The sequence below is a fragment of the Mixophyes fleayi genome, chromosome 1, assembly GCF_038048845.1.
Source record: "Mixophyes fleayi isolate aMixFle1 chromosome 1, aMixFle1.hap1, whole genome shotgun sequence".
Taxonomy (NCBI): domain Eukaryota; kingdom Metazoa; phylum Chordata; class Amphibia; order Anura; family Limnodynastidae; genus Mixophyes; species Mixophyes fleayi.
In genome coordinates, this window is record NC_134402.1 from 106,971,693 (window position 1) to 107,223,185 (window position 251,493).

The window sequence follows — 251,493 nt, forward strand, 5'->3', positions numbered from 1 at the left end:
ATTTATTTATATAAATATAATGTGTTTAATTGTCTGGTTATCACAAGTGATCAACAGTAAATAAAAAAAAAATGAGCACCATTGTCTGAAAAGGTGGAATCCCCTCTTTTAATTGTGGGTGCGTCAACTTATTTTGCAAATGGGAGTTAAGGTTTGATTCCTAAAAAAAATTGCCCTTTCTATTTACATAAACATTCTCTTTTATTTGGTGATCACCATAAGAAAAATAAAAAGAGGCCCCCAAGTTTGAAAGAGAGCACATTCCTCTTTCAAGCAAGTATGCCCCTTTTACCTTGAAGAAACAGGGGAGGAAGGATGGGAATTGTGGTTTCTCTACACTCTGTCAAATGAGGGTGCTAATATTAGGATACACATTAGGTATTTGAATGAAACTCAGCAACAGTAAATATTTTCTGGAAATTATGTTTAAATATAGGCACATATTGACTTTATACTGGTCATTTTTGACTGTGTGCCAGTAAGTGCTGAGCGTTTGTTAGGTCAGGGTTAGTGCTGATAGTGATAGTTCCTGAAAATGTTGCTGGAGGGAAATTGCTGTGCAGCCACTGCTAAACTGCATACTGCTGCTCCTTACGCGCTAGGGAATACATGAATGGGGTAAAGTCAGGGTCTAAAGCTAAAGCAACAAGACCTGAGAACAGGCTGAAATAACAGATCATGTCTTTTCCATATTGAAGATTACAAATGGGATAGAGCTATATGCGGTATAAGCAGCATAAAACATATTGCCTTCGACCGAACAGGAGGTATGTGACATCAATTAAACATCAAGCTACATCTTTTCCACTGGACTTGGGATAAGGGTGGTAGCAAAAAGAATCTTTTACACTTTCACTATTATTGTGATGGTGATTAGATTATGTGTTTATACTGTATATCTGTTTCTCAGTTTCTTTGTGGTTTTGTCTCTAATATGATTCCCAGGGGTAAATGTATCAAGCTGAGAGTTTTCCGGCAGGTTTGAAAAACCAATCAGATTCTAGCTCTCATTTATTTAGTACATTCTACAAAATGACAGCTAGAATCTGATTGGTTGCTATAGGCAACATCTCCACTTTTCAAACCCGCCGGAAAACTCTCAGCTTGATACATTTACCCCCTAGTGTGAACTCGCGAAGAGGCAACACATAGAAAAACCAAGACTTTATTAAAGCAGAAAATTGTAAACAGAGTCGGTTCATGGAATTTGCAGGTTTCAATAGCAGAATAACATGTATACTCTGATACACAAAATAGGAACAGGTGCGGTAAATGACAGGATTACTTCATAGAAGCAACAGGTTCCAAGCAATAATTCAGATGACAAATCACAGTTCAAATGCAGGAACAAGGAGACAGAGTTACCAGATTATGGGAACAGATATCAGACTTCCAGATAGCCAGGAGGCACAAGGCACCAGATGAAGGAGGCAGGAATCACAGATAACAAGGCAGGGTTAAATACCCGGCAAAGGTCAAGCCAGGAAGCAATCAGGGATAGTCAGGTCACAAGCAGAGTTCAAACCAAAGAAACACACTGAAGCAGGAAATTCCATAGCTGCCTACTCTCCCAGAATGTCCGGGAGACTCCTGAATTTCTGGGAGTCCACCCGGACCCCCAGGAGAGGAGGGCAACCTCCTGGATCCCGGCTAGTTCGGTAAGTTAAATTAAGTGAGTGCAGCTTAGTGATGCGATTCACGCGTCATCGTTATTACCCCACCCTATGTTCTTATAAATGACTGACAGTTTAGGAGGCAGGGTCAATGGCGCAATTCTCTGAGCTCCGTCCCCACTTGCCCACCTGCCCCCTGGACCTCCTGATAACTGAATTGCAAGAGTTAACAAGTATGGGGTAAATCACAAGAATAACAGACAGGAACAAACGATGAACTACAAGGAACACTGACTTAGACAAATATATAAAGCAGTGGAACAGGTGCAGGCACTAATCAGGGATGAAGATTCACTCCTGCAGATAAGGTGTAATGTTCAAGGGCAAAACAGACAGTGATATTGAGGTACTGCAGCCACATACAAGCTAAAGGCAGAGTTCTAATAATCTCCACATTTGTGGAATTATCAAGTCTAGTGTATATGTAATTTTAGAACACAAATACATTTAATTATGCTTTACTCAAACTGCATTGTTAAGCACTCCATCTCATTTTTAGTATCTGTAATGTAAATTAATATACATCAAATGTAGCAAGTAAAACACTGCTGAATGCGAGCAGGAGACATTTCTATATACAGGAATTTAAACAATAAAATTATTGTAGTACAGAGGTCACATTATCCCACTAGATAGGACCTGCTCTGCAAGGAGTCAGTTACTGTTTACTAAGTAAATGATTGCTTTCTCACTGTGTTTTCTTGCTTATCGATATGTGATGGTAAGGCAGAATTTTTTTTATGTAAAAATTGACCTTTCATCACAATTTACCAATGAAATATCACTGGGGCAGCAGAACGAAACTCAGCTGCCTCTGTGATACTGACCTAAAGTACTAAGGGTTAACTTACTGCCATAAATGACAACTTTCCGTTTCTCAGGTCAGGTGGCAAGTGTGGAGGGGATCATGATTTGCAGTATTGTGGGGCAGGGGGTACAGACCTCAGTCTGTATTACAGGAGAGTGCCTACACTTCTAGGAGTACTGGAGGACTCCTCAAACTTTATGAGCCTCCCGGATAATCTGGGAGAGTAGGCATGTATGCTTACTGCTGTGCCATGTTAGTTTCAGGGGATATGCGCATGTGTGACCTGGACTTTCATTTCCACAAGTAACAAAATAAATAAATAGATTTAAAAAAGTAGAGAAATATTGTCCACTCCCAAAAATGTTTTTCAAAGAATAAAGCATTTTGAGATGGCAACTAAAGAACAAGTACTACGATAGAAACACTGTGATGCTTGTTAAATAGGCATCATGGGAAAGCTATTGCCATTGAGACCTGATGAATCTTCTTGCCGGTAGAACCACTTGTTTATAGGACTTTTTGCTCTTTGATTAATGTACCCCTGTGACAAAGACACTGCACACAGAGACACACAAACACTGGTTGCTGGATCAGTGCAAGGGGAGCTGGTGAGGGAAATTACACACATCACTAAATTCTTAGACCAGGGGTACCTAGACTTTTCGGACTTGAGATCTATGCTTTGTACAGTATGTGTATGTTGATCTATTATACCATTACAGCACCCCTGCAATGTTACACTTAAGCACATCAAATTCAGCTATGCGGAGATATTCCAAGAGCTTAATTGTCCCCATGTCCCTATATTGACTCCTTCATTCGCTGTCCCCTTTGTCCTTTTATCCCCCCTTCCATTACCCCATGGCCATGCCTTTTCCTTATTTCTTCAGCTGAGATAAAATAAAATATCTGGAACAGTGCCATATAGTAAGCAAATGATCATCCAAAATGTCAGACTTTTTATGTCTTTTCAAAGTAATACATTTTAAATGAACACTCAAATTTGATCTACAAAACTCATACCATTGGATGAAAGATCAAACTGGAATATGTATTAAACTGTGGTTTGCATGCCATCACATGTAATTTTTAAGCAAGTCTGTAAATTAAACATCCTACTGAACATCACCCCTCGTATGTGGTTTGCACTTTTTGGAGTGATGGCACCAGCCTGGCATTATAACCCAGGAGGGTGCTTACCATCAGACAAACTTTTTGTAAAATTAAATAATTAAAGATACTGGGTCATGTGGCCTCCCTCAAAATTTTCAATATTCAGAAAATACCACTAGACACAGCAAAGAAAATCTACCCAAATTATAATTACATTTATTAAAGCTGCAAGAAGTTAAACCAAAGGCAAATTTGAGATTTTTTTTTTCTAAACAGCACCAATAAATATTTTGTGGTTCTTGCCTTGACATCAATCTAACTCTCCAAAACCGCAAAAAGCAGGATTCTACACAGGTTTTTATAATAACATTTGCACGTCAAAATGATAATGCATTTTTTTTGCTAGTTTGCATTGTCTTTCAAAAATAGACAACCCACCACATCAAATGAGGTTACCCCTAAGTTTATTGTAACCATTGAAGGATAGGGGGCCATCATTGGACTTTATAATGCTTTCTGTTGTATATGGTGTCATTGTCTGAATTTCTACTAAGGGGGTCACATAATTTGAAAGAGGTGTCCCCATAGCTTCTTGAAGCATGCGCCATAGCGCTGGAAAGGACAGCCGGGGAGAAGGCATCCTATTGCTGAGCAATGTGCCCTGGCCACTGCAGACAAGCAACCGCCCCTAAGTGGTAGAGAAGACGCCAGACACTGCACTCTACTCCTATTGTCGACACCTCAATTTTGGTCTAGGCCTGGGTGCGGGGCTGCAGATATTTATGACAGGAAAGACTCCCACCCGAATATCTACTCACCTATTGAGCGCCTTGGCCTTACTGAGAGAGAAACAGAATGGGGAATACTCACTGTGTAGTCACTGTATCCTCTTGATGGTCTTCTCCCAGGAATGGTGTCTAAGGAAAGGGCAACATGCAACAACCCCCCCCCCCCAGATATCTGTCTACCATGCTAGTATATACCACCCACTCTAGTGCTAACTACTACAACAATAATAGCACCCTGGTCATAACAATGCTCTATGGTTGGAATGCAGCACAACATTACCATCTAGCATGTGTAGTCACTTACTAGCACATCCGAAGGATCGCTTACCGGAACATTCAAATCACATCCACTTCAGTAGCACCACAGGATCTAATCCAGGCCATCATCTTCTTCATCATCACGAGCAGGCATCCAGCGGGTCTCTTCAACGGCAGCAACTGGAACCTCTCATTCTTCGGGTACCACTTCTAAGACACTTGGCTCCTCTTTGGAGGGTGGCAACATCCACCACTCACCGACTGTGCTCTCCAGGGTACATTCTTCTCTGTCAAGTACCTCACTTTAGCAGCTATTTCTTCCAGGGTACCTATAGCATCCATCTGCTCAGGTACCACCAGGTAGGCATCACCACCTGCCCCCAGATACAGCATATTCCAGACTTCACAAGTCTACCTTTTTCCTCAGGGACCATCTCCTACATGAGTATCGGTCAGTCGAACGCTGTATTCGATGTCTCCCATACCCCGGTCTCTGCCTCCTGCAGATGCCAGTAGCCTTGCAGTAGATCTTGTCCAGACAGGATGATCATCTGCGGTCCAGTATCCAGCTGGTTCTTCCTTCCTGATTCCAGCTCAATGGAAGACCATTCTTTAAAGACTTTGTCACCTGGACAGTAGTAAGAAGTGTCCTGACTACTCACACTTCCCACACCACGTTTTTTCCAACATTGCCACTGGGCACATCCATCTTTCTGTTTCACTTGCTACTGCAAGGCTTTTTTTCACGCATGCTTCCAAGTCTTCCTTCATGAAGACAAGGTTGAGTCCCTAGTACTTCAAACTAATCTCCCAATGGGCCATTGTGATCTTGCCAGCTACGCCAAAATGTAGATCCTGCGAATTATGACCAGATGCACATCTGATCATGATCAGTCTACTTATCATTCACACTGAATCTCCAGCATAGCTCTCCATACACCGCTTTGGTCTACGTAGTAGACATCAACAATTAATCGGGTATATACCACCCACTCTAGTGCTATCTACAACAGTTGGGCCTTGGTCCTAACTACGAAAACATTATGCTGCACTACATTAACTTCTAGCACTAGGTATAGTGTGATAACCTATCTAAATCACCCACAAATCCCCTGAGTTATATATGCAGGACAAGTCCCACTCATCCTTAGCACTAAAGCAGTTAATCTTCATCTGAAGTAATCCAATGGGAATTTCAACTTTTATCTTCTGTCCTGGTCTGTTGTAGACTAGTGGTTTAAAAATCCAATAAAAAACAGACAATAAAAAAACTGCAAAAATTCTCAGTGGCAGAACTACCGCTGTTGCAGTGAATGCTGCAGTTACAAGCCTCACGTAACATCTGGGCTCTGTAGTCACCACACCCCCTGCAATGGCAGTAGTTGTACCACTGTATGTGACTAAAAGTAATCTGACACCAGCCAATCACATCACAGCTAGTGTAGGAAAAGGTTTGTGATTGACCTGCTGCTAAGGAGAGCCCAGGTTACTTTGGGTGACATGATGACTGAATAAGATCATGCTGGTGGGTAACTAATGCTATATATCTGGAACTGTATCAAGCCCATATATATAATATAAGCTAACTTACTGTACATATCATTATGAAGTCCATCATTATCATCAACATTTATTTATATAGCACCAGCAGATTCCGTAGCGCTTTACAATTGGGAACAAACAGTAATAAAACAATACTGGGTAATACATTCTTACTTCGAGGTAAGAAGGCCCTGCTCGCAATCTTATAATCTATGGGACAATGGTTTGATACACATGGGTAAGTGCTACATCATATTAAATATTTGTCCACCTAGAATGCAAAGGTTACAAAGTATTTAGTGGGCTGTATGCTTAGTCACACAACTATTTTGTTCAGAGGGTTGTTGTCTAGTGTTAGCTGTGTGGTGTGGTGGCACCACACAGGGGGATTAGGGAGATTAAGAGAGTGGTAGAGGAATACTATAAGCTTGTCTGAAGAGGTGGGTTTTCAGAGAATGCTTGAAGGTTTGAAGACTAGAGAAAAGTCTTGTGGTGTGAGGGAGGGAATTCCATAAAGTGGGTGCAGCCTGAAAAAAAAGTCCTGTAACCGAGAATGGGAGGAAGTGATGAGAGTAGAAGACAAATGCAGATCTTGTGTAGAACGGAAGTGTCGAGTTGGGAGATATTTTGAGACAAGTGAGGAGATCTATGTTGGTGCAATGTTGTCAATGTCCTTGTATGTTAGCAGAAGAATTTTATATTGGATTCGTTGAAAAACAGATAACCAATGTAGAGACTGACAGAGTGACTCAGCAGATGTAAAATGATTTGCAAGGAAAATCAATCTAGCTGCTGTTTGCAAAACAGATTGTAGGGACTCGAGTCTGATTTTGGGAAGACCAGTAAGAAGGGAATTACAATAGTCAATGCAGGAGATGATGAGTGCATGAAATAAAGTTTTTGCAGTGTCTTGTGTGAGATATGTACGTATTCTGGAAATGTTTTTTTAGATGTATGCAGCATGATGTAAATATAGAGTTGATGTGGGGAACAAAGGATAGTTGCGAGTCAAGGAGTACACCTAGGCAGCAAGCTTGTAGGGTGGGATTTATGGTCCTGTTGTCAACAGAAATAGAAATGTTAGGCAGGAAGCTTCTATTGTTGGGTGTGAATATTATTAATTCTATTTTTGAAAGATTGAGCTTGAGTTGGCGAGAAGATGTCCAAGATGAAATGGCAGAAAGACAGTCAGTAACGCGAGACAACACAGATGGTGAAAGATCAGGAGAGGATAGATAAGTTTGTGTATCATCCGCATAGAGATGATACTGAAATCCAAAGGAGCTTATTAGTTTTCTTAGAGAAGTGGTGTAGATAGAGAATAGCAGAGGACCTAGGACTGAGCCTTGTGGTACTCCAACTGATAAAGGAAGCGGAGCGGAGGTGGATCCAGAGAAATTAACACTGAAAGAGCGATTAGACAGGTAGGATGAGAACCAGGATAGGACAGTGCCTTCAAGACCTAGGGATTGTAGCGTTTGTATGAGGAGAGAGTGGTCAACAGTGTCAAATGCAGCAGAGCGATCCAGGAGAATTAGAAGAGAGTAATGACATTTAGTTTTATCTGTGATCAGATCATTGACAACTTTGGTCAGCGCAATCTCTGTGGAGTGCTGAGAGCAAAAGCCAGACTTAAGAGGATCCAATAGGTTGTTTGCAGAAAGAAAACGTGCGATGCAAGTGTACGCAATTCGTTCGAGAAGTTTGGAGGGGCATGGGAGCTGAGAGATGGGGCGGTAATTTGAGAGAGAGTTTGGGTCAGAATTTAGTTTTTTTTACAATAGGAGTAATCACTGCGTGCTTGAATAGTGATGGAAAGATACCAGTAAAGAGAGATTACAGATTTTACTTAGAGGTGGAATGAGCACAGGAGACAGGGACCTACCAATTTGTGAGGGTATGGGATCAAGAGGACAGGAGGTAGAGTAGGGAGATAAGAGAGTAGAAACTTCCTCTTCATTTGTGGGATCAAATGAAGAGAGGGAGTCAGAGGATACTGGGAAGGAATTGAGCTGATTGCTAGCAGGGTCGGATTAGGGGAATGGAAGCCCCTTGTCTAAGGGGGCCTCCATTCCCCCGTGAGGCCCCCCACCCCAAGCGCTTACCTCCTTCTCCTGTCACTGTAGTCCTTCTGCAGCGCGCTATGAGCTCCCTACTGAAGAGATCTCTTGAGAGTGAGACTCATAGTCTCACTCTCACTCGCAGTAAGGAGATTACTGAGCGCCAGGGAAGGACTGCAGTGACAGGCTCAGCAGCATTGATCGGGCCGGGGGTTTCCCCGTCACTCCGCCAACTAATACTGCTGCTTAGCACTTTTAAGGGCCCCCTGGATGCCCGAGGCCCCTGGGCTGTAGCCCAGTTAGACCTCGGGTTAATCCGGCCCTGATTGCTAGTTGAGGGAGATAATACCATTTCAAGATTATATCAATCTTGTCCTTGAAACAGAAAGCAAGATCCTGGGCACTGATGGTAGTTGGAGGGTTTGGGGTGGGAGGTTTGAGAAGAGATTTAAATGTGTTAAAAAGGCATTTGGGGTTAGAAGTAGAGATGGGCGGGCTCGGTTCCCCGAGAACCGAACCCGCCCGAACTTCACCTATCCGACTACCGAGTTCTGGCGCCAATTCGGAATCGAAATCAAGGCAAAATGTCATTGTGATGTCGTCGGATCTCGAACCCCGGTTCTCGCGATATTTGAAATCCATAAATACCCGCCTCCACAGCAATCCATCGCCATTTGACAGAGGGAGAGAGAAGGATTAGGTCGCAGGCAGCATTAGAGCAGGGAGAGAGCAATTATTTTAGCAATTATTCTTGCAATTGTTCTAGCAATTCTTCTAGAAATTGCAGAAAGAGAGGAGGATAGAGGAGTTATACCAACTGTTTGGGGTGTCATATTCCCTCCTCCAGAAATTATTTTCTGGCTGCAGAAATAGAAATATACCAGCAGTATAAAGTTTGGATTTTGCACTACAAGTGCTTTGGGATGTCCCATATTCCCCAGTGTGAACAAACAATTTTTCTGGTGCTGAAAGTATTATCTATCAGCACTATCTATTTAATATTTTGCACTACAAGTGCTTTGGGCTCATTAAAATGCATTTAAATCAGTCCACATATGAGCAGGATCAGCAAGCAGGTGCTAGCACCAGTCCTGATGGTAGTCTTCCCTGTACGTCATCTGGTAAAGCCTATGTAAAAGTACATAGTCTTTTTAAATCAGGGAAAAAAACACACCCCAAAACTTTTTTTACCGTGTTAAAGGGAAAAAGAACTATAACTAAGGAAAAGTTAAAAAAATGCCAACATGCGATTCTACACACGCAGTGGCAAAGAAAGAATGAGGCCTTCTCCTTTCTCTGTTAGTGCCAGATCAAAAAATGTTACTGAGTACTAAGCCTTCTTCTTGTCCAAAAGTGGTGCACAACTACTGTTACGCGTGAAAGCCGAGCTGCAAGAAAACAGTAAAGCATTAGAGGAAAATATATGCTCGGAATCAGAAATGACACCAATCCCTGTGGAGAGTCCATCCACCAGTGGTATGTGTAATCGTGAGCATTCTGTTAGTGTACTCATAAAGAAGGGCCCTTTCAGCAGTTCTGCTGATGTGTGCCTGAACAGCCCGAGTATAGCCGGTGATACACAAATTGAGGATGCCACTTTGGAATTAGAAGAGGGCGAGGGGGAGATTTGTGTAGGCGACGAGGGCGCTAATGAGGATTTTGATGAGGATGAGGTTGTTTGTGTAAGTCCTGCACCAGTGGCAGCAGTTATGGCATGTGACAAGAAAAACTCCATCCAATCTGAGTATTAACATGCAAAGGATGGTGGAGGATTATTTTCAAGAGGTAATTGATATGGAGATGTCAGACAGTCCCTTTCCTTACTGGGAAGAAAAGCAAGCCATTTGGAAACCCATGTACAAAATTGCTTTGCAATACCTAAGCTGCCTACCCTCCAGTGTGTACTCTGAAAGAGTATTTCGCACAGCTGGGAACCTTGTCAGTGATCGACATAGGAGGTTACTTCCAAAAAATGTGGAGAAGATGAGGTTCATAAAAATGAACTACATCTTCCACGAGGAAGGCCTTTACCATCAAAGACATCCAAGCACTGACAGCTCTCTAATGGCGGATTCAAGCGGAGATGAATTCATAGTCTGTGATGATGATGTACACTCTGATGAGGGTGAGGATGATGATGACAACAACATCTTTCTAAAAATTTCTATATAAGTGTAGGGTGTAATCTACCCCCAAATAGGAAAGGGACTTGGGGAATTTCTATATCACGTACTATTAAAGTAATTTTATCGTTTTCAAATAAGCATTGCATAGGCGATTGTATTGTGTTTCCAACGCACAAAGTGATTTATTTTAGCAGATGTAAATAGTTAACAATTCAATACATTATTATATTAAGATACAGTACAGTACAGCCAATACCAAAAGATACATACATACCGCTGCGCTACGCTGCTCTAACCACGGGCACCAGTGGACAGTAATTCATCCTTGAATACTGTGTTCAGAGTAGGCTGAGGCTAGTGGGGGTGCAGCTATGATTATATATACAGTCAGTGTTACAGAGTGAACAATAGAGATGACGTGGCTTGCTTCTATAGGTCCAGACATCAGATGGGTCCAGGGTAAACAGGTCATAGGCTGGTTCAATCTAAGGAATCCAAAGGTGGGGGTCATCTCTCCAGGGGATGAGCTCTGTTCTTCCCGCTTGAGTCTCCAGTTACAATTAGTCTATTAGCATTTTATGGTCAGTATCATATTAAAGGTTTATTCCCTAACATCAATAACTAGAGTATGCAATGTGCGATCTCTTTGCCGAATGCACCGGACAGCTGCTGGTGAAAAGGGGTTTAATATGATACTAGACATGACACCTTTCTTATAACCTGAACCTTAAATAACACTGAAGTGTACATATAATCATATTATATAAACTAATAATAAACTAAATACTATCTGCTCATAAATGACTGTGTAACGGAACCAATATGAATATGAATTACATAAATAACTAAATGTTGTAATGCGAGTGTGTATGTGCGTATTTTATTGTGCGATTGCAATATGCCACGTGTAGCGTGGCATACTGAGTGCAATCGACCAATAAAACAATATCAATCAATATACTTTCGTTCATCCAATTATACGACTTCGACAGTACAGTCTTGAAAGACTGCTGTTTTGTCAATTTCGCGATAAAGGTAGGGTGTCATGCACAGACAGACACCAAACTGCCTTTGTCCATTTCTATTTAACGTACAGTCTATGCAGGCCGTATTCTTTTCTATTTAACTACAAGTGGAGGGGGAGTGGGCTGATGCAGACAGAAACCAAACTGCCTTTGTCCATTTCTATTTATATTCTACAGTCTATACCGGCAGAATTTTTTTCTATTTTACTACAAGTGGAGAGGGGGTCTGATACAGACAGAAACCAAACTGCATTTGTCCATTTCTATTTTTATTGTATAGTCTATACCGGCTGTTTTTTTTTTTCTATTTAACTACAAGTGGAGGGAGGGGGCTGATGCAGACAGAAACCAAACTGCCTTTGTCCATTTCTTTTTAACATACAGTCTATGCAGGGTGATTTTTTTCTATTTAACTACAAGTGGAGGGTGTAATATACGATGGCTACATTGCCAAAAGTCAAAGATGGAGAGGAAGACAACCAGGCTTGTCTGTATAATTTGCAGGCAAGTGTTAGAATTAAGGACGGCCTACCAGGGATTAAACTGTATTTTTCTTAATTTGCAGTACTAGAGCCAAACAGAAAAGATGCTTTGGGCATTTCTATTGACTCACTTATCCAAGAAACTGGTGGAGCACTATATTAGGTTATTTTAGACCAAAAAAATTGTATTTTTTACAAATATTGCAAAACAAAACCAAACAAAACCAAAAAAAGCAAGGGCGGTTTTGCCAAAACCAAAACACGAAAGGTAATCCAGATCCAAAACCAAAACCAAATATCCCCCCTGGGCTCTTATGATTGCAGATCTATATGGTACTTTTCAATTTTTATTGTGTTTGATACCCAATAACTACAGTAACAGTAACTACAGTACCCAATAACTTTCATATAAAGTTTTTCTTGGAATATCTGATTTATAAAAAAAAAATGTCCTTGAATTGAAGGAATCAACCTGTACTGGTTTTATTGTTTGCCATCAGTGAGGGACAAAGGGTATTGCTGACGAGTGAGCCGCAAGCATTGTGTGATCTTGAGTTTGATCTTGAACGTGTTTCAGTACCTAGACACAAGGGGTCACAAACTAGCTTTTTTTTCTTTACATGTTTTTATGGCTCAAAGGGTAAAATATAAATATGGTATGGAAACAAACCTAATTACGCCAGGTTTCTATATGTTTCTGATCGATAGTGTCCTAAAAAAAACTAAGAAATAAATTAATAAGTCTGTATAACAGATGAATACAAATGTGACTATAGTGCACATTATTTCACTACCTATACTGTACATTTTCTTTCGCTGTTCTATTTGTACTCATAGTAAAGTTTTCATAAGAGCCCTCTGTTTGGAGTAATATTTGCTCTCCGACCTCTATCTTTCTCCAGCGCTGCCATCTCTGAGAAATACATCATGATGAGAGTGCTTTGTTTTGATGATGTATTACACTAATGCAACTGTTTCTCTCTTGATATATGAGTGAAATAGATTATCACTGTGTAGTGGACTGATGATATATTACTTAAAAAGTGGTGCCATTTGGGATCGAAAGGGCAGATCAGATGTAATTATAGGATAAAAGCCAAGGTGCAGCTAAAAGCTGTTTTCTCTCTGACATTGGGGTTAACCTATCTTTTAGTTGTGTTTTTTTTAAAGCCATGGCTTTGTAGTAATAGGTGCTTTGTGTTTGCAGAAGAATGCACTGCTTGTTTTCCCTCATTGTTATATCAGTATTTCAACAATATACAAATAATTATTTTATTTTTTTTTGTTTAAAAAAGGACATATTAAAAAAATATATTTTCTATTGTGTGCTTATTTTGTAAAGTACATTTGTGCAGAAACAAATCACCTTATTGTAATCACAGTTTGTCTGTGTATTGTGAAAGAAATATTGGGAAAGTTGTAGATTATTTGTATGTGTCTGTGGTTTTAAATTTCTTATCTTATGCTTTTTAAACTCGAGGGAAATTGATCAGTATATTGGAAAGACAACTTTCATAAAGGCTCAGCTCAAGTAAAAGCCAATTTAAGGGTTCCCTGGAGTGGATATACCACCATAGGCCTAATCTCAACCTTCTATTCCCCTATAAGCACAGACAGCCGGCTAAGAACCTGCATGAGCTACACTGGGAGGAAGACATGAATGAATCCTTGAGCCCAAGGAAAGTCCCAAATATGTGAGGGAGTTGCCAAGAGCTCAATTTGTACACAAATAGAAGATACTCTGTACAATTTGCTGTTCTACTGGTATATAGTGCCAACAATACTCGGTTTCCAACTCTTGTTGGCATTGCTGTAGAGCAGAAGGCACCCTGTCCCATACATGGTGGAGTTGCCCTATTTCTGGAAAGAAGTCCATCACCTAATTGTAACTAGTCCACCTCCCCACAACCTCTCTTATCACATGCTCCGACGCCCTATCCTATTTACAAAAGTTTATAGGACACATCCTCGCCACAGTTGCCAATTCCGCTTATAACAAGCGGAATTGGGCTTGTTTTCTTTCCAAGTTGCGGTTTTGTTTCGATCGTCACGGGTTGCGGGTTTTTGGGCTTTACAATACACGTGTGTCAGAACCTTCATTTTACTGCCTTCCCAGCTATTTCCTCCCCTCCACTTCATCCTCCTTTCTAAAAGGACACAGCATGTGTCAATCACGCAAACACCCGCCCACCCCCTAAAGGCTGAAAGTCATGTGAGAAGAGATGGGCTGGGCCATATACTAAGGAGGATTTCGATTGGCTGCTGTGTTGTCAGTTAGTGGCTCACCAGGAAGACGGATCTGCAAAAACCTGCTGAAATAAGTGCTGTGTCGCTGCACTTATAGAGGTAACACTGCTATATAGCACCCTCCTGTCCCATATAGTAAGCTATTCATGTCAGATGACTGCTTTCAGAGCCCTATCTTATACTGTTATATCATGGGGCTCTGTGGGATAGAGATACCAGTGTCCTTGCATACATTATACTCAGTTCACGTATGCTGTGGATCTAGCCTTTTATACTTGTCGGGGCGATGCTGTAGTGTAATTATGGTTAATAAGAAACTGTGTGTATTTGGGGATGATTATTGAACCTGCAGCCATGTCTGTTTCCCCCATTTCATAAGGGTAATTTACTGCATTTGCTTCTTCTTTTGCCATATCAGTGTAGAAATGTGTCCACTTGTATTTCTAAAAGTTTTCTAAATGGAGATACAGTGTAGAAATTAGTGTTATAGAAAAGGACGGTCCCCTGTAAGTTGGGCTTTTGGGGGGCTTTATAGGATTGGTTTGGGCTTGTTTGCCATTAAGCGGTTGCTTGTTTTTCATTTCAGAGTTGGCAACCAGGGGCAGGCTGGACCGGGGGGCAGGGGGGCAGCGGGCACCCGGGCCGCTCAGCCTAACGGCTGTTCGGGCCGGCCGCCTCCCCCAGTCGATGCAAAAAATAGGTTATTATTGCCAGCGGCCGCATCGCGTGTCTCGCAAAGGCGGCCGCATTACATGACACGCGATGAGGCCGTCTGTGTTGCCCCCCGGGCTAATACCTGTCAGCCCGCGCCTGTTGGCAACCCTGATCCTCGTAGCAGCTAGGTGTCTCCTAGCCCTAGTCTGTGTGTCTGTCTGTCTGTGTGTGTATTAGGAAATTTAGACTGTAAGCCCAAATGGGGCAGGGACTTATGTGAGTGAGTACTCTGTACAGCACTGCGGAATCAGTGGCGCTATATAAATATATGGTGATGATGATAGCACTTAACTGGAAAAAACACACACTATTTTGGGCCACACATTATGATGACAGCACACCATGTGAGGGATCAGGCTTTATATCTTAGACGCCCCATCATTTTAAATCCAGGTGCCCCCCCTCCTACTACCTATTCTAAAAAATCCTCAGTTCTCCATTCTAGCCTCTATTCCCCTGATTGAATTCCTCTACACAATCTTCATTGTCTATCAGTTTATTGTTCATATGTGCATTTTAGAGTTTATTTGCTAAATAATCTTTGTCTCGTCATACCAAAGACTCTTTTTATTTACTGAGATTGTATCCCCTTCCCCACCTTTCTTCTCTTGTTTGTACTCTCATCTTGTTATTATAGAAAAGCCAAATAAAATATATATGAAAACCCCCCCAAAAAACTAACTGTGGCTAGTTGCACATGACTCTTAGACCTTTGTGCTGTCTACTGGCTGCTGCACTGTAAAATACCACCATCTACCACAAGAGACGTCTACTTTTCCCATGACACTATATAAGATAGCAAAGATAGAACAAGCTGTAGTAATTGTATATGAACATTCACTGTAACGCACAGTTTTTCAGGAAGTGAGTGTGCTGATCTTGTTAGAAGTAATAATCTGTCCTCTAGTGTGTCACAACTTGGGCGTAGTGTACCTGCTAACGGCACGACTCGAGTAGAAGGTGTGGAATCTAACGTGCACCTGGTTTACACCAAGCAAGGAGGTATGGGCTCCGCTGCAGGAGACACGCAGTCGTATAGCGAGGCACAGAATGAGAGTAGTCAAGTGAGCCAGTCTGGTAACGTGCTGGCAATGAGGTACAAAGGGGAATCCAGAAGAGAGGTCAGGAGGTCAGACAATGCTGGGTCAGTAACAGTTAGGAGCAACAATGCACAAGGAAAATCCAAAAGAGAAGTCAAACAATCCGGGTAGTAAGGGCACAGGAAGATCAGAGGTAGTCAGACAAACCAAATCACACAGGAACACTGGAGAAGGAGGAAGACCTAATACTCTGGCACAGGTGGGAGGACAGGAAGTACCTTATATAATGCAGGCAGCCAATGAGGAGAAGAGAGGCGGCGGCGCTGTCATTGGCTGCCGCCAAAGGTTTAGGATAGCGTCCCGTTGCCTAGCAACAGGACGCTCATGCATGGAAGCACCGGTGATCCAGCCAGAAGTCTTACGTCTGATTGCCTGATAACCAGACGCACAGAGAGCAGAGAAGGCGATCGTCCAGAGGAAGCAGCGGGACGGCGCCTGACATAGTGATTGTGTAAGTGAGAATAGGGCAGCATGTGACATGTGCATTGTCATAGTGTGTGAATGAGAATGAAGGCAAAGCTGTAAGTCAAAAACTGAAAGACTAGATAGCATAAACAGCAATGTCCCCAACAGCACAGGCTAGTGCGGTTGGGGGACATCTTTATATGAAACAAAGTTCATACATCCAACTTGTTAAGTTGCACCAGTACGGTAAGCAGATTCCTTTTATTGTAGCGAACAAGAATATTTTTGGGGGACAATGTAAGAAAAAAACTTTCACTAGGGGAGCTGTGAAATGCTCAGTTCTCTGGCAATACTGGAGAGACTACAGGAGAATCTTACTGGTTGCCAAGCCAGTCCTGGGACCCTCTGCACATGCGTGAGCCAAGATCTCCCCTAAAATACCCTATGAATGGCACCTGTTAGCAGGGAACATCTTCCAACTGTCCTAGAATCAGGACAAAAGCACTGACTGGTGCAGAAGAGTCAACTAAAATTGGGATTGTTGAAGTTATGTACCCTGGATTCAGCAAAGTATCTCACTTTGTTTTCCATTCAATAATAGGCTCACAATACATCCCTGATAGGGTAATTGGCATTGCCACAAAAGGGTTCACTGGGAGGTAACACATAATGGATTAATACAAATTACCATGGAATCAGATGTTCTTCTAAAATACACTACATATCTGAACTACAACTCTTGTTGCAGCCAGCTAGATAACCTCCTGGGTTTCCCAGGGCAGTTCCATTTTCTGCCACTGCAAAGCTTTAGTTTGGATTGATTTTCCCCTTAAAATAGAGACTTTGCATGCATCTGTATTAAAAGCATTACTAAGAATGGGCACTTATGACCAATTAAAATCCAAAATGGAACAGAGGCTGATATATGTGTGCTGATAAAACATTATGTCACATGGGTGTGCTACTACCTTAAAAAAATTGAACCTGATCTACTGGATTGGTACTGTGGGGCTCTCCAAAGGGGAATTATAACTGAGGGATAAATTAAACCAGATGGAAACTAAAAGCTGTGGTGTGGGTACATAACCATTTTGGATTTCTAAGGGTTAACAAAAGGAGTAGGCGTGGTAATGTGCAAACAACTTTCATAAAGGGGCAGAGACAAGGGATCAGTTTAAAAGGAGTGAGGTGGAGTTAGCTTTGGATGGACAAGGTTGAATACAGTGTTCTCCCACCACCATAGCAGCTACGGCTTTATTTAAATAAATAAGAGTTATTTGTCAACAAGTCGGTGTGGTGTCTTTATATTACTTAAGATTTAAGGTTAAGACTAAGGTCTATTGGTTATGTTATCAACCATAAGCATTTCATATTCTATTACTTAAACTCACAGAGTAATTTCTTATGGGTGTGCAGGAATCTGCCAACAGTCTAAAGGTACTTCTTTCTACCAGTAGGTGGTAATGCAAACCACTTCCATTTGAAGCCATACTTAGGGGGTCTATTTATCAAAGGGAGATAAGTCATAAATTCTGCCAAAGCCACAAGCTGATGAAGACTATCTCCTGCTGCAGTCATCACTGGGGGCTTTCAGCAATGCATTTACCATGCAAAGCACGTAAAGCCTATTTACCAAGTGCCGCCATTGTCCGTCAAGTGCTAAGACTCAGTTTAGCCTGGGTTTCCACAGGAAAAAATGCTTTATTATTAAAATACACCATAATTGTATATTTATTTATTTATTTTAAAAATTTACATTTAACTTTATTTTAATTTTTTTAATGAATCTGTAACTGGAAGCCAATTCATGCATGCGATGATTGACAGCAGACTGACCTGGAGAGTGATAACACTAGTCAGACCACTGCCGGCCAGTAGGCATCAATCAGCTGCCGGCCAGTGACCCCTTAATGTACAATGTAATTTAAAACTGTATTAGGACAGGAAACAGTTATACTGTGGAGGTGTTGTATGTATTTAGTGTTAATATACCTGTTTTTTTAATTGAAACCTTGGGACTGTGCTTTACTCACCCTAATGCCCAAAAAAGTGTTAAAACAAAAAAGTATGCACAGAAGGACAGCATTCAGGCTCAACTTTAAAGAGATAGGGCCCCTCTATCCCTGACACGCACACATACCCCACCTCCCCCCACACCCCCCCCGAACCAAAAATAGCCCCAGTGACAGACAAGGTGAGAAAATAAATTTAAAAAATAGTGACCATGCAAGATGGCTCCAGCAATGGATGCAAATGTGACTAAAAATTGGGATTCGTGCACCATGTCATACTTTTAAGGGAGGGTCACCATTCCCCAAGTGATTTCAGTCTCTCCTGGGTCGTTACTTTGGGTGCACTATGTCCCAGACTTTCAAGCTACCGGCCTCCTGGCTAGAGGACCAAACTAGTCAATCCATTATACTACACTTGATCTTAACCAAAAGGCAAATAATCAATTAAATATGCTTGCGCTTATAGCAGATCTGTTCCGTGCATATATCCATGATATCCATCTATCAAAATGGTATTGACTCATTTGACAAAATAAGTCTAGGATGGTGCTAATCAAAATTAAATGTATATATTCTGATATATTTTATTACATTTTGAACACCCCATAAGAAATCCTGCCCCAGGGGTGATTTTCAAGCGGATCATGCCCTTCATGTTGTATACGTAATTTATAGTAACATAACATGATATATTTTATATCAGAAATTCACCCCAGACTGTTGCATTCAGAGTGAAGTATTTAGGACTTTAATCACTCCAATGCATAATATATTGTGTTCTGGATGTGTTATAAATGAAATATTCCTGGACAAATTATATTCTGCTTTAAATGCAGATAAACAATAAAACTATTTTATTGAAAACAAAAATACAAATACTGCTACAACAATATAGATCATACACTGCAAATAGAACAGATCTATACATGTTTAAAACTAGGCCCAGGGGAAATGACTTCTCTCCCTAAATGACCCGTATTTGTAATTCAATGAATAACCCACATTTAAAGAGTCACCTTCACATGAGCAAAGTTAGAGTACAGCATTGTACAAGATATGAAAAGCTACACTATGAATCATAATGTATCAATACAATAGGGATGACTAAAACTCTCACCAGAAATATTTGTGTAAAGCTGTGTATACACCTAGGAGGTGATTTTTTTTTTTGTGCCTTTTGCCCCAACTTGGTAGCTCTGTGAAAAAGTCATATAATGTAAACAAATCTCCTGTTTTGTTATTTTATTTTTTAAACTGGTTGACTGTTGGATGCAAACACTTATCCACCAAGTTTGGGGGGAGGGGGATTAGCAGCAGCTGGGACGGGGGGTCCCGCCTAAATCAGGACAGTTGGGAGATATATAAACATTAGAGATCACTAAAACTCACAAAAACAGAACTCAGCAGTCAGCAAATTGTGCATTCACACCGCCACTGTTCCCCTAAATAAAGACAAGAGGATTAGGTTCCAAAATGTAACAAATACGTTACTGTTTTTGACGGGTATGATGCAAAACCTGTGCAGTTATAGAAAAACCCATCTGCTGTTGTCAGAACTCACACCGTGAACTTGAAGTCGAGTGTATAAGATATAAGAACATTTGTTTTCCATTGCCTCTTTCTGCCTATTGAATTGCTCTCATCACGCTGTGTTAGTTTATTGTATTTATTGTTCACGTGTGTGCTAAAATATACGATTATATTTTCTGTGTATTTTAGGTTATTGATTGTATGTTAGAATGGTTTATTTTTAAATGTCGACTAGTGGAAGAGTTAATAAAAGATAAGACAGAAAAAGTGGGCTGGGCTAAACAAGGATAATAAACAAACTCCATATCATCCACTTTTGTCCTCTAGTCAAGAAGGTCATGGCATGATAGTACTCTGGCCCAGACTCCTAGGCTCCCTCTCCCCAGGGAACCAACGGTCACCAGTCAGCAGGTGGAAGGACACGCCGAAGTTAGCCAGTTATATTACTGTCACACTTCAATGCTGAAAGGTGGAAATAACAGCTATGGAGCCCGGAATATGGTGAAAGCACACAATATTTATTGAACAGATATGATCCAGATAATGCAGAATGGTACAAACAGAGTATTGCAAAAACTAAACAAGGATTGCTGGGAGAGGCTGAAAGCAATTAACAAGTAATACGGCTGGTGCAGGAAAACAGGCTGTAGAGAGAACCAGGTAAAGATAAATTGGCAGGCAGCTTGTAGAAGTCCCAGGGAACAGGAGAAACAAGAGCACAACAAAGTCAGGCACAGCAACATAAACAACAATGACCAGCAAAGGTAACTGGGGAGGCAGGTATAAAAAAGGAGACAACAGGTGCAGATTATTAGGTAGTGCAGCAGGTTAACCCCTGGTAAAGAGGTGGAACAAGACACAATAGCACAATAACAGCACCTCTGGTGGATTAGAGGTACTGCAGGATACAGTCAAAGTAACAAGTCCAGAATAGTCTAAAAAGAGGAGCTGCCAAGAGGAGCAGCATGCAGAGACAGTTGCAGTAGAAACGCAGACAGATCCTGACAATTACCACTAATCACCAGCAAGTTACATCCCTAATACACTCCCCCATTAGCTACATGACTGTATGAATATTCAGTGTTATATAAACTGTGTTTCTGAAATCTGTGACAGTATCTTGTGTGGTGACTTGAAACTGCGTATCATGAATCGGGGTCTTAGTCCTCTTTATGCCACTCGGTAGTATCATATCACCATGCATCTCCCTCCTGTCAGAATGCAGCATTCTAAATCCTGGTACAAAGCGTGACTTCTATCTGCTGTACTGGAAGCTGCCATCTTGGGTGAGACATTTGCTAAACATCCTGCTGAGTCAGAACACCTAATCTCATCCACCAATTAGCTTCTTCTGCAGACTAAGGGCTAGATTTACTAAGCTGCGGGTTTGAAAAAGTGGGGATGTTGCCTATAGCAACCAATCAGATTCTAGCTTTCATTTATTTAGTACCTTCTACAAAATGACAGCTAGAATCTGATTGGTTGCTATAGGCAACATCCCCACTATTTCAAACCCGCAGCTTAGTAAATCTAGCCTTATGAGTCTCCTAATACACTCAACAAACTGCAAGTGCAACACTTTCCTAGTTCCTGGTTACAGACTACCACAGTTGCTGTTTGTTTGCTGCTTCATTCTGTCTGCTGTATACAGTTCCAGGACTACCTCAGGTTCTGAGTTGTCCAGGGCCAGCTTCAGGTTTATTCTGTTCAGGAGGTTGCCACCCCCTATATAGTCTCTGCCTGAGTTCTGACTCTTCCCAGTCCCATTTATGGTATTATATTCCTCTGAGTTTCTGAGTTCTTGGCGGTACTGAGTCTCTGGTTGTGGGGTCAGATCCTCCCTGTTTCCACATCCAGGTTCCAGTCCATCAGGTCCAGATTCCAGTCGTTTATTCCAGTATGGAGTCCAGTCCAACATTTCTTCTCCTAACGCCTGGTATACAGTTATAGAGGTACCCCTATGAGCAAGACACACATCCAGCCTCCCAGTTTCCACTACATCCCTGCCACAGCTAGCCCCAAGGATCCCGAGACGGATCCCAGAAACCCTATTGCCGTGACAAATACATATCAGCAGCACAGATGAGTGTGAGTAATGCTATGAGGTCTCACACAGAGTGCAGCAAAAGATGTGAAGGACGTACGAGGGACAGGAGACAGATGTAGGACAATAGGTAGAGAGGACCCTGCCCGCGAGGACTTACATTCTAAAGGGAGGGTTGGTGAGAGACAGTAGGACCAACTGGGAGAAAAAATTTAGATGGCAGACGAGGAAGAAGAGGTGTTGGATATAATGGTTAGTCGTTGGTAGGATAGGAGAGCTTGAAAAGGTGAGTTTTGAGTGAGCATTTGAAGGACTGAAGGTTGGGGGAGAGTCGAGTCATGCGGGGTAGAGAGCTCCAAAGATTAGGGGCAGCACGGCAGAAGTCTTGGAAGCGAGCATGGGAGGAGGTAATGAGTGGTGAATTGAGGCGGAGGTCAGAGGCGGAGCCGAGTGGCCAGGTAGGTATGTACCTCGAGACAAGGTCAGAGACGTAAGGGGGAGAATTGTTGGTAAGGGCTTTGTAAGTGAGGGTAAGGAGCTTGAACTGAATTCTGAAATGGATATATAAGTGATTTAAGCAGAGGAGAAGCAGAAGAGGTGCGGTGGGAGAGGAAGATAAGCCTAGCTGCAGCATTTTGTATGAATTAAAGGTCAGAAGTGCGAGAGCGAGGAAGACCAGTGAGAAGGAGGTTGCAATAGTCGAGACGAGAAATTATGAGTGATTGGACAAGAAATTTGGTTGCTTCCTGAGAGAGGAAGAGACAGATTTTCGTAATGTTACGGAGGCAGAAGTGGCAGGATTTGGTGAGGGACTGGATATGAGGGGTAAAACTGAGGGCTGAATCAAGGGTGACTCCAAGGCCTTGGGTGACAGGAGAAAGAGTGATGTTGTCACCCAAGAGGGAGATATTGGGAGGGATAGCAAGATTGGCAGGAGGAAAAATGATAAGCTCGGATTTGGAGATATTGAGTTTCAGGCAGCGCTATGACATCCAGGTAGTTACAGCAGAGAGACAGTGAGATACCTGGGTTAGGACAGCGGGAGAGAGGTCAGGAGAGATAGTAAAGATATATTTGCGTATCATCAGCATAGAGGTGGTATTGGAGGCAAAATGATTGAATGAGTTTACTAAGAGAGGTGGTGTAGAGAGAGAAGAGGAGATGGCCAAGGACAGAGCCTTGTGGGACTCCAATAGAAAGGGTAAGAAGGGGTAGGAAGAGCCAGAAACAGACACACTAAAAGAACGTCCAGAGAGGTAGGAGGCAAACCAGGAGAGTGCTGTTTCACGAAGACCTATGGAGTGAAGAGTGGTGAGAAGAAGAGAATGATCAAGTAAACCACAGTTTGATTGCAACAATTTACTTAGGTGATTTTTGAACGATAACCCGGAGGGACAGTCTTCACAGCTGTGTATAACATATATTCACTGAGGCAAAGGAAAGTGAAGTGGGTGCTTGTTAGAAAGCGTGTGTCAATTCCCTTACAGTATGTTAAAGCCACCCGCCACTCCACGGCGCTTTTGCTAACAGGGTGATCCTAACTCTAAACAATGAGAGTCCCATATATTTGGGCCATACACATGTGTTTTTAAATTGAGAGCTAACTTACCAAAGAGGTACCCCAGAAGCCTCCAAATAGCAATCCAATGTCAGCACTCTCCCTCAGCTACTGACACCAACATGCCTCTCAGACAAATAGAGAAGTGGAAGTTGCTCAAATCAATTTATAGGCTATAGCAGGTGCATGAGAGGATGGGGTTATCCTAAAATGAACAAACACACAGAAAAATCCCCAAGCACACTGCTATAGCCAGCAACATATCTGCCATTTCTACTGTAGATAAAAATGCAAAAGTCTTAGTTGCACACATTAACATACGTTTGCAAATGTGTGCAACTAAGACTTTTGCATTTTTATCTACAGCAGAAATGGCAGATATGTTGCTGGCTATAGCAGTGTGCTGGGGGATTTCTCTGTGTGTTTGTTCCTTTTAGGATAACCCCACCCTCTCATGCACCTGCTATAGCCTATAAATTGATTTGAGCAACTTCCACTTCTTTAAATGACAGAAAGGTGTCAGAACACTCAGTGCATCACAGCTTGCTGCGAATGGGGCTGCGTAGCCGCAGACCGCTTGGAGTGCACAGACTGAGCCTTGTCCACTGCCAAAAGTGCCTACAATAGCATGTGAGCACCACAACTGGACCATGGAGCAATGGAAAATGGTAGCCTGGTCTGACGAGTCATGTTTTCATTTACATCATGTGGACAGCCGGGTCCATGTTTGTCATTTACTTGGGGAAGAGAAGGCACCAGGATGCACTATGGGAAGAAGGCAAATCAGAGGAGGTAGTATGATGCTCTGGGCAATATTCTGTTGGGAGACTGTGGGTTCTGGCATTCATGTGGATGTTACTTTGATACGTACCATCTACCTAAACAATGTTGCAGGCCAAGTATACTACTTCATGACAAAGGTAGTCCCTGATGGCACTGGCCTCTCTTAGCAGGATAATGCGCACTGTCACACTGCAACAATTGTTCAGGAATGGTTTGAGGAACATGACAAAGAGTTCAAGGTGTTGACTTGGCCTCCCTATTCCCCAGATCTCAATCCGTTCAAGCATCTGTTCGATGTGCTGGAAAATAAAGTCAGAGCCGTGGAGGCCCCACCCTGCAACATACAGGATTTAAAGGATCTGCTTCTAATGTCTTGGAGCCAGATAACACAGGACACCTTTAGAGGTCTTGTGGAGTCCATGCCTGGACGGGTCAGAGTTGTTTTGACGGCACAAGGGGGACATACACAATATTAGCCAGGTGGTTTTAATGTTGTGGCTGATGGATATATATTTCGGTGTATAATCTCATGTGCCCCCCCCCCCCCCCCATATATATTCTCAAGCACCCACCTTATAGCCTCATGTACCCTCCATATGACTTCATGAACCCTCCATAAAGAATATTGTGCCATAACATTACCAACCTGGGTTTCTCACCGCTGGATCCCCACAGTTAGCTACCACTGCTCTTAACAACCCTGCACCCTTGAGAGGCTCCTCACTATGAGCAAGTTATAGATTCTTGCCCATTGAGAAAAGTGACAGCTTAACTTATTTCAGTTTCGCCCCGTAGAGGTACATTTCATTTTTGCATTGTGCAATAAAACAACACACATCCGTGCACCTACTCCGAGCTGCCCTATGAAACACTCTCTCTCCTCCAAACTATTCTGCTCCTCTGGAAACACTTCCTTTGCTTCATAAACACATACACCTCTGTGGAAGTCTGGGGCAAATAGGTTAGCAGCAGGTTCAAAGCTGCTTTTGCTCTGCGACTTTCAGCTGTTTTTAAATGATCTCTTCTATTTTTTTCTCTGGGTTTCTTTTATACTGTAAGCTGCGCAGGCCGAAATCATTCTACTGACACCCTATTTGGGAATTTCTGAATTTTACCTTGTAGTACGGACTTATTCCTTTATAAATTACTCTAGCCTTACAAAAGCCCTAACATTTATTTGAGGGGAAAGACTATCTAAATAAAACAACACCAAGTACAGTTCAAAAGAAATCTTTTATTTAACAAACATATTCCATTTTCAGGGCTCTCATTAATGTAATATAAATGTCTACAATACCAATTATGCGCTTCAGTACATAACTTTCACTTGTTAAATTTCAGCGATCATTTGCCTGTGGACAGTTCATTAGCTGGCCAAAGCATACATATTATGCAGAAACATTAAACAGCCATTTACAATTCAAATTGGGTATCCTGAAGAAGAGTAAAGTTCATTTACAAACAGAAAAATATGGAGGCACATTGCAAATAGCGTTTTTTTTCTTTTGTGGTCAAGTGCTAATTTTTTTTCAGGATGAGAATTGGTTAGTGCATCAATGAGGGGGCAACTGAAGGGAAGTCAAATTTTGTTTCTTTAATGAGAGGAATTGGGCAGATCACAGAATTCCATTGTGAATGAAGGATAGCTGCAAAAATGCACCTGATTCTGCAAAATATTTAAAATAAGATTTAAGTATAGTGGGATAATATAACAACTTTTAACATCCTCTGTGGTAACTTAGAGATGTTATACACCTAAAATTAATAATTTAACATCTCGCATAAAGCCTTAACTCACTTATGTAGCCTATAGTCTATAGTCTTAAAACAGTAAGCTGCTCCCAACCATAACTGTCAGTCGCCATTTATCACAGTGCCTTTCCTCTACATCTAGAGAAAGCTTTTGCTTTCATGCTGCATGGTCACTCTTGTGGTTATTTGTCAGTTTGAAGTAATTCTGCGCAGCATGAATTTTTAGTGTCATGCTTGGTGCTGGAAATAGATCCAGTACAGTTGTTCCCCATATTCAGTGGTAGCTGCGGTCACCAAGGGGGCAGCGGAGATCACCAAAGGAGGAATAGAGATGGCAATAAATACCTGCATGCAACTTGCGCTTAAAAAACCAACATAGAAATTGAGCGTAGTTCCAACCATATTCAAATAAAAGCAGATATCAATCCATTTCAATTTGAATCTGGGTATAAGTACGCTCTGGCTAAACGTTACTGTAGACAGAAGGAATAGAGTGCAGGTTCCGCCCATGCTTATGTGCAATATAAAGTCCTATTAGAATGCATGCAGAAAAACATATTTTATCAAATTAATTAACAACTCTTTAATACTATAAAAAAAATATTTTTTTAATTTTTTTAACAGTAAATACATAAAACAGAATGTTCTTAATGTGTATCGTTCATACAATGTGGTTTTATAGTCTATCTTACATGCATACACATGTTCTGTGCTAGCTAGCTGCATACATAAGTGTAATTTTTAAAACAAAGACTATCCCATGTTAGTCATCACTATCAGTCAGTACTTACACCGGCTTTGTAGCTGGTGCAAATGATACAGCTAAAAAACACGTACTTAAGAGAAACACGGGACTTGAATCGACCGCATTTACATTGGCACGCCCTCACTGTACATTGCCTACGTTCATTCACCCCTTCATTCCTTCGTTGCGTCGTTCAAGTCATAGGCAATCGTGACTTGTAAGTGTCATTTGCGTTCAGACATGATTGCATGCAATTGCGTTCATTAGCGTAAGGTCCGTTTCTGAGCATGTGCAGAGCTATTTCATGCAAGATACGGCACACAAAGGGACTGAACTGAGATGGTATTCAGTTGATCTTTTCAACAACCTTGTCTTTGGTGTGAGGACACTCCTTGGCACCACCCCAATAATTTCCCACTGCCTTCACAAATTTGGAGATGTTTCATATTAATGGGAAGGTGAATAGATGGGAGGTTAAGCACAAAGCTGATCTAATAGAGAATTAAGCACAAATAACTTTAACATACCTTTAACACAATTAACCAAGTTGATATGTCATGAAAACCTGTTGCAATATTTGAAAACTGTATTACTACACACTGCAATGTCCTGGTTTAAATCCTACCTGTCTTACCATTCTTTCTCTGTCTCTTTTCTCGGGTACAGCTTTCTAAAATGGGTTAACTGGAGAGCCCTCTCTATAGTCAGTGGAACCATCACCATTATTGTAAATAAGCCATCAGATTCCTCGCAATCAACATTGTTGTCAACAACACAGGTAAACTGCAGGGTGTTTCAAAAAGATGGACCCGATTTGAAGACGCTATATCTCCAATGACTTTATTTTTCAGAAAGATGGAGCACCATCACATTGGCACCTGCAGGTTCCACGTTTTATAAATGACACATTAGATAGGTCACACTGGATACTTGGCGCTATACTCTTGGCCCGCAAGATTCCCAGACATTACACCCTTCCAGGGGCAGACTGAGCTGGGGGCAGGGGAGCATCTGTCCCCAGAGTCAGTTCCATAGTGGGCTACCTTGGGCTGGGTCACTGGACCACCTGCATATATATAGCCAATAACATTTACCCTTTAAGTTTCATATCTGTGGACTCCATGTTTGTTTTACTTCTGATAATATTCAAATTATAATCTCTTGTTATCTACATGTATATCCCTTTGTGTGAATGTGCTTGAGTGATGTGGGAGGAATGAAAGCGTTTCTGAGGCATGCTAATAGTGTAGTGGCGGCTGCATAGCATTTAAATATCCACTTCAGGATAAATCCCCCTCAAGGTAGAGTTACCTTGATTGCATTTTAAATCCATTCAATTCAGGTTTAAACTTTCCGGTTGGAGAGAGGTTCCTTTAAGTCTATCCCAAAACCCATCTGTCAGATCGTGGGGCAAGAGATACCGCCAGCTGTGACTGTCAAGTGTGAGTCAGTATGAGTTCCAAGATTAAAGGACTTAGCTGTGATGAAAGTTGAACTCACGTTCCAAAAGAGAGAGTATGAGATTCTTGATGAGCCTCCGGAACCCAGTGAGAGGCAAAGCTGTGAGCTATGGTGAGAGTTTGAAAGTGCATACAAGCTATGTGTTGTCAGTCTGACTTGTCAGAGAACCAAGTGTTAAGAGCGTGAATGTCTGCTGTAAAAGGCATCCTGAGAGGAGTCTGTGTGTGTAGCGACTGTCCACTCATCGTACCAAGTGAGGTAGGGTACTAGAGCTAAAGAGAGACACCCAAGAGTCAAATGAGATCAGGTCAGGTGAGGTGACCGCAAAGGTCAGTGAGAGAGAGTATAACAGTCCCAATTAGTGTCAGTTCTGGAGACAACTTATGCGATGTGTGACAACTGCAATTTATGAATTTGTGTAATACTGTGAAGAAGATAAAACATGTAAGTGCGTATTTTATCAGAGAGGTAGCGTCAATTCATTGTGTTTCTGCTCTACCTTGCTACACATTTAACTTTATTGTTAGAAAAACCTACATGAGCACCTGTCTATGTAGCTACCCACCATATCCTAGGTCTGAGCTAAGCCTACTCTCGGGCTTCATAAAAAACACACCCCATACATGTCAATCTCTCACCAAAAGTCTTGGTCAGTCACTAATGCTAACTTGGACATTGCATCATCTAATCCTCTCTCCGCATTGCTCTTTCAATATGTTTCCCGCTTAAATAAACCTTCTCCTTTGAGACCAGATTTGTATCCAATTAAGCACTCTAGTAAGAATAACTGATTCACAATATTTTTGATTCCTGGGAGGTCTAAACTGCCATTTACCTTTGACCGCTTCTTTACTAAAAAGCAACAGCTGATTAAGGGTTCAGGCCGCCTTATGCTAATTTGCTCGTAGCGCTCTCTTGTATTCCACGCCAGCTAATACAAGGCGAGTAAAAACAAACACATCCAATATTTATGTTCCTATATTTTTGGAACTCCGTTCCACTTGGCTTTTTAAAAGGGTCTCAGCTATCTTTGTCACTCATTGACTGTTACTCCTGCTCCTGTCACCATCCTTGTCTCTTCTACTGGCTTATCCAAGAATGGCCTATAGTCTTCAACCTTTTTATTTATTTATTTTATTTTTATATTTTATCCTGAGCAAACTGACATAGAACGGAACCGACCTGTGACCCAAAAGTCAAACCGGAAGTGACATCATTTTGAAAACCCTCTATACAACTAATATAGGTCAGTTTTTCAGTTTTATATCACATCTGGGAAGTGACACACTATAGTAAAGCATACCAATATAGGAACTGATTTTGCAGGAGCACAATAACCATACATACAATATCACCTCCTACAACAGGCTGAAGAAATATTAGAACAACAATTAAAGTTACAAAATAACAACACCAGTTATAAGTATGATAATGGAAGTGGCCATGATTCCCTTTCGTTATTGTAAAGGAAACCCTATTAACAAGAAACAAATAGGGGAATTTTTATATAGATACTTTGTCCGGCCAAAAGATATTACCTTTTCATCTTGTTTCCCTTTGTGCTAATTATTTTACTGAAATGCTGTTATTGGAAAACATATGTTGAATTCATCAATATAGTAGTAGTGGAAATAATGTAAAATATCTAATAAATATAATCTCTATGGTTGCTAACGATAGGCAATACATTTATGTGAGTGCTTCAGCTATACATATACCAATTTTGTTTAGAAATTAAATCTTCCCCAGAGGCATGACCCCATTGGAAAACAATATTAAAACAATTTTCTTGAAATATAGATTTTCTTTCCCAGTCAATAATGAACATAATACAGCTACAGTGAAATAACTGAGAAGGTGTGTGACACTGTATAATACAAAGTGATATTCTGTATAAAATAAGACCATATACCCACTTATGTTACACAGGAGCAGTGTGATGAAGGGGACATAGTGTGATGAAGTGGGAGCAGTGTGATCAAGGGGGCAGCAGTGTGATGAAGATGGTGCAGTGTGGTGAAATGGGGGCAGCAGTGGGATGATGAGACATATGTATCTGTTATTTGCTGCTCTTATTGTTGCGATTTTATAGCTATATAGTGTTTTACTTTACATAAAGCAAAGAACAAACCTGACTGACTTGTATACTAAAATACATTAATTTCTGATATAAAAAGGGGTATATTTACTAAATTGTGGGTTTGAAAAAGTGGAAATGCCTATAGCAACCAATCAGATTCTAGTTATCACTTACTTATTACATTCTACAAAATGACAGCTAGAATCTGATTGGTTGCATTAGGCAACATTGTCCACTTTTTCAAACCCAAAGTTTAGTAAATATACCCCACAGTGTTACAGGGCACAGGGCTTTCAGGAGTCGGGACTGGAGAGGGAGAGGAGTCTGGACCAGTGAGGGGGAGGGATCAGGATTAATCTATAAACTGTCCTCCAAAAAGAAAAGTCTAGATCAGCCCCTGAACCCCATTCCTCCAAAAGCCTTGTGCCCTAGGCTGCAGCCCAGTCAGCCTACTGGATAATCAGGCCCTGATGAAAAGCATACCCTAACTATTACCTGTCAGAGGCTTTGTATCTGCTGCTTCCCTGGCGTGTTTTGGCTGTTCCCCCCATGTGATTTTGACAATCTATGCAAACAAGGTGGATGTGATTATAAATTCAACAAGCAATTTATTAATTTACAAAGAAAAATAGACTTTGTTTATTTCAATGTGTATTATTTTTAACACCAGTCATTAAGGCTAATACCTATTTCATTGTAAATGCATCATTGTGATGTTTTATGTGGTGATGGATCAAATGTAGAAGTGGTGAAGATTGGGAGGCTGTGATTGTCAATGTAAAAAGATGAGCCAACACAGAAACTAACAGGCCCAGTGTTCATCTTGCACCTCAGACAGAGAAATGAACCAGCCACGCCTCCTTTTACTTACATTTGTGCTCAAAATATTAAAAACTTCCTATTTGAGAAAGCTATACAATATAGATAGATAGATAGATAGATTGTGCATTTACCTGAAGACAACACAGTAAATCTTTCACACCTAGACAATGCATTCCATGTACCTACCTACAACTATAAAAAGAAAATGACATGACAAAAGTCCTTCTATAATTATTACGTATTCCACAGTGCTCCAGAGTGGAGTCAGGTAAATAATGTTTGGCTTTGTATTTAGAAGGAGACAATGTTTTACTATAAAACAGAAAATAAACAGCATGGTTTAAAACAGTAGAAATGAATGGTGAAATAAGAAACATGTATATAAATGAATTTTCCACCCAGTTCATGTTTCCATTATGTATTCTGGTTTAGTACAATGATGTGATACAGAAAAAAAGTCGCAGAGTACAGCCATGCTTTAATCCACTCCCAATTCAATAGCAGTGGCAGGTTCTAGGGCTTAAATCATTAACAACCTTGGAATGAACTTTTATACAAATGACTGCAAACCGCATAAAGAAGCCATCTCAATTGTAAACTACCTTTTATGCTTTAGGGAGACCCAAATCTTTCACATTTTTCTCATCTTATGCTGGGTCTCTTGCTTTGAAGAAGCTTAGGAGATTTTAAAAGCTTTGTACATATTTGTTCATTAACATCAACAGTTGCCCAAGGTTGGTAATGAAAGTGTGAAAGGCTTTAGAAACGATCCCATGATTTTATGATTGATTTAGACCCTTTTAACTTCTTTACAGTCAGTAACTGGGGTGTCATTGTTTCCCTGGGAAAAAAAAGCTAGATAATGAATACATAAATGGGCTTTTCATCATATTGAGACGATTCTGTTTCTGGTGTTCCATTCTTACTGATATGTACAATTTACACATATTTTATAAATATATCTTACAGATAAAAAAAATATATCATTATAATAAATGTAACAAAAGGAAATTGGGGACATGTTCAAAGATTACTTTGTAAAGTGTGTTTTGTTTCCTGCTCTTGCATTACAAGGGAGACTTTAATTGGGTCTCTCCAGTCTGTCGGCACAATAACATTAATGTAATCTGGATATAATATAAAAGGATAATTCCACTCAAAATGAAAATACAGTTTTGAGTGGAATATCCTAAATACTACTCAGTCCTTAAAGGTTTCTTTCATGGGATACAGTATTCAGTCTGTCCACTTTGCTTGCTCTTGTACACTCCCCCACACTACCTGTGTGAATACAGGGTCAGCAGGAGTGAGGAGATGGCGACAACCATGTCTGGACCTTGCTCCTGCCAACCTGATCTTTCAGACCCAGTTGACATGCTGTCTGCCGACAACAGACTGCCAGACAGTGCATGTAGAGAAGTAATGAGCCTGTGGAAAACGTTGGAGGAGCCGCAAGGTAGCCTGAACATTAGACACCAGGTAAGCAACCATTTGGGACCACATTGTGTTTGTTAAAAATTCAGGTTTAGGAGGAACTGTACACTAGATCTGCTAAAGTACGATGAGATCATCATCATCATAATCAGCTATTTTTATAGCGCCACTAATTCCGCATCGCTGTACAGAGAATATTTGTCACTCACATCTGTACCTAACCCAATGGATCTTACAGTCTGAATTACCTAACACACAAACAGACAGAGTGACTAAGGTCAATTTGTTGGCAGCCAATTAACCTATCATTATGTTGTTGAAGTGTGGGAGGAAATTGAAGCACCTGGAGGAAACCCATGCAAACACGGGGAGAACATACAAACTCCACACAGATAAGGCCATGGTGAGGAATCAAACTCATGACCTCGGTGCTGTGATCTATGAAACTTATCAGACCAGGATATCCCTTAGTAGACAATATTTGTTTCTACATACATATCTATTTATATTATATTATCCAGTATATAAGCTCCACGTCGAACACTGATATTATCTATATGTATTATATTATTATAAACATTTGTAAATAATCTGAAATTATGATATGATATTAAGAATGATACAAAACAATCAAAATATTGGGAAAGTGTGTAGAGTCTTATAAGTGTATTAATACATTAAGTCCAATCCAAAGACAGCCTTACTGGTCCTGCAAAGACAACATAAGTTTTTTTTGTAAAGTGTAAAACAAAAAAAAACAGGTTAGCCGCAACAAAAGTGACACAAGTTAATAAAATAATTGTGTAATTGGCTTGGTCATGGAGGCATGGAAACAGTCCTCAGCCATGAAGTGATTAAAGCCTTATTTTCTGTTGTTAATCCAATGTTTATATGTTGTTCAATGTGATGCAGAGTACCTATGGATCTGATAACAACAAACAGTTTTTACATGCCAGACCTTCCAGTGTACTTATTTTCCAGGTGGAACCTCAGGACAGTTCCTACCCAGGTGTCACCAATACAGCCTGATGATTGAGGCCGTCATCTTGAATCTCAGGCGCGAGCATGCACATCCGCTATTTATGAACTGCCTCTCTCTTCACTGGCTGCTGCTTCTCAACTCCCTCATTTACCTTAGATTATTTAAAGCAGCTGAGGCTCCAATATTGTGCTAGATCTTCAAATCTATGCTAGCTGTGCTATCCTGACTGGCTCCTATTCTAGTTTACAGTTATGGTCAAAAGTTTTGAGAATGACACAAATATTATTTTTCACAAAGTTTTCTGCCTCAGTTTTTATGATGGCAATTTGCATATACTCCAGAATGTCATTAAGAGTGATCTGATGAATTGCAATTAATTTCAAAGTCCCTCTTTGCCATGACAATGAACTTTATCCCAAAAACAACATTTCCACTGCATTTCAGCCTTGCCACAAAAGGCCCAGCTGACATCAGGTCAGTGATTCTCTCATTAACATAGGGGAGAATGTTGACAAGTACAAGGCTGGAGATCACTCTATCATGCTGATTGAGTTAGAATAACAGACTGGAAGCTTTAAATGGAGGGTGGTGCTTGAATTCATTGTTCTTCCTCTGTTAACCATAGTTACCTGCAAGGAAACACGTGCAGCCATCATTGCTTTACACAAAAAGGGCTTTACAGGCAAGGATATTGCTGCTAGTAAGACTGCACCTTAATCAACTATTTATCGGTTCATCAAGAACTTCAAGGAAAGAGGTTTAATAGTTGTGAAGAAGGCTTCAGGGCGCCCAAGAACATCCAGCAAGAGCCAGGACCATCTTAGACGATGATTCAGCTGCGGTATCTGGGCACCAGCAGTGCAGAGCTTGCTCAGGTATGGCAGCAGGCAGGTGTGTGCATCTGCATGCACAGTAAGGGAAAGACTTTTGGAGGATGGCCTGGTGTCAAGAAGGACAGCAATGAAGCCACTTCTCTCCAGGAAAAACATCAGGGACAGACTGATATTTTGCAAAAGGTACAGGGATTGGACTGCTGAGGACTGGAGTAAAGTCATTTACTCTGATGAATCCCCTTTCAGATTGTTTAGGGCATCTGGAAAAACACTTGTCCAGAGAAGAAAAGGTGAGCGCTAACATCAGTTCTGTGTCATGTGAACAGTAAAGCATCCCGAGACCAATCATGTGTGGGGTTGCTTCTCAGCCAAGGAAGTGGGCTCATTCACAATTTTGCCTAAGAACACAGCCATGAATAAAGAATGGTACCAAAACATCCTCCAAGAACAACTTCTCCCAACCATCCAAGAACTGTTTGGTGACGAACAATGCCTTTTCCAGCATGATGGAGCACCTTGCCATAATGGAAAAATGTATAACTAAGTGGCTCGGGGATCAAAACATCAAAATTTTGTGTTCATGGCCAGGAAACTCCACAGACCTTAATCCCATTGAGAATTTGTGATCAATCCTCAAAAAGTGGGTGGACAAAAAAAAACCCACAAATTCTGACAAACTCCAAGCATTGTTTAGGCAAGAATGGGTGGCCATCAGTCAGTATGTGGCCCAGAAGTCGATTGACAGCATGCCAGGGCGAATTGCAGAGGTCTTCAAAAAGAAGAGTCAACATTTCAAATATTGACTCTTTGCATAAACTTAATTTAATTGTTAATAAAAGCCTGTGACACTTAGGAAATGCTTGTAATTTTACTTCAGTATACCACAGCAATATCTGACAAGGTCTAAAAACACTGAAGCCGCAAACTTTGTTAAAAACCATACTTGTGTAATTCTCAAAACTTTTGGCCATGACTGTACTATGAATGCCTCTCTGCAATGTAGTAAATTTAGCAAAGAAAATTCAGTAGCAGCGGGTACTGGATATATACTATAAGGAACCTATAGAAATAATGTATCTCTCCAAAAAACCAATATAACATAATTATGTTTCATATGTATGTGCGAACAATCGTACCATGTTTAGTGAAATTAATTTCATACCCATGCTATGATACAATAGAGCATTATAATATATTTGTAGAGCCCATTACTAGAACTGTTCTTGGACAGATGGTTCCGAAACTAATGTAACACAATCTCAGAAGAGGGGGTTTGGGCAAGAAAGGACTAGGGTTAAAAAGTGCTGAAATTATTTTAGAAATTGTCAGTTCTTGAGGGTCAGCCTTCTACTGATGAATTGGCCAAACCCTCGTGCTTTTCCCCCGATGGGAGATTACATGAAAAGTATGTGAGTGAAGTTTTTCTGTTTCTGTGTTTTATTTGCATTTGTTTCTGTATGTAAATTTTGATCTCATTTTTATTCAGTAAGCATAGTCACCTTTTGTTATATTAAATCATATTTAATAACATTCTGTCTTAACAAATTCGTGTGGCAGGGTTAGTTTATAATACTACAAGTATGCAGGGAATTGTCTTGCTTACAGTAACTGTGATTAAATTAGATTGTGGTTCCCTTTTGGGATGAATCAGAAAGCAACCAAAGACTTCCTAATTTTTTGACTTAGAACTAAATCCGAGTGGTTGCAGGATTTTTGTTTAATAGTGAGGATGAGATAAAATGTTGTGGGATTTTAGTCATTGTTAGACAGACTAGGGGGTCTTGTTTTGATTAATAATTTTACATCCACATGTCATACATGCTCAGGTGAGTCTTGTTGTGACAATAAGGGATATTATACTGGGTACCAGGAATGACATTAAGGCCCTGAGTCATTCAAGAGAGCAAAGCAAAAAAAAGGATTAATTTAGCACCATGGCAACACCATGTTGCATTGGAGGGGAAGATAGATTTACAATGTGGAGACAGATCTATAGAGAGGTAAGGCATTTCCTAGATTAGTTTTAAACTTCAGCGTAAAAATAAAGTTATCAAGTATTTGTGTGCTACATGAAAAGCAGCCACTATTTAACTTGTATGCAAAATAATAAACTAATCTACACCCTTTGTATTGTAACATGGTTAGTCCAGGATCAAATTTACACCTTTTTTTGCCTTGCTCACCTTTATGACTCAGACCCTCACTCTTCAATCCAGTTCAGGAAGTTTAAAGAGGCAAATAAATGAATTTTATTTAAAAAAAGTTAAAACTTCTATAGATCTACAGGTGATCAGATTCAATACTGAAAACACTTAGGAGTCTATTTATTATGCTCATTTTTGCTTAAAATCTCCTGAAAACTGACGCAGTTTAAAGGATCATATCAATTTATACTAGGACATCCCAGTCTCTTTGAACAAAGATGAAGATGACGTTAGCCACTGAATACTATGGGGAGAGCTATGCGGTACAGGGATCTTCGGATCCCTCACCACATTTTACCTGCTGTCCCCTCCGGTCACTATCGCTTAGATGGCCACTTTGCAATAGTGACCATAGAAAAGATAGGAGAGAGGAACCCTTGTGTGTTCACAGGGACTACAGTTTATCGCGACTGCTGTTCTGACAAAACACTTTTAATAAATGTTCACGATTTTTCATTCCTTATCATTGCAATAAGGAATAAAAATGATTGTGACAAAATGCGTTAGTTAATAAATATGCCCCTTAATTTAAAATGTCCTTACTTAAAAGCAAGACTAATGACACACAGATTATACATGGTAACTATAATTAATTCTGAAATAAATATGTAACTTGGCTTTGCATCAGGTAACATTGTGCATATTAGACTGGACACCAGATAAGGCTTTTAATTTTAGATTTGGCACCAGATATGGCTCAGTATATTGGCACTTGAAAAAGGCTCAGCAAATTATATTTGGGAAGAGATAAGGATCTGCACATTTTCAAAATATATATCATGTAGAAAGGGGCCAATGATGACTGATTGCCACATAACTGAAATAAAATTTGTGAAGGATTGAGACACTGCACAACCTTATGGAAACAAAACTACAGCAAGTAAAATGTGGAAAGAGATCAGAACTCTTTCTCACAAAGTGAGATGGGGATTGACAGTGTTAGTAGTAGTACATGTTAAAATCCCATCACCCTATTTGAATACGTTATAATAATGTAATGTGTCATAAACATAAGAGAGAATATTGTCTTGAGAGTTTATAATAAATGCAAAAGTGGCATTTCCCATATAAAATATAATTAAATATAAACACCTCCACATCTGTCGTTTACCCCCTTTGAAAATCAAATGGGAATCTGCTTTCCTACAGTAGTACAGATGGAAATGGAAATTAATTAAGGCAAATACATTGCCGCCACTTGATATAATATAGTCACAACGCTAATGATTTAAGTACTATCAGCTGGGGGAGCCAAGACTCAATCAGCCAATCAAAAGCGAATAGATAGTGCTGCTGACATACATCATTATTATTGAGTATCAGAAGGATTTATTAGCTAATTGTAATTGTACATGAGAATAAAGAGTATCACTGCTGTAGTATAGAGGGTTTTTAAAAAAGAAAAGCAAAGTTAATAGGGAATGTGTCTTTTGTGTTTATCTCCTCCGATCCGGTGTTACACACTTACAGCTAACTAGACTGTAGTCAACTTATCCACATTTGTTATTTTTATTAGCGGTACAGTCACAATACATTCTCAGTGCACAAATGGGTTGATTTGTGTGTATGTGATGTATGCCTGATGTACTGATGTAAACCTTGTGCAGTGCTATTGGTGCATCATGAGATATGCATTTAAATATAATATTTCTGCTTTTGATTTCAACGCTTCATTTTTTTAATATGATCAAAATTGATGGGATTATAATCCAAAATGTTGATAATTGCAGTCAGAAGATGACCACAGATGACCTATATTGGTCTGTGTGTAGCATAATATTTTATGAACATTAATAAGTTCGACATCTGTCTGCTTGACCTGAGTGCCAAAATGGCTGTAATTCATTTTTAGGTGTTTTGTTTCTATAAAATCTGGTGCAGCTGTGTATAGCTTTCTTCTTTTTGGTAGCAGTCAGAAAATGTGTTAGTGGCATTAGATGTAGAAATGATATATTCAACTGGGTCACATGATGCAGGAATTTTTGCTTTTTTGGAGTAACAAAGAACAGCCATGGGAGAAAAAAATCTTATTTTGAACATGTTTGAGTTCCTGAATAATCATAATTATTTTTCCTTTAATGGTAAACATTATAGTCAGGGAACAGCTATGGGTTCTGCACATGCCTCTTCTTATGTGTATCTGCAATTTAATAAAAATGTAAGCAATATGAGATAAGAACATCTAAGTTTTGGCCACTGTTGGCAACATTTATCTTATGGCAAAACAAGTAATTGCCACATATATGAAATATATAGACTTCAGTTTGAAGAGTTTTGCAAGAGTTTTGTGGTATTTATCAGCTAACCAAGTATAGGAGAGATGGAAAAAGATATTTGTAAGGATACACGTGAACATATTCTTTAGGTTCACTAGATGCATTTGTTAAAATAAGTTTTTTTTAATAGTGTTATTATTGTTAATTTTACATGGAGCTTGTCACGGGCACTAGGAGTCTTTGCCCAGGATATCACCAGATGATGGACTTACCAGAGTAATATAGTTGGTACTATGGTTCTCTGGTAGCAGGGTGACAACGGAACAGGAGGTACAGCAGATGGTGAGAGAATGCTTGAGGAAAGTCTATGACTAGCAGCAACTGGTAATGAGTAAATGAATGTACATGAGGAACCAGAGGGACAAGGAAACGTGAGGAAAGTCAGTGGTCTGCGTATAGCAAGTTGTACCACTGCTATAGTGAGGAGGAATGTCCAGGAGTAGCGAGGAGGTAGTGAGAGTCAGCGGTCTGCGTATAGCAAGTTGTACCGCTGTCTATAGTGAAGGAATGGAATCCAGGTGAAGTAGGTAATGGGGAAGTCAGTGGTCTGCGTATAGCAAGTTGTACCACTGCTTATGTGAGAGGATACTTGAAACTGGTGTCACAGGGAACAGGAGTCAGTGGTCTGCGTCAGCAAGTTGTACCACTGCTATATATATGTGAGGAGGGGCACGAGGAGATGAATGTAAAGCAGAGTATACACGGGGCACACAGAACTTGATCCCACGATGATATCCACAATACAACGATAACTGACAAGCACTGCTTGAAGTATACAAAGTCACAATAGCTATCCCGGCAATAGGAAACAAGTCAATGGTAACAATAGCTACAGTGGATAGGAGGCTCCGGAGGAGAACACAACTCAGTCCAGATGGATATGCAATACAAAAGCAAAGTCAATGGTAACAATAGCTTCAGTGGATAGGAGGCTCCGGAGGAGAACACAACTCAGTCCAGATGGATATGCAATACAAAAGTAAAGTCAATGGAAAGTATGCATACCGTGGTTCAGGAGAGCAGGCTGTCAGAGAGACGTGCAGGGATACCTGAACGGCTGAAGGCCAGCAGGAGGAGAGACCACTGGAGGGTGGAAGCGGTAATCAGGTTGGTGCAGCGCACGGCAGGTAATCCAGAATCAACAAAGCAATACTCAGGAAGCAGTAGTAAGTGGAACTGGAAACATGAAGAACACGGGAGAGTTGAGGCTGTCTGGTATCCAGTAGTAGAGGTGGAGGCAGCAGAGAGAAGGCACGCTGAACACGGGAGAGTAGAGGCGGTCTGGAACCCTGTAGTAGTAACGGAGGCAGCGGAGAGCTGACACGATAAACACAGGAACGTTGAGACGATCAGGAACTCTGTAGTAGTAACGGAGGCAGCGGATAGGAATCAGCTGAGTGCAGGCACGATGAACACAGGAGAGTTGAAACGAACAGGAGCTCTGTAGTAGTAACGGAGGCAGCGGATAGGAATCAGCTGAGTGCAGGCACGATGAACACAGGAGAGTTGAAACGAACAGGAGCTCTGTAGTAGTAACGGAGGCAGCGGATAGGAATCAGTTGAGTGCAGGCACGATGAACACAGGAGAGTTGAAACGAACAGGAGTCCGTTAGTAATAGCAGATAGGAATCAGCTGAGTGCAGGCACGAGGAACACAGGAGAGTTGAAGTGGTCTGGAAACCACAATAGCAGTAAACAGGAATCAGCAGGAGCTGAATACACGAGGAACACAGGAACACCTTCAGAGGCTCATGGGGAATGAGACTCCAAGATCAGGCAACCAGGTAATGATCACAGGTGGTTTAAATAGGGAGGGTTGCCTGATCATCCAATCAATTAAAAGCAACAGGTACTGAAGGTTTGATAAGGGCTGCACATGCGCAGACCCTCAGGATGGCGGACGGCCACGGTTCCTGAATACACGGGAAATGGCACTCACAGTCCGGTGAGTGACAGAGCTTAAATAATTAACTCAACCTCTGGAAGTTTATCCAAAATAGTGGTAAAGCATGGTGACTAATATAATTAGGCAAATTCAATTTTTAATATTTATGACCTTTTCTCCCAGGTGATGACAACTTTCAAGCATGATTTATGGGCCTAATAATATTTGCATGCCAATTATAGTCAGTCAGTCTTGACAAAGCTTGGGATGTGGGTAAAAAGTAAATTCTAAATAGGGGCGTAACAATGGCCATAGAAGCCCATGTGTTTACACTGTGTATTTCTGCACCTAGCATATATATATATATATATATATATATATATATATAGTATAGTGCTAATAAGCCTATAATATGTGCTAAATTCCTGACACACACACAGCATAGTCTTGCACTGTGAATGCTGCCTGCAGAATTCACAGAACAAATTAGAGCTTGTATGTCAGAAACTTGGAGATTACACTGCTTGGTATGTACAGGAAAACAGAACATTTCTGCCTATTAAGCACCTGTATTCCATTAGTCTATCCACAGGTATGCATGTCTGCTCACAGCTCACCTTACTGAACAGAGCAGTGTCATGTTGGCAGGGCCACTTGTAAGGGGGTGCAGGCGGAGCCATCTTGTTGGGGAGCCTGTGATAAGGCCCCTTGGCTATCATTGTAGCTGTAATCCCTTGGGGCCTGGGATAATTCAAACACGCTGGCAGCATTCAATCATGTTGCTACTGAAGGCCTGAAACCCCATGCATCACAACCAGGTTGTCATGGTGTCGGTCATGTCACATGCCTGTAAATTTGTTTTTATAATCAACAGTCTGCAACTGATCTCCTGACCCGCAGTAACTGGGAATCCCAAGTTCAAAGATTCCCAACCACCGCAGTACAACAGGTGTAGTGGAATACTATGAAGGTTCTCTCTCTGCCCACAGTAATTTTAAAGTGACTGAGAGGGAAAATACTCAAGGGCGCACATTTAATATACAATCAGAGAGTATTATGGATAGAGCCAACTGAACTACTGTCTAAAGTGTAGATTTATCAAACCTTCTAAAATGGAAAAGTAGACTACATAAATGATAGCTAGAATATGATTGGTTATTAAGGGCAACTCCTGTTTCCTTTTTCCTAGCTGGTTGCCAAATAATGGCAACCAGTGACTCATCTCTCTATACTGCCACTGTCTAGCTAATCTCATTCAATTTGAGCCTGCTGCACTTCTGCAGCTCATCAGACAGGACTCCTCACATTGGTCCTTTTGTGTATTTAAACCCCTTCTTGCCTATGACCTTTGTTGTTGATAGATTTTTGCTAGAGCTAGTGTGTTTGATATTCTGACCTGTATGAATTCTTGTTGTGACCCATGTTGTACTTTGGATCTCCTTCCCCTCACCATTGCCTGTTCTGGATCTGCTATTATCTTCTTCCTGTCCTGCCCTTGCCTGTTAACCAGATTGTGCATTGAACTCTGCCAGCCCTGACCTCATCGTGTGCTACTGATTTATTCCATTGAACCCAGCCAACCCTGACCTCAGCTTGTCTTTTGTTCACACCTTGCAACGTGCTCTCACCTTTAGCCTGTATTTGCACTTATTCAGCTACTCTTGCAGTTGTCACATACCTCCTTGCATGTCCTGTTCATTCCACTGACAATATTATGTTTTATAAACTGCTACTACCATAAGTTAGGACCTGGGGGCCATCCAGTACTTTGGAACAAATTGCGTTCCTTGGAAAGAGAGCTGCTATAGGCAAAGACCTCGTGAAGTGGTTCTAGTGTTTTATGATCCCTTTCAAAGATGTCCATAACATAGGCAGGAACCTCAATGCATCTGGAGGTGAGAAGGATGGTAAACGTCATGGTTAGGTTTGTCACAACTTTTTCTAACTTCTCACTGCAGTATCTTAACCTGACTCTTTCTCTCTTTTTAGACTGTAGATCCTATCAGGGTTCACCAGGAGTCTAGAAAGTAAAAAGGTAACTTATGGAAACTCACTAGTAAATACCCTCACACTTTTATTTTAATTCCTTGTAATCAAAGGGTCTGATACCTAATAAGTACTGGGCGGTGCATGACTGATGTGATGGAAAAGGTGCAGAGTAATGTAACCACAAGATGATAAAGGGACAATAACAAGTGCATACCCACAAAGAGAACACAAGTATACATGCACTATAATATAGATGTCACTAGAATGGTCTCTGCCTTATATATAGTGGTCACCAATGTACTGTCAATTGTAGACTGATCTTCAGATCATTCTCTGCATTGTATAGTGATTTTCACAATAATGTATTTTATTATATAGGAGACACTAGAATGGTCTCTGAATTTAACATTATTATTATTATTATTATTATTATTATTATTAACATTGACTTGTAAGGTGCCACAGTGGTCCACAGCGCCTGACAGACTGGAAAAAAAGGAAAACAAAGCATACATATAACAAGAACATGCAAGATAAACAAAATAAATGCAGACATAAAAACAAAGGGTAGGGTGGACCAGGCTTGTGAGAAAGCTTACAATCTACTGGGAAAAGGCAGAGCTGACACAAGAACAGAGAGTGTGGCTCGGAGTGGAGATTGGGACAGCAGTGATGGTGTACCAGTGTGATTAGTATAGGTGGGAGCAGGGTAGGTTGTTGTAAAAGAAATGGATTTAAGAGAGCATAAACAGATTAGAAATCTGGGAGGAGGATATCCACCTGAACTTTAATGCTGTAAATAGCTGTTATTACTTATCTTTCTTAAAGACATAATTGTATTTTTACAGGTTTTTTCCTGTTTCAAACTGCCCATGATCTGTCTTGCTTGCTGAAAACGATTACAGCATTCAATACTCTCCTCACTTATATCGGTCAGTGGACCAATATTTTTTACACCACGAGCCCTCAGGACTCATAAATATTCATCATAATAATTGACAGGTGGTATACTGGTTCAGACAACACATTTGCAGCTTTCACTGTAGATGACAGGTCCACTTTAAGGGCCCTATAGCAACCAGATTCTAGCTGTCATTTTGTAGAATGTACTAAATAAATAATAACTAGAATCTGATTGGTTGCTATAGGCAACATCTCCACTTTTTCAAACCCGCAGTTTAGTAAATCTAGCCCTAAATGTATCAGACAAATCACACCCACTTTGCAGATTGGTCCCAAATGTGTTCTTTGAAACAATAAATATGTGAATATTCTATTTAATTAACTTATTTTTTTAACATCCATTACAAAGTGAGATGGTGGAATATATATGTATATTATAACAGTTTGTTTAGACTTTACATTAATTTTCTTGTGTAATAGCCAACTAAACAAAGTCATATCCACAAGACATAATGTTTCGGTTAAAAATGTCCATTGAGTTCAAGTCTTCATCTTCAAACTTGTCAGTTGATCTAGTGGGAGGCAAAGAAATTTTAGTCCAAGGTGCTTTCAGGGAAAAAAATCCTTCCCAAGTCCATTCTGCTAATCACACAAATTTCTGGATCAACATACTATCATATATGTTTATTAATGCTATTAGTCCATATATTCTGTTCTGCTAGGAAGATATAAAATCCTTTCTGTAATCTACTACAGTGTTTGTTAATACCAATTTTTGTGGGAGTGCATTCCATAGTTTCATTGCTCTTGCAGTACAGATCCATTTTGCAGGAGAAGAATGTCCTCTGTGAGGATCACAAACAATAGATTGTCAGAGTATTTTCTGCATGAAACATTAATATATTTATGCGTGCATATACTCCCTTAATTGTCTCTTCTCCAGTTGAAATAAATTTATCTGACAGTCTTTGCTTATAACTGAGATCTTTCATAACCCTTTTGTAGTTGCTTTGTCCAGTTCAATGACATTATTTTTGTGGACTTGTGCCCAAAACTAAACTACATATTCAAGAAGGAGCATCACTATTGCTTGATAATGTAACAATATTACTTTTCTGTCTTAAGTATATACACTTTTTTTATACAAGTTAATTTCCTGCTGGCTCTAAATACTGCAGATTGGCTTTGCATGTTGTTTCCACATCTATGATATACAAGAATACATAGATTCTACATCACGGATTCACCCAACAAAACCATATCTAGTGTTAGCTACATGCAAATGTTTAGTCCCCTATAACCTTAAATGTTGCCATACTGAACCTCATCTACAATATTGCTGCCTACTCTCTCAGTTGATAGGTCCTTGTATGCTGAATATTATGATATATATTACGTTATGTCCCATTGAATAATCTACCTAGAATTTGCTACACTTACACAAAGCAACACTGCACAGGTTTAAAAGCAGAAATCTTAGACAGCATATGCTCTCTTCTTTTAACTGTTTTACCAATCATCCTTTTTTTGTATATTTTCTTTTTTCCTATGTAAAAGTTAAATGTATATAAATCTCTGAATACATAAAGTATATTTTGAAGTCCCATCATGGGAAGCACTAGATTTGCAAGGCTCAGTACATCTGCAACATGATATGCCTTTGTCTAATGTACCCCCATTAATACATCACACCACAACAACAGGATAACATATTCACAAACCCTCGTACTAGATTATTATATCATTGACTATTCAGAGTGACATCAGTCATAGGTAGCGTAATGCAATATTTTAGCAGCTGTCCATCAACCCTATTTAAGGCTCAATTGGGTGTGGCTTACAGGCCAGGCCTTACTAGATGTAAGTCCCTATACCTGGGAGGTGAGTGCATCTGCTTTTAACTGCATTTTAATGGTGTTTGAAGCATATAGGTCAGTGTAGGACCTGCATATAATGAGGTGCCCTTGATGCTGGCTTAAATATTTTTTTAAATCATGAACTTGTACCTCATGTTTTCATTTTGCTAGATATACACAGAAATGCAGTGTTAAGGATACTACTGTCTTTTTGATAGGTACCGTAATGTTTTGGCAGTGAATATTCAGCATGTTAGTGCTTTGACATCAGAATCAGCAGTAATTAATTATAAGGAAAATCACCTTTTGAGGTAAGCTTCTAGGGCACTGGTTACCACACACTGATTTAGGTACTATTCACATACCCAGTGATCACAGCTAGCAGGTGGAGTACTCTACATAATAGTTATATAGCAAAAGGTGAACACAGCTACATTTAATTTTCTCTGAAATTTTATAAGTAGTCATGTAATGCTAAACTAAGATAATTAGGTTGGCTGCAAATTTATTGCAAATTAATTATATTTGATCTGTGAAATAGTCCCCCACTACTAACAGTATATTGTTTGCATAAAACACTAAAATATACTGGTCTAAACATTACAAGTATTTCATATGTTTACCCTCAAACTTTCTTTCTGCTGTTGATACTCTTCTTTAACCAGAATGGAAACAGTATATATCTGAAAGTCAAAGATTAAAGTCACTACTTTTCTGCTGGCTCACATAAAGGAAATGGAACCCCCTGGCCCAGTAGGCAGTGTGGGGAAATCTAGATGCAAAAACCATATAGGGACCAGTCTGGTATAACTAGGGTGGCATGCTGACAGAAGTAAGCTGCCCATTAGCTCAGCTCAATGAATACCTCACACTTTTTTTAAGGGCATATTCAATTCCTTGAATACCCTGTGGCGTTAAAACTATTACCGTTATTACGGTAATAGTAAGCTGGATTTCAGCTCGCGGCTCAGGGAGCTGCGAGCTGAGATCCAGCGAGGAAACTACCATAATAACGGTAACAGTGCGCGCGCTGCAAGATTTTTGCCTATAACGCCAAGAATTGAATATGCCCCTTATTCTCACAAATACAAAGCTTTGAAAATTTGTGGATACTGTTGATAAGTGACACCATGGTACTGAGGACTGTGATCACACCAAAACGCTGTTTCAAGGATTACTGGACTACCCTCTCTAATCAGCTGCTGGACCCACGGGGTCTAATTCATTAAGAGAAGTAAGGCAAAAAAAAAGACTACATTTTCTAGTGGACAAACCATGTTACAATGTAAGGGGTGCAAACTAGTTTATTATTTTGCACACAAGTTAAATACTGGCTGTTTTTCCATGTATCACACAAATACTTATATATAGCTTTAATATAGCTTTATTTTTACACTGAAATGTAAAGTTGATCTATGACAGGCCCTATCTCAAGTGTAAATCTGCCATCACATTTTACCTCTCCCTCCAATGCAACATGGTTTTGCCAAGATGCAAAGTTACTCCTTTTTTTTTTCCTTTCTTTTCCTTAATGAATCGGGCTCACTAAGTTCAACTGTCAAAGTCTTGGGCCACATGTCAAAGCAAGAAACAGCTTCTCTATTAACCCCAGCCAGGGGGTGATAAAGTACCCTCCTTCTCCTCCATTGCCCTGCATAACTTAGATCAATTGCTCTTCCTCCCTCTCTGAGTGCCTACCCTAACTAATCCACATTCATTCACATCACAATGCACCTACACAATTTACCTTCTCTTTTTCACCACCTCACACCAACAAATCATCCTCACATGTCCTCTTCCTTGCCCTGCTCCTTCTTATGGCTGCTGGTTCCATATCACTCAGCCCTGAGCCCTGGGAAATGCGCATTATCTACTCCTGCTCCTCATTCCACATCAAAACTTTCAATCCACCTTATATTCTTTTTTTTTCATCAATATTTTTATTGAACATTTTCAAAGATATATGGGGTACAGAAAAAAAAAGAGGGGAAGAGAGAGCTACAAACAAAGGAAAACACATAGGGGGTCCCCGCACAGGGGGAGAGGAATCACTCAATTCAAATTACGCACACTATATAAACAATGTACATTGAACATTTACTGATGAGAGAGAAAGAGAAAAGAAATGATACAGCAAGACATATCAACCTTCATTTTGACCACTCGAAAATGTTTCTACCATGGAAGGGGTGTCAGGGGGTTGGAGCTGATCGAGAGGCTGGGGGGATTCTATGAGGGCCGCTGGAGAATGAGCTACTGGGAAGTCGGGAGTATCTCGAGGAGCCCCAGGGCCATCTGTGATGTATTCATGCCACCTAAACCATCTCATGATGGGAGCTGATGCAGATGAGGAATAGGGCGTATCTGTTGTTTCCATCTCAAAGCTATATTGTATCTTAGAGACGATTCGGGTAGTGGTGGGGGGGGGGCCCTGAGAATTCCAGTTTTGTGCTATTGCTGCTCTAGCAGCTATCAATATATGGCCCAAGAGGTAGCGATGATGCTTCGGAATGGAAGTCGGGTAGACATGGAGAAGAGCCAGGGCTGGGTCTAGGGCAACAGGAGTCTTTAAGACAGTTGAGATCAAAACAAATACCTCGCCCCACAGCGGCTGAATCACTGGGCAAGACCAGAAAACATGGAAAATATCAGCTATTTGGGTACATTTGCGCCAGAAAAAATTTTGATTGACTTGGCCAGAACCTGTGTAACCGCTCCAGGGTAAGGTACAGCTGATTGAGAAGTTTGACCTGCATCTCTGTATGGTTAATGCATTTGGACATACGATAAGAAGTTACATAAATTCTTTCCCATTGTTGCTCAGTGAGCCTTAAATTCACATCCGTTTTCCACTGGGTTTGTGCAGGAGTTTTAGTTGGGGGGATCAGAGAGTACATGTAGTGATACCAAAACATTATTCCACCTCTACTACTTCTACTCTTCGTCAGTCTATCTATAACAGATGATGGAAGCAAAGTGAGAGAGTAGGGGGTCCTAAAGACAGTTCTGACCCAGTGTCTGATTTGCAAGTATCTATATGTTTCTGAGGATGGCAAGCTAAATCGATCTTGGAGTTGAGAAAAGTAAAGAAAAAGGTCTTGGGCAAACAAATCTGATACTGAAGAAATCCCTCTGACTTTCCAAACAGCAAGGTTTAGATCTGGGATGAGTTGACCCACTGCCTGGAGATAGAGATTACGAGATGGGAGTACAAAATTGGCATGCAGCCCAATGATTCTATCCCACACCTGCATGGCATCCGAAATGGACCGTAACCTATACACAACAGATGGGCGGACCGGCCTGGGTGTCCATAGAAGGTCCAACAGCGGGTAGCTAGGGCACAAGGCTCTCTCCAAATCCACCCATGGCTTAGAGGTAGGGGGGAGTACCCAATCCCGCAGGTGACTCAATATGCAGGCCTCTTGGTAGTGAGTTAAGTTAGGAAGCATCAGACCCCCACATTGTTTAGATAGAGCCATACGTTTATGGGAGAGAAGGGGGCTTTTCTGCCGCCACACATATGACATCATTAGCGTATGAAATCGGGCCATCAATCTTTTAGGTACAATATAGGGAATAGTGCGAAAAATATACATCAGTTTAGGTAGTAACATCATTTTAAAAACAGCTATGCGACCCAACCAGGAGACCTCATAGTTAAGCCAATTCTTAGTTAGGGAAGAGAGCTGCAAAAAGATTGGAGTAAAATTAGTTTCAAATATAGTGGACAAGGTAGGGGGAATATGTATACCCAGATACGGTAAAGAATCCTTTACCCAGACAAACGGGAATTTCTTTTGCAAAAACGATAGTGAGTATATTAATAGGTAAGGCCTCAGATTTAGTAATATTTAATTTATATAGTGAGGCCGAACTATAGTCATCTAGGATGCATTTCAAGGCTGGCAATGAGGTCTCCGGACTGGTAACAAATAGAAATACATCATCCGCAAATAAACATAGTTTGTGTGTATAGGAGTGAAAAGTAATGCCTGGGAAATGGGAAGCCTGTCTAATCGTATGCGCTAGAGGTTCTATAGCCATGGCAAACATCAGGGGGGAAAGGGGACACCCCTGCCTTGTTCCATTAGTAATGGAGAAAGGAGCGGATAGAAAACCATTACTGAATATTCTTGCAGAAGGGCCCTGATATAGAGCTAATATAGCATGTAAGATGTTGCCCTGAATACCAAATTTAAGTAAAACCTCTTTCATATAGAGCCAAAGGAGCCTATCAAATGCTTTCTCCGCATCTAGGGAAAGCATAACTATCTCCTCTCCGGTCTCAGACAGAAGGTCTATCACATCTAAAAGGCGCCGTGTGTTATCTGTCGCCTGGCGACCCAATATGAAGCCCACCTGGTCTGGGTGGATCAACTGTGGTAAAAAGGGATTTAGACGATCAGCTATCAACTTAGCATAAATTTTAAGGTCGGTATTAAGTAGTGCCATAGGTCTATAGTTCTTGCATTCGGAGTGGTCCTTACCAGGTTTGGGGATCGTTATTATTTGCGCTTCTAAAATCTCAGCTGGGAAGCCACCTCCCATCAAAACGTTATTATAAAGATTGGTAAGGAGCGGGGCCAACTCCGACCGAAATGTGGCATAAAAGGCATTTATGAAGCCATCCGGACCAGGGGCCTTGTCTCTAGGGAGGCACTTAATGACCTCCTCAATCTCACGCTGAGACCAAGGGAGATTAATCTGCTTCAGACTATCTTGATCTAACGAGGGGAGGTTAAGGTGGTGGAGAAAGGTAGATATAGACAATTCCGATGGCTGCACCGTGTCTTTGTCATCCCGTAGGTTGTATAGGCTAGCATAGCATTTAGCGAATTGGTTTGCTATATCAGCGGGATTGTGGATCTTATTACCCCTACAGTCGTGCAGAGTTTTTATTCGGTTTCTAGCTTGCTTACCTCTAAGTTTATGGGCCAAAAGCCGACTGGCTCTATTGCCCGTGGAATAAAATTTCTGACGCAGTTTAGTAAGAGCTGATTTCATACAAGTTATAAAAAGTGTATTGAGCTGTTTCCTAACGTTGTTTATTTATTTTTGGAGGGTTTTAGAAGGGCGGGTCTGGTTCTGTGATTCTAGAGTGACTAGAGTGGATTCAAGCGTTCGTTGACGAAAAAGGTATTGCTTTTTCAATCGTGCACCAATCTGAATAGCAGAACCACGTAAAACTGCTTTCAAAGCACACCAGTGAGTGGATAGGGAAGTATCCTCCGGATTATTCACCTGGATATATTGTGACAGTGCTTCTGATAAGCCGAGCTTGGCCTCAAAGGAAGTAAGTAGGCCGGCATCCGCCACGGTCTCAGGGGGATTTTAGTAAGATTTAAGTTCCAGGTCCACTCTATTGGGGCGTGGTCTGACCATGTGATAGGAAGAATATTGACTGTATTAGTATGTTGTAGTGTCCATTTGTCTGTCAGAACCATGTCTATTCTAGAGTATGTGTTGTGTACGCTAGAATGGTAAGTGTAGTCCCGTACATTTGGAAATTGAACCCACCAGACATCATAAAGATCATATTCCGCTAATAATTTACGGTAGGCTGTCGAAGGACCTAGGGTTGGATCAGGACCCGCCGATTTTGGGGTCTAGGGTCAGATTGAAATCTCCCATCAGGACCAGGTGGCCTTTACGTACCTTCTGTATCTCCTCGCATAGTGACTTAAGGAAAGGAATTTGACGGGAGTTGGGAGCATATAGGGAGACTAAGGTCACCTGTTTATCCTCTAGAAGTCCAACCAGAATTATAAATCGGCCAGATTTATCCTCTACCTTTATCTGTAGATCAAAGCATATACGGGCACTGAACAACACGGCCACCCCATTCCTTTTGAATGAGCCACCTTATATTCTTAATTCTTCCAAACTTATCCATATATCTGCACTACCTGTCCATCCTATTCCTGTGTACTTTTGGATGTGAGATCTGCTTGTAACAAACTCGCATCTACCCATCGTGTATTATTATCAAAATCTGTTAACCACCTTGACATTGCAGAAGCCTGGCTCACCTCCTCTGACACTACATCCCCTGGAGCTCTTTCCTATTGGGGATTCTCCCACAGTTACACTCCCAAACCTGGAAATAAAAAAGATGGTGGAGTAGCCATTCTACTTTTTCCACACTGCACCTTCAGAGTTATACCCTCTGTCAGGAACCCACTCCCAGCGTCTGTGACTTTGGCTGTTTACTGTATGGCATTATACACGATTCCAGCGCTCAATCTTTCTCTCACACAGGTTATAGAGTTGCTGAATCACCCCCAAACAGCGCACACCCACACACACTTAAGTTCTGCCACCTATTAAATAAAGGCAATAGGACACCAATATACTGTCCCACACTGACATACAATGCTCCTTGTTACACACAGGTTAGAAATGCACACACCAGCAATCAAAGGGTTAACACTTAAACCCTTACGGGGTATATTTACTAAGCTACGGGTTTGAAAAAGTGGAGATGTTGCCTATAGCAAACAATCAGGTTCTAGCTGTCATTTTGTAGAATGTACTAAATAAATGACAACTAGAGTCTGATTGGTTGCTATAGACAACAGCTCCATATTTTCAACCACGCAGTGAAGTAAATCTAGTCCAACGCATTATCAATTCACACACCAGCATTCAAAGGGTTAACATGACCATGGTCAAGCAATACTCTTCATAAAAGCCTAATGGATTTGTTAGAGTATCAAGGACAAAACTTATTAAATGTTAGATTTAATATACAAAGGCAAAGGGCATTTGGATATAAAAACAAACAGATAACAATTGACATATAAATAATTAATAGACAACAGTTATAAAAACAAATTGGATGAAACTACAGAGAATAAATGTACGTATGATAATCTGTTTGTAGGGCAGACAGAATTGATGGACAGTCCTTTAATTAGATAGAGTCCACAAAAGCTGACCCTTTGCTCCTTTACAAACATGCTTCTTAAGCAAACTGAAAATTCAACAGCATTCAGAGGGGCAGTGTATATGCAAATATGGGGGAAGAAATGTCTCCTGGGTGTCAACTATGGTTTGCTCAAAAATATTACAAACGTTTTGACCTTTCTTAACTTTTTTGAGACATAACCAGAGACATAATTCCCCCTTCAATGCACCAGGTTTAACTTCACGCACATTTACATACCAAATATGATGGAATTGCAACAGTATTAAATATCATTCCAAACGACATGAGACTACTGTGGTTTCCCTGTACAATTGGTATCTATACTTCACAACACTTGTGTTTTTGCCTGAGTACAGAGTAGCACACGATTTCCCAAAATGAATCATGAAATTAATATTTCTATATACCTGTATAGATAGCATTTATGTTTTATATTTGCCTACAAGGTTCTCATCTAGCATTTAGCTTTACCTAATGTACACCTTACACTTAGTGGTTACTTTGCTTATTGAAAGGAAACCTACTCTAAGTAGGAAATGGCATGCAGGATCAAGGAAATGCATGGCTATGATCTGCATGTGTCAGGAGATACTGCAGTCATTAATAGAGCACTTGATAATGCTCGTTGAAGATACCAAGTACTCTGTTCATAACTGCAGTAATGCTGGTAGGAGTTACTGCAGTCAGGAGCAGAGCACTTGGTAAAGCTGGTAAGAGATACTGTAGACAGGTACACACAGGCCCGGCGCTCCCATTAGGCAAGGTTAGGCACTTGCCTAGGGCGCCGGGCTCTGGAGGGCGCCTTGAGGGCGCCACAGTATTCTAAAATACTTTAAAACTGTGCGGCGACCGCTGACCATACCTGTCACGGCCGCCGCACAGCATTCAGATGGAGGGGGGGGGGGGGGAAGAGGCTATTTTGTCACCACCGCTGCCTCTCTGCTCCGTCTCCTCCCCTCCACTTACTAGTGTCAGTGAGTGGAGGGGAAGAGACGGAGCAGAGAGGCGGCGGTGGTGAGACAAGGTAAGGAGAGGAGGGAGGAGGGCGGCGATTTTTGCGGGGGGGCGGCGATTTTTGCGGGGGGGGGAGGGCGCCCCTTTTTTAAAAATGCCTAGGGCGCCGTGGACCCTAACACCGGCCCTGGGTACAAAGAACTTGGTAATGCTGAGAGGAAATACCACAGTCAGGAGCAGAGCACTTGGCAAAGCTGATAGGAGATACTGCAGCCAGGAACAGAGCGACTTTGCAGTAAAAATTTAAACCGGTGGTGGCTTGCAAAGGCAAACTTTAAATTTTCCCTGCAAAGTCGCCGATTTCCAGTAAATGGCACAAAATCGGAGGTTCTTACATTTACCCCCTGGGCACTGACTAGTCCACTTCAGGACATTAACTTTCAGTGGTAAGGCACTACACTGTGAGTGTATCTGTATGCCTCCAGTCATTGTCATTTTGAAAGACAAACCTACTTCCAAGTCCAATCGCTCTTGTAGATTGCAGCAGGTTTTTCTCCAGGATTTCTCTGTACTTTCTCTTCCCTTTCTCCACCCGGTTTCCCTTTTATTTTTATAAACTTTCCAGTCCCTGCTGCAGAGAAGCATCCCCATAACATGATGGTGTTACCACCATCCTTCACTGTATGGATGGTGTATTCAATGTGATGTGCAGTGTTAGGTTGGTGCCAAGCATAGCACTCAACATTGAGGCTGAAAAGCTCAGTTTTGGTCTGATCAGACCATGGAATATTCCTCCAAATGACTTTGGGCAAACTGTAAACGGCTCTTTAGGTAAATTTGTTTAAACAATGGCTTTCTTCTTGTCACCCTCCCATACAGCTGAGATTTATGAAGTGTGCATGCTATTGTTGTTCCATGTACATTTCCAACAATCTCTGTCATGGAAGACTGTAGCTCCTTCAGAGTTGACATTGCTCTCTAATGGCCTAACTACAGCTCTTCTCACCCAGTTCTAGGCAGATTCACAATTGTTCCATATCTTCTCCATTTTGGCTCTTCTCAATGACCTTGCCCCAGATCTGCCTAGAATGTTATTATGTCTTCATGTTGGAAATGCGCTAACTAGATGAGGGAGGTCACAGAGACATGTGTATTTATGCTGTAATCATATTACACGCCTTAACTGCACACAGGTGGTTTGTCAAGAAAGTTGGTTATTTAGAGGAAATCTAGCATAGATATAGCAAAGGGGTAAATATGAATGCAATCACTTTTTTCAGTTTTTTGTCCATAATTAATCTGGAAAAATGGTTGGATCACATTTTTGGCACATTATCGATAACTTTGTGTTGATTAGTGGGAATAAATGTCAAATAAATCCATCCTGGTTCTGTATTGTGACACAGCAAAATCTGAAAGTCCAAGGCAGGTGAATACCTTTTATGCTGCTGTACATTTCATTGCAACATTTGCCATGAGCATTGGCCTAATGCAGAGTCCAAGGACCCCCCCTCCCTCTTATGTTACATGGAAAATGGGAGGTCATAAAAAAGACATTATTACTCTGGTTTTTCTAAAAAAAATATAAATAAAAAAATCCTATTGTGCTGCCTCCTGAAATCACTCTTGCAGGAGTAATGACCAACGTAGTATGGTGCTGTTAGAGGTGGGATTCTCAAATTGTCATATATAGGCCTCCTTTAGAGCAAAGCAAAGGAAGCAAAGTTAAAGGGTTAAGGAGTCATAAAGGAACATATCTCTGTTTTTTGTGCATATTATACGCAATTCCCTTCTGTGCTTGCCCAGAACGAGAACACTCGGCGATCAACGAAAGCAAGTCTGCTTCGTATGCCAGCGTATGGTCTACGATTTTGGGAAGTGAGCGGGGCAGGGAAGGGGTGTGTGCCCGTACTCGATGCACAATGTGGGCGTGCCAAACTGAAGCGAATGCAGCCAAATCTGAATGAACCTCTGCGTCTGTGACAGTTTCTTGTTTTTCTGCCGTATCTCTTGCACCAGCTAAGGGGCTAGTCTATGTCCTGAGTCAGTATAGTACTGTGTACATGCTGTAACATGTGTCTGCCGTATCTCTTGCACCAGCTAAGGGGCTAGTCTATGTCCTGAGTCAGTATCGTATGCATGCTATAACATGTGTCTGCAATCAGGAGCAACTGTAAAAATTTATTTTATGTATGTGGTGGTCGAGTACTGATGGGAAATCCTTCCCTTACCTTGTCTCCCAGATACGAGTCAGGTTCTTTTCTCTTTTGGATATCCGGTGGTCAGGAGATAAATACTTCTATGAAAGGGACAAAGATTGGTCAAACAACTTGGGTTTATTGAGAATGCGGTAATGATAGTTTTGGTAAGCCACCGCGCCACTGACCCCTTCAGCTCAATAGTAATGACAAAATAATGCGTCTGATCAGCATAGAGCACAATAGCATTTAACATATAACATACACCTGGTGAGTATAAGGCAGAATAACGATAACATCTTCAATGCACATTGTCTAATAAGGCACACTGGTAATCACAGTTACTACTTTCACGTTAACAATATCTGACTGGTGATGATGCATTAACCATCAATAATAACCAATCAAGACTCTTGCGGTCACTACCGCGCCCACTAGAGGGCTACTTCTTATTCAGGTGTTTGGGGTACCGTGCTATTCCCTATGGGTCAGGCGCTCCACTTTTAGCATCTACTACTGAGTTAACTTGAATTGCAGCGGTACCACTAACACTGAATGTCACACCTTCAATATTAATAAATCAATTCTTAGGTAAATCACATAACATTAACATCATCTAAAACATTTGGTGCACCAATATTATCCCCGGTAACGTTACCATGTTTTCCACTCAGTCCTGGGCTGACCTGTGCACAGGAATTTGGGTAGTATTCCAATGTCCTGCAGAGGTTTCCATCAAGGGTTAAGTATTATAGTAGAAAGCAGAGCTGTTGCTCATTTCAGCCACAAGATGGCGCTGTTCTCTCAACAGTCAATGAATCTCTATCAGCACATGTACTCTGCAGCAGGGTATAATGTCCAGATATCAGCACACACACACACACACACACACACACAGGATATAGCTGAAACGACCGTCTTAATTGTTCCCTGCAGCCTGTGTATAGGTATGATCTGGGGAAAAGCTCTCACAATCCTTCCTTGTACAAGAATGCAATGTCAGTTTTGGATAGATTCTCTCATCACTCTTCCCTCTGACACTGGGGTGTGTGCAATACACAGCAGGCTAGGGTTTTACCTGGAGACGGTTCTGCAGTTAGTGGAGATTGTCTTTGGCGCCCCGCTGCGTGTCCCCAGCTGTTCTCCGGCCGCTTTGCTGGCAATGTCAAAGTTCTGGCAGCAGCTTATCTTCTCTCTGCTCGGCTGCACATCCTCCCCCTTGTTCCTTCTACCATGCTGCTCTTTCTCCTCCTTCCTGCACAACCTCTTCCTGTTACTCCCCCAGCCAATCAGGGCCTTCATCCTCCTCCTGTCAATTACTCCTGGGCACAAGTTTTCAGGAGCACAATTAACCCCTTGTAGCACTGCATTTTAAAAGCGTTTATGCACTCCTCTGTGCTGTTCAACAGGGCTTTGGGGTACCACATGTACAGTAGACATTAAGGACAGCCTAAGGGGGGAATTCAATTCCCCCCAGAGTAACACCATGCTAAACCTATTACCGTTAATATGGTAATTTTAAACCTGCTTTCTGCTCGCAGGTCAGGCAGCTGTAAGCAAAAAGCCGGAGTTGAAATTACCGTATTAACGGTAATTCCACGCACTATTATCGTAATATTAGTAATAGTGTGCAGGCCGCGTTACTGCCAAAAGTAACGCGGCCTGCGCACAATTACCAATTGAATTCCCCCTAACCCTAATGTTCTTCAACAGAAAAAAAAAATGCTGAAAAAATATTTTTTTTACACACTTTCAATTTCTAATCATAAATGACTATATTATTGACAGGTAACATTAATTGATGACATTTTTTTTTTTCTGTGCGTTCTTTTGAGATTTCATATCCCACATATGTATTGTACGCATCCTGCAGTGTCTGGTCTAGTGCAGCAGAGTGAACCTACACCCATAGTCAACACCAGACATATCTTGAGATACGCTCCTTGTTGATTCCGGGAGTATGCAGACCCGATTTACGTGCCGTTGAGAACAACTGCATGATGCGCTCAGTATGCTGCCTTAATGACTCAGGCCCAAAATGTATACGTTTGGAGGAGTGTCCTAGCTTAACTCTAAATTTCAGTGTGAAAATGATTTGCTCCACGCAAAAGCATTTGGTATTTTCCATGTGTAACACCCCTTTTTCTGGTTAGGGTGTATATATCAATGTGTATGTGAGGTCTGCAAATGAATTCAGTTCCTTGTAGTCCAGATTGCGCAGTGCCTCCACCTTGGTCTGATTACCGAAAGGACGTCTTTGGGCACTGTCCTGGTTGCAGCAACACCAGAGGGAGACCAAGGAACCCTCCGCCCCCCTTCACTGCACCGAAGTCACACACAAATGAATAATATCACCTGAATTATCTTTAGAAGCCACACTGACACATTTATTAATGTGATATAAGCTTCTAAAGGGATTTTCCAATATTTTAAATAAAAAATCTAAATTGTAGTTTAAACAAACAATTGTATATAATCGATAAATAGTACTATATAATACCTATACTACCATACATATATATATATATTCTCTTCTCTATTATTCTACTACTAAGAGGTACCTCTATTTAAACTACAATTATCTGCCAAATATAACTAATATCAAACAATTAACATGAAATAAGTTCAGCAGCATAAATAGACATATGTTTACACTTTGGATTTCATCATCTGTCCATTATACATGAGCATATAGTCACTTCAGTATCGTAGGCTCCTCACACCACAGATTTGTGAATTTCTCTTGTATGTGACTGGTAGTATAGTGAGGTAGTCTGCACAGTTTCTCATACATGTATTTCAGTCTCTGCTCCCTAACTAACTGTTCCTGCACTAATCCCTTGTTAATATCATCTCAGTCCAGCAAAACCGTTAATTTACATTACAATCTTCAGGCCTTCCCACCTAGTTCCTATCTGATTACTGGTATAATACACAGTCCCGATAAATCAATAAACAGATAATAAGATATTAATTATCCATATAACGATCAGCCTTTTAGTCCAAGATGGCTTTTTTTCCAGTCAGGACTCCAGTTGTTTCTCTCTTTTAAAAAGATATTTTCCTTCTTCTCACTGTGTCTCTGTATGGGGCATATTTAACAAATTGTGATAGTGCACTATCGTGCACTTACCGTAAATTACATGTCCCTCTTTGTGTCCCGCATATTTAAGAACAGTGCATCGCATCAGATATCGTGGATATCTGCTGCTTTGCATTCCTTTTCGTTTATGGGAGCAGTCACCATTCGACAGTATGGTGACTGCTCCCATCCGCAATCTAACAAGTCTTGATAATGTACGCCAGCTGAAGCTGGTGTACATTATCATAAATTAAATTTTTTTTTGCTGTCAGCTCTGCTCCGAAGACAGCGCATGAGTGGAGGGATCACATGATCCCTCCGTCACTCACCGCTCGCTCTCGCAGGAGCAAGATGTTTGTGCGCATGTGCAGTTCGAAGAACTGCACATGCGCAATTGCTGTAAGAAGAAAAGTGAAGAGGAGATCCAGAGACAGCGCGTTCCGAATAGGCGGGGTAAGTGTGATTTTTTGATCACAGAAACAGCAGTTTATCGGAACTGCTGTTTCTGTGCTGGGTTGTACATAAATGTGAGAAATAGTTCAATCCTTATCATTGTGATAAGGATTGAAAACTATTTTTCACTTTATGTGAATATTGATAAATGTGCCCCTATATCTCTCTGGGGCAGTGGTTCCCAAATTGTTTCAGTTCGCGGCACCCTTAGAGTCTCCAAATTTTTTCAAGGCACCGCTCCAAAATAATTACTGAGCAGTCCTGTTTTAGAAGTAGTTGGGTCAAAAAATTGTAATAAGTATTTAGGTCACGACAGAAATACTTATTTAGTTGTATGCAAAAATGCCCCTCTGCATCCAGACACTCTGCCCACTCTAAAAACCATAATATTGACCCACGGCGCTATGAATGTATAATCCGCAATTTTGAATAAAATAAAATAAACCAAAATAAAAATAAAAAATAAAAATAGATACAAAAATACACAAAAGTGATGACAATGATATAGTAACAACAGTAGGCACTCTGGAAATACCCCAAGGACAGCACTCTGTCCACTCTGCATCCAGGCACACTGCCCCCTCTGCATCGAGGCACACTGTCCTCTCTCACGTTGCCCCCTCTGCCCTCTCTCACGCTGTCCCCCTCCTCTGCCCTCTCTCACGCTGTCCCCCTCCTCTGCCCTCTCTCACGCTGTCCCCCTCCTCTGCCCTCTCTCACGCTGTCCCCCTCCTCTCTCACGCTGTCCCCCTCCTCTGCCATCATTCTGTCCCCCTCCTCTGCCATCTGTCCCCCTCATCTGCCATCATTCTGTCCCCCTCCTCTGCCATCTGTCCCCCTCCTCTGCCATCATTCTGTCCCCCTCCTCTGCCATCTGTCCCCCTCATCTGCCATCATTCTGTCCCCCTCCTCTGCCATCTGTCCCCCTCCTCTGCCATCATTCTGTCCCCCTCCTCTGCCATCATTCTGTCCCCCTCCTCTGCCACCATCTGTCCCCCTCCTCTGCCATCATTCTGTCCCCCTCCTCTGCCATCATTCTGTCCCCCTCCTCTGCCACCATCTGTCCCCCTCCTCTGCCATAATTCTGTCCCCCTCCTCTGCTACGATCCCTCTCACACTCTTCCCCGCGCCAGGCGCCAGCCACAGAAAGAAGAAAGAAAACAGGAACTCACCAATCTGCAGGGCGCCGGGACCCAGCAGCCTCCTCTCTCCCGCAGCTGTCACTGACGTCGATATTCAGTGACAGCTGCGGGAGATAGGAGGCTGCTGGGTCCCGGTGCCCCGCGGATTGGTAAGTTCCTGTTTTCTTTCTTTTTTCTAGGTCTGGCCCGCGGCACCCCAGTGACAGCGCCGCGGTACCCCTGGGAGCCGCGGCGCACAGTTTGGGAACCGCCGCTCTGGGGTATTTTCTTTATTCCAGACTTTTACTTTAAACAACTGACAGGGGTGTACTCCTCTCACCAACAGCTCCTATTTACCAATACCGCTCCTCTGTATCCAGGGGTCTAATAGATACCGCTCCCTCCTCTTCACAGACTGGTACTCTCACAGAGTCTCTATCATGCCTCTACCTCTGTTTGGCTCCCAAGTAATAGTACAGGGGTACACTCACTGCTCAGTCAGCTGTTTTTTCTTGCTCTCTTCCATAGTCCTTCTCCTCTTTCAACTGCTGCACTCCAACTGCCAGTTTTAAAGTCATTCCTTTCACACCTTAGCCCTTACCCCCTTTCGCAAGCTCTTACTGTATCCTCCAGCAGCAGCTCAATCCAAATGGGGATTGTAGTTTCTGGTCGACTATAGTTCCCTAATGCGCATGTGCAGACGTCCGTGTCTGCCAGCGCTACACATGCATGCAAAAAATACAATAAATTAATGCATTTGCATATCTTGCAACATGATTTCTCTAGGATCAAATTTGCATTTAACTTTAAATGAGGTGTAATATTTGCTGTACTGTATTTAAATAGAATAAATATTTTAGTAAGAGATAAAGTTGAAATCTTGTACTTGTCCCTTTCACCCCATACAAAAATCAAACCCCAGTGTCGCGTACACTACAAACCTATATGTAATCATTATGAAAAGAGAGTCCCTAAAGGGGAAAGCACTTAAGCAGCATACTTGTGTGTTTTTTCAGTAGCTTGGCACTTACCATTAAGGGTTATATTATCCCTAGTCCAGGCCGACCAATAGGGGTAAAAGTGGGAGGGCTGGTCACCTCATATATATACCCAAGGAAAGAATCCAGTTCAGTCAGCTTCACAAGATTCTGGACAACGGACAGGAAGGATTGGTATAAGAAATTGTTTTTATGCATTTATCCCCTTAGTTTACAGGACTCTAGTTGTTATTGTTGGTTTTTTTTTTGGTCTGCAGAACTCGCGTTTCTCCCCATAGCCTTCTCCTTCGTGCCCATACCCGGATACCTCCACCCTCTCCTCCCTGGAAAATCTCCCCCTCTCCCTCCGGCCGCATTCACTAATTTGGGCTGTTTGTCAGAAGCCCTCCGTTGTCCCTCCCCTCTCAGCGCCCTGTTTTTTTCACTTCGACGTTACAGACGCCATGCCCCGTCCAAAAAGGAATGCCGCCTGTCCCGTCCGTCTGCGGCAACGAAGGGGAGAGTCGGTTTCCGCAGGGTTTGGACGAGGTGACACCAGGGGTCAGCAACAAGGAGCAGGCGTTACTACCTCAAGACAACCCGGGAGTCGAGATGGAGCAAGCGGGAAGCAGCGCTGTGGGCGAGATGGCTTTAAATGTTTCACACACTACACTTCATGACATGCCCCCCATTGACACCACTAGTGACGAGTCATCAGATGTAGAGCCAAGTCCGCGTAAGCTCTTAAAATTATTGCAGACACAATTAATCAGTAAGCCTACTTCGGCTTAGTACTAGGACCTCAGGTGGGAGAGTGAGCGGGAGATATGGGGCAATGTGAGTGTCAGGTTATCACTTTTGGGGTGAGAGCCAGCGTGAGGGATAAAATAAGGAGGGGTATCTTTGTGGATATGTTTACAATTACGGTGTCAGGCAGGAAGAATCTGGAGAAAACACGTAGTCGGAATGGTATAGGTGAGGAAGCATACAGGTCCTTCCCCAATTGGTTTAAGGGGTACTGTATATACGCGGCTATTTACACTGAGTGTAGACCGGAAGAAAGTATCGACGTTTGGCGTTACTTGTTCATGATCTACGACGTTCATCAAGGATGAGAGCCACTTATGGAGAGCATATGATGACATATTTAGGTGGAAAATGAACGGCCGTTCTAGTATTCCCCATAGGTCATAAAGACATTGACACCTGGATGGAGCTGATGCACCCCTGTAATTACCCTAACATAGTGGTTGGACAAAAGCGATTTCAGGCAGGGAGGAGGGCGACAGAACCTCCCGCCCAAAAGAATAGAAGCTACGCTTTTAATTCGGGGTCTTGCTCACGAGGAGCAGGGTGCAAGTATAGACATGTGTGTTCCGCGTGCCAAGGTTCCCACCCAGTCACAGAATGTCCCAGGCCCATGCACGCAGGTGGCAGAGGAAGAGATAGCCAGCCGGCAACAAAGTGCCCTTTTCCAAGTAACCAAGCGGCATTGAATAGATGGCTTAGCCTTACCCCGGATTTAGAATTGGCTTCCTTCTTGAGAAACGGCTTCCAATATGGCTTTCATATTCCAGTTCAAGGTACCTTGAGGCCCCCGATTCCTCGTAATTTAAAATCCGCAGATATCTTTCCTGAGGCATTGGCCGACAAAATTGCGAAACAAGTTAACTGGGCCGCATGATAGGCCCTTTTGTTCACCCCCCTCTGCACAATTTAGTGGTATCTCCAATTGGGGTAGTTCCCAAAAAAACACCTGGCAAGTTTCGTTTGATACAATACCTATCTTACCCAGCCGACGGGTCAGTAAACGATGGTATAGACCCCTCTCATAGCTCAGTGACTTACCAATCATTTGAATCAGCCCTCTTGCTAGTGCAAGAGTACGGGCAGGGCTCGCTATTAGCTAAACTTGACATTGAAGCAGTATTCCGATTACTTCTGCTTCATCCTAGCTCATTTAAGTTCATGGGCTTTCGTTACCAAGGGGGTTTTACATAGGTGTCTCCCCATGGGTTGTGCTATCAATCTCCTGCGCATACTTTGAGAGGTTCAGTTCATTTCTCCATTGGTGCATTCAAGCAGGGACGGGACACAAAGGAATAGCACATTACCTTGACGACTTCTTGATAACAGCAAGGCAGGATCCCCACAGTGTAAGAACATATTGTCGTCAGCGCAAGATTTGTTTACGGTTTTGGGTGTTCCGATAGCCCATGATAAAACAGAGGGTCCAACGCATAAGTTGTAATTTTTAGGGATCGAAATTGACATACAGGCAAGTTGTTGTCGTCTGCCAGATGACAAAATTAAAAAGATGATTGAGGCAGTTTCCGATTTCCAGTCAAATCAGACAACACAGCTTTGCAAGGTACAGTCCCTGTTAGGCCTGTTTAACTATGCTAGTCGGATCATCCCTATGGGGCGGGTTTTTTGCCGGAAACTCCAAAGGGCACGGCAAGTAAAGTAAATCCACACGCCACCATTCGTTTATCGCAAGAGATAAGGGAAGACTTGCTTATTTGGTTAAAATTCCTTAGGGATTTCAATGGTAAGAGAATAGGGCTGACCCCTCCTATGGCTAACAAACGATTAGACTTGTACACGGATGCTTCGGGTGGACAGGGATTCGGTGCTTACCTCAACGGGGAATGGTGTGCCTCTCACTGGCCTGAGTCACGGTGACAATCAGGTTTAGTACACAACTCATTAGTTTTAGAACTGTTTCCGATCGTTGTGTCCCTGGAGCTTTGGGCACCACGTTTGGGGCGGCTGCCATATCATTTTCCGGTGAGACAATCTGGGTGATGTTCAATCGATCAACAAGCAGAGCGCATCGTCCCAACATGCCATATCCTTGTTACGTCATCTGATTCTACGCTATCTCGAACATGATATCGCATTCAAAGCAAGACACTAGGATTGAAAACTGCATAGCGGACGCTTTGTCTCGACTCCAATGGGGTAGGTTTACGACATTAGCTCCAAGAACCAAACTTCAAGGGACTCCATGCCCTTCTTCTGTCTGGCAGATCATCAGGTTGGCATGAAAGGACTGGCCGAACGAACGTTGGCGAAACCCACAAGACGAGCCTACTTGAAGGCATGGCGAGAGTGGTCATATTTCCTGGAATCTAGGAAAACTCCAGTGTCAGGTCAAGGAGAGTCGATGTCAGCGTTCATGTGGGAGCGATACAGAGGAGGGTCATCAAAGACAGATATGGCCGCTACTCTGGCAGGTATATCGTTTGTCTCGGCTTCAGGGTAGCCACGACGTTACAAAGAGTTTTATCATTTATAAAGCTTTGGAGGGCTAGAGATAGGCCCATACACCAGGAGGCCGGTAGATGTAGCTATGCTTCATAGTTTAATTAGGGCTCTTATTTCTATTACCCACAATAATTACTGTTTCGAACAGCATTCTCATTAGCATTTTTTGGAGCATTTAGAGTTTCAGAGTTGGTAGCGCAATCCAGAACACAACTTTTATCGGGGCTGCTGGCTCAAAACCCGATAGTGCAAAGGAATCAGTTATTATGTAAAATTAGCAGGTCCAAAACCGATCAGGCGGGTAAAGGTTGCTGGATTCAATTGCAGGCTCAAAAGAACGCAGAAATTTGCCCCATTACACTAGCAGCACAATGCTCTAAGATTAGACACAGGAACGCTACATTGTTTTTAGTTCATCAAGATGGTTCCCCATTAACCAGGTATCAGCTTCAAGCCGTATTCAAGAAGTCACTGACATTATTAGGTTTGGACACCTCGCTCTATGGTACACATTCTTTCCGCATTGGCGTGGAAACCTCCGCTGCACTGGCAGGTCTTCGGCAGCTGAGATTAAGACGTTAGGCCGATGGAAGTCTGCTACATATAAAAAATATATTAGGCCAAATTTTTAACTTTTAGGTTTTGTCTCTTTTTTTTCTTTACACTCTTTTGCTGCTACTTTACACTCTTTCTTTGCTCGTTACCCATGGCTCCACCGCTTGTTGCTTTTACGCGAGGGCATGAAGCGATTTTGTTCCGTTTTTTCCTCGGATCAAGGCCTGATTACTGGTGTGCCTCCGGGGTTTTTATCTTCCCATAGGTGACCTCCCTTTACTTCTGCTATGCTCTACTCTGCTTTACTGAATCTTAACAGGTGGCACAGTTAACCAAATGTTGTTTGCAAATGCATAACCTCAACCAGACAAAATCCTGACCGTAAATAATTTGTTTCGCAGGTGTCCCGAAAAAAATAAAATCCATTTGAATAGTTGGACATTCGTACGTGTTCTGGGCGGTCAAACACAAGTCTAGATCACTCTGAATTCCCTGTGCCAGTGGAAATATATTGGTTAGGGAAAAGAGGGCTTTGTTGGCGCAATCTTCTCCCCTGGTTGACCAAACTAGTCATGCAGTGGGGTTCACCAGATGTATTAGTTATTCACCTGGGAGGAAAAGACCTGGGGCAGGGGAAATATCTAGATTTAATTATAAAATAGTGGTCTCGCTGGGTGGCTTTGGTATAGAGCACGGATGGATATCGGTAGATCAGGTCCATTTGTATCGTACGGATGGGGTTCATTTAACTCCAGAGGCCATAGAGATTTTCATACACACAATCTATAGCTCATTGGGGTCTTTTCTTAGGCCCTTAGGGTGGCGGGCTGTCGATCCCCTAGATGCCAGCGGTGGTAGGAAGGGCACTACTACGTGCAGCGGCTGATGAATACGGCGCTATCGCTGATTGGCCTCGGGTCACTGCCCCCTTCATAGTAAAGTGACTCTTGGTCCTTTTTGTGAGAGGGATCCCTTAGCCTGCTTAGAAGCAGGTTATTGTGAGTCGAGAGGGGGTGTGGTCCCCTGCCTCCAGATTTAGCGCCGGCCAAGCAGTCAGGGAGTAGCCCGTGTTTGTTATGTGGATACAAGGCCAGTTGCCATGTTCACACTTGGTTTCAGTTATCAGTCATTAGCTGTCCCACAGTGCACTTTCTCCGCCACCAATTTCATTTAAATAAACTGTGACCTAATTTTGCCATGTATTCAGTCTCTGTGTCGTTATTCTAGTTATGTTAAGTAGGTAATGTAAGCTAAGACATGGTGTAGGTAAGGTTGGAAATTATACATCCAAGTTATGATGGTTATTACTTTTACTACTTCACCCACATTGTTTGGGTTTTTCACTAATCTACAAAGTGAACTGTTAACCTCATATTCGTGTGGAATATCCAAATATGTTGTAACATTTTGTCTTCCAATTCCAGCTTTATCTTACAGAAATGAGCCATATAATTTTCAAAATATCTAATTGGATCATCCGCTATCAAATGCCTACTGAACCATGGTGTATTATGTGAAATGATTTTGCCTGTGTGAAAAAGAAGAATTTGTTCGGACCAAAATAGTTTGCTTATATCTAGAGCAGATAATGCTGTATAATAGGACTACTTCCTGAAATACAAAAAAAATTACCCCTATGTACAGAGCTGCGGAAGCCTTGTGGCACCTTACAAATAAAAGGGCATGATGTGGCTTGTAAAGATCCACTGTAATTAAAATCTTTTGTTAAGTAAATATTATAATTCAGGGCTAGAAAAAAAGTCTGGGTACCTATATTTTAGTCTTGTCTACTATGTGTGAGCCTGTGAGGTTGTTAAAATGTAAGGTTTTTTTTATACTGGCTCCCAACTTTTTCAGTCATGTCCAGTATGGCTATTGGTCATGTAGAGCCGTAAATAGGCAGGTGCGTCATCCAGGGCGCAAGCCCAAGGGGGGCACAGTGGCCGCCCGCTACCTGCCTCTGTAAGTATGACTGACAGACCTCAGAATAAAACTGCCCGGTGCGTACAAAATGGCGCCCGGCTCCTCCTACCTTCTAAACTCTGCCCTCTGCAGCGTCTGATGTCATGACGCTAACCCTGTCAGAGGAGAGGAGCCAAGAGCAACCAGTTTAGCAAAGAAGGAAGAAGCAGCAAAGAAGAGTGAAGACGAAAGAAGACAAGGCAATTATGTATGAAATAATGGGGGAAGAGGTGGCTGGAGACAACTGGGGAGAGGGGCTAAAAATAAGTGGGGAGAGGGTCCTGGGGAAACAGGGCTAAGAAGGGGGAGAGGGGGATGTATATATCACACTGTAGAGGGGCCTGGGGGAAAGTGGGCTTAAAAGGGGGCGAGGAGGCTGTATAAATCACGCTGGAGAGGTTGCTGGGGAAAGAGGACTAAGAAGGGGGAGAGGGGGGTGTATAAATCATGCTGGAAAGAGGACTGGGCAAAGGAGGCTGTATAAATCACTGTGGAGAGGGGGCTGGGGAAAGGGGGCTAAAAAGAAGGGGGCTATACAAATCATGCTGCAGAGGTGGCTAGAGAAAACAGGTAGAGGGGGCTAGAGAGAAGTAGGGTTAAAATGGAAAAAACATGGTGGAGAGGGGCCTGGAGATAAGGGGAGGATAGGTAAAACAGAGGTTACAGGGGGCTGTAGAAAACAGGGTAGAGGTGGCTGGAAAGAAGGGTGGAAGTGGGAGGGGGATGGAGAAAACAGAGGAGAGAGGTGACTGGAGAAAATAGGAGGGTAGAGTGGGCTTGAGAGAACAGGGGGGGATTCAGGGGTTGGAGAGAATGGGTATATTTTTTGTTTGCCTAAAATATATGCCACATAAATACCGCAAAACATAAGTAATTAAGTATAACTACAAAAAAATAAATCAGCAATATATTCAAAAGAAGATGATGTCTGTATTAGCAATAGCCTCTCTTAAATCAGTTGGAATATGTCTTGTTTATTAAATTGGACTGTTATTAATTTATTGTTGGTGCTGCTGGCGGTAGGGGGGGAATATGTTGGCTTATTAAATGGGAATACTATTAATTTGATGTCAGGGCTAGTGGGGGAAATAGATCTACATAATAAATAGGATAAATACTGTCAATTGCTGTCAATTTAATGTTGGGGCTGATTTGGAGGAAGGAGTCTTATTTTTTAAACATAAACACTAATAATTTAATGTTGTGCTGTTTAGTGGGAAAGAGGCCTAATTATTAAACATGGGTGTTATTAATTTAATGTCAGGACTGTATGGGGGGAAATAGGCATATTTATTAAATGGGAAAGTTATCAATTAAATTCTGGGGCTGGTTGAGTGGAAGTAGGCCTGTTTATTAAATAACAAAAAGCTATTGATTTAATGTCTGGCTGGTTGAGGGGGAGGGAGGCCTTGATTGTTCGCTCACTGCTCAACTTTCCAGGAGGTAAATAATAACGATCTCTTTTCCAAACAGGAATCCAACATTCCAGGATCCGGTCAAGCAGCAAGTGAGCGTAAGATGCCAGTAGCAGCTCCATGTGGTCAAACTACAAGAACAGGTAAGATAGAGTTGTACAGGGTTGAAGAACCATCTAGTGCTTGTAAAAGGCCAGGCATGCCCCTCCCCCCCCCTCCCTCCACAATAGGATGACTACTTCTCTTCCAGCAATGCACACCTTGGGAGGCAGCATCACTACTACCCACCAAAATTGATGGGGGGGGGGGGGGAGATCAACAACGGTCTCTCTCGCCCAGGGCACTAAAAGCTCTGTGATCATGCCAACATGTAATTTCCTTACAAACGTAAAAAATTGATTTTCAAACCTCCTCTTACTAATCTAGAGGGAGGTACAATGTGTAAAAAAGCAGAATTAATATACTAAGAATAAATGGATTGTATAAAAGAAGGTTGGAGATTTACTTAATGACATGCAGAGAATTTTCACCCCTGGGTCAGTCACTTTATATATGCACTCTCTGTGATCAATGTTGAATTGGGAAAAAAAAAAATTATTGTGAAGTATTGTAACTCATATGTTCCAAACCGATCTCCTAATATATTTTATTGTGCCAGATGTAATGACAGTTTTGTATGATGGCAGATTTGTATGATGGCAGATTTGTATGATGGTTTGCCTTGTTAAAAAATTTAAAAGAAAGCCTTTGTGTAATAGTTTATCGACAAAAAGTGTTACTGGGGGTTATGGCACTAAGGAGCCTATTTATGAAAGCTGATTTAACTTTTAATTCCCCATAAACAGTAGTTTTTGAGAATGGACGCCAATATAAGCATAATGTAAATTTATGAACAGTGCATCGCAGCAGATATTGTAAATATATGCTGCTTTGCACTTTGCTTTGAAATGCAGAGCAGTCCCCATAGATGGAGATTGCTGTGCAATGCAATATAACAAGTTTTTGAAAATGACCATGTTCACGTTAATGTACACCAGCTCAGGCTAGCGTACATTAGCTTATTATAATACTTTCTGCTCTGTTCAGCTCTGCTCTTCGTTTCACAGTGTATGTGTGGAGGAATCACATGATCCCTCCGTCACACCGCTCTCTCTGCAACTGTCAGGGGCGGGCTGGCCCGGGGGACCGCTATTAGGGCCGGGGGGGTGGGGGGGTAGGCCGGCCGGCCGTCCCATGGATGCAATATAGGCTGTTTTCACTGCGGCCGCATCTGATGACATAAGTTGCGGCCGCGTTAGCGCACAGGCGCCCGCATCACACGACAGGGGATGACGCGGCCGCATCCCTTTTCATGGGATGCGGCCGCCTGTGTGCCCCCCGGGCTTCCCTCTCCCAGCCCACGCCTGGCAACTATACAGTGCAGGGATGTTTGTGCGCATGCCGGAAGTTTTCAGCTGGCGCATGCGCATTGGAGTAAGAGGACCTCAGTGAATCGCAATCTTCTTCGGAAGTGAAGAGGAGTAGAAAAGGTGAGTTTTTTTACTTCACAGGAACAGCAGTTTTTCGGAACTGCTGTTTCTGTGCAGGTTTTTTTTTAATGAATATGAAAGATAGTTCAATCCTTATCTACGATGAGGATTGAAAACTATCTTTTATATTTTGCGGTGGGTAATAAATAGTGGCCTAAAACTTGGTTTGAAAAGTCTGTGCTTTACAATTATTTACAGGACTGACTTTTCTCACCTTGTTTTGATATTTATGTTTGAAATTTTAATGTCATCTTATGTTTTGTCAACATTAAGTTCCTCTATCTCTCTATAACTAAAATGTATGTAATTATATATTTTTATTTATTTTTATCAAAAATGTATAAAATAAAGTTGTTTTTTCTTACTTGTCAGTTTCATTTTATGATGTACATACCTCCCAAGTGTCACACTTTAGGCAGGACAGTGCCACTTTCAGGAGACTGTTCCGCCACTCTGACCGCCAGGAGGTACGTCCAGATCAGGTGGTGGCAAGCAGATGCCACGCTCACCTGCTAATGGTGCACATGGCAATGCAGTGCTTTATTTGTAAAGAGAGGTAGAGGCATGTCCTCAAACAATAGAAGTGGCCCCAAGAAGTTCCGGTATCAGAGCTCCAAATTCACCTTGGCACCCCTGAAAGAGATCCCTTTACTTCTGAGAACATATCAACAGGTGTTTTCATTGAAATAGCAGAACAGTTATAGGTGCAGGTACTGACACTTGTTTCAACCATCTATACTATTTTATAGAATGATGCTATTCCAACAACTTTCAATACTGAGATGAGATATTGTTTATATTTTTTTTCCCATTCACAGTTTGTTTTGTAATTCCATTGTTTATGTTTATATTTATCTCTCCATACACCTTGTCCTTCCTGGTACATGTTACTAGATACATGGCATTGGTGTCTTTTGAACAATGCTACCTCACAAAAAATGACAAAATAAAGCTACAGGCAAAGAATCGATTAAATTAAAACATGGTGAGAAAAAAAAATGTTAAAACTTTTGCAAAAAGCTGTGAGCTCTGCTTTATCAATGGCATTAACCTCAAGAGTGTTTTTACTGCAGTCCCTGCACATCACTACCTCCTCCCTACAGGAGCTGAAGGGGAGCAGGGTGTGCAAAGTGCAAGGGGAGGAGGAGAGAGCCTAGGGCAGCTCTGCACTGTGACCCAGCCTTGGCTGTGAGCTTGTCTGCTGTATGTCTGAGACTGGGAGGGTGCCCCTCCATATGTGAATGTGTATGTATGTGTGTGTCTGTGTGCTCTACCGCCGCCACTGTTGCCCTTTGATCCTTGCAATAGTGTTAGGGGCTTGAAGACACACAGGGTGCTGCCATAGACACAGCGGCAGCAGCACAAGCTCCACATCATGATGTAGCCCTTCCATGCACACAACACACACGTATAGATCAGATCCATTCCCCATTGAAGAATATTTATTACGACTGGGGGAGGGAGGTGAAAGGGAGGACAAGCCAGGTGCAACGACCAAGCTCCCTGACTCCAGGAACCCGCAAGAGCCGCTCTGATCATTTGGTTTTATTTGCACAGACACCCTTTTCTTTGCACTGCTCCCATCTCGCTTTACTCACCGAGGAGGAGAATGTGATCGACTTGGATAACCCCCGAGCTATCTATAGATATATTATATATAAGGGGACAAAATGCCCAGGAGGAAGCAGGAGCAACCCAAGCGCCTTCCTTCACGTAAGTCAAAGGGTTGGTGGGATTGTTTTGTGTGTGTGTGTGTCTGGGTCTCTGCAGCTCCCTGCGTGTTTTCTGCATTAGTTTAGGGTTACAGAGGTGAAACTGACAAAGACACAGCAAAGCCCAGGGTTATTACTCTTTTTAGGTCTGAGCAAGGCAGCCATGTTGGTGATGATCAGCCCTGTGCTTTCTATTTTTTTAATCATTTTTTTTCATAATAGTATATGGATGTTTTGTATAGAGCGATCCTCCCGCCCCCGTGCCTCTTCACCCCACCTTGCACCCGTTTTGCATGTTGCTCCCCTGCCTGCTGCTGCTTAGTCTGGTGTTGGGGGTCTTGCAGGCAAGGCAGCTGCTGCTGCGCCCGGAATCAATAGGGCTCTGTCCCCGGGTAAAGGTTGCGGCCAGCTCCGGCTGCTGAGCCTGTCGGCCCCGGGAGGAGAGGCAGCAGCAGATGCAAGGGGGAGGGTGAGGAGGAGGTTTGTGCAAGAAACCCAAGGGGTGGGCCAAGTAGAGGAGGGGAGAGAAGCACGAAATAGGGGTGTCTGTGTATAGGAATCCCTTCTCTAAGTGAGGACTGAGATACATAGGGGTTTGTAGCCTGGGCTCTGGGTGTAGGAAAGGGTCACATGAGTCGGACTCAATGCCCTTAGACTGTATCAGCCAGCAGTGCAATAGTTTCCATAGCAGAGCTGTGTATGACAATCCCCAGGCACAACAATCACTCTCCTTGCTGCAAGAATGTAATTTCATACAAAACATTTGCTTTAAAAAACTTTTTTATATACTTTTTTATTTTAAGAATGAGGGCTTGTAGGACCAAACCTGGGATCACAGAATAAGACTCCCCGTTGTTAACCTGTTCAATGCTGTGGGTACTATAAAGGTGGTATAGCCTATAAGCATCTCTTGATACAGTGTACATTTGCAATCTTGTCAATACAGAATTTGTATGTTGTATGACTTTTTGTATTTTTTTTTTAGTCGAACTGTATATTTTTACTTTTGTTCTGCGATTATTATGTTTAGCTCTACTTTGTGCACTTGAAAGGACAAGCTGATCAGTAAAACTGTGGCTTCTATTGCATACATTTGCGACATTGACATTTGACAGGACGTTTGCTGTCTACCAAGCCATTGGTTAAGTGATCATTGATTGGGACGCATATTGTTACAGTCAACTGTATGCAGGTTAAAATAAAAAAAAAACCTTGTTTACTCTGCAAGCCTCAGTTCAACTGAGGATTTGTGCATGTCTGTGTGTATGTAAGCCACAGTCGGTCACCTGAAGTTCACAAGGTTGGGGGAAGGGAGGGGTCAGGTTGTTGCTGCTTCCCATGTGCAGCCATTTGCTCTCTGCAGACGGATCACGATCAATATCCATAACATAAATATATGTCTCTGACACAGTAGAGGAGGATGGAGGCTCGGGAGGATGGCTCTGCCCGTGCAGGATAATAAGCCCTAAAGGTTTCAGTGGCACGTCTCCATTGCAGTTCTTACATATTCCTATGATCCCTTTATGCTCTCTGGTGGCTTATGCTTGGCTTTCAATAAAGGACGTTTATTGCCCTTTTTAAAGGATTTTCTTTTCACGATGTGCCCACTACAGGGCTTGGACCACATACACATGCAGTCTAGTGCATGAGGCTTTGCTGAAGTGGGGTAATTGAAGTGTCACAATTTGCTTTTAGACAGCGATCTAAGGATAGTCTGCAGATTAAATAAATCTTTAATTCGTGTATGTCCGGTTTTCTCTCACTTGTCCAATGATGTTAGTTTTCATCTCATCCCTTTCTGAGAAATGTATATCAAGGGGGGATGTAGTGTAATAATTGAATACAGTATAATACAAATTATTTACAGGTAGAACCTATGGCACATTTACTGCAGTTATGTCTTTAGTGTAAAACACAGAGTGGAATCTTGTGAAGCAGACAGAGGTTTAGAATTGTATGAAGTGCATTGTGTGGGAGCAGCCAGGGTTGTAGTAGAGAATAGAACCCTGACTAATGTCTGGGATTGGGACTAACATACTTGGCGCTGCTGAAGTTTTATTAACTTATGTGCACGAACAGGTTAACAATAGTGGAGATGTTTTGCTATTTTTGTTTTTGCTTTAAAACCAGAAATACGTAAGGATTGAGGAGATCTGGAAACGGCGACCTCTGCTGAACAGTAGATGTATATTTAAGTGGCAGAGCCATGTGACCTTGACCCCGACCCCAGCTACTCCCCTCCAGCTGTGAGTCATTCTCCATTTTAGCTCTGTCACTGGGGCCTATACGGCCCATTTCATCAGTCACTGCATCTGTCAAATAAACATCTTTTTCTCCTTTGCTTCTCCCAGATCAGCAGTGACTTTTCTTCCTGTCTGTCTCCGTTCTTCTATCATTTAATACTTACATAGAGATGCTGAGAGTTTTGCAACACTGATGAAGTTTAATGCACTGAACAAGACAGAGGTGTTTGCTAGGTTTTTAAAGCTCAGAGCAGGTATTATTGGCTTTTGTTGGTTGTGTTTTTTGTTTTTTAAGCGAGCAACCCAAAATTTCTCTGAAGGCATTTTTATCCTAATGAATTTCTTGTAGCAATTTGTGGCTGCGTTTGCAATAAAAAGTTAAATTGAAGTAGTAGAAAGGCAACTTTGAATTATGACTAAATACTTGTTTGCAATGTGAAGGACTTTCACAAGAAACATTGGTCTGGTGCAAGTTGTCATTTTACCCTGATGCTCACATTGATTCTCCACACATGTTTGAAAGGCCTAATTTAGAGTTAGGAGTTAAATCATCTAAAACAGCGGTTCCTAAACTCAGTCCTTAAGAGTTACCAACAGTTCGTGTTTTCAGCATTTTTTTTAGTCATGGCTATTTGGCTGGGTCAGTAATTATCCCACCTGTTGCTACAGACAGAAATCCTGAAAACATGACCTGTTAGTAGCCCCTTGGGGACTGGGTTTGAGCTACTCTAAACTAGAAAGTGCAATTTTACAGATTGAGAGCTAGATGGGGGGCACGTCCTAGCTCAACTCCAAATCCCAGTGTAACAATAGAGCTGCCCAGTGTTTGTGGGCTATATGCCAAAAGCAGGCAGTATATTTCCTTTATGCAAAATAAAAAGAGATTTTCACCATGTGAATTGCAACATGCAGCAACATGCAATAGATCTAGCACATTTAGCTCTATGTGCTGTAAACCTACAGTAAGCATGGAGGGGGAAAGGCGGATGACTGACGCTTGTAGTGAATGATGGTGCTGTGTTTATAAGGACATAGGTGCCACTCTATTGGTTTGTAAAAGTGCTTATAATGCCTGATGTTCTTTATTTTCTCATGATCCTTGATGCATCTTTGTGTACATAGTTTTCAATATAGGCACATGGTTTTTTGTCTAGCTTATCCTGCACCCCCATTTCTGAGATGTTTTAATTTGATGCTGTTGCTTGGTAAATATTGTGCCATATTTCAAGTTGACCACTTGCTGACAATGTACTGCTCTTACCCTTGTTGTATATTTTTACCTAGGTAGGTATCTTAAGAAATGCAAATTAGTACTCTGTGCAGGATATGTGTTGTAATAAATACTACTTGTAAAAAAAGTATTTTTGCCATAGCATATTTTATGAAATAGGCTGTTGCTTCCTGTGAGTTAACCCATATAGCAGAATACCTGAACAATTGCTATTTTAGTTAGAATGAAAAGTAGTTTAAGATGGATTTAAATAGTCTCATGCATGGGTATGTTAATAAAGAGACATTTTACTGACACTACCGTATTTCCTGCAAGTATGCCACTTCTTGGGGTTATGTTTCTGTTTCCTTTATTGTAAGACCTATGGGCAAAGAGTGGTTGGTTTAATTTAGCCCTAAGAGAGTGTAGCAGTCTGTGATACTGCAGGCAAGCTGTTGGTTAACAGCTGCCTTTGTATAGGGCATGCTGGGAATTGTAGTTTTAGATCTGCTGCAAAGCTACAAGCAATTGTGATTTTCATAGTGGTCTTTGCATTACTGGTAGTGGCATTTCAGTGTTGGTTTTGTTTTGTTTTGTCTTAGTGAGCAATTAGTTGTGAAATCACTTGAGGGCACATATTTTTAAATTTCTCTCACAAAATTTTAAAAATATGTTCTATAATGCAATTACACATTACACTGAGGGGTCACTCGTCTGGGTGCTTATGAACAATGACCAATGATAAACATTTGTTGGAAGTAGAGGTAGCTCTTTGAGCTTTCTGTAACTTGAATTAAATACTTATTGTATTCCCTCTTCTAGCAGAACACAGAGGGAACCACTCCTTGGTACCATACCATAATTACTATAATGTGGTGCTCTTTGGAGATGTTTGTGGTGACATCCTAGGTAGATTGGGCAGACTCCTTATGCGGAGCTAAGCATCATGGCTAAAGTTCGGTCCCCAGATGTCTTCCCTTTGTTTCCGGTTTGGAGATTTTAACAAAATAAACTAATGGTTCCCATTTTATGGAGATGGTAAATAGTTACTTACTCTTTATTTTATTGTCCCTTTTTAAGTGAAAAAGTATAAATGGTTCTGTGTGTTGTTAACGAAGTCTCCTAAAAACATGACTGTAAAATTGGAAACGTGGCGAAAAGAGAAGTGATTTATATACTTAAAGTTAAGTATATAAAAAGTAGACGTTACAGGTTCATATAAAAGGATAACCTGCTATTTTTTGTTGGTTATATACACTTTTAGAATGTATGTGGCTGCGCCCCTCCAGTCTGGCTTTACCATGTTTTTGTGTGATATCTTAGTAGTCTCTGCTTGGGCAGCACGGTGGCTTAGTGGTTAGCACTTCTGCCTCACAGCACTGGGGTCAAGAGTTCAATTCCCGACCATGGCCTTATCTGTGTGGAGTTTGTATGTTCTCTCTGTGTTTGTGTGGGTTTCCTCCGGGTGCTCCGGTTTCCTCCCACATTCCAAAAACAAACTAGTAGGTTAATTGGCTGCTATCAAAATTGACCCTAGTCTGTCTGTGTGTTTGTTAGGGAATTTAGACTATAAGCTCCAATGGGGCAGGGACTGATGTGAATGAGTTCTATGTACAGTGCTGCGGAATCAGTGGCGCTATATAAATAAATGGTGATGATGATGGTAAGCTATCAAACTGTATGTTTAAACTTCCAGTGAGGTCAAGAAAATTTCGCCGCTTTGTCAGCTCCCTTTTACTTACGTTCCTGTATTTCGACTCAAATGTGCGCAGAGTGCCTTTGCGTCCATTCCGGAGGCACTTCACGTTAGTGCAACATCGCCAATTTCCCTTTACTCTCCATAGGGCTGTGAAGAGAAATCTGCATTGCTGCAGGACCGTATTAACTGATGACATACGCAGCCGCAGTGTAACTGCGATGTCCACGGATATGCCCTAATGAGGAAAATATAGTTATTTTCATTTTAAACGTGTAACATTACCTTTTCCCATTTGTTTTGAAATAATTGTAATTGTTCTGGGTAGCACGGTTGTGTAGTTTGCACTTCTGCCTCACAACGCCGGGGTCATGAGTTCGATTCCTGTGTTTGCGTGGGTTTCCTCCCACATTCAAAAACATGTTAACAGGTTAATTGGCTGCTGACAAAATTTAACCCTAGTCTGTGTATGTCTTAGGGAATTTAGACTGTAAGCTCCATTGGGGCAGGGACTGATGTGAATGACAAATATTCTCTGTACAGCGCTGCAGAATTGGTGGCGCTATATAAATGATGATGATTGTTACAAACATAGCATAGCACCATACCTATTGCAAGCAAACCTATAATTACCAAAAATGTTATAAATCATATTGCTCAAATATCTAGCATATTATAATAGCTTCTGCCCCCATTACACTTCCCAACCTGTGCCCCTTAATTTTTCTCTGCCGTCTCTTTGTGTTTTACCCAATAGGAACCACAACGCGCTATAAAACGCTGTGCTGTTACTGTGGCCATAGCTGCAACGCTGTATTTCTAGAGACGCCACAACCAGGGTTTTCCTATAGAAATGAGTGAGGTTCTGACCCCACCATAATAACATGGAGATCTAGTTGTTGGGAACCACTTTTAATTGTTCTCTACATGCATTACAGAGGGTATTGTCACTCGCAGACCATCAACAAAACACATGGGGCAGAAGGGACATAACATAATAAGATGTATAGTTATATATATATAATGTGTTTTTAGTCACCTGCGAGTGGGGTTTATCTGGCCCCGAGTTAGGAGTATTTAAAGTTGGTATGTTCTCAAAACTTTCTTTTGTTAAACAGACCAAGTTAGTGGTCTTATGCTTCCTCTTCTAGGGATGTTTTCATGTGCCATGTTTTGGGAAAATTATTTATTGGGTCAAATAAAGTTGCAAAAAGTGTAGGGCTCCCATATGCACTTTTTCCAGGTGAATCATATTTTGCCAGTTAAAATCTGTAAGTAAGAATATTTCCTAGAATTCAGACTCCTAGTGCACCTTGATTACTAGGACTAGGGGCCTGATTCATTAAGGATCTTAACTTAAGAAACTTCTTATTTCATTCTCCTGGACAAACCATGTTACAATGCAAGGGGTGCAAATTAGTATTCTGTTTTGCACATAAGTTAAATACTGACTGTTTTTTTCATGTAGCACACAAATTCTTGATAGCTTATTTGTACACTGAAATTTAAAGTTGATATTTGTGTGCTACATGAAAAAACAGTCAGTATTTAACTTATGTGCAAAACAGAATACTAATTTGCACCCCTTGCATTGTAACATGGTTTTGTCCAGGAGACTGAAATAAGAAGTTTCTTAAGTTAAGATCCTTAATGAATCATGCCCTAGATCTTAAAGTAATAGCTGTGTACTACATTTGGTACCTAGAAGACGCAATGTGTGGCAATTATAGACTAAGCTAATTTAATGTTACATGGGCATCCCTACAGATATTGTATTAATTGGACCTGATTCATTAAAGAAAGGAAAGCAAAAAAAATAGTTTTGCCAAGGTGCAAAGTTACTATGTTCCAATGAAGGGGGAGTGTCACGAACACCCATTCTGTCCCACATACAGCAATCTGAACAGCTGACTGTGACTGGCGTCACCTTAGTTAATTAACAATGAATACACCATAGCTGCCACCAGGAAGGATGTATTATGGTGTCCTTACGTTCACCAAAACCACTTATTAAAGTTTCACACTTAAATCACATACACATGTAGTATGAGCCTCCCTGGGCTTCGTAAGTTCACTAAGAATCACGGAAAGTAAGCTAGATAAAATATGTTTAATCTAAAAAATGTTTCTATGGCTTATTTACAAAAAGGTAATAAACAGACATACAATAGGTTTGCACAGATGAGTTTCAGGGAAAAATAAATAAAAAGGAAATATAACCAGAATCCCTACTTACAAGTTCAGGAATTGCCGTGTGAGGAGTACACTTTGAGAAGAATGGCACATTTCAGTCGTGGTAGACCCTCCTCAAAGAAATGGACAATCTGATGTCTGAAACAAGAGATTTTTAAACCATTTCTCGTTGGGCTCTTCACCCCTCACCTTAGGAATTTTATTTTTCACCTAAGTTAGATGGATGCCCAAAATGACACAAAGTTCCCCCCCAACCCCTGAAATAAATTATCTATTACTAAGATATATGTTTGGGCACCTCCAGAGAATCTCTCACCTCTGCTCTTTCTGCCTGGATAAGCCTAACTCCTTTGCATACACAAACTACTCAGATCTGTCTCTGGGCCTGGCTAGTTTCAAAATACAATTGACACTTGCCTAGGTCAGACTCAGGTCAGTTAACAAAATACACTTTGAAAGGTTACATAAAATATTCAGAGTGTTATACATAAACTCAACAGAAAATAACATCAGTCATTAGATATACTACATAATCGCCACAGGGAGGTAAATTTTAAATGTGATGGCAGATTTATATTTGGGGGTAGGGCATGTCCTAGATCAACTTTACATTTCAGTGTACAAGTAAGCTATCAAGTAATACTTTTTTTTTCCCCATGTAACACACAAATACTTATGTGCAAAATAATAAACTAATTTGCACCCCTTGCATTGTAACTTGGTTTTGTCTAGGAGAAAACTTACTAATTTTTTTGCCTTACTTTCCTTAATAAATCAGGCCCATTGTCTTTTATGCAGTGACTGATTGAGTCACCCAAAGTTGTTGGTTTGATCTGCTACTACCTAGGGCAGGTAGAATTACTATTTTTCATATAGATGGTAGTTAACACTTTTTTCTGTGTTTGTGCATAACTTTTTGTTAAGGATTCTTGATCTCATCCTGCTGTTTAAAATACAGGTTCGTCCATTCATAGGAGATATGTCCTAGAAAACAAGGGATGTATCTTGATGTACCACAGTGTCATTCTGCAGCATACAAGTGGCACTTTTTAGCAGAGCTTTTTATTGTTGACAATCTTGTACTGTACCACATTGGTGATAACTTGCTGGAAACTGAAAAAATAAAAACAAAAGTGAAAATAAGCAGCGGTTTGCTCACAGATTTAATCCTAGATATCTTTATGAGTAGCTTCTGGATACATACAGCGTAAATATAGTTAATTGAGTCAGTCAACTACCACTGTTACCCTGCCATATTGATCATTGTTGTGTGATAATTTTGTACTAAACAGTCCAATAAGCATATATTACATTACTCACCCTTTAATTGAAAATGCAGAGCCATAAATAATAATTGTATCTACGGTTTCCTCCTCCACTAGTTGTTATATCTGAAGGAATAACAGAACACCACAAAAGGGAAAAAGTATTAGGAAGCTTTACATTCACCAACATAAGTAAAGTAAATGTTGTGTAGCTGGTTTTAGTTGCGGAATACCAACAAATGTGAATTGTTCAGGGAGACCACCAGTCTGAAAGACTTGAATGGTATGACCGTAATGTCGCATGGAGGGAAGTATTACTAAGATTGGCAACATATTGGAGAAGGCCACATCCTTGAAACATTTTCCCATACCATTCAGTACTGCAGGATTCATCACCTGGACAGTCCTTGCTTTCATGATTTAAGTGAGGGATTTGTTTGTAGACTGGAGTGAATATACTCAGTGGCCTCTTTATCCGGTAAACCTTTCTAGTACTGGTTAGAACCCATCTTTGTCCCCAGAACAGCCTGAATTCTTTGTGGCATGGATTCAACAAGACGCTGGAAACATTCCTTAGACATTCTGGTCCATTTTGACATGATAGTATAACACAGTTGATGCAGATTTAGAGACTGCACATTTATGCTGCAAATCTGCCATTCCATCACATCCCAAAGGTGCTCTATTGGATTGAGATCTAGTGGTACATTATGCTGCTGGAAGTAGACATTAGAAGATATGTAGACTGTGGTCATAAAGAAATGCACATGGTCAGCAACAATACCCAAGTGGGTTGTGGTATTCAAACAATGCTCATTTGATATTAAGGGGCCTAATGTGTGTCAAGAAAGCATTCCCCCCACAGCACCACTAGCCTTCACTGTTGACAAAAGCAGGATGGATCCATAGGGGCTAATTTAATTACCCCCGATGTCCCTCGGAACATCACGGCTGTGCATTTTTACCATTTATATAGTAAAAAGTAACACTCAGTTTTGTTCAAATCTCTCTCTAAAAAAAAAAATTGCTGCCGCAATTCCAAGACATTCTGCTGCGATTTTGAAGTTGTTTACGCCAATTTCTGACCCTTCCATCTGCATTTTGTAACATAAATTCATCAGAGCAGGCAACGGTTTTCCAATCTTCAACTGTCCATTCCCCCCCCCAATCAATAGTTTTATTAAAATGTTCTCAATGGTAAATAAAGGGGTATCATCATCATCATCATCATCATCATCATCATCATTTATTTACAGAAAAAAAAGAACAAAGGGGTACAAAAGGAGGGAAATGGGGTTACTCAAGGGAGGCTGCACAAGGCAAACAATTACAATAACTTGTAAATGACAAAGAAAATTCCATATAAGATTAGTACAGTACACAAATGAGAACCTAGAGCTTCTCCCTAGACCAAAAACTATCGTATAATAAAATCACATAACAGCAGAAGTAGAGGGTTGTGGCGATTCAATCGAATACAGGAGAAGAAGAGGAATTCCGGAGTCAGTGTAGATGAGTACCATCCTTTCCATTATGTGTTCATGCCATTTAATAAGGGGTCTGAGGCAGGAGAGGAGTAAGACGCACTTGTCTCCATATAGAAATCCACCCTGGCATTTAGGGAGAGTCATGCACTTATAAGCCAAAAGGTGTTTTTGTTTCCAAATGTAGGTAATCATAATTTAGTAAATCTATCCGTAAACCGTTTGGGAACGACATAGGGGATTGTGTGGAATATGTACATTAATTTTGGTAGTGACCTTATTTTAAATGCCGCAGTGCGGCCCAGCCTTGAGACCTCATTGTTATTACATTTTTTCGTCACACTAGAGAGTTGTATGAGCAACGTTGTAAGATTAGTCTCTCTCCTGTCCAGTTTTAATGAGCTTATGCCAAATGTAACCTCCGTTTCCTGTTCTTGGCTTACAGGAGTGGAACCTGGTGTGGTCTTCTGCTGCTGTAGCTCATTGACTTCAAGGTTCCATGTGCTGTGTTTTCAGGGATGATCTTCTGCATACCACTGTTGTAAAATATGGTTATTTGAGTTACACTTTGCCTTCCTGTCGGCTTCTACCAGTCTGTGCCATACTCCTCTCACCTCTTTTATTAACAAGGCGTTTTCAGCCGCATAGCTGACACTCACTGGATGTTTTTTGTTCTGCGCATCATTCTCTGTAGCTCTAGAAACTGTTCTGCATCAAAATCCCAGGAGGATCAGCAGTTTCTAAGATCCACCCTGTCTGGCACCAACAATCATTTCATGGTCAGAGTCCGTTACATCACATTTCTTCCCCATTCTGGTGTTTGGTTTGAAAAACAACTAAACCTCATTACCTTGTCTGCATGCTCTTATGCATGGAGTTGCTGCCACATGACTCTCGTTAACAAGCAGGTGTACCGAATAAAGTGGCTACTGAGTATATCTCTCGACAAGTGTGAACATTTAAACTGTGATGTTCTGCTAAATCCCTTTAAGACTAATAATCTTAAGTAGTGCGCTGCCATCCTCACTGTCTATGACAATGTTGGGGTACAATTATTTGGCCAGAGACCAGGCCAGTTCCATGTTTTTAAAAGGCATATGTTACACACTGTATTCACATAATGTGACATAGGTAATGATCCCTGTGGAGTAGTACACATAAGGAGTTATTTATTAATAAAGGGCACAATTAAAATAACCCATAGCAACTACTCAGCAATTACCTTGAACAATCTAGTGCAGTTTAGCCAATGAAAGCAAATGTCTACTTGTTATGGAATATTGCACTTTTCCGCTTTGTTAGTCAATAATCTTTTGATACTTAACATGGCTGGATACGAAACATTATTGGTATGCAGCCTAATTGTTCCATGCCAAACTTGTTATAATGAAAGTTGCTATATTGGTCAATATTAAATTCAGCATACATTGTTGTAATAGAGGAAACCTAAGGAAGTCTCCTGTGAGTCTTCAAAGTTATCAGCCAGTGTTCTATGGCTATACAGCACTACCAGCCTTCAAAAATATAAACGTGGAACTTGGCTGGTGTTCCGAGTTCTTGTTCTCAAAGTGCAGAACAGTCTGTGGTTATAGGGTACTTTGGGTGCAGCAGAAGTTCTGTTGACATATGCTAAGTCCTCCATCATCTACACTTGCATATTGTCCATAACAGTCAGAGGCTGCACGACATATCCACCAATGGAGAGAGAAAGATGTTCTGATTTTATTTTGTGCAAAAATGCTCTTGTGTTGCTACTGCATGGCTGGAGTTCTAACAAATACATGCGGTTGTTGCTTTAATCCATTATGGAAGTGAAAATAAAGATAAATAGTTATTTATGAAGTGCCAAAATAGAGGATTCACTTAATTGATTTTATTTTACCTGATTGTCAGTGAAGTTCTGTTTACTCATAATACTATTATTAAAGTGTGCCAGCAATGCAGTTTTGAAAAAATTGAATGTTAATGGAAAAACTGAGTAAAAAAATTGCAATGTAAAATCATGAGAAAATTTCTACTATGTCATTAATGCTTTAGGCTTTATGTCATTAAACTGTGCGTGTGGGTACTGAAAGCTGGTAGCTTGATGATGTCATAAGATGTTTCTTCGGAGCACAGTGTGCATGCTTCTGTCAGTACATGCTGACAGTAATACTCCAGAATATTACTATTTACCCTATAAATGACTAACTTTATGGAGATATGTAAAAAGATAAATAGAAACTATGCAGCTGTAAACACAGTGAGTGTAAACATAAGTTTACTTGTGTGTTGTCGGTGCTTATACAAAGCTGCATTTTCCCGCCACCACTCAAGACATGAAACCACGGAAAAAGCGTCTGCATGTAGCCTCCAGCATTCGTGTCACGGACGCTTTCAAAAGCGAAGGCTGTGCAACACTGCTGAGGGTGTGTGGCCATGCAGACCAATACAAAGCACAGAGCTTGCCTATTGGTTGGTGTGGCCACACCCCCTTTCAATTGCTATTTTAAAATGGAGTACAAATAGTGCGCCTGACTAACTGGGAGTGCTACTGTGATGTGCTATTCAGTGTAGCCAACAGGTCTGCTTTAATCATGTTGCTTCTAATTTTCTCTAAAAGATAATGACTAGATGAACTATAAAGATCATACTTTGTCAAAAAATGAGCTATTTCTTTGTCATCTTTGTTTTATACATGCAAATGTTTATGTATGATCTTCTATCACCCTCTTCCAAGTAAGACTTATTATGTAGAATGATACTATACTATATTTAAAAGAGTGTACTACAGCAGTATTTATTTCTTTTCCATGCAAGCTACTTCTGGAACAGACCAGATTCTTTTTCTTCAGGAATACTGATTTCTGGGAAATATGACATATAGGAGTCTTATTTAATATGTACAATTGTTGCTGCGTTTGCATTTTTGTGATATGGTTATTATTTTACTGTCCCTCACTGAGTCTAATTATCATTGACCACTGAGTATAATGAGTATTGGCAGAGCATAAACATATGGCTACTTCTCTTGTGCCCATTGTACTTTATGTCTGATCAGTGTTCCTGACCCTCAAGCCCCAGTGAAGAATTTGCTAACAGTTCACACCATTTGATGTGCTGGCCATTTTTTGTTCACCAAATGGGGAAAGCAGCCCTGACAGAATGAACCCCGGTTGCATACAGGTGTGTCCTTGTGTACGAGCACTCTTAGATTTCTAAACTAGAATGTATCTCTTTAGAGCTAGGCTAAACTTTAAATAACTTAGTGTGACATACCATTGTCTTTATGCATTCAGTGAGAGGCAACAGGGCAAAGTTGCAGCACACAGTAAATAATGCAACCTGTCTGTGATTTAAGTGACCAAAAGAAAACCACAAACCATGTATTTTGGTGAGGACGGCAGACTTTGGACATCAGCCTTTCCAGTTCCATCTCCAGCATCCTTGGGCCCTACAGGATTTTGCTGAGTGTTTACATCTAATGCTTCTGGATTGATAAAGGATCAGTGGATGATTCACCATATTTTTAGTAGTATTGATATATACATACTACTTTTCTCTTCAAATCAAATAAGCACATTCATCTTGGCGTTTAATTGCCCACCTCACCAAAATAGGTGGTTTGTTGTCTTCCTTTGGTCACTTAAATCACTATTGGGTGGTGTTTCACCTATATGATTGTATTAGCACATAATATTGTGCACTACTTAATAACATCATTCACTGTTGTTACATTCTACACCATTTACAATTTCTTTCTCTTTACTTATTTGGGAGGTTTTTGAATACAACAACACAGAAGAATTACTGGATGTTTCAGGGACTGGCATTGAATTGGACCTATAAGTGTATTGTTTTGAATATATGGTGATACTCTGTAGCACCATTGAGGTGAATTATTTTTATTTGTAAATGTTTTTCATGGTTGAGTGAAGCCATTTATTTCACTTTGTAGGCTGCCACATAGCGATCACCTTTATAATTTATTATTGTTTTCAGGGATTCCTCTAAATTCAAATGGAGACCTGCTTTATGCAGTAAAACCATATGTGCGTTGTGCCGATCTTGGAGCGACAGCCCGATTCAAAAGGGGGTGAGGCTTAATAGGAAAGTAGGTGGATGGAATGGGGCTGGTTTATTTTGTTGTGGTTTCAGGGACTGTAAATGTTAGGAGGTTTGCACCATGACTTTGTTATTTGAGTGTTCTAAGGCAGTGATGATTTTCACATCAAGTGATCAAACCATGTTTTACAATAATGGTTTGTGTGTGTGTGTGTGTGTGTGTGTGTGTGTGTGTGTGTGTGTGTGTGTATATATATATATATATATATATATATATATATATATATATATATATATATATATATATATATATATATATATATATATATATATATATATATATATATGATTCCCAGTATTATGAAACACGATATTGTGCTCTGCAGGCTAATCCAAACAGTTAAAGATACTGTAGTGAAGCGTATACACAAGGGATTTTTCAATAAAACTATGTTATTTCACTGAAGTTTCAGTTAGCAAAATGCATGGTGAACCTTGATAATGGGCATGTAGGGTGACTGAAATGTTGGTAGAATAAGTTGCATGTTTAATTGAAATAATATTGTAGAAAGGAAAATAGAAATATATTTGTGGATATCTAGTCTGCTCAACGTACAGATCTTAAAAGCCATGCAGGTCACCATCAGTAGCATATACACCTGGGTTTAAGCCAGGCATACGTCACAGAAACTTATCTCCCACTTGCATCCATGTTTTTATTTTATCCATTTGTTTTATGTGCAACAAACACATTTGCTATTAGGCATCAGTAAAACATAAAAAAAACTATCTAGAATAGCAGAAACTGCTCCCAGTCATTTCCTTAAACACACACAAAAAGCATAACACAATATATTCCTGAGTTATGAAGAAAGCACTAATCAGCAGTGCAATCGCGCACACACATGGGCAATCAGTTCACTCGTGTCTGAGAACAGCATCATCATCATCTGCTGTTTGCACCTGCCTCTGACCAATCACAAATAATAAGAATTTCTTAGGTGTTGGTGTCATTTTCCATTCTGCATCCATCTGCAATTGCATGAGCACGGCCTTACTGTACTTTGCCTATGTTACAACACCCCTATTCCACCTCTACATGCACAGTCTGGTGACAGAATCGACATGGGTGCAAATAGATTGGCCTATTTCCTAGCCATTTCACACAGATATGCAGGGGAGGGCTGGCAGACTTTAGCCCGTGGGGGGGCAAGCACACAACACTGGCCCATAAGTAGCGGCCCATCCTTAAAGGATGTTTTTTGATACAATATATATTTATCTATATAAAGAGGCTATTTTAGTGTTGCTTAATCCATATATATATTTTTATGCCCAGGCCCAGAGCTGGATTAAGGCTCTGGGGGGTCTGGACACTTTAGACATGGTAACCCCCTATGATGTAGCATGGTTATCATTTTAGACAAATACACAGGCAATACTGTGTGCACAACTGTTGGATGCACACAGTTCTGCCTTCACGAGCAGTGCACGGTGAAGCAGGACATACCTGCAACTGTCCTAAGCGAAACAATAACCCAAATTCGGGATTGTCCCACCAGATACAGGACAATTGGCAGACTATCCTGCTCTCTCCTACCTGTTCTTGTCACTTTCACCACTTGGGGCTGCTGGTTACTTTAGCTCATTTGCTGGTTGTCTGGATCCTGGAATGCTGGAGGCCTTAATTGGAAAAAAAAATGGGTACATAAAATTTAGAAAACTCCAACCAGTCCCAGTGTTAAATCAATAGCACCCACATTTTATAATTGGGCCTCCCTCCAGCCCCAACATTAAAATAATAATATTCACATTTGCTAAATAGGTCTATTTCCCTCCAACCAACCCTCACATTAGATAGCAAACACATTTAATATATAAACCTATTTCCCTCCATCCACACAGCCCCACCAATAAATTAAATTGCCCCCCACCACCCCAAAAATAAAATAGCACCCATTAAATCAGAAGATCCGCGGCCAATGATAGTAGGCGGTTGGTCCCAGAGGAGGGTCCACCCACCAAGCAATAGAAACTCGGGCCGGTCATTGAACCGGCCCAAAATAGACTGATTCTGATATATATATATATATATATATATATATATATATATGTATGTGTATAACATATAAATTATATTTCGGGTGAAATAAGTATTGAACACATCAACATGTTTCTCAATAAATATATATTTAGTGTGGCTATTGTGACGAAATGTACACCAAATGTCAGCTACATCCCTTACAATCCACACATGCACAGAAATCAAACCATAGATGTCCATAAATTAAGTTTTGTGTGTTATTGTGAAATGACACAGGGAAAAAGTATTGAACACGCTTCCTGAAATTCATTTAATATCAGGTCTTTCTGAACTTGTCCACAAATGGTCCTTGGTTCTTGAACAACTCTTCTGATCATTTTTTTCACTCCTCTGTCAGAAATCTGATCGTGGGCGGTTTATGGTGAAATTATGTTCTTTCCACTTCCGGATTATGGTCCCAACAGTGCTCACTGGAACATTCAGCAGTTTATAGATCCTTCTGTAACCAATGCCATCAGTATGTTTTGCAACAATAAGGTAGTGAAGGTGCGGAGAGAGCTCTTTGCTTTTACCCATTATGAGATGTTTCTTGTGTGACACCTTCGTAATGAGACACCTTTTTATAGGCCATCAGTTGTGGCTGAACCAGCTGGCAGGATTGCTTTCTAATTATGGATAGATTTCAGCTGGTGTCTTGGCTTTCCATGCCTTTTTGCGCCCCCCCCCCCCCTTTCTTCATGTGTTCAATACTTTTTCACTGTGTCATTTCACATTATTACACAAAACTTAAATTATGGACATCTGTGGTTTGATTTCCTTGCATGTATGGATTGCAAGGTTTGTTGCTGACATTTGATGTAAATTTCATTACTATAGCCACATTAAATATATATTTACTGAGAAAAATGTTGATGTGTTCGATACATATATATATATATATATATTCTCCTTGCTCTCTGCATTTGTTAATTTTGTTTTGTGTATGATTCTAAAATGCCATATTTTTATGTTTAAAACCGCATTAATGATGTGAAATATTTTAAACAATACATTAAATGGTAATTTATTAAATAACTCTCTAAAAGCTCATTACATTATTGACCTTGGTCGCGGCTTCACAAAGGTTAAGTAGACCACAATCAAACAGCTGATCAAATATTGTAAAGAAAGCAATGCATAGTTGATCTCAACTAAAACACTACTTTATAAAATGTTTCTGTAGTCCCATCAGAGCACCCATGAGAACAAGTGTATCCATAAGTAACTTTTGAGTTTATTTTATTTTCAGTGTGATTGTTTGCATAGTCTCTGTTATTGTTGAATAATTTGTTTATTATTTCAAGTTCCCATCTTTGTGAATAGATATGGGCACAACCAATATTTTCATGTGTGGTGGGTGTACTGTGATTACAATTGCTGCCTCACACTGCTGGGGACATGGGTACTATTCATATCAGTACTGTCTGCATTGAGTTTGTATGTTCTCCCCATGTTTGTGTAGGTTTCCTCTGGGTTCTCTAGTTTTCTCTCACAGTTCAAATACTTACAGTTAAGTTAGTGTGTGTGTGTGTGTGTGTGTGTTTTATAAAGAATTTAGACCAGTCATCACACCTCCCCAACTGGTTATGCTTTTAGGATTTATACCTGTGGAAGCAGGTAGGATAATTATTGACCCAGACGAATACATTAACTCAACTGTGCATGATTTAAAGAAATCCTAAAACATGATCTTTTCGGAGGTGTGAGGAATGGAGTTCAGAAACACTGGTTTAGATTGTAAGCTCCACTGGGCCAGGGACTGACTGATTAAATATTCTGGGCCTGATTCATAAAGTCATGCAAAACTAAAATATTGTGCGCTATTTAAAATTGCATATAAATTGTGCATATACACGTCTGTATTTATCAAGGAGCCAATATAAAGATATTCATTGATTGTCACCTGTAAATAATGTAGTCTTTAATTACAAAACATTAAAAAGAAAAAAAATATATATATATATAAATTCGTTTTTTTCCCCATAAAAGATATTTGAGGATTTTATTAATATCTACTGTACTTAAAATGCATTTTTACAGTTACTCCTGATTGCAAACACATATTCTAGCATTCATACACAGCGTCAATACTAGTGACTGGAACTTACACCCGTCCTGTAGTTGGTGCAAGTGATACAACAGAAAACCATGTACCTTTTAAATGCCCACAGCTTGAATCAGTGCGCTCGGGCTTGTCACGCCCTTATTGTACATTGACTATGTGCATATAACCAGTCTCCTCCCTGATCCGCCCATTAAATCAGAGGTTGTAGTAAGAGTACTCTGTGCTCGAACAAGGTCTTTGCTACTTTCAATGGCGTTTGGCCTGGTGTTGCGCATGTGCAGGGCTATTTTACAGAAAATACGGCACCTGTTGGCATTTACGTTCCTTAATGTATCGGGCCCTCTATGTGAAGGGCTAAATAATATGTATGAAAGGTAAATCATAATATGTGAAAAGTATAACAAATGACTATTGTTACATATTAGCAGATTGACTGTGGAAGACAGCCCTATTTATATGAATATTGGTATATTTTATTTTTTGTTTGTTTAAAATGTATAATTCGTAGACTTAACAATTTAACACAGAAACCACTCTCATTCCTCCCCTGCTGTCAGAATAAAGTTGGACACATCCAGCTGGTTTCCACTTAGTCTAGAATATGATGGAAAGGTCAGAAATCAGTGAGCCTAGCGCTAGTGGACAGAGTAATTTAGTACCTGCTGTTACAGTGAGGACTCATACACATAGGTGTTAAAATCAAACGCTTTAGCATTTTTAACCCTTGTGAACAAAGCTTAGTAGTAATGATGCTGGGACTCCAAAAAATAATGTGACTAAGTTAATGGACTTATCACGGAGGATCGTTCCAAGGGACAAGTGCACGGGGGGTTTAGAATTTGTTTGCATTGAATCGTGATATGATTCTGTGGATAGTGATGCTTGATCCGAGAGGGTGGCCTGCTCTCCTGGGAGCCTGGGAGAACTCTTCAAACGTATGGGTTAAAGTATCTATGTCTGTATGTAGGTTACCTAAAAAAGTGCTGTTTGATCTTATAAGGCTGTATATGTTTATAAGTAAGTAAAAGTAAATACAGGAGCATAGTGGCAAAAACACTGATGTTCTGTAGCCCATAGCAACCAATCACCTTCACTAACACCAGAGTACTAAAAGCTGATAATCTGATTCAAATAAATTGACTTTTAGGAATTAAAGAAATCCCCATTTGTGATTGGCAGTTTATAATACTTATTACATTGTGATCCCCTTTACCACCATAACTTCACTTCCTTGCCCTGCTTCATAAGACTAAACATCTGAAATTCTGATGGCTTTCCATTGCTAAGTACATTGTAAGGAATCTCATCTGTTTGCTCACAGTGTAATGAAAAGAAGTACATGGTTTCTTTTGACAAAGTGAACAGGATTTGTTTATACACATTGTTGCAAATATTGAGGTCAGCTTCCTGTTTGCAGTACTCTGTCCTCTCCAGAGCAGTAGATTTATTGATTGTCTCTGAAAGTCCAATTTAAATAGAATATTGAGCATTTGTTTTTTACTTATTCTATTTTAGCATTTTAACTGCGCTTGGTGTAAAAATACAAAGAGTCTTGTGATTTAGCATTTGTTCAGGAGGTGTGCAGAGGTGTTCCACCATTCACTAATACACTAATGTTACTGTGCCTGCAATTGTAGTATATACAATCTCCTTTATAGTACTGATTGCAAAACTTTTATGGGAATAGAGCACATTTCGAAAACATTTGATTGTGTGTCTTATATTTATTATGAAAACATAAAGTGGAAGGATAAAATAGATTTCCACATCCGCGGTCCTGGAACGGAATTCTGATAGTGTTTGGAATTTTTCTTGTAGGTTTAAGAAAATGCTGGCAAATAATCTGACCAAAAAAGGCCGAGATACATTTTAATTAATTGGGAACAGTCACTTTTTTTTGTTATTTTGTACATACTGGAAGGCCAAAAGAGAAAACAAGTAATGGCTCCACTTTAATGTGCAACAGTCATCCTAACACAGTGAAAGGCACCTGTTATGTTGGCAAAACCAAAATTCGGTAAATCTCTTCTCTAGGAGCAAATGACATGATGGCACTTGCGGTCATTTGAGTGGTTTTAGCGGTGCCTTCTCCATTTATTTGCTTTTACCACAAGTAATGCATTTCGTCAACAGAGTGTGCTCCATTGACCCTCTCCTCTCACCCGTTAACTTTTAATATGAATTTCCTTGTATTACGCCTCTCGCATACTGCCCACCTGCTCTTTCTGCAAATTACATACAGGTGGGCTGCATCCTCCTTCAATGTACTGAAGGTTTGAACTTGTTTGTGTAAGGTCATGTGATTTCCCAAAACCAATCGGAAATCTGCATTGTAAAATGTCAGTTTGTACTAAAATCTGTGAAATTGAAGATTATTTCATCAATGGTTTTTAAAAATACAACTTGTAAACTGAGAAAGCGTAATGCCACTTCCAATACCAGGGAATGGGTTACTTTCACTGGGTGTTTATAGCAATGCTGAATATTGAATCTGAAGCCACACATGTTGAACCACGGATATGTTTGGTAAGATTTGATCCTGGAAACTCATGAGTTATGATTTTTGTGTTTTTGCTTTTTTAGCTTTCTAAAATTAGTTGCACATTAGATTGGTTTTTCAAAATCGTTTAATTGGAATGCAGTGAGCGTTACATTTGAGCCAGCAGCATAAGATTAGCCTTGTTATTGATTATTATAATCTATGGCATATTGAAATCTAGACATCCTTACTTTAGTTAATGTCTAATATTTATGATTTGCTTCCATCAGAATTTGCTATAGACAGTTTATTTCAACACAAGGAAACCTTATGTAAAGTATGTTAAATTCAATTTAGTCTTTTTCTAGGATAGCAAGCTCTTATAGACTTGTGTAGGAGAATAGAGTTGCTCACATAACTGCATTGAACATAATAAGTATATTGGTCTATAGTCTTTAAAGTTCAGATAAATATTTTTGGATCGGGAGTTTTTTTTTTAAAAGAATCTCCTGTGAGTGGAGGGAAGTTGGACTGTTGGGGTTTCTTGCTTCAAGGTGAAGTTCTGTGCTATTTTCACCAAACTCTACAGCAGGGTTGTCCAACCCGCGGGCCGCATGCGGCCCAGCACGCCTGTAAATGTGGCCCTGAAGGTGTTTTGGTTGTGGCAAGGGGGCAGTGCTCTTAATGGGAAGAAAAAAATCCTGCAAAAAGAAAAGAAAATACTTACCTTGCGGTCACGTCAGCTGGTACTCCGGCTCCCTCCCTTGTCTCCTCCTCCGTGCGGCACTCGCAGTGAATGTTGGGCGTGATGTCATCACGCCCAACATCCATTGCGTAGCGCAGCACAGAGGAGACACCCGCGCGAGAAGAACAATCAGCAGCACAGAATTGGAGAAAAGAAGAGAAGAGGACAGGAGAACAAGCCGATTAAAAGGTAAGTTAAGGGGATTTTTTTTATTATTTCAAGGGACGCTGACAAGTGAATAAGTCACCTGGTCCTGGAGCATCATGGACCTTATCTCCCTGCTACATACTTTTGTATTACTAATGGAGCATTATATATTATTCTCTTTGGCCCATTATAAGTTGTTATCCCTTAACTAACATAGTGGTGTAATTATCAAAACAGGTCACAATTTGGGGTCACAGTGGTGTCTATGTCAGGTACCGCAGTCCTGGTCAGGGCAGCCTGATATACAAAGCCTGGCTTAAATGATATTGCATTGAAACAATACAAAAAGTGATTAAGTGATTATAGTATAATAACTAGAGAGGATTTTTTGAACAGGGTGATTGAAAGGTAAGTATAGGGGCATTTGAAAAAAAAGTGATATCTATATATCCCTGTATGGCGCTACAGATACCTAGTGGCGCCCTATAAATAAAAATAATATATATATATATATATATATATATATATATATATATATATATATATATATATGAGAAAAAAAGTGATATATATGTGTGTTAACTATATTTTCTATGGTTTTTTTGGATGATCAGCTATCGTTATTGTTAGTGTATCTTATGTGTGCGGCCCAAACCAACTCGTCGTCTGCCAATGTGGCCCAGGGAAGCTAAAAGGTTGGACACCCCTGCTCTACAGCATTCATTAAGTATATAGGGTCACATTTTGTATTATCCTGTACCTGGCTCTTTCCTTCCAGTGAGAAGGTCTGAAATAGTAACCGTGGAAGGAAAAAAAAAGAGGCAAGGCATCAGATAAGAGGTTGTGCATCACTGGAGCATGAGGAGACTAATAACATTCAATTCAGAGCAGCAATTAATCACTGGCAATAAGCAGAGTGTTCTTGGCATACTCCCTAATGCTAATTTGTGGTCCATTCTAAATTGTTACAACAAAGAAATACCCGCCAATCCTAATCAAATATTTTTCACGAATACCTACCCAACACTCATTTATATTAATGTTCTTTTATATTGCACCCATATTATATACTTGTCAAGGTATTTGTTTTATTCAGTGTGTTAACCAAGCAAGTAAAGTTTATTAGTGTTGTTAAGAGCAAATATTACTTGAATATCTTAACCCTTAGTGTACATGCCCCTAAAAAGGACTTGAGTATTACACTGTATGAAATAATAAGTGGAGCCCAGGAGGTTGCTGAGCTAGTGTAGTCTATATAACTTATAATGTTTGATGCTCCAATTCTTATTGATTTCATGTTTTATGTTGTATCTTGGTTGAGGTGTGTTTATACTTTAGTTATACAACTGACATACATTACTTCAACTATGTCTAAGAGTACCATCATTTTGAAAAATAAGAAGGTTGTATCACTATTCTTACTGCTTAAGTAAGAATATTATGATAAATGTGCCAAGCAACATTCAAAAGTTTCCAACATATTTCTAAACCTTTTGTCACTGTTTCCACTACTGTACTGTATTTGGACTGTCCTAGCCATTGGCCAAATTCTTTCAACAGGCAGCAATAGTGACATCTACAGGCTAGAAAGAAGTACCTAAATGCAGTACAGCACTCCATCCAAAATACTGTGGGAAAAATATGCTAAATCAAATCTATGCTCATTTTAATTTTCAGAAATGCTTTGCCGTAATGATTTAAATATATGCCAAACTAAATCTATCACATGTTGATAGTGTGCCAGTCTTTACTAGACCTCTGCCTTTGGAAATATTATAATTCAGAAGAACACGGGATTTGGTTCATTAAAAAATTAAAGCAGTTGATGTACAGTGTTCTAATAAAATGTTTTACATCTTCAGTGCTCTGTTAGACACTGGACAACACAAAGTAATATCCCTGAGCTTTACCTCTTTGTTATGGGTGCATTTCATTTGCTGAAACCTAAAGTATCTAAACTGGGGGGAAAAGGCAAAATGTACTTTTCTAAGTCTTGCCCTGGCTAAAATATGTTTCAGCAGATTCCACAGTGTCCATTTCAAAGTAGAATGAGTTTTTGAAATAATACAAAACATGCTTAAATTGTTGCATGTTTAAACTGTAGGTTTATAAAGCTAAGCACACACTGGTGCTGAATTTGTTTTTTTAAAGAATCAAGTGAGTCTGCATTATGACATGCGGTTGAGTTACTTGTATTTGGGGGGTCTTTGATGGTCACTCCAATGATTTTAATGTGTTAAATGTATTGACTAACTAACACAAAATATACTGTAGCGCTCAGCCAACCTCAATATACTACCTATAACGTCAGAAACCCTTATTCAAACTTGTAATAATCACATCTAACCAGCAACATAGTACAAAGCACAACCGTGTGCAGTCCTCAGTTATAGTTCGTTATATTCCGTGGCTTCTGTTGTACACTTCATGTGTTCGGACCTCACCGATATTGTCCCCGTTCCATGCAAGTCAAAAGAAAACACACCATCAGCTTCCAGAATGATATACCAAAAAACTGAAGCTATCCGTTATTTACATGTAGGTTTAGGGGAGTCTAGTTCCGCTTGATGACCCGTAACGGAACCGTCACTATGGAAACCCGGTCCCACAGGGTGTAAATTCTTGAAGTGACCACGGTGCTCTCGGGTTGATTATGAGGAACAGATATCTTACACTCATTCTTTGAATTCTGCAAAATTGAAATTGTGCTCTAACGGCTGCCTCTGCTCCTGCTGAGATGTGACTTTTACAACCATAGCAACATAATGACGAAGCTTGATTGGTAGAGTTTTGTTTAAATGTATTGACTGAAGTAGACAGTGTTTGGAGATCCAAAACGCTCCTGAATGAGAGTAACATCGCAAGCAGGTATAGGGTCATTGGAAACAATGGTTTTCATTTTATATATCTGCACCTCAATCAGGGTAGAGTTCTCTAACCTCCTCCCTCCTAGAGCCAGAGCCCCGGGAGCTGCTTCAGTCAGACATTTTTCCAGGGATGCACCAGTTTTGCAAAACAGAACTGGTGACTAAGGGTGTGTGAGCAGGACGACCAATCGCAAGCTGCTATTTTGACCCTGAAAAGAACCAAAGGATCTCAAAGAAAAATCGCTTCAGAGCTGTGCCCTGATCTCTGGGTTAGGGAGTGAGGAATTTAGTAAAAATGTAACATGTTTTATGGTAATATTACAACTTAGTCTCCGCTGAATAAGCGTGACCTAATTCTTCAGCTACCTGCTACTTGTGCACTTTAATTTTCTTTTTCTATTTTTTTTTTTTTTTTGAAAGACTTTATTTATAGTTTTTGGTATGCAGTACAGAGACATTCATGCACTTTACTTTTAATTAGTTTAAGGTTTCCATTATGTGGGCAGCAGCATCTGCTGGTAGCTAAGAAAAGTAATAGTAACCATATTAATTGTTTACCATGGCAATTTTTGTTTTGCAAGGCAAATTTTTCAACAGAGATCACTTGAGTTGCTGACATAAATCATCTAAAAATAGAAACGCCTAAACTTCCTACCATTTGACCTATACCCTACCAATAACAATGCAGTACTTCACTATATAGGGACATAGGCAGAGCTGAAAGTTTAATTTTAAAATAGAATTATGTCTGTTAGTCCATCTTCACATTCTGCTCAATCACTGGCAGAACTTAAAAGTAGACCCATTTCCTATATGTGTGTTTGTGTGTATAAATGTATTTTATATAATATGCAAATACAAATATATATAATATGCCAAATCTAAATACAAATTATATATCTCCACTGGCAGAATAAAAATGGTATATTTGCATTTGAAATGGCATAGACCGTAGAGCAAGAATAAAAAAAAAGTACAATTCAATGGGAAAGGAAAACACAAATCCAAAACGTAAGGGGCGCCTAAATGGAACATGGTCCTTAGACCCAAACCCATGTGAGTCTAATTTGGCTAAATTGATGTTTACAGGTAAGCCACAGATTAGCTATTATTTGTTTAATGGCACTGAATCTAATGTTAATAGGTTTAGGAGTACGATTTATTAAAGGTTATTGTATCAAATAGACTCTCTGGAAAGTTTTACTGGGTAATATGAAAATATGAACAATGGATTATATTACTTGGGCGTTCAGGAGACAAGATCATAATATTTGATGTATTAAAATAGAAAGAATTAGAGGCCACTCCCATGGTCTATCTAGACTATGCACCGAACCACACAAAAACACAGCTACACCCTGAAATTGTTAGGCCATGCCCCTTTTTGCCACTAGAGTTTCTACTGTCTGGTGGTTGAGAGTGTGGTCATGTCACCTACCATACCACACAGCCAAACTGCTTTATATTTTTACATTTACTCACTTTATTAAAGTATTGTTGGTGGTCTTGAACACTACCTATTGTCTGATCAGCGTGGTATACTGTTCTGTATCCTGTGGGCAGCAAGGTGGCTTAGTGGTTAGCAACTCTGCCTCACAGCACTGGGGTCATGACCTGTGTGGAGTTCGTATGTTCTCCCCATGTTTTCGTGGGTTTTCTCCCACACTCCGAAAACATACTGGTAGGTTAATTGGCTGCTATCAAAATTGACCCTAGTCTAGTCTCTGTGTGTGTGTGTGTGTGTGTGTGTGTGTGTGTGTGTCTGTGTGAGTGTATGTTAGGGAATTTAGACTGTAAGCTCCAATGGGGCAGGGACTGATGTGAATGAGTTCTCTGTACAGAGCTGTGAAATTAGTGGTGTTCTATAAATAACATGATGATGATGTATCTTCACTACAGTTCCTCCTTTGTTTTGAATAGGGCCATGGTATAAGCACTGTTTCACTTTGGATATTTGCAAAACCATAAAAAAACAAACACTGATTTGGGAGATAACTTTATATATTCTACAACAATCTTCATAATAAAGCTTGGATAAAATCTCCACAGATGAAAATGCCTTCAGAATTGCGTTATAAATTATATTAGAATTATATCGGATACAGTGATGCTATGACTCATAATTTATGTGCGTAATGTCAGTTATCTGCACTTCTGGTACTCTTCTAAAATCTTATCTGTATTTTCAGCTCCCGGAAGCAACAATATTGATGACATACAGACTTGGTTGAATCCCAAGGATTTGATTCAACCCATATCTTCCTAAAAAATAAATAAAACAAATACATTATCTAACTCTGAAATCTGTTTGGCATATCGGATCTGGGAAAACCTTGGTGTCTCCTTTACTGTATGGATGTCCATAATGACACATTTGGGGTTTCCCATAGATTTAGAAGTAGCAAACAAGTGTGGGAAGTGATTCATTGAATAAAATCATTGCCGAATCATGGAACTTTGGGGTAAATTTCCGAAGCTGCAAGTTTCCAGCGGGTTTGAAAAGTGTAGATGTTGCCTATAGCAACCAATCAGATTTTAGCTGTCATTTTATAGAATTTAGTAAATAAATGATAATTAGAATCTGATTGGTTGCTATAAGCGACATCTCCACTTTTCAAACCCGCCAGAAACTCGCAGCTTGATAAATTATTCCCTGTGTCTCAGCCATGTCATTTTCTGTGCCATTGTTATGTGCAGTTTCTGCTGCTTCTGCTTCTTCATTTTTTACTATCTTTCTAAACTTCCGAAAAGGTTTGCCTGGATTGGGACACGCTTGTTTACCCTTTTCCATGTTAATCGATTTCTCACATGCTGCAGAAGATGGAGGAATCTGACATAGGCAAGAGGCATGAGAGCGTCTTGCAAAGGCCCTTTTGCAGCAGTGACAAGCTTGGCAGAGTAACAGACTGCATTCCTGTGCTAACACCTTAGGATGTTCTGTATTTCACATTTCAAAGTAACCTTCCAACATTGGGTCCTAGTGTGTTGCTTGTAATAAAGTCAAATGCAGAACTAATGCTGTCATCACTAACAATTCTTAATTTGAATCTTGGATCCAGGAGATTTGCAGCAGTATGAATTGATTGACAACAGCGTTCTTCACTTCTATTGATAAAGTCTCTAGCTTTTCATTCTGTGCATCTAAGTGGAGATACATTTATATTATACACAGCTGATTTTTATCTGTCCCATATAATAAGAAATGTCTGACAGCATTCACGGTCTTTTTCAGATGCAGTAATTGCTGAAGAAATTGTCTTTAAAATCAGAAGACCTCCTCAATAAATTCTATGCTCCTTGCGCTTCTGGGTACTCTAAGATCCTTAGTTATTAGAATGTCTTGTGGATCTTGCTTGTTTTTATAGTAGATTTTGGACTATTTTATTGCTTGTTCTTATTTTCTGCTTCTTAAAACCTACAGCTACAATGTCAGTGCTTTATTACACGGACACAGGGCCGGTGCTAGGGTCCTTGGCGCCCTACGCACACTTTCACATCCACGCCCCCCCCGGACACACTTTCACATCCGCGCCGCCCCCAGGCACACTGTCGCATCCGCGCCCCCCCCCCCCTCCCCACGTCTTTCCTTACCTTTACTTGCCGCCATAAAGCTGCTCCTCTCTGCTCCGTCTCCTCCCCTCCACTCACTGACACTGTCGGGCCGTGATGATGATTTCATGCTCGACAGTCAGTGAGTGGAGGGGAGGAGACGGAGCAGAGAGGCGGCGGTGGTGATCCATAGCCCGTTCCCCCCTCCCCGTGGATTTATCGGAACCTGTGCGGCGGCCGTGGAAGGTATGGTCAGCGGTCGCCGCACAGTTTTAAAGTAATTTTTATTCTATGGCGCCCTCCAGAGCCCGGCGCCCTAGGCAACTGCCTAACCTTGCCTAATGGTAGCGCCGGGCCTGCACGGACACCACTCTGGTCAGTGCTGCCCGTACATTCTAACTAGATCACACATAGCAGTACAGACAGGTCCAGGCAGTGGGTTTGAGGTGAGAGGCAGACTGTTTGGGTTGACAAGCAGGCAAGCAGTAAGTTCAAGGCAGCCAGCAAGCAGTGGGATCATGCTGTCATTAAGAAGCAAGTTTAGCCCATGGGATGCATTTCCTTTTGCCATCCTAGCGAGACATTTATTCTTTATGATCACCCATGCTGCATTGTCAGTTAGCAAAGCAAATACTGTACATCTCTCCCTCCTCTCTAGGCGTCCACATATCTTACAACTGCTATACTCTGCAGTATGCCCTTTCTCTCCTGCTTAAATGCTGAATTCAGAACTGGCTGAGTAGCTACCATAGAGTTTAGGATTCCTCATCTGTACGTACTCCAGGACACCGTTGCTTTGTGGATTCTTGCATTTCATGTCCATGTTCTCACTTGAATAAAGTTGCATAGAGAATATCTGCTGAGAAAACCGTACAATGGTCTAAGAATTAAAAGCTTCCTGACGATTTGCATTTTAAGTTATTGACAATTGCGTCCCAGAAGGGAATAAGAGCTTGGTTAATGGTATCCAATCTGGAGGTGTACAGATTAAGATATTGAAAGTATTCTGTGTACAGTTTGTTGTAATATTTGGTAACTAGAGGGAGTTAACTGGACAACACTTCACGTTGCTAGAGTCTTATAGATGGAGCAGCAGTAGGACTTCTGGATCAAGCTGAACATTGGAAAGAGCTAATTGCACTTTCATCATCATGATTTACCTTGTTACTTACAGCCATAAAGGATTGAGAATTTCTTACATATGAAAATGTGTTTGGTCATCTGAGTAGTATTTGGAAATGTATATTTTATTTGACAGCATCAGAAAATCACATGTTTTGTATTTTCCCAGAACCTGCACTGCTTCCATATTCTTGAAGTTTGTTGCAGCATTTTGTTGAGGGTGGAAAAATTAAATACATTTTATGGCTATAATTTATGCACACTAAGGACTGTATATATTATGTAAAATTAGAGGAAATAGTGGATCTTTTCTCCATATTTGTCTCCGCTCAGTCATGTTTCATGACCAATCACAGGGAGCGTGCCCAGAGGATTTGGGGGGAGAGTACAGCACACGTATTATAATGAGATTAATCATTACCATGCAGTGTGCATCAATCCTTTATCACATTCATGTGGCAAAATACACCACCATCCCAGAGGTGTCAAAAGTTAGATGAGCTCCATGTTTTTGAGCAGAACAGCATTGTCTGCGATAATAAAATATTACATATATAGCAACTCTCTGTTCCAAAAATGGAGCACGGTGCCTCTGTGTACATCTGTACATAGAACACTAAGCTACAATCTTAGTACTAGTTGCTATGGAGGGGCCTCCACTGAATTATCTGTGAATACCCTCTAACTCCTGTAGGTCTCACCTCCCTGTTATGGTTAGATGGTTTCTCACTAAATATCAGATTCATATTAATTATATAAGGATTATATAGATTATTAAAGTATTCTAATTTGGCTAATGTTTTATTATACTGAAATTAAAGAAAATTAACTTATGTTATTTTAGGTCTTTTGTACTGCTTCTTAACTTTTAGATCCCAAGCTGACAGGGCCCGGAGGATACAGGTTCCGTCTCCAAAACCTCTGTCTCCTGAGGCATTTGGACAAACGGGCAATACCTGCCTTGTTTCTAATCTGTGCAGGAACAAAATGGCTGCCAGATCAAAAGACAACAATAGGACAAGTCCATGAGTACACAAAATCCTTCATTCCCTTCTGTCCCCTGGTGACAGAATGAGTCTTGCTTTCTCGAGGTCTCATGAATCTTTCAGAATTGTACTGTATTGTCTGTCCTCAGTATACAGGAATTGTCTGAATCAGTGATGTAGATACTCGTTAACATAAAAGTGTTTCTAGTTATTTAGAACACGTTATTGATAAACGCTGGATAACAATATAATAACACTTACTAAGAACTGTATTTATCATATATATATATATATATATAAGTTTTTTTTATTCTATTTTTCTACAATTATTCCAGTTTATCAGAGTCCCTCCCTCTCCCCAAAAGTAGATATACAGTGAAACCCTTCCCACATATTTAAAGCAGTGTCCTAGTAGGATGTAATACAAGTCAATAATCTCAGGCAATCATTTGAACTGCTATGACATCACTGCCCTTACCTTTGTGTGTGAATCATCCAATACTTGCAGGTTTTACTGCAGAGGAAGGTCAAAAGCCTGTCCATCACTCTGTGCTTGCTCTGTTAGTAAAGTATTTTTCTTCTCGCATGAGATACTGCTTCACAGGTTGAAATAGAGAAAAGTGTACATATTTAGTTAATGAAGTATTTGTTGTTTTATATATTCTTCATCTCAATAATACACAAACATTGAAATATATTAATATCAAATAGTTGGTTTACTTGCTTTTTAACCAATCCCCATTTGGAAGACAAACCTTGTGTATATATTTATTAGTATTTATTAGTATTATACTAGAATGTTCCTTTAATGGCATATTTGCCAACCTTTGAATAGTGAATTCCGGGAGATCCCGGGCAGGGGGCGTGGTGGGCGGGCGGTGGCGGACAATCTCGTCATTTTGGCCCCACCCCCGCGACTAACATGGCATTTCGACGCAAGGGCGGGGCCAAAATTACGCAATTCACCGCAAATTGCATCATTTTGGCGAGTAAAGTGCAGTATGCGGGATACTTGCCTGCTGTCTCGGGAGTCCGGAAGACCTACCCGGATTTCGGGAGTCTCCCGGACATTCCGGGAGAGTTGGCAAGTATGTTTAATGGATACATCGTTTTTTATGTATACACTAATGGGTCCTTTCCATGTTTCCTGAGTTGGATGGCAGTCCCTTTTAGTAGCTCCATATTATTGTTTGTTTTTTAAATTTTATTTCACCACTTAATTATAATCGGTAATTACGAAAATACTGCTTGTCTGACCCTGCTTTGATGTCATTAAACACAGCGACATTGAGATTTCAGAATTTAAAGCGGCAATTTCAGGACCTGGAAACGGGACAATTTAATGTAAGCGTTAGGGTTACGGTTAGGCGCTAGGTCCTGCCATTGCCGCTTTAAAATCCGACCTCAATTTATACCAGTCTGCATTTCAGTGTGTTCGGAAATGTCCTTTGTCTATTTTAATGTAGGACTGTATTTAACCAATGTCTGTTATTGTAATAAGAATTGTTTTGTCTATATCCTCTTTGTCGGTATTAAAGGCGTTGGAATAGCATACCCCACCCATTATAATTGGCAATAAACATGTTGAAGGTTTGCTAATTATTATGTTTCTTATTTCTCAAGGAAACATTTGGTTTAGAAATGCTCATATTTATTAGATTTGATATATTTTAATTATGTTAAGTGTTGTCCTAATTCCTTGGTGTATTTAAGTGCTTTACTATTGCAACAAGTTTTGTTAGGACTCACCCTTTTAATTATTTGCACTGTATTTTATGAATAATGTGCAATATATAAATGGTTTATTATACAGACAATTTCCTTACCTTTTACAGATGCTGCTGTAAAGCGCTTTTCAAATTCTGTAATACTTGGCTTTCCTTGTTAACCTAAACAATCTTCTGAAGAGCATATGTGGCTGCTGTCTGGGTAACAGTAGAAGGAACCTTTTTCTCTTAATCCTCCCATTTTTTTTCCCTTTATATTGCTAAGAGCTTAGAACAAAAGAACAGCCAGGCTCGCTCTGATCTGATGGGAAGGTTTAATCAAAGTATAGTGTGCTCCAATCTCTTGACATGTAGTGATTTTACAGAACCCATCAGCAACAGTATAGTATTTTGCCTCTGAAAACACGTTGAATTTGCATTGACAGCTTCAGAGATGGGAAAATTTGCCCCTGAATTAGAAAGAAGTTGATGGAAAAGTTATAACTCTGCAAATGGAGAAAAAGAAATTACGGTGTATGAATAACAATGACTGTTGTAAGAAAGTGCATGAAGATATGCATCAGGTGGTATATGTATAGGGGTTGATGTACTGTGAGTAAGTTGATGAAAGTGACACTAATTTAATTCAGACAGAGTTGGCTAGTAAACACAAATGAAGCATGTAATTAGAGATTTCTGTTTTTAAACATTTATTACATTTAGAAAAACGTAAATAAAAAAACAAAACTGGTATCTGAAATTTTGTCGATAGTCACCAAAATAGTAATCACCTGGTTTACTTCTCCCCCTCTTTGGTGGCAGACCAGTCTAGTTTGCTCCAAAGGGGCAGTGAGTGTACCTCCGTACAATATCTGTAGAGGCATCAATGATATTTTACTCACAGGGACATAACCTCAAAAAGCATTTGACAAGGTACAATTGAAGCTATCCTGTGTAGATTCTCAAAAAATGTGCTTCCTCTAGAGCATTTATACATCACAAATAAAATGTATGTCTCCATTATCACTTTCCTTTCACTTTGCATGCGGCACCTGAGAGGGAGGCTGGTTCTCTCCTTACTATTTACCCTTACTATTGCGCTGCTCGTTCAAGCGAACTGCTTAGGCAACAATAAAGCAGTCTAGAATTATAAATCTTTTAAGTTCAAAATGAGCCTTTATGTGACTATATTCTTTTAACTCTGACTAAGAACCTCTTCAAGTACCTGTCTGGCTTTTTTGCTTTTCATGCTTGACGATTAATGTACCTCCCAAAATGTCTGACCCTGGGCGCGATAGGGGCGTGGCCATGCCCCCCAGAGGGCTGCAGCTGCCTATTACATTATCCCCAACATTCCTACCCATGGATCAAACATGTCCCTGTTCAGGACAGAGCCCTAATATTGGGACTGTCCCGCTGAAATCGGGATAGTTGGGAGGTGTTTGATTATTACCACAAAATCAGAAGCAATGTATTTTCACATCCAGATGATAAACAGCAACTCCACTCACTTTACTTTTGGTTCATCTGGCCCCTTTTTTCCCTGTCTGGGAGCTTCCCTTTCTCAAACTATGCATAACTTTGCTTCTATTTTGATTCTAAACTGTTAATAAAATCCTGCAACGTGGCTTCAATACCACATATCTTAGCTTTGGTAAATAGCAGTGAAGATGGTCATTCTTCTGGCACTGCTATACTACTTTCATGCAGAGCTGACTTTAATCCCCAAATTCAGACTAGACTCTTAAGAAGTGTTTAGCCACGTTTGTATTGGAGAAGGGGAAGAGCTACAGTCTTGCTGGCCACCATGCACTAGTCTGTTGGATCTACAGGCTGGAAGCATCCAAATGTGTTGCTTTGCTCTTTTGGCTGCACAGTTGAGCTCCTGGAGCACCTCGTTCTCTAGCATTCTTTGGGTCCAATTTGAGCCATTTTCCATCCTCCAGAGCTGCCTGATTGCCCTGTTATGGCACCTACTTCACCCACATCTTTCTTGGTTAGCGATAACAAGAGTAATATTTTCTCTTTCTCTTGGTAATAAATAAAAATCAGAATTAAACTTAGGCCCTTTAAACTCTTTTAGGCAACATTTTTCACAACCCAAACTTTCTTCCAGTGTACAACAATAGATCCTTTAATTGGTGGAAATCATAGGGATTGTAGCATGTGGCACAATGGTTAGTATTGGTACCTCACAGATCTGAGATGGTGCATTTGATTCCTGACCAGTGCCCTATCTATGAGAAGTTTGTATGATCTCCCCATGTTTATGTGAGTTTCTTCTGGGTGCTTCTGTTTCCTCCCACCCTCCAAAGACACGCGTGGTAGGTTAATGGACTGATGACTAAACTTGACCCTAGTGTGTGTGTGTTTGTGGGAGAGAGACTGATGTGAATGACAATGTTCTCTGTACAGCGCTGCATAATATAGTAGCACTATATAAACAATTTTAAATAAGAATTTATGAGGGTCACTGACTTTGGGCTAGGTGCGGTACCTTAGTCTTTGTGAGGGAAATTTAGAAATAGTTTGCTTCAAAGGAGTTAGTTAAAGCCAGAACACTGGGAGATACTGCCATAAAACCTAAAACTGTACCCCACATGCAGGCTGGACCTCAGTCCCACAGCCCCTACACCAGTGGTTCCCAAACTTTTGCAGTTCGCGGCACCCTTAGAGTCTCCAAATTTTTTCAAGGCACCCCTCCAAAATAATTACTGAGCAGTCCTGTTTTAGAAGTAGTTGGGTCAAAAAATTGTAATAAGTATTTAGGTCAGGACAGAAATACTTATTTAGTTGTATGCAAAAATGTCCCCTCTGCCTCCAGGCACACTGCCCCCTCTGCTGCCCTCTGTCACGCTGCCCCCCTCTGCTGCCCCCCTCTGCTGCCCTCTGTCACGCTGCCCCCCTCTGCTGCCCCGCTGCCCCCCTCTGCTGCCCCGCTGCCCCCCTCTGCTGCCCCCCTCCACTGTCATGATCCTTCTCACTCTGCTGCCCCGCTGTCAAGCTGTCCCCCTCCGCTGTCACAATCCTTCTCACTCTGCCCCCCTCTGCTGTCACAATGTCTCCCTCTGCTGCCCCGCTGTCCCCCTCCGCTGTTGCGATCTTTCTCACTCTGCCCCCCTCTGCTGCCCCGCTGTCACGATCCTTCTCACTCTGCCCCCCTCTGCTGCCCCGCTGTCACGATCCTTCTCACTCTGCCCCGTGCCAGCCATAGAAAAAAGAAAGAACACAAAAACTAACCAATCCGCGCGGCTCCGGGACCCAGCATCCACCTCTCTCCCGCAGCTGTCACTGACGTTGATATTCAGTGACAGCTGCGGGAGAGAGGTGGATGCTGAGTTTGTGTTCTTTCTTTTTTCTATGGCTGGCCCTGAAGCACCCCAGTGACAGCGCCGCGGCACCCCTGGGAACCGCGGCGCACACTTTGGGAACCGCCGCCCTACACCATAAAAGCAAGATAGGTTGTAAGTGAATCTTATAATTGTATTTCAATTTGGAGGTAACAAGATAACATACCATACTTAGTTTTCCAAACTTGCAGGAAGTCTGTATTCTAAACATTTACTTACTGTATGTCATTTTATAATATTTTGTAGAAGCACTATTACACAAGCTCAGATTACATATAAAATATAGTCCGTTCTGTCTTTGTGCTCTGATTTAAAACATATGCCAACAAATTAGCCTTGCTCATAAGTATTTATCTTCTATTGTGGTACTGGGACCTATTTGACTTATTTTACTAAATGGATGCTTTATATAAGTAATTCAGTACTTAGTTATTTAAAGCAGAGTGTTGGTGGAGAGGGGAGTTAGAAGTGTGGTATGGTGATTTAGGCTAATATATGTATATTATATTATATTTGTGTAAAAGGGGGTAGTTTACCACAGTGTGCTAATCAGAATAGGTCCCCATTGGCATGCTTCAAATTTATTGATGAAGAAAGACCCATGAGTGCCTTGCTTATATATATGTATACAGAGAGATGTGGAGCAAGGCCTCTTGAGTTGCACTGTAGTCAAGGAGACATCCTACTACCTAAGTTTATTTATAGTATCAAACACCAGTCAGGATCCACAAATTCACTCTTGGCAACTAACCAATATTGCTTCTAGGATGTTAGGGCCATTTAGTTGGCACCTTTGTCTTTTTTAAGTGAGCTGCTTGGGAGACTTAATAAATTTGCTGGAAAATTGTTCCTGTATATCATATGAGTTGCTCGGTGGATCATAGTCAAGCAATTGCTGAAAACTTACTCCATTTACTATGGCCCATTCCAAAATAAATTCCCAAATGGCTGGCGAGAAGCTGGTTAGTATTATTGAAGGCAAGCAGCCTTCAATTTGCATGGTTTAAGACTCCCAGTTGGCTTCTTTAATAGTTTCTTGGCTGTAATGATTATGGAGCTTTTGATTAATATTCTCAGTTTAAGTAGGTAATGGGTGGTGTCTTCCTGTCAGGGGCAGGCTTGGCAAGGGGTCATCTGCCCCTGGGCTGGTCCCTTAGTGTGCTAACTTGGACTGGGTCACAGGGCTACCTACATTTTTTCCCCTATAAAATAGGCTGCTGAGACAAGTCTTGCCCCCTGGACAAACATTTGTCAGCCCTCCCCTGCTCTCAGTACCTATTTCCATAACTGGCACCTATCATTATTAGTAGTACTTTAATGAAACACATCACAGGCATTAAATGCCGCTTGTTAGTTTGGTTCAGAAGGCTTTTGATAAAAATACCAAAAGTGCTATACTGGCGATGTGTTATTCTATTGAGATCTTTGGACATTCTTTTTTGTTCTGTGCAAGCAGCATTCGCATTCAGATGAGCAGAGTAAAGAACAGTACACCATGGGTGTATGTACAATCCTCTGCTAGTTCTAAGGATATATAGGTTTTGTTTTGGCAGTATATTGAAATTAGTTTTTATTTCACATGTTTTAGATGGGGTAAAATAGACAAAAAAATAACTTTTCCATAATTCATTCCACAGCCTTTTTTATAGACTTGGAGAAATCCAAGAAGATTATACTGAAACTTGTCTAGCTCTTATTAGAATACCTGCAGTTAACCACTGAAATAGGTATCCCTTATTTTATCACTAACCTGGTGACCTAAGGAACATTTTCTATTATTTTCATGTTCACAAGAATATTCTTTGCTGTACATTGCATGGGATAGCTGATTCAGCAATCAAAAGCAAATTTGGTGCCTGTCTCACTGTAACATTACCAGGAACTTCCAGCACACTGTGAAAGCACTCTAATGCTATGAACTTTGATCGTTTCTGGCTCTATCACTGTGCCCACTGGCTGTCATTTACAGCTGAGGTCCCGCAGGAGCATGATGTCCAAATCTCCATTATGATATTTAAATATGTCAATCTGCGTTCTGGCATCTCCATACATAATGCTTCTAAAAAAATGTAATGCATGAAGGGGTTAATTGTGACTATTAGTATTTCACCTGCGTTTCTTTGAGGAGATCTAGAAATCCTGTACTGTTATTGGCCTTTTTAACTGCTGCTTCACGTGTATTGGAAAAACTTACCAATATTTGCCAGCATTTCTGTAATGCCAGCCATAAACATGCTGATTGCGTCGCTACACAGCAGTACCAAGTAACAGGATTACTGCCTGGGTGGTCAAGTTCAGTGAGATCTGGACACTCGGCACTCTGGCCAGTGGCTGGATCACCTCCAGCATATTTTAGTGTTATTAAAAGATGACTGTGCACACAGACCAAATATATTCTGACTAGATGCCTGACAATGGTCTGACCAATTTCTACTACATTATTATGAGGCACTAAGCTTGTTTTGGGATGTCACAGCTGCAGTAGTGGGCCAGTTGCCAAATTTAGGCGACTGTATCACAGCATGCGTGTCCAGATTTACATACTGTCTAGACGGCATATAATAAATAAAGAAAAATGGTAGCAAACATGGTGCAAAGCAGTGGAATTTTGAATGCAAATTTCAAAATGGTGTGCACTGACACGGGCTTTGCACATGCATGAGCATCACATGACTCATGTGATGCTGAGCATCACATGTGGGGGGATAAATGACGCTTACATGAAGGACCAGGCAGAGCGGAACTAAGAACCGCTATTATTAGTGTTCCCTGTTCCATAGAAAGCACCACTGGCCACCGCAGTGGTAATGCAGAGAACAAGCGCAACCACACATTTGTCAGCAGGATGGCACTTCTCCATAGCTCTACAACAGTACTGAAATGGAAAAGCCCAATAGCATCTGGTCTATGGAGCCTTTGTAAATCCTTTTGTCTACTGATTGTGAAGTATGTAATTTCCAGACATGATTTAGGGGATTGGTTTCCCCAGTCAGAATTTGATTTTTTGGAAGATGTGGGTGAATCTGGGTAAATTAAAGAAGCCATACTATTTAATTTGGATAATGTCGGGAGTGTGCTGAGACACATATATAAATCCATGGGGATGAATGAAGCTTCAATCTCCACTGCATGCCAGAAGTCCCTCTTTGAAGATTGAAGTAAAGGAAGACTTTTTCCCATCCTACCTAGGTAGTAAAGGCTTTAATGAATAAAAAATGGGATCAAGTGGTGAAGTGTCAGTCTAACCGGAAACAGTTAGAATGTATCCTTTTAGTGATTAAGAGGCACAGAAATGAGTTTAGTTCCAAAAGTAGACATAGCAGTAGCTAGTTTATCAATCAGGACCATTTCTTTAGAAATAGGTGGTCTGCGAAGAGATCCTATGGATAGGAAGATGGAAATTTGTTTTAGAAAACTTGATATTTCTTCTGGAATTACCTTGAAATCAGGGGTAGCTATGGCTTCAGAGGTTAGAGCACTCACATTGTGGGATGATACTCTTCATACAGATGTCCAGAAAAATATTAGTAGATAATATTGAAGCAATGTAGCATTGAAGTAATTTAGAAATGAATTGAATTCCTTTCTGAGGGACCCGAAGGCACTTCGTATTACTGCAACATTGCGGATTTCCCTTCGCCCCCATGCAGTTGGGAAGGAAAATCCGCGATGTAGCGGTACCATAATAACAAAGAAAATGCATAGCCGCAGTGTTCAGGCTTACTTCAATATGCCTCCATGATTCACAAGTTTTCTATTGGTAAATCTAACCACCTACTGCAGGATTGATATGTGATGTATTTACCATCCTCCTCATCTCACAAACACTGCAAAGATGTAAGAAATCTTTAGGGGCTTTCCTTACTGTTCTGGACTTCTGAAGGCTCAACCACTTTGTCCATGTGGAATCTGTAAATTCAATTCTCAGTGATATAAGCTAAGGGATGTTCTTATATCCATTGAACATCAGGACGCTTACTTTCATATTCCTATTGCAGTTCATCAACAGAGAAACCTCAGGTTTTGGGACAGTATTTCCATTTCACCTCTCTCCCCTTTGATCTGGCAACATCCCCAAGAACTTTCACCAAGGAATTAATTGCACTGGTGACAGAATTGCGGAAACGGGATCACTCTCCAACTGTATTTGGATGACATCTTAGTGGCATGCCTTGATTAATAAATAAGGAAAAGAGTCAGCTAGTGCCACCATAACAGATAACATTTCTACAGTCTCCTTCATAAATTGCCAAGGAGAGGCCAGGAACATGACCATGAGGGCAGCAGTAGCAAAAGTCATGTCGTGGGCAGAAAAAAAACCTTGGGTTACTCTTGGCCTTCATGTGGCAGGCAGACAGAATTTCATAGCCGATTACCGCAGCCAAAAAAAAGTTCATTCAGGAGAGTGAACTTTGCTCCAGGAAATATTCCAGCTGCCAACAAGAAAGTTCAGCCTCCTTCAAGTAGATGTGACCGCAACAAATCACAACTGTGGGGTCAGGTTTTCCTCTGACCCCAAAGTTCCAGTAACTCAGTCAATAGATGCTCTGGCAAACCCATGTACCTGTCAACTATGTCTGTTTGCTCTCATTACTCGCACCCTAAATAATATCAAAAGAGCATAAGTCCTTATAATCCTTCCAGACTGGCCACATTGGTTTGCAGTAGCTTTGCATATGTTTCGGTTGCAACTGTGGCCTCTACCTGTTTGTCTAGACCATCTACACCAGGGCCCATTTCTTCATCCAAATGTAGAAGGCCTATCTTTAATGGCAGAAATAAAGGAATACACACAGATGGTGATTTGATACTCTTCTACACGCAAAAAAAAAAGAACTCTTCAGTGGTCTTTGGTTAGCATCAGAAGACCTTACAATCCATTTTTGTTTCAAACCGTGAAGAAAGTTCGTCCTAGTATCAAGTTCTTTGTGGCACCAGGGAATCTCCAATTAAGTTCTCAACACTCTGATGTCTGAATCCTTTGAGCCTTTATAAGAGGTTGTATTCCTAGTGGCAAGTAACTCTGCTGCAGAATTGGAAAACTACAGACTTTGAGGTGCAAAGAGCTTTTTGAATGTCTACACAGATAAAGTAGTACTGAGGACTAATTAAGCTTAAGTGGAGTCCACTTTTCATGTTACTCAAGAAATCATATTGTCATACTTTTGTTTGCATCCAGCTATTGATAAAGAAATGAAGCTACGTACATTGGATTTAGTCAGAGCCATATCTGGGTATTTATGTTCTGGATAAGGATTTGGTAACACAAAACAAGAACAAGTGTTTGTGATCCCGACAGGACCCAGGACAGCGTGTGTCCCATCTAGACAGACTATCTTGAAATGGATCAGAGAAGTCTTTACACAGGCATATAAGAGACACAAATAAATCCTGGAAGCTCATTTGATAAGAGCATTGGAAATTTCTTGGGCACATAGGGCTCAGGACTCAAAAGGAGATCTCTACACAGCGGCTGGATGGTCATCTATTCATATTCGTAGTTACATGTTACCTACTGGATGTAATGTCATATGCTGATGCACAGTTTGGGAGACATGTTCTCCACACAGCTACTTAATAAAATTGTCTTGGTTATGTAAAGGCTGTCATGGAGGATTGAAGAGGAAATAAGCAAATGATATGTACCGTTAATTCCTTTTACTCAAGATATTCCATGGCAGCTCAATATTCCCACACATGTTGTTCAATATGTTTATGCTTTTATATTTTAGGAACAGCTTGGGAAGTCATTTAAAGAAACAGGGGAAGAGGAGGAGCTGCACTATATGCCTGGGGGCTTTTCTAGTTTCAGGTTTCTACCTAAGGCTAGAAGAGAACTAACCCTTTGTAATGACTGCCATGTATTATCAAGAGGTAAAGTAATTAACGGTAAATATAATGCTCATCTATTAATTGACTAATATCAACATGGAGCAAAAACAACCACTTAAAATGAATATTACTTGGTTAAATGTGTGTGTTTTTCTCTTTTGATGCAAAAGAGGCATTGCATCTATCTAACATATTTATATTAGGTTGCAGAACGTTTCTCTGCTTACTAATACAAGGAATGAGGGATGATAATTTAACATGTGCCATTAAATCTCTTGGTACAAATACCATCTACGATCGAGAAGGGAGAAGGATGATGTTTAATCAAGACAATATAAAACACCAGGCTGTAACTGACCCTTGAAACGTAGAGTTGTGCAGTCCACCAATGCAGACGTCTATTTTAAATAGAATCAGGGCACACGTTATAGAGTTCAGAGAATGAAAATAAAGTCTTTAGGCTTGATTTAGAATGAAAGCAAATTAAACGCAAAGTGGGTTTAATTTACTTTTACGTAGTTGCGTCGTATTCAAATAAAAGTGATGCATTACAATTTGAATAGGGGAGGAAATACACTCTGTATAAACAGTGCGTACTTTCCATAAGAATATATACACACATACAGGCTGAAGTATATTTTAGGAGCATTTGCACTTTGTTTACCATCTTCGTATTTACTTTTCACATCAAAACACGCGTACCATTTATGTGATCATAAATTAAAATATTATCTGCTAACAATGTAGTAACAAACCAGCTGAAAAAACAACGAACACATTTGTGTTTTTTATCAAATATAATCCATATATTTGAGTTTTTTGTTATTTCATCAATTTTTAAAAAAAAAAAACTAAATAGCTGTTCAATGCGTACAGTGTATACAATGCCTATTGAGAATAAATCTTCTATGTGTACAGGTTTTTCTGTTCTGGCTATTGAGACGAATGCATGAAAAGTAGTAAACAAAGAAAATGGGCAGCACGGTGGCTAAGTGGTTAGCACTTCTGCCTTACAGCACTGCGGTCATGAGTTCAATTCCCGACCATGGCCTTATCTGTGAGGAGTTTGTATGTTCTCCCCATGATTGCGTGGGTTTCCTCCAGGTGCTCCGGTTTCCTCCCACCCTCCCAAAAAAAACATACGGGTAGGTTAATTGGCTGCTAGCAAATTAACCCTAGTCTCTGTGTCTGTCTGTGTGTATGTTAGGGAATTTAGACTGTAAGCCCCAATGGGGCAGGGACTGATGTGAGTGAGTTCTCTGTACAGCGCTGCGGAATTAGTGGCGCTATATTAATAAATGATGATGAAAATGCTGTGTTGGTCATCACTATCATCTGGCATTTACACTTGCCCTGTACCATATGGCTGAAATCAAGCATAGTAGCAATAAACCCAGGATGTGAACACGCGGTTACTGTACATGGCCTATGTTAGTCTGTTCCTTCCCTTCACCGTTCTGCCTCTCAAGTAATAAGTGTCATATACGTACAGATCTGAGTTTCTGTGCAATTGTGTTTAATTTCTGGGCATTGGTTCATCTATGAACTCATAATAGCATCTGAATTTTTTGTTTTTGGCATTTATTTTATAAAACATTGAGAACCTGCCATATCTTGTTATTTATTTAAGCTGTTTATATCTTATTTTATTTTCATCTGAAACAAATGTTTGTTAGTGTTGCTTTATGGCATCCACCAAATTCAAATTGTAGTGAATTTGAGACGTATATACAATGTCCAAGTTAGGTCATCATCAGATCAATCAGACTGGACATCATATTCTGTCAGAATCAAATAAGTATGAAAAGTGCACTAATAACTAATATATAAACTCCTATAAATATCTATATAATCTGTGAGTTCTAAGGTCATCACTTCAGTATTTATTGGGAAACCTTGTGTATTATAAGGAATCATATAATCCCTACTTTAAATTCTCATTATTAAAAGTCACCTTGGATTTCTGTGGCCTCATGTTTTCATTTAGTCACAAAACTTCTTTGTAATTCTAATGACCCTATAATTTTACAATAGATAATGTTTTATACCTTATGTATTATAATATACATACTGTAAAATATATTTACATATAACTTTATAGGAGATGTAAATTGTGCAGTTAGCTATTCTGTGATTGGCTGGAGTACAAACCATTGGAAATTAATTAACATGGCGGAGAAAGCCCCATGGCCTTTGTGCTTCTAGTGCTGGGCAAATCCTAGTCACCAAGCAAAAAAAAAAAAAGTGTGAATACAGGAAGGACTTCTGCTGCAGGGTGATCTCTAGACAGCAGCCCCATCTCTGGACATCAGAGCTGTTGGTGTGAGCGCTAAATGGTGTGTGGTGTGATTCTAATGGTTCCAACATTTAATGCTTACAGATACAATATTCAGTGTTGCTAAGTGCTATTATAATTATTATAATTACCACAGCCAACACTGCTCTCGCCAGAAACTCCCAGTATGGAGGACTATTGTTACAGAACAGTAAAAAGCAAGGGGTGCAGTGTAAGAAGGGTGCAAAATAAATACGCTACATAGTAAATTGGAATTTCCAAAAATAATCACCGCAAGTATGTAATCCCAAAGTTAGCCTTAAATGATTTCACAGAACTCCGGGTGTTATGGAGAGTTTACATTGATGTGTATGAAGGGCCTATTTGGGGTAAAGAACAGAGAGAAAAGGGATGGATAGATGGATGAGTGAACTTGGCTTAGAGGCTTTTTGGGACGGTATATAATAGGCCAAATTGCAGCTCTAGTTTCCTAGAGTAGCAAAAGTGGTTCTAGTAGCGTGAACAGTAACTGCAGTTCACAATGCTCAATGCTGGGTCTGGAAACACTAATTACATGTACATAATACTTGCAGGGGATGCAAATAGAGGGATTAGCTGTTCTATGGTTTGGTTCAAGTATGAACCATTATTAGTGTTGTTGATTTGTAAGGCACAAAAAGAACCAGGGACTCTCTACTCAGATGATGGAACAAGTTTTACCATAGTAGTTTTTTTCCAGAACCGCTAAAGTGCACAATGTACAACCTCTTGTAACTGTTACCTAAGGACGGGACAGAGCTAACATTGACAACTTTGGCCGTTTTGTGATTAAAAAAAAAACCACTGCTATAGGAGAACTTGTTCCTTTGTCTGACTGCCAGTGTCTTGGCTCTTATTGTATAATTAATATTGGAGCCATGGGCAAGACCAGCACAAATTATATATGGGTAAAGCTGGAAGCCTGCACTTTGGTCTGTGCTTGCTGGTTTGTTGATTTGTAAGCACCACAGTGCCGGAGAGCATGAGAATGTGTAGAACAGGGACAAAATAATTGCACTTTATTTGGGAGGTTAGGGATTGGCTCACTAATGACAGAGTTTACAATCCAGTTGGAAAAGGGCAAAGCTGTGACAAGAGGAGCAAATGTAGCTCAGAATGGAGATTAGGATAGTTATGAAGGATGTACTTTTGGAGTAGGGTAGGCAGTAATAAAGCAGTGGCTTTAATGATTTGAAGACTGGGATTAGGATTGAACTTGGCATGATATAAATATCAGCATGAAGGCACAGCCTCTATTGGAACATGCACTTCTCTTCAAATTTAAAAATCAAACTAATGTGTCATGTAAGGTGTGGAAAAGTGCAGCATCTTATATCACTCATCATTTTGACCTTTTGGAAGTGTGGGTGGCAACAGTGATCTGTGTCATTGAATAGAGAGGATAAAACACCCAGCCCCCATTTTTTTTAATATAATTTTTATATAAAAATCTTACTTGGACTGTTTAAAACAGAATTACACACAGAAGCAGGGTTATTTATTGAAACCTATCACAGGTAGAACTTCAACTTTATTAGTTAAATAAATTGACCATGACAGTCTTAAGGGGTAGTGTTTAGATTATAATGGGCAGGGAAATCAAGAAATGAGGTATCATGTTTCTTGGGTTGCATTAAGTAGGTGTAATAACTGTCCATCTATGTAGGTTCCATATTCCTTGCAGGAATGTATTCTTACTCAGTAGGAATTCTTCCTGCTTCAACCTGAAAGCTGAAAAGATCATAATGGGTAGGGAAAAGCAGAGATTAAAGACCAGATTTGCTGGGCTCTGAATAATAAATGGACATCTGGTACTACCCAGTGTGGTGAAACAGAGGGTCTTTGTACCAGCAAACTGCTAGGGCCATAAATGACATAGCTGCATGACCTTTTGGAGCTGCTACTTGAAGTGTGATAGTGGTCACTCTCCCCCTCTCTCTTCAATAATGCTGCATATAGCTTTGTGCAAGTCCATTGAGAAATATGTTAGTCTCCTGCACACACAATGGCTGTGGTTTGGGCCAGGGACATATGATTTTGCTTAGTACATTTGCTCCAAAAATGGAAATGAAAACACTGTCTACTGGGAAATGCAGAGGAGAATGCATGATAAGGCAGCAGCAGAGTTTTTGCTCCTTCCTGCTGAATAGGCATCCACCTGTCTTGTGATGCTCTCTCTACATTACGCTTCTTATGTGCACCTCAAGATAGTGATCTATTCTTGACTATGAGGAACATGCTTTCAGTAATTACTGCATTTTTGTTCTAAATGCTAGAAAGAGCAGAAGACACTGTAGTCTATTTCGCATTTGTATGCAGTGAGTACAGAAAAAGTGTTACTGGCAATGTTCTGTAGATCACTGTTTTGTGGTCCAATCACATTCTGCACACCTCCGGGTTAGCACTGCAAGTTCAGCGAACCACAAAGTTACCTGCCTTTTGCAGGTATTTATGACTTCACCAAATTAAAATTGGACATATCTCTGTCATAAGTGATACATTTAGTATTGCAGTCTCCTGTAAGTTCCCTTTGAGAGTCTGCATAGTTGAAGTAACACCATCATCTTTGCTATTTCATAAATAAGCGGTCATCATTGTAAATTCCCACTTCTATGGTTTCTGTTTCATGTAAAAATTCATTTTCTATTGCTCTTTCCTATATGATATATGGCTTTGTAAGGTTAACAAACATACAACTAAAGGTTTCCATATTTTAGCAGAACATCATGATATTTGAAATTGAATATGTTCCTTCATAAACCACGAGCATATCAATCTTTTACTTTCCTCACTTCATTGTGACTCACAAGAGCCAAAATTACTCCCAATATGGCAACTTCTGCCAGGGTACGTAAACACCTGTGTCTACATTTCAAATGACCATATACATTATTAAGATATGGGGATTTACATGCCTTATATTGATAATGTATTCAGCAAAGCACTGAATTCAGAAAACACTTTCTGTAAGTAACTAAAATTTCTATATTATGTCCTTCAAGGCATGTTCTTAGAACAGTATAATCTGTGTCATTATAGTGTACTGCGTATTTAAAGCAAAATAATGCCTTCTTAAACAGTGCATAGAGGTGTATGAAATATAATTAAAAGGTGATGATTGGTTTTATGGGGATTTAATGTCATGCACATCTATATTATTTTGATACTGTATGTGGCTATGACTCTAAGTCTGCACGCTCATCTTTACTATGTTATTTGGGAATTACATGAAAATGATACTTACTTTGTTGTACAGAAATTACTCATAAATAAACTGATTGAATTTTTTACAGCTGACTTCTGTAACATTGATTTTTCTAATATTTTCACATATATGATATTATAAATATTTTATAATACAATATATGCATATCTAAGTAAAATTGCTGAAATTGATTATTTCATTACAGAAAAGTACAGTATTGAGAGTACTAATTGTTATAGCCATATATCATTTTATTGATTCTAGCTTGTTTTTATATTACTTGAGTGTTACAAAATTTGTCTCCTACCAGTTCTTTGCATGCTAGAGACACGGGCATATTGCATGAAATAAAACAAGATATAAATGGAAAAGACATTAAACAAAAAGATAAGTACATGAGGCCTTTCTAGAACATAGAGTAAACATAGGAGTTTATTAATCAAGGATCGTTTTGGTTTTTTTCAAAATCGCCGATTTTCTGCCGATTTATCCTCCAAGACTAACTAAGTTTATTAAATGCAAAACCCGGAGTTTTCAAACCCAACACCATGGGTTTTGCATTGAATAAACTTGCCGTTTTAAATATAGAAGAAAAATTGCAGAAAAGCAGCGATTTTGAAAAAGCGATCCTTAATAAATAAGCCCCATGGTATATGGAAGCTTGGTACAAAGCTGTGCACAAGTAAGTGATTCTCCTGTCATATGTTGCCCTGTACAGCTCTGAACATGCACTTCCCTCTTCCAACTTACCCCAGCTAATTACTGTCAAGAGCTGCAAAAGCATTAAATTGACTAATTATCTTTTTAATGAAGATAACCTCAAATACAATAAAACAATCACATCTATCTTTTTTAATAGTAAACAATATAGACCAAGCAATTGAGTTACATACAGGTATTTTGCATTTTCGCAAAACTGAATAAATATTTCACTGGGCATAGAGCATAGATTGCTTATCACTTTTTATTCTCCACACATACACTCTTAATCCTTTGATCTTTAATTAACAATTCCAATTTACAATGTAATTGACTTCTTTCAACAGATTTAATAGACTTTAAAGGATCAAGTAATATAACAGGCAAATAACACAAATTGCAGCCTCTTCTGTATAAAATAAATTGCACATTTTACTGGTAACCGTTGAATTTTGTGTCAGAAATACAGAGAGATTGATATGGTGAACACATTTACCTGGTGGTACATAGTGTAATTACACTTTTTGTTTGGAAACTTGCTTACCCTAACTTTTACCTGTGATAGACCCCCCTCTGGGGCACCACTCACTTCACTGCAGAAAAGCCTGATTTGGAGTAGGCTGCATAGCCATTAGCTTGCTGCCTATTCCAAATTAGGCTCTACTTTATGGGAGACCAGTTTCCACTTGAACCCCTACAGCACAGAGAAAGAACCCCTAGAATTAATGTAAATGGAATGGGGGTAGTATATACAATTTTACCTCAAAAAGTAGAACTAATCTTTGAGGAGCGTGAGAAAAGTGGAGCAAAACAAAGTGGTGAATGGACTTTTTTTTTAATAATAAAGTGATGCATCGCTATATAGTAGCAAACGACACCACAACAAAGTATTTTTGTTGCAAATTTTCATCTGAACTTTATTATAGAACAGATCCAGACCACGGTTCACAAGATGTGTGCAGTAGCATTCCCATAGCATGTGCTGACTATTAAGATTAGTTTAATTTAATTCAACTAAACAGAAAATGCCCCATTTTTGTTTTGTTTTAGAATTGATCTAATCTCTGAAACAAACCCCATGCCCACTTCTGGGTGTGGTCATTGTGATGTGGGTGAGACCACAACTCCAAGGGGATGCATAGCACCTTACCACTACCCCTTCTGTCCTAACACCCAGCCAATGAAGAACAGCAGTGCATGGGATTTGCCTCCCAACTTTCTGACCCAAGGGACATAGTTGTCTAGATTGTGGTGGGACAATGTCCTCAAAACTGGACTGTGCCACCTAAATAGGGACAATTCAGAGGTATACAGATGGGGTCCAATTAAATGAAAGAGGCTGCAGATGACATTTATAAAGATACGTTAAAACTTGAAATGTGCCATTAGACCAACTCTTGCTAGAATTGTAGCCAATTATAACATCATTTTTTTGACCATTTTTTGTCCATGCAACCTAAGCTGTAATTATAGTTTAAAGCCATAATCAATACCACATAGAAGACTTATTTTTTTTTATTCTTTAAATAGCAAATAAAGCACATTTTTAAGCATGCACCTGATAATAGAAAGAACTATCTTTCTTCCTACAAATCATTATTGACTTTTCAAAGCTGTTTGGCAAACAGAAATGGCTACTAGACATATTGTACAAACTTGGCTCTCCAGTCTCAGCATTTTATATGATGATAGAGGGGGAGAAGATGGATGTCACTGTGTAGACAGAGCTCAGAGGGGCATTCCAAAAACTCTACTTGCTGTATCATGTGACTGTGGTTGCCTTGGTAGTCCAGAATCATAAAGCATTAATATAAGCCTAAAGAAAACAAGGGAAAATGGTAAATACCAATATTATTCTTATAACCTGTCACAATGATTTATGTTAAATAAAAAAATACCTGAATTTTTCATGGAATTGCTGCTTTACTGATTGATGGGTAATATTGATCAAGAGCAAGAAGAAACCATTATACAGTTACAGAGCCAGGCATTTAAAGGCAGCATTCTGGTATTTTGATGTCAAAGGAAAAATTGCTATCCAGAGAGCCGCAGTTAAGCCTGATGAAGGTGCCCACCGCTGTCATAAGCTGTGGTGAGATGTGACAAGGTTTTGAACTTGAGGGAGAGAAACATTTCATAATATAAGCAATTTATCCAACAAATAAAACTGCAACTGCACCCTAATGCTATAATTAGACATATGTTTATATAATGTACAGTTTTATGTTAGTGCCTAAGGCAAATCATTGTGTACATTATTGTTAACATTTTGAGACATGATATGTCTATTGGCACTAAAAGATACATTATACAAACACCACAAGCAGTTTTGCCATTTCCTATAGGGTACAATTAGATTTAATGGACTACCTTTAATCATCTTGGGATACACCTGTGTCTCCATTTATGACAGCAGCCATCCATGTACCTAGATTCCAATGGTGTCCAATTATGTTCTGATATCAGCTGTCCTGATGCAGTGGAAAGGTGAAATTCAGTAGTCATGTCCCACATTATACTGCAGCTTTTGCCTTTGCCCTTTCTAATATCTGTGGCAATTGTAATCCGTTCTGGCCTACTAGGCATGTGTGAAATTCTTTTCATAGATCTATAGTTGGTTGTATAGTTCTCGGACTTAAAATTCTGTCTAAGATTTTGGTTTGCTTTATTTACAAATGCTATTGGAATACATAAGGCTCTACCGCTTGTTGGAAACTTGAAATTTAATTTAGAGATGAGTGGTTCGAATTCTGACAAATCCGACTGATTCGAATTTTGTTGTACCGAGTCGAACAGTCATGACTTGGTTTTCGTGTCAAATTTGGATCTGAAAAGGAGGCAAAGTGGGAAAATGCCAGATCTCGCATGTTTTGGATTGGATTGAGATCTTCTATATGTAGACCTCTATCCTGTTCTCAGCTACCATTTTAGAATTGATAGCATGTGGGGAGATCGTTTTGTTGAATTTGTGCTGATAAAGTGAGTTGGAAAGTGTTGTAGAGTTTGAAAATGGCAATCAATGTGTACTGGATTAGCTGTCATTTTACAGCAGAAATCTTTACAGTGTATCAGCACACACAATTCGAGCAGATTGATCTGCAAATAAAGTGGGCGTGAGAGATTGAACAGTAGACAACCAGTGACTACTGGTAGCAATAGTATATTAGTAAATCCAAGTGTTTTACGGTAAAGGCTATAGTGTGGGTCAGTATTACTGGCATCCGTACTGGTAATCGGTCTCCTACACCACCCTGGACACTTTTTTTTTTTTTTTTTTTTTTTAAAGTAGTGGTCCTGCTACTGCTGTTACACATTATAGAATGCCCATTGCAAAAGTGAGTGCCTAAAACGATCATACATCTTTTGTAACTTTCCATGTACCACCTTCGCGCTCCGAATGCAGGTCTGTCACTTCCAAAAAAGTAATTATAGAGCATCCTCCTTCCAAAATTTTTCAACCATTCGGAAATGTGATGATATTTAGTGGATAGTAGTAATGATGATGATTTAGACCAGCAGTTCCCAAAGTGTGCGCATGCGGCTCCCTGGGCTGTTGCAGCGCTGTCACAGGGGTGCCGTGGCCAGGCCAAAAAAAAATGCTTACCAATCCGGCGGCGCCCGGTACTCAGGATCCTCTTCGCTCCTCGTCATCACGCCCGACATATTCAGTGAGGAGCCGCTCCGAGAGGACCTGGCAGAAAGAAGACAGAAGAAAAAGAAGAAAGGTCTAATAAGCTAAGTAAAGGAACAGAGGTTGAAATAGTGATAAGAAACAGCGATGATGGAGAAAAGAAAGGACACAAGTGTGAGTGTGAAGAGGCACAATGTGTGCATGAAGGGGCACAGTGTGAGCGCGAAGGGGCACAGTGTAATGGTGAAGCTGCACAGTGTGAGCGCGAAGGGGCACAGTGTGATGATTTTTGTACATATTGTTGTTTTATTTTGTTTGATCTTATTCCTCTTAATGATAGCTGTAAATTGTTCTTTGACAGAAATATAATTGAAAAATATATAAAAATATTCTTTTCCCTTGGATTTATGTATATTATGAGAGCAACTTGATAAGTATTTCTGTCCTGACCTAAGTACTTATTACGTTCTTTTGACCCAACTACTTATAAAACGGGACTGCACAGTAATTATATTGGAGGGGTGCCTTGAAAAAATTATGGAGACCCTAAAGGTGCCATGAACTGTAAAAGTTTGGGAACCACTGATTTAGACATAGAAATTGAGGATGTTGTTTTGGAACTTGCTAATGTGCAATAGGATGAGAGGGATATTTGTGGATCTGACAATGATGAATGTGCTGTAATTGAACAAGATAATGAGAATGATGTTGATTGTCAAAGTAAGGCATCCACCAGGAATACGACCTCGTGCCCATGATAAGTGTATTTTCATGCCTAGGCAGAAGACCAAAAAATCCACCTCTTGCGTGTGAAAATATTTCATTGTTTGTTGTAGTAGTTGATCAAAAGCAGGAACATTCTGTATAACAGTCCAGTGTTGGCTACAGCAGATTGGATAGGTACCTCATGCAATCTTCACCATCAACAATTTTATCAGCAACCTCCTCATTATTAGTACGTAGTCCAGGATCCAATTTGCAAATGCATCTTTCCTAATACAATCCATGATTCCCAAGAAGAATCCTTGCGTCTTAGGGCTGCTGCTGGGGGGTAAAACTTCTATACAGAATGGGGACAAAAAAGACTAAGCATAGTTGTAAACAACAATTGTCTGTGAAACAATTTTTTGTTTTACGGACAAGTATGACAGTCAGCAGATCACTAAACATGAATGGATTTGTTTTTCCGTCATCCATGCATAACATTTTAGCAGTTTAGATGAGGTTATGTGTCCACGCTGCCAAATTCCATCTCTATTCTATTTCTCCCAAACCGCAATTCCTTGGCTGTACTGGCAGGTTAAACACAGTCATTCACAATACAACAGATATGGGGGGAAGCGGTACTAGTCAAACAATAGACTACATGACTGTGACATCCCACTGGGGAGGTGTATCATTTTCAGTAGCAGCAGCACCATCATTATCATTCTCCTCCTCCTCCTCCTTTCAGCATAATAGTGCTAGCGCACAATGCCAGGTCATTCACAAGCACGCTACACTCTCTGTTGTGCTGGCTTCACTAAGAAACATACCGCTGTCAATCTGTTGAAAAACTCAGAAATGTGATAGCAAAATGGCTCACCCCAGTAAGTCTCCGCTCAGGATTCCTCATTGCTGATAACGTAGCGAACATTGTGTGTGCATTAAGACTGGGTTAATTTCAACATGTACCATGCTTTGCACACGCAATAAACTTTGTGGTTCAGAATTTCTTAAAAAATGATAGGTCAATGCACGAGATTCTGTCTGTGGCCTGTAAAATTTCCGTACATTTCGGGAAAAAAAAAAAAGACGACGGTCATGACACCAACTGAAACAAAAGTTAGTATATGCTGCAGTGACTGGAGAAACAGCAACAAGCCATCAAGACCTAGACATCAAGCCATGCAATAGGGAGAGGGGGGAACTGTTACTTTACTCCAGCACAATGGAGAATCCTTTCGGTTTTATGCACACTCCTGAAACCATTTGAAGTTGTAACAAATTGAGTTCAGACACTGTCAGCCTGAGTCAGGTCATGCCCCTAATCAAACTAGTGGAAAAGCAGCTGCAGAAGCTGAAGTAGGAAAGTAAGTGATTCTGCTAAGTATGTTGGCATGTTAGATGTTCTTTTTTCACTTCGCCAGGACCCAAGGGTTTGCAGCATCTTGAAATTGGATCACTACATTTTGGCAAATATGCTTGATCCTAAGTTTAAGTCGTATGTATAGTCTTTCTTTCCAACTGACACAGATCTTCACAGATGAAAACCACTTCTTGTGAGCAAGCTGTTGCTCAAGTCGCACATGACCTGTCTTATGCTTCACCTAAAAATGCAAGTACCATAAAACATACTTTCCTTTGCAAAGATTCAGACTAATATTAGTCGACGCAGGACACAAATGGGAAAAGCTTATTAGGACATCTGGTTAGGTTTAAAAGAAATGCCCAAATCTATTGACACCTCTACCACACCTCAATCTGATACACCTTGTATTGAATGGTGGATGATTCATTTAATGAAAATGTACAAATTAGTCCCTTTGATTTCTGTGAGGAAAAAAGACAATTTGAACCCCCTTGTACAAACTAGCTATGGTGTACTTAGGCTGCCCACCCTCCAGTGTGTAGTCTGAAAGAGTGTTTAGCACAGCCGAGAACATTGTGAGTGATCGTCGTAGGAGTGTACTTACCAAAAATATAGAAAAATTTGTGTTCATATGAAAAAGTGAACTACAAGTTGTATGAGGAATATCATTATTGCTGCCAATTTCTAACATAAGGATGGGTGGGTGGTAGGGCCCATGGACCAATCCATCTTGCACTATTTTACATTATGGGCATTGCCCACCTTGGTCTATCTTCTTTTCTAAAGTGACTATTCATGCAGCTGCTATCCGTCTAATGAGATTTTATTACTGATGCTGATCTACCTCTCCAATGTATTGCACATGCTGCCTAATGCAGAGAATACCAAATATGTCCATTGTTTTTCTCACACCATTTAACTTCTGGGCAAGGCCGAAATTGGTCTAACAGCAAATGCTCTGCCTGTATGTTTTAAAGTTGTCCTTTACTTTATTAAACGGCCATCTTATCTGCCACTGCTGTGCCACTATGTTTCATAGGTATAATATTTTTTGAAACTGCCATGTGTTTGTGCCAGTGCTCTGTCACTATTTTTAACCAGCCAGTTTGCAGCAGCTTTTGGCCAATACTGGTGAAAATATTAACAGTTGTGAAGTGGTCATTAGAAAACAGACTATAAATGACTGTAAAACAAACGAAAATGCAACTCTTTCAACATTCCAGATACTATGCATCTTATCTGCCCTAGACCCCAACCATACAATGACATCAAAATATAAATGACATGTAATCAGTCAGTTATAAAACCGCAGGTAGAATTACATAAATAGAAGTATGGAAAACGCATAACATGAAATGCAGGTGAATTCTAACATGACCATATAAAATAAAGTATAGAAATAAATTTAGAAAGGAAAATAAAGGAAATTTAAATATGAAATATCTGTCATATGCTTATTACATTATATTACTATAACCCCTCCCCCCAATGACAAGAGTAATAATTGTTTCAGTGTAATGTTTAATTCCACGGCAGTCGCAGTGGGTAGTGAATACTTTTTGTATCCTTGTTGAATGTAGTTTGGGGGTGGTGAGTCCATTTCAGGTCAGAAAGCCTGAGAGTGAATAGTGTTAAAAGCAATAACATTTATTTGGATAACATGATGATAATCACTTATATTGCGGCGTAGGTGGTCTAATGTGGTCTCCAAAGTCCTAAATGACAACATAATCAATGAATCTTAAAACCTCCAAAATTATTCTAATTTTCAGTAAATGTAATTTAAACCTTTCACAGAGTTGATAATATGGGGCCTGATTCATTAAGGATCTTAAATGAAGAGGATTCTTATTTCAGTCTCCTGGACAAAACCATGTTACATTGCAAGGGGTGCAAATGAGTGTTCTGTTTTGCACATAAGTTAAATACTGACTGTTTTTTCATGTAACACACAAATATCAACTTTAAATTTCAGTGTACAAATAAGCTATCAAGTATTTGTGTGCTACATGAAAAAAACCGGCAGTATTTAACTTATGTGCAAAACAGAAAACTCATTTGCACCCCTTGCATTGTAACATGGTTTTGTCCAGGAGACTGAAATAAGAATCCCCTTCATTTAAGATCCTTAATGAATCAGGCCCATGATTTTTCGTATAATTAAGATGAGCTAATCACTTTAAAGTGCTGTTGGTACACCTAAAAAAAACCTTGAGAGTACAGTATCTAATAAATGTGTTGCTAATGGATACGGGATCATTGGGAGGGGAAGCCTGCACTATACTGGACTAGCTCGGCATTGGTAATCTCCCAGTAATGCCTGGCTAGAGTTGTGATGTCAGTGCTGTATAGAGCGGTTCCAGTGTCCTGGTCTAATCTGTGATAAATAGATATATGACTGTGTCTATAATCTCAGCTCATGTCATGGCTATCACTTCCAATTTTTTATGGGAGAACATTGTAAGCTGTTTCACCTGACAGGGCTACACAAGTATGCAACAAGAACAATTTGGTTTGCTGTTGAAAAGCTTCAAACAATCCTGTCATCTTTACTGACTCTAGAGCTACAATACGCCAGAAGCTGATTTTAGTACATTTTGGATATTTTTTAACAGCTTAGGAGCTGTTGGTCGTGCCCTAATATTTCCATGGGCAGCAAGGTGGCTTAGTGGTTAGCACTTCTGCCTCACAGCACTGGGGTTATGAGTTTGATTCCCGACCATGGTCTTATTTGTGTGGAGTTTGTATGTTCTCCCCGTGTTTGCGTTGGTTTCCTCCAGGTGCTCCGGTTTCCTCCCACACTCCAAAAATGTACTAGTAGGTTAATTGGTTGCTATTAAAAATTTACCTTGGTCTGTGTGTGTGTGTGTGTCTGTGTGTGTATGTTAGGGAATTTAGACTGTAAGCTCCAATGGGGCAGGGACTGATGTGAGTGAGTTCTCTGTACAGCGCTGCGGAATTAGTGGCGCTATATAAATAGATGATGATGGTGGCAGAGTGGTTAGAATATCTGCCTCACAGCGCTGGGGTCATGAGTTCGATTCCTGACCATCTGTATGTATCTTCTCCCCTTGTTTGCATTGGTTTTCACTGGGTTCTCTGGTTTCTTTCTACACTGCAAAAAAATACTGGTAGGTTAATTGGCTGCTGACTAAATTATCTTTAGTGTGTGTGTGTCTATCTCTGTGTGTTAGGAAATTTAGACTGTAAGCTCTAATGGGGCAGGGACTAATGTGAATGACAGATATTCTCTGTACAGTGCTGCAAAATTGATGTCGCTATATAAATAAATTATTTTAATCTTTTTGCTAGATGTTCAGAAGACATATTTCAGACTAGGGTTTCACAGAGCCCTTGGCCAGTCTCCTTAGCCTATCACAGGTCTTGGTAAAACTCTAACAAATTAGCCTTCCAATATACAAGCAGTCAAGAGCATGGTAGCAACAATCTTCTCTACTTTCTCTAAATGCAGTCAGAAATATAATTTAGCTCATCACATCTATGGAAAAGATCAGTCACTACCTAAACGACAAAGGCGGCAAATTCGGAAACTATGGATTCTTAAAATCATAGAATTTCATACATATTAGACCACTTATCTAATATTAGTGCATTCCAAATACATACACATCACTCCGTTCCCCTTTCATAACATTTTTATTTCCACCCTTACCCTTTATAATATAAATAATAATAAAAAAATAAGTGTCAACAAAAGAGAGTTGTTTTTTTTTTTTCAAATTGTACAGTATATTTAGGTTTGTATCTAGCTGTGCTATTATAAAAAGAAATGACCATTGAATTTGTTTGTATGACATTATTACTGAAAAGCAGTATCCGTTTTTTGGACAATTGGTTTCCAGATAATAGATCCAAGACCTTCATATTGGTCAAAAGACCCAGTCTCTATTTTTCTCAACCTCTAACACCATTCATCTTTCTTTTCCTACTCTTTTACATTCTGGTTTAATGTATTTATTATTAAAATTAAAATTCAGCAAATCTTACATTTTAATTTGTGTTAATCCATCCTCATGGATAACATTGCGACAGACTGCCATGAAAGATAGAAGCCCCCCTGCTAGCCTCTAAACCATAGATGAACAACCTTCAGCTAGTGGCCCTCTTGTGGGCGACAAGGTCTTTTTGTTGAGGCCCTCAGGAAGCCAATTGTTTTTCTTTGTTCTACTGTAGTAACAGATAGTGAAAGCTGTAACCCTCCCAGAGAAGTGACTGCACCAATTTTGTCCCTTCTTGTCTAACGGCAGGAAGAATGTGCCAGATTATTTCCGTTTTCTCTTCAGCGATGACAGTGAGGTGTGCACTCTGTTAGTGCAATTCATTTACTGCTCTCCTCTCCTCTGTTCACTAGTGATTGAAAATAGGAAAAGGACACGTCCTATTAGTCCTTCCTCCTCTTCTTCAGGAATTGTTCCTGTCAGAAAAGTCTCTGAGAGTGATTTATCCCCATCTCAATTCTCCTTTCATTTGAAAGAAAAACATTAGATCCGCAACAGACCTTGTTGGAGGGTTGCTAAGGATGCTTGATCTTAGCCAAAAGGCAGAGAAGTGAGCTATTCCCCTACTAACTGTTGCTAGATGACGGGCTTCCCATAGAACAAACTAAGGTTTGCAGGGTTTTCAAGAATCTATGCTGTGTAAACCTCATTTGTACAAGGAGATATGGCCACCTAGCAACAAAATACCCACCTCTCCTAGCCCAATATAAAATTGCTGCCAGTTGCTTCTTATCACAAACTTAAATTCCATATCAACACTCATCCTTTTGAAGGGCAGACGCCAACAAACAGATACAATCCTCCACTCTCTAATAGAGTAAGAAGCAAATAAACACAAGCTAATGGTGCAGACGTAAAATATTTCAAGTTGATTCCACACCAGGATTCAGGAGTTTATGATATGCTCACAGGATTCTAGAGTTTTACAACATGTTCCCACTTATTCTGTTTGTTGTTCTTGAACAGTTCATGTCTGCAGATATCTGTTTTATAATGCCTATGTCTTCATTGGTTGTTGAGTCTTTCTTCTGTAAGGCACTACGGGGAAGGAATTTTACATCTGTTCCTCGAGAGTTTAAGGATAGTTAAGACTTCTATTTAAGAAGCATGCACAATACCATTGTCATCACCAGCAGCAGCTATTTATATAGCGCCACTAATTCTGCAGCGCTGTACAGAGAAACTTACTCCCATCAGTCCCTGCCCCATTGGAGCTTACAATCCAAATTCCATCACACACACACACACACACACACAGAGAGACAATATGTGGAAGCTGATAGAACAGGGAGCTTCTTTTTATATTTAGCCAAGGCAGAAAACTTTATTATTAGTATTCCAGAAATCGTGGATATAATAGCTCAAGGGCAATGAGTTACCCATGATGTTGCTGATGTGTTTTACAAGTATTTTGAAACTATATGCCTCGCAGGTAAATTACTGTAACGAGGAATTGAGTAATGATTTTGAAACTGTCTCCCTTTCTAAATTTTCAACGGAAGGTAAATAATTTCTTGGGCCTAAATCATTAAGGCATGCAAAGCAAAAGAAGGAGTAAATGTGCACCTTGGCAAAACCATGTTACAATGGAGGGGGAGTTAAATTTAAAATGTGGGGTCAGATTTATAGTTGGGCTAGGCATGTCCTAGATCAACTTTAAATTTCAGTCTAAAAATGAAACTATCAAGTAACTCTGTGCTGCATATAAAGCAGACGGTATTTTCCTTATGTGCAAAATAATAAACTAATTTGCACCCCTTGCATTGTAACATGGTTTGTCCAGGAGCAAATTTACCCCTTTTTTTTGCCTTGTTTTCCCTAATGAATCAGGTCCCTTGACTTTCCACATATGTCAGATAAGATATAACATAATTATATAATGGTAAGGTGGTTGATGGCATTCCAATTGAACTTTACAAAAAACACATGTTGCTCATCTCATCTCCTTGAAACCTTTAATGAGTTAAATGAGTTAAAAGGTTTCTTATCCCAATCCATGTCTGAAGCTCTGATTGTGGTGCTTTGGAAGACCGGATAAGATCCACTCTCTGCTGACTCATACGCCTGATTTCTCTGTTTTCAACATTCCTGCAAAATTTTGGCAACTGGATTGAATAGAGTTATATATGTAATCCACCAAGTCCAACCCGGATTTATGCCAGGCCAATCCACGGCAATCAATCTTAGGCGACTATATACAATAACAAATACCAGGAAGCAGTCGGGGGGGGTATTCAATTGTTAGCGAGATTTTATTTTTTCCCGCCGTGTTAAAAAAAAAATCTCCCACGGGTTTTTGCCGACAATAGTGACCATTTTGAGTTAGCGCAGCTGAAAAACTCGTGCAATTCAATTGAAAAAGAGGGAACGCTGCCCCCCGCGTTAAAAATTGGGTGCGAGATTGGGAGTGAAGGGGAGTTTTAACGTGGTCATGTATAACACAAAAAAAAGGTTTCGCATACATTTCCATACATTAGATTACATAACACATTGATAATATCTACATTACAGTACTTTCTTTAGCATATTTTTTAATTGAACTATTTTTTACCATACAATCATCTATACAAAACACATTACTACATTCATATTTGTACCAAAAACATATATAAATATAATTAGTGATTTTTTTTATTTTTTTTTTCCATTATTTTTTCACAAGAAAATCAACTTACACAAGTTAGGCATTAGTGATAAACATAAGTTTAACTTTTTTTCCACATTTTTACATGATTTCAAATACTTTTCAGAGGTTTTCAGAGGCTTTTTTTATTATTAACACACCCCAAGAAGGTGCGAGATAAAACAGCATATTTTCCTGTTTTACCCGCCGCGTTAAAAAACAATTGAATATCTTTTAACGCGGCTGAGGACCGTTTCATGAAAAAAAAGTAGCGTTATAAATGGAATTGAATTGCGGGTAAAGTTAACCCGCTCGAAAATTATAAAAAAAACGCGTTAAAATGACGCTTTAAAAAAAAAACAAAACAACTTGCTGACAATTGAATTCCCCCCGTGGTATCCCTTGATACCACTAAAGTAGTCAATTCTGTAAGTTTGATTCTGGCCATCTCTTTAAGTGGCCCTTAAAAGATAAGGTGTAGGCCCAGTTATTATAGACTGGATTAAGCTGTTGTTGTCTAGAATGCAAAGGTTACAAAGTATTTAGTGGGCTGTATGCTCAGTCACACAACTATGTTGGTCAGAACTGTTGTTGTCTTGTGTTAGCTGTGTAGAGGGTGGTAATAGGGTAACCTAGGGAGATTAAGATGGTGGTAGAGGAATACTATAAGCTTGTCTGAAGAGGTGGGTTTTCAGTGAACGCTTGAAGACTAGAGAAAAGTCTAGTGGTGCGAGGGAGTGAATTCCAAAAAGTGGGTGCAGTCCGAAAAAAGTAACCAAGAATAGGAGGAAGTGATGAAAGTAGAAGAGACGTTCCAGAACTGTGACACGGAATGTCAAACTCAGGACTGTGCAACAGTCACAGACCTGGAACCCACACACAGATACATGGAACTGGAAATAAGCCCTAGAGACTCAGAACCAGCAGCAAAACCAGTACAGCCACAAGTACTGCAGAATAAACCCTGGATAGTGCAAAGTTCTTACTGAGGTAAGCACTCTTGATGAATGCAAAATATTGCAGGAAGATGAGCAGTTTGGAAGTGCAGAGTACTTGCAGAATGATGAATGCAGTAATGGTAACGCAGGATATTTGAAGGAAGATATGCACTTTGAAACTGCAGGGTAATTAGGAACAACTGGAGCCAAGAGCTATTCCAAGGAGAGAAGTGTGGTGTTCTGGTAATGAACAGATCTCCGCAGCAGGTTTAAATAGGGTGAACCAAACAACTATTGGCTGCATAGTTCATGTTATCACAGCTGCTGAATCTGGTTGGTCTGGAATGATCACCTGACTGCATCGAAGATGGCTACGCCCATGCAGCAGAACAAACTATGTTTTTGTTTACAAATGAAGATGTGATGGACAGGCATGCTGGATACGACTAGGAGAGACCCAGGTAGCCATGATATGACAGCGGTGGATGTGGTAAGTGCGGCTAAGACCCCGATGTGTGACACAGGAATTCTAGTTCAGCAAGTTAGAGTAGACACTGGTTAACCTTTTAATTGTATTTGTATTAATCTACATAGTTATAGTTTAAAGAGACAATTTCATATAGGAGCCTTAACATGACAATATCAGTGTTTGAGGTGCTGATAATCTTTTAATTTTTGACACTTTTCAATTACTGCTGACATGGTTCATACCATGGGGCAGATTCATTTACCTGCGCTGCTCTTTAGAACAATGCAGGGCGTGCATCATTATCGTTACTATGGTAGTTTAACACAGATTTGTGACGTAGCAATGGTAATACTGCGCGGCCCGCGTTGTTCTTTAGAACTGACTCTGTCTCTGTCTGTGTGCGGTGTGTATGTTCTCCCCGTGTTTGCTTGGGTTTCCTCAGGGTGCTCATATGATATAGTTTACTACTATAAAATAAAATGTGTCATACTCTAATGTTGAACATGCTATATTAATGCATTAAAAATTAAAAAAAATGAGTGCTACGTATTACATTAATACATAATTATACATAATAACTTGCTTTTGGTGGCTTCAGGAATGTTACATGACACTTTCTGGAAGATGCCATTTTCGACATGTAATGTGCTTGAGATTGAGGTATTCTGATTCATGGAAAATGATATATGCCAAACTTTTCGAGAAAAGTGTCATTAACAAAGGTCATACATTTTAGACTTAAATGTGAACTTTGTGGCTGTCTTCTTGTATTTAAAAATAAGATTGATTCATAGACTTTGTTACATACAGAGGAGCGTTCCACATATCTGCCTCTAGCTAAGAGAGGTCGCGCGACTGCATTTATTTCAATTCAATAAATGAAGTCTGTACATCAAAGCTTCATCTTGCATACACGCAGTTGAAAATGTAAATTCATCTCAATGGGATTGTAAATGCAATGGGATGCAGTTAAGATACATATTTATATGTGTGTTTTTACAAGTATTTGGTTTCTGATTTGTCTCATGTTTAAACAATGCAAGAGGTACAAAACTGTAAATGCAACTTAATGCACATGTGCAGGAATGTACTGCACTTTGTGCTTTAACTTTCAAAGTGTTTAAAAAGCGCATGGCACACACCTGTATGTACCTAGTCTTAAGAGCATCAAAAAGCACTTTCTATACATTTACTTTTACATGTCCTTTCATTATAGCATACTTATATACGAAGCAAGATCCATGCATTCAACTTTATATACAAGACATCCTCATTCAAAAAGTTTTTGTTGCTGTTCTATCTATCGATTGTTTATTGCAGGCATTGCATAGTGTCTGCTTCAGTTTATAGCAATAGGCACAGTTTCTTATGCATTTTGAATGAGAGGAGGAAGGTGATTTGTAGGAGTTGTACTTTTTTGCTTTTGCTTTTTGTATTGTATTTTATTTTATACAACTGCAACATATTCCATATAATCTCTGATGTGGGTTTGAGCATTGATAGAAATCTCACTGAGAAAATCATTGACTACTATGATAATTTGCAGTCTCTGGTTAAACAGGTGTCTTTGTAGGTTAATGCTAAGGAATAAAATTGCTGTATAAGAATAACTGCATTTATAGACTTTTAAAAAGTAAACATGTCTGTTAAAATAATTAGTTTCAGCTGCAAAATTATAAATGATTTCACTTCATCTTCAAGTCATATATATATGTGTATATGTGTAAAACACAAACTCTATTTCATGTACTGTATTCCACTTCATAGCATAATAATCTTGGACATTTTAAGAGAACCCAAAGATTTTGTAACACAGCTATTGTTGTTTTCCTTATAGATGGTACTAGACGGGAAGAAATAGGAGTGGCCAGTGAGGAAGAAAACTGGTTTGGGACAAATTCAGATACGCCATCCGAAGACTCTTATGGTGATGTACAAGATCGCTTTAAATTGTCTCCTACTGACCAGGGACAAGAGTCGCCTACATCTCCGGATACCTCTTTAGGAAGTGCTACTCCAAGTTTGAACACTGATCTGGGGATTTTGGAAAATGAGCTTTTTAAAGATACTGCTCAGTGTAAGACACAATTGTCAACTTCAGCTTCCTCAATGGATGAGGATGATCAAAGTGGTGCAAACAAGCCATTGAGCAGTAATCTTCGACGGCTGTTGGAGGCTGGCTCAGTCCAACTAGGATCAGAAGTCTCTACAAATGGCAGGGAAGAATCTCAAAGTCTACAGTTTTCTCCTTCATCTCACCATGCAAAGCAACTAAGTGTTCTTGCCAGAAAACTAGCTGAAAAACAGGATCACAATGATCATTATGGGGGCATACCAATAAACCGGTTTATATGGAGCCAGGATAAATGGCTACAAAACACAAATAACACATGTGGCCTATCACCAGATTCCGCAATCCTTAAACTAAAAGCTGCTGCTAACGCTGTCCTTCAAGACCAATCCCAGTTGAGGACTGAAGAAACTCTGAGGTTTGAGTCCTTTACTTCACCATTCAGTTCCCAATCAGCTAGTTCCACTTTAGCGGCTTTGTCCAAGAAAGTCAGCGAGCGAGGCATGACATCAGGGCAAGAGCGTCATTCTCCAGCTGGCCCATTCCTTTCCCTGGCGTCTATGACTTCTTCTGCAGCACTACTTAAGGAAGTAGCTGCACGTGCTGCTGGTAGTATGCTAGCGGAGAAAAAAAAGCCCCTCATTTCAGAAGACCCACTGCCACTGCCTGAAGACAAACGAGAAAAGGGAACTTCAGTGCAATCCTTGGAACTTTTATTACTCCCTTCACCAAAAGGAAGATCTTCTAAATCTGGAAGTCAAGGTACAAGTATGACTTCCTTGTTTTGTTTTTTTTTACTTTTATGTGATTTGGAAGAAATGTGCAGATTGCAACCATTTGGTTTGACTTACAATCTCAGTATTTTAAAACTACTTTGCTATTAGTAGATGCACTTCATCAGTGGGTTTTTTGCCCAATTGCAAATGGCTGGGCCTAAACAATACTAAAATGCCTGTGTTTTTAGGTAAAGTGATTTTTTTTTTACTTTATTCTTAGTGCCTACACACAAGCAAATCTGTCGGTTTATCTCAAGTGTGGCCAATAAGTATGGTCAGGTGATTGATACATCCACATACGCATGCATTCATCATACAACCTGATTTTTCAAGCCCGAAACTTCAGCTGGACGATGGCTTTCTGAGCCTATACATGCTGTAATTTATAGCCAATTAAGCCTGACAATCTACTTGGCCAACTAAATATTAATGTTTTTAGACAAGTGGCTTTTCTGTGCAATCTGATTTTTGGGAATCTACTAGTAATATAGATCATTTTGCATAAAAGTAGTTTTTTGAATGTTCTCCTTACAACTAAGCAATAAGTAATGAATTTTATGGGATGCTGTTTGAATGATTACTTCATTATATCATGTAGCTGTGCTTATAAAAGTAACTAAAAATAAAAGGTCATATTTTGTTGGATCTAGTATTATATATTATTTGTATAATTTGCAGGAAAGTAGTTCACAAAAATTATATTACTGCCGTATTCCTTGATCATGTCATGTTGGGAGTAGTAGCAACATTCCCTTAGGAAATGTATTAAAATTGATTGCAACTGTACACATTGAAAGGTCTGGTTATATTTGTTTTACTGTTACTGAAACATTGGAGGATGTTATATTTAATTCTAAACACAACCTGAGTTTAGTATATAAATGAGTATGTTTCCTTGGCTTTACAGTAGCAGGGGATGGGCATTTGCAAGCATAGTCCTCTATATGTTTTCATTTTAAAGTTAGTTACTTCACCTTCTTAATTAAATGCTGTGTTTACCCATGTGTTTCCCACTTAATGTGTTTTGTTTGCATTTGCAAATGCACCATAAACGTAAGTGGTATGGAGCTATCAATAGCCCATTCATTTCAGTGGGCATTTCCTAACTGTAGAAAATTCATTGAAATGAATAAGCTATTGAAATGAATGTGAAAGCTCAATAAATAATATAGAACAGTATCTTCCAGCGCTCAACAGCCTAGACTTGTTACAACTAAAACAGACAACTAGTGTGGGATCCACTTGGCATAATGGAAGACAATCCCAGGTTGGTAAATGCAAGGGTAGTGTCTCTATGGGGGAGGGATGTTCCCCTCCTAGAGACTACTTTACCTTGTGACTAAAATAATTCAAAATATTTAAATAAAACACACACACAATTGTTAAATGAACTTTTATGTAAATAACTCCCCCAAATACCCTTGTTCGCCACTTTATTAAAAATCGTCTTCTTTTTTTAATACACAGGATCTTCATCTGTGTTTGTAATCCATGGGAAATTCAAGGGAAGTGTTATTGTAATTTATAGGAAGTCTTCAATTGTAATCCACTGGAAATTGTGATCTAATGGAAATTTTCTTAAATTCTAATGCAGGGGAAATAAAAATTAAAAAAACTGTAAGAGACGCTGTAAACTGCTCACTAAAAGCCCCACCGCCGAATGACTGGAAAATGAATTGACTGGTAGTGCCATTAGCCACTCCAACTTTCACAAGGGGTTTTCCACTCTGGTTTTGATGTGATTGGCTGGCTTTGAGAGAAGTCCCAGGAACTCCCTGCTTTGATTACACATCAATAGAAATTAATTTTAGTGGGCCAATCATTTCAGTGGAGTTTAACAGTTTACAGTTTTTACATGCACAACCCCATTGGATGAATGGGCCATTGAAATGAATGGGCTTTTTTACATGCGGAAAAATGTAGCACAGCACTGATGTAACCACTCTTTTTAACCCCAACTAAGTAGGTACATAATGTGATCCCATAGAGATGAATGAACATTTTCAAGAGACTCAAGTATGAACTCAAATAGGCATGGACACGCTGTATAGAACAGGTTTTATTTCACATGTGGTTGAATGTTTTATACTTGCGCTAATAAAAGTCAGGTGCAGCTTTTAAATGCCAGTGGGTAAGGGCCCTCAGGAGGCTTACGTGAATGTTTTACATACTTGTCCTCTATCAGACTTCAATTTAAGGACAGTTTGGCAATGACTTGAGATTAGTTTAATAATACCAGTACACTGAACAATTTCCGTAGCGCTTTACAATTTTGAACAAACATTAATAAAACAATACTGGGTAATACCTACATACAGAGAGATGAGAGGGCCCTGCTCACAAGCTTACAATCTATGGGACAATGGAAGTTTTATACACAAGGACACGGGCTACATTATATTGCACACTGGACCAGCTAGAATGCAAAAGTAAAGAGTAATGAGTGGGCTGTGAGATCAGTCACACAGAGTTGTTGGTCAGAGGGTGGTTGTCTTGTGTTAGCTGTGTAGAGGGTGATAATAGGGTAACCTAGGTAGCTTAAGATGGTGGTTGAGGAATATCATAAGCTTGTCTGAAGTGGTGGGTTTTCAGAGAACACTTGAAGGTTTGAAGATAAGAGGAAAGTCTTATTGTGCGAGGGAGGGAATTCCATAGAATGGGTGCAGCCAGGAAAAAGTCCAGTAGCTTGGAGTGGGAGGATGTGATGAGAGTGGAAGAGAGTCACAGATCTTGTGCAGTTGGGAGATATTTTGAGACAAGTGAGGCAATGTATGTTGGTGCAATTTTGTTGATGGCCTTGTATGTTAGTAGAAGAATTTTATATTTGATTCGTTGAAAAATGGGCAACCAAAGTAGAGACTGACAGAGTGGCTCTGCAGAGGAAGAACGGTTTGCAAGGAAAATCAATCTAGCTGCTGCGTGCAAAATAGATTGTAGGGGTTTGAGTCTGATTTTGGGAACACCAGTAAGGAGGGAATTACAATAGTCGATGCAGGAGATGTTGAGTGCATGTATTAATATTTTTGCAGTATCTTGTGTGAGAGATGTGCATATTCTAGATATACTGTCTCTCTGCTCTTAGCAGGGTGTTTCTGGGTCACTCGCGAAGATGCTGTGTCTTTCAGTCATACTGTTCTGTTCTGTGGTAATGTGGCACTTTCCCTCTGACTGAGCTCCATTTCTCTCATATTGTTTCTCTCTTTATGTACTTTGGACCTCATGGCAGCAGGCCACAGGCCTGCTCCCCAGATTGTAAGCGAGATCCCGGGACCTCCTCCCCCCTGTCCCAGGTCCCTGGTTGTCACTCTCCCCCCGCAGGCTCTATTCAGCCTTGTTGTTCCTGGTCTGTTTCCTCTGGCTCCTAGTGCCGGGGCCACAATTCAGAAAGTTGTGAATAACAACACCAGTGGGGCCCGTTACACATGTCTTTCTTCAGCATAGCTGGCAGCTTGGTTATATCTCACCTTAACAGGATGCCACCTCACTGCAGAATATCTTATCGCTCTTCTTCTTCCCTCAAAGTACTCGCTGTCTAAACCACACTCACTCACATGCAGGCAGATGCTACCTCACGCACACAGCTGCGCCCACCAATGAAACCCGTCATCCATGCTGTATACACAAAGCAGCATCAACTTGGATGCCAGCATGTGCTTTGGAAATGTTGAGTGTTTTCAGGTAGACAGCTTGGAGAGGAGTGTACACAATTATGTGCTTGTTTTGTGACTGTCTTGATTTTCTTCACACACCATAAATATGTATGTAATGTGCCACTAAAATTACCCCTTTAAAGCATGGAAAGATAAGTGGATTTTTTATTTAATTTCCATGTCCAAAGGAGCAAACATGCAGAGGATTTCAATAACCTCTGAAGAGGATAAACTATTTGTTTTAGACACAAATGGCTACTTTGGAAACTGTTGAATTATCCAGTAATGTTTACAGAGCTATGCTTTTTGTGTCGGCCGTTTTGAGACTTGTAATTACAGCCTTGTTTACCATCAACAGTTTGCAAGAGAGCATGTATGGTGTCTATAGAAGTTTTTACTCCCTTTTGGCTTTTTCACATCTTATTTTCTTAAATTAAGGAGGTGAAAATTGATTTATTTAGAAATGCTTAACACTGATCAACAATTAATCTGTAATGGATAATGAAAAAAGAAAATAACACTCTAAAGCTGTTATTCAAGTAATAAAAAAATTCTAAGTAAGAAAATGGAGCAATCGCTTATCTTCAGATGTCACATTATTAATCAATTACCGTCCACCTGTATACAGTTAAAGTGTTTCTTTTGATTTAAAAATACATGCACATGTGAGAGGTCCCACAGCTGATTAATGGATTCCCAGATAAGAGCTTCACCATAAGGATCTGAGAACATTGAAAGCAAATTTGTGAAAGAGTTGTTGAAAATCTCCAATAAAAGTACAGATATAGGAATATTTCAGTATCTCCCCTAGAGTGTTGTCCAAAGAAATTAAATTACCATATAACCCATTGTTTCTAATGTTGCCTTAACAATACACATTTTTATTAGCATTCTGGTGCGTTGCATTTTTCCAAACACATCTTATTCTATCCATATGCGTTTACCACAGGTAGCCTATGATGACCCTCAATGACATCAAACCGTTAGTAGCAAATGATTCTCAAACACATGTGCATTTCATTTGCATTTTCACTCTCGTATTTACTACCATTAAAAAAGTGCAACACCAATGGGTATCTTGTCTTAGAGTTGTCTTTTGCTTAACATTACAGTATGTTGCATTGATCAGTGACTAAAATTCCCAAGTAAATCCTTTTTGATTCCATGATGTAAGAAAACAAAACATGTTAAAGTTGGTGAATATTTTCTGAGAACATCGTATTTTCCAATATTGCCTGTAATATTGAGCTTCTTTACGTTTCTTAAAACTTTTTTAAGTTGTCCACTATGACATCTTTTAATACAGTTAGATATTTATTATTGTCATTATCTTTTGTATTTTGCGTGTTTAGTTTCATTGTAATATTGCTCTAATTTAAGAAGCTTCTAGTTGTAGACTGTGGATAGTCCATCTTCATAATCTATCAGTGTCTTTTTGGTGAACATAATGCACTACAACTTACGGAAGGTCCATCAATATCACTAAGGTCAACTGCCTTGTTATGGTCAATTCTGCGGAAGCTATGAGTGACACATGCTTACAAACAGAAAATGGACTAGTGTTGATTTAAATGCATTCTTATTACCTTTTCAACGAGACTGGGGCAGGGTAAGCTGCAGAAGTGAAAGACTTTAGGAAATGTGGTGCTGTCCTTCCGGTAGTTTGTTTGTGAAAAGTCAAGATAACACAGTGCTCATAGTGACAATCTTGTATTCAGGTAATTGTGTGTTTGCCTCAGGTTATCCAGTTATTTTCCCCAACCAACACCAAATGTCTTAACGTCTCTGATTACTGTATAATGGGCATTATTAAACCACTTTTCACTCTGTTAATCTCATTTATCATGTGCACCATAAATCACTTTGGTTTTGCCCCAGAGCTCTCAGATGCAGGGCCGGCATTGGCACTCCCGGTGCCCCCCTGCCTGGAATATCATGCAGGGGCAGTAAAGCCCCCCACTATTCATGTGCTGCTCTACATGCACATAACATTTTTTATGTTTTTTTCTGCGCGGCCCCTTCCTGCTGGCCCTCCTTTGATGTTCCGCTGGTCCCCATGGTCTGCCCAGGAAGTTTGACACCTACTACATCGATGCTCCTCTCTTGGGAAATGCCCCTGCAGATTTGGCATTCGCTTTGGTTTTGCTGGGAGAAAGATCTGCTGCCACTTTTGAACTACACCTTTCATGAGATAAAACGTTCAATTTTTTTCTCCTAATAACTAAATCAAGAGAGAGAGGAATGTTTTTATTACATTTTGGTACTTTTGCGTGTTCTTACACTAATCCTCAGCAGTCTTGAGCATTGCAAACCAGATTGTGTGTGTGTGTAGCTGATAAAGGTATGTATTTGTACTATCATCTCCAGTGGTGGAAGTGGGGTGTACACGGTGGAATGCCATACCGCCACTTCTACTGCCTTAATTGTAAAACCGATCACATTCCAGTCACTTAGTATGTGTGTGTGTATATATATATATATATATATATATATATATATATATATATATATATATATATATATATATATATATATACATACATACATACATACATACATACATACATACATACATATATATACACACACACACACACACTGGTGGAAATGGGGTGTATACGGTGGTATGTCATGCCGCCACTTCTACTGCCTTCATTGTAAAACTATTGGTCTCCTTCACTCACATTCCCAATACATTTTTCATACCGTCACTTCTACATTTCCACTTCGATCACTGATTGTATCACTTGTACAACTGGAACCAGCTGTTTATGAACAACACTTTCCATGATGCACCTCCTTCTGCTTTTTTAGTGATATCTAGAGTGTCGGAGGCTACCGCTTTAAGTCCTTGGGGGGAAAAGTGTAACTATATTAAGTAGTTTCTTTAATTTAGTTGATGACTGTATAAAATATAGTGTACCTTTTTTACACATGAGCTAATTATGTATGCAGAATAAAACACCTCTTGTTGAGGTAACCTTTCCAATGCATTTGCCAAGTAAAATTTTCCCTTCCCTTACATGTGCCCTTGTGTCTTTTTATTTAGTTGCATAGCGTACAGCATGTTCGTGTTCCCTGTGAAGTGCTTGTTGAGATTAGATGTGTCCGTAACAAGGGTGCCTCGCTAAATATGCGCACTAGACACTTTGCAAGATAAATGAACCTCATGCCACTGTGTATTCATGAGTCTGATGAGAAGGTTATTCATTTTTGATGGTTCCCAATTCTATGTGTTAGCAGCATTTTACACACAATGACCAATAATAATCATAATGAAAAGTCTTTTGATTACCAGGCACATTTTTGCCAGTTGACTTGCACAATACAGGATGCTCGGATGAATTGTGCTCGTTTGAGAAGTGCTGTATGTGTTTCTAAGATGTTAAGGAAATTTATGTTCCTAATTATGCTTCCGTTTAAAGATATCCCCAGGCCATGTAGATTATTTTGATGCGTATGTAAATATGAATGAAAATCACTATTTATTATTTCATTCTTGCAATGATATTTTACATTTGCTATTTTTATTGCTTTTACGTTAGGGGGACAGCAATACAAGGTTGGGTTTGAAAGCCAGAAAACCTTTATATACAATGAATAATGACACTCAGGGCTGACTTACTAAAGGAGCAAAAGGAGCATTTGTTCTTTGCTCAACAGATCACAGGACCCAAAAAGATCTATCAGTCCCCTGATGTCCTGGAAGGGAAATGAATCCCCTGTTTAAAAAATGCAGCCTTCTCTTTTTGTTGCTTGACCAAGATGATTCTAACACAGTAATGGGTAACAGGCCTTAGTGGACTGATCCTCAGAACTTTCACCTGCCTGGCTCTGCTGGGGGGCAGGGAAGCCTTTGCCCCCTGGGCTGGTTCCACAGTGGGCAAACTTGGGCTGGGTCACTGTGCTACCTGCATTTTTTTTCTTTAAAATGTTTCTAATGGGCCGCGCGCCGTGTCTCGCCCCTAGCTAAAATTTGCTAGCCAGCCCCTACTCGTTTGAATCATTGGTCATTTTTTCTGCTATGTGCCTCATTGACCCCAGATCTTATTTTCTGCCATATTTCCCACTGAGCTTTATCTGTGACCCCAGCTCTTGTTGGGGTGGCTAAATGGTGTTTTAGGGCAGGTGAGAGGAATTTTGGGTTTAATAGGGTTCTAAAGGGCATTTGGGGGAGTAGTGATGGGGTGTTGTGCTTTCTTTTATTAAATATATTGTTTTAACTTATTACTGAGATTAATGGTAATATGTGGCCCTTTTGACGGTTAGGCGGCGACACATGCAGCCCTTGAAGTATATTGGGTTGCCTATCCCTATTCAAATATCTCCTGGGTCAAATAAATAAATGTAAACAAACATATTCTAAACTAACCTTTTTTTCAACTCTTTACACCACATACTGACAGATTAGTCAGACCCTGCCTAGTCGAGCCTATAATTAAATAAATTATGCTGGGGACACATGGAGACAAATTGACTTTAGCGATGACACTGGGATTAGACCCTTGGTTTCCAGCACGTCTCTGCGTTGGTCAGAGTCCCTGAAAACTCAGCTGCTACTTCTCTGCAATCTTCACTAAGTGGCCTTAATCGTAACCTTTAAGTGGTCTTTAAATTAGGCAAAGTCCCAAATCTAAACCTTCACCAATAATTAGTGTTCACCTTAGTCTTAACATTAGCCTAATCTATAATCAAAGCCTAAATCCTCCCACACGCTACGTAACTTTCCAGTGGAAATATAAAGCGCAAAAAATTTTTTGGGGTCTTGAATGTCTTTCTTGATAATACTTGATACCTTTGGGATTTGGTTGCCATTTGTCCCAAAATCATAAGGGCACTAACATGCTGCTGGGCTCTGTGACTGGATCATTGGTGGCTGGGGAGAACCCTAATGTTGATGAGAAAGAGGGTTTTACTCCTCAGGCTGTGGAGGAGGGGGTGGGTTTAGTGTTTCTGCTAATAACCTGTCCTTGGGTTCTGCACAAGATATAGAGATCTGGGCACTGGAAGCTATGGCCTTTGCGTAGATTTTGGGGAGACTTATGGCAGTTTAATAGCTGTTGCTGTCTCCCACAGGTCATCTTATTAGATACTTTCTCTGTCAGCTTCGCAAAAGAGTTACTGTGTGAGATTAGGGAGTTCTTAGTGTGATGATTTTGCGTCAAGAAAGAGATAATAAGGTTCCTGTGGCTGGATCACTTAGAAATAATTTTATTGCAATAATATATTTAAATTATCAGCACAGTGTGCCAATTTATATTGTTGCAAATGTACTGATTGTTGATAATGTGTATTAGAAATGTACTTATTTTATTATATTGTGTTCTATATATGTATAGGAAATGCATTAATTTCTGACGTATTGATTTGTAACTTCTGAGAGAGGATGTCATGATTGGATTTGTATAACTTTTCTGGAGAAAGTCCCTCATGTTAATTAGACCTTTTTGTCTCAATGGCAAATACGTCTGTTTAGCCTGAACAGAGGGACTTAACATGAGGGACTTTTTTTTAGAAAAGTTATACAAATCCAAGGCCGTCAACAAAATTGCACCAACATACATTTCCTCACTTGTCTCAAAATATCTCCCAACTCGACACCTCTGTTCTGCACAAGATCTGCGTCTCTCCTCCACTCTCATCACATCCTCACATTCTCGGTTACAGGACTTTTTCGGGCTGCACCCACTTTGTGGAATTCCCTCCCTCGCACAGTCATCTTTAAGAGTTCTCTGAAAACCCACCTCTTTAGACAAGCTTGTGATATTACTCAACCACCATCTTAATCACACACACAGCCCACTCAATACTTTTACCTTTGCATTCTAGCTGGTCTATTGTGCAATATGATGTAGCACATGCCCTTGTGTTTCAAACTCCCATTGTCCCATAGATTCTAAGCTTGCGAGCAGGTTTCTCTTACCTCTCTGTCTGTATGTATTACCCAGTATTGTCTTATTAATGTTTGTTCCCAATTGTAAAGCGATACGGAATTTGCTGGCGCTATATAAATAAATGTTGATGATGAATCAAGACATCCTCTCTTAGAAGTTACAAATTAATATCTCAGAAATGAATGCATTTTCTCTAGAGAAATATAACACAATATAATAAAACAAGTACATTTCTAATACACCGTATTAAGAATTAGTACATTTGCAACGATATAAATTGGCACACTGTGCTGATAATTTAAATATATTATTGCAATAAGTTATTTATAAGTGATCCAGCCACAGGTACTTTCATCCTTGTTTCTATACTCAGTGGTTCTTCCAGATGAAATAAGGATACAGTCCAAGTGCTGGGTGCCATGTGTGGTTCCTACATCACAGATATTTCAGTTACCTTTCTCAGATATCAGGACTCTAGTGGGGCAGTGGTGGAACTACCATTGGTGCGGCAGGTGCAGTGCATAAGGGCCCATGGAGATAATGGGGCCCACTGTATCTCGTACAGCACGGTGGCTCAGTGGTTAGCACTTCTGCCTTACAGCACTGGGGTTGTGAGTTAAATTCCCGACCATGGCCTTATCTGTGAGGAGTTTGTATGTTCTCCCTGCATTTGCGTGGGTTTCCTCCGGGTGCTCCGGTTTCCTCCCACACTCCAAAAACATACTGGTAGGTTAATTGGCTGCTAACAAAATTGACCCTAGTCTGTGTATGTGTGTCTCTCTGTCTGTGTGTCTCTCTGTCTGTGTGTCTGTGTGTCTGTGTGTCTCTGTGTGTGTGTGTGTGTGTGTGTTAAGGAGTTTAGACTGTAAGCCCCAATGGGGCAGGGACTGATGTGAGTGAGTTCTCTGTACGGCGCTGCGGAATTAGTGGCGCTATATAAATAAATGATGATGATGATCCTTCAGAAGGATGGGGGCCCTGTTCCATCCTACCCGCCTCCCTGTATCGGGGCTCATAGCTTGCTAGTTCTGCCTCTGAGTAGGGGAATTGAATTACCTGCAAAGTTCTATTTGAGCCTCATGTAATGAGACTCTTCGGGATGTTTGGGTAGTAAAGCAAGCAAAATTCAGCAATGTTTTACTTGTGTAATACCAAGAAATTCTTGCAGACGCACATCACAAAGGCTCTGGTGAGACTTCACAGGAAATTGAATTCACCCCAAGGTGTCCTGCCAAACCTCATCACAGTAGCTCTCATAAGTTTCAAATACATTGGGAACTGCAGTTTTAGGTTGTCCTAGATGCAGGAAGTTTGTAGCTCAATGTCTGTAGTAGTCTGCAGTAGGCAAGACAGCAATTGAGTCCTCAGCTGCAAAATCGCCCCCAGGATGTTGTTGATGTAAGCCAGTCTAGAATTTATTTTGAGCAATGTGTGTAAATTTTGCAATTAGATTCTAAGGATTTCAGGGCTGCACCGGAGTAGTGAATCAATGAGTCCGTTATCTTATTAGACTGTCTATTTATATGTTCAAAGGACTGAATTTCTGGTACTGCTGCCCTTATATGACCACAAGCATAACATATTCTATTGGAACTTGGTTAACTTAGAAAAAGCCTTTTTACCCTTTAAAATTGATGTCACAAATTACTCTAATATATTTTTTTAAAGTGTATTTATGTTCTTTTTGATGTGCATTTTAAAAATACAATGCAATAGTCTTGGCAACATAAATACAGATTCATAGTACACAGCTGATGTTTGGGTCATATTGTCTTACAGTTCCATGATTACTTCTCTATGGCATCTATATTGGTCTCTGCCCTTCTCTCTCTCTCTAGTGGTCTGTGGTGGGAAGAAATGCTATAGAAATCACAAAAGGGAAACATATTTCTATTACTACAGATTTTTGTGTAACAAAAAATAAGTCTGCCACCAATGTTTTATTTTGGTCTTTGGGGCTCCTACTAGCTAGTGTATAAAAATATATTTAATTGTTGTAATAAATGCCCTTGTATATGAATTATTGAACAGAACAATTGAAAACCTCAGAATCTTTACTGTTGTAAGGTTAACTGAGGACACATTGACCTGTCGGAGAGAAAATGCAATCAGTAAACATTTCCAAAGGTGACAAGTATTATGTTTTGTCGCAAAAATTGATTTTTGTGTAGCCTCAATGAGCTTTCGAGATAATGCATAGGCACAAAATAAAATCTTTCTCTCTCTCTCTATCTGATGAAAGCAACCTAGGGCAGGGCATAATATTGTAATGTATTTTTTTCTATTGAATTTTGTATTTTCATGGTGCTGGTTTGTTCAATTGTTGAACAACTGACAGTCTGCAGGGCAAAGCAGAATTATATATTCGCATAACAGTGCACCTAGTTTAAAGATGAATTGGTGGAGAGACATATGCATGATAAAATGATAGTATAGAGTGTGATTTCAATTACATCATTTGTAGTGGTTTAGAAGGATCTTTTTCCACAGCTAACAGCAAGCTGACAGGGTGTGTCCGCAGTGAGTAATCAAACAGAACACCTGCAGAGAACTCCTATTTAAAGGTAAGGTGGGAGTGTCATAGGTCCATTAAGTTAGAGCTGTGGAAGGAGTGTAAAGTATTTAAACCTGTCTTTTTAATTTGTACAGTGTGACTAATGCTGAATAAGTCTGCCGGTGCATAGGGAGTTGGTCTCTGGTTATTTAGTGTTAGGGTCATAAGAAAGTGTGTGGAATTTTGTGTTATTTTTTACTTTTCTATCCTGACAATAAAAGCAAAGAACCAAGCAAAAAGTTGTCCGTGGGTACATCAGCAGAAGACTGCCAGTGCCACAAGTGGTGTCAGAAGTGGAATACTTAGGGAAGCAAGTTTCTGCTACCCAGCCTGCATAGACTTTTACATGGTTGAAGTTATGAGAGCCCTTGTGGCCTCTGTACTGCAAGAGCAGCAAGTTTAGGTGCAACGAGTTGCAAAGGCACAGGAGGAAAACACCAGGATCTTATGGGAAGAATTAGCCCAGTTGAGGCGTGACAAAAACGTACCATCATCAGCTGATGACATAGAAGTGTATCTGTTGTCCTTCGAGAGATTTGCAAAAAGGGCAAGCTGGCCTCCTGAATTTTGGGCTGATAGGCTGTCACCATATATAACTGGTGAAGCTCAGCGAGCTTATATGCATCTGGATGAGGACTGTGCTTAAAATCTGAGATATTGACTCACATTGGGGCTTCAGGGCCAGGCTGAGCCCAGTGCTATCATAAGTGGCGCTATGACCAAGAAAAACAGGTCTGAGCACAATTGTCCAAGCTTTCCAAATGTAAACAAAATGGCTGCAGCCAGAGGTGAATTCATCTATTCGGACTATTGAAGATTATTGCGGTCTGCAAAGATGGGTGCAGCAGTCTTGTGAATAGCTCGCCACAGTGGTAGCGAGGTTTAGAGCTTTTCAACAAATTACCAAAGCACCTGCGCTTGTGCCAAAGCCCATGCCACGTCTCTATAAACGATGGAATGATGTCAGACAAATTCTGAAGTGTGTATGCACTCACGGCCAGCAGTGTAGAAAGATCTCCATAGAGTTTAGAGATTCACAACCTTTTCAGCAGATGATGATGACAGATGAAGAGCACAGATCTGAAGGTAAACCATGGAAGTGTGTACACATGATTTGGAATGCTGATCGGGACTTTCAGTCATTGGTAAAAGATATCGCATGGGGAGAAATTTTCTATAGTGTGTACCTAGCTTAATACTTTTGGTTGATAAGGATTAACGATTGTGTTAACCACTGAGATTACTATTACATCTTTCTGCTCCTGTATGCTATTGGATTTACAGAACATCAGCAAACACATTAAAGGAGGCTTCCCCTAAATGATTTTTTGTTTTGTACATGTCCACTTCCACGTTTTACTAAATACATTGATTTGCTGCATTTATCTTTCAGCTTCAGTTGTATTCAGCATCTTTATACATTATCTTGATGCAGAGTTTGTTGTTGTTGTTGTTGTTGTTGTTGTTGTTATTATTGTTAACATTTATTGATCTTGCTTCAGGATACTTCTCAGCATTTTACAGTTGGGAAATTGGATATGTGACAAGCAGCTCTCTAGATACAACTGTATCCAATACAAAGGGCAGAGCTGAGTTGTGTCATATTCAGGAGCAAACTAAACAACTTTGCTTCATATGTCTGCTTGACATATTTATCAATGATGATATATTCAGGGCTTAATATCACAGAAATAAGATGAAAAAAATTGATTTAGTAAGAGTTAAAGAAAGACATGTATAAGCCAATAAATTTAAATACATTTGATGGTGGCAACGCCTCTAATTTATATGTGATATTTAATTATTGATGTTATTGTTGTTATCATTATTATTGCCAAAGTCACCAATGATCTCCTTTCTGCCAAATCCAAGGATTATTCTGGACGTCTCTGTGGCCTTTGACAGTGTGGACCACCCTCTTCTACTGTGCTGCCTTCACTGTATTGTTCTATGTGACACTATCCTCTCATGGTTTACCTTCTATCTCTCCAATTAATCCCCCTCCATTTCTACCTCTGGCTCCTCCTCCTCCCCTTTCCCACTTCCTGCTGGGGTCCCTAAAAGCTCCTTTGCCCCCTGCTCTTCTCTCTCTACACTTCCTTCCTTGATATATTAATCGGCTCCTTCAGGCTCCAGTATCACCTCTACACCAACACAGTCAGCCTTGACTATTGCAATCTTTTACTATCTAGAGTCCCCCTTTCCTGCCTTTCTCCAATGCATTGTGTCCTAAACTCCACTGGAAGACTGATCTTCCTGTCCCGCCACTCTGCTTCTGCTTTTCCCCTCTGACAATCCTTTCATTGGCTCCCTGTACCCTTCAGAATTCAACTAAAACTCCTCATCCTTGCCCGCTCCTTCCTTCGCCACCGCCTCTCCTTCACCCCTCTCTGATAACCATGTTACATTTACACTTCCAATAATTCTCCCGTGCTGCTTCCCAGCTCTGGAACACTCTCCCTCTCTCAATCAGACTCTATCCCTGTCTCCATTACTTCAAGAGCTCCCTAAAAACTCACCTATTCACCAAAGCCTACTAAGCCCCTCCCAACACCCCCGCCACCAACTTCCTTTCCTTGTGTCTCTCTCTCGAACTTAGACTCTGATCCCTCCCCTGTAGTATGTAAGCTCTCACCAGCAGTGAACTCCTTTCTTTTGCTTTCCACCACCCTACATTCTCTTATCATTTATTATTCTCCTGTTTCTTCCAGGTATTACTCTCCTCCTTTTTTCCGGTTTTGCTATTTTACCTCTTTTATGCCCTCCACTATATCTATACTCGAGGATGCTATCTGCATTCTGCTGTCCATGTTATTCCTTGCAGTTTCGCCTTTTGTAATACTACTCACATTAAGTTACCCTTGTTCTGCATTACTACTTTTATTATCTCTGTTTTCGATGTATTTATTTGTTTTTGTTTCATTACTTATGTTACCCTTTTTTTTATTTGTCACTTTTACTATGTAATGTTACTTTAATCGTCCCTATCATTTTTGTACTTTTACTCTGTACAGTGCCCTATAAATAAACATTAATAATAAAAAAACAATAAATGCTAAATTCCCTAGACTATATCAGATGGCAAGTGTGTGTTTAAAGTGGATTCTAGTTACAGTGATAACGGTTATGATATATTGCATATTTTCATTATATTTTACTACCTTCATTTTTATTATTGACTGCTATTTAATGCTCTTAATGTCGCCAGCTCTACCAGAAGGTGTGTGCAGATATTTTTTTTTGGCACTGTGTATCTAAGAATATATAACATTAAGTAGTTACACCTTATTCAATTATATTTTTACACACTTTTTGTCTAGTATCCTCAGTGTATTACCATTTGTTTCTGTGGTTGTACATGTATGCCATCCTAGTTTGTAGTGTTATGTTGTTGAAATGATGACTTTATTTAACGTAATGTTCACTTTGTTTCTCTTTATATTTATTTGCATGTAAAAGCCCCCGAAGAAGAAGGAGGAAAGCCTTTCCAATGTCCCATCTGTGGATTAGTGATAAAACGGAAGAGTTATTGGAAAAGGCACATGGTGATTCACACAGGTTTAAAAAGCCATCAGTGTCCACTATGTCCATTTCGTTGTGCCCGCAAGGACAATCTGAAATCACACATGAAGGTAACGTTATATTCGTTCATGGAAAGCTAAACATTGCTTTGTGCTCAAAATACTAAATAACTTTGATATAAAGTTACAAGTGCGCAATGATTGCCTTGCGACCGTGAAAGGTTTTCTCATCTGTGTATCATACCTTGTTATTGCGGGTAGATGCTTCACATTGTTAATATTGTTTTCTCCCAGCTTGAATGCACTGACATCAGGTTGCGTATTAACCTGTATACAAGAAGCCAGGCTTTTTCCCCAGTTTGTTTTATTTTTATTGTACTTTCATGTCAAATGCTTGTCCACTGTTTGTTTACATTTCTTTACTGAATCAATCAGGGTATATTGTGAAACATGAATTTGTGTTGTATTTGATAATGTTCAATGAGATGTTACAATCATCTGTACATATGGGGCCCATGGGAGCTCTACAAGAGTACTATTTAATCCAGTAGATCATATGATTGTTCAAATGTGAATGTTTTAATAGCCAAATGCTTTTCTTCATTCTCTAATTTTTCAGCTAACAAAGTGCCACACAATTAAATATTGTATACTGTTGTGCCGATTCAATTCGGCCACGTTGGTGTAGGAATAGCGCGGCACTAATTTTATTACCGTTAATATGGTAATTTTAACCCAGATCAGCGTTAAAATTACCGTACTAACAGTAATACTGCGCTCTATTACCGTAGTAACGGTAATAGAGCGCAGGCCATGTTATTCCTAGAATAACATGGTTGAATTGAATCGGCCCTTATGAAACTTATATAGAGAATATTCACACAATAGAATAAATATGACTACACAAAATTGCATTTTTATCACAACTTATTTAAAATTGGTGTCACATTTGTTTGATATGCAACAAATGCACAATGTAGTATCATTCACCTCCTTTACAGCTGAACTCCCTCTTAAATAGTTTGGATAGATAAGGTATGTAGATAGTCCATGCGTGATACAAATTAATTCAAGCAATACGTCATATGTAAATAAAAATGTATGAGCTGTAGACCAGATTAGATATGCAGTTAGACCAGTGCATGATAATGTAGTTTATACTTGGTTTAATGGCTGTACATTTCTAGTTACATTAATGAATTTCCAGTTTCTTTGTTTAGCTCACTTTTCTTGCTTCGTGTCATTACTGGAAATATAATGTAGATAAAGAGACCTAATGAGCTTTGCTTTGGTCTTTGACAAGCATGGGAAATCTTACATATATTTTTATTGCTATAAGCAGGAACAAGTTCTGTTAAAAATGCATTGTCTTGCTAAGGGTTTTGAAAACACCTTTATTAATAAGGGATTAGGTTTTCAGAGAGATGGTTCTTGAAAAGAGATCAACCTACATAATATCAGTTGGATTCATCATGTGAAAGGAATATTGACGTGTTTATTGCATATTATAGAATAATGCACTTTTATATGTGAATGAAAAATAAACCACATAATTAGAATGTACAACCCGTAAACAGCTGAATAAGCAGCTGCTTAAGTAATCCTTTAAATATTGCTCATACTTTTTTCTATAGTTCAGAAATACTTGATATTCATACACTGATGCTACCAATGTGCTTTCGTTGAACACAATTTAGTGAAAATGTCTGCCCTTATTAAACAATTTAGCACAGGGTGCGATAAGAAGCACTTTGTATTTTAAATAAGAATGGATTCTGGACTGGATTCGGAGGTGTTTAAAATTTATTTAAGGGAGAAATTAATCACTTAAAGGTAGGCTAATGAAACAGAAATATTTATGACTGTTTTTGGTATGGAGACCAAGGGTGCTGACTGCTCTTTGGGTGAGGCCTTGAAGGTTACTGCAGCTAAGGTTTCTATTACAACAACCTGAAATAATAACTTTGATATGCTAGATGACATCACCATGGAGTGTTCTGTTTGAGATGGTAGAACTTGCAGTTATAGAGTGCTTTCTATAAGTTGTTGAAGATAACTGTCCTGATGGCCTAGATGCACTAGATATTATACTAGATATAATTATAATCATAAGCTATAATAAACAGCTTGGCAACCTGGACCGCCACTTGAGCCTTAAGGTATGTCACTGCAACAGGTTTTTTTTTAACTTGAATGAAAGTAATTTTGTTACTTCACCTGGGATGCTACGTTTTTTTTGGTCTTAGTAAACATTGGACCTCATTTTGGTTGTTTGGTGGGCCCTCTGGCTCTTTCTTGGTAGTGGAGGTTTCATTTAAAACTTTAAGACAAATATATATATATATATATATATATATATATATATATATATATATATATATATATATATATATATATCATAAATTATAATAAAGCATAAAGATAAAATTTTCCACTGCAAATTTGTTTAAAAATACAGATTCATTAAGTTATCTCTCTCCACTATCATAAACAGCTGCAACTATCCCCACTACTCTTAGAAAACACCAGGGAAACCGCATGTGATGATAGCGTTGGACATGATGTGTGTAGCCAGATATTTCACCTGTGGGCTTCAATGGCTGACAATGCCAGTCAATACAGCATGTTGTGTCAAAAAGATGCTGCCATGCTGCCAGTCTCCCGGCAACAGGCACAAGCAAACAAAACTTGCATGATCCTTGTTTATTTTGTGTTTAAAATGTTTTCCTCCTGGGGTTGTCGACTAGACTAGTGGATGTCAATATCTCCACCACTTGTTTCTCTTATTTCTTCCCTTTAACTGATTTAGAACTTTTTAGCATAGGACAGTGGGTTGGAGTTTGTTACGGGTCTGTGACCTTATCTTAGATTAATTTGTTTTGCTCCTCCGTGGGTTCATGTAGGAATGTTGACTTCGGCTTTAGAATATGTTTTATTCTATAGGCTCAGTTCCATATTAACCTGAAACAAGCGCTGTGAAATGACGGGCCAGCCCCAGACCCACCTCCCCACTTATGGAGCAGATGGGTGGAAGATGTAAACCCTACAATTGCTAATTCCTACCCAAACTTTTGCAACCCTTAACCCTTTCATGTCCTCCTTCACCCATGGTTCATTAATCTGCAGGGAGATCTTTCATCCTTTCATCATCTGTCTACTTTTTAATTTTGCTTCTTGAGCAAATAGGCATAAAACGCCATTAGAAAAAAAAAAGGTAGTAGACGATTATGTTATGTAGCACCGAATCAGAAAATTGTAATTAATTGGTCAGGTGTGCTTTAAACTGCACACAATGAGATATAGCTAACATTTCTGTTTTTACTATCATGAATTTGGCCTACATTTATAAGAATATTTTGTGTTTTCAATTTCTAAACTGCATTATGGGAATTGGTCATTTTGAATTATTGTGACAACAAATTTCTTCGATATGGTGACTTCAAAGACCATTTCACTAATCTTATCTGTTGTAATTGTTGATCCTACTATCAGGTCCATCAGCACCAGGACAGAGGGGAGACCTTCCAGTGTCAGCTCTGCCCTTTCACCTCTTCACGCCATTTCAGCCTGAAACTGCACATGCGCTGCCATCAGCACTTCCTTCGGGCAGAAGCCAAGGTGAAAGAAGAACCCAATGATATTGACATTAAAGAATGCCCCTTTAATAATTCCTTGGGAAGCCACGATGAGGAGAGTGCTTCACCCGCACACGGCTCTCTGCTTCCAGAAACTTTAAGCCAGATCAGTTCAGTAGCTATCAAAGAGGAGCCTAATGACAATGACTGCCCCTCCATGACTCTCTTTGCTGACAGACCTAAAAGCAACAGCAGCATGAAGTTAAAAGACGCGTTGGACTTTGTTACATGCCCGTCATCTCTGTTCAGTCAGGATATCTCGGTCAAGATGGCTTCTGATTTTCTGATGAAATTATCAGGTATGCCACGTCATTTCCTTCTTTCCTTTCTATTTGTATATTGAGTGTTTATGAAGATATCCATTACTTAAGTTAGTTCTACACTGTACATGACCAACAGCTGTTTTTGATAATTTTACCCCTGAGGGTCTGAAAAGCTGATAGTTTAGCCAAAATTGTGCTGTAATGTATGTTATATATGTCAATGACAGCAAGTCATTCTGTCTGATGGGTTAGCTTAAAATATGCTGTATAATAATCATTCTGACTTCATGATTAGGTATGTGCTTTTGTGTGGGTGTGGTATGAATTAACGGCACTGACCATGCCGACAGTGTTTAGAACAATAAATAACCCCGAAAATAGTAATAGCGGCAAGATGACAATATAGATTTACCATATAGCAGGCACTTATTATGTCCGGCAGCACATGCAAAATGCGACTGTCATCAATATCTACATAAAGAAATCACGTAATTTCTAATAGACACAGTGCAAAGGGCGCCTTTAAAGCGACAGTGGGCGGCCCCACCGTCTGTATAATGTAATCCAGGCAGTGGGTCTGCCCATAAAATTTGTCAAACGCACATACTGAAGTGTGCAGATACATAGATAGTTCAGATGTTCAACAGTACATTATTACATATTTATTACCTACTACTCCTTAATTGTTTAAACTACAAATCCTTAGAGCTGCTGGTCTAGCTAATTGCACAGATTGGATTAGTGTATTATATATATAGGATATACCAGGGGCTTAACATACTATCGCCAGGCCCCATAGTAACATTTGAGAAGGGGGGTGGGGCTCGGCCCCCTTCAGTCTGTTGGCTGTGGCTGGCTCTATTCTCAGTATACCTTGGTGCTGATGCCATCTAAGGCTCAAACTGGTCCAATACCTGCCCACACTAAGTATCCTCCTCCTTCATTCTGACTTCCTGATTAGGTATGTGCTATTGTTAATATGTGTGTAAGTCAGTGGTGAAATCCTCACCATCTATATACCAAGTGAGCAGTGTACCCAGCATAATGCTTACAATGGCAATAGCAGGACCAGGCAAGCTAAGGATATCATTTAGGTAGGAATAGCCATCGGCATCCTATTAGTTATGCATACATGTTCTCCAGCTTAGGTGCTTCTATGAAGACTCATGTCGTCATCATCATCATCACCATCTATTTATATAGCGCCACTGATTCCGCAGCGCTGTACAGAGAACTCATTCACATCAGTCCCTGCCCCATTGGAGCTTACAGTCTAAATTCCCTAATATAGACACACAGACAGACAGAGAGAGACTTTGGTCAATTTTGATAGCAGCCAATTCAACCTACTAATATGTTTTTGGAGTGTGGGAGGAAACCGGAGCACCCGGAGGAAACCCACGCAAACACAGGGAGAACATACAAACTCCACACAGATAAGGTCATGGTCGGGAATTGAACTCGTGACCCCAGTGTTGTGAGGCAGAAGTGCTAACCACTTAGCCACCGTGCTACTCACACTTGTGTCCTATCAGCTGCCAATTACAATCACCTGGGCTTGGAATTTCACTTCTACAGTAAATTTTGATGGACATTTTGAAATTAGAGCTCTCCTATCAAAGTAAAATCTTTAGGGGCTTGTAAGTACCCAAAAAGGACTGGACAAATAGTGTCTGCTTTCAATAGTGACCCCCCCCCCTTTTCCTGGGTAAAACAATTACATATTTACAGTAAAACCTGGAAAGTGCAAATATTTTGCCCCCACCTCGTGGGGTTTCGAGACTCCCCGCCCCCTCCAGCCCATTAGTCAAGCCCCTCTCCCGGACGTCGCCTAGTGAAAGTAGGCAAGTATGCACTATTGTATATCATATCATTGCTACAATACTGTGTTGCACTAAGTATACACTTGATAACGGGTGACATCTCCTTTATCAGCAATTAAAACAAGCAAAAATGGTTTTAAATTTTACAATAAGGTTTGGTGCAAGTTAAGTGCATGTAAATGGATGTGAAAATAAAGACCAATGTACTAACAGAGAACCTACATATTTACTTTAAATTGCATTATACTGCATTACAATTTATTTGAATGCTTCTTTTTCTGTTGCATTGCGTGTGAGGCACATTAACACAATTGAAAGCTGTCACTCATCTGAATGGGAGCACATTGTAAATGCAATGAGATGCAGTTAAGAAGTGTACACATATGCATTTTAACATGTGTTTGGCTTGAACAAAATAGCTTCCTGCTTTGTCACAGACACATGTTTAAAAATGCATTTTGAAAGCACTTGTAAACACAACTAAATACTTATCAAATGTGTACATAAAAATAATGTGTTTTATATGTGTTTAATTTGTGTTCTAACAAATTAAAACTGAAGCAAGCAGAAAAGTCAGGGGGAAAAAGCAAGTCTGTATTGATACGAGATGCTTTAAAAACCAATGCAATAACTTCCATAGTGAAAGTGTTCTAAATCGATATATAAGGTAGCTGTGTGTTGCACTATGAATGGATTATGCATAAGGTAACCTAAGAAAATGCCTTGTGTTTGAAATGCTAACAGGGAGCCTAGAGCCAGGCAGCAGGACTGGTAATTGGTTTACGATTGTTGTATGTAATATGGGTGCTTTCACACTCCTACAAGCTGCCTCACAGCAGTGTGTGGAAATGTATGTTCCTAAGTTAACGATCTTAAATGCTTGTGCAGACTGTAATATTATCATCAGTAGACTCTCATTTTACATAGATGAAATCTATGCAGACCAGTAAATAGCCTTGGACAATGTGCTGGCATCTCAGAAATTGTACTAATGTTCAATAGCAACTTGAATTGGCTCAGACACCTGATCGCACTACATGTTCTAGTACTGTGAATCATGCCACAATATCACACATGTATGGCTTTTACTACTATTACTTTATTACAAAGATAGTATCCTAAATAAGCTCTTTAGTGTCGTTTATATGCATATTTTATATAACGCAGTGCATTCAAAAAGTTGTCAGCCCCCTTCCCTGTTTCACACTTTTCTCTCCTTTTGGAATTTAAGAATGGGATTTGTGTGTCGCACATAAAGCTTCACAGAGCCCTCCGCCCCTCCCCCAACATCCCCAAAACAAAATATAATAGTAAACCATAAAGTAATAAATAATTTTAACATTTTTAAGATATGCTTAATTTAACTTTAAATATCATTTCACCTTTGTCTATACTTAGTTGAACCACCTTTTGCACCATTTATCAATCCTGACAAGATTGCCAGTCTCAGAGATTGAAATGTATGTGATAACGTAATGCTATCACTGGCATATTTCACAGTGGGGATGGTGTTACGTGATTATTGTTTGGTGTCTGATATGTTAGCATTCATGACAAAAAGTTACAGTTTCGTCTCATTAGACTACAAAACACAGTATCTTCTAGGTGGCATGGTGCAAAGGATATGGGATTTTTATCAACCTGAATTTCTTTCTTGCACACCTCCCATTAAGGTCTTTTTTGCACAATGGCTTGAAGATTGTTGACCGGTGTGTGGATCAGTGCCAACAAATCCTACTTTAATCTGTTTTTAATTCATAATCTGCGTCAAGAAAATGTTAAACATTTTGGAGGGTTGAATGTTTTCCTGTATGACATTTGAGATCTATACAAGCCAGCAGTGAAGGATTACCACAATGATTATCACAGGCTCGCTAACCATACAAGTTTGTTAATTTAGTGGCTGAAGTAATACAGTGTGATGCTGTAAACATGGGTGTGACTTAATTTGCTTTAGGGTGTAGTTTGCTTTATGGTCAGTGTAAAATACAGAGCCCAGTCCCTGGTGGCCATTTTACAATGGGCAACCCAGTCAAAGGCACACATAGGAAACACTGGATGGCACATGGATCTAGTGATGGTCAGGTTTCAGCTATTTAGAAAGTCAGAGCCTAATGCTTCCGATTCCTCGTCATCAAAGTATATCTTGGGTAAGTTTTTGCCGTACCTCTTTTAGGCATGACCCTGCTTACACATGGGCATTGACTTCTTAGCTTTTTTAGACTAGAGCTTTACATAAAGGTATAGAATTTGGAAGGTAGATTCCCATTGCAGGAATGGCTTTAATTGAACTCCTTAGCATTGAGCTGTACACATGTATGTCCTGTGAGTAGTTGGCCACTGTATACTGAGATTTCTCCAGCCCTGCATACTCTTTGAACAATAGCTAACATTCAGGGCTTTTTTCAAGTGGTCAGAAAGAATCCAACTCTGCACCAGTTTACCAAAATGTCCTAGAGATTATTGAAAATTGTGTTTTACAAATACAGTCGAAATTAAATGACGCAGTGACTATGATATAAGCAATTCACCTTTGCTGACACTGTTGCTTTATTTTCTTGCAAGACATTAGGTAACTAGGACAATTTCTCACCTTTTTTTGCTTACATCATTGTTCTGATATATAATACATAAATATAATATTTATTTATATTCATTCGCTGCAGCAATCTGATTCCTTTTGTTTCAAGTTTTCTTTTGAACAAGAATAATGACCTTTTTCTCTAATGATCTCCCTCACAGTCTGGAAGACAGTGCACATTGTTGCAGTGCTTAAATAAAGAATAATGTATAAATATAAAATGTAAAAGCTTGTAGAGAGGTTATACACCAAATCGGTCATCATAAAATGTAATAACCGTTCTGCTGCTTTAACCACATGATTGTCAGGAGACAAAGGCTAGCTAGCAACGGTTCACTAAAACTTTGTTAAGTTACTGGTACGCAATTATGAAAGCTACCATACTGTGAATGATAGTCTTTCTCTCCTCAAATCTAGATCAGTGTGCAGCTATATAATATGCCCCTATATCTGTTACATTTACCCTTTGACAAATTGTATTCTAGCAAATTACTAAAATTATGAGTTGGCAGTGTTAAGTCGGCAGAGCAGCAGAGTAGTAATGAATTTGCACTTTTAGATTTAAAATAAAACTATTTTGGTGTTTTCTAAAATTGAGCTTTTTTTTTTTGTTCCTTTGATGATTACAAAATACCATTAAAGGCCTCCAGAGATTGTCAGTGCGCCTAAAAGGATGGTAATTGGCTATTGGAAAATACAAGTTGCATTTTTGCTAAATGTCATAGCTAAATGACTTGTAGTTGAAAATATTACAGTATATTGCTTTCTGCATTTTCTTTAATGCCTTACACTGTGTTCCTGGAAGAGCTTTGTGTTCTCATGTCCCTTGATCCTTGCTCCTTAGAGAGTGTGGCGCTTTTGACCTTTGGATGCAGATGGGAGAGAGGATTCAGTGGTTGTAAAGATCACATTTTGAAACGGAGCACAAAAAGAAAATAAAACAAGTCAAAGAAAAGGAAGTAACTGTCTAGATGATAAACTATGATTAGATACTGCCCTTAATCATTTGACATTTTCTGCAGAAAAAGCTACTTTGGTAGGCATTGAACATGCAAAACTAACCTCGATGTAATAATATAGTATTTGTTTGGTGTAGTGACATATAAGATTTCCTCTCAATTTAACACTTTTAAAGCCAGGGTTTATTATTTTGTATGCTTATTTACCACCACCTGTCCTAGCTCTCATTGTAATCACTTTCAGCTAAGTGATGTCTGTTTGCAGCCACTTTTGACAATTAATGTGTAATAGAAAAAGCACAAGGCACTATGCAATAAGCAAATAAAAAAGCCTGTATAGAACCCATTGCCAGGTTATCTTGAATTATTTTCTTAAGCTGATTGGAGAAGAACTTACATAAGAATAATAGAAAACAAATTACTGTAATAAAACTTCACATAAAAGTTACAATGTACTTTTGGGTGAACTTCAGTAAGTTATGATACAGCGTGGCATGTGCAAAATTTTGGCAGTCAGTAGTTTGTGTCTCCTCTCTTGGCTAAAATAACAGGTTCCAAAGGCTTCTTGTACCAATCTAAGTGCTAGATTTACTAAACTGTGGGTTTGAAAAAGTGGAGATGTTGCCTATAGCAACCAATCAGATTCTAGCTGTCATTTATTTAGTGCATTCTTCAAAATAACAGCTAGAATCTGATTGGTTGCTATAGGCAACATCTCCACTTTTTCAAACCCGCAGTTTAGTAAATATACCCCTAAGAGTCTTTCTATACTTGGACTTTATTCCTACTCTTCCTTGCAGAACTTCTAGCTTACGTGTATTATTGCTGAAACATCTAACCTCTTTTCAGCTTCAGTTATTTTACTGACTCTGGGACAATGGGTTCTAGGATTTTTGCGTTGAATCCATTCTTCCTTCTACCTGAAAAATATTTCCTATGTCGATGGCTGCAACACAACCCCAGTGCATAATAGATCCACCCCTACACTTAGCAGATGAGAATGTGTTCTTTTCTCCAACTATATATTTTGTGGTTGTGGACAAAGTTACATTTTTGTTTCATCAGTCCACAGCATTTTATTCCAAAAGGTTTCTGACTTATCCAAGAATTGTTTGTTATCTAACTATTGTTTTGCATACTTCAGATGTTGACTTTTGTGCTGAATTTGTAGGAAATGTTTCCTTCAGACAACATGCAGATAATTTTTGTGTAAGCAATGTTGTACCTTGAGCCTGTCTTGAATTAAAGCATGTCTCCCAACTGTCCCAATATAGGTGGGATTATCTTGATATGAGGGCTCTTTTCCACAGACGGATTAATGAGAAAAGAGAACAATGGGAATCTTAAATGCAAATACATAACATCAGTTACCTCCACATGATATCTGTTATCTTAATTTAGCGAACATCAAGGAATAAAGCTTAGCAAATGATCTGATAGAGAATTAATTTAGGCCATTTGGAATAACTGGAGATCAATCAATAGTTGAATACCACACAGATATATTGTTCGGAAGTACGCCCGTTTGCGCAGCCTATGTTACATGAAACAGCTCTGTGCGTGCTCAGAAACGGAACATACAATAAGAAATGCAATTGTGGAATGGAGGAGAGGGGGGGAGGGCGGAATAACGTTGTCAAAGTACAGTAAAGACGTGCAGCGGGCACAGATGCAGCTGATTTCAGCCTTAACATCTGCACTAGCGTCAGGGCACGTGTAAATACCAACTAATAGTGATGACTGACACCATGGCTTGCCTGTATATGCAAGTAAAATAGACCATAAAAATGCATTATATGTACAGTACATATTAAACGCACCTTGATTTATGTATTTAATGTAAAACATATATATATAATAACAATCCATATTTGTATTAATGTTTATACCAAGTTGTTAATTTTTTTTTTTGTATGCGTTTCTTACATTGCATATATACGCTTGTGCATGTACTGCGGTCTGTTCTGTCTGTCTACATATGGCAAGTAACATTTCGGCAGAGCGTACTTACACCAAGATTCAAATCAAAACGCATCTTGAGATACACTTTGATTTGTATACGGTCGGAACTATGCACAAGTTCTGTGCTCTTATTTTAAACTGCTGGTTGCATGCAAGTTGCATTTGTACTTAAATCAGGGCCATTGTGTTTAGCATTTGATTTTTTTTATTAGCTGTATCCTGTTTCTCACAAGGGCAAAAGGTGGCAGCCCTACCCATAGGTACTGGAGGGGACGGGAATATTGTAGTATATTTTGAAGTTGTGTAATATTTCCATAGTGTGTAACAGCTAGATTGCATTATGGCAAACATGAATGTAAAATATAATTTGACCATCCTATTTAAAAATAGACACAAGCAAGTAGGTCTGTTTTGTGCCAGCTTGCAAAGAAATGTCATGTAAAAAAGGGTTTTTTTTATTTTGCTTTTTAGATATTTAAAATGTTACTCACATATGACTATTTGGTTAGCTAGCCTTATATGTATGTAAGAGCGATTGTCACCATGAATCTGAGATACAGTAAACCACAAGTAAGAAAATGAAATCACATTGGTCTTCAGAATCTGTACAATAGGGGAATACAAAAGGTCACAGCCAGCTGTCAGAATGAACTTCATACATCAGATTGCACAGTGAGTAATCTATTGAAATACTGATATGCCAGGAGACACATGCAAATGTGTTTCATTTATGCAAAAGGCCCAGCCATTTCATGGTGACTTACTAAAGGTCCCCGCACCTGACCTATAAGCTTTGTTGCCTAGCAACATAATATAAAGTCACAGGGGTTGAGGGATGTATCTGTAATATTTTTCTCACTTAGATTCAACGTTTGGATGGTAATGTAAACGTGTGTACTTATCTTGTATGTGAAATTAGGTTTTCTTTTGTTTGTCTAAAGTATTGTGTTTTGTGTGTACTACACAACACATCGGAAATGTGTCTAGAAAAAATATACTGCTGAAAGAAGAATCATAGCATTATGTAAAAATAAAAAAATGAGATTTGAATGCCACAAAATACAAGCTTAGGCAGGTACAGGCAGAGGAGGGATTACGGCTGCACCATAATAGTACAGATCACACCAGACTACTGAAGTCTCGCACATGCTCAGTAGTAAAGAACCCAGAAGCGTCAGCTTCTCTTTTTGATTTTTACCTCGGCGTGGAAAATGGTTGATACAGTTTCAGTTGGTGTGAACAATTCTTTTGTTTCCACACCAAAAACCTTCTCCAATTTTCCCTATTCAGCATTTCAACGTCAAGGCAATTTGTTCTTTAAATCACAGGATGGAGAAATTGCTGTTGTTCGCACAAAGAAAAGAGGGCATCATGTTACTGAGCTTTCTATATTCTCACCTTCACTTTTTTCATGTGTAAGAGAGTTTAAGACCTTTCTATACACTGCCTTTAACCTTTTCAAAACTGCAGGCTGAAAAGCTGCATATAGGGTAGATTGCACTTTTTCTTACATTCACATGAATGTACGCCATCCATTGGTTCTGATAATGAGGGGGATTTTGGTACTATGCTGACTATTATTGTTTTATTATTATTCTCTTTTATCTATAATGTGCCACTACAGGTCCGCAGCACCGTACATGAAAATTTGCAGCAGTGTACAATGCACAGACAACAATTCATAGCACATTAGAGGCTGTAGAATGCGCACAGCAGGTATAATGCTCGACCATGGGAATGACTACTATGGATCGGCAGCTAGAATATAGGAGAGTGCACTTCCTAGCGCACAGTACAAATTAAAAAGAAACAGTGCTAAAACCATAGATCTAAAGTGTAAATAACAGAAGTGGAGTATGAAGAGTTAATGACAGTATGTGAATATGATAAAATAAGTTACATTTATTACATTCATCAAAAACTCTACATGTATGCTCATACACCAATGTCCAGGATACAAAGAGGATGTTAATATGTCCCAAAGGTGACTGGGAAAAGTCCACTATATTCCAAAAGGAAGGGTAATCTGTTCCAGTTCCAAATAATGAAATAAGTCTAATAGTGTCCAAAAGAGTTCTTAAAAATCCAAATACTTGCAATTATTGTCTTCCTGAAGTCTCAATGTAGCTCCATGTTTACAGGTACCATTTGTTTGGGGACCATAAGGAAGAAGGAAATCCACCTTCTACGAGTGGTGAAGTTGCTTGTGTCGGTAACAGTAACACACTGGCGTGCATTCCAGCTTGGAACGCACATAGCTAGTTCTGGGTGTGATGTGGTTGGCCGACGCGTTTCGTCACATGACAGAGCCTTTCTCAAGGCTGGTGCTGTTTGTACGTGATCTCATGACTCACATATATATAGTACTAGCTGGATAATGATTGGACAATGGTGTTTTATCTCACATAGACATTCCAAGTGGTTCTTTGTGGTGAATATTCAACCTTAGCATATGAATAGTGGCAGCAGAAGACATAATAAAAATACATTAAAAACGGCAAATTGGTAACAACATACATTTTGGTGTAATGATATAGTATTGTTGGGTACATTAATGGGCAATTTATCCAATTCAAATGACCAGATGAACTTAATGTTAACAAAATTTGTATATGTGTACTCCTGCATATTAGTGACATCCTAATATGTATCTAAATATGTATCTAATTACCTCTGTTATTTAGCTTAGATCTATGGTTTGAGGGCTGTTTCTTTTTATTTTGTACAATAATAATACAAAGACCAGACGTCTACTAATTTAAAAAAAAATTAATCCTTCATTGTAACTTTATTGCATGACATTTGTAAGTTCTCCAAAATCTCTTTTTAAGCTTTACATTTTTTGGTGGATATCTAGGTCCCGTCGTTTTTAGCAATAATGATTTGTGTAGATGTAAAGTTATTAATTGCTAAATCCTAGTCTTGGATATATATATATTAGATTAGATTAGATTGTCTCCTATCTAGGCAGTTGATCATGATTACAGTATTCACTTTATAAATTGATATTCCACAGTGTGTAGTAAGTCTCACGCTCCGTGGGGAGGTTCAATTAGCCGCATTTTTACCATTTAGTACAGTAAAAATATACGCTGATTTTTGCTCGCACCTCTATGGGCCATGAGCAAAAATCAGCAGAGATTTCACTAAAAAACTATGGGCGAAGTGTTTCCTCAGCTGTTCTGGAGACGCATCAGGCATATTTTTTTCAAATTGAATCCCCCCATGAGTCATTTTTTTGTATCTTTTACCCACAGGATATTTTACATTCATCCCCTGTTATCCAACATCTAACTAACAAATACTCCTAACACTTCCGTATCATACAAACACTGGTAAGCTCACCTATATGTATCATTTATTAATGTCACATCATTACTTTAAACTGCTTTAAATAGAAATTGTAACACAGTTCAAAGACTAATACATCAAAACAAGGTAATACATTTGTGAATTTGTCAAGTCTATTATAATTAATGTAAAAAAAAAATGAAAATCAGAATTTGGTATTAGCACCTATTTCAGCCCAAAGCAAATAATCCATCTTAATACGAGTGTAAAAAGGATGCACCTATCAACATCAGCTGTCCTGACTGCCTGTCAATAACTTCAGAGCTTCCAAATTTTGTTGCTCATACTAAGATATTGATATTTAATGTGTCCTTTGGTAGACAGAGTTGATTTCCCTGAGTCTGTGGGTCAGTCTTAAAAGTATTTCTCCTGTAATTAATCAAACCATACCTCTGTTATATCTGGTCCTTCCGGGAATATTTTCCTCTCCAAAATATGATCAGTTGTGTGCAAAGTTTCCTCTATTTTGGGCAGATTTATCTGCAGTTACCAATTACTAAAAATCAGTAAGTGTTAAGGGTGGTATTGTGGGGATTTTGCCTTCCACTGGTACATTTTATTTCTTTTGAAATGCCACCTTTTGACTCCTTGCACCAAGGTCCTATGAAGTAACAAGAAAAAAATTAGTTCTTGTGTAATAAGCAATGTTTTGTCTCTTCAAGAATATAAATCTTAAATGTGAAGGCATAAAACGTATATCTTAAACCACAATGCTTCAGACTGATGATTCTTAAACACTATTCTTTGTCCAGAGTTTTGGTCATTTAAAGACCTAAATGATGTGCTTAATATGCATGTGCAAGCTTATTTATCAATGGTATTTGGTTTATCCAAAGCTTACAAGACCTTCTCCACTTGGAGAGGCTTTACTATCACCAAGTGCACTAAAACAGTGAGAGGCACTTGGTTTTAGACAAAACTCAAAAATTAAATAAATGTATTAACGCTTTGAGTGACTCTCAGAGTATCCAGTCTATAAACAAGTGTACAGTCAAATGAAGAGTCCAAGTAGTGGTATTCCAGTTGGACATACCACTAAACTGCCCAGATTTGGGCCGGACATCCCGACTTGATGGCCACAAAATGGATGGGGTTTAATAAAAGTGGGTGGAGTTTTAATCAAATTTTCCGTTTGGGTGTAATGGGGGTAGAACTTATTTTGTCCCCATTTAAATGTTGGAAGATATGTAGTTGGACAACAGAATGAGGCGGGGCAGATTCAAGGTACTTATTCTGTTGAATAGCTCACCAACTGTATTCCAGCGCTCCATGGAATAACCGCTAGATGTACACAACCCTCTCTCCCTCACTCTAGTATTGCTGTGAAGTTCCATCAGTTGTGTGATAAGAATTTGGACTCAAGAATTTGTAAGGTGTAAAAACTTAGACTTACTAGGGTTCTTATACCTTCTTTTCTCCATCAGTGCTCCACAGATTCATTCTCATGGTCAAGCTGGACCAGGCCAAAAACACAGTTTTAATGTATACAGATTAGTCCAAAAAAGTCTGATATTCTATTTTCCAGATTCTAATAGCAGGTATCACATTGCTTACCTGGTTAAGTAATGCCCAAATAGTTAGAAGCACTTGATAGATTTGCAGTTGAGTAACTAGCTTTAGATTCCAAGGTATGGAACATGTTTTGATGTCAAACAGGACTTAGTCATTCATCCACTCTTATCGATCACTGGAAGCAGCACAGTGGCCTAGTGGTTAGCACTTCTGCCTCACAGCACTGGGGTCATGAGTTCGATTCCCGACCATGGCCTTATCTGTGTGGAGTTTGTATGTTCTCCCTGTGTTTGCGTGGGTTTCCTCCGGGTGCTCCGGTTTCCTCCCACACTCCAAAAACATACTGGTAGGTTAATTGGCTGCTATCAAAATTGACCCTAGTCTCTCCCTCTCTGTCTGTCTGTCTGTGTGAGTGTGTGTCTATATTAGGGAATTAAGACTGTAAGCTCCAATGGGGCAGGGACTGATGTGAATGAGTTCTTTGTACAGCGCTGCGGAATTAGTAACGCTATATAAATAAATGATGATGATTATTTGGATCTTTAATTTAGAGACCTGTCATGGGTTATATGCAGAATGGAAGGTCAATCATTTTTTAAAATAATCTATTTTGAGCATTGCTGTAAATAGAGACATTGTGGCGTATTTAATTTTAAATATTTATTACAATATATTATTCTTTTACATATGAATCTGCCATAATGTTTCACTTTCTCTAAAGAAGGAAGAAATATTTTTCTTTCACTGCTGCCTGCATACAAATATTTTTTTTCAAATTATTTTGTCAGTGTTTTTAGATGCCTTGTTATTATAAGCCTCATGTGATCACCTTACCATAATTGATCACATTGGGTCGTGCTCCTCCCATTCTTTGTGCTACATATGTGTAGGAAACCCTAGCTTACACTCAGGGAAATCCCGTACACCAGACGTCAATAAAGGCATTACTCAACTATGCAGCAGCATAGGGGAAGCCGTCAGATCGTCTGATATGTTTCAGGCAGTCTGCATAGTACTTTATGATTGGCACAACTGATGACCTGCATTGACTCATATGCACTGGTGCATGCAGCATTTTACAGCAAGAGCATTCTTGTGTGACATGAAATGTGCATTTACCATTGAATACTATCGCTTCTAAAGCTTATCTGAACACTGCTTTAATTGGCTGGAAAATTGAGCGCCACTCCGTGCACAAATGATTAGATGGTCTTTTTAAAATACGAATATAGTCTCCTATCTGCAAGACCCTTGTCTTTACCCTACCGTGATGTCCCAGATATTTATCCCAACATTCTTACTTGCATTTGTTAAGACTGATCCAACCTATTCTTCTCCATACATTTGTTTTCATTGTTTCCTAAATAAAATACAGCATTTGACTTTTGTTTTCTCAGCACTGCATTAGTTCAGATAGCTGCATTCACCCAGGTGCTGTTCATATGGGCTGCACAGCTAAATTGCTAAAGCAGTAAACCTGACATTCATTAAAAAAATTCTCTAGTTCAATGTATGTGTGAACAGAAACTCGGGCTCATACAGGGTCAAGTTTCTACTGTGATCTATACTCTTAGCCCAGTGCACTTTACATTGCACAGATGCATTAGCTGTAGCCACTGGCAACATGACCTGAGACAGGGACACTATCTGCCCCTCTGTCCTGCAGTCAATCATTAATCACTCATTCAGTAATAGACACAGCACCAAACGATGGAGAGAATAAGGCCACAGCCTTTTGTTAAAAATGCTTGTATAAGTGGCCACGTATACCATGCCAGATCATCTAAAATCCAAGGGCCGCATTTACAGTCCCCAGTCAGCTGTCACTATGTACTAATGACAGTCCAAAATGTGGTTATAATCAATAAACCATCATCCGAGGACCCCCCTCCGGGACCAGCGACCTGGGGTTTCTCCCAAATATAAATGTACAGTCCAACTTTATCCAGGGGCAACCAATAATCCCCATCCCCTTAAATGCAACACAGGCTGTGACAAACATCAAGCAAAATCTCCAACATAAAGTTTTGTCAACTTTTTTCTTGTTTTTGTCGTATGATAAAAACTTCTCGTCATTACATTTTTTTTTTTTTATTTAAATGGGTATATACATATTTATTTTTCTTAATTGTCCCTTTTTTTAATAATTATACATCATCACAGCACTTTACAAATATACACAGGCCAGACGTGTCAAACTCACAGACTAGAAAAAAAAATTACTTATCTGACACAGCGGCGGCCGGAGCCCTCCTCCCTTTGCACTCAATGTTGGGCATGATATTATCATGCCCAACATTTGCAGTGAGGAGCGCACAGAAAGGAGCCACTAGAAGAAGAGAAGAAAACAGAAGAAAAGAAAACAGAAGAGGAGAAAGGAGGTACTAGAAATAATAAGTGAAGGGGAGCAAAAGCAGCATGGAGGGTACTGTGTGATATAGAGGGAGACAGATGAAGGGTGTCATGAATTGGGGTCGTAGTCCTGTTTACACCACTCGGCGGTACCATATTACCGTACATCTTTCTCCTGGTTGTATGCAGCATGTTATCCTGGGACAAGCGTAACTTCTGTCTGCAGCACTGGAGGCTGCCATCTTAGGTGAGACATTTGCTAAACTTCCTGCTGAGTCTGAACACCTGATCCCATTCCCCAATTGGCTTCCTCTGCAGACTATAAGAGACCCCTCCTACACTCATCAAGTTGCCAGTGCAACACTTCCTAGTTCCAGATCTACAAGTTGCTGCTTTGGCTGCACCAGACTATCTGCTGTATACAGAGCTCTACCCTTTGTGTGTATTCAGCCTCCTCCTGATTACTGCTTCTCATCCCGCTGTGTATAGATCTTCATCGTTACCTCTGAGTGTATTTAGCCTCAACCTGGGGTTATGTTATGGACATGTCAGTGAGTTCAACTTCTTTAGCTGCCATTATATGAACTGCAACATTAACCATTTGAGTAAATTCAGCTTCATCTGTTATCTGAATATCAACTATTAACCAATTGTGAGAATTCAGCTTCATTCTACCACTGAAATAAATACCTTGGTTTGTTATTCCTCGTGTGGATTCACCTTCTTTATACCTACAAGCAAGCTCTATAAGCAAGACATTCATCCAGCCCCCCAGTTTCCACTACACTCCTGCTACAGCTAGTCCGTAGACTCTATTGCCGTAACAAAGGGGAGCAAAATCAGCATGGAGGGCACAGTGTAAAACATTGGGAAAAAAACATTAAACTTTTTTTTTCTTTTGTCTTTAATAATAAACTTTACAAAATTGCATGAGACTTTTTGTTTTTCTTGATTATTTAGCCCTATTGGGGTTTTGAGTGTGACATGCCTGACATAGGCAGTGAAAACAACTTCTACCTCTTTCTGAACTGATCTGGGTGGGGTTCCCTCCACGCGTTCTTCTGGAAAGAGGAGGAGACTAATGCATTTCTTGCTTTTATTTCTATAACCATCCCTGTGGGGCCGGCACTGCACACCTCCAACTAATTCCCTTCACTCTCCTACCCTCTTCCACCTCCTACTCACATGATACACCCCCTTACTTGCTCTGGGCAAATCCCCCTATCCTATTTGAGATACAAGAATCTGCTTACCCACCTCACACATCGGTAACCGACAGGTCATGAAGGCCCCCAACTGCGATTATGACCGGTCAGCTGACTCCTAGTGAGGCTTGATAAAAAACTGATAAAATATGTTTTACCTGCAGTACAAATACAGACCCATTGCTCAGGCATTAGGATATAACTATTAAATATGACTTGAGAAACTATTGTCATAGGCAAATATGTTGAATTAAATTAATATTGCTTGAAAAAGGCAAATACCTTTATTTACTAATAAAGGAGCAAACAAGCACAGTGCAGTAAATCATAGCAGCCAATCAGCAAATAGATTTAATCAGTCTAGTGCATGACTAATGGAAGCAGATGTTTCATGGCTTCCTATTGGTCACTGTACTGTGCAAGTTTCACTTAGTAGCAGATAACTGTCTATACAGTAATATCGTTGTAAGTTGTTGCAAGACTGAAAGGATATGTTTTACTAAGTGCATAATGACTGACTGGTGCCTTTTAGTATAAACATGGGTTAAAAGCGTGCTAGGTGTGTAAAGATAATCCATATGTTTGTATTACAACCTTATGCTGAGGGAGCTAGTCATTTTCTGGGTCAATACTTATTTGGTTTAGCAGGAATGCAGCAGCCCTATATCATGGTTATCCTGTCACCCTGGCTTAGTTTGCTGACTTTTTCAAACAATTAAATTAAAGAACAGCTCACTCTAGATTTTTGTTTTGCCATTTACTCTTTGACCTAAAAGGTGACCTGATGCTTTCTCTGCTAATTGTTATATCCTTCCTCCATTTGTTCCCTTAATCTATTTTCATAGCCTCAGTCAATAACCAGCCATGTACAGAAGTTCCTTTTCAGGCATGCTCGCATCAAGAGTGGGTATTTATTAGAGATAGACTCAGACACAGTCTATAGAGTGTGTCACAGTTTGTATTTCATTTTTCAAAACAGCCACTTTACTCAGGTACCAGCGAACAATGACAAAAATATATGTTTATGCAGAATCCTTTTTTATGAAGTGGGAACAGCTGTGTTAGTTCATAAGTTGCTCACTGCACAGCACACTACTTATATGTCTGTATATTCTGTATATATTAAATAACTCTTGCCAGTTTACATATAGCATTAAAAAGAACAAAGCATTTATGTTGTCATGGTATTGCCAACTATGGTGTTAGTATATAGAATAATATATTACTGTGCATTTCTGCAAGTGGCTGTCTTTGTGCATCCACGTGGGTATGTTGTTCTTGCAAGTAGGAAAAGTAATTGCTGTGTTTTTACATTGGTTTGTGCATGTTGTAGTTGTGTACGCAATGGTGCACAGTCCTGTTACATATATAATGTTGTTTCTTTATGTCATGTCACATATACTCAGAAATGTATGTATCTCCCACTTATTGAATGTTGTCATATTTTTGAGAAAGTCCATCCTATGCTGTTGAGGTTGTATAAATCATCATCATCACCATTTATTTATATAGCGCCACTAATTCCACAGCGCTGTACAGAGAACTCACTCACATCAGTCACTGCCCCATTGGGGCTTACAGTCTAAATTCTCTAACACACACATATACAGACAGACAGACACAGACTAGGGTCAATTTGTTTGCAGCCAAATAACCTTCCAGTATGTTTTTTGGAGTGTGGGAGGAAACCAACGCAAACACGGGGAGAACATACAAACTCCACACATATAAGGCCATGGTCGGGAAATTGAACTCATGACTCCAGCGCTGTAAGGCATACACTATATTTTTTTAAGGTATACTTCCAACATTTTGCAAAAAAAAAAAAAAAAAAAAAAGTAAAATAGATGAAAGTAAGTAGCTGTATTACTATAATATTTAATTGTATGTTAGACTAGGATATGCAGCACACTGTTTTCCATTATCAAAGGTTGAATAGTCTGAAAGATGTAATTCGGGGTATATTACCCATTTTTAGTTTCTCTGTGACTGAAATCAACCTTTTACACAGAATGTGAGTTAGGGTTGTCAACTATCAGTAAATTTATTAATAGAAATTTTCTTCGATCATTAAATTTCTGTTAAAGTTATTAAATGAGTCTACGCTAAAAATAGTTAATGCCTCAGTAAATTAATGTTCTTTTAATTCACACCGTGCCAGTTGCTCCCCAAGACAGTCGCCACAAGCAAGTGCTTGGTAACTGCTTGGATAACAAGTAGTCATCAGTTAGTTGCAGTGAGTAGGAGGGAGATGGGTTTCTTGGTTCTTAATGCAGTAGGGGGAGATTGTAGTTATCTCAACAATGTAGACTCCTACAGTAAGCGTGAGGTCACTATCAGGAAGACTGGAGGTTGGAGTATGGATCCTACACAACTCTCTATTTTTCATGAGTCCTGGTTAGTGATATATTCCAATAATAACATATCAGTTCACAGTGTTGACATTTATGGCTTGGAATCTGTTGTGTATTGTAAACACATTCACTAACTGCCTGTGTTTCAATCTACTATATGATCTATATCTGTCCCCTTGATCCTGGTGAATAAAACTACCACCTACCAGGGTTTATATTTAACTAGGTTTTACACAAACTTTTAAAAAATTGTGTCTGCCATTAGCGAACACTATTATTATTACCATGTGTTTTTTGTTGACTCTAATTAACCATGTTTACATAAAATTGTGTGATTTCCTTCCTAGCCCTTATATAATGTTACAACCATTCTGATGGCATTTACCAGATGCCGTGTAACCTTACATAAGTGGGAATTTCCATGCCACATTTTTGAGTGGCATATACCACTGTGCATTAGGATCCCCTTTTTATCCTTATCAAATAAACACATTACCATTATCCAGGGGGTTTCATTAATTCTAATGCTACATATTGCCAAATACCTCCAAAATAAAGACATGTAAAATTACCAGATCTATATCTTATCCCGCCCGTTTCCAGAATACTACTAACTCTGATGAAGGGGCTGCAATACCTACCTGTGACCACTAGGTAGTGTGTCTGTTACTAATATTATTAGTTCTTTCCATTATACTATTAAGGGCTAAATCAATTATCATTTGTTGACATAACAGCAAGGACATCTCCTTGTATACATTCAACTACCTCCATGACCAAAATCCAGATTGTTTCCTATTAATTATGTTACAAGGGCAATTACCTGTTCAATGTTACCTTATTTATCAAAATGTATAATGTTATATATTTTATCATCTAATATCAAGCCTTTTGCAGCCATGTATTCTATAGATACCAACCTGTGGCCTGCTTTACTAAAGAAAAACAACAATTTGATTTAGAGATACTAACATAATGTGTCATCTTGAACAATGTAAATATTCATATTTTACTCCAGAAATTCAAAGGTGGGTATAGGCTCTTAAGCTGCTGGGGAAGGTTAGGATTTGGAGAGGTGGGAATGTTGGTGTCAGCTGCTCCTGTGGAAATCCAGTTGCTGGTGCTCAAATTAGCCACTATCAATTGCTGGCGAGAAGTTGGCTTAGAACCCAATTGATTGGGAGCTGGTGGGTTATGATCTAATAATTTCCAATACCTGACCTTTCACCTTCGATTTAATGTGACCGGTCCAAGGTTTTCTGCACTAGACTTTTAACCGTAATTCTACGTGTGTATGAAGCATAGCATTGTCCAAAATGGCATGGTATGCTGAAGCATTAAGATTGCACTTTACTGGAGATAAGGGCCCTAGCCCAAGCCCTGAAAAACAGCTACTTTTATCCTTCCTCCACCAAACTTCACAGTTGGCAGTCAGGTAGGTAATGTTCTTCCAGCATCCGCCAAACCCAGTCTCGCCCATCTGACTGCCAAACAGAAACGCGTCATTTGTCACTCCACAGAACACAATTCCACTGCTCCCGGTCCAGTGTCTATGCTTTACACCACTCCATCCGACGCTTGGCATTGGTCTTGGTAATGTGAGGCTTGCATGCAGCAACTCGGCCATGGAAACCCATTCCATTAAGCTCCCACCTCACAGTTTTTGTGCTTACATTAATGCCAGTGAAGGTTCGGAACTCTTTGGCTATGGAATCAGCAGAGCGTTGGCGACTTTTATGCACCATGCACCTTACCAGTTGTTGACCCCTTTCTGTGATTTTACATGGTCTTCCGCTTCGTGGCTGAGTTGCTGTTGTTCCTAAACACTTCCACTTTCTAATAATATCACTTACAGTTAACCGTGAAATATGCATTAGGGATGAAATTTCACAAACCATCTTATTGCAAAGGTGGCATCCTATGACACTACCACGCTTGAAGGCACTAAGCTCTTCAAAATGACCCATTTTCTATCACAGATGTTTGCAAATGGAGACTGCATGGCTAAGTACTTGATTTTATACACCTCTGGCAACGGGTCTGATTGAAATACCTCAATTCAATAATCTTTGACAGCGCCGGGCTGCTGTATAGTACAGTGCAGCCGAAATGCACGCATGTGCGGAAGCTCTCTAGGGTTTTTTTTTCAGGGTGGAGGAAACCCCCCCCTGAAAAATCCTCCATGCGCCCCTCTGTATATGTGTGTGTGTGTATGTATATGTGTGTGTGTGTATGTATATGTATATATATATGTATATATATATGTGTGTGTATATATATATATATATATATATATATATATATATATATATATACATATATACATATACATACATACACCCCTTGAGAAAGTCTTTATTGAAAGGACGAAACGCGTTGGGAATTCGCTTTGCATGCTGTTCTGGACTGGTGCATCAGTGTGGGTTCACTGGCTAACTTTGCCCTGCATGCTGTTTCATCTTTGCACGAGAGACTGGACAGATAAGCTGTTTTATATTGTGTTTTATGTACGAGCATATTATACTTAAGTTGCAGCTGAGGCTATATTGCCTCTTTTTGTATTAAAATTTTCTATTACATTTCACTTGTTGTGATGGTATTACACTATATTGGCTTTTTTTTGAGTCTTAGCCAATTCGAAGTGGTGTTATTATTCTGGGAGAAGACCCTGCTGGAGTCAGGACGTTACATTATAGCGGTCCGTTACAGACCACATTCATGTGAAGGTCTATGAGCACTTATTCAAGGCCATTTGGATTTCTGGTACGGGAATTGCACATTTGTGGATTATCCCAAAGATGTTATACATTTAATGCACTATGTTGGCGCCCCTTTCTCTTTTTGTATTTTATTAGGCTGATGTAGCGCCTGTGTAGCTTAGAAATTTGGTGGGAATATATATATATATATATATGTATAATATAGACAAAAACAAGTGTACTCTGCAATCTCCAAATACATAATGCTGTACTAAATACTTTTCTATATTAAAAACAGGGAATGTTAGTTCCACGTATTGTAATATATGTTAAGCTGACCAACTCACGCCAAAGACTGACCAAAATGGGAATAATCAATTAGACCCATAAACCAGGTCTTCCTAGTTACCAGTAATCCTGCTGGTAGTCAAGAGTTGCACCTGAGTGGTGCTAGTAAAAGGCTACAAGGTAGCTCGGTCAGTCTCTCAGTGCCTGGGGACAGGGGCTGCAGAGTCTCTGTGCGAGAGAGCCTGATATCTGCCTGTAAGTTACTGTGCTGAAACTTTTTTGTTTTGTCTGAGTTTGTTAGAAACTGACCAATTGCATGAAATCTTTGGACTTGTGTGAAATCACTCGGCTGCTATAAACACCATGTACCACAGAAGATTTATCCCCCCCCCCCCCTATATAATGTGTGTCATTAAAAATATATATATATATATATATATATATATATATATATATATATATATATATATATATATATATATATATATATATATAAATATATATAAAAAATCTGCACATTTCTCTATGCTGTGTGCCCACTATTCAAAACTCAATCTAATGTTACAGTCCTAATACTTAAAGTGCTGAATTTGATTAAATACGGACAATAGTCCAGATATGGGCTCAAAAAGTTTAGTGAGACTTTTCTTACAATTTAGTGTTTAAACCCTTTGCTTTATTTTGTAAATTGAATATACACCCTGCGTGACGTATTAGTTGGGACAAAGCCCAAGCAGATCATATTAACCTTTACATTTCTCCACATCTACAGTGTCCAAGTCACAATGACTTTTCATTTCAACAGCACAGCATTCTCCCTAGGCCTGCCGATGCTGCACAGTTGCTGTTCTTGCTCAGGTTGTGCTTGCTATTTGCTTGTTCCACTCAGAGGAGTGAAATGTGTACTAAATTATCACTATAACAATAGTACATTTCCTAAAAGTAAAATCATTTCAAATACAATTTTGCTCTCAGAAAACTATATCAGTATATTTATTGTTTCTTGTACTCCAGAGCTAATCTGAAGCATATTTGTATTTGGTAAGAAGTTCTTTCTCGCTACATTTTGTACAAGCGACAATCAGACATGTTGTATTACATATCACCCACCATATTCATGTCATCATTTCATGGTTTTCCTCTGCATGTTATGCTTTGCATGTATAACTATTTTACAATTACCTCTGTCTCTGTTTTATTCTCATACCTCTTGGTATACATTGGGTGTGTGACTGGAAGGTGTCAGGCCCGTCAGGAAACCTATTTGGTGCAGCCTGTGTGATTATTAATATATGTAGCACTCACATTTTAGGGTATAAATAATCCAAAATGTATAATGTTTTAGCAGAACAACTAAGTGTAAGCCCTTTTTCTGGTGTTCTTGTGTTAGTAATGCCAAGTTGCCCATTTAAGGGCTTATGTCCTCAGCGTATAATACGCTTTTTTACTTCTGGACAAGCGAACAAAGCATTCATTCTGAAATTATTGGTTTATGCGCATGCTCAGATGTGAAAAAGCGTATTATACGCCTAGAATGCAATTTGCATTGGACGTAAAATAAGCCCCTTAGTCTTGGGGCCCACTGAAGACTCCCTATTAAAATCAGTAATCAGTTTGAGTCTGTTTCATACATTGTGTATGTCAGCCAATTCTGTCATCCTTTTAAACAGACTGGTTAGTAGACAGTATATACTGTGGCCAACCAACTGAAGAGGTGTGCGCAACCTGTGGAGGGGGTGGCTGGTAGCCTTACAAGCATAACACCGCCCGCCAACCCCCTCCCTGGAAGTATAAACATGATATAAATAGTAATCATGCTAATTTAAAAACAAAACAAAGAAAACACACACACACACACACACACACACACACACACTGCTTTTAAATATTTTAAATATCTGCGCAGAACTCACATACATTGAGTTTTAATTCCTGCTTCTACTTGAAAGTAAAACTGCACACATTGAGAGACAGCATCATGGCAGCCCTGCAGGGGAGGGCTGGCAGACCTTAGCCCGGGGGTCAAGCATCAAGCACACAGCACTGGCCCATAAGTAGAGGCCCATCCTTAAAGGGGGGTTTTTGGTACAATATATAGTTAACTATATAAAAAGAGGCTATTTTAGTGTTGCTTAATCCATATATATATTTTTATGCCCAGGCCCAGAGCTGGATTAAGGCTCTGGGGGGCCTGGGCACTTTAGACAGGGTAACCCCCTATGATGTAGCATAGTTATCATTTTAGACAAATACACATGCTGTGTGCACGCACTACTGTTAGGTGCACACAGTTCTGCCTTCACGAGCAGTACACAGTGAAGCAGGACATACCTCCCAACTGTCCTAAGCGAAACAGTCACCCAATTCGGGACTGTCCCTCCAGATTCAGGACAGTTGGCAGACTGTCCTGCTCTCTCCTACCTGTTCTTGTCACTTTCACCACTTGTGGCTGCTGGTTGTCTGGATCCTGGAATGTTGGGGACCCTATTTGGAGGGAAAAAATGGGTACATACAATTTAGAAGACTCCAACCAGCCCTGGTGTTAAATCAATAGCGCCCATGTTTTATAATTAGGCCTCCCTTCAGCCCCAATATTAAATTAATAGAATACACATTTAATAAATAGACCCATTTTCCTCCAATCAGCCCTAACATTAAATTAAGTGTTCCCATTTAATAAATAATATATAAATATTTCCCTCCCTCCAAACAGCCCCAGCAATAAATTAAATATCATTTACATTTAATAAATATAACCATGTCCCACAACCATCCTAGGCATTAAATAATTCATAATCACATTTAATTAATAGGCCACATTTTTCACAAACTGCCCCACATTCAATTAATAGCTCCCAAATCACCCCAGCATTAAATAAAATGGTCCAATCACCCCATCTTAAATTGATAGGCCCCACTATTAATAGCCTTGATAAAGACCCTCGTTTTTGGGTGGTAATGCATTTGCTCTCTGTGGATTCCGGTGATTGTGCACAGGGGACAGTGTTGGAGGGAATGGTTAATGTAACAGACCGTTTTCATCTGGTTGGGTTCTCTGAATGCTGATATTTCCTCTGTCATTTGGTACAGGCTCCACAATACTGTCAGTTTTTTATATTGTTTGAGTAATTTTGTTATACATTTTAGGATTAAACTGATTTTTACCAAGTTAATGCACAAGATTGTTCCCCACTTCTTGTTACTTTTTTCTGGAAATATGGAGATATGCATGGATTGAAGAGTGTGATATCAGACCGAAGGGAGATTTCGTTTTAAGACGCATATTATTTCCAGTGCTAAGTAAGCATATACCCTAAGGGGTCCTTTCGGGGGCTGAAGGAGCACTATGGAATTTCTTTACACATTTGTCATCTGTGTTGGAAATATTGAAGGCTCATCTCTATATGGTGGTGAACTTCATTTTAAAAGCTATATTTGTGACATATTACACTGTTTTGCCTTTTTTTTTTGACTTTTGAGTCCTTTTTAGGGTTTTAGTCATTCTATCATCATCATCATCATCACCATCATCATCATCACCATTTATTTATATAGCGCCACTGATACCGCATTGTATGCAAGTTTATACCAGACGAAGAATATACCAGGAATTGTGATCATAAGGCTCCGCAGCCAATGAGAGGAGGTGGCTGGTCCAGGAGGAGGGGCCAGCCACCTAGCAATAGATTCTAGGGACCGGCCAGCCTTTGCTACTACCACATGTAACCTTCACACTGCTGGGTCAGCTAGGCTCTTGGGAACTGGGAGTATCATAGAAAGATCACAGAGAAATTCAAAAGGTGTCTAAGGAGGGGTTTCAAAGATGGCAGCTCCTGATCGGACAGGTCCCACATTAATCCAATCATGTTTTGTCTTCAATGAAACCACTCCATTGCCAACTTTCATATTGGTACTGTAATCTCTGTTATTCTCTGGTTCTAAAGCATTTGGAGGATGAAGATCATATTAAATCTGTTAAATATTTTCTTTATATTTGCAGTGTTTAGGAATATTGTACCATGCAGCATGTTTTCTCTCTTTGATCCAGTGCATTTTGTCTATTCACAGCTGCAAATCAGAAGGAGCCTCTGACTCTTACAGTTAAAGTGAAAGAGGAGCCTAATGATGGAGAGCTTAGCAGCTCCCTGTCTCCACAGTCTGGTTACACCTACAGCCATGAATGCGATGCACACCTCTCAAACATGCCAGAAAAAGCCAAGTCCCAGGAAACACAGCCAAACCTGCTGACACAGGATATCTCCATCAAGGCAGCATCTGAGCTCCTCATGAAACTTTCTGGTAATTCATTTATGTGGAACTAACAGTAGAAAACATATTACTTTGTCTGCTGTAGTGCATGCAGTAATGTTGCCATATTTGTATCGTTCTTGCTGTTAGTAATACTTTATATGTGGGCATTTCTTTTCAAGCCAACAAATAAGTAAAACAAACAAAATAAACCTGGGTTATGGATATTTATTGTACAGGTGAAAAAAGTAAAACATCAATATAGCCTGGATAAAGAGATACATTTTTAAACAGACAATTAAATTATTTTTATTATTATTATTTCATGTACAGGTAGAATTTTCCATTATTGTAGCACTATTATAAAAGCTATTTTATCCATTTGCTCTAAGAGAAAGGGAGAAAAGTATGGTACAGGCCCCTGGATATCAGAATAAAGGTTTCTTCCCACATTGTAAAATAGATGAGTATCAGTAAGCAATGATATTGTGCATTTATAAGGGATTTCCCCACATGATTTTACATTGTTGGCTCCGACACATTCTCTTTTAGCTAAATACATGATATTTTCATAGTAGCTTCTTTCTGTTCTATTTGCCCATTCCATACCATCATCTAAAGATGTTTATTTTTCATGCCTATGGATACTACACAAAGCTGGTCTCTGGGCGCAGCTGTGTCCAATGAAGAGGACACATCTGTGTTGTTTTCCAGGGAATCACAGAGAAATGTCTCTGTCTGATAAATGATAACATGTGGCTAAAAATAAGCACAGAAGGAAGCTAAAAGATAAAGCAATTTATTTAGAAAAAGTTGCAGAAGGGCATGACTAAACCAATGCATCAAAAGTTATCTGAACTCAAAATATCTGAGTGGCATTAGATAGAGTATTCATTGTTTATGTGCACTGTGTTTGCACATATGATTTATTTTTTGTTGTGTGTGTGGTTTCTTTTTTTTTTTTTTTTTTTTTTTTATAATGTTTCTTAACATCAATGGAATTACATTATCTAATGATATACTCATACTTGCCAACTTCTGAAGTCTCCCCTTCAGGAGGGGTGGCCACTCGAATAGCATCATTAGGCACCGCCCCCTCAACGGAACATCACAATTTTCAGCCTATTAAAGCAGGGGTGGGGCTATGATGAAGTGGGCAGGATGCGGGAGGCAACTATGGATATACAAAAGATGGGAGTGGTGGAATGTCAAACTAGCAGGAGTGCACTGGTACCGGATTACTATTTTACACTAATATTGCAAATATAAAATGCAATGGAATGTTTCTTAAAAATAAATTTTATTGTATCTGCTCATAACAGCAATACAGACATCATTAGTAATTATGTAATTTAAGCATAACCCTGATGATGTTGACACCATTGCTGCCTTGAATAGATAACAGCAGCTAAATTTGCATTACAGCCAAATATGATTAATATTTTTGTTCAGACAGTTTACAATGTCTGCAGAATGTGGGTGTGAGCTGAAGAGAACCAACAAAACTTATTTGAGCTTGTGATGTGCTACATAAAAAATGAATACCCCTGATTTGAGTAGGCCATCAGATGAGGACACCTGGACAACAATTAGAGAAAGGAGCTTGAAGACCTCTATTTCCACTTTTGTGAAAGAAAACTCTTATAAAATATATTTCCGGTGGTATTTGTATCCTTCTAGGCTAAAAAGGATATACGGAACCACCTCTGATCTGTGTTGGATGGGCTGTGGGGAGCGGGGTTCCTTCCTTCATATCTGGGCGGCCAAAAATTGATTTGTTTTGGAATGTTGTGGCCTCTCTAATCAGTGATGTTACTCTGGTTCAGATCTCTAAATGTCCCTGGTCTATCCATATATCCATATATCTACCATTCAGTACTCTCTATTGCCCATCTCAATTGTGCTATGTTATATTATGGGACATTGGCAATTTGACGCATATGTGATCTGATGTCCGTATCGGACTAATTATTTTATTGTGTTTTAACCATTAAATTGCAATACTTCATCTCTTGCTGAATATATGTGATTTATATATTGGTCGATAATATATCAACCAGCACACATCTAGGTGGATTTCCTCCCAGCACTGTACACATCTATTTGTATCCTGTTCATCCTTGCGGGGGTGTACACATCACCCTCAGTACAGCTGCGGTTGGCACTCACCTTCATGGTGTGAAGTGTATTTCAGCGCCAGGTTTTTCTTTGTTTAGGCTGTATTCTTACTTTTTTGTAAGCCTAGGGTGAAGAAAGCAGTGGTCCCGGGCTTTCAAAAAAATAAACACACATTTCTTCCCCATCGCTCCCATGTAACACATTTTAAAATGACTTACTTGTCCTATGATGAAGAGGACAGTTCTCAAGAGATGAGACTTTGATTTTGTCTCGCTCACGAAACTTAGCTCTGAGTTGTACAGGGACAGCATCACTGTACAACTCACACATTCTGATTTGCTGCCAGACCTCATGAACAAATGACCAGGTCTCATTGTTTCTGCTGAGGTGCGAACTGTGAGATACAAGAATGATACAGGGAATCGGGAACACAAAGGCAGAAATACTACTGTAGTACTTTAGAGCACATGTAATCCATGTTCGCAATCTGGCAATAACAGACCACTTACTAGACCTTTATCGTCTAGTATCTGTGAAGAGTCCTTCACCACAGAAGTGCCTCAGGAAGGTTATTTCCCTTCCATCATCCTGAGAGCAGGAGATGGAGCAACTGAAGCCGTTCTGCCTGGTGTCTTTCTGTCTGGGTGAATGTTTCTTTCTTCCTATGGAGGTGCCTAGACTGTTCCTGGTGGGTGGGGATATGCAGAACTTCTTGCTTCACCGCAAGCTTGAAGATTTACTCAGTAATAATTTGCTTGCAGAGGAGAATGTTTTGTGAAATCTCCAACTGTCCTTACAGTTGTTAGATTCTATGAAAATTAAGGCTTGAAATTAATCCAGAATTTGTGTCTTTTTTTTGTTTGTACATTGGTGATGCCTTACAGAATGCAATTTATATGATGCTATCAATAATCATAAGAGAGAGAATGTTTTATAATATAGGGAGCATTCTGAAAATGAAGCATTGATTGTCCTTTTATAAGTCTGCTCCCGACCATACATAAAAAAAAAAAAAAATCTTCTGGCACCATACCAGAGGTTGGCATGGTGCCAACTACCAGTGCACAAATCAGGAGTGAAACATAACAGAGAGAAATTACCATATGTGACTGCCTGCAAGTCCACCTCACTGCACTGCTAATTGTTGTATTAAAGGCTTCTATTACATCACCGGGGTCAGGCTGGTGAACAGATCACACAGCTCAGTGAGCACAAGACCTAATGACAGACAGTTGTTCAGTGAATGTCGTGTGCTTTAAATATGCTTCAATGTACAAGTAAAATGAAAATAAATCAGAGTAACATGTTAAATTACCCATCAAGATTATTTTCCTTCACAGGGAGCATTGTTGACCTCGGTAAGCTACTCTATCCCACACAAAAACTGATCTTTTACTATAGAGCTTGCCCATATTACCAGATATGTTTGGACATCCCAACCACAATTCCACCACACATTTATTTGCCAATTGTTATACTGCCATATAGATGACCACATTATTAAACTCGTATTCTAACCTCACCATCTCTTTTAAAGAAGAACTCCATCCAAAATTTAAAACACTGTTTTTTGATGTAATTCAATAAGCTAAGCTAAAATATAGAGTATTAATCAGTGGCAGGTTGGCCTTCTCATTCAACGCTTCCTTGATGTCTGTCCTGGTCCAACCCTTCTGTTCTCTATGCTGCTACCGTGGCAACCAGAAATATGTCAGGGTGTTTTTTGTGGACTGAGCAAACATCATGTCATGTCTGTGTTAGGGTTTCTCACATACAATGGCTATAAACAGTATTCAGTCACTTTGGCATTTTTCAAATATCATGTCTAAAATTAATTTTATATGATCAATTTCCTTAAAACATCTGGGGTCCAAGGCAACCAATAGGCCAATGCCCTTTCATTTAATAAACATATTTCTCTGGTAAATTATTATATTGGAACTCAAAGATTATAAACATGATAGTATTTTGTTCTTAAAGCAGCACAATCTGTTTCACCATACTTCTCTTGATGATAAAATTCTTTAACTTGCAATTCTAATTTCCCCATAATTCAGACCACTAAGTGGAAAAAGGTTCCTATAACTCTTTTACTTCATTTACAACTGGGATGGATTTTATGGTCTGAGCAGACTTCAAATCAAACGTGTGTTCTGTTTTTATGTTGTTTCCTTGTTCATTAGATAAGTATGAGAAACCTAATCATACCATAGTACGTACTTCCCTACTTTGTCTGGGAGAACCAGGACCAGGAAACAAGAGCGGGGGGTAGCTATGCAATTATGTCATCGTGGCCCTAACACCCACTGCGCAATGCAGTGTTTCACATCATTGCTCTGCAGCAGGCGGCCTGCTCTCCTGGGAGTTCCTGACACTTGCTGAGTCTCCCAGACATTTCGGGAGAGTAGGAAAGTATGTTATATTACTATTTATTTACAACAAGTTAAATACAGTATAATCCATTTTTATTACATATAAAACTTTCAAAATGACTGTTGACTTGTGAGTGGCTGGAGTATTCTATGCTCTACAAGCACAAAATGTGTATCTTGCCTTTGGCAAAACACATCTAAAATTATACATAGAAAATAAGGTTCACTTATCTTTATCTCCCTCATTGCCTAATATTACTGTCTCTTACTTTCCATTCACATAACCTTACCCAACACTGTACCAAATATGTTTACTTGACCTTATTTATATATAATATTAATATTACAAAAAATAGCCATGTAATATTTAGACTATAAGGATGTTCAAAGTCACCTCAAATACCTGTGACCTGTGAAAAGGCACTAATGTGGCCTTGTGCTTTATATGGTCATGAGGATCATTGGTGACTTCTGAAATCCTTATAATCAACTGCACACAATCCATTATCCCCTATATGTGTGATATGTGTGTATTGAAATATTTTGCTCTTGGTTGCTCTAAACAGCACTTTATTAGCGGGTAACAGCATATTTTGGGTACCTGGTGTTTAAACTGGACAAGACTTTATTATTTACTTGTCTGAAGTACTATTGTTACAGTTTGATCTGTGTTTATATGATACATTTTCATGCACTGGCAGTTGTATGACAAGTAATTCATCCAACTGTTATTGTTTAAATGGCTGTCACTTTGTGTTACCACAGAAACAAAGCAATTAGACAGAAAAATGACAATATTTTTCATTTGTCCTGTCCACAGTCCCTGCTTAAATTAATACTAATTGTGTTATAATCTCTCATTCAGCAGTCTCTGGAGTTTCATTTATGTTTATCTGTTTACTAATTTGTGAACCATTCTTGTCTTTCACTAAAGTGCTGAGCAGGCAGAGGTTGTCTCTATCCCAAGTCTTCTCCTTCTCATGATTATCAAGAGTACGGTCCTAAGAAGAAGAGCTTGTTCTTGGTATCTGATGGCAACAAAGACAAATTACTCCCTGAAGTTATGCCTGTATGGTGAGAGTAGAGCTTCTATTCTTCAATTGATACTTATCACATTGATTCTTTCCCCTGGAGAAATAATAAAGGGGAAGGGACAGTGACACTAGATTGGATGGGTTCCACATCTAACCACATCTGGGACCTCAAAACAGCTATATAAACTATGCCCCATGCAGAAGGTTCCAAAGTGTCCCAGTTTAAAGGTCAGTCCTGATTTTTGACACTGGAAGTCCTTATTAATTGTTAGTAATCTACTTCAAATAACTATTTAGATATCTGAAGCAACTGGACTATCTAAATTAGTGGGAAATTGTTGCTCACTAATGCTGATGCCTACAAAATTGAATTAGAGACTTTATTAGAATTGGTCAACTCAGTTGTATAAGGATTTGGGGGGCATTCACAGATATGCAATACAGATGCAAATGTAATACACTCATAGTTAGTGTTTTGTCTAGTTCTATTGTTTGATGTTTATCTCAGTAAAGGGAGTATCTGTATCTCCTTCCTGACTGCCTTTAGTAGAGCTGTCCTGTTGCGATGGGTCTTGTGCAATAGGGCAAACATCTATCTATGATCGGCAGCTAAACACTTTTCCTCGTTTCCTGCCAAACTGGAAGAAGGCATTTGCTGGCAGCTTTTGGTTCCATTAGTGTACCCAAGAGTCATAGCTTTCCCTCCAGACCATTTTGTATGTCTTTCTCTATATGAATGCAAATAAAAAAATATATATTTAAATTGCTATGCTACAAAAACCATATTTGTCCCACCAAAAATATTAACTACACCAGGGTAGACTATGAAATAAAAAAGGTTATTCCCAGTGTAATACGTACACCTTCTAAATGAGAAAATGATCTTCCTCATTAAACTATGAAATGCTCATGGTCATAATAAAGTTAAAAAGCAGGAGGAGATTGACATTAATTGGGCACCATTTGCATGCTGCCACTTGTAGTGCCACAAGTGTGCACTATAAATTATGCTGCCATCGTGAAATATTAAGTGTTGCCCCTGTCATAAATAAATGATTATTGCCCCTGTTATAAATTAAATATTATTGCCCCTGTTGTAAATCATTGCTGCCTTATGAACATTGTATATTAATAATGTTCCTTAAGAAAAGTATATATTAACCCCTTCATTGCTAATGAGAGTTTGGGCTCATCCGGCATATACAACTCTAAAATGCTAATGATAAGTCATACTTGTCCTTGATACACAGGTGTAAAAGAAGTTAAAATTATACTTAACAGTCCCCACAGCTATTTTCTGTCAGTGGTGGACAGGGGGGGGAGCAGGGTTTTAATGACATAATTTCGCCAATGCCTGATGTTGTCATTAATCCCAACCTCCTCGTCCATTGTGTACAGAAAATAATGAAGAGCCAGAGATTGGGGGAGAGGGCACTAAAAGCACCTATAGATTCAGGGGCACCCTCTTTCACATGAGGAGCCCCCTTAGTAGTTATTATCTGGTGACCGTGTGTGATCACCAGGGAATAATTCCCTACACTACAGAAAGACTTAAGAAGCCAGGGATGGGGGGAGATACACAGATCTTAGATAGGTATTCCCCTCTTTCAAGTTATATGGCACCTACTACTTATTGTTTGGTGATCACCAGATAATAACCTACACTACACTACACTGTGATTTGCACCTCCTGAAGCTCCTTTTTAATATCTTTATTTTTGAGTAATAGAAGATGTATTCCAATGTCTAGCCCTCATTTAGTAAGTGACAGCCTGATATGCCCAGCTTCTTCCACCAGAAGGAGCAAAAGTTTGACACCACCACAGTTGACACTATCTTGGCGCACTAAAACACGTGCTTTCTCGTAAAATGAGAATTATAATGTCACAAACTAAATTTGTGCTATGGGACCTGCATTTCTACAGCTCTGTAGATAACGTCTATTGACTTGATGAGATTTATGAAGTGGCTTTCTTCTGGCAACTAATCTAGGCAAATCATTGTTGTGTTAGTACGGTGGCTTAGTGGTTAGCACTTCTGCCTCAGAGCAGAGTTCGATGCCCAACCATGACCTTATCTGTGTGGCATTTGTATAGTTCTCCCCGTGTTTGCGTGGGTTTCCGCCGGGTGCTCTGGTTTCCTCCCACACTCCCAAAAACATACTAGAAGGTTAATTGGCTGCTATCAAATTAACCTTAGTCTCTCTCAGTCTGTGTGTATGTTAGGAAATTTAGACTGTAAGCTCCAATGGGGCAGGGACTGATGTGATTGAGTTCTCTGTACAGCGCTGCAGAATTAGTGGTGCTATATAAATAACTGATGATAATGTAATGTGAACAACTTCTCAAGTAGCAAATATATATTTTTGTAGTATTTTAGGTTGTTTGCAGCAGTGGTCTGTGCATCCAACTTTGCTAATCTTTCCCTTTTTTGCACAGAGACCTTTATTGGTCTTCCAGACCTTTCCTTGACCAACAGTTCCACTTGACAGGACGGATTCATTAAGGCACTTAAACAGCGATTTTGTGCATATAATCTGCACACTTACTCTGCGCATGCCCAGAACCAGACAATTGGTCACAGAACGCAGCCATATTGAATTCTTCTTCAAGTGCAAAGGACACTTACTACAGCCTATGATTTCAGGGACGGAACAGGTGACATTAATTAGATTTCTTTTTTTTTTCTGTGCGTTCTTTTGTGAGTTTATGTTCCACATATGTATCGGGCGTACCCTGCAGTGTCTTGTCTAGTAGAGCAGAGCTGACCTTTACCCGTATTCATCACCACACGTATCTTCAGATCCGCTCCTTGTTGAATTTGGGTGTACATATACCCGATTGATGTGCGTTTTAAAACAAACACACATTGCGCTTCTTGTGCATCTCCTATTATTATTATTATTATTATTAATTTTTATTTATAGGGCGCCACAAGGTGTCTGTGGCGCCGTACAGGGACAAAAACGAATTACAATACAAGGTAAGAAAGCACAGTACAGTAAACATGAAGCACAGTAACTCTCAGTAAGCTCAATGCACAGCTAGAGGGCGGGGGGAGTATCCGCAAATGACGGGGCCCAAAAGGAGGGCGCGGAAGACAGGGAGACCCCCAGAGGGAGGAGGAGGGCAAAGTAGCTGGAGAGCAGAGTTAGAAGTGGTGGAAACAGGAGGAGAGATGGCCCTGCTCAGAGGAGCGGACAATCTAAGGGGAGGGGTGTACAGACAGAGAAACGCAGGGGAGAGAGGGAGAGTAGAGGGACGGAGCCAGGGTAGGGGGAAAGAAGGGGGAGAGGCAGAGGATAAGGTAGGTAGTTAAGTGGGAGACTGGAAGGCTTTAAGAAAAAAGTGGGTCTTTAAAGCCCGTTTGAAACTGGGCAGGTTAGGGAAAGTCCTGATGGAGGGAGGGAGCGTGTTCCAGCGGAGGGGGGCAGCGCGGCAAAGTCTTGGATACGTGCGTGGGAGGAGGTGATCAGGGGGGAAGATAGGCGATCGGAGAGGGCAGGATGGAGCGTGAATAGATAGGAGTGTGGAGATGTAGGGTGCAGTGGCGTTGGCGAGGGCCTTGTATGTAAGAGTGAGGAGCTTGAACAGAATTCTGTAGGGGAAGGGGAGCCAGTGGAGGGATTGGTAGAGGGGGGAGACAGAAGAGGAGCGGCGAGAAAGGAAGATGAGCCTAGTGGCTGCGTTAAGTACAGATCGAAGGGGAGCGAGATGAGAGAGGGGGAGACCAGTAAGGAGGAGGTTGCAGTAGTCCAAGCGGGAGATGATCAGAGAGTGAATAAGGCATTTGGTGGCATCTTGGGAGAGGAAGGGCCGGATGCGAGCGATGTTACGCAGCTGGAAGCGGCAGGATTTAGCAAGAGAGAGGATGTGGGGGCCAAAGGAGAGAGGAGTCGAGGATGACACCAAGGCAGCGAAGTTGGGGGACAGAGGAGATAGAGGAGTTGTCGACAATGATCGGGAGGTCGGCAGGGGATGAGGTATGAGGGGGAGGAAAAACTATCAGCTCGGTTTTGGCGAGGTTGAGTTTGAGGAATCGAGAGGACATCCAGGAGAAGATGGCAGAGAGGCAGGTGGACACCCTAGAGAGGAGGGAGGGAGAGAGATCAGGAGAGGAGAGGTATAGTTGAGTGTCGTCCGCGTAAAGGTGGTAGTTGAAGCCGAAGGAGCTGATGAGTTCACCCAGGGAGGAGGTGTATAGAGAGAAGAGTAAGGGGCCCAGAACAGAGCCCTGGGGGACCCCAACTGGAAGGGTGAACGGGGGGGAGAGAGAGTCAGTGGTGAAAAATAAAAAATAATACATTTGCATTAAAATGCGCATGATGATTTTGTGTAAAAATTGTACAACCCCAGACACCTTACATTATTATTCTTAGTCTCTCCTAGTACCTTCTTACCTTTTTTATGGGCACAGATGCACCCCACCACAGTCCTCTTCTTCTGTTCCTGTGTTGCTGTGTGCTCAGTTGTCATGGACGCCTCTGATTACCCGAGCAGTGCAGTGCATTGCAGTGCAGTGAGATCATGTTACTGCACTGTATCTACTCAGAGGGGCTTGACTTGCTAGGAGCCTCTTGATTAGGTCCCTGTGCTTTAACTTTCAGAAAGTTAATAGCTACAGTGATGATTATAGGTGCAGCTGCACTGTTTCTGAATGGCCTACTTATTCTTTTCTTGCCTTGTTTCTGGTTCTGACCCTGCTTCTAAATTTTAACTACTTTTAGACTGCAGCCTGCCCTGACCATTTGTTTTGGATACTGACTTCTCTTTGACTGCAGCCTGCCCTGACCATTTGGTTTAGGTACTGACGACTCTTAGATGGCAGCCATCCTGGCCTCAGCTCTGGAACCAGGCTGCTTTCACTTGGACAGTTGCTTCATGACTGGACCTTTCTTTGGTGAGTGACATTATATTGGCAGTAAATTTTAGGTTGTACATGGATCCCCGCTCACATTGCATATAGGTGTATCATTTATTTATTCTCCAGTTTCAGAGTGAAGTCTAGAATAAAGCTTGAGACCTTAGGCAACTTAGTACAGCTTTGTGTGAAATTGGGCAGCTAAAGGTGAAGACCACAGTTAGCCAACTCTAGGGTTTTACTTCCAAGAATATTGACAATTGGTTTACTAGTGAGTGTGAATATCTAATATATTCTCAGCACTCACATCACTAAACTCTTGTACATGCTATAATATAGTATTCAATTAGTATGAGTACAATGAAGCCATTTGAAAATTTATTTAGTCCAAAATTTTGGCGCTGTGTAAGTCCTTTTATGAAGGTACAATATACATTTAATACTTTGATAGTAGTGGTAAATTTTTGTGTGCACCTGATTCCTTTCATTAAACGAGTGCTGACTGGCTTACACTACCATACAGGACAAGAGATATTTTAAGCACAACCGTTATGAATTTAAGCCATTGGGGGGATATAGAGACAACAGAGTTATTTTATATAATAATTTTGTAATACAGTATATTTAAACCCAATGTATCAGATTGTCTTTAAACTTTGTTTCATGTAGAAGTTTTGCAAACTTCTTCCCACTACATCAAAGCATGCAATTAGAGATGGAAAACATAGTGGCACTGGCTGTATCCAGCACCTTTTATCCTTTTCAGCAGAAAACCAGTGTGTACAGTTCAGTGAAGGGCAACCTGATAGGCTTTGGGGCCACATGGTGCGGCCCTCTAACATTCAAAAGGACCACACCATCATCATTTATTTATATAGCGCCACTGATTCCGCAGCGCTGTACAGAGAACTCATTCACATCAGCCCCTCCATTGGAGCTTACAGTCTAAATCCCCTAACACACACACACACACACACACACACACACAGAGACTAAGGGCAATTTAATAGCAGTCAATTGACCTACTAGTATGTTTTTGGAGTGCGGGAGGAAACCGGAGCACCCAGAGGAAACCCACGCAAACACGGGGAGAACTATACAAACTCCTCACAGATAAGGCCATGGTCGGGAATTGAACTCATGACCCCAGTGCTGTGAAGCAGAAGTACCACTTAGGCACCGTGCTGCCCCACACCATCGCTCTTAATCAGAGTAATAAGTTAAAATAATACATTTAATCAGAGAAAGAGACACCTATCTGTAATATATCAGCAGACATTTTAAGTGTTACAAGTTATAACAAACATAGCTGACCATAAAGCAGTAAGGAGCTGGGGGCCATAGATGGAGCCTGGATGGCCGCATTTGGTCCTACGGCCCCCTGCTGCCCACTTCTGGTATAGCTGTTATGTTCTTTGTAGTGATATGTTATCGCAACGTCAATCCATGATTTTAAATGAGCTTTGACATATAAATGAACAATAGTGTTTCTGGGGCTTTTGGCTGTGCACAAACTTATGTTGTGAATATGACTTTTATCACATGTGCAGATACACGTGTTTACAGCAGGATGAGCAGTTGTATTCTACATGAAAAACACAGACTCATGTTTCCCTCTGGCCACTGCATCAAAAGTTCATTGTATGTTGTCAAAGCACAGAAAATGCGGTATGTTACTGTTGCTGAACACATGCTACTGCGTTGCAGGTAAAGTGCATTCCAAAGGCAAGAAGTGGTTTGTGAGCTGGATGAATAGCTGTCTTCTTCAGTTACTGCACTTTTTTTAGCCTCATAGTCTTTAATGTTTAACGATAATTTGTAAAGTCCTCCCAGCCTATGTCATAAATTTTTGCGTTACACTTCTTCCCTTTTTTTTTTTTTTTTTTAAATATGCTATTAAAGACTGGGTAGTAGTGAGCTAGCACATTTTATCAAACTGGCATTCCCTTTAGTGGGTGGTTTGTGTGCCTACAAATTGATTGACTGTAATCTAATAATGTAGTTAATGGAGTAGAAATCGTATAAAACCCGATGATCCAAACTGTGAGCAGGCTGCCTATTGGATCCTAGTGGACCATTAAACAAGGAAACTTGCACTATAGAAAGCATCCACTTTACTCGCTTGTCTGGGAAGAATATAAATAGCCTGGAAAGGTTACCTAAAACCATCCACAAAATGATCAACCTATTATTAAAGGTGAATCATTTCTATTTCTATAGCCTTGTCTTGTTACAAGCAAATATGCAATACTACAAGTGACTTGTGCTGGCTTATAATTGTGAGCTACTGAACATTAAAGAATTTTCGGCCCCTATGAACTGATGCTGAACTTTCTATTTAAAGATGTTTGAAGCAAATTCCTCTATCCAAGTGTCTGGCAGTGATTCGACATTTTGCACAGACTAGAGCAGTGTTCACCTTTGAAACAAAGCATAATGGCCTGATGTTTTTCTTTTCTTTCTTTTCTTCTACAGTGCTTCATTCTCAATCCTCCTCCTTGGAAGATTTAACTATCTGACATTTACAGCGTTGGTTCTAGTGACACATGCATGTAGCGTGGTCCTGGCTGTCATTTGTTGAATGACATCCTGCGGCAAAGCTTTAACTATAGATTGCTTGCAATGAAGCTAGGTAATCATTTGTATTCAAAGATTTAAAGATACATATGGAATTCATTGCCAGGGAAGGTTGTGATGGCAGATTCAATAGATATGTTTAAGAAAGGGTTAGACAAATTTTTAGCGGAAAAGTGTATCCAGGGATACGACCGTTAATTAAAATGAAGGATAGTAATGGATATAGGGTAAAAATAGGACTGCAATATTGGATCTGGGGGGATTTTCACAATTGAAACAGATTGGCGGTTGCTTACTCTGGATCAATTTCAAATATAAGTGCAGGATCGCAGGAGATCCAAAATAGGTTGAACTTGATGGACTGGTGTCTTTTTTCAATCTCATCAACTATGTTACTATATTGAGTGCTAAGCAATATTGTAATAAGGATACCCACTTATGTAATAGAGTTAGGGAGCTGAAGACATATTATTGACATCATTTGACCCGGGGGGGGGAAGCTGACGTGAGGTACTTGTAACCTATGTTTTCCATATTGTCCATCCTCTGGATATTTAATATAATTCTAGAGAAAGGTGTGGAGAGTGGGTTTTTCCAATATTGGACTAAAGCCGATCTGGTCGCAATTAAAATGTGACCCATTATATATCTGTTATGTTGTTGGAGTTGCATGGTATATTGATGATGGAGGGCCATTTAGACTAATAGAGGAAGCCTTATTTTAGTGACACGGATGAATGTTTTTTTGAAGTTAACCAATACATTGATAATGGCCTCTCTTTGGCCTTCCAGCTGCTGCTTAGCATTGTGGGAAATGTAGGTCAGTTTTTTTCCTCAGTAAAGAGTCACCACAGGACTGTGAGTCAGTGTGTGTTAATGGAACCCAGCTTTTTTAGTACTGTATCATTTCTTGTTGTCTGTTGCGAAGTACTGATTACACTGTCAGTTCTAGCAAGAAAAGAAAATTACCACATTTGTAGGTTATGAGGAAAGTGAAGCAGCCTGCTGTGCCTCTATTGTTATCACTGCATTTATTATTTTTCACATGAAAAGGGTTTGTTTTTAAGCTTATAGTGTATTAAATTAGTGACTGGAGCAGTACGGTGTTCTTAAATTCTGTCTACAGCAAATTAATGTTTATGCAAATTTATAAATAGAGAATGCACTTTTTACCTAGGCATCAAAGGTCCCAGTCAGTACAGACAGTAGGCAAATCGTATAAAGGATGCTAAAATGACATGTTATTGCTTTTAAATGAAAAAGCTATTAGGTCAAATTCTTAAAATAAATTACATTAAGGAAAGTTTCTGAATTAATTCACCATTTTGGAGCAGAGCAGTGGTCTCACCATAGTGGTCTCACCCCGTGCAGTGGTGTTACTAAATTAAGGTATATTTAGGCTTGTTAGACCTGTGTACACTCTATGTATTGTATGTTATGAACGAGCCTGGTTGCTTGTTGGTATGGCAGTCAGCTGGACATTACATGCGTTTCTACATGAAACCTTTAAAATCAAACTCATATCTTATGAGATATTAATTTTTTGTGAGCCGGTGGTCTAAATATTACAATTCATAGATTTACCTTTAATGGAATGTATTGTCTTGCTCAGTAGAAAGATATCTAGGATCATTTCAGTCTGTCAGTGGACACATAAATTATAAATATTTTCAGTAGACACATATGTAATAAGTACAATAGATACAATGGCAAATAAAAAAACACAGTCTATTTTCTTGTACATGTCTTAAGGTTGTTCCTTTTTCTTACTACCAAGAGTGTTCGCATCTAGGAATGTGTAGGGAAAACAACTTAATTTCAGTTAATTTTTTATCTTATTTGTTATATGTTTTATCGTCAGAATAACTAGATATAATAACGAATAATAGTTATATTTTGTTTTTGTTATTTAGTTTTCCCAGTTAATTGGAATAATACTGTTGTGTGAGTTTTATAACTTTTCCAGTATATTAGAACTATAATTTATTAATAAATAAATAGCGTTTAAAGAAAACAAAAAACGAAAACATAGCGGCTGACTACATAATATATGAATGGAATGTTTTTCATGGCCCCAAACCATGTTGGGACCCGTTTGGAAGCACCTGCTTTAAATATAATTTACTCAAGTGTAATTGTACATATATCTGTATTAACCTGAAATGAAATCATTACTTATACCTAGAACATGCATTTTCTTGGATTTGCATAATACAATCAGAGCTAAATGTCTACATGGGGGTAGCATATTTAGGATGCTATGTAGCAGTGTGCCTTTATTATATAGGCAGCCAAGAGCATAATAAATAATAATAATGGTTGAAAACTAGCTTGTAGGATAGGTTAGCACTGTGAAGTGGATAGCAAAGAATTATTTCCATATATTTTAATGCACATTTGTTAAGGTAGTATATCTGTATAATGTGAAAGGAAATGTATAAACAGGGACAGCTACAAGGGTGATTAGTCATGCAGGGTTGACAAAAGACCAATGAAAGTCAAGGTTTACGGGTAATTAATTATAAAGAGACCAGGTTCCATCTCGTATCAGAAATTAATTCCTGGAGAACTGTATATCTGATTGGTATTATCTGACTTGTGTTTCAAAAAATCTCCCAAAATACCATTTTCCAATATTACCAGAAACGCATGTTAAATAGCACAAAAACAAAACTAACCGAAATTGATAGTTTCAGCAAATCTCACTGACCCCAAGAGAAATGGAATTGACATGGTAAGTTCACAATCATGTCATAAACGGGCTAACTGACAAAGGTGGCACCCCTGGCTCTACCAGACACATAGATACATTAAGGATGACCAGGAACCATGTACAACACATCTACACCAAAAAAAAAATTAAATCACTTTTAAAAGATAGCCAAGTTGTTACTGTGTTACAACAGAAGTGAACTTAGATATTCCGTACCATCTTAAAAGCTGAACTCTCTGAAATCTTTAAATTATTAGGATGCCTGCTGAAATGGCTCTAGCATTAGGGCGTAGGTGCCAATTGGCCCTAACTTACAGGGGCAGTCCCAGAATTTACAGATTTATTCCTCGAATTGTCCCTATGTTTTCAAGTCTGACCAACTACCCAGTAGAACGTCTGTTGTTTTGTATATGTAATGCAATTCTTGCTATCTGTGTTTTTTAAAGTAATATTTGTTAGAGAAGATAACGTAGACTGCTGAAAAAAATACAAACAAAATACAATGATGGCATTTTTAGTAAATATGTTATGGTTTTTGTGAGACAAATACTGCAGGTCTGTATAGGCATCATGAAATGACTATGGAACAGTGGTCGAAGTGGAAAGTTAGAAGTGGCGGTATGGATAATGGCATTTAATAGTTTTACCATCAAAGCACTGAGAAGTGGCGGTGTGACATACTACCGTATACACCCCCACTTCCACCACTGCCATGGAAGTTATTTTAAATAACTTTTATATTAGGAGGGTTGTTCGAAATGTCCTTGGAGAACGGTTAACTAATAAATTAGCCACCTTACAATAACTGCAAATACATGTAAAAATAAAAATAGGTGAGGTTTATACCTACATCTGTATAATATTACAAGTTAACCCGTGCATGATACTCATGTATTCTAGTCAAATCAAGCTACTTAAGGTGTTAAAAAGGTTCTTGTCATGCATTTGGGCCATAGCCCAGGCCTCCTCAGGGGAAGAGCGTTACTTCCCGACGCAAGCTCCCTTTTTTAACGTGGTTTTGTCCACATGTCACCACCTCATCATTCTTCTCCATCACCTCATCCTTCATTTTCATCGCCACATCTATCCAGATGTCTATCCAGACACAGGGATCTCTCAGCGGTCCTGAGTATCACACTCCTCTCACTCTGTCACCCCCGGCAACCACCAACCACTCCCCACTGTCACCCCCGGCAACCACCAACCACTCCCAACTGTCACTTCTCCTTCAAGAAATATATATATATTTTTTTAAATCTTTATAAACACTTTTACCAATTAACAAATTAAATTAACAAATTAAAAACATCTTAGTATACCAAATTTCAGCCCTTTCTGAGGTTTTTTTTCCACACACACACACACACACACACACACACACACACTAAGAATTTAGTAGGTCAGTGTATAACTCCGCGCCGGCAGGTGGCGATGCAGTTTGGTTTTATTTTTTTCACACACACACAAACAGACTAACACACGCCACTAGGCATTTATATTATAGATTATTGTTACTTATATAGTGTCATTTTATTTTGCTGCACTTTACAGAGAATCGTTCACATCAGTATATGATGTACGCCTATGTGACATTATAAGAAATAGTGAACTGTGTGTCAGTGAGTACCTACTGGGGATTAAGGGCTAGATTTACTAAACTGCGGGTTTCAAAAAGTGGAGATGTTGCCTACAGCAACCAATCAGATTGTAGCTGTCATTTATTTAGTACATTCTACAAAATGACAGCTAGAATCTGATTGGTTGCTAGGCAACATCTCTACTCTTTCAAACCCTCAGTTTAGTAAATATACCCCTAAGTTTGTGAATAGAATCAGGGTTTTTTTATTACACATGCACAGTGTTGTAGATTTTTGTTATTAATTACAGCATGACTTTTTATGTTATCTAGGTTATTAGTCACCGTGTGCACCTTTACGAATGTTCAATAAAATATCTCTTATCTATAATAAAACTGTCTCCTTTAGCCCTTGGAGATTTGGATATTACATTTGGTAAATATACTTTTACTGCTTTTGTATGTCAAAACTGCTATAAATTACACAGTAAAACCATTCTGTGGTTATTGCAGGTATTGTATTTTGCAGTTTTTTAAAGGAAATGTTTTGAACCTTTTTATGTTTATTAAACAAACTAAGATTCAAGACATCAGCAAGGATCTGAAAGTTATTTACATAAAATTTGAACTTATATCTGAAAATGATTATTAAAAACAAATGTAAAAAATACTACAGGGCTATTCATATAGTGTTCATTAAGTTGAATATCACCCCTGGGTTTTCTATATGCTTTAACCTCACTATTCTGGATTGTAAACAAACAAAATAATTTGTCTTATTTATCTTTTACATCAAGAAACTTAACTTGCCAGTATACATATGTTTCTTACTTTTAAATAAAACTATAAGCCTTTTAATTCTTAAAGGGAAAAACTATTTGTTTCACCAATGTATGTGCTGCTCATAGCAGGCTTCAAAACGATGTCTGGGATTCTAAATAATAATCTGTATAATAAAACCCAACAGTGACAGTAAGACAGGTATAAGCATCAGTGGGTTTAGATTAAGGAGAGAAACCGCCCCTTCAAAGGAAACTTGAATGAGCAGAGCGGTTAGGAGAGAGCTGACAGAACCATATCAGTTTAAGTCATTTAAAGGCTTTTAAAGAGGACCTCTCATATCATCTTAAAAAAGTAAAAGCACAAAACTTTAAAAAAATAATAATTTTATTTGGTTTTTCAATAATAACAAGATGGGGGTACAAAAGAGAAAATAGGGGAGGGGGGAGGAAATACAATCTGAATAAAGCAGAGGGAGTTGTTGGCATGAGGAGATAGATTATACAGCAAGTAAACTCTACAATGCACAAATGATCAATAAGTGGATTGACATGGAAAGATTGTGGCTAGGAATCCAATCTGGAGAATGGAGGCTAGAAGGGGGGGTGACTGGGGGGAATGTTAGTATGGGTAATATGTGGGTGGGGCGCTGGTGTAATAATCTTTGTATCCCTGTCCCTCAATCTAGACTGGAAGGGGCCATCTTTCCTCATAGACTTCCATGAGACACACTGAATTTGACTCCCACTTCTAGTTATATAACACAGTGCAAGGTTCACTTTACACAGTGAAATGTTTTGTGAGAGTAAGATATATGTTTATTTCTAGGATTTACTTAGCTGTATTTAGGTATGTCTACTTTTCGTTGTCACATTGAGCCTCAGCATATAGCTGGTGAGATCAGTCCTGTTTCAGGCTGTTTTACTGAGGTACAGCTTGTAATTGAATTTCTGTCTGCAACCCTGTGTAGCTGAAAGCTGTAAGGATGCGCAGACTGTGAAGATTAAAGAAGAACCCATGGAGGTTGACATCCCTGACTCTTCCGTCTCCCCCAGACAAAACATTGGTTACAGCACTTTATTAAGGCATGAAAAAGCCGAGCACTTGCAGAAGATGCCAGAGTGCAGAGTTATTCCCGAGGGGAACCTGTTCAGCCAAGACATCTCTGTGAAGATGGCTTCAGAACTTCTCTTCAAATTATCAGGTAATACACCAATTTACAGAGTGCCTATTTTAATGTCCTATTCAAATATGCACATAAAAATGACCTTCTCAATGCTCAATGAGGATCCTCTATAGTGTCTGCCCATAAATTATGTCCAAAATCTGAAAGTCAAATAGTAAAAAAACTATACTTACTTCCACGTATTTATATAAGGAGCATTACACACTGCAGCATCTGACATTCCAAAACAAAAGTGACTTACCACAGAAATGTCAAATGTAATACCGCAGTTAATTGACTTAAAAAAAAAAAAAAAGTTCACAACATATCTATGTAAAATCCATGTCCAATGTAAATACACATCTCTGCCTAGATCGTTAGTTCATACAAACTATTTGGTGACAATCACAGAGAAAGCCAGAAAGATAAAACAATGTATAAGCTTTTATGTAAAGACATCTTATAGCTATGTGCATACTGCTTTTTTTCCTGTCCCTGTGGAAAGACAGCCACGTGCTCTGCACTGGTGTCACCCCATAGAGATGTCAGGGCCCTATGTTAGCTTCCGTTTCCCCTGCCCTCACTAGTCAAAAGCAGAACAAGCTAGCAATCTTCGGAACTGAGGTCTGCATTTAAGTGCAAAGGATATTAAAAGCTGAGGCTGTATTGGACTGTATTGGTACTCTGGGGGTTAATATTTTGTCTGTTGAAGGACGCCCATCTGAGTCATGAGGAGGGGTTATGGAAGTTGTATTAGGGATGAGCGGGGAAGAAACACTCTCTTATGCAGCTGGACGTTGCCCACCCTCCCTCTCTGTTTGATGGTTATTGTTTCAGTGTGATCCAGGACCAGTATAGTTTGGTTTTGGTGGTTGTGTTGGAGTGGCAGTGGCGGAAATTGCAGTACAGTCGACGGCCAGTGGTAAGGGCACATTGCGTTTGTGGGCACACTTAACCCACCTTTTTTCAATGGAATGGGCTATTAGTCTTGGTCCAAGGACCTCCCAAGCGGGTTGGCTTGTGGTTGCTTCCGTTAGCCTAGAAAGGGAGAGGGTTCTGTAGTTCCCGGGGCGGTGGCCCCATTGAGGTAGATATGTGCACCTTGGGGTGTGTGGTTGTCCCCCATTTGCGGATGTCCCATGGAAAGGCTGGGGCATTCTGGTTTGCCTGGCGGAAGTCTACTCTGACTGCTCTCTTTCTCCACCACCGTACCTTACAATAAATTTCCTTTGTTTTAGCCACCTTTAAGTTGTCTGTGTTTTATTTATGGTTATAGTTAAATGGTAAAAGTATAATGTAAGGAAAGGTTATCAGCCGCTAAGCATTTTATTATTCTGCCCACACTTCTCCCTATTGTCTAGTATAATCACAGCCTTGTGTGTTTCCTCTCATCCTGTATTAGCAGACATTGAAAAGGCGGATTGTTGTGTGTCTTATACCTCATTCTTTATCTTATTGAATAATTTAGTGGAAGTCTGGGGCATAACTAAAAATAAAAATTTTCACTGGATAGCATTATGCACCAGTCCCCATTACTAGTTTTGCACGTTTACTCTCAGAACTTTATAAAGTCAGTTTTTGAACACAAATTTTAAAAGGGGATGAACCTATATAGCGGTCTTTATTAGTTTTTTGGTTTTTTTTAAAGTTCATATGTAAAAAATACAATGTAGAACTCCCAAATTAACCAGACACAGCCAATATGTGACATTATTAGTAGTCACAGTAACATAAATATATATAGCACCTTGAATATTAAATTACTGCACATGGGTTGGTTTCTCCAGTAGACCAGTGACAGACATGGTGATTATGCTGGTGCTGTAGGGATCAGTGATCTCTGTAAGCACAAGAACAACCCATACACCCTGGATTCTTCACGTAGCATGGGACTGATGCAAGAAAAGGACATTTTCCTTTTTTTCTTCAATCTACTGGCACAAAAAAGTGGACGCCAGGTGTATAAAAACCTCCTAATTGCACCAAGGCATGACGTCTGTTTCCACTGAAAAAGTGATGCTAATATATCTGTATAAATGTTGAGTTCTGATTACATTATTCAGTGTTCAGCAGGAAAACCTTTTTATTATTGTATAAAGAAGAACACACCCCATGCCATACATTTTTATATGTTTTCGGAAATGATTTATACTATTATTTTAATTTATAGGACACATTATCCCATATATAACATAATGTGTATTATATATGAGATAATGAACCCCCTACTGTAAAATATATAATATTGTGTATATAAATCCAAATGTTTGATATTATCCTTGTTTTCTTCTGTCATATCAGTTGTTAGTATTTGTTTGTGTTTATGTTACAGAAAAAGTCAGCAAAGAAAACAATCATAACAAGTCAAACATCATCAGAACAACCAGGTACTTTATATTTATATCCTTTTTATAAATAAATAAAATAATCTCTATTTGCCAGTACACTGTAATGGAGATGTTTGTGTTTGGCGATATACACAACTAACATCATTTTATTGAACTGCAGTCTATGTATCTGTTCCTGGGGTGAAACTGGCATCTTATGATCAATGGGCTATATATGATTGCACATCACAGCTCAATTCAAGATCTATTGTAAGCTCATCTCGATCACACAAATGTTGCCCATCCAAAAGATATAAACTAATATATATATACTACCACTAAATTTAAATTTATTTTATTAAGTAAGTTTTTCGCTGAAAAAAATCCAGAAACACCAAATTTGCAAACCTTATCTGTGTGTCGACACCTCCACTCCTACACACACTTGTCTTCAGGGCCTGGCTACTGGTTTAGACTGCCCTAGGCTAATACGCTCATAGCACCCCCTCACCTTCCATACCAGGCTAATACGTGGCAGTGAAAACCAAACTTGTCTTTAATCTCACCCCCCACCCACCAATGTTTATGTTCCCGTGTTTTTGAAGTTCCGCTCTACTTGGCTTTTTAAAAAGGTCACGGACATCTTTGTCATTCATTTTGTTTTCATTAAAATCAGAACTGTATAGTAGAACGGAGGAATGAACGAGTGCTTCTGAGAGTGCTGAAGGGAAGGGGAGGGGGCTGTCATGCCAGCGCTTGTTGCCATCCTTGTCTCCCCTACTCACTTATCCTCAAGCGATCGCCCAAGGATGTCTTCAGTTTTTACCATGGGAATACTCCAAAATGAAAACCTTACTACATTTTTCTTTCATGTCTTTTTTCCACTATACTCTTATATTTTAATATTTGAGGTTATACTTCTCTCTGTCACAATTTTGCAGCCCCACAAATGTTGCCCCATCTGCCCCCTAAAAGCCTAGCACCCTGTTCAGCTAATTGGATGATAAGGTCCTGCTTGTTGTATGTTTACATTTCACTGTGCATTCTGTGTGAATTAATTATGTTCATTGTTTATTCTTAGCCCATTTTTTTCAGAAGAAAAATTTAGACAATCACCTTTCACCTCAAAAGACCTCCCAAAAAATGATACTTCTCCTCAAGGAAGACCTTCATTGCCAGGTATAGTGGTTAGAAACATTAGGATATTATTATTTGTGCATGTTCTGTAAATCTCAGTGTGTCAGACTGTGCTACTTTCTTTTGTTGTTGTTGTTGGTCTGAGTCAGGTAAATAATATTTAACCTCTTTCTGGCTGACCGTGTTCCCAGCAACAGAAGTGTATGTTTTGGGATTAAGTTTAGTGGAGCAATTCTAACTATGTAACAATTGTAAGCAGAACAAAAATTGTAATGAACGTTAGTTGTACAAGTTAGAATGATATAGATATATGTGTATATATATATATATATATATGTATATGTGTGTGTATATGTATATATATATATGTATATGTATATATATATATATATATATATATATATATATATATATATATATATATATATATATATATATATTATACGCATATACATACACACACACACACGTAGGAAGAATATTTATCTTTGTATACAGCTGCAGGACATGTTTGCTCCATATAATCATCATCGTCAGCTATTTATATATAATAATAAAAATCTTGTGTAAAATATAGGCACAATGAATGGTATTTTGACAATAGATCCTCACAGCACCAATTTGTAGCTTGAAAGAAGCTCAGCCATAACCAATTAAAGGATCTTGATCCGTAACTGAGGTTATGTGGAGACCAGAGATGTCCACATAAAATAAAATCTCCATCTGTGTCATATGCAGTGCTGGGGTCAAGTAACAAGTGGGAATAATATGTGTAATGAGCAGAGTGACCCTCATTATCAATTCTCATAAGTATGGTGTGTCATTTGTAACAGAAAGGCCAAAATGACAGCAGGTTTGGCCATTTGTAGTGGAATATTAATAGAGGTGGGAAAATTGTGAACTGTGAACTGCTTTATTAAGCCATATGGGAAATTATTTTGTGCATGTCTTGCCATACAGACAATTGTTATAATTTTAAATATCTAAAGAAATGTGGACATTTTAGATCTTTGTTTGCCTCATCATCATCATTATCACCATTTATTTATATAGCGCCACTGATTCCGCAGCGCTGTACATCAGTCCCTGTCCATTGAAGCTTACAGTCTAAATTCCCTAACATACATACACAGACAGACAGAGAGAGACTAGGGTCAATTTTGATAGCAGCCAGTTAACATACTAGTATGGAGTGTGGGAGGAAACCCACGCAAACACGGGGAGGACATACAAACTCCACACAGATAAGGCCATGGTCGGGAATGGCACTCGTGACCCCAGCGCTGTGAGGCAGAAGTGCTAACCACTTAGCCATCATGCTGCCCCTCATAGACTGTTTCAGTCACAGCAACTCAATTCTCACAGTGGACCTGAGTCATAAAGGAGAGCAAATCATAAAAAATGAGTAAATTTGCATCTTGGCAAAACCATGTTGCATTGTAGGGTGAGGTAAATTTAAATTGTGGGGACAGATTTATAGTTGGAGTAGGGTATGTCCTAGACCAACTTTAAATGTCAATGTAAAAATAAAGTTATCAAGTATTTGTGTGCCAGATAAAAAGCAGCCAGTGTTTTCCTTATGTGCAAAATAATAAACTAATTTGCACCCTTTGCATTGTAACATGGCTTGTCCAGAAGCAAACTTACTCCTTTTTTTTTATTTGCTCTCCTTAATGACTCCGGCCCACTATGAGGATTGAGTTGCTGCAACTGAAAAGGTCCATGAGGCAAACAAAGATCTAAAATGTCCACATTTCTTTAGATATTTACAATTATAACAATTGTCTGTATGGCTCACATTAATTTGTTCCATTCCTACATATATTTGGGCTATAGGTGTCTGCGATGTTTGTAGCATTTGTAGAGCAATAATGATCCTGTAATATGACAAATGAAGTGCAGTAGTGTTAGGCTGATTTTGAATTAGAAGCTGTCTCTCGTAAAAGTATCTTGGTGGGAATTTCACCTTTGCCACAGTTTTCTGTGGTAGGTTCACAGACCAGAGAGAGGCGCAGCTCCACAATGATTAATCACAGAGTGCTCGTCTGCAAGGATATCTGTAAGGACCCAATGCTTTCATGACTAGATAGACTTAGAAAATCCTCAGTAAAACTTTGGTGGGAGAAATACTGTGCAGGAGAGGGCAACATCAGACACTGTCAGAGGTTACACTGTTTAGAACTTTGGCCGCAAAGCTCTATTACAGTTACATAACTAAAGGAAAGAATTTATGATTAAGTAAAAGTCAGAATTGGCTTCCTATTTCGCTGAATTTTCCATGCAGTCTTTTTATAGAGATCGTAGAGCAACTACTTCAAATAATAACTGACTATTTTTAAATTATACTGTATATTTTTTATACAGGCCTAGAAAACATATAATGTTGATCTTTATAGGCCGTCTTTATTTAAGACTTTTCATTTCATCACTTCATTAAACTTCCTATAGTAGGAGTTCTTCACTGTGCATATCATGGCCCATGGTGTGTGTGTGTGTGTGTGTGTGTATGTATGTATATGTATGTATATATATATATATTAGTGTGTGTGTGTGTATGTATGTATGTGAAATATGACCACATCCCCTGTGTATATGGGCCTATATATATTTGCCCTGTATCACGCTACATATGCCATGGCATGCAGCCTGCACTTTGCATTTACATCTTTCCTTTGCCATGCTATTTCCAGTGCACTTTGTGTATGTATGTGTGTGTATATATTAATATATATACATATACATACACAAAGTGCACTGGGCATAGCATGGAGAAGGAAAGATGGATATGCAAAGTGCAGGCTGCATGCCATGGCATATGTAGCGTGATACAGGGCAAATATATATAGGCCCATATACACAGGGGATGTGGTCATATTTCACCCTTCTGGTGACAGGTTAGAAATGCTTAAATTGAACTCTGTAGGGAATGGAGAGCCAGTGAGGGGATGTAGGTCTGTGATTTCACGCAGTAAAATAACAGGGCTTCTGTCTAATGTTTCAGCCGATGATGCATGTAGTCAAGATGCAGATGTTTAATTCTGAAACAGTTGGTTTGTATTTTTAGCAACAACTGCAATTAAAACCGATTTTGTTGTGAAGGGATAGTTCAGATGATCACTGAGAGCACTTGCTTCTCCACTAGTGATAACACTGCACACAGTGCCAAGGTGACAAGAGGTGGCCTAGAGAGGATCACGGTCTACAGATATCTCCTGATATACTTTGATAGATTTCATGTAATTCTTCATATAACGTTACTTGTTTTGCTTTTGCATCTTCGTTTTCATTAGGAAAACATATTAATTAATTATGTTGTAAGACATAATACATCCCCTACTGTACATTACTATAGATAGTGACCTGTATAAAAGAACTTGGCCTACAGCCTTGTGCTTTTGTATGGTGACAGAGATCCTCAGTGACTTATGATATCAATATAATTACAATAGGGAGTGCTTTATTCTAAGTATAACTTGGCCCAGTTTGAATCTTTATGGAAATGCCATTTGTTCTTTGGTGAATTGAAAAGTTATTTTCTCTTTCATCCGGTCTGGGGGACACTGCTTACCATGGGTTGTGGAGGGGAGCTTGGGAGTTGGCACCTAACTAGTTAACTTTAGTACTGCTGACAAACCCCTCCCCTCTACAATCCCCCTGCCTCTTCCTGTCCAGTTTTTTTTAGGTGCCCTGGAGTTTGGGCAGCATTTTTTAGTACTTAGGGTAAATTTAAGAGAGGCTGGCCAGCCTCTAAACAATCCATCGCTAGATGGATTACGTCTACCATCAGGCATGCTTATATAAAGGCTAGCGGTCCTGTGCCGGAGAGACTTACAGCCCATTCCACCAGATCGGTAGGGGCTTCGTGGGCAGCAAGAAATGGAGCTTCTGCAGACCAGCTTTGCAGGGCAACCACCTGGTCCTCTGTCCACACCTTTACAAAATTTTATCAGTTTAATGTTTTTGCATCAGCTGATGCAAATTTCGCTCGCAGTGCTTTACGAGCGGGGCTTTCAGAGTAGTCCCACCCTTAGGGGTCTGCTTTAGAACGTCCCCATGGTAAGCAGTGTCCCCCAGACCGGATGAAAGAGAAAAGAGGATTTATGTACTTACGTTAAATCCGTTTCTCTGATTCCGTCTGGGGGACACTGCGATCCCTCCCTTCTGTTATTCTTCTGTGTGCTCTTGTGTGACTGCCCTTTTTATCCTTGGGCTTGTTAAAACTAACTGGACAAGAAGAGGCAGGGGAGGGGTTTGTCAGCAGTACTAAAGTTAACTAGTTAGGTGCCAACTCCCAAGCTCCCCTCCACAACCCATGGTAAGCAGTGTCCCCCAGACGGAATCAGAGAAACGGATTTAACGTAAGTACATAAATCCTCTTTTTTGTAACTTAATAAATACATGAATATATGTCTGCACATAGAATATGTTGTGTAATGTATTATCACCTTTACTAATGCTTTGGAGGTGCGGACTATGCGCCGCTGTTTGTCTTCAGTATTTTCTAAACCTGTGACCGTAACATTCCAAGTTGGGACAAGAATATGTTTTACTTTTAATGCAGCATTTTCTCTTTTCTAGAAAACTGGTTTGTATGACCAATACTTAGCTTACTTACTTAATAACAACTTTGTGTGTTTTTTGTGATATATATATATATATATATATATATATATATATATATATATATATATATATATACACACTTAATTATTGGCAAAATGGATAGCATTCCAGTGGGAGAACCTTCTACAGTTTACTTCTGAGTGAAAAAACACATATAGTTGTTATAGTATGATTTATTCTATGCTTTTTTAAAATACCACAAGGTGGCATTAGGGAGTGCTACAATATCATGCAGAAAACACACCAAAATATAGCTAGAGAATGCTTGGAACTAATTTACAGTCTTCCCCATGCCGGCCTTTTCTGTTATGTGAAGGTGACCTCCAGAGCGATGGCAAGAAAATGTGACAGAAAGGAACCCTTTAGAGCCCAAGAAGAAAATATATTTTCATTGAAAATTCCAAACTGAAATAATAGAAGTTAATTTGACACATCAATTTTTTTTTTTGTTTAACGTTTTATTTTGTATTTAAGCTTTACAACATATCTGCAACTAATTATATGTGCTTGTCTGAAGACTCACGAATTTTGCAGAGTTGGAGATTAGGCCACCCTCCCAAAACCTGCCCAATTCCCTTGTGAAAAAGACGTTGCGGGTTATTGATGATGAGTCATCCTGGCCCCACTGTAACTCCCGATACGGATTATGATGACGCAGCATTTGTGTTACCACACTCTCTAACTATAACTAACATCCACTGATTTGCCCCGCGACCCCGCATTTGCCTTTCGGTACCAGAGAGACTTGTTCTTGTAATATTTAGCTAAAATTCAAGACAAAAGGCTGCAGTCAAAATATCTTTCCGAAAAAAGCTACTTGGAATATATTTGTATATTGAAGTGCAGTATGCTATTGTTTCTCACTGCAGTGAAACATTAATCAGAAATAGAAAACGAATGAATTTGGAAGATAAACATAGATGCATGAATTGAAAAAAAATAAAGATATTAATAACTGTAGACTTCCCGGCAGACCGTGGAAGTGAGATCTGTAGATGTGAATATTAAACGTATGGTATATTACAGCTGCTGATGCTGATGTCAGTCTGAGTAGAATAACGGTGTTTCAGGAGCTGTTCTACATTTCTTGCTGTGTCTTTGATGTTTCCCCTGTAAGTTGTTTATACATATAACATGATCGGTGTATCCCTCTGTGGCCAAGAACATCTGTTTTCCCACCACAAGCCACTTCTTTTGATAGCTGTCCAGGTAGTTTGCCTCTTAGACATGAGGACTGTGCATGTGCTGGCCAGAGCTCATGGATTATCCTATGAATTATGTGTCCTTTGACAGTTAGGCCCCAATAAAAACACAGCACTTGGCATACATTTGTGCAAAGATGTCTTCAAAATACCGTAGTCATATAGTGATTTTGCAGGATTTTTTTGTATGAAAACTAGATCAATGCTGATATTAATGACACGTACAAGCGGATGTGCTGTTGTCGGCAATTTTACATAACCTTTTCTTGTATGAGTCCGTCAATCAAAATATGTCAAGGTTGTGTTTGACAATTTTGTAAAATCTGGTGGTGTATAAGAAAAAGCTGGTCTCTTATCTCTCTTATCAGGACAGAGCTAAAGGTTTGAAGAGAAGAGAAATATTAGAACACGAGGACATAGACTGAAACTGGAGGGAAGTAGGTTCAGAGGAAGTTTGAAGAAAAACTACTTTACAGAGCAAGTAGTGGATAAGTGGAATAGCCTCCCATCAGAGGTAGAAGAGGCTAATACAATAGAGCAGTTTAAACATGCTTGGGATAGACATAAGAATATCCTTATAAACAATAGGATCAAATAGGGGCAGCACGGCGGCTAAGTGGTTAGCACTTCTGCCTCACAGCGCTGGGGTCATGAGTTCAATTCCCGACCATGGCCTTATCTGTGTGGAGTTTGTATGTTCTCCCCGTGTTTGCGTGGGTTTCCCCCGGGTGCTCCGGTTTCCTCCCACACTCCAAAAACATACTAGTATGTTAACTGGCTGCTATCAAAATTGACCCTAGTCTCTGTCTGTCTGTGTATGTATGTTAGGGAATTTAGACTGTAAGCTCCAATGGGGCAGGGACTGATGTGAATGAGTTCTCTGTACAGCGCTGCAGAATCAGTGGCGCTATATAAATAAATGATGATGATGATGATGAGGTTACCATAGGTTAATAAAACATTGGGCAAACTAGATGGGTCAAGTGGTTCTTATCAAATTTTATGTTCTGTTTATGTTTATGTCCAGCAAAATGCCAGAGAATGTATACCAGATTTTAATGTGTTTTCTCCATTGTTGTAGATGCAGAACCTCTTGGGTTAGATTCAGGCAGCGGACTAGCAGCCTGGAAACTAAACGAGCAGCTCTTTCCATGCGATGTCTGTGGAAAAGTTTTTGGCCGACAGCAGACGTTATCTCGACATCTGTTATTGCACACAGGTAACGCATTGATATATATTATATACGTTTGTGACTTCTGTATATAACCAGGTCAGTGTAACAGGGGCCTTCTATCACTAATCTCTGCTACTGGGCACCCTGGGCCTGTCACATGCAGTCATGTGCTCTCTAACATAACCACACAAGTAGACAGACCACAAGACTATTAATCTATGGGTATACTGGCAGTAGATGAAGGTTTAATACAACAAGTGCTTTCACCCTAGTCAAACACTTGCAGAATCCAAGAAAACAAGGAAAAGGTGCTGTAGCTATCTCAAAGTGGGACACATCTGAATATACTTAATTAAAACATATAGGGGCATATTCAATTGACGGCGGGATCGCCGAAAATCCCACACTCCAAAAATATTACCGTTAATACGGTAATCCTGCGTGTAAATACCGTTAATACCATAGTATTAAAGCCAGTGAAATATTAAAATGTTCAGTAATCGGGATCAAAGAAAGAATAATTTAATTTTATAAAGGCCTAATCAAATATGTGAGGGACGTATATTATTTATTAGCAGGATATGTAGTATAACACAAACCTCGTGGTGTTTCAGAATACAACTTGCCTTAGTTATTACCTGATGTGTTAATGTTCTGCTAATCTATCATAAATATAATGACAATAAAAGTAATTCTCTCTCCCCTCCTATTGATACAGACTATGGGATAATTATACTGGATCATACCCATCTAATTCTTACTATTAACATATTGGTTAGTGAATCATTTAAGAGGGTTTTCAGATTTTATCTCTTATTTGTTTAATAAAACAACATTTCTCTCCTTTTATTATTTACATAATGATCTTCACACATTTTTTGCTTTCACCTCACATGGGTGCGAACAAAAATGAGCAATGTTGTCATTAGCCTAATTACCATTTTTATGCACATAAATATAAAGTGCAAAGCTACTGCAGAACTTCGTGGTTAATTGAATCAGTCTTTTAGACTGACCATGGTGATTAGCCAAGAGAAGGTTAACTTTCTTGATTTAACTTGAGTTACAAGATGATGGTAGTATTACAACCAATATCTTCCTAAAGAAAACTGTGGCAAATGGTATATTCCATTACATAGGTGCACATCTCCCATGCACACTAATAAGCTTTCCAAAAGGAGAATTTCTTTAGAAATAAAAGAAACTGCTCTACTCAAACGATTTTATATTATAAGATTTTCAGAGATATTTTGGTAGCTAAGCATTTGGGGGGAAAAACAGTAATGCAAAGGATTTGAAGGCATGGAAAGTATAAAATTAGGGATTGTTGGTGGAAATGCAAATCAGGATCACCTGAAGGGAAGGGAAATCCATAAGATATTTTTGATAGGGAGCGATTCCTCCAGTGGTCTAAATGAATTTAGTTTGGGATCGTATCAAATCAGGAATATTAACTGTTAAATATAATGGTACACACAGAGGATAAACCATATATGCCAACTTTTAAGATTTCTGCCCTGGAGGGCGTGGTGACATTGCCTTGCGGCATTTAATGGAGGGGCGGAGCTTAATGGCACAATTAAGCCCTGCCCTCTCGATTCACTTTCCGTGCATTTTGTCAAATGCGGAAGCTTTCCCTACTCACGGACTCCCCAAAATTCAGGAGCCTTCTAGGAGAGTAGGCAAGTATGGGATAAACACTGTCAATTTTCACATATATTTTTTTAGCATGCTTCTAATGTGTATTAGAAAAAATATATTACATGAGTCCAAATTAACTAAGTTTAATGCTCCCAAAACTGAAAAATCAGTTTAATAAGTCATACATTATCACGGAATTCTACTCAATTTTTTTTTACGGTGGAATTAGCCTTTTCTTGTGCAATATAAATTATAATTTTTTTACTAATTTTATTGATATAAGATGTAACCTTGGAGTTTGCGACTTGTAATAACTTTATAGGTAACAGTTATATTACATTTACATTCCACAAATTTAGCTATACCTAGCATATCTTGGCTTTAGTCGTAGATTAACTTTCTATCTCACCAAATGTAGATACAGTCATCCACAAAACACTCTGTAACTACAACCACACACACACTAATAACTGATTTGCACAAACACCACTGTTATACAGACCTTCCTGCATGCTGTCCTCCTCTTGTTTTATCACCATCTTCGCACTAACAAGCTTCCTCTGTCCATTGCTGACCAACAGCCCTCACTTTCACTACTGTCTTCCTCTTGCCCCTCATGCCGTCATTTCCTATGACCCATTGCTGCCCATTGTCAATTACCACACTTTACTAACCCTAGTGTGAGCAGCGGATGTAACAGCTGTTCTTGTATCCGCTGACACCCAGTACATGATCCAGCCAGTTCCATAGTTACATTAACCTCTTTCTCTGGATACTGATATTCATGTAACATCATTTGTGCACCGTATTGTTCCCCTGTCCCATCCCCGGTACCCCTGTCACCTTTGTGCAACTTCATGCTGAAAATGCCTTACTAGCGGGGTAACTCACCAATATGGGGTGTCTGTGTAAGAGATAGAGAACTTCTACTATAAGTTGCTATCGGGCAGGGTCTGACGTAACTGATTAAATATTTTCCTTAGTGCACCGTGTAATATGTTGGCGCTATAAAGGTTAACAATAAATTCATGGCACATATCGTCAAGCTTTGCTTCAGAGCAGATGTTTGTGAGGTGACACAAGATTTTAACCTGTCCTAAAAAAGGCGCAAGAAATGTGTTGTATCGTCTGGTTCAAACTAACTAAGCCCTGGGGGTAAATTTATCAAGCTGAGTGTTTGAAAAAGGGGAGATGTTGCCTATAGCAACCAATCAGATTCTAGCTGTCATTTTGTAGAATGTGCTAAATAAATGAAAGCTGGAATCTGATTGGTTTTTCAAACCTGCCAGAAAACTCTCATCTTAATACATTTAACCCCTTGACTCATATCTCAGAAATGAGAAAAGCCAGAAATAATTTACAATGTAATAAAATATCCCTAGCTTCCTTTATTGGTTTCTTCAGTAGTTATAAAAGATGGATTTGTATAACAGAGCTGGCTACACATGTGGCAATTGTATTGGCAAGTTGGGGTGATTTTTCCCAAATTTACCAAACGTGTAGACCCAAAATGATCCACCCTACGTGATCAGATTGTAACCAGACTTGATGGGACATGTTCCACCTTATCAACAGATGTCTGCATTTTATTTTTTCTGAGTTTACCTGCCAGCTAAACTATTTGGTGCCCTGTAATCAGGGAGATGTACATCCTATTTCATCAAAGGTAGTGAAATCCAATCCATAGTGCAGGTGCATACATTAAGCACTAAAAACATACTACACCAGTGGCGGATCCAGGGGGGGGGCGATCGGGGCATTCGCCCCCCCCCCTAGCAGCAAAAAGCTAGGTCCCAGCCGCCGATTAAAACGGGAGGGGCGGGGCTAAATGTGGGCCAGCCAATCAGAGTGGTCCCAGCCGGCGACCACAGTGGGAGGGGGCGGGGCCAATTGCGGGCGGAAGGTGGGGTTAACGCAGGCCAGCCAATCAGAGCAAAGGAGGGGCGTGATTATGCAAAATCGCCCCCCCTAAACATAAAGTCTAGATCCGCCCCTGTACTACACACAATAGTAAATATATGTATAGTAAACCTTGATCAGGTCGTTTGTTTGTCGATTGCGCCAAATCGACACTAGACAACATACTTCCCAACTGTCCAGTATTTGGCGGAGCTGCCTCGATTTGAGGGGACTGTCCTGCCATCCTGGAGATCAGGACTTTTGTCCCGGACAGTTGGGAGATGTGCCTGCTGGCTGGTGCCACTTCCGTTCAGTGCATACCGGTGTGCGTGCAGTATTGAAGGAGGTGCTTTTAGGGGGGAGATTGGTGTTGATATGATATCACCACCTCCCTGTATGATGTGACTACGCCCCCTTCTTGTGCAGTTAGGGACAATCAGAACTGGGGAGATATGAGACAATAGTAAAGTAATGCAAGAAAATGCATTACTAATACAAAAGATGGCTCACAGACTTCAACTGGGTCCTTGGCAATAAAGGATACGAACCTCTAAGCAGTGGCGGAACTACCATTGGTGCAGCAGGTGCAGTTCATGGAGATATTTGGGTCACCTGCATGGCATATGCAGAGGGTCAGGGACCCCCGGTTCCCTCCTCCCCGCCTTCTTGCACTGGGGCCCACAGCTCGCTAGTTCTGCCTCTGCCTCTAAACAAAACATACCATACTCTAAGCAAGCATTAAGTGTAAGTTCAAAGTGAATATGGGTTTATTTTGTTAACTTATTATTACTGTTTTATTGATTGTCCTGCACAGAAGAGAGAAAGTATAAGTGCCATTTGTGCCCCTATGCTGCAAAGTGCCGTGCTAACCTGAACCAACACCTAACTGTCCATGCGGTGAAGCTGGTGAGCACAGACACAGAAGATATTGTCAGTGCAGTCATTTCTGAAACCGGTGACAAAAAGAAGAACCCATATTACTATAGGTGAGTAACTCTGCTTTACTTTGTCTAGATATAAGTAGATCTCAGATGTTTTGAACTTTTAAGTTGTTTATTGGTTAAACAGCCAATTGTGGCTTTACTTAATGTAAGTAACGCAAGTAAAGCCACCATGTGACATTAATATACACTATATGGACACAAGTATTTGGCCACACCTGTTAATTATTGAATTGAGGTGTTTCAATCAGACCCGTTGCCAGAGATGTATAAAATCAAGCACCTAGCCATGCAGTCTCCATTTGCAAACATTTGTGATACAAAATGGGTCGTTTTGAAGAACTCAGTGACTTCAAGCGTGGTACTGTGATAGGATGCCACCTTTGCAGTAATATGGTTCGTGAAATTTCATCCCTGCTGAATACTCCACGGTCTACTGTAAGTGATCTAAAGTGTTTAGGAACAACAGCAACTCAGCCATGAAGTGGAAGACCACGTAAAATTAGAGATCGGGGTCAACGACTGCTAAGGCGCATGGTGCATAAAAGTCACCAACACTCTGGCGATTCCATAGATGAAGAGTTCCAAACTTCCACAGGTATTAGTATAAGCACAAAAACTGTGCGGTGAGAGCTTAATGGAATGGGTTTCCATTCCTGAGCAGCTGCACGCAAGCCTCACATCACCAGACCAATGCCAAGTGTCGGATGAAGTGGTGTTAAGTACACCAACACTGGACTGTGGAGCAGTGGAAACGTGTTCTGTGGAGTGACGAATCACGCTTCTCTGTTAGGCAGTTAGATGGGCGAGTCTGGGTTTGGCGGATGCCAGGAGAACGTTACCTGTCTGACTGCATTTTGCCAACTGTGAAGTTTGGTGGAGGAGGAATAATGGTATGGGGCTGTTTTTCAGGGTTTCGGCTAGGCCCCTTATCTCCAGTGAAAGGCAATCTTAATGCTTCAGCATACCATGTCAGTTTGGACAATACTTTGCTTCCAACTTTGTGGCAACAGTTTGAGGAAGGCACTTTTCTGTTCCAATATGACTGTGCCCCAGTGCACAAAGCAAGGACTACAAAGACATGGTTTGATGAGTTCAGTGTGGAAGAACTTGAATGGCCTGCACAGAGCCTTGATCTCTACCCCATTGAACACCTTTGGGATGAACTAGATTGGAGATTGCGAGCCAGGCCTTCTAGCCCAACATCAGTGCCTGACCTCATAAATGCTCTACAGAATGAATGGGAACAAATTCCCACAGAAACACTCCAACATCTTGTGGAAAGCCTTCCAAGGAGAGTGGAAGCTGTTATGGCTGTAAAAGAGGGACCAACTCCATATTAAAGTATATGTATTTGAATACATTGTTATTACGGTCCCTGTTGGTGTACTGGTCAAGCGTCCAAATACTTTTGTCCATTTAGTGTTTACCAATATCTGTATTACGGAGCTGAATAATATCTCTGAAATAAATGGAGTGAAGATATTTAACTGCATATGTTCATCATGCGCTCCTTCGCCACTCTGCCATGTTAGAAGAATGTGATTCTTTAATACAGCAGATATAGAGTGAATAACAGCCTAGTAGACATGCTTTGGAGAAATACAATTGTGGATTAATTAATTCATGTACAGGTGCAGAACCAGTGATTTACCAGTAGCTCAAATAACTGCAGTCTCACCTTTGCTACTTGTTCCAGGTCCTAATATGGCATTGCCATAAAGATGCGGGGCATATACTGTGTATAGATATATATATATATATATATATATATATATATATATATATATATATATATATATATATATATATATATATATATATATATATATATACAAGGCACAATAACATGACATTGTGTATATGTATTTTATATCTATCATGCCACACTCCAGAACCTACAGAAATTGAATACAAACTGATTTCCTACTTGTTATACTTCTGAAAGTCACATATCCCCTGCACTGTGACTGTGGATATGAATCGGCAATAAACGCGTCCATTTGCTGTTTAGCACAATGAACTCTCTTATTCTACAGTGCAAGTTCTGTACACTAGATAACAGCCGCTGGCAGCATTGTGTTCATAATCCACGAATGATTGGGACATGGAGTTCCTGGAAGCCTGTGAAATAGTGCACAGTAACCTGGGAAGCCGTCCAGACTGTTTGAATTGGTTTCTGAGGTGCCATGTGCTCTCTACTTAGCAACAAACCAGCCTTTACAACTGTACTTGGCAGTGCTACTTTGCTTCTGTTTGCCCAGAGGAATCCACTAGGTGATGTGCAGCATCTGGAACCTGTAGTTCCCAATTACCATCATCATTATACTCTTCTGTATAATGTCATTTTGCCCATCGTGCAACATATCTGTAAATTGAAAAACGCAAATCTTTAAAGTTCTGTTCTTTCCTCCATCAATGGAAGGGTTAACAAGAAACTATATTAACCCGTTATCATGCTTATATCTTCCAAAAGTGCTTAGGATGATTATATAGTTTCTGAGGCATGGTCCTATTATGGAGTTCCATCCATACTGCTGCATTTTGAGGAGAACCAACCTCTCAGTGGGGAATACAATGACCATTTACAGCAGAACAACAACAATCACTGCAGCTACGAAAGTTTTAAAACGGTTTGAGGTGACCTGTTTAGAAGGTAGTGAGTACACAAGTAGCAAAGCGGAGATTAGACGATTTGATAGAATATTTGTGTAAATATTTCAGACATTAAAATAACTGTTTGAAAGTCCGTGATGTTAGCAGAGATTCTTTATTACACAGACTTGGGTGAATCCACATCTGGCTCTCTTGTAGTAAAATATCATTTACAGATTGAACAAACCAGTGACCTGAAACTTTAATGTAACAGAAGTGGCTACCTATGCAGCATGCTTCATAAATAGATATTTATATTACCAGGACAAGAATTATTCTTTTGTATTATACAATGTTATGCTTAAGAGTTTTCTGTGTATCTTAATCATGTATTACTTAAGTAAACAACATGATCATTTTTTTCTAAATAATTATAGCTGTCATGTCTGTGGCTTTGAGACCGAGCTGAATGTCCAATTTGTGAGCCACATGTCCCTCCATGTAGACAAGGAACAATGGATGTATTCCATTTGCTGCAGCACTTGTGACTATGTCACCATGGAGGAAGCCGATATGAGGACCCACATCAGCAGCAAACACTCAGGTAAGGAGAAGAGGTTTCTCTTTCCAGGGTGACTGTGTACAATGATTTCACATGAAACCATATGATGGGATAGATCATCTTTTCACCCCCTTAAAAAACCATGGAGTCCAATTTTCTAAAACCCCTTGCAGTCAGGATTTGCCCCCCACTGGCAGCAACTGGAACCAATGATTAAATGTTGCTAACTTCATGGTTTTCTACAGACAATTGTGGTACAAGACATAGAATTGAACATGGTCACAAAGTACTTTTTTTCTTCTTTTTGTAATATAAAGCATAAACATTGTCAGAATTATCTATAATGAATAGGTGAATCGAGGTGAGGAGAACTACAGGAGTACTAACCAAACAAAACTGTGGTTGATACGTATTAAAAGATGCGTTGATGTGGAGATTGGGAGTGGTATAGTAGCTAAGGATTGAGGAGAGGAAAGGTGAAAAGTACCGGTCTATTATGTACGTATGGCAATATGCCATATATGATTTTTAAGTAATGAATGGGGGGGGTATCCACTAGCTAGTTTCTAGCAAGCTGCTATTACAGACTTTGACGCAGGCAGAATGTGAGAAGTAATTTTAAAGAATGAGTGGATAAGTCTTGGGGAGGATAACCTTGGATGAAGGTCCTTAATCAGTGTACCTTGTCCTAGAACCTTGTACCTTTCCCTAGAAGAGAAATATCTTTGGACAGGTCTCCCTGATATGGTATATGTGGTGGACCTTTAAGCTGGATCAGTGTTAGAAAACATTGTATTGAGTTCATCAGGTGTATAGTACCACCTGTAATATTTAGTTTGTAGGCTGTCTCATTAATTACGGTTGAGATAGTGGCTTGAGCTGTGCTGTCTCTTATTTCTATCCCAACAGTCCTCCTCAGGATGGGGGGAAAGGTAATTTTTTGTGTTCACTCTTGTGCTTGCTTTGGAATTCTGTTGTAATATCAAGTAGCATGTTATATAACAGAGAGATCATATGTCTAAGCAAAGGGGATTGGAGGCAAAATGTTTCAAATGGGGAGGGAGCATGAAAATTCTCATACAGATGGAATGTAAGAGTAAAGTGTCTAATTTATAATATTCAAATAGCCTTACGGTTTTTGTTGGATCATAGACAGAAAAGCAGGCACCTTCTATAAGATAAGCAATGCAGCAAACTCCTGACTGGATCCAAGATTCAAATGGTTTGTAGTTCAGACCCAGAGGGAAGGATAGATTATCTCAAATGGGAGTAATAGAGGTGGTAAGACCGACTTAGAGAGACCCCATATATAGGGATGAGAGCTAGAAGCTTTGGGGTATATTTACTAAACTGCGGGTTTGAAAAAGTGGAGGTATTGACTATAGCAACCAATCAGATTCTAGCTTTCATTTATTTAATGCATTCTACAAAATTAAACCTAGAATCTGATTGGTTGCTATAGGCAACATCTCTACTTTTTTCAAACCCGCCATTTAGTAAATCTAGTCCTTAGTCTCAATGTTCAGCCAAGTGATTGTTTTGGTGGGGGCAATGGTTGCTGCTATCTGTTCTAAATGTGCAGCCATATAATGAAGCTTAGTATATGGAAAGCCATGACCTCCAATTTTGGAGAATGCTTTTTGCATGCCTTTAAATACAGAGTACAATACTGCAACTGGTAAGGTCTGAAGGTAATGTAATAGTTTTAGAAGAATATTCATTTTGATAACTAACCATCCACAAGATTACCAGAGATATCCAGGCTTTTAAGTTTTTAGTTATTCTGGATAGGATTGGGAGTTTAGGGAAACTTTCTTGATCTAGAGTTTCATATGAAGAAGTAGCAAAAATCCCTAAGTATTTTTTTTTTTTAGGTTGCTATTTGAAGTTAAATGCAGAGGTAAGGTTTGTTTGTCGGGCTGGGTACAATTGGCGATAGTGAATATGTCGACACTTATACTGGTGACACCAAAAAGGTGATAGTGTAACTGTTGACACATTCTGTCTGTCACCATGTTTAAAATGATGACATTGAGACTGTCGACAGTAGTAATGTTGTCAGTCACAATGTCGACATTCAGAGAGTAATGCCAGTGGCAGCTGGTGGACCTGCTGTCATTACATCCGTGGGGTTCCGGCACAGAATAGTTAATAATGATGGCTTGGTGCACTACAGGTACCAGCAAGGCCAGGCTGCCATTAACATTGGGCATGCTGGTGCAAAGCAGTGTGGGAAAGTCCCAGGTCATAAATCGACCTGTCATTGTTTCATATTGTGACAGAGCTCTTGCAGTCAGGAGCTAGTGTGTGTCATCTGTTAAGGTTTTTGTTATTTTACCAAGCATGTTCCGATGGATTCATTTGGTTTATCAAGCTTGAAGAACAGAAGATTTTTTATTTTCCAAGCTGGGATTCATTTTACTAGGTCATTTATTTGGTAAACTATGGACCCTGGGATTAATTTTACTAGGTATTTTTTTGGACAACCATCGTTGGAATTATTACAGATTAAGAACCTGGTGATTGGTGAGTATTATTGGAGTTTTTATTTATTTACAATAAACTTATTTTGGCAACGAGGTGTGTAGTTTATTTACATTTTGTCTTGGTGCACTACAGGTCCTAGTGGGCCCTGTGTGCCAGGGCATGCTGGCACTTTTGGTTCCCCAAGTGACAGCATGCCCTTTCAGCCATGGGTAGTACTACAAGCACCAGAATGCCCAAACTGTTAAAGGCAGCCTGGGCTTACTGGGACTTGTAGTGTATCAACACAAAATGTATTGTATTTCTTATTAAAAATATTTTATTACCACACACCCACCACCCGGTGGTGTGAGAAGAGCCCTAGTGCTTTCAGCATGGGGCTGAGTACCCCTAACGGGGTGTCCATTTTATTTGTGGACCCCATCTCCCTAGGGCATCCAGCCCTGTGCTGACCAGCCTGGGGCTGGTTGTCATTATGACAGAGGGACCCCACGCTGCGGGTTCCCCTGCTATAATGCCTCCAGCCCAGTGCTGGTTCTAGTAAAATCCGGGGGGTACCCCACATTTTTTGTTCCCTTAGTATTGCTAGTACCAGCAGTACTAGGATTCCTGACAGCACTAGGGTTAATCTGTTTGGGGGGGCTTCTGGTTTTTATTTATTTATTTATTTACTGTATTGTGCTGGCGGGTTCGGGTACACCCCTTTTATCTTCCTCAGGTAAATGTAGCCTTATAACCTTGGAATTGGTAAAAAATCGATTTTGTAACCTGAGTTTACCTTATTCGTCTATGATTTTATACAGGTTAGGGTGAGTAATATGTTGTTGTGTTCTAGATTTTATAGTTGTAGTCCCTAACCAGCACTGCATGTCTTTATTAGATCTAATCAAGGCTGCTATGGGCTCAATCACCAGGGAAAAATTAGGGGAGAGAAGAGGCAGCCTTGTAGGGTATCATTTCAAATATGGACCATATTTGAAGGGGCTCTGGTAATCATTATTATAGCCCCAGGGGAGGTATACAAGGCCCAGATGCCTTCATAAGGTTCTCTCTAACTTCTAGGTTCTCTCAAATATTTGCGAGGTCTGATTCATGAATTGCCAAGATAATCTATTAAAGGCATTCTCCTCGTCCAGGGAGAGGATGACCGATGGGATTTTCATGGAATTAATCTTTTGGATCAAGTTTGTAGCTATTCTTGTATTGTCTCTCGCCTGAGTACCTGGGTTAAATCCCACGGTCACGGTGGACCAACACCAGTCAATGTTGGGTTAGATGATTGGGTAGGATTTTAGCGTAAATGTTGATGTAGTTATTCAGGAGGGAGATTGTTCCGTAGCTTTCACAGTTGTGAATATCCTTCATCTCTCTAGGAATAACGGTAATCCAAGCTTCTAACAAAATATCAGATCATCTATTTATTATAGTAGGCCACTGAGAAGCCATCTGGACTGGGAGATCACCCTGATTTTTCATCTTTAATTACCTGGGTTACTTCCTCTGCAGTCATTTCTGCACTGAGGTTTTGGCTGATTGTTGAGAGAGCTGTGGAAGTTTAACTATGGACACAATATTTAATGGGATCTTCTAGAGAAAGAGAGGAGGTTTCCGATGTTGAGGTAAATTATATAGGTTGGTGTAGTAGTTTTGGAATTCATCTGTATTAATTTTATGATCATTGGTGATACCTCCAGTAGAGGTTTGGGAGGTTATAGTCATCTTGTAAAAGGTTTGTTTGAGCCATTTCAATTTGTGTGCGGTATGTTCTGAGATGATCAAGTTTAGCTCTCCTCTAACTCTCCTGAGGGTCAGTATAGTCTCTGGGTCAGGTGACGCTCTATGCTGGGACTCAAGGTCTTGAAGCTGTTTAGTTCACTCTATTATTCTGGCTAGCTTGTCTTTGGAAGCCATATTTATCAGATCTTTATGTGCCTCCCACAGAGTTCCAGAGGAAGTATCAGGATTGCTATTAAAAGCAAAGTACTCCTCTAAGAGTATGTGGAGTTTTTAATTTATCTAAATTTTAAGGTTTTGATACATCTGCTTAGGCATCTGCCAAGGCTTCTTCTATCAGATGCATTACAATTAGTAGCTTTTACATTCAAATTTGTCCAGAAGGCCATTGGTTGTAGGAGCTGATGGGGTGGAGGGTCGCCTAAACATTTCTGTTACTTGGGAAAATGTTGACTACACAGCACAGTTACAGAAAAATGAAATGAGTCCTCCTTTGCATCGAAGCAATCCCCCAGCTGCCTTGCAGTATTTATTGTGATTGACCAGGGTGCTCTGCGGGATTGGGGTGTACCTGACCGATGAGTGTGTCCCAGGGAAGAATTTGAGCATCATGTGATCAGCTCACATCCAACCCTGGGAGTTATTCTCTTTTGGCAGATAAGCCCTATGCTGCTGAATATTTGCATATCCATATATTATAGCTAATTGTAAAATAGCCTGTTATGTTATATTGGGAATGCAATTGGACATTATTATGCATGTGTCTAAACTTATATATGTGTGTATACACAGCCTCAAGTCTCATATAGTTGTTACTAATTTCTTTTGATCATACTTGCCTACTCTCCTGGAATTCCCAGGAGGCTCCCAAATTTCGTGGAGTCCTCCTGGACTCCCGTAAGGGTAGGCAAACCTACCGGATTTGCCGACATTCACAGCATTGAATGGCGGGGCTTAATCGCGTCATTAAACCCCACCCCTGCTATTCAATGCCGTGAATTTTGGCATTTTATAGTGTGGGCGGGGCTATGGTGACGCGACAACATGTGAGAAGTTTTGAAAGTTGGCATGTATGCTTTAAATACATAGATGTTGTCTGCCATTATCACTGGGTGCCCACCCTTTTAAATGTAAGCTTTCAACCAGCCTCCCCTAGTTAGCAAAATGGTCTCCTTACTCCCCCCATAATCATCACTGTTATACTAATGTCCTACATACATTTCAAATTTTCCAGACACCTCCACTTAGCAATTATTTGTTATAAATTCATGTCATTCTTTCTTGCATAATAGATATAGTTGTATTATATTCTAATTAATATAGATATTCTTAATAAAGTGATATGTTGGCATCTAGAACAGAGGTATGCAAACTGCTATATATAGGTGTCCTCAGATGGGGTCCATGACTGAGTAATCCTTAGTATCAAGCCATCGTAAACAGTAATGCCAACTAATAAGCCATCAGTAACAGTAATGCGCACTAATATGCCAGCAGTAAAAGTAATGGAAAATAATATGTATGTATGAGTGGTAGTGCCCAATAATATTATTAAAGTAATTCTATCGTTTTCAAATAAGCATTGCCCAAGCGATTGTATTGTGTTTCCAAAGCACAAAGTAATTTATTTTAGCAGATGTAAAATTTAGCAGTTTAATACATAATTATAATACAGTATAGCCAATACCAAAAAGATACATACATACCGCGCCCGCATGCACTCGCTAAGCTGCGCTCCCACTGGTACCAGCGAACAGTACTTCACTCCACATTACTGTGGTCAGAGTAGACTGAGGCCAGTGCCAGTGAGAGCTGTATTATATACACTCAGTGTTACAGTGAGAACAATGCAGATGGTGCGGATTGCTTCTATTGGTCCAGGTATCAGGAAGGTCCAGAGTGCTGCAGGTCCATAGGCCAGTTCAAACCAAAATATCCAAAGGTTGGGGTCACCTCTCCAGGGGTTGTGGTCTGACTTTCCCGCCAAGAATCCAGTTACAACTAGTCTATTAGCATTTTATAGTCAGTATTTCTTTAAACATTTATTCCCTAACATCGCTAACTAGAGTATGCAATGTGCGATCTCTTCGGCGAAGCAACCGGAGAACTGCTGATGAATAGGGGATTAAAATGATATCAGACACATTTCCTGTAACCTGAACCTTAAATAACACTAAAGTGTACATATAATCATAATATATAAACTAATAATAAACTACATACTATCTGCTCACAAATCACTGTGGAATGGAATCAATATAAATATGAAATATATAAATAACAAAATGTTAGAGTGTGCATGCGCATTTTACCGTGTGATTGCGCTACGCGACGTGTTACGTGGCATACTGATAGCAATCGCACTGCAAAACAATATTAACCAATATACTTTCGTTCATCCAATTATACGACTTCGACAATATGTAGTAGAGTCCAGTAATGCCAGCTATAGTAGTAGTATAGTACCCAGTAGCATATCAACTCTAGTTGTCCAGCTGTTCTAGTGCCCAGTAAAATGCCACTACTAGTAATGCCCAATAATATGTACAGCATTAACAGAAATGCCCACAGCATTCTTCTCCTTGTCCTCTTACCAACCAAGCCGCGTGTGTTACTGGGTATTATTACAAACCCAGCCTGTTCACTGTGTTACTGGTGTGAGGGTAGTGCCAATTGGCAGAGGGTGCCCAATGTTGTGAAAAATGAGCAAGTCTAGTGCTACTCTGGCTGTACTGCTACACCCTGGCACCCATTCACCTTCCTGGAAACCTCGCACATTCTGCAGGTGGAAGTAGGAAACAGAATATTTTACCTACATTAAAAATAAAGCAACTTGTTGTGTTTCTTTGCTATTTTATGCGAATGGTTTAGGACATTAAGTTGGCTTAGATTAGATTCCGTACTGTATTAATTCAGAAGTTAATCTCTACCACCAATCAGTAATTGATCGCAAAAATAATAAAAAGCTATCATTCTGGTAATATGGATATGTTTGTTTTTTTGTTCTGATTCTTGCCTTCTGTAGGAGATGAAAGAAAGACCCCCACGGAATCAATAAGCCCCTCTTCCTCCTCATTGTCTGCACTCAGCGATTCAGCCAACAGTAAAGATGATTCGGACACCCCGCTGAGAAGCCAGACTTCAAACAACTTGTTAGTTATTTCTGTAGGGCCTGGCACCCAGTCTTTTGTAAGCAGTGAAGAGAAGTCAGACAAAGGTAATCACAACAAAGCGGGTTATTAAGTACTCTCATAATGCATGTTTTGACTTATCTGTATTATTACACTTTTTTTTTTCTAGCTATTAATTAAAGGAGAACTCCACTCAAAATGAAACATCTTCTATTAGATGTAATATGTATTACATTTACCTCTGATGACTTTAATTTGGGAGCTCTGTTAAAAAACAAAACAAAACAGCCTTGGCAGTTAGAGTGTTTGTTTATATCGCTGAGCCAGTAGGCATCAGTGCTGGGAGCTGCGTTAGATGCCGGAGTGCCTGGAAGCATAGTCCTTACACTGTACACTGTTGGTCACTGTAAAGTGGAGGTGTGGTGTTTCCAGTGTGTGTTGTATGCAGTGTGCTGTGGAATGACTGCATTACTCAGACACTAGACATGTCTGGGAGTGTAGTGTACAGAATGCTGTGATGCTGTAAACACTCCAGACCCTCCTAAGCTCTGCATGGATAACGTAGGGACTGTAGGGACCGTTTCAAACTCTGGAAGACCAATCTTTACATGTTTTAAAATGATTTAATAAAAAAAACACATAGCGGGTAATTACAATAGCTTTGTGCATTGAAATGAATATTTGCACGTTATTTGTTAAAAAAATATTTAGCAAATATTGTTTTCTATAAAATCAGAATAATTTCAGCTGCATAGCTTATATAAAAATACAGTATTTTAATAGTCTGTTTAGTCATTTATTTGCACACATTCGGATCAACCCAAATAACATATTGCCCCTTTTCCATGTGATAGGATTTTTTAAATTGCTTATATTATGAAAAAATTACTTTGCATGATCAGTTTATGTATGTAACAATGTGGTTGCATCCAACATTGATCTACATCATAAAAAGGGCAATAACATACATGTTTTCCTTATATTAAATGGTTGGGTGATCTTTTCATTATGTCCAAGAGGAGATCGCCTTCACGTCAATGTGTGCCCATGATTCTCACTTGGCCGTGGTGTCACTTTGTCGACGTCAAGTGGTTTTATTACATTTTTCTGTTACTGAAACTTTGATACTCCCAAGTTTATTCTAAAATGTACAGCACACTACTACAGAAACAAAATAAAAAATTATTAGTTATTCATAAGTTCTAGAGCTTTATTATATTTTATATCTCGGGAATAATTCCCATATGAAAGCAGAATGCAAACTTTTACATTACTCCTGTTATAAGGTGGTCTTTTAAATTACAGGCTTTGAATGTGTGTTCTGCAATTTTGTCTGCAAGACGAAAACAATGTTTGAACGGCACCTGCAGATCCACCTGATCACTCGAATGTATGAGTGCGATGTGTGTCATAAGTTCATGAAGACGCCGGAGCAGCTGGTAGAACACAAAAAATGCCACACAGTCCCTACCGGTGGGCTCAAGTAAGGAAAGCAAGTACAAAAACTTTTCCTGTGTTAAGCACATGTGATATTCTGTTGTATTTAGTATGATTATTTCTATATAGGTTGGTGAAATTTTACCACAATATTGTTTATATAGATAGTAAAAACTTTTACGATTAGTCTGTTTATAATCTAATTTTTTTTTAGGTAAAAGGTCTAAAATCTGAATTTTTGGTAGTCTGCCATAAAGCAGTATATAGAGATTCTAAAACAAGGCTGTTGATTTTACATAATTTTTCTGTTGTTTATAAGACAATTCTTTGAATTAGGTCTATGTTAAATTTTCATGCCCTACCACTGGTTTATTATTTCGTTCTGGAGGTATGGTTTAAATCGGTGATGGGCAACCTTGTGTTCTTCCAGAGGTGCGTGTGGGGCACTCCAAACGTGCCGCACAGAGGAAGGAGGGAGAGCACGCTGCACTCACCCTTCCACCGCTATGCAGCTACCTGTGTTGTGCAGAGCAAGACACGTGCCACGGAAATCTGTTGCCCCCGGTCTGCCTTATTTATGAAAGCAGAGAATAAGATCAGGAGCAGATGGCTGGGGGACGCAGGTGAAGCCTCGGTAGGCCGCTTGTTGCCCACCACCAATTTAAATGACTTAATATAATTATTTATTATTATTTACTGTTACCAGCAGTTGTGGAGTCACAAGCAATGAATATCTCTTTGCTCTATACATTTCTTTACCCTCTACATACCACCCATATACACTTTGTAATCACAGAGACCTCCTGTAGCTCCTCATTAGCTGCTTCGTGCTTAACTCACTGAAGGTGGAGAGATCTGTGACAGCACCAACGTCATTACAACTCTCCTTTCCTAGCATCAGATTTATTGCATGGAAGTCTTTAGGCTCTCCTCACATAGCGTGACATATACTACATGCGTCAGGGCATGATAAATCATCCATATTGTTTAAACAAGTGTTAAATGAACCTAATTTATTTTTGCACTATAAAAATAAAGCAGGTTTCACAGGCTGTTATACACTCTGGTTACCGTCTCCTGCTGTTTCCATGGATCAAATGCTGTAGATCACAACACATATAAACAGCAAAATACCTGGTAGAGTAAAGCTGTTAAAAATCTATTTTTTTAATTATTTGTGGAAGTAGAAAGAATAAAGCTGTCACCGATGTACATAATGCAAAGCTTGTATTCAGATAAGGGGCAACTTCTTAGAGTGTATAGTCTCTGTTTTTATGTTTGTAATTAGAAGGACTTATTTTGTTTTATTGGGGTAGGGGGGATTGATGGGGAGGGGAATTAAAGATGTTATTTTGTACCTGTTGCCTAAACACAGTTGAGGCAGCCATTATGTGGGATGAACCAATATTTTGTATATTAACTTACTTGGATCTAATAACATCACTGGTAACGGAAAACTTATCACACTGCACTAGTGGTTCCCAAACTGCGCCATGGCTCCCTGGGGTGCAGCGGTGATCTCACAGGGGTGTTGTGGCCAGGACCGGTGATAAGCAAGGCGGGGGACTACTTGGTAATTATTTTGGCTTAGGGGTGCCTTGAAAAAATTATAGAGACCCTAAGGGTGCCTCGAACTGAGAAAGTTTGGAATCCACTGCACTACACACACACACACACACACACACACACACACACACAGACACACACACACACCATTTTTATCAGCAGCCAGATAACCTACCAGCATGTTTTTGAACTGTGGGAGAACAGCGGAGCATTTGGAGGAGAGGCCATGCTCTGTCGGGTCTCCAGAATCCTCTCTCGGTCATGTCTGCCTCCAAATACATGCAATTATAAATATCTAACGGTCTAACACACAATATAACATATTTTTCAGAATCACACATCTTATATTTAACCTATACTTTCCAATTACCATACCTCCCAACTGTCCTGATTTTGGCGGGACATCCCGAATCGCGGGGCTTAACACGAAAGTAATCAGAGTTTTACTCCAATATGTCCATGTGTGGGCCGGAGCTTTGGAACAAGGTGGGGCTTATTTTGTCCCGCTTTCGGGATTCTAAATGTCGGGAGGTATGATTTACAGAGATAATTTCCCATCATATTCCTTTTGTCGAGTTACTGAAACATTCTTACATTATCAATTGAGATTTCAGTGGACTATTCTGTAAGTCACAGATTGCCATTCAATATGTCAGATCACAAGTGGCATGTAACACCAGGCCCCATGTGTCACAAAAATCTATAAGCAATAGGTGAAAAATAAGTTGAAAATACACATTTTGGATTATAGCTATAAAAATATATGTGAGTAGTAGCAAGTAAGACATGGTTGAAGGCAAACATAGGGGAGCTAGAACCAGGAGACAGGACTAGGCAGGGAATGATTCAACTCTTATATTAGAATTGCCTCACAGTTTATAGAGTCAGACATCAATTGCTCTGCAAAGAAGTAACTTCCTGTCTGGTAAATAACTGCTCCCTTCCTGTGACAAACACACATGCATGCACACATACCCACACAGAATGACACATGCACACATACCCACACAGAATGACACATGCACACATACCCACACAGAATGACACATGCACACATACCCACACAGAATGACACATGCACACATACCCACACAGAATGACACATGCACATATACCCACACAGAATGACACATGCACACATACCCACGCAGTGTGACACAAGCACACATACCCACGCAGAGTGACACATGCACACATACCCATGCAGAGTGACACATGCACACATACCCACGCAGAGTGACACATGCACACATACCCACACAGAATGACACATGCACACATACCCACACAGAATGACACATGCACATATACCCACACAGAATGACACATGCACACATACCCACGCAGTGTGACACAAGCACACATACCCACGCATAATGACACATACCCACGCAGAGTGACACATGCACACATACCCATGCAGAGTGACACATGCACACATACCCACGCAGAGTGACACATGCACACATACCCACGCAGAGTGACACATGCACACATACCCACACAGTGACACATGCACACATACCCACACAGTGTGACACAAGCACACATACCCACGCATAATGACACATACCCACGCAGAGTGACACATGCACACATACCCATGCAGAGTGACACATGCACACATACCCACGCAGAGTGACACATGCACACATACCCACGCAGAGTGACACATGCACACATACCCACACAGAGTGACACATGCACACATACCCACACAGAGTGACACATGCACACATACCCACACAGAATGACACAAGCACACATACCCACGCAGAGTGACACAAGCACACATACCCACGCATAATGACACATACCCACGCAGAGTGACCCATGCACACATACCCACGCAGAGTGACCCATGCACACATACCCACGCAGAGTGACCCATGCACACATACCCACGCAGAGTGACGCATGCACACATACCCACGCAGAGTGACCCATGCACACATACCCACGCAGAGTGACCCATGCACACATACCCACGCAGAATGACACATGCACACATACCCACGCAGAATGACACATGCACACATACCCACACAGAATGACACATGCACACATACCCACACAGAATGACACATGCACACATACCCACGCAGAGTGACACAAGCACACATACCCACGCATAATGACACATACCCACGCAGAGTGACACATGCACACATACCCACGCAGAGTGACACATGCACACATACCCACACAGAATGACACATGCACACATACCCACGCAGAGTGACACAAGCACACATACCCACGCATAATGACACATACCCACGCAGAGTGACACATGCACACATACCCACACAGAGTGACACATGCACACATACCCACGCAGAGTGACACAAGCACACATACCCACGCATAATGACACATACCCACGCAGAGTGACCCATGCACACATACCCACGCAGAGTGACCCATGCACACATACCCACGCAGAGTGACCCATGCACACATACCCACGCAGAGTGACCCATGCACACATACCCACGCAGAGTGACCCATGCACACATACCCACGCAGAGTGACCCATGCACACATACCCACGCAGAGTGACCCATGCACACATACCCACGCAGAGTGACCCATGCACACATACCCACGCAGAGTGACCCATGCACACATACCCACGCAGAATGACACATGCACACATACCCACACAGAATGACACATGCACACATACCCACACAGAATGACACATGCACACATACCCACGCAGAGTGACACAAGCACACATACCCACGCATAATGACACATACCCACGCAGAGTGACACATGCACACATACCCACGCAGAGTGACACATGCACACATACCCACACAGAATGACACATGCACACATACCCACGCATAATGACACATACCCACGCAGAGTGACACATGCACACATACCCACGCAGAGTGACACATTCACACATACCCACGCAGAGTGACACATGCACACATACCCACGCAGAGTGACACAAGCACACATACCCACGCATAATGACACATACCCACGCAGAGTGACCCATGCACACATACCCACGCAGAGTGACCCATGCACACATACCCACGCAGAGTGACCCATGCACACATACCCACGCAGAGTGACCCATGCACACATACCCCAAACCTGTTCATTGCCGTGTGCACCAGTGCGCATGGCACCCGTTCATCACTGCACTACTATAGCCTGTATTATTACAGCACTTAGAGTCAAGGTGTCACCAGGGTTTTCAGCAAATAGAGGACCATGGCTTTGACCTCTGTAAATAGCACATGTATCAGAACAATGTACTTGGCTGATATGTTGACTTCCCTTACCTTCTTATGCTTATTTAATACCTTAAATAAATGACACACAAGACCTGAGTGTGACAAGAATTAAAATAGTTTATTTATAAATGGTGGTGGAGAAAAGAGCAATCAGAACGACACCTGCCAGGCAGAACCAGAATGTCCCATCATTAACCATGAGACCTCATCAACTGGGGGACAATCAATCACACCCGGGTTCAAGTGGGGGACAACCAATCACACCCCAGACGCACATAGCTACCTTAGCGGGACCCAGCATCCCGGGCACTACAAAAACCGCAACCTTTCTAGGCTAAGCGCGACACAACCACAGGCCGACCCACAGGGGTGGTACCTGTACCGAGATTATAGCCGATTCAGTCGAAGAGAGTCAGGTTAAGCATTCCCTCATGCCTTTAAGCCCTGCCAACCAGGGAGGGTGGGCAACGTCCAGAAACTGCTTTACACTTCGCCTTTCCCACTTATAGACCTCCTCTACTCCTCACCTATGACACCAGATGGGCGTACTCTTTAGTTACTATTAACCTCAGAGAATAAATCCAGTTTACAGATACAGCCTCAGCTTTTAAATTTCCTTCAAGCTTATTTCAGCCTTCAGTTCTCATAACATTCACAGCAATTCAGTTATGCTGCCTCACTCCCAACCTCATATACATATTTTGACCACCTTTCACCTCTAAACCTTTATGCCACGGGCAATGGCCAGGTCACATTTGTGTGGCCTAGTCATATAGGGGGAACTATAGCTCAATTGTAAATTAAACCATTTGCCTGTAAATTTTTGTCCCCAAAAAATAATATATTGGTTATTAGTAAAAATATGGCACCTTGCTGACGCTACTCGGGTATATTAAAATATAAGACAGTAATGAATAGTAATGTGAAAGCCTGATTTTCAGTTTGAGACCCATTGTCCTGCATACTGCTAATCATTTCATTTTTCATACAATTCTTCTTTTGTAAATAATATGTAATTATGATTCAGTAAATGTTCATAAATTTCTCAGTAGAAAAGATTTTGAAGGGTTGGAAACTGTTATGTAATCCATGCAAATCAACATCTGGTTTATGTGTTATCCTTATTGCTGAGTTAATGTCATCACAGAACGTAAGGCCTGCATGAATTAAAATGTTGGCATTGTTTTTCTGTCTGTTTTGTTGCTAGGTGCCCATTCTGCATTTACTCCACAAACCGCCCTGCAGCCATGGAATGTCACTTGAAGACACACTACAAGATGGAGTACAAGTGTCGGATCTGCAAGTCAGTCAAGGCAAACCAGCTGGAGCTGGAAGTACACATCCGCGAGCATCGGCTCGGGAATCATTACAAGTGCGACCAGTGTGGCTACCTCTCAAAGACGGCCAATAAGCTGATTGAGCATGTGCGCGTCCACACAGGAGAGCGCCCTTTTCACTGTGACCAGTGCAGCTATAGCTGCAAGCGCAAAGACAATCTCAATTTGCACAAGAAACTCAAGCACTCCCCCCGCCAGACCTTCAGCTGCGAGGAGTGCTTGTTTAAGACCACCCACCCCTTTGTCTTCAGCCGTCATGTCAAGAAGCACCAAAGTGGTGAATTTTTGGAAGAGGAGAAAAAAATCCAGATCACAAACCAGAGAGAGGCTACTCCATTGCTCACTGTCAATGACTCTAGAAGCCTCTTGTCACCTCTTTCTGTCATGTCTGCCTCACAGGCCCTCCAAACTGTGGCCATTTCTGCTGCTCAAAGCAGTGGCGTGGAGACACATTTAGCACTTAAAGCCTTTGCAGTAAACGGTAACTTATCATGCTTAGATAGGTACCAGAACTCAGAATTTGCTCATCTCATTCCCTTAACAATGCTGTTCCCTAAGAACCATTGTAATGTCACATTCCATCCTCCCAGACCTCAGACGGCACCCCCTGGTGTCACTACACCGAAGCACTCCTTCCTCGCTTACCTTGGACTGACAGAAAGGGCAAAAACTGTTTAAGGGCAGCCCTTATCCTGTCTCAGAAACCCGGCAGGTATACATTGCTGCAAAATATAGGTTTGAAAGGTATGAAAATGTGTACTGTATATCATTAGTCAGATTAGTTATTGGGCCCTGTGTGTATACTTATTGCATTTTCATAAAGCTGCTTAATTAGGTAATCAGAGAGGTAACCTACTGCATACTTCTACATATCAAGCTGCTGGCTTTCTATGCCTCTGCTTATGTTGAACAAGTCTAAAAGATATCAGCTGTCTGCACTTAAGAGATGACCGTTCCATGTGCTTGTTTCACTTGTATGAAAGTATCTGCCTAAGAGAGAAACGCGTTTCACCCTAACACATACACAATGTAAGTATTGTAGAGTGTTTCAGCTGTAACAAGATGCTTAATGAGTTTATTCACCTACATTCTGAATATAGCCAAAAATCAATTCCATAAGTACTATGGAATTGTATACATTTTATATTCATACTCTATACCACTCCACAAAACACCTGTTATTTATGAGAAGCATATCCAATTTCATGTCTCATCTTTTTTTTTTCTCACCTGTCCTGTTTTAACTGCAGAAAATAGTAGTACTTAATGCTGCTGCATCAATGTCAAAAACATAATTGTCTGAATCAATTCTTTGCTGAATTTTAAACAGTGGATTTAAATGATGTAAAAACAAAAGAGAGACTTAACAAAAGAAAGATTTGCCAGCATAAACATTTTTACTCTACCATGTATATAAGTAATTGCTCCTGTGGATACGGTTTTCATTAATATAATGCATATATCCACTACAGGTAATTGTGATCCTGTTATTGAGGCTGTCTGGTTGGTCACAGATCCTGCACCTATATCTTATTCCAGCCCCTTTAAGAGATGCAAGCGGTTGTCTTTTTTCACACTGTCAACGTTTATGTCATTTACTCTTCAGAGTAGTGTTATTAGGGCTCTTTGTTAATCTAGTTTTACTTTATTCACCTTGAATGGACTAAGAGCATTGGTTCCCTATGGACAATAGAGGCTGCAGTTATGAGAATGCAACCAATCTGTTCAGTAGGGCCCAGTGACTTCACTCGTCCTGGTGAATTGATGCTCCTCCTTACTGAATACTGGTTCAGGCCACACAATGTCTGCCTGCACTGTGTGAAGGCAGCAAGTGCACTTTTAATATACATTTAATGTTAAAAATATGCCAAGTATTCATAAGAATTCTTTACATCATAAATTGCACTTATCAGTTAAATGATTGTGTAAGCAAATATAGGTCAAATCGATCATCCACACATCCAAGAAAGTATGCTAAAAAGTATATGTTTGTTTTTTTTTTAATATTATTTGTAGGTGATTCTGTTCATTTATGCAGTTACTGCCATGCTACACAACATGGCAGATAAAAAAAATGTAAAATAAGAAGGCTGTGTAAGTTAACCCAATGTGGTCCTGTTGTATTCCAGGAAAGGCTTCAGGAAATTAGTTATGAAAGTTTTGTCTTCCAGCAGCTGCTGACTGATGTAAACATGCAGTGAGTTCTGTCTAACAGACAAAGCCGGATGTGTGACCGGCAGCTCTGCAGGCTGTTTAGGAGTGACTCAGACATGCTTTTGCATGAAGTTTTTTAATCCACTCACTTAAGGATCTTCCTGCTGGAAAAACAAGTCAAGGGCCCACTATGCTGGACCGATGAAACAGTTTTTTCTACAGCTATTGACTTATGTGACTTGTTTGTAAGTACACTTAGCAACCAGTTCTAACTACCTAAATGTGATAGGGCACGGACTACAGCACACCTATGATATTCGGGATTGTCTGTGATAAATAATGTTTTATGTTTTGACCCCTACTAGAACAATGTGCAAGGGTTACATGTAGCAAATATGCAGTGGGTACCTTTTTGTACTAAACCGAGTTTTATCAGTAGAAACAGATATAATGATCTCCACTAAAGAGGATTAATAAGGGTGTTGGAGAAATGCTGGGTGGAAGGCAGTTTTGCACAGTGCTTTGTCTTGCACTATTTCATGTTTCCCATTTACAGGAACAATATAATACCTTACATTGAGATTATTTACCTTCTGACAGTATGAAGATTGACCTGTCAGACACAATTTTGATGTACATCATATATTTAGCAATTTATTTGGTAGATATCCCCTTATTAATACATTTCATGGATCAATGCTTGTGTCATGTTAACTCCTTTACAAAAACCCATATTTATCTAAGATCATTTGACGGAATATATATATGATGAGAGGTAATATGTTATATACAGTAATCGCTTGTGAAGAAATTAAAGAGAACAAAATCTTTCAAAAACCCCAGAGCAGCTTGAGTGATAGTTGTAGATTAGCACTACCTCAGGCCCTGGTACAGGACTCAAACTTTACTCTGCTTTCGTCCATTGACACACTTGTAGTCACCACCGTGATCTCTGACAGCATATGTGCCCCTCACCTCAAGCTCAGTTGAACACGCAACTATCTCTTGAACCCAAACATACGCAGAAGAGTCTACAATCCAATTTCATTACATGACATAGCTACACAGGGGCGCACGCAGGATTCCCCCCCCCCCCCCCCGCCCGAAAAAAAAATGTGGAGCGAGAGCTGCTGTCAGCGGCACTGTATTGTACAGCAGACACGGCGCTGTCAAAGAAGCGTCTGCGGCGGTGCTGTATTGCGCATCTTTGACAGCGCCGCGGCTACTGTACAGTACAGTGCCGCTATGTAGGGGCACTGTTTAGCCCCCGTTCTTCGCGGAGGGGAGGGGTTTCTGGAGAACCAGAATCCCCCCCTGCGTGCGCCCCTGCTACACTATCACCCAGTGATTGTACCTTTGCTTCACAAGGCAATGCCTTATCTTTTTTACATTGCTTAAAGCTTATAATACTTATAAAAGTATCATTTTAAATATTGAAAGGAAAGGGGCCACTTGTATGTATTTCTCAGCGGGGTTTCTCAAGCTGACATAGAAAATGTATTTTGAGGAAATCGGTAGTGGTAAATGGGTAACTGCTTGCCGGTCTTCTGAAGCAGACACTTCTGCTGTAATTGCAATCTTCCAATTGTGGATTGTTTCACAGCTGCAAATTGCTCATTAAACCATAAAAGTCAGTAACTGGTTGTAGACAAACTTTTAACGCTATTACGATTAATTAGAAACCAAGTTATTTCCCGCAACATTGTTCTTATAATAAACACAATTTGTTCTTTTCTTATCTCCCTATTTACAATGTTGTATCCCTTCTTAGGCAAATCATATATTGCTAGCTTTCCATATTAAATATTGAAATAAGACGACTTCAGATAAAGGTGTGGAACCCAGTAATAATGTTTAAACGACAGTACAAGGCGGAGGACAACTCTGTTTGTACAAGCAAAGCTTGCTCTATACATGCAGCTCAAACAATGCAAAACAAGATATATTTATATATAAAAAAGTCCTTATTTCATCAAGTCTATTTAGAATGTTAGGTTTTATTATGATGCATTGAGGAAAACAAAATGTACACTAAAGATTAGCCATTTTACCATAAGGACAGCTACCTTAAATTCTAATGTACCACAACTGACATTTAAAAGGGACAGCCTGGATTATAAACTGCAGAGAGATTTCCAAACAAGGTTTGGCCAGTAAGGTTGAGTCTTCTTACCTTAGCTTCCTCAGTTGCCTTTTTAACACTACTGATTGACTTGGGGATTTGTAATCGGTACAGTACACATATGCGCTGTTCCCATTTTCATGCTGCACTTTATTCTGCAGTAGTTGTTTTTATTACATCTATGTAGAGCTATTTTTTTGCACTCCATTTCATTATCTATATAAGGCATAGGCCCAGAGAAAGGATTTATGTTAAATCACACTAAAGGGTACAAGTGTATTTTCTTCAATAGCACGTTTGTTTATTACTAAACAACTTTGCTGGGATTCTCGAAAAAATTGCTTATCCCGATTTTTCCGTTGGCAGTACCCCTCCAGATCCCACTTGTTTCTCACTATTGGCGTTGTTCCAAAAGGTAAAATATATGGTTTAAATTGCCTGTTTGGTAGTTGGAAACGAATTTCCTGGGGGTAATTATATGTCCATAGATTTAAGCCATCTACAGATTCTAAGGTTCTAAGCAAAAGGTGCGATATCTGCAAAAGGATTCCTTTTATTGTTGTACCAGTGTTCACCATCAAAATGCCACACCCCTGTCATTAGCCCTAGACTGGCCACTAAGAATGCACTAATAGAAGCTTCAGCCTACAGAAACAGACTCTTCAACAATATTTGCACTGTGCAAATGGTGCTCAAATAATGTTTTGAAACTAAATACACTGCAAAATATTAGTTGGCAATTTTTTTTTTCACTGTCAATACAATACAAGGTGTTTGCTCTCATTTAACCAACCAACTCCTTCAATCTATAAATTAAATTATATACAATACAATTTATATACAATTGTATTGTCTATTTACCTTCTCATTATTACGCTGTCAAATGAGTTCCTTTGCTGGTAGAAATCATTGTTATATGCAGTAGTACTTGCAGTACACTTAACGTGATGATACTTGGAGACTTTTCTTTTCAGATACAACTGTGCTAGACACAATGTTTCTTGCACCTGACTGTAATCTCTCAGGCACCGTTCCATCCTTGATTGGATTGACACACAGAGGGATATTGTAAGTTACAAATATAAGCTTGGTTACATCCCACAGGAAGCTGGGCTGAATGAGACAAGCTAATCACAGGGCACTTTGATACATGATAACAAAGGGACTCAATATTAAGTTAACAAACTTACTACGACGTATATATATCAGTTATCATAAAGGTAAATACCCCTCAACCAGTACCGAGGTGCTAGACGTAACCTCTGTAAATGATGCTGAAAGCATGGTTATAATTTAAATGTGGCAACGTACCTTGCACTTTACTGCTATCTAAGGCAGCAACGGTTGCATAACATTTGTTAGTATTGAGACGTAACCTTAAAAAGATTTTGTTTTCTAAAAAAAAGTAGTACTTTTGGGTATTTTGTTAAGATATACTTTGTTTTCTGTTAAACAGACCAGAAAGCCTGAAAATACCTTGATGATGATATGTATGTTGATCAAAAGTGCATTGTAATGTATTATGATCTGAACCTTTTCTCCCCATCTGATAACATAAACACTTTGGTGTACATGAATGCTTTCCTATATGATATTATTCTATATGATATTATTGCTATTCACAGCACTGTGTTCTTTATTTCATGTCTGCTCACCTTTGAGCATGAAAGAGACTGAGTGTATTAAATATGTTTTTGTTGTTTTTTTTGTTTTCCTTCTTTTACTGGGAGAATGTTACCTACTAGGTATAAAAGCAGCAAATATGTTTACAATTAAAGCTTTCAGTTTTCTGTATTTATTTTCTGAGATAAATCTGAATTATTATGTCTTCAATACTCTAGCACCACACAACATTTTAGTAAAATATTGAATTAAATCAATGGGGATTAGAGATGCCAAGTAAAAAAAAAATGAAATATATATACAAAATATGTAAACAAAAAGTACAGTAGTGTCAAACTGTACCCAGTGGTCCATGGTCAAGAACGGGCACTCCAAGGAGACCCTCCATAGCCTCTGTTACATCAGAGTGTGCCCACATATCGACAACATTCCTTCCAAGAGCATTCTGGAATGTTCGGAAGATTATCAAACTACTTCCAAACTCATACTGTGGGTGATTTAAGAAGAGAAATAGAGTGTATTTGGGTGAAATCATCAGACATTATCAATATCCTGAAATCATCAAAAATTTTGTCTGATGATAGGAAAGTGATTTGTTGACAACTTTTTCTCTACCACATTTTGTTGGATCAATTTTAATTACTTTATCTCAGATATTTTGTCCCAAGTCATCTTATTTAGATACTCAACCCTGTACACATACTTAAGAATGATTTATGATGACCAGATGAAGTCTGAATACTTCAGAATGATTTCAAGAAGATCATCATGGGCCATGTGCATGTACTGTACATTTTGTACATTACTTAAAAAGTAGTACATAAAAACAACAAGTAGGACATAATACAACAAGTAAGCTATAATACAAGTGTACTGTGACAAAAAGAAGAATCACATTTCTTTGCACATTTACATGCATTATCTTTAATGGTAACATTGCTTCTTGGGCCAGGTAAATGGACTACAAGAGGGAAATTTACTAATGTGCGGGTTAATATGAGGTTTGTAAACCCTGTGATTTATTTAAAAAAAATAAAATAAATCAAATGATTCAAAATCACGGGGTCTCAAACCACAGTTGCGGTAAGGAGACCTTTCTAGGCTATAGTTTGGCAAATCAGCACTTAATAGTAAAATAAATACGTGGTTCTGACAAGCAAGATAGCCACACCACATGTTTTTTCAGTTATATCACCTGTCGCAAAGGTTGAAATAAAGAAAAACAAAAAATGTTCCCTCCCTTGCATTCCCTAAAAGATCAGTCTACTTGGTATCGGCTCAGTGTAATCGGACATCCGCACTTAGAGAGTACCAGCCCAATGCAGACTAGCACTGGGACCCTCCAATGTAAGAATATAGAGCAACCTTTTGTGACACTAAAAGTGCAGCTTGCACAGTTGAACCAATCAGGTCCGCTCTCTTGCACCACTCACAGATAGGATATTTATGATTGGGTGAGCAATGCAAGAGACTGCTCTTGATTGGATGTATGTGATTGACTGAAAGGTGCAAGAGACTGTTTATAATTGGCTGCCCTGCTGGCATTGGGCTCAATGGAGATTCATTCATTTTACATCAGGTAATCCTTGGGAGATTCCATAGGGATTTTATTTCTTTCACTTTATGGATTAAAAGATTGGATTATAGCAGACGAGGAAAGAAAGAAGATTTACAGGTATTTCATATGGTGCAAAATGTAATCATAACTAAAGGAGGTATTATTTTATTCAGCGCTTTGTGTCCTATTTGGAGAAAAGTGCTATTTTGTTATCGTAGATTTGTAAGGCGACACAGTGCTCCACAGCGCCGTACAGTAGGGAAAACAGTACATACATAAAACAGGGACATACAAGGTAGATAAAATAAACATGGTATGAAAGATCCTGCTCATTAGAGAGCTTACATTCTAAGTCAGTGATGGCTAACCAGTTCAGCTTGGTGTGTCAAAAATCGGAAAAAAGTGTAGCCTTCCTCGGGTCACGTGTCATTTTTAAAAAAAAAAAAATATATATATATAGATATATATATATATATATATTTAACTATAAATTTAATAATATAAATATAAAGTAACTGGTTTCCCCCTGTAGCCCAATGACAAATTTTTATGTGGTGTTTTTATTAATAGACAAAATACTCAATTTCTGGTGAGCCTGCAGGGCATGCAGAGCAGGCTCACCAGAAATTGAGTCTTTTGTCTATTAATAAAAACACTACATAAGATTGATTGCGGCAGGATCTGAAGCTATTTTACAATTTAACATTTGATATATTAAGTGCAAGCCCTACCGTGCCCCAGGGAATCCAGCCAGTGATGCCGGGAGATATGAAAGGGAGGAGCTGCTGCGACCGCGCATGCGCAGCAGCTCCATTTCGCCGATGGGGAGTTGTACAGCAGCCGCGGTGCTGCCAAAGAAGCGTCTGCGGCGGTTCTGTACAGAAAAAATATTTGGTATGTTTAAAACAAGCAGTTTGACTGACTCGCCTGGCGTGTCAGTCAAACTGCCTCGGCGTGACACGCGTGTCATAGGTTAGCCATCACGGTTCTAAGTGGAAGAGTGCACAGCTGAAACAAGAGGATTGGGACAATTGTGAAGGTGCATTAGTGTGAATAGTGTTATCTGGGATAAGGTCACCTCTTAAAAAAAAAATAAAAAAAGAGATGAGTTTTTAAAGAGCATCTAAAGATTTGAAGGCTGTGGGAAAGTCTGATTGAGCGTGGTAGGGAATTCCATAAGTGGGGAGCAGCACGGGAGAAGTCTTTGTAGATGGGAGTGAGAGGTGGTTACCAGAGATGAGACAAGGCGCAGGTCAGTTGTAGATCTAACAGGGTGGGAGGGAGAGTATTTTGATATGAGATTTAAGATGTATGCAGGGGTAGTGTTGTTGATGGAGTTGTAGGTAAGGGTGAATAATTTGAATTTGATTCTGGAGGAAACAGAGCCAGTGCAAAGTGTTGCAGCAGATATAGAGCGATGAGATAGGAAGTCTTACAGCAGCATTAAGAAAGGATTGAAGTGTGGCTATATGGGTGTCAAGAATGCCAGATAGCAGGAGGTTGTAATAGTCAAGACGGGAGATGAAGAGAGAATGGGTAAGAGTTTTGGTAGCACGTTGAGTAAGAAAAGGGCGTATTCTGGCAATGTTTTTAAGGTGGAGTCGACAGGACTGGGAGAGAGTCTGGATGTAAGGAATAAAGCAGAGGGTGGAGTCAAGTGTGACACCAAGGCAGCGGGCTTGGGAGACTGAGGAAATTGTGGTATTATTGATAGTGAGGGAGATTTAAGGGCAGGTGGTGACTCTGGCAGAAAGGAAGATAATAAGTTCAGTTTTGGACATGTAAAGTTTTAGGTAGCGTTGGGACATCCATGTGGAAATAGCAGAAAGACAGTGGGTTACACAAGAAGAGATATAGAAGGAGAAAGGTCAGGGAAAGAGAGATAGATTTGGGTGTCATCAGCAAAGAGGTGGTATTGGAGGCCTTAAGAGCAAATTAGTGCCCCAAGAGAAGAAATGTACAATGAAAAAAGTAAAGGACCAAGAACAGAGCCTTGATGGACCACAACAGCTAGTGGAAGTGGAGGGGAGGATGTGCCAGAGGTAGAAACACTAAAGGAGTGGTTTGATAGGTAGAAAGTAAACGAGTAATGAACTGTGTCATGAAGACCAATATAGTGAAGGGTGTGTAGGAAAAGAGGGTGATCAACAGAGACAGGTTGAAGAGGTGAGATGGAGGTGGGCATGCAGTGAAGGAAAAGGAGCAGAGAAGTTGGGAGGGAATAGGGTCGAGGGGACATATTGTAGGGTGAGATGATGAGATAAGTACAGAGACTTCTATATCAGGCTATGAGAAGTGACTAATCTCTGCTTCCTCTTTTTCATCAACAGGTAATTCTACCTTATTTGCAGCAATGTCAGAACTGCATTAAGAAAGTGCATTTATTTCTAATGGTATGCTGTCCTTTCACTGTTTGTTTAAACCTTTTATTGCTAGTGTTTGTTGGGGGAGTTTATTGAGGGCCTGATTGAGGAACACTAATGTGTTTGTTAACCATATATATTCATTGTAGAATGGCGGCAAGCCAGTGATGGCTGCATATCTAGTGTGTATAGCTCTAAGTGTATAGTTACAAGTGGAAAAACTTTAAATAGCATAATTCGGAGTTATACCGGACTTAAACAGGACATTCTGCCTATTATCACAGCTACACAAGGGCAACAGTCAGTATTCACCTGAAACTCATATTCTACTCCTGATGTTTTCATCTCTCCCTGGCTACAAGTTTCACACCACAAAAAGACTGTTTTGGACTCTGATCTTATTTTCTACTCAGCTCATGAAACTTTGTTTCATCTGTAAGTTTATTTTCCCTGCAACCTCCCCTCTGTTTAATGAGACTGCTCTACTACTTGCTCAGCCAATTCCTACCCATGCTACAGCTATTTCAGTCCTCTATCTCATCATTGTACTTTCAATTCTACTGAAGGCTTTGGCTGCCAACACAAATAGGAAGAAAGGAAACTGAGTTTGAATCACTCTCCTCTCGCATGATTCTGCAATAATTCAGCTGCTCCATCACTTGTGCCTTATTACTCTCCATTTAACACTTCCACCCACTCCCCCACATGGCTCCCTCCCTACATCATTACTCCATGCTATCCAGGAATAAACTACATCTAGTGCAGCCTCACTCTGCACTACTTTTCTGATTGCACAGGATATTGCAACTAGGTAATTCTTTTAATTTCCTCATTTTTTACTATTTCGCTTATAAATCCCAATACTTGCCAAATTATTTTTCTTTCTCTCTATTCATGGCATTATCTTTAAGACTATCATTCCTCACCCATCCTGCAACACACACCTCTGTCCACATTGCCCCTTCATTACTTCACTGACTCTCCTCTACTTAACACTCATGAACTCTTTTCCTATTTAAATTCAATAACGTTAACAGCCTAACCCTGTCGCCAGAAACTAAAAGGATACACATTTTACAATCCTCTTTCCTACCTTTCTTCCTCCCTGCTTCTATTAGTTGGTGATATATCACCTAATCCAGGTCCCCCTCCCTTCTCCTACATACGTATATCTGAACCTTACAGAAATCCAGCAAACCTCAAACGCATCACCTGCCTCCCCTCTCTTCCAAAGTCCTTTAAATGTGCCCTTTGGAATGCATGCTCTGTTTGTAAACAAACTTACCTTCATACACAATCTCTTCTTCCCAAACAACCTCAACCTTCTAGCAATAACAGAAACATGGCTCACGCAATCGGACACTGCCTCACCTGCAGCCCTTTCACATGGTGGTCTCCATTTCACCCACACCCCCAGACCTAGAGGCAGACAAGGAGGTTGGGTTGGACTACTTCTCTCCTCACAGAGCACGTTTACAGTTCTCAGTGGCGCTATATAAATAAATGGTGATGATGATGATGATACCAAATGTCCCATCACTCACGTTCACATCTTTTAAAGTACATACTGTTAGGATTTTTAACCCATTCTCTATGCGTGTTGCTGTCATCTATCGCCCCCCTGGACCACACCAGCAATTTTTTGAACACTTCTCTACATGGCTCCCTCACTTCTTATCCTCTGACATTCCCACCATTATCATGGGTGATTTCAACATCTCTTTTGCTAATCCACATTCCAATGTTGCTTTCAAACTACTCTCTCTAATATCCTCACTTGACCTCTCCCAGTGGATTGAATCCGCTACTCATCAGCACGGCCACTGTCTTGATCTTGTTTTCACTAGACTATGCTCAGTTTCTAAATTCCTTAACACTCCTTTCCCCATCTCGGATTATCACCTTATTAGCTACTCGCTCACCCCTTGTTCTTTACCCTTCCCAGTGTCAAACTCTTCCAAGCCTCCTCACACCCGCAGGAATATTAGCTCTATTGATTTTCAACAGTTTTCCACCTTTTCTCCCCAATTTCTACATTCTCCTCCCCTGATAGGGTATTACCCCATTTTCACCAAACCCTAGCAACTGCCCTTGATCGTGTGGCTCCAGTGACTCTACATACTCCGCGTAGACTTAGTTGCCAACTGTGGCACACGAAAGTAACACGAAATCTACAAAAACTTTCTCGTAAAGCAGAACATTACTGGTGTATATCTTGTACCTCTAATGATTTCATCACATATACTACTATCTATTACAACTATAGAAATGCACTGGACACTGCAAAACAAAATCAATACTTCCAATCTCTCATCTATGCTCAGGCTTCTAACCCCAAAAACTTTTTTAACACATTTAACACAAATCTCTTCTCAATCCTACCACCGCAAATCCTCCAACTACCATCAGTGCCCAGGATTTTGCTTTCTATTTCAAGGACAAAATAGATAGGATCAGACTTGAAATGGTAATATCTCCCTTGACAAGCAATCAGCTCAATTCCTTTGTCCCTCTGACACTCTCTCTTCATTTGATCCCACAAATGAAGAGGAAGTTTCTACTCTCTTCTTATCTTTCTACTCTACCTCCTGTCCTCTTGATCCCATACCCTTACAAATTGGTAGGTCCCTGTCTCCTGTGCTCATTCCATCTCTAACTAAAATCTGTAATCTCTCTCTATTGGTATTTTTCCATCACTATTCAAGCATGCAGTGATTACTCCTATTTTGGAAAAAAAAAATTCTGACCAAAAGTCTCTCTCAAATTACTGCACCATCTCTCAGCTCCCATGCCCCTCCAAGCTTCTCAAGAGAATTGCCTACACTCGCCTCACACAGCAAACAACCTACTGGACTCACTTCAGTCAGGCTTTTGCTCTCAACACTCCATAGAGACTGTGCTGACCAAGGTTGTCAATGATTTGATCTCAGTAAAAACTGAATGCCAATACTCTCTTCTAATTACCCTAGATCTCTCTGCTGCATTTGACACTGTTGACCACTCTCTCCTCATACAAACGCTACAATACCTGTGTCTTGAAGCCACCTATCCTATCCTGGTTCTCATGCTACCTATCTAATCGCTCTTTCAGTGTTAATTTCTCTGGATCCACCTCTGCTCTGTTTCCTTTATCAGTTGGAGTACCACAAGGCTCAGTCCTAGGTCCTCTGCTATTCTCTAACTACACCATTTCTCTTGGAAAACGAATAACCTCTTTAGGATTTCAGTATCATCTACATGTGAATGATACACAAATCTATCTATCCTCCCCTGATCTCTCACTATCTGTGTTGTCTCGTGTTACTAACTGTCTTTCTGCCATTTTATCTTGGATGTCTTCTCACCAACTCAAACTCAATCTTTCAAAAACTGAATTAATAATATTCCCACCAAAAAACAGAAGCTTCCTGCCTGACATTTCTATTTCTGTTGATAACATGACCATAAATACCACCCCGCAAGCTTGCTGCCCAGGTGTAACTATCGTTTGTTCCCCACACCGACTCTATATATAAATCATGTTACATACATCTAAAGAACATTTCCAGAATACGCACATATCCGACACAAGACACCGCAAAAACATTAATTCATGCACTCATCATCTCCCGCATCGACTATTGCAATTCCCTCCGTACTGGTCTTCCCAAAGTCAGACTTGAACCCCTACAATCTATTTTGCACACCGGCTATATTGATTTTCCTTGCAAACCATTATTCCTCTGCTGAGCCACTCTGTCAGTCTCTACATTGGTTGCCTGTATTTCAACAAATCCAATATAAAATTCATCTACTAACATATAAGGCCATCAACAAAATTGCACCGACATACATTTCCTCACTTGTCTCAAAATATCTCCCTACTCGCCACCTCCGTTCTGCACAAGATCTACGTCTCTCCTCCACTCTCATCACATCCTCTCATTCTCGGTTACAGGATTTTTTCCGGGCTGCACCCACTTTGTGGAATTCCCTCCCTCGCACAGTAAGACTTTCCTCTAGTCTTCAAACCTTCAAGCGTTCACTGAAAACCCACCTCTTCAGACAAGGTTATGATATTCCTCAACCACCATCTTAATTCCCTAGATTACAATATTACCATCCTCTACACAGCTAACGCAAGACAACAACCCTCTGACCAACATTGCCACACACACAGCCCACTCAATACTTTTACCTTTGCATTGTAGCTGGTCCATTGTGCAATATGATGTAGCACATGCCCTTGTGTTTCAAACTCCCATTGTCCTATAGATTATAAGCTTGCGAGCAGGGTTCTCTTACCTCTCTGTCTGTATGTATTACCCAGTATTGTCTTATTAATGTTTGTTCCCAATTGTAAAGCGCTACGGAATCTGCTGGCGCTATATAAATAAATGTTGATGATGATGATGTCCACAGGCACCGCCAAATCAATTAGAGGTAAAAAAAAAAAAAAGAGCCCACAATGACATGTAGACTGATTTATAATTCTACCCTCAGCTGTGTACATAACCAATGATGTCCATGTGTGCAGCACTGAAAATACGATGACCAGTGATGTCACTATTTTAGGGACACACTTGCTCTGATCAATTTTCATGTTTAAAAGCCTTTGTATTATACAGTTATACGCAGGTACACAGTTGGCTGAAAGTGCTCTTATAAGTTAGTAAGATGTTAGATATTGTCTTCCGTCTGTGACAACACTACTTGGGACCACTTCATTGTTGCAGTCATAGCTAATCTAAATTCCAGTTGACCACACAGATTGTTACAGTACAATAAGCAGTTGTGATCAATGGAATTCCTTCATTCAGGTACTTAAACTCACGTTTCCTGCAGGAAACCTAAAAGGTACCGCTTCTACTGGTTAAACAGTATACAAACAATACAAATCCATCTATAAATTAGCAATACCAGTGTAGCTTTGAAGCAGAAGCTAAAATGTTAAGCACATATAATGTATTCTGTCTTTAACAAAGCTAACTAGAAAACTGCTTATTTGTTATTTGAAATACTCCAGTTCGGAAGATTGTAAAGAAAATGCAGGTGGCCCAGTGACCCAGCCCAAGGTAGCCCACTATGGGACAGCTCAGGGCGCAGATACACCCCTGCTCCCCAGCCCAGCCTACCCCTGCTTCTCCAGGTCTTGTCATATAGACAAGTGACCACACTTCCTTGGTTTTCTTATGTGCCCCAATATGTGGCGTGTTGATGTCAGGAAGTGCTGGGACTAAGAAGACAGCTCGGAGCACATGCTAGTACCTCAGCAACAGATATTTGTGCCTTAGCATACACTTCTGTTGCGATATGAAGCGATACAGAATGATGGTAATGTAGCCCACTAGCCACCAGTGATGAATAGACCCTGTAGTGTTTGGTGAATAGGCAATGGCAGGGGCCACACTTCACTCTGCTGGCTACAAGTAATATTACAGCTCTGCATTTTGATCTGATTTTGTATTTAGTTTTGTTGTGTTTTGCTTTGTGCAGGGAAATTTCCAGTCCTGATTCTTGTTATCCTTCACTGCAGACATATATAATTATTATATTCATAAGTTCCTGAACATACTACATATAAGGGTGAGAGATTATAGGACATATAGGAGACATACTTTCAAATGAGTAACACTAGGGGGTAAATCTATCAAGGTCCGATTTTTTTCAGCGTGTTAAAATCGCTGCAAATTTTAGTCCAAAATTTCTCAAATGTATTAAGCTGCGATTTTTACCCTGATCTTCAAAATCGCTGGTCATCTCAGGCGCTTTGTTGCAATGTAAACCACTCCGTGTTGTAGCAGCGAGATTACTAAACCCATCACTGTTACACTGTTCTGCTATACAGCTGACATGCCCTGGCTGCCATGAGTATGCTGGTGCTTGTAGTTATACAAGTATCAGCATGCCCACACTGTTTATGGCACCCTGGCTGGCTGGGACCTGTAGTTCCGCAAAACAAAGTGTCGTCAGTTTATTTACACATATCGCCATTTATTACCCTACACCCACCGCCCAGGGGTTTAGGAAGAGCCCTAGTGCTTTCAGCACTGGGCTGGGTGTCCCTAGAGGGGGGACCCGCTTGTTTTTCCAGCGGATCCCACTCCCTAGGGAATCCAGCCCAGCGCTGAACAGCCTGGGGTTGGTTAGTCATTATGGCAGGGGGTCCTCTGCCGCGTGTCCCCCTGCTATAATGCAACCAACCACAGCTGATTTGCCTAGTGCTGGTTCAGGGAAATTCAGGGGACCCCATACAAATTTTTTCCCCGATTTTCATGAAACCAGTAGTAGTCTGGCAGCACTAGGGTTAATAGTGAATATTTTACTTTTATCTATTTTTTACAGTTTTGACAGCTGCCGGGATCTCTGGCTGTATAGCAGAACAGTGTAACAGTGATGTGTTTACAGAACACGCTGCTAGAATGCAGCGTGTTGTATCTGGCGTGTTTTAAAGCAAACTCTGGAGAGTTTGCTAAATCACAGCTTCAAACATTTGAGACTTGTATAGCTGGGGTGGCAAACAGTCGGGAGTTTGATCTCTATCGATTTTGGAAATAGCGATTTTGACAAAAACACAACTCTGGCGATTTTACATGAAATCTCAGCTTCATGCATCTGTGAGTTTCAACTTTCCCGAGAAAAACGCTGGATTTGCAAAGTCGCACCTTGATACATTTAACCCTAGAACATTTTTATTAAGTACTAAGTAATTTGTAAACTTATATTTTATAAACAAGACATAAGTAATCCTGAAAGTGGTATCCTTGCAGAGCTTTGCTTTACCAATGTACTAATCAAAGTGACTGAGGTGCTGAGACATGCACAAGATGAGAAATGTTTTGGATGATAGGTTTCAGAGTCACGAGCTTGTCTGTGACTTCTAGGATGAGAAGGGAAAAAGAGCTATCTACATGAAAGAGATTTAGGGCTGCTTTTATTTATTGTTTTCTATTAATTACAGTAATCACTGCTCTTTTACACTACAGGTAGTGGACAAATAATGGAAACACCAATATAGTCACTTAATAGGGCACCGGCCAACAAGTCCGACTACTCGAGTCATGGCATTGGGTCTATCAATGTCTGGCGTTTTGCAGGAGGGATGCAGCACCATTCAATCCGCAACAATGTCACTCAACCAATACCTGGTGCAGAGTGAAACGATCCCCACCTGCAAAGTACAGTTTAACAAGTGCTTTAATGCTCTGTCTTCCAGTCGGGGTGGATGACGTACTCTGCTCTGTGTTGTCTGTAGACAGGTGAGGATCCAGATTTCACAACTGATGTTTGTGGGGCTGTGCTCAAAGTCTGCAGCAATCTCTCCACAGCTTTAGTTTCTGCAACAAAGAGTTTTATTGGTAATATTAGATTTAAATGGACCAATTAAAAAAAAAGGCATTAAGAAATAATAGCACAGTTTACATTTATAGCAATGTAACCGACAAAAGGCAAACCTATTTCCAGCAGCTGCAATCATGCCTGTCTGATTTTCAATGGCCACTAACAGTCCCCTAGCTCCAAAATAGGTCAATGGTGGTGAGAGACAAAAAAAAAAGCTGTGTGTGTGTTAGGATTATACACTGTATAACCTATCCTACCAACACTTTTATAGATCTTATAGCATGTACTGAAAATTTGTAGCAAATAAGTTCCAAGTAATGGCTGTTATCTTGAGCTGTGTTCTCATAAAATAAACTTCTGCTCACAATCGCTATAGACATAGCCGGATTAAGGGGGGCACAGGGGGCACGTGCCCCCGGCCCCCCTCTCCCCGGAGGCCCCCCGCCGCCGCGCTCCTCACCTCTGATGGTTTTTTTTTATTCTCTTTTTTTTTTTTTTTTCCAATGGCGCCCCCCCTCATCCCGGCGGTGGCGCCTGAGGGGAGGGGGGGGGCTTGCGGGCTGGTGTGTTCGGGGCTCCCTTCGTTGGTGGGGGGAGCAGGGTAGTAAAAGAAAGAAAAAACAAAAAAATATATACTCACCTCACCGCGGCGCTGGCGTCCCTCCTCCTCCCTCCTCTCTGCACTGTCCTCACTGAATGACAGGCGTGACGTCATCAAGTCACGCCTATCATTCAGTGAGGAGCAGCGCGGAGAGGACCAGGAAAGAAACAAGAAGACAGAAGAGAAGAGAAGAATGAAGCTAACAGAAAGGTAAGTAAAAAAAAAAAGGGAATAACGCAGAAAGGCACTATGGAGGAAAAAGGAAAGAAGAGGGCCACAGTAAGGAAAAAGGAAAGAAGAGGGGCACAGTAAGGAAAAAGGAAAGAAGAGGGGCACAGTAAGGAAAAAAGGGGGAGAAGAGACGCACATAAGGAAAAAGGGGGAGAGACACAGCATGAGGAAAAAGGGGGGTGGAGAGAGGCACAATAGTGGGGACAATTAATTAATTTAAGATGGGGTGGTTTGGGGGCTACTGAATGTGGGGGGTGAGTTTGGGGAGAATGAGGTCCCTTTATTAAATGTGCCTATGAATTATTTAATGGTAGTGACGGTTGCGGGAAATAGGTATATTTCTGAAATGTAAATACTATTAATTTATTGCTGGGGCTATTTGTAGGGAGGGAAATAGGTTTATTTATTAAATGTGAATACTATTATTTTAATGTTGGGGATGGAGAAAGGCCTAATTATTAATCATGGGTGGTACTGATTTAACGCTGGGGGTGGCTGTAATTTTCCAAATGTACCAATTTTTTTTTTTCAAATAGGGCCCCTAACATTCCAGGATCCAGACAAGCAGCAACTAAAGAAACCTGCAGCACAGGTGGTGAAAGTGAGAAGAATAGGTAGGAGAGAGCAGCAAAGTCTGTGAAATATTGTTATTCTAGTGGGACAATCCCAATTTTTGGTGACCGTTCAATGGTGTACACAACAATGCAGGTTTTTTGTCTGTAGGAGGGTGGCCTGGCCACGCCCAATGATGCATTATCAATGGTATTTTAATTTGCGGTATCATTGCTAGTTTTAGCGTGCGGTATCATTGCTAGTTTTAGTGTACATTATCAATGGTATTTTTAATGTGTGATATCATTGCTAGTTTTAATGTGTGGTGTCAATACCCAT

General features: G+C 39.8%; 2 protein-coding genes across 2 annotated transcripts in view; one reads left to right on the top strand and one right to left on the bottom strand.

Moving 5' to 3' along the window:
* Window positions 1–71,157: 71,157 nt before the first annotated feature.
* Window positions 71,158–238,683, top strand: ZNF827 (zinc finger protein 827). Its single transcript, XM_075199134.1, has 14 exons — window positions 71,158–71,650; window positions 134,522–135,517; window positions 151,089–151,261; window positions 154,643–155,084; window positions 180,203–180,433; window positions 199,383–199,616; window positions 201,910–201,964; window positions 202,986–203,083; window positions 209,948–210,085; window positions 214,395–214,566; window positions 217,554–217,720; window positions 224,922–225,113; window positions 226,333–226,510; window positions 232,501–238,683. The coding sequence occupies exons 1-14, from the start codon at window positions 71,608–71,610 to the stop codon at window positions 233,306–233,308; spliced, it is 3,927 nt and encodes a 1,308-aa protein (XP_075055235.1). The 5' UTR covers window positions 71,158–71,607; the 3' UTR covers window positions 233,309–238,683.
* A 10,681-nt stretch (window positions 238,684–249,364) lies between these two features.
* The window catches only part of LOC142105399 (uncharacterized), a 30,967-nt gene continuing 28,838 nt past the window's right edge, over window positions 249,365–251,493 (bottom strand). The window contains exon 7 of the mRNA XM_075189509.1: window positions 249,365–249,766. Coding sequence (XP_075045610.1) covers window positions 249,627–249,766 — 140 coding nt within the window. The 3' untranslated portion in view covers window positions 249,365–249,626. The remainder of the gene's footprint in view (window positions 249,767–251,493) is intronic.

Excerpts from the sequence above, each read along its gene's own strand:
- ZNF827 (XM_075199134.1), top strand. The coding sequence starts at position 71,608 with ATGCCCAGGAGGAAGCAGGAGCAACCCAAGCGCCTTCCTTCAC. Across the intron at positions 71,651-134,521 it reads ACCCAAGCGCCTTCCTTCAC|ATGGTACTAGACGGGAAGAA; the intron begins GTAAGTCAAAGG and ends TTTTCCTTATAG. Across the intron at positions 217,721-224,921 it reads CATCAGCAGCAAACACTCAG|GAGATGAAAGAAAGACCCCC; the intron begins GTAAGGAGAAGA and ends TGCCTTCTGTAG.